This window comes from Thermobia domestica, chromosome 6 (genome assembly GCF_964235325.1).
Source record: "Thermobia domestica chromosome 6, izTheDome1.hap1.1, whole genome shotgun sequence".
In the NCBI taxonomy this organism is placed as follows: Eukaryota; Metazoa; Arthropoda; class Insecta; order Zygentoma; family Lepismatidae; genus Thermobia; species Thermobia domestica.
In genome coordinates this window covers 129,140,269-129,428,626 of record NC_137459.1, presented here as the reverse complement: position 1 = coordinate 129,428,626, position 288,358 = coordinate 129,140,269, and the positions used below count along the sequence as shown (strand labels likewise).

At 35.8% G+C, this 288,358-nt stretch overlaps 1 protein-coding gene across 3 annotated transcripts; it reads right to left on the bottom strand.

Moving 5' to 3' along the window:
- Positions 1–83,406: 83,406 nt before the first annotated feature.
- On the bottom strand, positions 83,407–218,664 carry LOC145688202 (putative imidazolonepropionase). Of its 3 annotated transcripts, XM_081762083.1 has the most exons (8): positions 218,482–218,661; positions 191,437–191,608; positions 158,599–158,734; positions 153,973–154,114; positions 132,856–133,081; positions 121,899–122,117; positions 87,181–87,341; positions 83,407–83,668 (listed from the first exon to the last, which is right to left on the bottom strand). In XM_081762083.1, exons 1-8 carry the CDS (start codon positions 218,604–218,606, stop codon positions 83,581–83,583), a joined length of 1,269 nt encoding a protein of 422 aa, XP_081618209.1. In that variant the 5' UTR covers positions 218,607–218,661; the 3' UTR covers positions 83,407–83,580. The 3 variants fall into 3 exon arrangements, with proteins under 3 accessions (XP_081618209.1, XP_081618211.1, XP_081618210.1); XM_081762085.1 differs by lacking the exon at positions 87,181–87,341 and having other exon boundaries at positions 218,482–218,663; XM_081762084.1 differs by lacking the exons at positions 83,407–83,668; positions 87,181–87,341 and adding an exon at positions 95,333–95,467 and having other exon boundaries at positions 218,482–218,664.
- Between the last annotated feature and the right edge of the window lie 69,694 nt (positions 218,665–288,358).

The following is a 288,358-nucleotide window of genomic DNA, read 5'->3' as shown; positions in this document are numbered from 1 at the left end:
AATACCACGCGGCGCGCACCGGTAGTGGTAAAAATGCGCGAAAATGGTGTTTATTTTAGTAATATCATTTATTTTATCTATTGATATAAAAATATATCCTTAATAAGCATATTTCCAAAGTTTCAAAAGATCGACGCCATATTGTTTATGCAAATTCATTAAAGTTTTATTTTAAAGTTACAATGTTCTAACCTATATAGTAGTGTTCCTTAGGTCGTAAGCTTCAAAAGATATCGTTCTTTTGTTTTTACGACCAATAGTTTGCCGTAAAAAGCCAAAAATAAAAAATGTACTTTCTGAACAGCCCTTGTATTAATTCAAAAAAATAAAAATTGTTCAAGTTTATCATGTAGGGTGTCTTTCTATATAGACGTTGACCTGACAAATTGATTTCTGTAGTCCATTTTGTCCTACGATCAATAGTTTACGATTTATGATGATTTAAATTTATTTTAAAGTTACAATGTTCTAACTTGTATCGTAGTGTTCCTTAGGTTCACTCCTTCAAGTAAATATCTTTCTTTACTTTCTACAGCCAATAGTTTACCATAAAATGCCAAAAAATATAATGCGACAAAACTTTCACATCAACCCGTTCTTATGACACTCCGAAAAAATGTTCAAGTTTATCGTGTAGGGTGTCTTTCTATGTAGATTTTGACCTGACAAATCGATTTCTGTAGTCCATTTTGTCAACTACGATCAATAGTTTACGATTTATAATCATTTAAATTTATTATACGTAAAAATCTTAGTCCTTTTCCATCAACACCATCTATATAGCAACAAATGTCAGTACTAAACAGGCTTTTCTCCGCTTAACACCAAAACTTATCGCCCTAGTGTTATTTGTAGAAACGGCAATGCCTCATACGTTTACCGACAAAAATTTTTTGTCGCTTGCCGTGTTTTTTCCGCCATATTTTAGTTGTTCGTATACAGTTTTCGTATGTGCTTCAAACATGGAAGAGGAGGACATTTTTTTTCAGTAAGTATGAACGTTTTAAAATTTCTATAATTTGCATGTGCTTTGCAATACAGTATAATGTAGCATTACATAAGCATATATCATACACAAAACCTAATTTTTCCGCTTTCAAATGGCAAACATATCTTTAAAGTAACGCTAAATATCGAAAGAAAATAATAACTCAAAAGCATTTACATATTCACTTACAATCTCAATTTATTCTCAATAAGCCGCGCGCATAATCATATTCTGCATACGCCACTGTTGTCAACAAACAAATTATTCCTTTTCGTTAATTTAATTCAATCATTTGCTATTCGTTTTCTCATGGCTTACAAAAGTTGTGCAGTTTTGCTCTTGAAAAAACAAGTTGTCTTCTTTCCTTCCTTTAAAATGTCGTAATTTCCATCCCATTCACCTTGCAATAAAAATCGCCCCAAGCGGAATTGACGCTTTTTTTTCCTCACCTCTCTCACACACACCACCGCATTTATGCGTGCTTCGAGCATTCTCACACACACCAACGCGTTTATGCATCCTTGCAGACATTCACACACACACACACACACACACACCAATACAAAAATACATTCTTTTTCCCCGCCTTTCTCTCTCGCTCCTTCCTTCAAACTAGCAACAAAAATATACCCTACCCCGCCCCGCTTTTATTGTAATCTGCACGCAAACTTTTTTCTTTTTTTCCCTCTCTCGCTCTCTTATGCGTTCCATACTTGTTTCCAATGCTAGGTAACCTGTTTCTCCCCTATTCGCTTCTTGCCGTTTCAAATTGTAGCTAAGCCATTTTTTTCAACCCGTATAAAAACTATCCAGGAAATACATGGCATGCGTATTTTAATCTTAAAATCTTCACAAACAAATCTCAATGTCTTTTTCGCTCATAACAACGGTTATATCCTACATTTGTCCAATAAATAAAAGCAAACACAAGTCACTTTAATTTATGTAAATACATTTTAAAATCATACTTATTTATACGTTTAAATCATACTCATATTTATTTATATAAATGGTAAATTTTAACTCACCTTTCCTTCGAGTACTTCCAAAATTATTCTCCAAACAACACACTCACACGAAAATACACAAGCCAAGTTTCCACAACGCCAAAAGCACACTATATAATTTGGTCTCATTTCAAACTTCCTTATATATATTGGTTAACCTGCATGCTTCGAGCATTCACACACACACACACACACACACACACACATTTGTTTTTCGCCCTTCCGTTTTTCACAAAAACAAGTACAATAGCTATTCTTTAAAGTTAACAAGAATCTTTTCCAAAAAAGGTTTTTCTTTCTTTTTTTCATACTATCAGGGTAGGTACCATGGTAAGTGGAACATTTATCTGTCTAACAAGTCAAAAGGTCTTTTTTTTCTAAAAGGGTTACACATACAGGGGGTCGCAAGTAACATGAGGTTGTTTCCACCGTCAACAATAAATGTCACATACATTTTCACCTTTTATTCTCTTCCATATGTTTTGCTTTCCATTGCAGTAACCAAGGTGTTTCTAAAAATCTCTTTCTCTCCGTCTATGTGGCAAGGTCCTTAAGAAATGCGTAACAAGTCGCACGCCAATTAAAAAAAGTGGTCCGTTACTCAAAAGGAAAGCATAGTTCCCCTGCAATCCTATGACAATAGTCCATCAGTATGTGGCAATACAATAATTTTTACAAAGTGACATGTAACATTTCCTAGCTGTTTCTAAAAATTTCTGTCCTTCAGAATAATGAGTGCTATTTTTCCATAGGGTGCAATTCTCAGCCCAATTTAAACAAGGTCTTTTACTCCAAAGTAAAGTACACTTCGCCCCTTCAACAACCTGGAACACACACACAAGTAGGTGCCTCTCTCTCTCTCTTTTCTTTACTTCCCATCAAAGGATTTTCTCCATCTTTTGACTCTTAGCTAACATTTTGAAACTAAGTTATTTGACATGTTTAAAACACTCTTTTCTGGCTTCCAACAGTTAAAGTATTCTCACACATCTATATGTCACTTTTAAGTGACAGTTTCTTCTTTCTTTTAATGACAGAATGATAAAATTACGTGACACTTACAAAAAGCTTCTCAGTTTCGAATTCTAACCTTTCCTATTGTGTTTCCCATGTTTCTAAAAGTTATTTGACATGTCTTTCCCACCTCCCACGGTTAGACTATTCTCATACACCTATATGTCACTTTCAAGTGACAGTATCTTCTTTCTTTTAATGACAGAAGGTTCAAATTATGTCAGTGTTACACAAAAAGCTTCTCTTTCGAATTCTAACCTTTCATATTGTTTCTTCCTTCCCCCGTTTTGAGCACAAATTCCAATACAGCTACTATCGTGACTGCTGTTTACCCTCGGACATTAGGTCTCTCGACACTTCTGCGCATGACAGAAGTAGAAAATTCCATTACAAAAAATAGGTATGTGTATGCAGGGCCGGCACTAGCAGTTTTGCCACCCTGGGCGGTACTTTCACATGCCGCCCCTTTAGACCTAATCCGCAAATCTTATTTTGATAGACGTTCAAGTCTCACGAAAAAGTAAGATGACCTATTTTGAAAACATGTACGAAATGGAAAAGTAAACAAAAAAAATTAACTACCTCTCTCCAATGCTTACATAATATTTAAACGACTCCATACATGATGCAATATTCAGTATGCTCGATTTAACTTATATCTGATATACAGCAGCACATACAGAAAATAAAATTTAAAAAATGCTTCAGTCACGACTAAGAATTTTAATTTTTAAGCTTATTTTATATCAAAAGGTGTTTCCAATAGAGTATATAGCATGAAGATAATGTAGTGAATCAGATATTAAGGCAAAACTAAGTGATTAGCCTAAGCCTTAAGCCTTATAATGTACTCCAATGTTTCAGCCAATTAGTGTTCTATTGATATCATCGCTCGACCCACTCAAACGTGTTTCAGATATGGAAGAACGTAGATAGATTTAATAGGCATAAGATTCGAAAAACTTCTTTCTCCACTTGCCACTGTTACCCATAAGGTTAACAAAATGCTAAATGCAACACTGACATTGGAAGCAAAGTCATGTTCCTTAATTAATTTTAAAGTCTATTTTGGTGAACTTTTAGGCTTAATTATAGCGAATAATACTTTCAGTTCGTCTTTCAAATTACTGGGGTTAATATTTTCGATTCTTCGTGTGTTAAAATGCTGGTAAGTTTAGTACACTTTTCAGATTAAAGTTCAGGTGCATATCTTTAAGATTACTTGTATCTTAAAGAAAATCGAAATACTCGCTGTGATGTTTAAGTTGCTCAAACCTTTCTCTTAAAGCTAACACAACCACGTCTAGAACTTCGTAATAAAAGTCGATCTTATATCTTATTTGTGGATCTTCAATAGCTTCATTCTCTGCCTCGTGCTGAAACTGTCTCTTTCGACTTCGAGCATGCACTGTATTAGCTATCCGTGGATCATCCATATCAAATACTGATGCCAACTCCATCGCATTAACTACGTAAGATTGAAACTTTGCATCATTTCTTCTCCTCTCAAAGTACTCAACTACATTTTTAAGAAACCCGACTGCATCCAACACATGAGAATCGGTGCTTTGGAGGCTTTTGCTTACTATGTTTATGTGAAGTAAAAAGTCATGCCAGATAATGAGTGAACAAAGGAAAGTAGAGTCACGCAGCTGGTTTGCTATACACAGAGCATTGTGGGCGACCATTCTATTCGTTCTATTGTCGTTACTTTTTAGAAGTAAGGCATCATAAACCTCTCCTGTGGAATCAGAGCATCAATTAGGCTCTCCCACCTTGTGGTGTTTAATAGTCTTAAAGTGAGACTGCTAATATGTTCCTTTACTATGACCTAACGTTGAACTGACGCAGAAAAAAGTCATCAACTTTTTTTAAATATAGAAAAAATGAAACGGCGTACTGAGGTTCTGTGGTTGGATCGTCAACGACAAGGTTTAGTGTATGGTTCAGACGTACAGTCAGATGATGATTATAGTGTATATATTACTTAGTCGCCAATTTATCCAGCAGAAAGTCTATCGAAAACGGAAAAATCCCGTAATGCATTCGCAATTGCGCAAATTTTTCTAGCAGACATCTCTCAAGAAAAAATATGCGGTACGGCTTCCTATATTCGGAATGAACAATTTGTAAGTTGGTTAAAAACTCACAGCTAGAGCCTAAATGTCCGTAGATGCTCTAGGCTGGAACGACCTGTCTCAAGTGGGAGTGTACCTTTTGCATACTTAGAGTGGAGCGTTAGAACATTGCTAAATAGAAAAGCAATATAAAAGATACCTTGATAATCTTATCCATCGTAGCTAAAAATCTTATCTACGCCGCTGCAAAGGAAATATTGAACAAGATACCTGTGGCTAGTAGTTTGATAATTGGAACTGAGTGGGAATGCTCTGAATTTCCTATTTTCCTGAATGTGAGTAAAGTACGTTCAATTATATTCTTAGGTAAACAAAAGTTTATTTTTCCATGTGGGCCTATTACGAAGCATTATATTTTGATAGTATTATTTAATTTTCTTTTTCAAATTTTGCCGCCCATTAGACTTGCCGCCCTTGCGGTGGTACGGCTCGACACCCCCTCGCGCCGACCCTGTGTGTATGTACGGACTACAAGCGTTCATTTTCTCCTCTGGGACAGTGTTGGAGCCAAGGAGAGTCAGACCCCCTTGCTCAAATTCATGGCCCACCTAGTGTACCCTACACAGAGTGATACTGCTTTAGGTCGAGGGGCCACGGTGGCTCAGTGGTAGAGCAATCACCTCTGGTGGTTGAGGTCCCTGGTTCGATCCCAGTTCGTGCCAAGTGAACTTTTTTATGGTGGACAAACACCGTGCGCGTGGGTTTTCTCGGGGTTCTTCCGTTTCCTCCCACTTTCTTCATTCCACCATTTCATTTATGTTTCATCATTACCGTCTCCTTTAGCCTAACCGGCATAATTGCGGGACGTAAAATTTAAAGATTTCATTTTATTTTCATTTGCTATATGTCGACAAACGGTGAGTTGATAGTGGCCACAAGTGAAACTACTACGAAAACACATCTCGACAACAGAGTTATCAACTACAGAATACCGTATGTTTCAATAATCTGCGTTCCGAGTAAAAAGCTCCAGACTCGTTATTGTTTGTAGTACAGCAAGATCTACTTCATCGAAATCTGTAAGGTATAGGCATTGACATCACCATTTGAACGTTCCTTTTAACCTCTGTCCCTTATCTGGTTATCTTTGTTTTCGACAAAGAACCAGAAGAAAAAGCAAAATCAGTTGGCATTCTCATTCGCTTCAATGTTGAAAGCATACTAAAATATGATATGCTCACTTACAAATAGCATGCTCTCCAGTAAAACATTACTCGTGTGTGGGACGAAAGAAGTCTTCGTGCACTACTTATTATAATTTGTACACTAACAAGGAATACTATCCAACTCCTCTACGAGTATCGCATTGCAACTTGCACAAGAGGAAGGACATGTTGCAAGATGGAAACGTGCTTACTCCTACGATTCGCAATTCCGTAGAACAGGAATTATAATGATCTTTTCCCCTAGCCCCTGAAAGTTATGTACTTGGTTATATATGCCTGCGATGGAATATGAATCTTATACACTGGAACTTATTTTCTCACGAAGACAAATGTTGCAAACTTAAGATGATAACAGTCGGTTATAATTGTGATCTCTGGTATGTCATACAAATCGATGTCAAATTGAGCACGATATGCGGCGGTAAGTTTCAAACAAACACGTTTACCCGGTGGAAAAAGAGACATGCAGAAAACGCAAAGCAACAATTATTATTATTATTATCATTATCGTGGCCCCGCGTAGCGTAGTCACTAACGCTCTTGTCTTCGGTGCGAGCGGTCTTGCGTTCGATTCTCGGTGGGAGTACTCGGTCGAAACAGTGTCAAATGCTTTTACAGGCCAACCACCATGAATGAGGTTTTCCTGGGTTTCCATCATTCACACCAGGCAAATACCGAGGTGGTACCCAACTTATAGGTCCTAGGCCGCTTCCTTCCTTCACCAATCTTTTCTTCGTTATCTTTCCCCGGATAGTGTGCTCTTCAAGGGTCGTCATCCCCCAAAACGTGACGGACTAAGTGACTATAGATGCCGAACTCCCAGTAATCTAAATTTTAAATCCCATTCTTCTTCTTCTTCTTCTTCTTCTTATTATTATTATTATTATTATTATTATTATTATTATTATTATTATTAGTAGTAGTAGTAGTAGTAGTAGTAGTAGTAATGTGATTAGTATTGTTAATATTAGTAGTATGTAGAGTAATAATGATGAGAAGACAACAAATGTATTGTTGGGCCAGTTAAGTAACGAAGAACTTTGGCCCGTGATGATTGCCATTAAGACTTTAAATTCCAGAAACAATTATACCCTTGAGTCGCTGGCTTGACGCCTCATCCACACGAACACGAGATCGGAAAGTAGAAGAAAGACTATAGGATTATTATTTCTTCTTCTTGCCGACCTAGTGATAGTGTGGGTTCAGGCGTCAAGCCAGCGATTCAAAGGTCCTGACTTCGAATTCCGGCTGGGGTAGGATTTTTGTGAATCTTAAAACCTTAATGGCGATGCTAGAGGACAATCAACATGGGTCGAAGTCCTTCATTACTGAACTGGCACAACAATACATTTGTTGTCTTCTTTTTCTTAGTATTGTTGCTATTACTCATTATACTACTAATATTAATAATACTATTCTCTGTTTCACATAGAGAGCTCCTCCGTGGCTAAGCGGTTAGCGTACGCGTCTTTAGCGCGGGAGACCCGGGTTCGATTCCCGGAGGGAGCTCATGTGGTTCGGATTCCACGTTAATCAGTAGGTCCACGTCTCATATAACCTCGCTGCTGAAAAGGGACGTTAAACTCAAAATCAACTCAACTCAACTCTGTTTCACATAAGCTGATAGGAAAAAGAAGAAGTTTTTCCCCACCACGCTCAAGTACAGGTGAATGTTGGTGTTCCCTCTTCCACCATCAGCTCCCGCGCACTAGGAGGTATAGAGTGTATCTAAATACGTCTAAATAATAATTTACAACTTTCATAATAACACTACGTATTTTAAACCAATTACATTTACCTGTATTCGTGAGGTAAGTAACACATGTGTTATTAGAACGGAAATTTTATTGAAGAGTTGTATTGTTTATTTTCCTTCTTTTTTGGCAGTTGGGGTTGTGACATAATGTTGGAATGGCAAGGGATGGCAGGGTTGGTAATTGAATGGGTATTTACTGCATTGATACAATAATTTCACAATATAAAATCGGAAACCAAGTACAATATGTATGAGTAAATTATCAGAGCGTTAAGATGATAACAATAGAACCTGAAATAATAATAATAATAATAATAATAATAATAATAATAATAATAATAATAATACACTCGCCCAAACTGCCTCAACTCAGGCGAATGCCTTGATTTCTATTGATTATTTTTCAATGAAATCATTTTCCTCCGTTTTTCTCATCGTACGTGCACCTGATCTGATGGTGGCAAAATATCTTTTTATTTGTTTCTTTGTTTGTTGTTTATTAATACGCGGCGTTAAATTTACAGTAAAGCATCACACATACAAGATTAATCAACTTTGAAGTCTTCCGAGTTTATTAAGGGAAAAAACATTGTTATGGTTGACTTAGAAAAACAATTCCAGATTGATTGAAACCTGACACGAAGTAGTAACTACAGATGCCACGTAATTTTAACAGGCCCATGTCTGAGTCTGAGTCTGCCGTTTGCAAGCAAAATTGTAATTATTGGAGCTTAACCATCATAGTGAATTTGACGACCCTAAAATCCCCTAAAATTTTTCGCCTTGTGCGGTTGCAATCCTCGCCCAACCCTTTCGTCGTCCTTGAGTCTAGTCAATTGATAATAGAGGAAATTGACTTTTGAATTGTTACTTGACTATTTTAATAAAAACGGAGTTGTCAATAGTGATGACGACCGTTGTGGGGGAGGGAGAGTAACAGAAGTTTCGAAATGAAATGAAATCTTTGAGTTTTACATATCGCAGTTATGCCGGGTAGGCTAAAGGAGACTGTGATGACGAGAATGAATGAAACAATGGAAAGGAAAAAGTAGGAGGAAACGGGAGAACTCCGAGAAAATCTGCGAAAACTGTGCTTGTCCACCACAAAACCCACTTGGCACGAGCTACGATCGAACCAGAGCCTCATGCACCAGAGGTGAACACTCTACCACGGAGCCACTACGGCTCCAACAAAAGTCTGGAGTTCTCACAGAACACTTGTCTGGAGGTCAATGCAATTAATGGGTGCTTACTTGCATTGACTTCAAATCCTCTATAAAATCAACATATAAAAATACACACGGAAGAACAAATAATACTGAGTAAAAGGTATTAGTATCAGTTGCTCTTCTCCAGAGGCTCTGTATTCATACTTTGGTCACTCTCGTCAGAGTCGTCACTGTTGTCTCCAAGGTTAACGATTTTTTTTCTGTAACTTCAACAGTTATCCTGTCAAGTTCCCAGTATCTAATTTCTTCCATCTCCACTACATGTTGCACACAATCTTTCCACTTTTCACCTGTTACCATTTCTAACCCTTCCGGCAAAAGATTCTTTACTTCACTAAGTGTAAAATGTTTATTGTTTCGTGCCACGTGTTACTTGACTCCAAATTAGTTCAATTGGATTAAATGTACCGTAGTAGGGGGGGTATTCTGAGAACTTCCCTACCTGAAGAGGCCACCATTTTGGCCACTTTATATTTGCAGTTTTCACTTTTGACCGCAAGAGGTATAAGACTAATTAACTTAGTTTTAACGAATGAGTCCTCATAAGCTTTTATTTGGCAGTAGAGATGCACGGGCTCGGAAAAAACCGGCTTTTTGGAAAAAACTCGGTTTTTTCTGCTTCGCTTTTTTGCTTGGGAAATTTTAGGCTTTTTGGAAAATTTTGCTTTAAGCTGATAAAGCAGACTTTGTTTCGCTTCTCTATAACAAAAAAAGTCATTTAATTAGTGGTTGATGCCGATAATATAAAACCTCAAAAATAAACTATGAATTTCGAAAAGATATTTCAAACAATATTTCTTCAACATATTTACATTATGAATCCCAAAGGATTAACCAATATATATAATAATATTTTAACCTCTTATATACAATAAGTACATTAAAAAAATGATACACAAATAATTAGCAAAATTATATGTAGTATTTTTACTTCAAAATATCACACATCCTCTTTTTGAAGCAGAATAAAGAAAAATGTGAGAGAAATCTGCACATTAAGAGCTTCGTTTCGGATGGTTCTGTACATTCTTGAAATTTTTCAGTTAAGTTTTAACTTTCATATATATTGTATGAATATTTCGAACAAATGTTTCACTGATTGATCACATACGTAATAATCTGTTACCACCTATCAGGTGCTTCGAATCTGCAAAATCAGTAAAGCTCCAAATTCTGTAATGCACTGGCTGTTCCTTAAGCTTGTTCAGAATTGGGAAAGTATCGAATTTTCTGTAAGTGGATCATATACGTAATAGACGGTTCATCTGAGCGTATGTTTTCTAGGCTGTAGAATATATAACCACCATCACGGTTTACCCAGTGCTGAAGGTTTCTCAATTTTTAACAAGAAAATTCAATACATCGTTACGAACCTTTTTTTACAAAAAAAGAAAAAGTATTGAATACATTTAAAAAGGGTGGAAGAATCAATCACTGTTCCAATTCACAAGAAAGACGACAAAGTTGACTAATAATCATCGAGGCATTTCTCTTAACATTATATTAATAAGATTGACCCCATACGCAGATGAAATTATTGGAGATTATCAGTGTGGATTTAGTCGAAATCGACGAGATATTTACCATTCGACAAATACTCAAAAAGAAATGGGAATATATTACTCAGTACATCAACTGTTTGATTTTAGAAAGACTTGCAACTCGGTTAGGAGGGAAACATTGTACAACATTCTTACAGAATTTGGAATACCGAAAAAGCTAGATTTATTAAGTGTTTAAATGAATCCCAGAGTAAAGTCCGAGTAGAGCAATGCGAGCTTCCACGTCGAGATTGGCCTGGAACAAGGATATGCGTTATCGCCGTTATTATAGCTTTGTTCCGGAGTACGCTATAAGAAAAATCAAAGATAGGAACCAGGGCCTAGAGTTGAATGGTATTCGCCAGGTTGTGGTGTATGCTGATGATGTAAATCTGATAGGAGAACAATCGAAAGAAATACAGAGGCTTTATTAAACGCTTGCAGGGACACGAGTAAATGCAGAGAAATCTAAATACAAGGAAGTTCACAAGGATCGTAATATGGCAAATTATGAATGCGTTAAAATATCAATTAACACTTTCGACACTGTGGATATTTTCAAATATTTTGAATCAGTATTACCAGACCAAAATCGTACCCACAAAGAAATTAAATGTCGACTGAAATAAGGAAATTCTTGTTATCATTCAGTTCAAAATATTTTGTTGCCGCGAATTCTGTCAGGGAATTTAAAGCTTAAAATATATAAAATAATAATCGTACCTGTTATGCGTTATGGTTGTGAAACATGGTCGCTTACGCTGAGGGAAGAACGCAGACTGAAATTATTTGAGAATGAAATTCTGAGACGAATATTTGGACCCAAGAGAAGCGGGATTGGGAAATGGCGGAAACTTCATAAGGAGGAACTACATAATTTATACGGTTTACCAAACAGCGTTAGAGTCACCAAGTCTGGGAGGCTCAGGTGGGCAGGTCATGTAGTCAGAATGGAAGAAAGTAGGAACGCTTTCAAAGTTTTAACTGGAAATCCAATCGGGAAACGTCCATTAGGAAAACCTAGGCCCAGATGAGAGAGCAATATTAAGATGGATCTAGCAGAAATAGGAATACAAAATAGAAACTGGATTGAATTGGATAAGGACAGAAGTCAATGGAGAGCTTTTGTGGCCATAGAGAAAGAGAGAGAGAGAGAGAGAATACATTTAAGTTAAGCACAACTTCACAACAAACATGAGTGAGTGGTTAGCTTTCGCGCTTCTATAGTGAAGTCCGGGATTCAACCCCGCATTCGACCATTTTGACAAAAGTTTTTCTTAATTCAATCTGTGAATGTAGAGATAGTGCGTGTACTGTGAGTCCTGGCCGACTTCCTTTCTAATCGTTTTTTAATCTTTGTTATTACTAATTACCAGCAGTGATGGATTTGCGAAGAGGGTTAGGGTGGGGATGTGTTTCGGATTGAAGCCTCTATCCTGAAATTACGGAATTTCTATAACAAACTAAATATTAGTTTTGCGTTTAGTCATAAAATTCAAGCTGTCCTAAAAAAATAGGAATTTGTAGAAAAACTAAGCTGAATATACAAACGAAACGAAATATTTGTTATGCCTGTACTCATAAACTTAAGCTCCTCTTAAATAAAAGTTAGGAATTTTTTGAAAAACCAAACATTATTCACAAAACCCCTCCCAAATATTTTTCTAAATCCGATACTGATTATTTATATCAAACTGTATTCAAGGTTGTGTCCGGAAGATTATTGTTAAATCATTGGACAGCTACAGTATAACGAAAATGTGCAAGTACGCTCTGACAGATATATTGAAAAACGTACGCTCTGATGGATGTATTCAAAAACAAGTTTAATTATGTGCTAGAAGGTAGAGTAGTAAGCTCTGAGAAGTGAAACACGGATGACTAAGAAGAAATGATCTAGAGAAGAAAAAAATGTCGATAATTCAGAAGTTAAAATAAAGTTAAATAGCTTCTAAAATTGCCCTCAAATACTACATACACTCATGTCCAAAATTATTGTCGCATGTCTATAAACATGTTGTTGTAGGAATATAACTTGACAACGAATTCGCCCGCTATTTCTTATAATGTTAGTATGTCTATAATCGGCAAAGACATGTATGTGGCAAATTTCATGTCAAAAAGCAGTAAATAAAAACAATAAAACGAAAATGAAACTTGTCCATTTAGCAATATTTTGTTTTACTCACTCTAATTTTTGTATTTACAATTTTTTCCTATGAAATTTACCGCAGATATTGGTTTCCCGATTGTACACATAGTATCAGTATTAAAAGTACCCTACAAAATATTATCAAATTATATTCTTACAAGAAGACAATTATAGATATGTGACAATTATTTTGGACACGGGTGTACTTTATGTTTACTTTAATTCATAAACCATGTGCTCCATCCACCATGATGGTAAACTCCAGAGCGAAATATGGCATTTAGGTCATGGAATCTTATTTAACTTTAGAGTATAATATAAGAAAGCTATTTAAACAGAAAAATCATGTAAATGAAAAAATAATTAGTATTATCGGAATACTTTTACAACCAAATTTTTAGTAGCATCACAAATTTTATATTTTCGAAATATTTTTTTACAACGAGAATGCTTTGGAATACCATACAATACATAAGCTGAGCTTCTTATGGAAGCGATCCAAAAATACGAGAGAAGAGAAGATACGATTTATTTGACGGATCACACTCTACGAGTGTTTTGTTAAGTGAAATACGCAGAGTTTCTGTAAGAAACGATTTTTGAAACGTTCACAATCATAGATTGTTCGAGTAAATTACGAGAAAATAAAAGATATACTTCCGTACAGGTTTTAGCACACATGTGCGTTAGCACTTACGATAAGGCATGGCAAATATTATAGACGGTTATAATGGCTGTATAAGAAATATGTGCGGTGGACGGTGCCTAAAAGTTAGTAAACTTGAAAATTTTCATCTTACATATGTAATACACGTATTATAATTGATTATTTGATTTACGGCACACAATAATACCTGTAAATGTTTTAGGGGAACTCGAAATAAAAATGTTGACGGCAAGTGTTACTGTTGTTATCCGATAAACTAAAATGATAACTTCCCCGCTAAAAATCATGTTGTCCGTACCATCTTAACATTTCTTTCAAACCAGAATTTCTTACATTACGCAATATGTTTTAAAAATTTTTACTTTGATCGCAACACAAGTATTGTTTTCTTTTTGATTTTTTCCCTTATAATTTTACTGCAATCGGTATAACTTTGAATTCCTCTCTCATTGCAGCGGTTTAATTTTGTTTTTATTTTCCATTGGTGCGGCTTGACTTTGAATTCCTCTCCCACTGCAGCGGCAAAACTTTGAATCCCTCTCCTATTGCAGCGGCATGACTTTGAATACCTCTCCCACTGCAGCGGCATGACTTTGAATTCCTCTTCTTACGTTTTAACCTTCCTTTTATTTGTGCCGACAGGAAATTCTTTTGTTTGCCACACATGTTGACTTGTCTTGAACACATCATATTTGTGTAACGTTATATTTTGTAATGTTCATATATAACATTTTTTGCAATAAGTTTTATTTGATTGCTGACAAGGTTACCTGCGTGACGTAATCAGCTTAGTACTCCTCATAAGAAGAAATTAGGATTATATCATAAAAATAATAATTCAACTTGATATCCAACGTGCTTATATTAACACACAAACAGGGGATTATTGTATTCATATTTAAAGAAATTCAATTCCTAATTACAGATGGAGTTATTTAATTTGGTAGACGAAACCCTTTTTCTAGAAGAACTCAAAGGACTGCATAATGGAGAAAGAGTTCTGGCGACCTGGAAGAAAATTGTGAAATTATATCATGATTCTATAGGGGAAGTGAAAGGTGTGTGTATTTGCTCCCCTTATTGTTCTAATATTTTGCCTTTGATGAACAAACAGTTTTGAATACATGTCTGTCCTCTGCAGAAGTGTTAGATTTATGTGCGGTTGTATTTTTCATAGGGGAGAACATGTATCATGCAGCGCACGATAGGTTTATTTATCATTTTAATAGGGGAGAGGGACAACTTGATAGATTAAATGATAGGGAGGTTTCGGATTGTTATCATTACCGCGCGCGTTTCTTTTGGGTCATCGTGATGTTGTAGCATCATCCAGCAATAATACCGTAGTCAATACCCCAAGGAAATTTAAACTTGGGTAATATGATAGATGACAGAGTGAGTATTGGTGGTGCTGAACAACAACAATATAATAAAAATTCCGTTGATGATAATGTTGGCTGTATGGAGATATTGGGAAATATTTTAGAAGAAGTGGTTGGTAACGATGAAGTTTCATCTGCTCAAATAGCCCCAAGGACAAATCCCGTAAGCAATGTTTATCCTAATATGCAATGTTCACGAAATACTATTGGCTACAGCTCAGTATCTCCACAAGCAGGACCATCTCATGTGAATGTGTTGCATAGGCGCGGCCAAGTTGTTCACAAACAGTTTAAAAATCAGACGATGGTAACATCGGAATCGTAAGAGACAGCACAAGAATTTTCACGACTTTTAATCTTCGTGGAAGAGAAATCGCTGTTCTCCCTTCCGGTGAAACAACCATTGAAAATCCGGAAGGATATATTAAGGAACTTGTTAACTTTGCGTTAGACGAGGTTCTCGCTGTTGCCCGAGCAGAAGATTACGTTGGTGTCTGTATCGATAGCTCAAACAGTAAAAACAAATAACAGCGTATATCTCATGGACAAGAAAAAGCGATTTAAGTTCTGAGGTAATTTTTACTTCGTTGGAAAATATACTAAATTCCAAGAGTTTTTGCTCGGAGATAATCTTTTTTTTTCAGTTTCACATAGTTAAAATCGTAAGCGGGCAAGGTATTAGGAATAATTGTAATGCCGCCCGCTATGAAGATATGGAAAAAGTTCTCACCTGACATGTTATACATATGAATAGTTCAGATATGATTTTTGCCCAAGAGTATTGTATGGTATTTGAAAAAACTAGTCGGTCACAAAGATAGTTTATATAATTTGAAACGAGACAACGATAAACTTTGGAATAGTAAAGCAGAGAATCTTTGTAGTCATGCAAATGTTAGCGTTAAAGCAAAAAATGGTTTGGATTTAAATGATATTGATACTTTCCAGAAATATTTTGCAGGAAAGTTTCAAATTGTCATTTATGAAAGAGATGAGTCGACTAACGAACGTAAATATAAGGTACTTGTCCCTGGAACTCCAGCTCCAAAACAAATGTATATTTTATGAGAGAGGTATTACAGTTGGCCATTTTGCACCAATTAAGTGCATTACTTCATTTTTAAAAAATCGTAGATATTGTGCGAAGTGTTTGGAAGCATACAACGAGTAAAAGAACACTCATAAGTGTGAATTAAGGTGTTTAGCATGTAATTAACATGTAATTAACATGTAATTAACATTATAGCAACCCTACTCTGCGAAAAATCAAGTGCAATGCATGTAATAGAACCTTTTCTGAGGGTGAATGTTTTAATAATCATTTCGCACGTAATAAAGTTGGCTTTATTGAGTGTCATTATGTAAAGGTTTGTCCCGACTGTTATCGCATGACTGATAGTAGACTTCGAAAATTTACACATAAGTGTAGTGAACATTTTTGTGCCACGTGCAAGGTTCATGTAGAACCGAATCACGAATGCTTTCTGCAAAAATTGAAGCCTACACATATCAAAAGGTTTACGTACATTGCATATGATATTGAAAAGATATTAATGCCGGAAGAGGAGAATGGTGAAAGGAAACATGAAATAGCCTCGATTTGTAGCAGACATACATGTTCATACTGTATGAGTAAATCTTTGGATGATCCCTGCAACTTTTGCGGTGGCAAAAAAGGAAATCGATGGTTTTCTTTTAAAACAATGGATGACTTCAATAAACGCGTTTTAATGGCGAGTCTAGTGTTTCGCAAAATAGCAATATTGGCCCATAATTCTAGTATATTTAATGGTATTTTCTGCTTAAGAAATCTAATCGAGAAGCAACATATTATTCATAGTGTTCCGATATAGGGTCAATAAATATTTTGTATGTCCATTGCTAATAGATTCTTCTTCCGTGATTCGTATTTACTTGGAATTAAATTCTCAAAGATACCTAAAACTTTAGGCCTATCTGAAAATTTGAAGAAGGGAGATTTTCTATATTTATTTAACACTTTAGAAAATCAAAATTATGTAGGTCCAGTTCCCGATCTTAAATATTTTGAGCCTGAATCGCGAAGCACGGAAGAGAGACCGCAATTAATCGCCTGGCTCCAAGAATGTGCTGCAAGTGGCGAGCAGTACGACCTGCAAATGGAAATGTTGGCTTACTCTGAAAATGATGTTAGAATTCTTAAAGAAGCTATCATTAAATTTAATAACATCATAGAAGAGAAAACGAACTGTTTCCAATGTTTTATTGCTTGCTCCACGGTTGCAGGGTTAAGTATGAAAACGTACCGTACCCTGTACTTACCAGAAAATACTATTGCAGTAATTTCTCCAAATAGATTCCAACATAATGAACGATAAAGTGCGAAAGCACTCTTGTGGTTAAGATATGTTGCACATCAACTTGGGAAGAATATCCAGTACTGCGGTACTGTTCCGGAGGTACGCGTTGGTAAATACAGGGTTGATGGGTATGAACCAAGTACAAATTCAGTCTATGAATATAATGGATGTAATTTCCATGGGTGTGTTTCGTGTATTCCTAACAACTGTGATGAATCCATTCACGGTTCTCAGGATCCTTGTGATACGTATGCAAGACGGTACGAGCAAACCATGATTCGCCGAGAATACATTCAAAATCTCGGTGTAAAGTTACATGAGATCTGGGAATGTACTTGGGACAATATGGTGAAGACAGATAATGATTTACAAAAGTTTACTAAAGAACACTGTACTAATCTAGCGGATCCTTTTGTTCCAAGAATGGCGTATCAAGGGGGTCGTACTGAAGTGTTTCGATGATACGTTAATTCAAGGATAATGAGACAATTCAATATTTGGATACTACATCGTTATACCCATTTCTAATGGTACGTAGAACAATGCCGGTTGGAATACTTAAGATTGATACAGGGCCAAATTTTCCAGAAGTGGAAAATACTAACGGGTTAGTCAAATGCACCATTATGCCTCCAAATGACTTATATTTTCGTATTGTCCCAGATATGGCTCATGGACGATTACATTTTGACTGTGCCGGGCATGTATGGAAGAAGGAGGGAATGAGGATGCGCGGGAATGTACACATGAAGGAATGGATCGCGCAATAGCAGGTACATTTTGTACTCCTGAGCTTCACCTTGCTCTTAAAAAGGGTAATAAAAACATCGATATTCATGAAATTTGGAAATTCGAACTGTTGGATTCTGAAGAAGGGAATTCAGGTGGTCTGTTCGGGAGTTACGTGAACTCGTTTCTCCAAATGAAGCAGGAAGACTCAGATTTTCCAGCATCATGTCAAACTGAAGAAGACAAACGTAAATACATCGATGAATATTATGCTCATGAAGGCATTAAATTAAATTATGATAATATTCGGAAGAACCCGGGGTTGCGCGCTAGAGAGAAATTATTTCTTAATTCGCTGTATGGGAAATGGGATCAACGGCCAGACACGATGCAGTGTACAATCCTCAACAACTCAACAGAGTTTCTTAGGTACCTCTCATCTGCAAGGTATGAAGTTCATTCTGTGATTCCAGTCGGTGATAGGCATCTCATAGAGAACTACATACTACTTCGAAAATGACAACACTCCGTTAGGAATTTCCAATGTCTTAGCCGCATTTATACTTCTTGGGCCAGAGTTCGACTTTATGACCTTCTGACTGTTGTTGGACCTGAACGTGCACTTTACTGTGATGTTGACAGTATTATGCTTTTACAGCGGAAAGATAAGGAACCCGTGTTACATTTCGGTAATTATCTTGGGTATTTAACGGATGAAATAGATGAGGTGTGGCAATTTGTCGCTCTGATAGCTTTAAGGCCGAAGAATTAGACTACGAGGATTAGAAATAAATCAGGCGAGTTTCGTCACATTTGCAAAATTCGTAACATTGAACCATAGAACCTCTGTAAAATTAATTTTGAGAGCTTCTATGCGTTAGTGCGTGAAGAAATTGATATAGAAGTCCTACAAGTATTATCCGAAAACGTAGGTTCCAATTTTTTTCAAGACGAGAGACTAAAACGCACCGTATGGTTAACAAGAAACGTAAACGAATTGATGACGCAGACAATATTCTTTTACATGACATACAAAAGAGTAGAACTATACCATACGGTTACCAATAGATTTAACGTTTGACCCAGGAACGCGAAATGCCTATCTTCGACGGATTGCTTCCCATGGAAGCTCATTGTAAAAGAATTGCTATGCAAACTCGTTTAAAAATTCCTAAGGAAGCTCCCTGTTAAGTAATTGCTATGCAAACTCATTGTTGAACGTCATATTGAAACTGTATTTGTTTATTTATTGGATCGCTTCTTATCTTTTAACTATCTCGTTTTCCCGTGGAAAGTCGTTAAATCTAGTCACTTCAAACTTTAATATTTTAGTCATTTTTAATAGTCTAGTCATTTTAATTTTTCTTGGATCGTACGCATAGCATACTCATTTTATTTATATTTTCCTAATAAATTAGTAGGAACAAATTTCATTTTTAAACTTGTAAATAATTCGTTTCTTATAGAAACTCTGTTAAAAATTCTAATCATTTAATTTTTGTTAATTGTGGGGGTGAGTGAGTGTGTGAATGTATAAAAGGTGAGCTTTCAATTGTATGTATTCATTTGATAACAAGATGTTAAAGTTTCATCATCCCTCTACCATTTTAATTGCGGGCCCTTCAAGAACTGGTAAAACTCTTTGTAAATCGTTTACTTAATGAACGTGATGAAATGTTTAGTATGATATTTAATGAACTTGTATGGTGTTACGGAGTAGTAATACCAAAGTTAGATTCCCGTGCAGATATTCGTTTCGTTGAGGGAATTCCAGATATGAATACTTTTAACATTGATGAAAATTCATAATTACTATTAGATGACTTGATGTCTGGAACCAATGGTGACGTTGCTAATTTATTTACAAAATATGCACATCATAAAAAAATTAACTGAAATATTTATAGTAGAAAACTTATTTCCAAAAGGAAAATATGCGCGTGATATTCGTTTAAATGCACATTATATTATAGTATTTAAAAAACCGCGTGATAAATTACATATTCTATATTTTAGCGACAAATCATGCCACGAGAAAGTAAACATATTGTTGATGTATTTGATGAAGTAACACGTACTCCTCAGAATTATTTATAATTTGATTTAACACAGAAAACAAATCATGTATTACGTATACGTACAAACATATTTCCCGATGAAACAATGTATGTGTACACAAATGTAAAGGACGAAGGAAAACAGTTTATGTTTAGTTGGTATCAAGATGTTGAAGGTGAAGCAACACTTTAGCATAGTCCGTGCTCTATGTAAATGTAAAGCAGCAAAACGAAAACACATTCTGAAAAATGCATCGGGTGATTTAATACGGACCATTTCACAAGTTGCTAAAAATACAATTAAAGGTAACATTCCTTTAAATTCTCGTCAGAAGCAACGATTAGGCAGACATGAAAATATCTTACGAGTTCTTTCTCAACAACGAACAGCATTAAACAAGGAAAAGAACATATTACTTCAGAAAGGTGGTGCATTTTTATCGTTACGAGGACCGATTCTGAAAGCTGTAGCAAGTGGAATTTTTGGAAGATAAAAATTGAGAGGCTTGCGTAAAATGATTTTAGTTCCTGAAAATGCAATACATCAATTTCATTCAAACGTTAAATCTATGGATACACATCAATCGCGATTACATGAAGAAATGAGTAGTATATTACAACGTGATGAATGAAAAAGGGAAAATCTATCAGCAAGCATTACATCAGTATTCAAGGTACATCAGCATCTCAAGAAAAGAATCATTCTATTTTACCGGTTGTATAGGACATTTCACAATCAGTACCGAAAACGCATCGAAGGAAAACAGGTCTATTAACAAAACAACTAATACATTCAAATAAAATAGATTTGGATCATTCAAAAACAGTGAAGATACACGGAAAGCAAATTCCGTGTTCAAATATTATAGATTTAGTGAATGATGTCGTTCGTACGCGAAAATATTCAAGACAACCTGTACCAATTCAAGAGTTTAAAAATTTATTAGAAGAAATTAATGTCTCAAAAGAATTTATTACTACTCCTGTGAGTACACCTAAAGTCATTGGTAGTAAAATTCGTAAACCTAATTTTTTAAAAGGTTGGAGAGAATATATAATGTAACACAAATGACAATGATAAAAATGACAAAAATATATTATGATTATTCAAATCGTGCTTCTTTATGTAGTATTATAACATTATAAAGTAAAACTAAATTATCACAAAAGAAAATAAAAGAGTAGTTAGCATCAGAAGACACGTATACCAGAATGAAAGGTTTTCGAGCAGAAATATATGTTAGTGCAGCGAATGAAACATTACAAATGGATTTAGCAGACATGCAAAATATTGCAAAGTATAATAATAATTATAAATATATTTTATCGCAAAGTATAATAATAATTATAAATATATTTTATCGCATATGGCGTTCCATTAAAAACAAAAAGGGTCCTGAAATGGTTAATGCAATCACAAACATTTTTAAACAGTTACTTACCCGTGTTTTATGTACAAAGGGATTTAAGTGCTGAATTTTATAATCAACAAAAGGTTTATTTTAAGAAAATGAAATAAATCATTGTAGTGTACATTCGGAAATTAAGTGTGCATTACCAGACTGTTTTATACGAATATTAAAAGAAAAATTGTATCGGTATTTTACAGGAAAAATACTTATTTTACGTTGATGTTCTCGATAAAATTGTAAATAACTATAATCATTCGTATCACAGAAGTGTTAAGATGGCACCTGCTCAAGCAAATGATTCAAACATTAATCAAGTATGGAATACATTTTACGGAACAACAACAATGAAAAAAATTAACATGTAAATTTCATCCGGGTGATTATGTACGTGTCAGTAAATACGAATATAAGTTAGAAAAAGAATATTTACCTAAATGGGCACAAGTAATATTTATTGTTGATAAATGTGTTAAATCGAATCCTGTAACTTATAAATTAAAAGATTGGAATGGTGAGAAAATTAAAGGAATATTTTATGCAAAAGAATTACAGAAAGTAATAATTAATTCAAATAAAATTTATTTGATTGAAAAAAGTACTTAAACAAGAAAAAGGTCGGATGTTTGTAAAGTGGTTAGGGCATTCGTCAAGTATGAATTCATGGATTAAAACGAAATCTGTTCAGTCTTTACGTTACTCTTCCTTCAAATGCAAGTAATAAACTGTTTGATAATACAACAGCATCTTATAGAGTGAAACTTGCTCAATTTATTGATTTAAGCGAGGGTGAATGTGGTTTTGCATTAACGCAAATTAATATTGCTTGAATTTTTATAATGTAGGTGAAAACGAAAAAAATATCATAAATAGTGTCATTGACGGTAAACATCAACGTCACGAAATTAATATTACACCGGGATATTATTCTTCTGTGAAAAGTATTTTAGATATGACACCTGAAAATGTGCGTATGATATCATAAAAATAAAAATCAAGTATTTATATCACATATTTTAAAAGCATCTGATCAATGTATGATTGGTATTACAAAAGGATTACAACATATTTTAGTATTTATTAATGAACATTAAACATATTTTCTTGTGTTGTATATATAAAACCGGCAAACACACAAGATGGAATACTTCCACGTAGAAAATTTTCATGCAACTTAGATTATAATATTCCAACTAAAGTAAATGGTTGTATTGATGTTGTAAAACAACAACAAGATGTTGGACTTTTACTTCGAAGACTTAATGTTTATGATGAAGAGCATGCACACATAAAATATTTTCTGTTTCACACACCAGACTTTGTTAAAGTAGAGAAAAAAGTATTTTGACACGATACAAGTACACTTAATAGTTCACACGGGCAAAAACTACCATTTCAATTCGGAACTTCAAACTTAACACTACACTTTAAAGAAAAATAATTTCTGATAATATTGATGACAATTTTTACATTACACTCGTTTCAAACGTTAGTACTGATGTATATCCTAAAATAATCCATCACATTTTATTAATCAATTAAATAATACTATTCGACTATCTGAATCTGATTGGTGTGTTTGTTTCAGTGAAATAAATATTCCGCTTACGTGTCATAATGTTACCGATGGGGAAAGTGTATGGTTTACAATAAAAGATACACAATATAGGAAAATTAAAATTACACCTGGATATTATCCAGCCGTGTACAATTTAATCGAAAAATTAAATAAAGTTTCCAAATTCGTATGATTTATTGTACCAGGTACAGTATTCGTAGATTGTGATCATCATGTTGAATCACTTACATTGTCACCACCATTGTCTTTACAATTAGGATTACCCGACAATAAATATATTTTTTTAGAGAAACTTTGATTTAAAGAATCTTACGTTGATATTGGATATTCACTTTAAATTTTCGTGTATAGTGATATTGTGCAATATGAATTTTTAGGTGATACCAAAGCACTATTATTACGTATTGCAACAATTTGTGATGTAAAATACGGTAAAGTCTAAACAATCACATTTCCAGATCTTCAAGATTTACTAGTTGCAAAATTTTGTTTTAAAAATATTGAAGTACTACTAAAGGAACATGCAGGGCAAAATTTGCCATTTCGTTCCGGGACATTGACGGTTACACTTCATTTTAAGCGCGCTGCTGCTACTGATGCTAAGTAAAATAAAAAGAAATCTAGACGTATATGTTATCAACGCGGTCGAGGAATACCATATTTTTCAGAATCTGTATATCAACGGGGACATGGTATTGGTAGTTTCTTTTAAGGTTTAGCACGTATTGCATTACTGCTTCTTAAACAAGGTGCAAAAGCTTTAGGTCTTCAAGCATTACAAACAGGAATTCAAGTTGCAGGCTATGTATTAGAAAATCGTCCAATAAAAGAATCTGTTCCTGCGCGTGTAAAAGAGGCTGGTGAATCATTAAAGACAAAAGCTGTTAATAAAGTTTGTCAGTTAATATCTGGTAGCGGTAAGAGATGTCCACGAGAACGTAAATCTAACATAATACGGTTTTAACCACGAATCAAACGTAAACGTTCTCGTACTGTTAAACGTAAAAGAAAAGGAAGGAAGAGTAAAGATATATATTTACATAATGGCACTACCTAATTCAAATAGGCATGAATGTTGTACTTCGGAATTTGAGTTGTTTTCTGTTCTAATGACACAAACTGCTATAAAAGCCACTTCACATGTGGAATATCGTCTTATTTCTACACTGACTTCAGAAGGACCTATCGAATTATTCCTGGTGAAACAGGGGAATTTATTCATCCAGCATATCTTTACTTTTACCTACGTTGTAAAATTACAAAATCAAATGGTAATAATTTAAATGAAAACGATGTAGTTGCACCACTAAATAATTTCCTACATTCATTATTTAGTCACGTTGATATTTCATTAAATGACAAATTAATAAGTTTATCATCGTAATTTTATCCTTATCGCGCATATATTGAAACCTTGTTAAATTATTCAAATAATGCATCTTAAACACATTTGACATTTTCTTTATGTTACAAAGATACCTCAAAACAATTTAATACATTAGATGAAACAAATACGGGGCTTCATAAACGGGCTGCTTCTGTTAAGAATAGTAAATCTTTTGAAATGTATGGACGTAATCGTGTTGATATTGCAAGTTTAGGTCGTGTGCTTCCAAACAAAGTTGGTCTTCGTATTAAATTACATCGAACAAAAGATGTTTTGTTTAATGCACGTTCGAAATACACCTTATAAAGTAGTACTTGAAGAAGTTACGATGTGTGCACGACGCGTTGACGCATCTGCACATTTTGGTATGGAAATACATTCAGGTATGTTGCATGAAACGGCCAAACTACTTCTCACAAGAGCTAAAACTCGATCATATACAATACCTCAGCAAGTAAATTCATACAATCTTGATAATTTGTTCCTTGGAAACCTTTTTGAATTCCAAAACTTTAACGTTAACAAGTTGCAACTACAAGTTGGTTGAAAATCATTTCCTCCCAATCCCGTCACCCTGATTTTTCAAATAATTTATATGTTCTAAGTTACCAGACTCTGTTTTCCGGTACAGGAACATGTTATGAAGATGAAGACCATAGTGTTACGTGTGATGATTACCCGCATGGATACACTCTTTATGCATTTATTCTATCCCCTACTGCTATATTAGATGATACTACATGGGATGTTGTACGTGACGCTCCCGTTAATTTAAAAGTATAATTTAAAGCATCATTAGCACAATCAATCACTTGTATTATATATGCACAATTTGATTCTCTCATACAAATAGATCAAGATAGAAATGTTTATAGTGATAATTCATTTCAAAATTTAATCAGTTGAGTAGCATGAGGGTTGTTGTTCACTTCTCCGCTTTCCGTGGTGAAGACGACTATGAACTTATTGTTAACGAGTTAGCAATAGCTAATCCAGATGTACCATTCATACAAAGCTGGATATTTAAACCTCCGTGTGCTACTACTGAACTGTGTGAAACAATAATAGAAGCAAACAAATACTTGTGTGATAATTATTACGGAATCCAATGGCACGAAGGAGATGTCCAATACTCGCACCTTAAAGAAATTCTTCGCAAATATTTTACAAATATTTCATCTGTTTATACTTTCGGCAAAGCTCGCCAGGACCTTCTGCAGGAAATTCTTCAACGTAATATTATCAATCTCGAAGATTTGGATTATCCGCGGTACACATCTCTAGGATTCCGTGTGTCAAAGTGTGCTCATTATAACCATCAGTTTGGACATTACAAGTGTAGTGTACATGAAGCCTTATTATAGAGTGAATATGTAAAAGTGTATGATTATGTTTCATTTGTGAACAATATCAGTGATAAATATATTCCTACTCCAATAAAGAATTAAAAAATGTATATAGATGAAATTTTAGAAGTTCTTCTCAGTGATAAAAACCTGGATCATATGTGAGTGGTATTTATTCCATTGATACAATTCCACAAACAGTGCAAAATCCTGCTGGACTAATCATTAATCTCGATACGTCAGATTCCGAAGGAAGTCATTGGGTTGGACTATACATAGACAAGAATCATGAAGGAGTTTACTTTGATAGTTTACGAATGCCAGTGCCAAAAGAAATTAATTAATTATTATGTGAAAATACTAAACTTTATTATGTAAATAGTCAAGCATACCAACACGAAGAATCCGTGTTGTGTGCATATTTTGTATTATTTTTCATGTATCACATAGTACGAAATAATTCATTTGGAAAGACTTTGTTTGTTTTATAAAACAACATTAAAAAAGAATGATATGATTGTATATAATCATGTAAATGAGTTTTTAAAAAGAAAACAAAACATTTATCTCAAATAATATGTTTATTTGTTTATGTATATTATGTACACTCATGTCCAAAATTATTATCGCATATCTATAACTGTCTTCTTTTAAGAATATAATTTGATAATGATTTTGTAGAGTACTTTTAATACTGATACTATGTGTATAATCGGGAAATGTATGTTTGTGGTAAATTTCATAGGAAAAGAATTATAAATACGAAAATTAGAATGAATAAAACAAAATGTTGCTAAATGGACACGAAATTTTTATTTTCTTTTTATTGTTTTTATTTACTGCTCTTTTGATATGAAATTTGCCACATACATGTCTTTGCAAATTATACACATACCAACATTATAAGAAATACCGGGCGAATTCGTTATCAAATTTTATTTCTACAACAACATATTTATAGACATGCGACAATAATTTTGGACATGAGTGTACATAAGTATATAAATCATTTTTTAAAAAGATAAAAGTTTTAAAATTTTACTTCTTGTGTTTCATTTCGCAAACATGAAAATGAAGATAAGAAGTTAATCTTATTAGATTGAAAATGAATTAGTTAATGCTGGTGATCGTTGGAACTTCCACCAATTATTAAGTTGTGCATTTCGATAGGAACAACGTGATTTTTTCTCAAGTTTTTTATTTTGTTCATGAAAAGAGCAATATTCATTCATAAAATTTGCACGGAATTCATTTAATGGTGGACGTTATTTCGATTCAAGATCAACAACATTGTCTAACAAATATAGTTTCATAATCCAAATGGTTTTCTCTGCACCTTTACAATAAAAGGTTGCATCTTGCAAACATAATTGAATTACAAGTTTACGTATATGTGATACGGTATACCCGTTTTTATTATTCCAAGTTTGTCCGTGTAAGTTTGATGTTAACCAATCAATTTGTTTTTGAGATCCTAAAGATAATTGATTGTATTCAAACGGTGATTTTACTAAACAATACAAATTTTCTGTATCATCACACGCAGTTAAACAAAATCTGCGAATAATAAATTTTGTTATATGAAATCTTAAAACCTTGTATGCCAATAATGTGTTCATTAACACATGGGGAAATTTCATGTTTACGATGCAAGAAAAACGGTATAATTTCTCCAAAAAATTACATGCTATTTAAACATTCACGCGTTTTTCGAAGAAAGTTTGTGATTGAGATTTCACTATGTTTTTCTTCAATAACTTCAAACCAATCAATAAGAGTGATAACGTTTGATAAATGCTGTACAGCAAAAGTTCCAATATCATGAAGAAGTAAACAGTGGTGGTGAAGATTCAACGTACACTATTCACAGGAAATAATTAATCATAAGTATATATTTGTAGTTTCTAAAACACACAGTTCACTAATATTATTGTCACTACAACATACACAAATATAATCACCACCACCGATATGAGAATACATCTTTTTTAAAAGAAACACAATCACTTCAATCAATCAAACAGTTTGCATATGATTGTTTTATTAATAAAGCAGTATTTACAAGCACACACTCAGTTCATTCACTTTCCATAAAATATCTTTTTTGTCTTTATTTTCAAAAATTCTAACTAATTCGCTCATAAAATTAGCGTTTTTTCTTGAATTAAATCAAAAAATGTTTCGTAAAAAGTTCTTGAGTAAATATACCTATAATATGTGATCTTGCATATACATAAAATATGTCTTCCACTTCAATGTCCATCAACAAATTCAATGCACGTTCTTCTAATTCCTCTCGACTCATAAACAAACACTCATGTCCCACTTGATTTTCCAAACCTTCTGCACACCCGCCGCAAATTAATATTTTCTCAGTGTCCCAATTAGTAATGGCGTCAAATACACATTCAGGATCTACTTTTCACTACTACATAAACAATTCAAACTCCAGAATCTTGAAACTGATCCTCTTAATAGCGATGGTGATGCAGGTGGCGATGGCGACACCGTTGTAAATGGCTTCTTTGGTTCCTCCAATTCGCCTTCTTCATCCAAATAAATTTCATCACCCGAATATGATGAGAAGTATACTACTTCCGCTAAATCAGGGCTGTTGTCGGACTTTACCTTCTTTCCTTGTAGAGGGGGAGATGATAGCGTCTCCTCGCTGTCAAGTTTGCTGAAAACTAACTTGCGTACGGGACCCTTATCGAAACACATTCAACAGTCTCGTGAAACTCAGTACTTAAGCATTTACGTCACAACAAAACGGCGTCCTAACAATAACAAGTTCATTCCTACCCACTTACGTATCGAATGCGTGATCATTCAATAAAAATAATACACACCTGCGCTCCCTAAACAATCATACGATTTTCTTGAACAAAGAAAGCCGACATGTCAATTAACTTAATTTATTACTCATACAAACATCTGTGCGAAATTCCATATATTGTTTCCACACGTACACGTGCGTTTACTGAAACACAATACCCATTGTCCAACAACTCTCTCAAAAGACCCCATACAGAATTAATTACTACGAGGATGTTGAACCACCACTACTCTGGTCTTGTCTCTAGTACTTCTAGTTTCCTAACGCTCTCGGCCGTTGGCAACTCTATAGAAACCTTCTGCTACGATGTTAACAAGCGATATTATCGAATTCCATGGAAAACGAAGTCAGCGCTTGGTGGATCTACACTACTAACTAAAGCCTGGGGAAATGTAGTAAAAATCAGTGATTCTTTATAAATTAATCGTTCAGAAGTATTTTCTTTTAAACAACTTTAACTGTAGCTTAATCCTAAAAACAACTACCACTAAAGAAATTCCGAAGTTTATCACAGAGCCAGTGCCACAGTTTCCTGATTACTAACCATCAGGTAAGATACCGAGATGATGCAACCTGGTCGCGGCAGTAATGTTATTTTGTGTGAAAGTGATAGTTAGTTCCTTGACAAGGTTGTATCATTCCGTTATTTGATGTTTAGTAATCAGAAAAATATCAGGAGTTTGTGGGACTGGTCCACAGATATTCCATTCAGTAAGTTCAGTGAGTGAATACCGAATTTTATCTCAGATTTGCATGCGCTCTTCGCAAAATATGCATTTATGAGAAAATTAAACATTAAGCATTTCTTAGAAAATTACATGAATTAAGCAGAGGTAACATAAATTTTCAACTGGATATAATAACCCTAATAGCATGTTGGTTTGCAGCAAGTCTTTCACTATATTTGATTTTAACTTGCTAGACTTTCCGTGCACTGTACACCTGCTGCAGGCGTTTAGAAAGAGTTACCCGCAAATGCCGTAATTTGATTTTCACTTGCTAGATTTACTTGCCTCGGAGGCTTGCTGCAATTTTGTAGCAAGTGTGTCAGTTCTAGTTTCTACCAACAGGTGGCACAAAAGTCTAATCTCAGAAATCTCCCCGCCAGCCGCCATTTGTAGTAGGTGCGAAGTGTGTCAAGCATTAAAGATAATTACGTAAGTATCCAGTATGTAGAGATAATTTATATTTTAAACGTGTATTGTTTGACAAAGTTGTTGAGAAAAATATACTGTGTGATTGTTCGTATACAGTAAATGTTCGGCTTGTAAAAGGCACGCAATGCAATGCAAGTATATACCTGAAGAAGACTTACTACACTCACTTGTTGAAGACTTGCTGTAGACTTGCAATGAAAATATATACTTGCAGAAGACTTGCTATAAACTTGGTGTAGACTTGCAGTGCAAGTTATATCCTTGCAGAGACTTGGGTCAAACCTGCACTAGCTTCCTGCCGACTTGCTGTACACTTGCAGTGCAAGTGGAAACTTGCAGTAGGCTTGCTGTGCAACTAAACCCCTTGCAGAAACTTGCTTTGCAAACTTACCATACACTTGCATTGCAGGCGTGCTGCAAGTTCGAAGAGCGTCAACTAGGAAGATTGCATTAAACTTGCATCAAACTTGTAGACTTGCATCACAAGTCTGCTGCAAGTTTGCCAGACTTGAATTGCAAATCTGCTGCAAGTTTGTTGCAAGTCATTTTTGCTATCTGGGAATTAATGCCCTTCCTTCAAATCTAATCTCAAAACAAACAATATTAATTTAGCATCGACTACAGGATAGTAGCTTCAAGTTACTTCAACTACATTTTAATTTACTTTAAAGCTTTGAAACATTCGATGCTCAGAGGATAGAAATGAGGGAAATAAGTCAATATGGCAATAAAAATTTCCCTAATGACACCGGGGAAGAATCTTGGTAAAGTTCCCAGTCGAAATATTTTTCCACGAGAGATCGATCTGATCTTCCGAATCGTTGTTGTTCTACCGCTGAGCTTTGGCTTATTCGGTGAGGGTGTGAAGTGTTTCCGTATTTGAATTTACGTCAAATTCAAAAAACTAGTGAAGGTAAACAAACGAAAGAAAGAAAAAGGCCTCGTGTACTTCTTTTGCTGTAAGGAGTCCAGATAGAAATGTCTGTTCTAACACTGTTTGATATTAGTAAAAGAAAAGACTCATTTCCCCTTTTTGCTTCAAAGAGTGTTCACTTTATCATTTTAATGAATAAAGGCAAATTAGTTACTCAGTTTTAGAGCTCAAGGGTGAAAGTAACCAAAAGTAATTGAACTACGGCCAGATCAAAACAGGAGGCTGCAACCGGAGCAGTTGCCCAGGGCGCCAGCAAACTAATCTGTGTGTTTATTGGTGTATATGTAGATAAAGGGGATGGTAATCGCAAAATTTACAACGGGCAACAAATGTCTAGTTTCGTCACTGATTAGGCTATCATATTTTTAGAGCATGAAATCGGGACATTTTCTTTTAAATTTTAAGAATAAATGACAATTATAGGCAATTTAAGCTTTAAAGTGAAACTTAAGCTTCAAGAGCAAGGCTTAAAATTTAAAGTGCGCTGGGACAGCAAATCATTGTCCTGTTGGAGTTCAGTTTCTGTTTCTGTGCAACGTTTGTCTCTTAAAACCATTTGTCCTTGTCCGTCACTTATTACTTTATTATTATTAGGCCTATTATTATTATTATTATTATTATTATTATTATTATTATTATTATTATTATTATTATTATTATTATTATTATTATTACAGTTATTATTACAGTATTATGGAAGTGATCTGGAAATATTTAAATGTGAACTCAAAATCCTCCCAAACACAATTAATTTTTTCAAACATGAGAATGTCCTTTCACATGTAGCACTAGAAACTGGTATATTCACAGAAATGATATCTAGCTTGTAGGTATCTAAGAATGCGTATTTATAGATACAAAAAGGATCAATGAAATTCATCAAGAAATCAACTTTGGTTTTCTCTCTCTCGTCTTCATACAACTTAAAGACATACTAGCTGAACCTGAGCTCTCTACAGAGTGCATCATTCACATATGAGCATGAATCTTCTTGTCATTCCTCACAACATTTGTACATCAAGATTTAAATCACTTGATTTTTTAAATAAAAATCGTTGATTTAAATCAAATTCCGAAATAAATTAATTTAAAGTGAAAACAAGTGAAATCTCGTTTCTTTTTTTTATTTCGATTATGGAAGCATAATACAATGCGATTCAAATGTATGTACAGCACAGTATGAAAATGAGTGTCATGCAGAGGATGATTAGGGAAAATCCCATTTTGAACAGTTAACAAGGCAATTCTGTTTTCTTTTCATAACTTAGAGATTATATTGTAAATCGTTAACTATTTCAACGGGGAAATCACCATCGACATTTAAGACGAAAATTCTTTTGTGTGCGCCTCTGTTTGTTTGTTTCCAAATGATAGGGGTGTATTTAGAGCGTCCGATATCCTCTCCGAAACTTTTTTTTTTGAAGATTTCATAACTTTAGGCAAAATATATGTATTTTTTGCCGCAAGCTAGTTCTGATTTTTTTTTAAATATGCCCTTACCAAATATCAGTAACTTTTGTAAAAGAAAAAAATGGCATGTTGATAAACGTTGCTGTAGTTTTGCCTTAATGCTTAAGAAATAATTTTTGAGATTGAAATAGGTTAACGATTGGGGATTAATTTAAAATTCAGCTCCAATACTTTCACTTAAATGACATAATTAATATTTAATACTAATTCCTAATGTCTTTTCTTTAGTTCGGGACTTGTATTATACGAGGAGAAAGATTTGATTTAAATAAAAAAATCGATTTAAAAAATAAAAAAAAACATTTTTTTAAATCATGATTTTTTCCACCCTGTTACATACACGATTAATTATTATGTCAGTGATATATGATGTTCATTGAGCAAAACACTCCAAACAATAAAGATCCATCTTACAAGAGAAGAGAGGGATGATATATATCAAAGTGGAAGGTGATTTATACATCTATCGAAAGCACTAAGGTTGCCTATTAAGAAAATGTAATAAAATTTTACCGAATGCATATACTGTACGAATTATATGAATATACAGGGTGTCCAGAAAGTCCGTTGCCACCCCTAGAATTCGCAAACAGTGAGACAGGTGCCAAAACAGGAAAACACATGTCTGATTATTATAAACGTACAACGTATCAAAGCAAAAATTGTTGTCCCAGAGCCACCCGCAGAGTCCCAGGCAGGGTCTAACTCAAAAATATCAAATGGTAACGAAGTCAAGTAGCATATTGTTTGAAAGCTGTTGGGAAGTGAAAGAAGACGGAACAAGTCTCGACTCTAAAATTACCCTCTGCAAAATGGCGGCCGGTCAAAATGTTAGAAAACCTCATTGTAAATTCTATGGCCACCCTCATGAATCTGAAATGGTGAAACAGATGTCAAAACAGGAAAACACGTATTTCATCATTTCAAAAGTACAATGATTTAAAGTAAAAATCTTTGTCCCACGGCCCCCCGCAGGTTCCCAGACGGGGTCTTACTCAAAATTTTTACATGGCAAACGGAGGTCAAGTAGCATATCGTTTGTAAGCTATTAAATGTAAGCAGATGGAACACGTCGGGACGCTCTACGATAATATTGTGCAAATATAATATACGATAACACTGTACATTTTCGTCAAACACAAATCTCTAGGAAATCAGTTTCAGACTATATTCAATCCATTTCCGATGCGATCTGTTGCAATATTTGATAAAAATGAGAAACCTTTCAATTAAAAATGCATATGACTCGCACAGTATATGCTTCTTAATTAGCATAATCAGTGCTTTCGTTTGGTGTATACACCATCTTCCAATTCGATATATAATCTCCATCTCTTTTAGTTTCTCTATTCTTGCCGTTTCTTTCCTTTCCTTTATTTCTTTCTTTACACATTAATGTGCCCTAGAGAGCAGAATCTCACAGTAGGGGCATTTCCTTTCTTTACGTTGAGTACATGAATTAAAGTGAAAACAAACTAAAACCCGACTACAGATAGAACTAACACGCAAGATTATTGGACAGTGCTATCATTGAACGCCCAGAATTGTTCCATCTGCTTTCATCTAACAAAAGCTTGCAAACGATATGCTACTTGACCCTCTTGTCATGTGAAAATTTTGAATATGGCCCCGTCTGGGACCCTGTGGAGGACCCTGGGACAAATATTTTCACTTTAAATCATTGTACTTTTGAAATGATGAAACGCCTGTTTTCCTGTTTTGACATCTGTTTCACCATTTCAAATTTATAAGGGTGGCCATAGTATTTATAATGACGTTTTTGCTTACATTTTGACCGGCAGCTATTTTGCACAGGGTAATTTTAGAAAGCCGTGACTTGTTCGGTCTTCTTTCATTTTTCAGCGGCTATCAACGATATGCTACTTGACCCCTTTACCATTCGAAATTTTTGAGTTGGACCCCGCCTGTGACCCTGATTGAGACCCGATTGATGTACAAATCATCTTCCACTTCGATATATAATCTCTCTTTCCCTTCCCTTGTTAGACTGGAGAAATGGTTATCCTTCGTTTTTCATTATCATTTGGGCATGAGCCCAACGCCAGAGATATACAACCCCTATATACAACAAAGTGGTGTTGGCATGTATAACTCGTAGGATATGATGCTTTTTAAAAATATTTCAACACTTCCAGTGTACCACTAAAAATGTAATAGATTTTTTTTTTTAATATTCAATTAGAACTGGACAATCTACACAAAATTTGGAACGTTTCTAGCACTTGTGGTTTCGAGATCTCTTTGTCGAAAGAATTGGGGACAAACATATAAACCTAGCATTTCAATATATAAATACGCAATTCAATGACTGATGGTATGTTGAACAAATCAGGATTACTTTATGTTGAGAAGAAAACTTCTAATCATTAAATCTTGAAGAAGTTGTTGATAAGTTTGCTGCTGCCCACAATAATTCAAAGCCTTTAAGTAGAGGCATGAACCTATGTTATTTTCTTTACCTGTAGAAGTGTATTTCTCTGCTTCCACTTAAACCAACCAGCCACACATATTTTAAATGCCGTGATTAAATAACTACTTACTTATATTAGATATCAATTGTATTGATATATCCTAGTTATTTGAGGTGGTAGGGTGGTGACAGTTGGCGGTGTTCTTGATAACAAGTTTAGTGATTTTTTGTAACCAGATCTAGTAAGTTTTTGTAGCTTTTTACGACCACCTTTTCAAACATCTAAAAACGAGTACGGCATGTGTTTCGTTACCTATTGAAAGTAACACAGATTTCATATTTTCATCCTCCAATGAACAATAGGGGTATACTCGTTCCCTTTTGCGATTTATTTTTAACATAATAGAGATCACCTTGTTCCCTTTTCAGCACTTTGCAACTCCCTATTGAGTATAGTAGATATTAAGAACATTAGTCAGGCATGGAAAATGAATACCCCATATACTTCGTTTAACCTTAATTTTTCAAACCCTATTGAACATAGTGAATATTGCACAAGAAAAGACGAACATTGCTTATGAATACCTCATCCAACTTGTTACAAAGACTGCGAACATCTTTTCAGCACATATTTACGGCGCATACCAGGTGTGCACTCGTTCCAACCCTTTTGTTGAATATACCAGAAATTACATATTTCTCACCCGTATATAACATAGTAAAGAAGATCACACACACACACACACACACTCACTCATATTACGAACTGGTGATAAAAAAAAACTACGGCATATGTCTTATTTCCTATTGAACGTAGTACATTTTTGTACGTAGTACATTGAAAGTACATTTTTAACCCCTCATCCTTGTGAAGACACATTAAAGCTTAAGGGTGTACTTGTTCTCTTTTACGATTCACATTGTTCAACCCTTATGTAACATAGTAGAATAAATATTGTCCAGGTATGAACCCTTTTTCAACCCTTATTTAACAAAACAGATATACACGTTTCCCAACCCTATGAAACACAGTAGAGTGGTCATTGCCTAAGTACGAGAACTCGTTTTTCTACCAAAGATTATAAAAGACTATGGTCTTTTTTTCAACCGCTATTTAACATACAAGATATACACATTTTTCAACTCCTATTGAATACAGTAAAGATTATGAACCATTCTCTTTTGGTACCATTTTTATGCTGATAAAAGAGTATGAACTCTTCATTTCCTATCAAAATGCATACATGTACCAAGTTTTCATCGTGCTAGGACCAAGGGGTGGGCCAAATTGCTTAAATTTCAAATAATCGTAAATATGTCGAAAGTAACAGGTAGAGACATGTGGTTTTCAAATTTGACATTGTGGTGACAAACAACATATACTCTGCTAGGATTAAAGGCCCAAATTGCCCCAAAATGACGCAGGTCAAAGGTCAAATATTTAACCCTGTATATCTCTTGAACCGTTCCACATATTTAAAATTTAATTTCAGTTTTAGTATCAGGACAGCACGTAGATTATATGAAAAAGTGGTCAGATCGAGGTCAAATATCAAATATTTAATTGTGTATATTTCAGGAACCGTTCAACATTTTGGCATTTTGTTTCCGTATTAGGTCTGCACATAGAATATGTAAAAAAAATGGTCAGCTTGAGGTCAAAGGTCGAATATTAAATTGTGTATATTTCAGGAAGACCGTTCAGGAAGACCTACTGGGTTTTTGTAATTCAAGGGTGATTTCCTTTCTAAAAGGATGAGAGGAAGTTGTGTTATGTTGGAGAATTTTAACCTTTTTTTTCTCTTTTGTTTAAACATAAACCATGGTTGTTGGTTAAGAAATAACAAAGGAAGTTTAGAAAACATGGTCTTTGTAAAACATTGAGCGTTAAGAATAATACGTTATTTCGAAAACACTTTTCTGGTGTTCTATACTGAGGAACAGACCCGATTATAGTGAAACATCAAGCATTAACGATAATACGCTACTACAAAGAAAAAAAAACTTCTAGGTATTCTATAGTGAATGATCTTTGATCGTTGTAAAATATTGAGTGTTAAGAATAATACGTTATTACAAAAAAATCACTTCTTGGTGTTTTATAGTGGAAACAAATTCAATTAAACATTAACGATAATACCATCATTCGCAGCAAGGTGTAAAGAATACAGACACGAGAAACAATTAAGCATTCTTTTGTGACATATAATACATGTAAATGTCTAGCAAACAAATGTATGATAGTTACTTTATTATTTTACAGGAATGACTAACGGATCTTCACCGGCAAATTCATCTCCAGTTTGCACAAGAAAATATTAATTATCCTCCGGAGTACTGGAATAACGTCATATAGATTGACGAAAAGTGTTCAGTTCAGAAGAATCTTGACAAGTAACTGTATGGGACCAAGCAATAGTTGATACCGAGCAGAATATGTCTGGGAATGACAGAGACATGGTCGAATCAGAATTACTGTTTGGAGTTGGATGATTAGGCTATTGTTAGCGTTCGAGAATTGATCTACGTTTCTTCTAGAATGAATGCAGAAGAATGTGTGCTAATCTTAAATACTGTCATGCTGCCTTCAGTGCGTGCATTATATCCTGAAAAGGAACTACCTGTGATTACATTTATGCAAGATAATAGGGATAGATAGACAATAGGCTTGATGTACTGCAACATGGTTTGAACATTATTCTGAGATCACGAAAATCGCTTGGCCTCCGAACTCGCCCGATCTGAATCCCATTGAACAAGTGTTGGGAACTATGGTTAATGAATGAGAACCCCAGAATGAACGTACCAGGGAAGCTTTACTCCACCATGTTCAGGATATATAGGAAGGAATACGAAAACGCCCTCAGTTTTGCAATGGACTGATAAGTTCGATACCACGTAGGCTTGCGGCAGTGATAGAGAATAAAGGAAGTTGGAAACAATATTGGGTAAGATAAAATTAACCATTATATGTTGTTACAAGAGTACAAACTAAAAATGGAAAAATAGCAGCAGTTAAAACTACGTAACTTAATGGGTAAGGCACATTTATCGATTTTTTCATGTTAACATGATAATAAATTAAAAAAGGGCTACCTTCAAAGTCAGGTTCTCATTATGAGATATGGTATTTTAAATTCTGACAGTTGAGGCTTTAGGAAGCAGTTTCGCTTCAATATCGGAAACAAAGATCTAATAATATAGGCGTATATCTAATGTGTTGTGTGCTGCAATTCCAAAAAATCATGATAAAAAGATGCCGAGTGCTCTCTGTAAACGATAATTATCTCTGGAGAACTAATGGAATGACACTTGTTTCATTGGCGTTTAGTAGACGATGCTCTTCTTTCCACATACTTAGAAATATTCTAAGAATCAAACGGAATTCAAACTTCTTTTATTTTGTAATTTTATTAGTGAAGTTTGCAAAGGAATTCATTTCAAACATTATCAAAACACATAATGATAATGATTATTTTATTCTTGTCAGACACATAACGTTTTAAAATGGAACACCCGAGTATTCTTGAACGTACCTAATTAATACGTTTGTCTTCTAGGTGGCAATAGTGTGGACAAAGTAAAGTGTTTAAAGATCTGTCTCTTTTCCCGTTCCAGATGTTTTGTTTTTCCAATGTCGGAAGCCCATGGGGGTAGGGGAACAGTGTCCATAATCTTTGACGAAAGGCTAATTTGAAGTAATTCTGCTTCACCCGTCCAAATGAAAATGTCAGTAGTCGCCGTGCAAATATAGAAACATTGTTCCCTCTTTGATCCTGCAAAAGCTTGTGTAATTGTTACAAGAAACTTACATACATTTTGAAAGGTACGAGGATCGTCTAGAAAGTCTATTTGCTCCAGAGTCTACATATTGCAGAAGAAACTGTTGTATAATGCATAAAATAAACTTGAAAGAATCAGGTTAATATTAGCAACTCAGGTTAATATTAGTAAGCAATTAACGACAATATTATATGATGGTATTCACAGTCCAACATCATTCGTCACTTGTAAACAAAAATAATCAGAACTGATGTTCATAATTGGGCAGCAACCAAATTGAAAATATAGGGTGCCCGAGAAGTCCCTAACCACTTCTGGGAAAACGTTAATTTTTGTCTCTTTATTGCTGATAATCTTAAAGATGTTGACCTTACACCTACGTCTAGACGTAGTAAGGCAAACTCAACTAACATTTGCTGATCCAAGAACGGTTTCGCTTACGTTACCATAGAGAAGCATTAACGCGAACAACCACTAAAGGTTTGTTCAACAAGTTCCAGCGACCTGGGAGCGTTTGTGACGGGAAACGTTCTGAGCGGCCATCGACGTCGCAGAAAACTGTGAAGACCATGTAACGGGCGATCGAGCAGAGTCCCAAATCGTCGACACGTCGTCTTAATCGGGAACACTGGGTCCCAAATTCCACTGTGTGGCAAATTTTGTGCTTCGTACTGGACACCGCACATCGTACCTGGACATGCTGAAGCAATTCTTGCAGCCTCGATTGTGTGGCTGCAACATACTGGATTCGAAGGCGCTTTAACAAGTTGGCGCCTCACCGCACTTTGCGCACATTGTACCTCAACGGGACGTTCTCAAAACGCTGGAATGGGCGAGACTCGCTACGGGTCTCGGCAGCACGCTTGCCTGACCTAACGTCCTTGAATTTCTTGGTATGGGGGCACATCAAGAGTCTGGTGTAAGGTGAAGAATAGGGATTTGGCGCACCTGCGTGAACGCATTTCGGCATCGGTGCATAAATTACCCCAGCAATGTTGTACCGTGTGTTCAGGTGCACCGCGGAGAGATAGAAACTCTGTTTGGGTATAAAGGGTAGTCATGTCGAACCGCTGCGATTTCTTTGACTTACAGTGTCATTTTCTGATATTATAAATACTTCATTTGAATTCACTTGCTTCTTCCCATTAATGGTAGGAATTTCTCGGACACCCGGTATTATGACATTAAGCTCGTATTTCTTCAATACTTCAATAACGTGGGTTCCTGTCACCACGGCATGGCGCGTCCTCAGTTGCGGATCGAGCAGAAGGCCTCTAGATATAGAGGTTAGCTGCGAATATACTGAATAAGCAGTCGCGGACAGCCGACTAGGAGTGGTCCTCCAGCTTGGGGGTTTGGGTAGGGCTAACAACCTCATCCTGTAAAAAAAAGTACTTGTTCAGAAATATTCACAAAAGCCTCGGACAAGGACAGATAACTTGGCACGACCTCAGCAAAAGAAAATGGACATGAGATTTGGAACATGGAATATTAGGAGTCTTTATAGAGCAGGCGCGTTAAAATACGTAACGAGTGAGCTAGAGAAATACAGGATGGAAGTAGTAGGAGTTCAGGAAATTGGGTGGGAAGGAAATGGAACTGAGAATTCCGGAAATTTTACGTTCTTTTACGGGGAAGGAAATAAAAATCACCAGTTAGGAACAGGGTTTTTCGTTCATAAACGTATATTACCAGCAATTAAACGGGTTGAATTTGTTACTGACAGACTTTCTTTTATTACTCTTAAGAGACGGTGGTGTGATATTATTGTTTTAAATGTACATGCCCCAACTGAAGATAAGGATGACGATATAAAAGACAGTTTTTACGAAGAAGTGGAACGGATATTTGACCAACTCCCGCGATACCATATGAAAATTCTATTAGGGGATTTCAATGCAAAGGTAGGACGAGAGGATATTTTCAAACCGATTATAGGGAACGAAAGTCTGCATGAGGAAAGTGATGAAAACGGTGTTAGACTCGTTAACTTTGCAACATCCAAAAACCTAATCGTGAAGAGTACAAAATTCCCACATCGCGACGTTCATAAATACACTTGGACATCACCAGACGGAAAAACACACAATCAAATTGATCACGTTTTAGTAGATAGAAGAAGGCAATCTAGCATAATTGATGTCCGGTCGTTTAGAGGGGCTGATTGTGACACTGACCACTACCTGGTAGTAGCGATAATACGAGAGAGGTTATCGTTGAATAAAGGTAATATACATTGTCCGAAAACGGAGAGATTCAATTTAAAGAAATTAGAAGAGAACCAGGTAAGAGAGAAATACCAGATTGAAGTTTCGAATAGATTCTCGGCCTTAGAAGATTCGGAGTGCACTAGTGTTGAGGACACCTGGATTGAAATTAGAGATAGCGTTAAAATTTCAGCAAAAGAAAAATTGGGACACGCGGAAATACGTAGGAACAAACCATGGTTCGACCAGGAATGCATAAAACTAGCAGAGAAGAGAAAACAGGCAAAATTACGCTGGCTACAAAATCCGAATGAAATAACTACGCAAAATTTCGCAGATATCAGGCGGGAAACTTCCAAAACTTTTAGAACAAAGAAACGCGATTTTCTGAAAGCTAAAATTAAGGAACTTGAAGATAATAGTAAAAATAAAAACATCCGGGATGTGTATAAGGGAATCAACGAATTTAAGAAAGGCTATCAACCTCGTGCTTATATATTAAAGAAATCTGACGGTACAGTTCTCACTGACACGGATAGCATCTTAAATAGATGGAAAGATTTCTTTGACGATTTGCTTAACACGCAACCAAAAACTAGTGTGCGTGGAGAAAAGGAGATACACACCGCAGAACCGTATATTCCAGAACCCAACCGAATAGAAGTAGAAACCGCTATAAAGAAATTAAAGAAACACAAATCTCCGGGTGTAGATGAAATCCCGGCTGAGTTAATTTTGGCTGGAGGCGAAAAATTGTGGAACAAGATACACAAACTCATTCTCCTTATCTGGAACAAGGAAGAATTGCCACAAGAGTGGAAAAAATCAATCATTGTTCCAATTCACAAGAAAGGCGACAAAACTGACTGTAATAATTATCGAGGCATTTCTCTTCTGTCCACATCCTATAAAATCCTTTCAAATATTCTGTTAGCAAGACTGACCCCATACGCAGATGAAATTTTTGGAGATTATCAGTGCGGATTTAGACGAAATCGATCAACTATCGACCAAATATTTACCATTCGCCAAATACTCGAAAAAAGTGGGAATACAATACCCCGGTACATCAACTATTTATTGATTTTAGAAAGGCGTACGACTCGGTTAGGAGAGAAACATTATACAACGTTCTTACAGAACTTGGAATACCGAGAAAGCTAATTAGATTAATTAAGATATGTTTAAATGAATCCCAAAGTAAAGTCCGGGTAGGAACATTTTTGTCCACGAGCTTTTACGTCGAAAATGGCCTGAAACAAGGAGATGCGTTGTCGCCATTATTATTTAACTTCGTTCTGGAATACGCTATAAGGAAAATCAAAGCTAGCAACCAGGGCCTAGAGTTGAACGGTATTCAGCAGGTTATGGCATATGCTGATGATGTAAATTTAATAGGGGATGATAGGAGAACAATAGAAAGAAATGCAGAGATCTTATTAAACGCTTGCAGGGACATGGGTTTAGAAGTAAATGCAGAGAAAACTAAATACATGGAAGTGCGTCGGGACCGGAATACAGCAAATTATGGATGCGTTAAAATATTAAATAATACTTTTGATAAAGTGGATAGTTTCAAATATCTAGGATCAATATTAACAGAGGAAAATCATATTCACGAAGAAATTAAATGTCGACTAAAAGCAGGGAATTCGTGTTACTATTCGGTTCAAAATCTCTTGTCGTCGCGAATTCTGTCGAGGAATTTGAAGCTTAAAATATACAAAACGATAATTATGCCTGTTGTTCTGTATGGCTGCGAAGCATGGTCATTTACTCTGAGGGAAGAACATAGACTGAAAGTATTTGAGAACAAGATCCTGAGACGAATATTCGGACCCAAGAGGAACGGGAATGGGGAATGGCGGAAACTTCATAAAGAGGAACTACATAATTTATATGGTCTACCCAACATTGTTAGGGTCATCAAGTCTAGGAGGCTTAAGTGGGCGGGTCATGTAGCTAGAATGGAAGAAAGTAGAAACGCTTTCAAAGTCTTGACTGGAAGACCAATCGGAAAACGACCATTAGGAAGACCTAGGCGCAGATGGGAGGACAATATTAAGATGGATCTCGCAGAGATAGGAATACAAAGTAGAAACTGGATGCAGTTAGCTAAGGATAGAAGTCAGTGGAGAGCTTTGGTGAACGCGGCATTGAACCTCCGGGTTCCATAGGCCATAGAGTTAGTTAGTTAGTTAGTTATTTCTTCAATACTACCATTCAGAACTCCGTGAATCTTGTTAATATAGGAACTAGGATGAAGTCGGATGTTGCATAATTGTGACATTGAATTGTAAATTACGGTATATTATAGGCTGTGGACATTAAACCATGGTCACGAAGCGGTGCAATTATTGTATAGTGAATTACTCTTTAACTATATCAGAAAAAACTTTGATAAAATTTGAAATATGATATTATCGCATTTCTTCTTGAATCTATCAACAATCCCTCAAAGACAAATATTTTGCATTCCTCGTAGGGTCTATGTCTATGTCTTTTGTGGTGTGATTAATTGATGAAAATGCTATGATTTTGCGGAGGGACGTTTGGCTTAATCCTCTAATTGAGCCTTGAACCGTGGTCGTCGATAGCCTTGTTTGGGGGGACGGGGAATGCGTCCCCTAGTTATTTGGCTGAAGTACGTAAAGGAACTGATGCCCATTATGTTACATGGTAATGGATTTTAATGAATTCCATGCGCCCCACCCTCCACTCCGAGACTTTAAAGCTAATGACGCGCATGCGTCAACCCACTTTCATTTAATCTCAATTAACTCTGAAATGTGGTGCAGCCATTATAATTTCAATCTGGTCGTTATTCGCAATATTTGCTTATATTTCACAACCATTTACTACACATTCGTGGGCGCCTTTTGACATATAAAACTTTGGGGGCATCAAAGGAAATGATTTAAATGTTAGACCTCTGCGTAATGTTAGATTACGGCACACCATCTGCTATTGTTTTGTTAATGTAAATCAGATGTCCGATGTGGACTGCACAAGGTTAAGTTATCTTGCAGGTATTCGTGAAATATAACAATATAAAAATAGAAATAAAAATAGAAAACTGTGTAACAGAAAAGTCACAAACAATGGCTTGTGAATAGAAAATCGTCGTTCTATTTTACGTTCGTGATTTGTAGTGGTGATTGGATCAAAGTGTGGCGTAATTTAAAAGTGGTGTAATATTAAAATTCTGATGGCCATATTGCTGTTAATAAGTAAAGAAATGTAAACAAATTATCTTCGAAAGAATATAGGTTTTCCAAAATGGCTCTCACTACTTCATAATTTACACCTTTAGTTTTAATTATAGAAAACTTGAATAAACAAATGTAATTGATGTTCGAAAGGTTTGGACGAAAGGAAATCATATTATAGTAATAAAGGTTTTATATATTGAATATAAAAATAACTCAATATAAAACTAATTAACTGAAATGGCAAAAGTGAGATTTAAATGGGAGACATTTCCAATTGTATGGTAAGAATACTTAATATTTCCCATTGAAAAATCACAAGTATACATTTATCCATATTCTAGGGTAAGAGAAGGATTGTCACTTACGTTAATACTCGGCAGAAGAGCCCAGAAGATCCAACCTTTGGTGAGCGGGAGAAATCCATGTCAAAGTTCCAAATGACGGAGACTTCCGAAGATGTACAGTACAGATTCCACCAAAGACAACTGCCTTACTTCTCCACCGTACTGACTGGGACCCGAATTAAATTTACGACAGTCTTTTATATGTACGTGTAACTGTGGTTAAATTCCTCTTAACCTATTTCTGTTATGACCTACTCACCTATAGAAGTCACGTAGCATAAAATACTCTGTAAAATTTAGAATTATACTGTTAGTTGGAAACTTCTGGTCCCTTCTAACTCAAAGAACATCTAGAAGTAAATCTCTGATTTTTCAACCTATATGAGAAAATAATTAAAAATATGTAACTTTTTTCTCGACTGTGATTTACACCACTTTACCTCTCATAGGGTAAATTCATCACACATTACTTTCCAATGTATGTTGTAATCACTATTATTTCTCGATTGTGTTTAAAGAAGAAATGATCCTTAGTTCCGCTAGTCTCTGAATAGGATGAATCATTTAAAATACACACAAAAATAAAATTAGACTAATCGATGCAATGTTTAATGCACAATTTGTTTTTTTTCCTTGTTGTTTAAAGCGGCAAACCAGTCTCTGTGATTTCACCACTGGGTAGGGTGTAGAGTTCGCCGTGGTTGATAATTAATGAACCTTCTTCTTGAAGAAAAGACACAGGAAATGCAATTCCTTATGGAGTATACCAGCGACAGATAACTTGATAGTTAAAATTAATACTCAAAGGGCCGAAAATGTAAATTGAGGAAAACAGTTCCAGTGGTCAGTTATCAAAGTACAGACCACGTTATTATCTCTTCTTCACGTGTTAGTCACACTGAAATTTTGATCTTACTGTGAGTACAGTCTTCAATGACCTTTTTAAGATGGGTCAGTGTTTGTCCAAGGGTTGAGATGTAATCAATGGAACACAGTTACATGGCTTCGTGATTTCAGCTTTTGAAGGTTGTATCACTAGATCAAAACCGTGGACTTAAAAACTGTTAGGTGCACTGGAAACCATTCTAAAACACGTAGTCTGTTGGCTGGTACTGCATGATGTCCTGTAGTGTGTTGGGGAGCACTTTTGTTAGCGTTGGATAGAATCAGTTCAGAAGGCTGTAACGCAAAGTTCCCTGGAGATGTTGATTACAGCTGGAGAACCAATCTGGGTTCTAATTTAGTCTTGAAATACACCTTTGAGTAATGACTCCGATGATTGCATGCAGGTCTTCATGGACATCTCTGGATCAGCAGGATTCTAAGAACGTCTTCCTAGGATCATCGTCTGGAGGTTACTTGTAGAAGTGCTTGTTCTTGTGATTAGTGACCTATCTTGGGTATATAGGTAGATAAGATAGGATTAAGAAGGTTTGTTATAAATGGTTAAGAGAAAGAGGGAAGGGTCTTATCTATTCATGCGAGTTATAGTTAGCTCATAGACCCATGATCTATATTACCAATAGAAAAGCTGTTACATGAATATTTTATTGAGACAATTGTCAATCAAGTACAAGTAAAACATATAATGTCTCAAAAGATATTCCCATTAGCTGGGTCAAGGAGGAGAGAATGAAACGGTGCAAATAAATAGAGAAATAAGTTTTCTTGTAATAATCATGTTCCCATAAATGAATATATGAATATTTAATTCTATCCAAAACCATATGCATATTTAACCTAAAGCTAATTTATATTTGTATTATGTTTGAGCATCTATCCTTTAAAATATATACTGGGTATACAATATTTTAATTTTAGTAGGGACACATGAGACTAAAGTTACCAATACACGGAAGTAGTAGAATGCTTAAAGAGCGGGTGGGCTACAGGTAAATACTTCGGTGAAGTAGGGGGGGGGGTTGGCGCGGAAGGTTTGTCATCTGTGAAATCGTTGATATTGCGGGACTTTGTAGAGGTGTTAGGGGAATAGGGGTCGTGTAGAAATCGTCTGTAAGTACTATAAATAATCTATCTTTTGCAGCAGAGTAGTCATAATGTTATGATTAATAGGGGTGAGAGGAGTAACGACGATTAGGGGGATATCAAAACAGAAGGTATAGGTTGGCTGGGGTAAGGACGGGAGAATATCGAGCGTGTATAGACTGGAAAGAAAACAAATGCCATCAATTGGAGTCGTGCAAAGGAATTGTTTCCTGAACATTAGATAAATGTCTGGGAGGTTGAGTGTTTATTCGTCGAAAGAGAAGAATAATGCAAATAATATTACAAATGGCTAATAATGTCTGGAACGAAGTTAGAGTACTTTGAATAGGTATTACAAAATCTAGAGTGGTCCATGTTGACAAAGAAAGGGTTTCAAATGTAGTATTTATAGGGTGTATAGGGGAAATACGTTTACTATAATTAAGAGGTAAGTTACTGAACTTTAATTGGAAGTTATACGTACGGATTGACGGTAATGAAAATAAGTTATCATTGATTAGCAAAGCATGATGTAATACTAGGTGTCTGAGGATTACGGCATTTCTAACGCATAAGGTGGTTTGTTCTATAAGAACACCATAGTTAGAAAGTAGTATATATTCACAAGGAAGTAATATCTCGATCGTAAAAGCTTTGTGTGTTTGGATCTCATTGCGAATACCGCTTGACGATAGAAAGTGTAGGGGCAGGGATGGTTTGTAAGAACGTGAATGTATCAGAAACCTGTGTGATTGTAAATGGACGTTCTTTGGTAGAAGAAAGTTTACATAAATATTTATAAATCCGGAAACTTTAGGATATTGAACGTAATGTAGGCAAAAAGAGGTCGAATTAAATTGGGGAGTTATTAGGGGAATCCGCAGAAAAAAGGTTGGAGGAGTAAGAGAAATGGATTAAATCATAGTCTGAAAGTGGGATTGTATGGGTTGAATTAAACAAGCAAAAGTTGATTTAATATTTAAGGTATGGGTTTCATTGCCTGTAGAAGCGGGATAGAAATGGATACGTTGCAACGAATAATAGGTATTTAAGGGCAACACCGATATCATTATTGTTATGTAAGCCATAGTAGGGGTAAGTTTACTAGGAGCAATGTTCATGGAATAGGCCAACTGAGCAGTAAAAAGGGATTTAGTATGAACATTACTGTTTCACAATCGCTTATTTAGTGTAATAAAATCATTCTCCAAGGTGTTATAAGAAATTAAGACGATTAAGAAGGCAATAAGCTGAATTCTTGAATTTTGAGAGATTGAATATTGTTCAATTTGACTCACTATGGGATTGCAATAAATTTCCTGAGTAACCAAGAAACAAAGTTCAAGGACCTAAGGCATCGATGGCAACAATAGCTTGTAGGTTTTGGAAATGTTATTGAAAATTGGAGAAATATTGTTGGAAATAGTCTTCGTATTGTACATATAGTTTTGTTAGCTAAATGTGAAGGGCTTTCCTTCGAAACATTTTGCCGGCTTTTAATGATAAGAAAAATTGGGAATTTTTAAAACTAATTTTATAACACCATCATGTGTACACTCTTTGACATCTGAAAGACTGTATCGTAAAAATCGGACCACTGAGCTAGTGATTCAAAACGTGATATCTGTTCATTGCAATGAATGTGTGAGGGACCGATTCTTTAGAATTAGATCATGTTAATATAATATTAGGAGAATTGAATCCTAACCAGTGATATGCATAGTACTTATGTATTATCTGTCAGGAAAGTAAATGTACACCTATTTTTCGAGTCTGGCATTCCTGCGCTCCATCCGTGGAGAGTATGAGAATTAAATCAATCAAATGTTACTGAGGGGCAAAAAGAAAAGTTTGATCTGAATAAGACATTGCAGAGGGCACAAGCTGTGAATACGAATAGTGCATAGTGTAAATAAAGGACGACACCGAAAGAGAAAGCCAGAAACAGCTGTTAAACTTAGAAAAAAGAGTAAAAATTGTTAAAGTAGGAACATAAAACACAAATACAACAAATACGCCGACAACTAAACGTTCACCACGCCATGATCTTGGTGTAGTGGTTAAGGTGTTGGCTTACAAATGCAAAGGACGCCAGTTCGAATCCCCGTCAAGGACGTTTTTAGAAAATTTTGTTAATAATACATACAGCTCATGAGAGACTGTAAAAGAGATCGTATTTAGTCTTTCGTAGCAATTATTATTGGTAATGATTAGTACTGATAATACTTTTTGTCTTTGCGTATTGCTTTTATTCTTGTCTTCATTTTGAAAGAGAAGAATATCCGAACAAATGCCACCAAAATTCCTGATATTTTGAATGTAAACGCCATTTGCAATTAGTAAAGAATAAAAATTGAACGTTCCGATGTAGCTGCAAAAAGTAAAAAGAAAACATGGAAGTGGAGTGTTCGAATCCATACTCATGGTTATTAAAAATACAATTTCTACATGCCTTACACTTCCCGACCACGTTCCTACGTTAGCAAGTAAGAGGTTTCTGTTTAGGTTAGGCTGGTCAATACGTTTTGCAAAGATGCCCGGTTTAGCTCTGACGCACCACAGGTGCGAGAAGGGAGAAAACACTTTTTCTCTCTCCCTCTGTGTGTCTATTTATCTATCTATCTGTATATATATAACGCTATTTGTGAATGCCATAACCACCCTATTTTTCAGCGGATTGAGGCGAAACTTGGCACAAACATTAATTGTTGAAATATCTTGATGAGTTCGTTAACCAGAATAATCGGATGAAGATGTTCAAAATGGCGGCCCTTCAAACTCTTAAAAACTTCCAAGGGAACCAAATTTCGCCCAGAAATAGGTATTCAGAAAGTTTGAATAACTTTTCCGCTTTTACTGAAATATTTGTGTGCAGGGACTTATTTTAAATATTGGACCCGATTAATCGCATAAAGAAGGTTCACGCCCTCTACTATTTCAACCCACACAAGATATTTCAACAATTAATGTTTGTGCAAAGTTTCGTCTCAATCCGCTGAAAAATAGGGTGGTTATGGCATTCACAAATAGTGTTATATATATACAGATAGATAGATAAATAGACACACAGAGGGAGAGAGAAAAAGTGTTTTGCTCCCTTCTCGCACCTGTGGTGCGTCAGAGCTAAACCGGGCATCTTTGCAAAACGTATTGACCAGCCTAACCTAAACAGAAACCTCTTGCTTGCTAACGTAGAAACGTGGTCGGGAAGTGTAAGGCATGTAGAAATTGTATTTTTAATAACCATGAGTATGGTCTACTACCATATTTTTCTTTTTACTTTTTGCAGCTACATCGGAACGTTCAATTTTTATTCTTTACTAATTGCAAATGGCGTTTACATTCAAAATATCAGGAATTTTGGTGGCATTTGTTCGGATATTCTTCTCTTTTGAAATGAAGAAAAGAATAAAAGCAATACGCAAAGACAAAAAGTATTATCAGTACTAAACATTGCCAATAATAGTTGCTACGGAAAACTAAAGACGACCTCTTTTACCATCTCTCATGAGCTGCATGTATTATTAACAAAAATGTTTAAAAAGTTCTCGCCGAAGATTCGAACTGGCGTTCTTTGCATTTGTAAGCCAGCACCTTAACCACTACACCAAGATCATGGCGTGGTGAACGTTTAGTTGTCGGCGTATTTGTTGTATTTGTGTTTTATGTTCCCACTTCAACAATTTTTACTCTTTTTTCTAAGTTTAACAGCTGTTTCTGGCTTTCTCTTTCGGTGTCGTCCTTCATTTACACTATGCACTATTCTTGTTCACAGCTTGTGCCCCTCTGCAATGTCTTATTCAGATTAAACTTTTCTTTTTGCCCCTCAGTAAACATTTGATCGATTTAATTGTCATACTCTCCACGGATGGAGCGCAGGAATGCCAGACTCAAAAAATAGGTGTACATTTACTTTCCTGACAGATAATACCATATAAGAAGGGTGAGTTATTGAAGATAGCCGAGCGGTATGTTTTATCCATCCGTAATCAGTTGAATTATAATAAACAAATATTTTTGAGTAAAGGGAAAGTAAATGTTATAATGTCCCATAACGAGCATCGGTATAGCAAAACAATGGAAATTGTTCTTTTTTAAAAAAAAATGTGAATGGAAAACAGAAACTAGCATCTAATAATTCCATGTGAACATTGAATCATTTCAATGATAGATCTCGGGATCGGAATGCTCCAGGTTTTCATAATAAAAGTTCTAATCGCCTGATGAAAGTTCTAATCGAGATTTTCGAAATACACCTTCTGAATTTGTGAACACTGTTGCCTCTGTTGTTGTTGATAAGGTTATAAACCAGTTTGTGGAATTAAGCATAGATGGCGGATCGAGCTTCAACCTCGTGATGGATGACCTAGTGTGGCGCTCTTATGCTGAACAATATGTTAACATTGTTCAAGAGAAAACTGTCAATAATGAATTTTATAACTAATAAGGAAATTGTTTTGAATGTGAATCTCTCGAGACACTTTGAGCGAGTATTCGTTAGTCAGTCAACTTCCGCGTTAGTGCTTATTCGATACACCCTTTTTGAGTGCAACAAATTCGAAAATTGATTATTTGAATACTTTACTGATTTTACCCAATAAGAGGAATATAATTAGGTCAAATTATCAGCGTGTGATTCATAATAAAAAATTTGTGGTGGTATTTAAACTCGGAAGTCATGGTGGCCAGATGAACGTAGGAAATACTTGTGATAGGAAATCCTTAGTAAATTTTGTAATTCTTGGTGAACAGTTTAGTATCATTTCAATTATATTTATTAGAGAAGACTTACAGTCCTACAGTATATTGAATAAAGTAATTCACTGTGATTTAGATTATTCTGAAATTGAAACAGGAATGTTGGCGATTGATCTTCCACATCGGTTACAGCTTTTGCAACTGCGATCTGCAATTGAATGCGAACTGATCAAGCATTTCAAATAATGGTGATTATACCAACTTAACTTCAAAGGAAGAGATGACCGAAATAACTTCTGTTGATGATTCAACAATTGATAATTTAGTTGCCGAGAGTTTAGTGCTAGCAGACTTATCAGTGGGTAATCTTATAGGTAAAACTGATAGTTGTAATGACATTGATTTGGCTGCCATGCCTTCGAATTCGGGGAATTTTGAATCTTTTGTGGAACATCCTATCGAAGAATTGGACAAAAGAAAAAATATTGTCAACAGGATAGCATAGATCAGTAGTGATCATAACAATTCTTCCTTTCAGTTTTTTTGAGACTTTCCATTAAATAGTAAGAAGAAGAATAAAATGAAGAACGATGCGAGTTTGAAAGGAAGCGTGACAAATAGTTCAGTAAATAAAGTGACTACCACATCTTGTGAGCTACAATTGAGGACGAATGGAAACAATCAGCACGTAAGAAAGTTAGATTCTGGTAAGATGAAGAATAGTGGATCAGAGGCGTCCAATGTAGATGTTGAACAAGAGAGAATTTTCATTCGCTAATAAATCGAAATAAAAAGTATATTCAAATTGATGAAGATGAACTTCCCGTAGTGTCAGATCTAGATGAAAAAGTGAAAAACTCTTCGAGCATACAGGTTGAAAAGTCCGTTGAACAAAATGAAGCCTCATGTTTTCAAGATCCATATTTTGAGTAACTTTTTGATTCAATGAAAAGGAAATATGCTGAGTTTCTTTCTGACAAAGCAGGGTATATCAAAGTTTCTGTGAGTAGAATTTATTTGAGAGAACATAATCCGTTTTAATAAAGCCTTCCGATTCCCCAAAACAATGAAAAAAATTGAAGAGAAAATAATTGATTCAAGATAGTATTTTTGTGGAAGTTGATCATGCTAATTATGCGAGCAGTTGGTTTTTGGTGAAAAACAAGAACTATGCTTACTGTATTGTTGGTAACTATTGTAAGTCTAACAAACTTATGGTTAACTAAGTATATCCTTCTAGGAATTTGAAAGCGTACTTAACTGATTTGGCAGATAAGCGCGTGTATAGCAAATATGAGTGTCGCCGCGCCAATTATCAATTGTTTCTGCATGAAGACTCTCGGGATATTACTACAACAGCTACCCAGTAAGGATGTTGCCAGCACGAGAATACCTGTTGGAATAAAAACAGGAGATAATATTTTTTCTAGTTGTGGGAAAGGTTTCGAAAGATTTGGAAATGAAAGTGTTACATTATGTGTTGATGATGTCTTACTCGCATTTTACAGCCTGGTGGAACATATAAGAACAATCGAGAAGGTTCTTCAGATTCAAAAAGTTTAACATTAGCATTTCTCTCGATAAATATATTGAGCCTTATCCAGAACGACACAGAACGACTCTACATAAGGCCAATTATGTTTTATAAGAAGATAAACTACTTGGGTTATGTTATTGAAGTTGACCAGATGGAAATAGACCAGGCTAGCTTATCTCCAATTAGAAATATCCCACTGGCAAGAAATCGACGCGGATTGTTTAAGGTATTAGGCCTGTCGTTACGCAAAGTTTGTGACAAAAATGTAGGAAATAATGGGTCTATTGAGTGCTCTTGAATATATTAATGCAATTTATTTGGAAGGCTGGGCAGCAAAACTGTTGGATAAATTGAAGAATATACTTATTGAGAACATTGTGTTAAAGATACCGAATTTAAATAAATGGTTTGTCCTGCATGTCGACGGAAGCGCCAAAAGCATCGCGGGATGCATTTCTCAGGAAAAATAGTAATGGGGAACTTCAAGCGGATGCTTTTGATAGTAAGAAGTTGCCAGAGGCCGACATACACCGCAATATCTATGAAATCGAATTTATTAGTGTTGTAAAGACGATATCCAGACTCTATATTATCTTTTCAGTGAATGTGATATATTGACATATAATAAAGCACTTTCATGGATTTTGAATAACTCGAAACAATTTTTAAAATACATTTCTCTTGTAGAGACATTACGTCTGTTTAATTATAAATTAGACAGATTCGTTCAAGTGAAAATATTGTGGTCGATTTATAAGCGCTACCAGGTTATAGAAGTATTTTTTGTGGACGCTCTGTATATTTCATAAAGACAGTGATTATTATTTCCGATTTATACTTTGTTCTGCGACGCAAATAAGTTCTTTCTTCGGTGGGAATTGCTTCTTTCCCACACAATTGGACAAAGAAGTCTGTCATTGTTTTTTCATATATATATTTAAAACATTGCTTGCTGGTGAGAATATTTGTCAGCAACGAACTTTCACAGTGTGCAGCCACCACGCACGTTGCGTCGGGAATTAAGTATGATTTTGTGTTAAGAGGCACAAGCTATTAGCCGGCGAAGGACGTTTCCTTCCACGTCAGTTATATACGCGTCCTCCAACATCAGCATTCCACTTTGGAGACTTTCCTTTTTAATTTGCTGAAGACTCATTTTTACGCTTCAGGATTGTTTGGCGCAGCAACTGGATTGCTACGTTGTATTATCCCGGCAACTTTTTCCCCAGTGCTAATTCCCAAGAGCGTCAATGGTGTGAGAGAAGCATTTGCAGTGAAATCTGAATTATAATCTTATATATATATATATATATATATATATATATATATATATATATATATATATATATAAAAGCTACAGTGCATTAGAAAGGCAAAGTGTGATTTTAGTGATGAAAATTATTATACATATTCAGTGTTCAGTGTTGTGTTCATTCCTCTTCGCTATTATATATATATATATATATATATATATATATATATATATATATATATATATATATATATATATATATATATATATATATATATATATTAGTGTTCTAATAAATAAGTATAGTGTTGTTTAATCCACTGTGTTTTCGTTGTTTGTGTGAGTGATGTTTGCGTGCGTTATGGTCTGGATGACCGTCTGATCGTCAGTCAGGTTTTCGAGACGAGACACCCGAACCTCTCGGCGCCTACTGCTCGTCTCATCATTGGGACCGACAAGCGATTTGGAAACCATTTGTAACCCTTCTTGGAGAGGTACTTCATCGTCCTTTCGAGGTAGTTTAGGTATCAGGAAAATACTTATTGGTAGGACCACGAAACACGAACAGCGACCAGATTACACGTAGTGGTTACAGATTCATTGCCAAGGTTTTGTGGTTCATATGAATTTAGTATCATAGATGCTTTGGTTAAATTGGCAGCTTTCTCCAAGAATATAAAGATGATTCATACTTGAAAGTTTCCTTTGGTAAAGGAACCCATTGATACTTGACGTAGAGAAGACCAAGTGTAGGAAAACATTATCAGTAAATTAGAAAGGAGAGAAAATTGTGTTGGTTATATTCTTAATAATAATTTGTTGATGAAGATAAGGATCTCCGCAAACAATTCTTATAAAATTGTTATACCAAAAGACCTAAGAAAAGTTTTAGTTGAATATTTCCATGAGGATTAATTTATTGGACATTCCGGGACATTAATACCCTTAGAAAGTTAATGAAACAATTTACATGGGAAAACTGAATACAAAGTGAAACATTGTTTCACTATGAGATGTTGACCATCGAAGGATAATAATCTTAGGAAAATTGGTCACTTTATGTGTGAATTGAATAAATGGATCAAACCACACTGGACGTTGATATAATATGGACTTTAGCGAATTCCAAAAAATGTAAGTTCATTCTAATAAGAGTGGACAACGCCATCCGATTTATTGTGCTTGAGAGGATGAGAAATATTAGTTTTGCTATTAATCAATTTATGGAAATGTTCAGCAGGTTAGGACCCCTAGAGTCCCTTCCGACTGATAATACCTCAGTATTCGTTTCTGAATATTTGAAAATATTCCTTTTTGAGCTTGACATAAAACATATTAGACTTAGTCTCTACTATGCAGGTGGTAATTGCGCGGAAAGATTTCGTAAGATCATAAAATCTTCCATGTGTGCTTATTTCTGCAATAAACAATATGCGTGGTCATTTCTTTTTCGAGAGGTGCAATACATTTTAAATACAAGCGATTCTTATCGAAAACCGATGGAATAGCCCAGACTCTGATCTTGCTGGAGAAGGTGCTTCAGAACTTTGGATCACATTGGAAATTATGAAGAAGAATTGGAATAAATGGAGAAAATTAATGATGCAAAGAAGACAGGTAAACCTTAAAATAGGTAGTAATGTTCTTTTAGAACCCATACTGAAACTTCTTTACTTGGTAAGTTGACTAAATCATTAAGTGATAAATGGTTTGGTCTATTTGTCCGTAGGAGTTTTTTAACCCCTTATATATTGTTGGTTTCAGATGAAAAATACCTCCGATTATTATAAACGGTATCATGTATGGCAAGTTAAATTATATAGATCTCCAAGATCGTAATTGATAGAGTAATATATCCAATCAAAATCAGCAAATCTTGACCGGTGTGCCTATAATTTTAATGTGTATATTATTATTATGAATTTATTATTATGCCCATAAGGATGTTATTTATTCCATGTTTATTGAAATATTTGTATGGTTTTATTTAAATAAATTATTTATTTTGTGCTTCAATACAAACGATTTTTATATTATTATGTTTGATGCATAAGATTTAATTAAATTTGTTTGAAGTTTGATTAGGCAATTGTATTTCTAATAATGGCACATAACGTGAATAAGTTTCCATTTACTCAAAAATAATAAGTAAATAAGTAATTGCAATTTTAATTAAGGGTATTTCATAATTTCGTTATGTTTACAAAGAATTAAATTGATAGTTTTATAAAATTTATATATATTAAAAGATTTCTAGTTTGGTCGTAAGATGTTACTTGAAAAAAAATTGAAGCTGTTAATGAGAAAAATTTTGCCTGTTTCGATTGTTTTGTGTTTAATATGACTTTATATTTCCCTAGTGTCCACTGTGTCCTTATGGAGAGAATTATTAATAGAACTTTGAGAATTTTACTTTTTGAAGAAAAGCGGAGAATGTAACGGATTTTTACATGGTCCTGCAAAGAATGAAACAGTCCGAATTGAAAAAGTAAATAATTAATGGAAAGAATGAGAGTACTATGTGTGTATAGCTACTAAATTAACTTACTCTGGTTTATAGAATTACTCTGTTACTTGGTTAAAACTTTTAGTTAAGTGACAGTATAACTGGCAACATCGATTTGGCCTTCGTGACAAGAGAAGATCCTTTAGCTTGTTTAGTTGTTCGTTGTTGATCGGAGGCACCGGATCTGTAGGATAATGTTTGTAGTTGTAGTGTTCCCCGGTTGTTTTCCTTTCCCATCGTTAGTGATTTAGTTGTTTGTTGACTAGCCTGGTTTTGTATTGGGACTTTAAAAGTGAAGTGAGAACGTCGTTAAATAATCTGTTAATTGATAATATAGTATAAAAGTGCAAATTCAAGTTTTGTGTTTTAATTTGTCCGTTTTTACGAATCTGACTATCAGTTAATGTCGTTCACATAAAGTTGATCAATTAGTGGCCGGGTTTAAACCATAAGTGGGTGCACAAAATTCCCATTTGGTTTGGATCATTGATTTGAGTACATGAATTGTTTGCGCTAATTAATCGTGCAAGATTCGTGTAAGAACTCCGTGCAAGATTCAAGTTTGATCGTTCTGAATTCTTGAATTTTGCGAGATCGAATTTTGTTGAATTTCAGTCACTTCGGTATTTGTATTTGAGATTACAGTAATGTCATTGATACCGGTTCTAGCGCACCCCCTAACCAACGAATTAGCCCAAATCTTTAAAAATATCTAGTTTACGCACACTTTTTGACTATCGTTTTCCCTCCAGGTGTTAGTTTAAGTATACATTCCCCCTCTCAGTACTTTTGACAAATATTATTTTACAAAGAAGAATACCACAATGTTAAAGTGAGATTGAGTAGGCTTTTATGACATTTAGAATCAAACAAAAATGAACTAACTATTTTGGATATGTTATATTTAATAAATCATGAAAAAGTGTGTAATTTGTGGAGAATTAAAACAATTCCAAGAGTTTGCTAGAAATGTAAACAAGAGGTCTGATAACTGTAAAAGATGTTATAGAGCAGAGAATTTGAATAAAGAAATCGAACAGGGTTTAAAATATTCTGGACCGTTGGTAAATTATTCACTCTCATCAATAGAACGAGTGATTGAAATACATAATAAAATGTTAGAGCATGACTTTATAAAAATAATGTATCTTTTCTTTAAGGATATAGACGCACGATTTGTGATTTTAAGACCAGCTACATTATCAGAATGTAAGTTTGTAGATTCAACATATAGCCCCGTAGGTTTTATATTACCAGCACCATAAATTATTTTATTTAAAGATATAATACGTGTTGGTTTTCCACCATATTTTACTAAAAGGAACAAAACTACATCTTGTTATGACTTAACTAATGAAAGAAATATTAATAATAAATGTGTTGTATCTGGAATTCCTGCATATTATAATGAGAACTTTTGTTCCATATCCCATATAAAGCTTCATGATTGGATACAAAAAAGATTGCCAGAATTTAAAGAAAAGGGTTGAGTTGAGTTGATTTTAGTTTAGCGTCCCTTTCAGCAGCGAGGCTATATGAGATGTGGACCTACTGATTAACGTGGAATCCGAACCACATGAGCTCCCTCCGGGAATCGAACCCGGGTCTCCCACGCCAAAGGCGCGTACGCTAACCGCTTAGCCACGGAGGAGCTTTTAAAGAAAAGGGATATAATATCACTAACTACAAATCGCCACTAGATGACTAAGGTAATTACTAAGCATTTTTAACATTAGTTGACTAGTACAATTTCTACTATATTTTTGAGACTAGACTTTTAGCATATGAAAATTGGCCAAAGAGTTGTTTGCATATAGAACTTTATAGCATTTAAGTATAAAGAACTTAAATCTAATTTAGCTCTTCTATTCGTTGTGTTTCTCTTTCTCGTCTACTCTTAGTACATTAATCATATAACTCTTTTAACTTGGGAATCAAATCTTTCTTTAATTCTATCTTATAATGACCCCAAGCTAGAGTATGTATATCATCATTCAATATATATCTCTTTTCGTCATAAGCACTTAAAGTTAACTTGTTTTCTTCTACTGAGTATACATTATGCTTTTTATTACGAATATGATTTTGTATTTTATATATCTTTCTTTTCTAAAACACAGTTCTCATAATCCTCAAATGATATATCTTTTATAACTACACTTTTCTTTATACCCTTTGCTTTTCTAATCGGTTCATCCTGATCGACCCCTTTCTTTTTAATAGCATACATTTTTGATTTTAAACCTACAAAATTCTCTATTACAACACCTTTCAATTCATCTTTAAATTTTCCTAATACCTTTTTATTAACTAATTTCAATCCATATTCATTGTTTTCTTTATAATCAGAGGTATCTAAATATTCATACATATCTCTCATACCTTTGTAAAAGTCTTCAGTTTCTATATGTGCTATAACAGAATCAGTATCAGTCATTAACACTTTTACATTGTCTCCATATCTCTTTTTCAAAACATTGTAGTAAAAATCATACAAACATATTTTAGAAATATCTAGTACTGCCATTCCTACATAGATAGGCTTGTTAAATATTTATTTTAGTTTTATACATATGAATAGCAGCTAAATTCTCAGAGAATATCGTTCTATTTTTGAAGCTAGGTTTAGCTACTAAATCCTCTAATAAATTTTCATTATGTACTAATCTTACATTTATTCTTTTTCTTATATTTTCCGTAGTTTTACCAAAGACAGCATTATTAGCCAGCTTATAAAAATCCTTCTCAAATTCATTCTTTGCTTGTGATCGTATATTAGTATTTAGATCTATATATTTCTTTAACCAGGCTGATTGTTTAAATGTTATTATCTTATGTGTTTTTTTAAGTTTCATTCCTTGTGACAAATAGAATTTAAGATTTTGATAGTGTAGTATATAATGCTCTTTATCATATAGAGTTGTCAATAACTTTGGAAGCTTTTTGTTATTAATGTAGTTTTCTGGAGCTAAGGGAAAATCTGAATGTTTATTATGAAGTTTCTTTGGGTATTCTAAGTCGACTTCTAAAATATAACCATCTTCAGAATCATCTTTTGTTTGTAGTATTGTTTTTGCTAAGTATTTCTCATTATACTTATTAACATATATCCATTGAAAATCTCCATATGGCATGTAATGATTCATCGCCCAACCATACTCGTTATTTGCATCCATGTAGGTTATATAAGAGTTTATTTTCTTCCTATCAAAGTTATCTAAGTATTTATTATTAGCAACTGCATATCGGTTTGAACATTGAGAAATTCCACCTCTTATACCTTTCTCTATAAATAGTAATTTGTCATAGTCAGTCAATAATTCTAATATTTGTTTCGTCGTCTTTAACATTGCATCCCAGAAAAACCCAGGATCAGTAAGATACCATGCTGGATCTAATTTATATGTTTTAAGAGCTGTATCTCTGAAATTTTCAATAATATCTGTTAGTTGAAGAACATCTGCCTTGTTATAAAAATGAATATATTCTTTTGTTTGTAAATCAAACTCTTCACAATCTCGTACATGATGCTTATGACGCTCAGGACTCATTTTTTCTCCTGTTAATCTGTTTGTAAATTTGTCTGGAGATAATGGAACAGGTTCTTCTAACTTTTCCTTAGAATCAACAAGATCAAATGGATAATCACCTTTAGTACGAACTAATTCAAGCTGATTCTTATTTGGGAAAAACTTTGATGTTTCTCGAAATTTTTCTAGCTTTAAATTCTTTGTTAACTCTGCTAAACCTTTTAGTAAAAATCTAAATGAATCAATGAATCCTAACTTGATAGATCTATCTTTTCCTTTTGCATCCTTATACTGAATAGTTTTTGAGAATGTAATGTAGTTTTCTTCAGTGTTAGCTATTACATCTATTTTTCTGTCTCATTTTCACCTCCTAAACTTTTTATAAATAAATGCGCATCATACCTAGAGAGATTGTGGAAATATACAGGAATAAATCTTGGATTTGTATATTTTATATTATAATAAGAATGAGCAGCACCTCTAAATTTACCTGTTAAATGACCATGATCATGCACTTTTGTTTTACATGACTCTACTATTTTTAAGCTTTTTATATTCTTTCTTACATTCTACTAGGACTTCATTTATCTCTTTCCTTTGCTCTTTTATTTCTGTTATGCTGTCATCCTTCTCGTCTTCTATTTTGAGATGGTGTTCTTCTTCCAAGTGTATAGCTCCTTCTTTTATCTTTTTCTTTAAATACTCAATTTTAATATTTAAGCTTTCTATTTTCTTCACTAATAAATGTGGTAGAGCTTCAAGAGTTCCTTCACAAATATGACATATTGTAGCTGATTCATATATCTCTTCTTCTTCCTCAGATAATGGTGCCATAGGTGTATAAGTATCATATATTTTTGCTATTTTGATTGCTTCTTCTGTTAACCTTTTTATAAGCTCATCTGCTACAGTATCTCCTATGTATTCTACTGGTTTACTTTTGTAGGATTCCAAAGTGTTTTTTACATAGTAAATAAAACTATTAGGTTCATGTAGTTGATAAGCATTTGAGTAGGATCTTTCACGATCAGGCTGACATGTACTTATTCCTCTTAGTAATGATTCTAAGTCTGCTTTTATTGTGAATAGTATTCTTAAAGAACGCTTATCATTTACGAATTCTAATATCTTATTCCATTCTCTATGTAAAATGATCTTAGCAGCAGAATGTAAACCACAGTATTCTTCATGTTGTTTTAATAATTCTTCTGATTTAAAATGCTAAGCTAAACATCCCTCACATAAAAATCTCTTATGTTCATTTTTTTGTTATTTGACTTCCAACAAGCTTCCATAAATCTTTAATCAAACAATAATGTGTTTTATCTCTTTTCTTTAAATATAAAAGACGAAAATGATTCTGCTTTCTTTCTTTGGGTATTCTAAGTGGATAGATCTTTTCATTATCATGTATAGTAAAGACACTGATATATATATATATTAACTCTGTTTTCAAATTTTGCTATATCAGTAATCTGTACAGGAAAGGGAATATCTTTAAAATATTTATCCAATTCTTGTTCATATTGTCTAGGAACTCTTTGTGGATCTTTATTAACAGGATGTAATGCTCTTAGAACAGACCATAAGAAGCATTTTTGATCTTTGTTTTTAATATTAGTGCATGCTTTTCTTCTTTTAATTGTTTCTGGAAGTCCTATATATGATGATCCATTCATTGCTACGTATTTGTTAATTCTTAGCTCGAGATAGTCGACAGAATGCAAAGTCCAACCTGAACCCTTTCCTTGAAACTCTTCCATCTCTGCTCTAATTTTTGTAGTTGTATTTTTATAATATTCATTCAGATCGGTGAATTGAAGTATAATTTCATTTGACGTTTTAAAATTATGTTCTCGAATCTGCTTATCTTTTTTGAAGCTGCATGTGAATGACATATTTACCTGAAGTGCATTAAAATATTTAAATCCATTTTTTATCATACTTTTAACTGGTTTGCTAATTGAACGTAGGAATTTGGAAGGATCTCTATATCCACCTGTGTTTTTTATTTTGAAAGTATGTAATCTATATTTAAATGAAGTTTCTTTTAGTTCAACATTCATATTCATTCTTTTAGGCTTTACTTCTCCAAAAATCTCTTTTTTAAAATGGGAACAGTTTTAAAGCTTTTTTCCTACTTAATCTCTTATGTTTTGGTTTTTCAAAAATGTCTTCTTGAAAAGGAAATATTTGGTTAAAGTTTAATCTGTTTTGTTCATCTTTATGCTGTTTAATACGGTCTATCACTTCTGCTTTTCTTAATCGGGAATAACCTTTTATTCCCTTTTCTTTACATTGCTGTCTTAACTCTACTACAGTAAATCTATTATAATTACTCATCTTATTTATTATATAGAAAATCTTATTATCACTCTTCAATTTTTATCTTCACCAAAATTTTTTAATCATTTTCGTTATCTAATACAACAGCTAATATTCATTCTGACGTGGGAAATCTCGATGTCTATTAGCATATTGTATTAGAACATGGCTTTCATGGTAATAGCTCATCAAAGCTACTATTGATTTAATGAAAAAATAATTCATTTTTATTATTCTTTTTTAAATCTGCCTCCTCACCATAATTTGTGGACTCAATCTCTTTATCGCTATCCCAATTTGATTCTGGTGTAAATCTTTCTTTTAATAACATTTCTTGTTCTTTTAATAGCATTTCTTGTTCTTTTACTAATATCTGTTTTTCTAGTAGTGCTGTTATGAGTTTAAGATCTTGATGAATAAGGATAAGCTTATTTTGTATCAATTTACAATGTGCTTCCATATGTATTATATAGAAAACTAGCAAAAATGATTATTATTTTTTAAATTTATATACAAAACGAGACTATGGAAAGGAAATCCATTTCCCAACTTAAACAATACCGCAGAGAGAAAGGAATACATGGTTATTCAAAGCTTAGGAAAGCAGAACCAATAACCTTAATCAACGAGCACAGAAATAAGTCTCTAAGAGCAACTACCACAAATTCACAACAACCAAATGAACAAGCTAAAACAACTGCAATAAATTCACAACAACTAACTGAACTTATAAAAGACATGGTTCAAAAATTAAATCCTGAACATATTGTAAACTACTTTCAAAATCCACTTTGTAGAAATATAGTTATAGATGTACTTAATAATCGAAATGCCAAAGAATGGAAACAAATTTCAGAAATAAAGAGCTTATCTAATGAATTTCTACATACTTTCAAAAACAAGGTAAATTGGTATTTAGTTACACCAAACCATAATCTATCACTTTCGTTTATTGAAAATCAAGAAGAACACATCGATTGGGTCAGATTATCAAAAAGAAAAGACCTACTTAAACACGAAAACATCATTAACAAGTATGGAGATAAACTTTCCTGGGGCAAATTGTGAGAACCAAAGTATAGATCAAGATCTTATCCTCATTTAAATCCAGAATTTGTATTAAAACATAAAGAACATACAAGACAGCATATTTATTGGGATTACTACACGTACGAATATGCTCGACAAATGAGTGAAGATTTTCTTAATGAGCTTAAAGAAGAGATTGATTGGCTTGCGTTCAGTGAAAAAATAACTGGAGAAAGTATACATAGAAACAAGCTATTAAGTTTTGCACACAATTCAGAGAATACTTACATTGGGATATAATCTCTCATCATTCAAATTTGCTTGAACTTGCGTTCCTAAGAACCTTTAAAGATAAACTCCGCTGGAATATAGTTTCTAAAAGGTGTTACATTGAAGGAAAAGAACTAACAACCTTCTTGAGTGAATTTAATTCTCTTATCGATTGGCAAGCTATTACACCACAACTAGATGAAACACATGTGAGAAAATACCAAAATAAAGTTTATTGGCCAAAAGTTAGTTTAGATGATAATAAAAGCGAAAAATTCATTCTCGAGTTTGAAAGAAAAGGCTTAGGTTTAAGCAAGATAGTAGATACTTGTTGGAATAGGAGGTTCTCTGAAAACTTTCTAATGACAATCAAAGACAAGATCAATATAGCTCAATTCTTAAGAGTAAATAAACATGTTAGCAATCCCCTTAGAAACAAACTAATATTACTTTAATCAGGTTTACGCTTAATACAAAACTCAGAAGAATGTCCAATATGCAAAGAAACAAAAACTCAATTGTGTAAAACAATATGCGAACATGTGTTCTGTGTTGAGTGTATGCTTACCTGGTTAGGAAATAATAACACTTGTCCTTTGTGTAGAGCGGTTATACATAACAACAACAACGACAACAGCGAAAACAAAGATATTGAATATTCTACAGAAGAACTTGATTTTGATAATCCTTTTTATTCTAGATATCCTGAAAGTCCTGATATTGATAGCACGTTTTTTATGAAGAAGACTGGAATTAGGTTAGTGTAGATTAATGTTAAGCTTTTATGAATAATAATCATAAAAAATTATATTTAAAGTTTTTACATAGCATTAGATACTAACCGATCATATAAACCATCAATTTCTTTAACCAAACCTTCTTCTGATAGGGATGTCCAAAACTCATTACCCTTACCTTTACGAATATCTAGTTCTTGCTGCATTAGGTTGAATAGCTTAATATTGTTAGGATCCCTAAACTTTTCGTATATTATCTCATGATTCGGATATTTTTCTTCTGCTTCATTAAGAGGCTTATATAGGCTTCTCTTTTGACATCTGATAGCATAATAAGGGAAAGGATCATTAAGTTTGTTCTTCTTGTATATGATTAGGCAATTATCTTTTGAATTATCGTCTGTATATAGTGCTGCAATTTCTTTTAAGCCCTCGTTTTGAATTCTCAATCTCTCCATTGTTTGTTCAATTTTCCCTACTCTTATTTGCAACTCTTTTTGATCTTCTTGAATATGATTAAATTCTTGTGTGAAGTAATCTTCGATTATATTGTAACACTTATCATAAAAAACACATTTGAAATCCAAAACGAGATACTCAATATTAATTCTTTTCTTACATATGTTCCTGATACTAATAGATCTTGTTTATTTGTTCCTTTTGACTCAACTATGTAAATTGAGTTTTGGTGGTGCAGATCTGGCCCACCTAATTACTTGTTATAATATCGTAGGAGATCTTTTGATTTATCTAACCTTGCCCAATGTTTAAATTCTTTCCCCCCATTTTAACACAACTTAATAGCATTGAAATATCCTGTACTCTTATCTATAATCAATTTGAAATCACCAAAAATACCATACCAATAATTGTCTTTAATCTGTTCGTAACAAATATCGTTTAAACTAAGAGAACTATCCATAGTACCCATATTTATTGTTTAGAAATTAATTTTTCACTTATTTTTCCTCGCTATCTGCAAGTTTTATTTCGTAAGTTGCTTTAATAAAGTTCCTAGAATTAGAAGGATAAAGTTTTTCGTTACTGTGTAAGATGAGTTTTGAAAGTAGTCCGAATTCGGTCCACTTAGTTTGTTATTATAATATACTAGCCTTTTGTGGAATAACAACCATAAAAGATAACATTTATATTTACATTACAACATTACTTTTATCTATCCAACTATTATGTGAATAATCAAATCCTAGCCATTTAACGTATACTTTGTCACCTTTCTTTTTCAAAACCTTTTCCAGTATTCATCTTTGTGTTTCGTCTTTAATAGTTCTGGTTCGTAAAATCTGCCTTGTGCATTCTCTTCTTCTAAATCTTTAACACTATACGTAGGTGGATTAGATGGCATAACTTCGCTAATAACAATACTTCTGTTGACCAATTAGATGTATATCCTTTCTCAAATAATCCTTTCGATTTACTTATACGAACATAATCGCCTAATTTGTATTTGGGTTTAACACGCTTATATTCTTTTTGATAAACTTTCTCCAATATTGTTCGCTCAATCTTTTTGTTAACTTCTATAGGCTTTAAACCAATTGTTCTATGAATTTGATTGTTATATTCGCTAACTAGTGTTGGTAATATCTCTATCCATTTATAATTTCCTTGTGTTGTAAACTTTTTCCACATGTCTTGTTTAAGTGTTCTATTGAATCTTTCAACAACAGAAGCTTTCTTACCGCTATAGGTTGAGTAATGATTAATCTTATTTACCTCCATCAACTTCTTAAATTCCTTATTGTAAAACTCTTTGCCTTGTTCTGTTTGTAAGTTATTAGGTTTTCTAATTTTTAATATTAGTCCAAACGCTTCTGTAACATTTTTACCACTCTTATCTTTAACGGGAACAGCAAATGCATATTTCGAGAAGACATCAATAATCGTTAGCAAATACTTATAGCCTTTATTTAACTTGGAGACACCTTTTAACACACCACTATCCATTTTCACAAGATCAGCTTGCCACAAATCATCTATACCCTTAACAATAACACTTAGCCTAGGATAGTTCTTTCTCGAAGGTTTGTGAATTTCTTCTATAATGTCTTCTCTAATACCTTTACCTTCTACTAGTCAATCTTTCTTTTTAACGAATTGAGATTTAGTAACACCACATACAGAACAAATACCTTTCTTTAGATATCTTCCATTCTTTGTTTGTTCTATTCTAATGGTATTTTTCTTCGTATCTGTTGATTTCTTACACTTAACACAATACATCCTGTTTATTATATAGAAATTTAAAATTTATCATTACCTAATACTATGCTTTTAACATAATCATCATTTGATTCGTTTTCATCTTCATCTTCTCTTTCTATATACATAATAAGCAATAATAAGTTACCTTCTTTCAATTCAGAATCTTCGGATGGTCTAATTGTTAACTGATCATATATATTAAAGTGTAATGGAAAACTTTCAACTAGTGTCTCATATAAAAATAGGTCTATAAGATATTTATTGAGACTTGCCTCTATATGCATTATTCTACCTCTATAAAGAAATTTGTAAGCAGCGGCTAAATTATATACAAAAAAGGCTGGTTTTCCAACATCATCTTCTGCCAATCGACATGGTAATTATACAATTTCTTTTTGCGTAAGTAAATTAAACTCTTCTTTTGCTGATTCAAGCTGTTCTAATGTTACAACATCTTGTTTATCGATAGCATTAGATACATTAACCAATCTTTTATTTTTAAAATCAACCCAGGATGTGTAATTACACGTAAAAACTTCTCCAGATTCTTCTTTTCTACTTTTAACATTACCAAAAATATCCATATTTATTCTATAGCAAATATCTTTACGAAAGCTCTCTTTCTATATACATTACAACAAACAATAATTGTCCTTGTTCCATAGCTGAATTTTTATTTGGTTTAATTGTAATTATATCATTCTTGTTTTAGCTAAAAGGTAAATTTTCAATCAAAGTATCACCCAAATCTACATGTAGAAAGTATCTGTCAAGGCTTAATTCCATGTGCATTATTTTCCCATTATAGAGAAACTTATAACCATTAGAAAGATTGAACATTCTAAAGATTGGTTCCTTAACATTTTTAGCTCTCAATCCGCATGATAGAGGTATGGTTTCTTTCTGCGTAATCAATTTAGTAGTATCCATCCTAATCTTTTGAAAATCTTCTTTCTTTATGTATGTGTCTTGGAACGTTTCTAATACATCTTCAAATCGTTTTCTATCGTTCTCTAATTGGTTATTAATACTTACAACGATAACGTTGTTATGTTGTTGTATATAGTATTGGCAATCTGTGCCAGCTTATAAAAAGGCGATCAGAGGCGAATTAGTGGAACAGTATTATGTGAAAAGAAAAGAAAGATACATAGAGATATCAAGAGATTATTCTTTTGTAATCGTAAATTAGAAAAAAAGAGTTGTTGCTATGGATACATAATAAATAAGTGTGTGTAGAGATAGACATCTTGTTATGTACGCTTCTCATGAGTGGATAATAAAATCAGTTAAGATAGTGACAAAACGTATATGAGTTATATTATTTATGAAGTTTATTCTTCTAAAATTGGTGCCTTAAACCCGGAAAATAAGTTTGTCGTTTTGAAGTACAGTAAATACGGCCAACATTATAAGTGACCTTAGTGTGACCACTCTAAGAAGCGGAAAAGTGATACGTCGAAATAGTATCATGAGTGTCCCGGATAGAAATACAACAGGAGAGCGGAATACTCATCTAGAGATTAATCCCAACGAAAATCTTACTGACATTTTAAAAGATATAGCACAACAAATTAGGAATCTTTACGAAAGGGAAGCTCGAAAAAGTGAAGAAACAGCACAACAAATTAGGAATCTTGACGAAACAGAAGCTCGAAAAAGTGAAGAAATAGCACAACAAATTAGGAATCTTGACGAAAGAGAAGCTCGAAAAAGTGAAGAAATATCACAACAAATTAGGAATCTTGAAGAAAAACTAGACCGGAAAATAAGCTATCAAACAAAGGATTTTGAAGAAAAGCTAGAGCAGTTAGAACAATGCAACGAAAAGAAGTGGGAAGCTATTCAACGTCAACTTTCACAAATGAACCAGCATATTGTAGTCAAATTTGAGCAATATGACAAAAAGATGGAGAGAGTATCACAGAGAGTCACGAAATTTCAAAACTCTGTAGATCTCATAGAGGCAACATTAAACGCCCATGATACCCACATCAAGCTATTACAGGAGGAGGTTAATCTTATAAAAGAAAATTGTGTTTCCGAGAGTGCAACGCAAGACGGTGGATATAGGAACATGGTGGGTCCTGCATTTAATACTCGTGAACCTATTCGCCATCCTAGGACGATGTTGGAAGCTAATGAACCTTCAAGTTGTGGAAAGGAAAGTATCGATAGGGAAAGAAGAGTGAGGCAGTCATCCCGGCGAAGCTCCAACAGGTATATGAAGACTATAACAGGTAAACCCATACGATTCAGTGAAGTTAAATCACTTACCAAATTCAGTGGCATACCGAAAGATGTACCCGCTAGGGAGTTTCTTGGAAAATTTGAGGATGAGTGCGAGCTTATAAGTGTAGATGAGTCGCAGTATTTAAAATTATTGCCGCATATATTGTTACCACCCTGTTTAACATGGTTCAAGGCTATCAGGGGTATTCTTCATACATCTTCTGATTTTAAGAATGCTTTATTATCTAATTACGAAAATGATTTCATGACAGCGAATAGAGATGCCATCTTGAGAACAAAACATTTTAATCCAAAATTGCATAGGAGTATTACGGAATTTGTAGTATCAACAAATAATGAGTTGAGATCATTAAATCCAAATCATCCGGAATCTCGTATTATAGCTTCAATTAGAATCTTATTGCCATTCCGATTACAACAACTGTTAATGTTGGCACAATGCATCAACTTTAACCATTTAATTATGCTTATTCAAAGTTATGAAAGTCAGTCAGCAATACAGAATAATAGAATACAAGATAGAGGTCAGGGTAATTCTGGACGTAATTAGCCACAATATGCTTCTGTTCGTAATGTAAATGTACAACCTCAAAATAATTCCAATGTGCCTAGTTTTAATAATAGAATGAATACTTATAATCGTACCGGTAATCAAACACAACCCAATCACAGAAATGGTGTTAGGAATTTTAGAAACAGCAACAGAAATTTCAGTAGGAATAATAATTATCGCCGATTTTCACAAAATCAATTTGCAAATGGCAGTAATTCTGTAAATAGGACTCAAAATATGGTATCATCCTATGACAGGCAAGAATGTACACAAGATTGTGCTATAGAATGTAGCTTGATTGAACCCTTTGAACGTATAACCTGAACTATCAAAAAGGCGTCCGATGGATTTGTATTAAATCGACCTTTGCTTACGTCTATGGTTATTATGTTCTTTATTCGATTTACTATTAAAATGTATGTTAAGTAATGAAATTATGTTTTGGTAATTAAGGATTTTAAATTTGAACATCGAATCAAAATTTGTGTTCCACCTAAAATTGGTGTCTCACATATTGTAATCTCATAATTACTTATATGAATATTATAAATATATAAAAATAAAAGATCATAATTTTAATGTAAACGCATCAAGGTAATGACAGATATATAAAACAGATGCAACTTATGGAAAGAATATGAATAATGAATATCGAATTTCAAATTTTCATATGTTTATATGTTCTAATGCTTTCTGATCCTACTAATATTTAACATTTTAAAGATCTTTATTTGTGATTAATGTTATTTGAACATAAAGGAAACAATTAGTTAGATTTAAATTTTGAATAGACCCATTGATGATAATTGTAAAGCGACATATTAATAAATATAAAAAATGTAATGTTATAATATATTATATACTTGAAGGGTAAAATATTTGTATTAAAATAACACTGAGTATATACGAGGGCTATTCAGAAGGTAGGTGTTTCATGAACTTTAACCCAGGGTTCTTTCCTTCATAGTGAAACTATTACAGAACTCCCGTTCGGACGACATTCTACAACGATAACGTTGTTTTGTTGTTGTATATAGTATTGGCAATCTGTGCCAGCTTATAAAAAGGCTATCAGAGGCGAATTAGTGGAACAGTATTATGTAATAAGAAAAGAAAGATACATAGAGATATCAAGAGATTATTCTTTTGTAATCGTAAATTAGAAAAAAAGAGTTGTTGCTATGGATACATAATAAATAAGTGTGTGTAGAGATAGACATCTTGTTATGTACGCTTCTCATGAGTGGATATTAAAATCAGTTAAGATAGTGACAAAACGTATATGAGTTATATTATTTATGAAGTTTATTCTTCTATACTAGCTTCTAGTGATTGAAGTTGTCCTACATCTACAACATTATTTAAATTCTCTAGTAGTTTTAATTTATCTTCACTAATATTATTATCACTTATTCTACTTTTAACATTACCAAAGATATCCATATTTATTATATACAAAATTTATATCTATTTAACAGCGAGAAGAACTGTTATACGAGCTCCACCAAAATCAATTAAATCACCATTCTCATCTCGAATTGAAACTTTGACATTATTAAATTTGTTGTGATGTATTGGGAAAAATATTTTTTCTTTAGGCTCATAAATAATTGGTTCTCGAAATTCTGCATTTGTTCTAAACGTTGCTATTAAATCTGTTTCGTTGTGTGTAGTATCTTTATCTTTTAAAATCATACCTTCTGCTAAATCACAGTGAAAATTTATAGTATCGAATGGAGGAAACTTTGGTACCTTATGTCCAACATGTTTTGAACCTTTAGCTAATTTCTTCTGACTAAAACCTAATACAGTGTTAATGGTATCTAAGGTTATATCACACATACTGCTAAATATTTTAACTCTGTTTTTCTTTCTGTCTTCGGTGAATTTAATATCATTTCTTAAAGCTCCATTAACAGAATATGGAAGATTTAATTTAATATGTTCTTCTAATTCTTTTAAATTATATTGGCCAGGTTGAACTATGAATTGCCTTGTAAGTGCTAGATTGTTACAAATTGTCAACTTATTATTTTTTCTGTAATGTTTGGTGTTAAGTATGTTGTATAAAATCCTGCAACAGCTACTTCTAAATCGTTTTCAAATGGATAATGCAAGTACATGCTTAGTTCAGATGAATAACAGTTTAAATTAAATACTTTCTTTTATTATATAATAAAAGTTCAAATGAATAAATGGGATATCCGTGTAAGGTTATCAGACCAGAAGAATGGTATATTGCTACCTGCTGATATAAGATGTTTAATTGTAGGACCTAGTGGTTGTGGTAAAACAACACTAATGATATATAACTTATTACTAGCATCGGATTGGCTTAAATATACAAATGTTTATATCTATTCTAAAAGTTTACATCAATTTAAATACCAACAGCTAATACAACTTTTCCAAGACATAGAACGAGATATTAATAAGACAATTGCAATAGTAAAAGGAAACAACGATGAGATTATTCCGTTAGATGACTGGGAGAACAATTCTGTAGTAGTATTTGATGATTTCATTTTAGAACAACAAAATCATGTTAGAGAATATTTTACTCGAAGTAGACATAAAGGTTTAAACTGTTTCTATCTTGGACAAACATATTCTAAAGTACAAAACAACTAATAAGAGACAACTTAAATTTTCTTTGTATCCTTAGGCAGGACAATGTGAATTTAAAACATATATATGATGAATTTGTTGGATCTGATATGTCGTTTAAAAAATTACAATCTTTATGCAATAAGTGTTGAGAAGAAGAGCATGGTTTCATAACAATAGATATGACTAGGAAAACGTATAATGGGAAATACAGAAATAAATTTAAAGACTTTTTAAAAGTATAGACTGGAGTGAAACGTGATTGAACGTATCTAAACGTGTATGTTGTATTACGTTAGGTTACATTTTTTATTTTTTTCTTTATATAATAAATGAGTCAGTTAGATGCTGCTGAAGCTAAGAAATATATAAAGTTAAAAGAAGAACGTGTTAAAAGACTTAAGGAAATTAAACAAGCTAATCGAAGCAAATATGAAAAATATAAAGAGCAAGATCAACCTGTTATAGATGCAATTGAAGGTTTAGGACAAAATATATCAAAAGTAGCAGAAGAAAATAAAAATTTAATTCAAGAGTTAGTTCCAGTTGTAAATAAAAGCGCGAAAGTAGATTCAAGCTTATTAGTAACACCTCCTATGTATGAGAGTTCTATAAGTGAAAGTGATACACCTATAACAGAAGAAATTAAACATATGAAAAAGCAAATTAAGTATAAAGTAGAAGGAATAGAATCTTTACCAGCTACCCATTTTGGTAAGATTGCTTCGAAATATTATGCAACTAGAGATGATAAAAGTTTTGGAATTCAACCATATGATGATAATGGAAAATCGTACATATGATTGGGGATAAGGAAGTTAAAATTCATGGTGATGATTTAGTTATTAATAATCGACATTATACAGGAACAGAAGGTTTATGGGAATTACTAACAAAGCATAATCCAAAAAACTATAATGAAGATGATCTAGAAAAATATACACAAATAGTTATTGATTCTAATGTAGTATTTCATAACAATGATCCAAATACAAAAAACAACGATCTAGTAGTAGTGAAAAATACAAAGAAATTATCAAACCTATTTGGGAAAGATATATAAAACCAACACTAGAACAAACACCACCAAGAAAGAAAACACCGAAAATCTGGAGAAGGAATAAAAATATACAATAAATTACCTAAAGAATATATATGGATGGATGATGTGGGAAAATTAATAGATAGGTTAATAGTTATAGATGGAGAAGAAAAAGCTGGAAATGATAACTTTTATAATGAGAAAGTAGGCATAATGAATATGATTAATAGTAAGCTTTCACAATTTATTCCTAATGATCCAAAGGGCATAGGTTATTTGATAAAGATATTGAATACGTTACCACCAAAATTTTGTAACAGTGAGAAGTATGGAAAGGGATTAATGAATAGAATTTTAAACATGAAGGGAATACCAGAGTTGCATATTCCAGGCTATGAATTTTGCGGGCCTTTTACGAAGCTACAAGAAAGGTTAGAAAGAGGCGATAAAGATATTAACCCGCTAGATGAAGCTTGTAGAGAACATGACATTTACTACAGAGATAATAAAGATATAGCTTCTAGACATATTGCAGGCAAAGAATTAGAAAATAAAGCATGGGAAAGAATTTTTGTTAAAGATGCTAATCTAATAATTGAGGAATTACCTGCTTTTGGATCTGCTTTAGCTATGAACACAAAAGTAAGATTTGGTTTAGGTTTATAAGTATTTGTGTTTACTTCTTATGGTTTTTCCATAAAAGTTTTATAATAAACATAAGTATGAAGTTAAGTAGTTTTACATTTACAATTCCTAACGAAGAACTTGAACAATTAAATATTGATCACATTCTAACTAAGAAACAGTTAAATGATAAAACTAAGAAGATGAAAGAAGGTACAAAAATGCATTTAACTCTTTCTATACCTCAAATTAACAAAATAAACAAAGAAATAAAGGCAAATGATAATAAAATTCACTATGGGGGTTTTATATTTACTATTCCAACCATTTTAGCCTTAATAGGTGCTCTTGGTACTGCTGCTGCTGGAGTTGCAACTGTAGTCAAAACGGTAGAAGATGTGAAAAAGAATAAACAGGAATTAGAACAAAAGAGACATAACTTAGCAATTAAAAAGAAACAAGGCGGTAAACTTACAAAAAACAAAAAGCTTAAAAAAATAAAGAAAAAGAAGAAATTAAACCTTTAAGTAACATGGATCTAAAACATCTTGTTAAACAGCTTAAGAGAAGATACTTTATATTTGTATTTATGAGCGACGAATTGCCTAAACAACCAAAGAAGAATGAGTGTAGTATTGTTAACTTTGATACATCTAAAAATATAGAAACTCATTGGATTTGTTATTGGAAAGAAGGAAATAGAAAGTATGTGTTTGATTCATTCGGAGGTAATCCACCAAAGACACTCGTAAAATACCTTGGTCATAATATAGAGTATAGTAGCAATCGTATACAACATTTTAACGAGGTAATCTGTGGGCATTTATGTATTGTAGTATTAAAAATGTTTACAGATGGACATAGTTTTTCAGAAATCATTAGTCAGGTGAATAGGAATAAGGATATTTGGAGAAGTTATATTTAAGTTTGTTTTATGGGTTGAACTCATAAAACGATAACAATATTTTTTCTTTATAATAAATATGGATAAAATAGAGTCATATGAATTACAATCTTTTAAACCTAATCAAAAGACAATGGAAAATTTAAATAAGCCAAACATATCTATTGAGTTTGATATAGATGTTGGGGATGGGTTCGTTCATCGTTATTATGCTGATATTTATGTAACTTTTGAAATTAGAGGTAGAGATGCTAATGGAGAATATACTCCTGGTCAAAATATTAGACTTGTTAATAACTTCTTCCCACATCTGTTTTCTCAAATACAAGTTAGTAAGCATGGACAGATATTGGACATTATAGATTATCCTGGTTTAACTTCGACAGCTGTAAACACATGTACAATTTCAAAACCCGAAGCAAATCATTATGATGAATGTGGATAGGAAGGAATTACATGGCGAAGAACAGATGAAGAATTAGTATTTTTACTAAGACTTTTACCAGGATTTTTTTCTGATTATAAAGATTTTATGTGGAAAGGAGGACTGAAATATACATTTAAAAGAAGTGGTTCTGATGATAATGCATTTGCTATTTGGAAAACTAAAAAGCAGGATGGAACGTATGAGAATGATCAACCACATCCAGGTAAAGCTAAGATTACAAATATGGAGTTGAGAATGCCTATTGTTAATTATGAACCTAACTATGATACCTTGCTAAGAACTAACATGTTAAAAGAGGGTAAGATTCCTATTTCCTTTAACACATATCAATGTTTACAAAAATCAGGTACAGGTAAATATATATAATTCGGGAACCACACAATTTCTCAAGTGAATTTGATATGCCTAATTTTGTGATTGCATTTTTCCAAACTGATAGGAATGATAACCAAGAAAGAGATTCAAGCTATTTTGATCATTGTAAAGTACAGAATATCCATTTTCGTAATTCTAGAAATGAGCCTTTTCCTTTAGAATCTTTGAACTTAGATTTTGAAAAGCATAAATATCTCAAAGCTTACGAAATGTATACGATATACAAGAGAGTTACAATTGGAAACACTGAAATGTTTTATTATCCTAAAGAGTTTTTAGAAAATAGACCCATGTTCGTAATTAACACAAGCAAGCATAAATCAGTAACCGTAAGTGATAGAACTAATTTGAAATTGACTGTGAATTTTGAAAGCGATGTACCAGATAAAACGATTTGTTATGTTGTAATGATTGGCAAGAAAAACCTTGAACATGATGTTCAAAAAGAAAAAAATAATCGAAAAAAATTAAATTCGATTAGATGTTTTTAGTTTGTAAAGTGTTTTTATGGTAATTATCATAAAAACTTATATATAGACAAAGAAGATAAACAGATTGTGAACCAAACCGTACAAAACAGAACGAAAAGTTACACTTGTGTTTAAGCTAAGATGAATTGTGTTTAATAGGAAAGAAAATTACACTTGTGTTGTATTTACTGTTAATTTAAAAAATGATCATAAAAACTTATTTAATAAAATGAATATTCCAGATAACATTCCACGAGAGAATCTAATTGCATTAATTGAAGATACTATATTAACACTCCAAAACATACTAGCGAAAAATAAGAGGAAATTTAAGAGATTAAAATGTATCTATGTTACTCTTATTGCATTTTCGATACTACTTACTATTTAAATACTTCTACAGGATTTATAAATATATTTATTCCTGTGACAGTCTATTCGATTATTACAACAGCATTTGCATCTGCTTCTGCTGTTATCACTGGTTTATCAACACGATTTAATATAGCTTCCAAGAAAGACTATTATAAAAATATGGTTACTCAAATTGCTATGTTTAAGGATGAGCTTAATGTTATTAAAGTAATGAATGGAGAATTAACAGACGAACATATAAAAAACATTGTTGATAGAATTAACTATATATATAACGAGATAAGATCACTACAAAAATGAACAAATTTTTTAAAAGTTTTATATAATAAATGAGAAATGGCCTCACAATTAAACAAGAAAAACAATATTAACATTTTAAAGCTTGTTAAATTGCAAAATCTGGAAGAAGGAAAGTCATACGTAATAACCTCATGGAAATTGATACAAACAAAATACACCAGGGAAAGGGTATTAGTACACCTAAATGAGAAATACAAAACCTTATTGCCACAGAGATATAATGAAGATACTGATCAAGTTTTAAAAGAGATGAAAACTAAGAAAATGTTTATGAGATATGATGGAATGAAAGATCTTTCTAATGGCTACAAAATACATCAACTGTTCTTTAAAAATGATTCTAAGAAGTAACAAAAATGATTAAAAAATTTTTCTAAAGTAAAAAACGGAGTGGTTAGTATGGAGCCCCAAAAGATGTTTATACTTACTAATAATTTCAATCTAATTGTGAAAAATGTGCAAACCGAAGTCCAGGTAGTTTTTGATATTAACGGTTGTCTATTCGGCTTGAACTATGATCAGTGGACAGAGTTTAAGAAATCATTGATTCCCATAGAGAACGAGGTTAACAGAATATTCCATTATCAGTATCCAAACTTGTAATTTTAAGTATGTTTTAAATTATAACTAATTGATTTTAAGAGTTTTATGTTTATAAAGCTATAAAACTAAGACTTTCAGACATACAGAACGCAACGCCATTTGAATTTTAAAGATCCATATAAATAAGTTATTTGAGTTTTTGTAATAATATCCTTAGAGTTATACTACCCACAGTACATTCAAAAATTGCAAATTTATGTCTCTATTGGTTGTCGTTTGAATTTTGAAAATCGGTTAATAAACAACGGAGCTAGAGAGATTTGAAAATTTCGGGAATTTTTTGCGGGTTTATTTTTGAGTTTTCGGGAAAATATTGTTTTTTAAGAAAGTCTTAGAATTTCATGTAGATTATGATAATGTTTTCTATTTTTCAAAAGTGACAAAAATTAGTAAAGTTGTTAAAAAATTAAAATCGTATCCTTAAAGGTAGGCAACTACTTGGACATTCAGAAAATTTCAGATTTATTTTTCTACCGAATGATGTTTGAATTTTGAAAATCGGTTAATAAACAACGGAAATATAACGATTTAAAAATAGTATCCCTCGAGTACGCCATTGATGACAGGGTTGGTTATCGTTTCCAAAAAATTATCATGTTTACCTTATTTCGTAGTAATCCATTGGTAATAGTTTCAAAGCCAAATTTGTAATTCTAACAATTCTGGAAACACGTAAAAAATAATTAGTTTCCAAACCTGTTTTTAGAATTTTGTCTCACAACTTAGGATTTAATTCTGATATTCTGGTATCACTGAGTGCTGATGAGAATGAAAGAGAGAGACACTAGCGCATGTATGTGGCACGTTTTGGAACTAGATGCTAACTCTGTGAACAAGGATGCTAACGGCGAAGATGCATTCGCTTGAAAGCTGACCGTTACGAGGGGAAAGTTCAGCGATGAATATATCGCCCGAGCTATGTATAGCCGTTAAATCCAATGTTATCTATATGGGAGGCGAAGAATACAGCGCCGTTACTTCGCTGTTAATCTTTCTCTCTCTGTTTCTATTGCACAAACCACTCTGTCGTTCAGAGCTGAGAAGGTAAAAAAGAAAGAAAATCGGATTGCGAGTCACGTTTTTAGTTCCTCCTTCTTCTTTGCTATATATGTATATGTGTGCTCGACAGCTGATATTGTGAATGTGTGCGTGTGTGCAATTGAGCGAGAGTGTATATGTATATGCATGCACCAAGTCAGATAGAGACAATATATATATATATATATATATTTAACCCTTTGGGGATCCTATGGTACAATTTTGTACCATACGCGTTTTTCATGGTACATTGCGTTATTTCTCTTCTATTTGAGCTTTTTCGTCCGGGTATTTTTCTTTGTTTTCCAAGTCCAGAGGCCTTTTAGAAGACATTACGTATGGTTTCAGACCTTCCTGCGTCCAGACATAGGAGGTGATGACGTCATAAGTCAAAAATTTATTTTCACATTTTCTAAGCCTATGTTCAATATTTTTTGGCGGGCTCATTTTTCCACGTAGAAGATTGAAATTTTGCACAAACATTCATTCCACAAAGTAGTATTTACCAGATTTTTTGTTCCGATGTCAGTGCTAAAACAGGGGGGAACCAGAGGGGCAAAGGGGTGAAAAAGGGATATTTTTACCCCCAAAATCCCGTTTCTCGTCATTTTCCCGCCTCACATACATGATGGGGACACGTGAGTAATACCGTCTGAAAGGCAGTTCCATTCTGAAGAGAATGACGGTCGAATCATTGTCCTAAAATAATTAGGGACCTCTCAGGGATTTTTTGAAAAATATACTTCTATATAGGGAAAAATGGAACATGGTGGGTATATTTTTTTTTTTGGCGGGCTTACTTTTGCACCTAGAAGATTGAAATTCTGCACAAACATTCAGCCTACCTAGTAGTATTTATCAGATTTTTCAGATATCTGGGTTAAAACATGGGGGGTCCAGAGGGGGAAAAACTGAAAAAAGGGATTTTTAGACCAAAAAATCCCGTTTTTCAGGATTTTCCCGCCTCACATACATGACGGAGACACGTGAGTAATACCGTCTGAAAGGCAGTTCCATTCTGAAGAGAATGACGGTCGAGTTATTATTCTATGGTAATTAGGGACGCCTCAGTGATTTTTTTTTCAAAATATACTTCTGTATAGGGTAACATGGGGAAATTTCTTATTTTTTTTTTCTGGCGAGCTTATTTTTGCACCTAGAAGATTGAAATTGTGCACAAACATTCAGTCCACCGAGTAGTATTTAACAGATTTTCTTTCAGATTTCTGCGTTAAAACAGGGGGGGTCCAGAGGGGCTAAAAGTTGAAAAAAAGGAAATTTAGACCAAAAAAATCCCTTTTTTCTGCAATTTCCCACCTTAGATACATGATGGAAACATGCGAATGGTACCGCCTGAAAGGCAGTTCTATTCAGAAGAGAATATGGGCGACACATGACCCTAGGGTAATTAGGGATGTCTCAGGAATTTTTTTCCCTGAGATCATAGTGTTTTGTGGTAATTTGGGGCATAGTGGGAAATTTTGATAAAATTTCTCCCTCCCTTACTATTGAAGATAGAAACTTGAAATTTGGCACACACATTCAGTATACCAAGTACTATTTCTCAGATTTTTTAGATGGCTACGTTGATACAGGGGTGGTTAAGGGGGGGCTAAAGTTCGAGAAAAAAATTTCCCTCCGAAACTTTCACTTTGACATTTTTTCCCGCTTCTGATATATGGTATGAGCATGCAAGTGGTACCATTTGAAAGCCAGCTCTATTCTGAAGAGAATGAGGTATGAACCGTGATCCTAGGATAAATAGTGTCGATACAGTAGCTGCTTGACTGAAAGTCTAAAAAATAGCCCAAAAAGCCAGGATCCGGAAAGGGTTAAACTCTTATTATTTAGCTATTTGTAAACCGATTAGTACCAAACAAAAACTATTTTTTCATTTAAAGACAGCACTATAAGTTATACGTTTTAGATGTAAGTTTTTATGATTTTAAATGTCATAAATACCTATGTGCAGTGCAAATACGCAATCTACTTTGTGCTATTCTTCTTTGTTAAATAATATTTGTCAAAAGTACTGAGAGGGGGAATGTATGCTTAAACTAACACCTGGAGGGAAAATGAAAGTCAAAAAGTGTGCGTAAACTAGATATTTTTAAAGATTTGGGCTAATTCGTTGGTTAGGGGGTGCGCTAGAACCGGTATCAATGACACTACTGATTACGTCAATTTCTTGAGTTAATAGGACAGAGACAATCTGGATGAATGGATGCAGAATATTCGAGGTGTTAGCAAGTTCATAAACTATAAATAAGGTGTTATCATTTTTTCATAGTGAGTGTACTATTTTAAATATACTGGTGTTGGGTTGTGTGGTCGTTTCGTTCGACCCTAACTTGGGTTTGTTTTCCACCGTAATTTAGAGCACTTTTTAATTATTCATATTTTTACTCCCCATCAAGAAGAACTTTGCTAATTTATTAGTGATTACCTTGCATTTATTCTATGAAAGTGGGATTTGGTTTTAATCCTTTGTTATTTTGCTTCACTTGGAAATTGCCAACAACTAACGACATTTTACTGTTCGTGTATAAAATATAAAGGAGAGAGCAATAAAATTATCTGATTGGAACAAAGTATTACGTATATTTATTATACATATTTATATTATTGTATATATATAATAATATATACAGTATTATACATATATATTTTGTATCTGATGCGAGTTGTTTCATTGCATATTTATTGAATGTGTATTTTGAAGATATTTAGAATTATTAAAAATCGGATATTTGCTTGCACGTCGCGAGTAATTAGGGGGATGGAGTTTCGGGAGACATCGTGAGAATTGAAGTTCCATATTTTTATTAGGTATCAACGTAAATAAATCTGAATTTTCAATTGGAAAATTTGTAACATTATATTCATGAAAAGTTTGTTTCACGCAAAATCTTTGATTATAATCGACAATATCGAATCATGTGCTGAGTATAACAGATTTTGATTTTCTTTTGATATTTCGAGACTATTTATTTTTAAATGATCGAATTTTGAAATGAATTTTTTCACATTTTGCTTTTTCGGTAAATTTTTCAAGTGATAATGATTTAGTCAACAATCTTTTTGTTTAGAGAACCAAATGTTCTGTTATTTGCGTTTTTAAGACCATTGATGAATATTTAATTAGTTTTGATTTTTTAGTGTAATTGTTTTTTTTTTCTTCTTCATGAACATACATATTTGCATATTTGCTTATTTCCAACCCCTGTATTGTTGTAATAAAAATTTTGAATTGGATATATCTGATCTGTTATTTGTCTTAAAATTCTGGTGTGTAACCCTTTTGGTATTTACTTTCGGTTAGGATGTAACGAATACTGGATTATTCAAAACAAACCGCTATAACTACTTCCATTTGGATCTAGTTTATCGTTGTCCTTCTACGACACAATTTCAGGAGAAACCATACTTCTCTTTTTCAACTTATTTCTAAGATTTCCAGTGGATGAGGGCGCTACATCTGTGTGCGCAAAAGGCGTTTCAATTTGACACAAGTTTAACGTTATTTGTTGAAAAGTTTCTAACAGTGATCAGCGAGTGTCATCTCTTTTGTCTTTGTTTTCATTGCTGATTCTAATTATGAAATTAAATTTAGGTCATTCCATTTTAACTTGATGTCGGGTTGAAAACATTGTTCATTCGGTGATGTTAGCCAATACGTGAGTAGGTGTCCTCCCTGTTATATTTGCTCCGAATAAAGGTTTGATTTTGTCTCTTTTTTAGTTTCTTCGTTATCGTGGTTCGACCTTATAAGTAGTGCACGTCATATATATATAATATGGTTATCAGACCAGTGGAAACACTCCATACGTCTGGATTCGGAACGGTCAGGTTGCGACCATAGCGCCGGGCTGTTGGTGACGCTATGTTAGGGCGAACTCAGTCCTACGTGTGGAGCAATAAAACACCAGTGTACAGATGGTGATAGTGTTAAATGGACAACCTCTCTGATTTTTCAAAGAGGGCAAATTGTTGGCAGTCGGTTACATGGGAGGAAATGACTGAAGTGGCAAATGTGATGGATTTTTCGCGAGGGACAGTGTCCAAGATGATGACAGCCTACAAGACTCATAGCAAAACCACATCGGCGAAGAAGAACAGTGGTAGGCATCTAGGCAGACATCTAGGATATGTCTTAATGACAGATTCCGCCAGCATTACAGTGGATTATCACTGAGAACCATCTCCAACTGCGGTGCCGGTGCAAGTAACAGAGAAACTTAAGCAGCACCTTCTAAGACTGTGTCGACTACCAGTCCACCGCGAGCTACATGACATGAACACAGGGGTCTGGCTCCACGGGTGAAGCTACTTATAATGAACCATAGCATTTAGCTTGACGCCAATAATAAAGCGAATACGCAACATGGACTACTGATGAATGGAAACGTATAATATAGTTGGGTGAGTCATCGTTCACCATATTTCATACCAGGGGCCGTGCTTATATGTGGCGGAGTCCCAAAGAAGCTTATGGTTCGCAGTGCATCCGCTCAACCGTGAAACTGCTTCGGCTCTGTGATGGTGTATGCCGTAATATTCTAGTTTCTAGTAGATCCTGTGTTGACACTTGTCGGTCGTGTCTCGTCAGTGATTTTGCCGCTATTTCAGGGAACCATGCGTATCCTATGGTTCAGATGTTTCATCCAGGAATGGCCCTTTATTTTAGGATAATAATGCTCACACTCACACAGCTGAAACTGTTGCGGCGTGGTTTTAAGATCATTGAAGACCTCTCCTGGCTCGCTCAATCGCCGAACCTGAATATAATTAAACATCTGTAGCCCGTTTTGGAGTCACGAATCCGGTTCGGATTTCCGCCTCTATCCTTTCGCGCTGAACTGAATCATGCATTGTACCGGTATGGTGTAATATTCCATTTTCTACCATTTGTGATCTCTAAGATTCCATATCACACCGCATGAGAGTTGTTCTGAAGGCCAAAGGTGACCCTGTATTATAATATTCGCTCTTCTATCATTATGAAGTGATATTTTGTTAGTTTGCTTTGTGGTTGGGGACTAAAACTGTCTTTTGTTGTCGTACCGATAAAAGAATGAGTAACAAAGTACCTGGACATGAATAGGTTTTGGAACAGAGTTGCTTTTCAGGGTGAGGATATCGGTAGAAATTAAAATTCTATCGCCACAAACAAAGGAAATAAAGCTGTATAGAAGAATTAGTACATGAAGTAAGCATTCTTCTCTTAGCTTGAAACGGTAAAATTTAAATTTTTACCAATGTGACTTTTCTCAAGAGCAGCCACATGCATAGTCAAATTACTAACATCAATATGTTGAAGGTTTGTTAGGCTTGAGTGATTATTTATTTCAGTTTTGGTGTTCATAAACTTACCGAGATTTTTAAAATAGTTTTATTCATTACTTTTTGAAATGTTCTATTCAAACTGCTGAAGATTTGTTCTTAAATAAAACGCATGAAATACGATTTTTTTTTCATTGGGGAAAATACATCATACAGCTGTAAAAAAGAATTCACCATATATATGACTATTATTGATATAATAAACAGTAAGATTTTATTTTAATGAAATATAATGATTGCTCATGCTAATATTGAATTGTATTAAAAAAAAAAAACAATGTCCAGTAGATTCCTATTTCTTGTAGACGATCTCTCCCTTTTTAATAACTGCTGTAATGATTTCATTATGAGCTCCAAGTTGGTATATTACATGTTCCCACCTGAGAATAATAATAATTAATAATTAAAATGAGAAAGTTTGCAAATCTTAATAATGCATTGTTAACCAAAAATCGGATGTGCTAATAGGAACGGTTCAATATTTTACAAATATCTAAATCTATTTTACACATATTTGCTCCACTCATTTGTTCCATGTTCACTTCTCTTTTCTTTTACTTATTTCCTATTATTTTCGAAAAAGTTAAATACAATATACAGGATTCAAAATAATAATTTCAACACACTGCATCAATTTCAGTATAAAAGAAAGAACACTCTTAACTAAGTAAAATTTATAGAAATTTTAAGATCAATATCACTAGTTAACAAATTTAAACTTTTTGTTTGTTACATGAGAAAAATCACCTGATCTTAAAGGAACTTTTTGCGCCGAATTCGAATATGCACTCGGTTTCTCTCCATCACGTACAGTTTTCCCGTAACAGAGGGATTTTCGGGAAATTCCCTCAAAAATTTCCCTTTTTCAGATATTTTATTCCCCTAGCTCCTGTCCCCTTACATATAGTAACATAGAAATTATACCTAAGTATACCTTGATTTATATTTAATAAACCCTAAAAGTTTCGTAAAAATCGCTTTGTTCTTTCTAGAGAAATAAATATATTTGTATGTATACTGTGTGCACTGTTTATTGCACCTTATAGTAATGCTTTCAGATCTCCTGAGTTGGGGTAAAAACGATTTGCTTTATTACTACAAACACAGACATAAAAATGAATATTTACAATAGTCAACAACACACTTGTATTGCTCTCTGTAAATTAGAAACGTGTATAAAAATAGAATGTACTTCCAACGTATATTTTTTTTAAACGTACAGTATATGTATATCTTAATACATATATATAATATTCTCCAAGATTTTTCGTTTTGTTCATGAAATGGTTATCAATATTTGTTATCAAATGTTATGTTATGTTATCAAACATAATTTGTGCGTCGTGCTACGTCACTTTACTTGCATGGGCCAAGGGAAACGGAGGTTCATGAAATTTGCTGTACCAATGGTGTGGAGAGAACCCACCAACCATCTGGATGATTGTTATTTTTGTCTCACAGTAGTTAAGGGACATTCTAAAAAAAGCAAATACACGATAAGTTATCCCAACGTTAAATCCGCAATTAGACCTATTCCGCACGGGGATAACTTCCACTTCCCGAGCCCCCTACCAACTGGGAAGAGATATGGCCAAAAGACTCTGATGATGATCATGACCTTGATGAACCATCGACATCAACATGTACATCCAAGGATCCAACGTTCATCCCTGACTGTGTTCGCGAGCCACATTTCATCCGGCAATGTGAACTTAATGACCTAGTCCGTGATTTGCACCTGACAAAACAAGAGGCGGAACTTCTGGGATCAAGGCTCCAGCAGTGGAACTTATTGGATGCAGAAACGAACATATCAGTGTACAGGAAAAGGCATGTTCAATTTTCAAGCTATTTCTCAATGCAAGATAATGTGTGCGTATGTACGGATATAAATGGGTTGATGGCGGAGCTAGGAATTCCTTACGTTCCAGAAGAATGGAGGTTATTTATCGACGCGTCAAAGGTCAGCCTTAAAGCTGTCCTTTTACATAATGGAAATAAAAAACCTTCTATACCACTTGCGCACTCAGTGAAGATTAAGGAATCCTATGACACCATGATTTGCTAAATCTTATAAATTACAAGGACCATTGTTGGCAAATATGTTGTGATCTCAAGGTAGTTGGTATTTTATTAGGACTGCAGTGCGGTTACACGAAGTACCAATGTTTTTTATGTTTATGGGATAGCCGAGCTGATGACAAACATTATGAAGTGAAAGAATGGGAACCTAGAGTGAATTACGTACCTGGAGAATGCAACGTCAAATACGCTCCTTTGGTAGATCCTAGTAAGATATTACTACCGCCACTTCATATCAAGTTAGGACTTATGAAAAACTTTGTCAAAGCCATGGACACATCTGGTGAAGGTTTCAAGTATTTGCGAGATAAGTTCCCTAACCTGAGTGATGCTAAGATTTCAGCGGGAGTGTTTATTGGTCCCCAAATTAGGAAATTAATGCTTGATGATAGCTTTGACAGCAAGTTAAACAGTGCTGAGCTGGACAGCATTTAAGTGTGTTGTGCGCAACTTTCTGGGCAATAACAAAGCTGAGAGTTACACAGAAATCGTACAGGACATGATACAGAAATACAAAGAGTTGGGTTGTAGGATGTCTTTAAAAATCCACTTTTTGCACTCCCACCTCAGCTTCTTTCCTGCTAACCTAGGTGCTCTCAGCGACGAACAGGGGGAAAGATTCCACCAAGATATAATGGCAATGGAGAAAAGGTACCAGGGACGATGGGATCCTTCAATGATGGGGGACTATTGTTGGGGTCTTGTTAGAGAATGCAACATTTCTTACAAAAGAAGGAAGTAGTGTACGTTTTTGTAACCCAATGGAAGTTTCATATATTGTGATAGTTTTGATTGTCTTTTCATGACCTTTTGGTACATTTGTATTATTGTTTATTGTAAATTGTCACACTTGTAAATTATATTGTATTATATTTTATATATGTGTTTGTGGTAATAAAGCAAAACGTTTTACCTCAACTTAAGAGATCTGAAAGCATTATTATAAGGTGCAATAAACAGTACACACAGTATACATACAAACATATTTATTTCTCTAGAAAGAATAAAGCGATTATTACGAAACTTGGAGGGTTTGTTAAATATGAATCAAAGTATACTTAGGTATAATTTCTATGTTAGCATATGCAAGGGGACAAGATCTTGGGGTGTAAAATAAACGAAAAGGGAAATTTTTGAGGGATTTTCCCGAAAATCCCTCTGTTACGGGAAAATCGTACGTGATGGAGAAAAACCGAGTGCATATTCGAATTCAGCGCAAAAAGTTCCTTTAAGAACAGGTATTTCCTTTTATGTAACAAAACCTTTGTTAACTAGTGTATTTAAATATTGACAGCAATACTCTTTCTATTCATATGGTGTAGTTTATATACATTCAAAATTATTTTGTTTCCTTATACAAATTAATGATAGATTGTGCGCAGTAGGCTACATGCTGAAATATGTGTGCGTATGGTCATTTGTATTTTCTCCAATTACAAATAATTACTTCAACTATGCTATGAACTTACACTTCGATCCCCAGTGGAGATAGATCTGTCATCACGTTATGGTGGAAATTATTCCGTGTTAATTTGTACTTACTGACAAAATAGTTCTTTCCAAATTAGCTTCGAATTGTTTAAATTTTGTAATTAAAAATCCATCACCGTTAAATGATTGGGGCTCCTTTCTTTGATGCTTGAAATTCGTGTTCAATTTCCAATGAAGTTCCATTATAATCTGGAGCCCATGCTGATGTCCAACCACCCAACTTCAAATTTTTGGAAACGATTCTATTTTAGGTATGTAATTTAACATTCAAAACTGCAACCGCAAATTTTCCTTAGATTTTTTTTTTTAAAATACGTACCTAGGTGCGTCAATGATAACTAAATCTCCAATTTTTCCAACTTCAATAGAACCATGAGTAGTGGATCGTTCGAGAGATGCAGCTGCATTTAAAGTGGACGCAATCAATGCTTCTGGGAGACTCATTCCGAGTGTAACACAAGCCAAGTTCATTACTAGTGGCTTGATTGGTAGAATATAAAAATAAGAAAACTTAGTATCATAAATCTTGTATGAGAAAAAGGGCAAGTTTTTGTATTATTATTTATACATTTGTAGCTTGGAAATGAGTCTAAATATATTTCGTAAATTAATTACTTGGGTGTGTTCACAACAGCTATGCTGTGTGTTTTTTCTTACGTGTCAAGTTTCAATAAGTCTGGAAGCTTATTCCTGAAATGTATATACATAAGATACAAATAAAGATTAATCTGTGAGCAGAGTAAGAAATGGCTATTACAGAAATTAAACGGGTCATATATCAAATCAGAATAAACTACGTACGCGACTATGACTTCATTGTGACGTACAGAATATAAGTATAACGAAGTTCACTGTGATGTACAGAACATAATCTAAATGTCACAGGGTAGTTGATAATTTCAAATTGAAATTCGATCATGACCACGAGGGGAGCAGAGCACGAGGGAAACATGACTCAACCAACAATTTTCTGTCATATCTAAGCTTGCCACTGGCTAGTGTTACACCGTAGGGCCGTAAATATTGATGCTAGTTTGATTAAGACAGGCCTATATCGTAGACAATTTCTGACAGTGTTCCCGGAAATTTTATTTTACACAGTTCGCAGCGCTAGTGACGTATTATATCAAAGTTTTTCTTTTACGATGTTAAATGTAGTTTGGGTACATTACAATATTAAAACTTATTACAGACCTTTCAGAACATCACCATAAAATTTGCTGTTGTGTGTAATTATCTGTATATTCTGATATAATAGCTCACCTTTAGTTTGTTATTACGTTACTGCTTTGTATTAGGTAGCAACGCTGAGTGGCAAGTTGTAACAGTTCTGAGTTTTAGGTAAATATATATGCAACCACAAACTTACTTTAGTCTTACATTCGCAAGCAAAAAGGAGTAAATTTGGATGAAAATCCTATGCAGTACTATTATGTTGTAAAATAATAATAATAATAATAATAATAATAATAATAATAATAATAATAATAATAATAATAATAATAATAATAATAATTTCCTTGACTGAAAGGTATAAAATTCATATTCGTATAATTGATAGTTCTTTGCACTAGATGGATTACGATAAATTACATTTTTTCTATCAAATTAAACCAAACCAAGCCAATCATAGTGTGTAGATAAACAATAATTTGCGTATGTAAAATGTAGCACGTCCCCTCGAATATTTAAAAGCTAATGACTCTAGTGGTCATGACATTCCTAATTACGAGTGTTGATTATTTTGAACCAGGTTCCTGTGGATACAATAGAATGATAGGTCTAGCATTCGTTTGAAGTATTAAAGTAAGACATTCGCTGAAAAGGGGTCATAGTTACTTATTTTGTCGACACCATTACTCTATTGTGTCCTTTTCTTGCGGATATAACCAATACTGCTACTACTAATTTTATCATTATTTAAGGGAACTCGCTTTCTCAATTGGTCTATTGTTTTATATTGTAAATTGGTTATATTATTAGCTCTTGAATTTTGTTTATTAAGCTGCTTATGTCAGCTGTCTTGACATATAAATTATTTGCTTTGATTAATCAAAATATTCTAGTAATTTAGCTGGTTGCTCCGCACCCCCTTTATTCATGACACTAGCGTATTTGTTTATGTGTTCTTTGTAACGCCCGCTTACTTAATATATTTGTTTATTAGCGGAATCTGCTTGGAATTCCTTTGTTTTGTTTGAGATCATTCTCTATGTCTCTGAGAACGCAACTGGCTACATTACGGTTAGTGATACTATTATAATGTGTACTTAACTCCCAATGGATAAGTAAGTTGGAGTATTGGCCTAGAAGGTATATCTAAGTATCTTCTAATTGTCAGCTTATGTATGACTTGTGCCGGGGTCCGATAATTTATTACGCCACTATTGATTGTTTTGTATTTCAAAGATCAAGTGCATATGTCACACCGCTTCTTTATACGTCCAGTCTCTCTGGTGGGATTCCTAGTAAATTAATCATAAATCCATGTCTTTAGATTTGTCATATTTGGTCAGCCTTCGCGACCTGGTGGGCAGTTGCCAAGTTGACGAAGTGATTATTCATAAGAGCTATTTTCTCGTAACGCAAGTGATAGTAGCAATGTATTAAAAAGTTAAACTGAAATTTCCTACCAGTAGACCACAATCGAGCTCACCGCCCCCCCCCCCCTTAGGGTTCACCGTAGCCACTACAATACGTATATAAAAACTAATGTATAGAGTTTTGTCCCTCAAATCCTCCTAGACTGCTAGACCGATTTTGATTATGTTTGGCACATAACTGACAATAGCGCAATTTATATTTTTATCATGTTATTTTAATTAAAATTCGTATGCGAAGGGAGGAGCTGGGGAGCAAAATTTATACGAAACTTCAGTATATCAAAATAATCTCATCTTAGGAACTTGAAACTTGGTATATAAAATATTCATTACAATAATAGGAACTGTGACTCTGAAAATCCCATTTTTAATGGAGTTAGGAGCATCTTTTATAAACAGGGTGTCCATAAAAATCGTTGCCACCCCGTGTATCTTCGTATTTTTGCGTTTTGTCATATACACAGTCGTTTTGAAGATGCATGGGGTGGCAAAGGATTGAATGGACACCCTGTATATAAATTAATGTAACAATCTTTGACCATCAACTCCTCCTGGACCGCTGGATCAATTTGGTTAGGGGAGACCGGGGCACATTTACCAACTTTTTTTTTTAATTGCGTGTGTGGTATTTTATCTGCAACCTATTTAGAGGTAAGCATGATATCATTATATTCCTTATACCTTTATGAACGAAGTGGAACAGGTATTTTTTCACAAAATGAATATTGAGTTTCACTACCAATGGTTAAGTGTGATCATGTGACGTTGGAAAATGTGCCCAGTATGCGGGGCAAGTTGGCCAACTTACTAAAACTGTACAGGGCAAGTGTTCCAACTACTTCACATGCTAAAACAGGTAATAATGTACCTTTCAATGTACCTTTTGTTTATTGCTTGGACAGTATACAGAAGTGAGATTATGGTAGGCCTAATAGACAAGTTAACCAAAGTCATCATTGTCGGAATCGCAATGAACGCAAAAAAAAGTCTCCTTTTGTAAAGTTTTCTTGTGCCCAGTTGTGGCATTTTGTGCTCCTCACCCACGTTTTTTTTTTTTTTTTTTTGCCTGAGAGTTGGAGAAAGGTTCAAAGCAATAAATGCATAAACAATCTTCATCATCTTCATCAATCGAATTAAAATTTGTTACACAATAAACTATGTAGTCAATGGCAAGCACATATTCAGTAATTTTTTGGTGGGAGGGATAGGGCCACAGCACCTTCGATATTTCGAGGGGGTTGTTTGGACGTCATTTTTGCAAAAAAAAAAAAAAAAAAGTGTCAGCATAGAATTACATTTGCTATTTTTATACCCCGCCTGGCTGCGTGGTGGTCAAAAGCTACGTATTTTGTACCATACATAGTTATTTCGGAGATTTTTCTACACAGTAGGCCCTACTTACATTTGTTATAGTCCTAATACAACTAAAGAAACTGACTGAGACCGGAAAAAGTTTGGAATATGTGCCCCGTATATTTTTGGTAAACCTGCCCCATCGCCATTTTTGAACTTCAACATAACCTTGACGAGTAATGGTGTATATAATTTGCAAAATAAACACATCATTATGTAAAGGAAGAATACCATCTTTAGTACATGCAATGTCAAAGCAGTACGTTTAACACTAGTACATGTATTTTAAGTTTTAATGTAGACCTGATACTTTACTCATTTTCGAAAAAATGATTTCACAAGATCTCCTGCCTACGTCAACACAGCTATTCAACTGAAACTAGCGTAGATAGCGTGCCAAGCATTGCTGTTTCAGCCAGTCCACCCGCAGGAGCGATCTACCTGATCCTTTCAGAACTAAAGCCAGTTGGGAAACGTGCCCCTATAGAAAACTGCCCCGATCTCCCCTACTTCTGGTACACACCATATCTAACTTGTGTTTTTGTTATGTTATTTTGATTAAGGAGCGTATCCTAAGGGAGGATCGGGGGCACAAGAGTTATGCAAAAAAAATTGTATCTCACGATGTTCTCAACTTAGAAAGATGAATTTGGGGTTGCTTAGTAACGCAACCAATGTCACTGAAACCCAAGTTCAGCTCCATCGATTTGGGCTGGGAAATAAATAGTGACACCAGATGCCATTTAACTCCAAATTCATCTCCAATGCGTATTCAGAGGTCGGAGGGGGTTGAAATACTTTATTCTTCACGTACTTCAGCTAGTCGTTAAATAAATTAAATGTTTATATGAAATCCTTACGTCCCGCGGTTATGCCGGTTAGGCTAAAGGAGACGGTGATGATGAGTAATGAATGAAATGGTGGAATGAAGAAAGTGGGAGGAAACGGGAGAATCCCCATAAAACCCACGCACACGGTGTTTGTCCACCACAAAGTTCACTTGGCGGGGGCTGGGATCGAACCCGGGACCCCAACCAAAAATTAAATGTTTAATTGAATATCTTACATAATGCTAAAGAAAACATTAAAAATCTATACAAGGTTAACAATAAATGATATGTACACTTGTACAGCCAAGCGGATCCCAACTAGTGCTGTCGAAATCGGTTTTTGAAAAAACCGAAAACCGGTTTTCGAAAAAAGTGAAATTTCATAGAAACGAAATGTCGGTTTTGAAAACCGCTTTTGCGGTTTCGGTTTCGAAAATTTGCAGAGGGGAAAGAAGTTATTTTTTCTTAACATGTCTTAAAGTATAGGGAAATTCTTGATGAGTATACTTTTACAATTGGCAGAATATTAAAATAAGTTGCAATTTCTCACAAAGAGGCAGGGCTATCGTTATTGGGAAGTAAAAAGATACAGAATAAAATATGATCGGTGTTTCCTTCACGCATAAACTATTGCAGGTATCTGGGACTTGCGATAAGAAAGAAGTCAACACATGCAAAACCACAACATTTGCATTTGTCGGAGTGGTAACATATCAGCAATAAAATTGTGTATTGCGATCGAGATTTTCTTTCTTTTCTTTTCTTTTTTTAGAGAGAGGTAGATGGTGCTTTTTTGTTAACAAAAGAAAGAGTGGCAGTAGCCTATTATTTTTAAAAACAAGGAGAAAAAGTAATAATAATATAAAAGGTCATTTCATGAGTTGCATGTGTAGTGATCTTAAATAGGGATATGCCTTATTTTCTATTTAGCTTAGTGTTGGCTTATTACCCGATTTTAGCGGGTACCACCCGATTTTCAGATTCTATATTCGTACCCCGCTTAAACATATCTTAATAACGAAAAACCACTCGTATTTTGGGATTGGAGAAAAATCTAAGACGACTTAGTTGATAAACTGTTGGTATATTCAACGTTAATGTTCAATTAAAAGTTTTAGAAAGGTAATGAAAGTGTGTAAATTATAAAAGTGTTTGAAGTGTTACAGTTATTTTTTTTGTTTGTTATGAGAGTGAAGAAAATCATTTAGGATAAAATAATTTCTCCAGATGAACATTGATTTCATCTTCATTAAGATAGGTATTAAGTATTGTTTATCTATTACAATAAATAGAATATGTTCAGTTTCATTTTAATGGAATGTTTACATTAGTCTGTTTGTGAAAACCTAACATAGCAGTATGCATATTAGCTTGATTCGAAAGTATGAAATTCTGCTGGCTCTGCAGTAGTAGGGACCCCGTTATGGATCGCCAAGTCAGCAAAAATTTTCTCGATTCTGATTGGTTGATAGAGGTCACGTGATTTTAGGCCCCGCCCACGCGGGAAATTCAAATTTCCAGGTCACGTGGTATGACGTCATGAGTCACCCTGCGGGGAAATCCCTCACTTTGGATATCTGAAATTCGTTCCCTTTTACGGGTAAGACGAGTTCTTTGATACCTGATTCTGATTGGTTGATAGATGTCACGTGATCTTAGGTCCTGAGATATTTGAAATTCGTTCCCTTTTACGGGTAAGATGAATGCTTTGTTACCACGATGCTGATTGGTTGATAGAGGTCACGTGATCTTGGGCTCTGGGCTTTTTTAAAATTCGTTCCCTTTTACGGGTAAGATGAGTGGTTTGGTACCTTGAATTTGATTGGTTGATAGAGGTCACATGATCTTAGACCCTGGGATTTTTGAAATTTGGGTATCCTCTTTGACGAGTACTTTGGTACCTCGATTCTGATTGGTTGATAGAGATCACGTGATTTTAAGCTCTTGGATTTTTTAAAATTCGTTTCCTTTTACGGGTAAGATCAGTGCTTTGATACCTGATTCTGATTGGCTGGTAGAGGTCACGTGATCTTAGGCCCTGGGATTTTTTAAATTCGGTTGAGTTGAGTTGAGTTGATTTTAGTTTAGCGTCCCTTTCAGCAGCGAGGCTATATGAGACGTGGACCTACTGATTAACGTGGAATCCGAACCACATGAGCTCCCGCCGGGAATCGAACCCGGGTATCCCACGCCAAAGGCGCGTGCGCTAACCGCTTAGCCACGAAGGAGCTCTTTTGAAATTCGGGTATCCTCTTTGATGTGTACTTTGGTACCTCGATTCTGATTGGACGATAGAAGTAACATGATTTTAGACCCACCACACGGTGAACAGGTTACATGGTATAACGTTATGAGTCATCCTTGTGGGGAAATCCCTCACTCTGAATTTTTGAAAATCGTTTCATTTTATGGGTAAGATGAATGTTTTGGTACCTCAATTTTGATTGGAGGATAGAAATCACATGATCTTAACCCCAGCCCATGAGGAAAATTTAATTTTTTAGGTCACGTGATATGACGTCATGAGATGAGTCGATCCACCCTTGACCGGGATTTTAGAATTTTGTTCCCTCTTTATGGTTATCTTTTTTCTTACCATAAAGTTCCCATGGAGGGTTCAATCCCCCTCCTTAAATAACCCTTTTTGGTATCATGATATTGTACTGAAATTTAAATTAAATATTATCGTTCTCTTTGACAGATAAGATGATTACCAGTTTTCTTACCTTGATGGAGAGACAGCCAGCCTTATATGTAGATCATGTCATCTCTGAAAGAATACATTTATTTTAACAATGGTGAAAGAGGGGTCCATCCTTGTCGCTTGTAGATTTCATTGTTAGAACTCTTATAACATATTGTAGTGAGTTTAAGCGATTTTTAAACGCTCAGCGTTTTGTTGGTCAGTAAGCGCTTCATTAATGGAAACAGTGTTGCCAGATTTTTCTTACCTAAACTGCTCCGATTCTTTTTGGAACGGTTCCGCAGAGTCAAAGAATTTTAAAACTAAAATTCTTTCGAACTAAAAAAATTGAAACAAAAAATTTCAAAACTAAAATTTTTTCGAACTTAAAAAATTGAAACAAAATATTTTCGAACCAAAAAAATTGAAAAAAAAATCAAACAAAAACTTTCCAACAAAAAATTTTTGAACTAAAAAATTGAAAGAAAAGATTTAAAAACAAAAATTTTGAAACTAAAAAAATTCAAAACTAAAATTTTTTCGAACTAAAAAATTAAAAATATTTCGAAATAAAAAATTGAAACAAAAATTTTTCAAACTAAAGTATATTTTAAAATAAAAAATAAAAAAAAATCGAACTAAATTTTCAGATCAAAAATTTATCGAACTAAAAAAATTGAAACCAAAAATATTTTCGACCCCCCAAAAAAATTGAAAAAAAAATCGAACTAAACCAATTTTTAAAAACAAGTTTCGAACTAAAGATGTAAATCACATCAAAAAATTTTCAAATCAAACTTTTTTCTCGAACTAAATTTTAAAATTTTCGAACTAAAAATTAAAAATCAAATTTCAAAAACTAAATTTTCAAATCAATTTTCGAACAAAATATTTTCAAACTAATCATTTAAACCATATCTTGGATATACTTCCCACCTTAAATTTTCAAGATTACCATTATTTGAAAACAAGTGTTCGGGGTTTCAAGAAATAATAAAACATATTTTTGTCAACTTGTTGTATTTTAACGAAAGGTATGTGCTTTTCTCATACAATTTTATTCACACAATAAATATAGAATCTAGTTAATGAATATTTTGGACGTGTCATCATTTTTGAATCTTGTAGACGTATCCTCTAAAGGAAAAGAAGAAACAATAGATTACTTTATGAATTTCTTTTTTCCTGAACAATGAAAAACGAGTAAACATTGATAAGAGAGAAATAAAACTTACTCGTAAAAGATGGATGTGTGACACTCTCTTTTTAGTTCCATCTTCCCCCTCGGGTACGAGATGACTGCATTTCTTCCACTGATGGTGTTGGTGGTTTATGAACTCTTCTGGGTATTGCATTTTCTTTCTTGGTGTTGCTGCTTTACGGTCAAGGAGGAAAAAAAGAAAAGGAAAAAAGACTGTTACATTGGTGGCCTCTTTGGGTATTTACAGTTTTTTCTTCATCTTCTTTTTCCTGTTCCAACTTCCGTTTTTTAACGTACCCGTACGGAACCGTATCATAGGAATTGAGTTCTTTAAATCGACGTTTTGTGTACTGTATGCTGTATATTTTTCTTCTTTGCGAGTGACCATGGTATGGTTTTTGGTCCTACATATTTTGAGGGATGGTAATGGTGACTTGTCCACGGCACTGATTCGTAATCATTTCTTTTAGCGTATTGAAATTTAATTGCTGTCCTGGATTGTAATTTAAGGTAAATCCTTTAATTTTACATATGTAACTGGTGACGTTGGTGTCTGGATTATATATTTCTAAACTGTAATTTTTCGGCCCTCCACTAACAAATGACTTGATGTACGGTCGTTGTGCATAAGACTCCATCTCATCCGATAAGCATCCCAAATACGTGGAAGGTTCAATGGTTGGCTCCCCCGGCTTTTCTGTAAATATCACAGAATCCGTGTCGAAATATAAAACACGTTACTGCAACATTTCCAGGTACTTGTACAGTTCCAGACGTGTCTGACATGTTGTAAATGCGCCTGAAAGGACATTGGTGTTTCGATTTTGAACAGGCACATGTTCATTGTACCCCCAGAACGCATACAACATGGTATCATTGATGGGTACAATTTCATGGAGTTCAATGTCGGGGGAAGTGAGTTTTTCATAAAATTCTTCCGGCCGATCAATAATTGTGGTCTGGCTAAAGTTTGTACGCTGTGAGAGCTTGCCCCATAAAGAGTTAACACAAAGTTTAGATAAACTTCTTCGTGCAGGATTATTTTCAATTTTGGTCGGATCCAATGCAATACCTTCACGCTCCAGGACGGTTTGTATAAATTTTGTTTTGTCTTCTTCGGTGACACATGAACTTGGCCATCCAGAAGCTTCCATTTTCAATTTCTAAAACGTGTTGATGAATTCCGTGAACAAGCCACCTGTTTTCGTGATGGGGTCATATTGTTGAATGTCATAATCCCAAATTTCAAAGATTTCCACCGGTTGATATCCTAATTCTATTGCGTTTTGTATTTCATATGGTACCCATGTTCCAGCGAGGCATCGCTCCTGATCGTTGTGCGTACGCGTTGCTGTAGAGTCTGGGTTCATTTCTTCGGCACAAGCAGCACACAGTGGAAACAGTAGTTTCTTGTTGCATCGATATGGGAGGAGACCATGATAAAGATGGCGACTTGGCAATATCGTCATTTTGATCAGACCATTAACTTTATTTATTGATGGTATATTTTCATCACCCTGTAGATAAATTCTAGGATGACTTACAGGGTATTTAGCGCACTTATTTGTGAACGGATAATGCGAAACAATATCGAAATATTTTATTTTTTCTTCTGCTTTTTCGTCGACTTGATAGTACAATTTCACACAATTGGTCCTACCTCCAAAAAAGCTATCTCTTGGATTTAAGGGTCTCCGGTTCATGTATGGGTGGTTCTTGACATACGTCGCCATTGCTGGATTTTGTTTCAAGAACTGTTTAAATTCGCACTCCCACATTTCATGTACAATGTACCCCAATTCACGCAGTCTTTCATTTTTTTCGTTGCGTTCGTTCATAACGGAATTCCATGGAGTCTTCTGGATTGCCGTAGGTGGGATGATTACGGCCTGTAGTAATACACACTTTACAACCGTGATAAAAACAGCCGGCATGCTCATAGACGTTCTCCTCTAATGTCTCAGGATCTTGGTAGTAGCCATCAACATGGAATTCCGCAATAAACACTTCTTTTTGTCGAGCCGCATGTAAGATTTGTTTTCCTTCGGTTTTTTTCAATGTAGGCCAGCCATTGCATTGAAGAGATCGATTGGGTACTTCTCCATCGATAACCATGTGCCGGTAGAATTCCAATGGTATTGGGCTTGAGGAAATTCCGGCGGAATACTAAATTGGATGCACTTGCAATCGTTATCGTCTCCAAGAGGGGATTCACTCTGGTTTCTGCTTCAAATGACGTCATAAACGAAACACATGCTTGTCGCAGTACATTGACATCTTGAATACAATAGTTGATAATTTCCTTCTGGAAATCAAACGTGTCATTACGATGGTCGTTGTACCACTGCATGAACTTGTTCCTGTCTTCAACGGTCATTTCATTTGCACCATAATACTTCGTTTCTGGAAGTGGTCTAATATACGGTTGATTTTCCTTGATGTTGAAGAAATGCGGTAAGTACCCTTTGGTTTGCGGGTAAATTGAACGCTTTCGACAATTTGCTTAATGCCATAGGCAGGAAGTTCAAAGAGTCAATGAACGTCAGATTATTCAAGGTTAAACTCAGTATCTTGGTCCCATTTAATATGACGTCAGGTCTCCATTGACATTGTTCTACCATAGTCTTTAGAATAAAATGTCCATCGTAACCCTTCGACTTGTGAGTGAGACAGAAAATCCTATTTATATTGGAAAGAGGTTACCACAAGTACTGGAGAAAATTATAAATTGGATCGTCTGCTTGGAAAATATGCTGGCGCTAACCACACATACTGCAAGACTGCTGGGTATTATTGTTTTCAACACATGTATAACATACTTGTTGTGCAACCAATAAATTCGGAACGTATACAAACATGTTATCGTCAATGTTCTTGTTCTGCATGGATTCTATATCGTAGAAAATCAATAAGGCTTTCTTTGCATGCATGAGTGAAGGAATACCACGTTTCAAGCATTGTTGATCAGGAAGCATGAAACATTGATGCGATCCTGGAACAATCTTCTTACAAACATTAGAAAAGATCTCATTGCAGTCATGAATGCGTTATCCACTTCGTACAAAAGAATATACTCTGTAACATTTAGTACATTGCTTCACCATTTTACATACAGGTCCTCCTTGATGATATACTGCATTACGATGATTATTAAAACATTCTTCGCCGTAAAATTGACCATTGCTGTCGTTGCACAATATCAGCGTTTGATTCTTGTCACATACAGGTCTTTGTAAGCATATGGAGCACGCTACAGGACAATTTTTCACATGTCTGTTACGCTGATCATATTATTTAATGGCACGCTTCACGGTAGAACTTGGTTGCAAAACAAACAGTTAAAGATTGGATGATATCAAAGTGTCCAGCCAAATAAATCAAATTTATGAGAGTGTGATTTTCATCGTTGTGCCCCTCGTACATGATGTCATGGCCTGAGAAACTAGTATACACTAATTGTATATTCTTTGAGGTATGACTGGAATTGTCGAATTTCATTTACACTAGCACCATGATTCAATTTTACTCCTGCATTTGAACATAACGCATCGACTTTTTGATCCACAATACATTTTCTCTGATTTTTATACTGCTTATATCGTTTGACATCTACATTCTTGTATGTCTTCAGGCCAATAGCAATGACAAGGGTGTACGACAGACACCTTGAATCTTGACTTTTTACGCGTACAATCCCTCGCTGGCAACGTAACAATTCTTCATTTTGTTGTATTCCTTGGGCTAAACGATCTCCATATCCGTATCCTCTTGGAATATCCACACGATGAAAATGAACGGTGAATGGTTCGTGGAGAAGAAACGAATTGTTACTTTGTAAAACTCTTTCGAACGATGCCCACATTGTTTCCAGTGTCAGGTTTCGTGCTTGGCGAAAACTTACCCAAAATGGCTTATTGGTGTTTCGTGGCGATATTACGGATAAACCAACCATCGCCTCATCGTCGACATTGGCTAATAAATGGTCCAACATCTCTTGAAAACTATTATGTACGTATTGGATAATATCGGTTTCTAAGGGTTAACGTTACGCATATGTAATTGTCAATACAAAATCTATATTGCGTAAAACTTTTAACCAAATATCCAGCACTCTTTTTTTTTCATTATGACTAAGCGGTTAGCGTCATGCTTCTAACATGGAAGGCCCTGGTTCAATCCTCGGTGGGTTTGCTTTCCACGTCGGATCACTCTCAAGCCTTTTCTGAAATTTATTATTCTCATGTGTTATCATACATTCTTTTCTAAACTAAGCTAAATGGTTGGCGTACACACCTCTGGCCCTGGTTCAATCCCGGGTGGTTGCTCGAATATCACGTTAAGCTGAAGGGACGCTAAAGTAAAATAATGATTTCAAAGGGAATCGAACCATATTATTCTCAGGCGTAGTTTTTGAAATTTTGTAATGCATTTTTTAAAACCAGGCTAATGATTAGCGCACACATTTCTAGTCAATGGTTCAATTCCCGACGGGCGATGAGATTCAACATTAAGCTGTATTCCTAGCCCCCCACACTACTGAAGGGACGCTAAACCAAAATAAACAAACCATATCATTTTTTGTGCTTAGTTTTAGAGAACACGGTACTTTTAATGTGTGGGATTCCTGATTCGATCTCGTGAGTTTATTCGGGGTACTCCCATTTTCCCATTCCACTAATTCCTTCATAATGCTCTCATAGCCTAAATATTTGTGCTAAAAGTAAAACAGTGTATTAGTGATCCTCATGTGTAGTTCCCACAAATATTAAATAAAAATGATTTTCGAATCTTGTGAAAAAATAAAATCTCACTGAACTTTCCTCAAATTCAATGAACAAAAAGTCGGCGCAGTAAAGCTTAAATGAAGACACTTCCAAAAACCACACCTTCTTCACTTGACAGTTGAGGGCGATGTAGGATTTGAAAAATGAAATTTAGATTTTTATTTAGGTTGCTATGAAAACGATGTCATCATCAACAAATCAGAAACGAGGAAATTCATAAAATGACATCACAACGAACCAATCAAAACGCTGCTTTCGTCATGAATCATGAACCAATACGATGTGTAAAAATCGATCGTGACGTCATTCACGTTTCTCAATAGTTACGATATCTAGAATCGCAATTCTGATCATGACATCATCCAGAATGCTTTCTTCCTGGACCACCTTTCGTAACTGTGACGACATTTCATTTTCCTCATAGTCCATAAGAGAATGTCAATGTTTGCTTTTTTCATATATCATGCTGACACGTTTGTAGTAAAACAAAAGTAATACGATACAACATCCGCTGTCTTTGTGGTGGACAAACACCGTGTGCGTGGGTTTTCTCGGGGTTCTCCCGTTTCCTCCCACTTTCTTCATTCCACCATTTCATTCATTACTCATTATCACCGTCTCCTTTAGCCTAACCGGCATAACCGTGGGACGTAAAACTCAAAATTTCATTTCATTTCACAACATCCGCTGACGCTTGCATTTCAATCATATGTGTTTCTATGTCAACACACAAAGAAGTCTATCAGCATTTTATTTTAACCCACGAACGAAAACGTTATTTTCTTTTACACATCGTAAAGTATTTCAGGGACCATGGTTCGAAACCCACCAAACACGATTAAAACCGAGGTCATTTAAGCGGTTAGGATACACGTCTTTGGTTTGAAAGACCCGAGTTCGATTCCTGGAGAAATATTTCTTAGGATTTTTCTTTTTGGTTTTAAATTTTTAGTTCGAAAATTTTAAAGGTTTAGTTCGAAATTTTTAAGAGTTAATCTACAAGCGACAAGGACGGGCCCCTATTTCAACATTAGAGAATAAATGTATCCTTTCAGAGACACACTAATTCAAGGACAGGTTCTCCACACGTAAACATAAAAGGTAAGAACCATCTTACCCATAAAAGGAAACGATAATATTTAAGGTGAAGTTCAGTACATAACAATAACAGGGAACGTAATTCTAAAATCCCGGTCAAGGGTGGATCGACTCATCTCATGATGTCATATCACGTAACCTAAAAAATTGAATTTCCCTCATGGGCTGGAGTTAAGATCACGTGATTTCTATCCTCCAATCAAAATTGAGGTACCAAAACATTCATCTTACCCATAGAATGAAACGAATTTCAAAAATTCAGAGTGAGGGACAAGGGTGACTCATAAACGTTATACCCTGTAACCTGTTCACCGTGTGGTGGGTCTAAAATCATGTGACTTCTATCGTCCAATCAGAATCGAGGTACCGAAGTACACATCAAAGAGGATACCTGAATTTCAAAAATCCCAGGGCCTAAGATCACGTGACCTCTACCAGCCAATCAGAATCAGGTATAAAAGCACTCATCTTACGCGTAAAAGGAAACGAATTTTAAAAAAAATCCCAGAGCTTAAAATCATGTGATCTCTATCAACCAATCAGAATCGAGGTACCAAAGTACTCATCAAAGAGGATACCCAAATTTCAAAAATCCCAGGGTCTAAGATCATGTGACCTCTATCAACCAATCAAATTCAAGGTACCAAACCACTCATCTTACCCATAAAAGGGAACGAATTTTAAAAAATCCCAGACCTAAGATCAGTGACCTCTATCAACCAATCAGCATCGTGGTACCAAAGCATTCATCTTACCCGTATAAGGGAACGAATTTCAAATATCTCAGGACCTAAGATCACGTGACATCTATCAACCAATCAGAATCAGGTATCAGAGAACTCATATTACCCGTAAAAGGGAACGAATTTCAAATATCCAAAGTGAGGGATTTCCCCGCAGGGTGACTCATGACGTCATACCACGTGACCTGGAAATTTGAATTTCCCGCGTGGGCGGGGCCTAAAATCACGTGACCTCTATCAACCAATCAGAATCGAGAAAATTTTTGCTGACTTGGCGAGCCATAATGGGGTCCCTACTACTTCTGCCTTCGTATGTAATAAACAAATTCCTAAAATAACTAGTATCAAGATACAAGCTGCCAATTTCAACGAGGCGCTTTCTTACCTTTTGATCTTGAGTGTGTGTGCATGTATATTTCTGCTTCTGCCTAAATTAACCAGCCACACATATTTTGAACGCGGTGATTAAGTAACTACTTACTTATATTAGAATAGAAATCAATTATATTAATATCCTAGTTGTTTGAGGTAGTACATTCTTACATTTTCACATGAACAACAGAGATGGAAACATTCAACTTGAACACACACACACACATTATATATATATATATATATATATATATATATATATATATATATATATATATATATATATATATATATATATATAATTTGTGTAAATCAAGTTTTTCATTCATTGAAGATGGCCCCATCAAAATTTTCTTGGACCTTTCCTTGGCCCCCCTGAAAAAATTCTAGCTACGCTACTGATAAAGTGATCAGGGAAGCAAAAAGTACCCCATTTGGTTTTTATATATTTTGTAAACTATACCACGAGGAACACGAATCTGAAGGAATTTTGACATTCCGAATTTCGGAACTCGAGATATTCGATCAAAAAGTGACCAAGGAAGCAAACTGGACGCCACCATATTTTTATATATTTTGTAAACTAGACCACGAGAAACACGAAGCTGAAGGAATTTTGACATTCCGAATTTCGGAACTCGAGATATTCGATCATAAAGTGATCACGGAAGTAAACTGTACCCCACCTGATTGTTATATATTTTGTAACCTAGACCACGAGGAACACGAATCTGAAGGAAGTTTGATATTCTGACTTCCGGAACTCGAGATATTAAAACTTAAAGTTTAATATAGACACTATCTATCTATATGAAAACACACAATATTCCCTATACGAAACATAATATGTCCTGTGAGATATATAAAGGTAACCAAGAAAGTTCTGTCGCATTTTGTGAAGGTCTGTGTTCAATTGGCCCTCACACCGTGAGTTGAATGCGAATTGAGATAAGGTGAAGGCCAGTTGTTTGTATGGGTGTATTCTACCTGGTTCAGGCAGTTCAGTTACAACGTGAACTTGTGTAAGGACAGAGCGAATATGGAACCTCCACAGAGCGTCATAATGGCGTGTATGCTGTACGAGTTCAAACTTGGGTCAAACGCCACTGCAGCGGGGCGGAAGATATCTCAAGCCTTTCGTGAGGTTGTCGTGATTACGCAGACAGTGCAAGAATGGTTTAGCAAGTTTAAGGACGGTGACGAAATTCTCACGAAAGACGCACCACACGTGCCGGAAGACCAACACATGTACAAAATGAAGATCTTCAGGTAGCAATTGAGACAAACAGTGGAACGACATATGAGGAACTGGGGCTAACATTCAATGTGAGTGGAGAAACCATTCGGCAGTACCTCCATCAACTTGGGAAGCACTACAAGTTGGGTCTATGGGTCCCACATGATTTGTGTCCGAGCCAGAAGGCTACGCGAGCAGACATCTGTGTTTCTTTGCTGTCTCGTCTAAGGAAGGAGCCCTTTCTGGACAGGATGTTGACATGTGATGAGAAGTGGGTCCTGTACGAAGCTTCACGGCGTCATCATCATTGGTTAAAATCCCATGAACCGGTTGCAAAACAGCTGAAATCAGCAATGCAGCAGTAAGTCCTCCTGTGTGTTTGGTGGACTGCTCGCGACATCGTGCATCGGGAACTGCTACCGGCTGACCAGAGCAAAACATCAATGCAACTGTCTACTGTCATCAGTTGAGCCGTGTTCAAGAAAAACTCAAAACCCTGTAGGCAGCACTTCTCAATCTCTAAGGGGTTCCCCCGTTACGAGATAACGCTATGCTCCACATGGCTAGAATGACCCGGGACACCATCCTACGCCTTGGATGGGAAACCCTATTGCATCCGCCATACTGCCCGGACATTGCACCGTCCGATTATCACCTGTTCCATTCCTTGGACACTCACCTTAGAGGACTCCAGTTCAACTCCGTAGTAGAGGTGCAAAATGCACTTGATACCATCTTCGCTTCAGGGAAAACCAAATTCTACCGCGAAGGAATACATGCCCATCCCGAACATTGGCAGAAGATCGTTGATTCTGATGGGTACTATTTTTGATCTTCCAGTTACGTCTTAGGTGACATATCGATGCTCTAAGGTGATAGGTCAAAAACCGACAGAACTTTCCCCGTTACTTTTATACATAATATATAAAACTACTGTATGAGTTCTAGTATCTCGAGTTCGGGAAGTCGGAATGTCAAAATTCCTTCAGATTATTGCTCATTTTGGTCCAGTTTACAAAATTTATAAAAATCAAATGGGGTCCTTTTTGCTTCCCTGGTCACTTTATGTTCGAATATCTCGAGTTCCGAAATTCGGAATGTCAAAATTCCTTCAGATTCGTGTTCCTTGTGGTATAATTCACAACATATATATTAAAATCATGTGGGGGCCAGTTTGCTTCCCTGCAGCCAAAAAGTACATTGGAAGTGTCATCAAAGAAATAACAAAAAAAGTGCTAAGGATCCCAGGTCAGTATTTGTAACACACAAGTTCACATCAGTAGTTACGGTTTAGAACCCCTCAATTTTCTGATTTTAAAATATGGCAACCCTAATTTAGCTGTTACTTTTACAACCATCGAACTATCCCTTTCGCACAGTGCTGCACATATAACCATAATAGTCTTGGAGCAGATAAAAAAAGTTAAAACACACATATAAGTCAATACAATTGTCTCGATTGATAGATGCTTTCTCAATTGTTAAAAGTTGTAATTAAAAAAAAGCGAACATTGTTTCTACTTTGAAAAGGACAAACATGGTTTCCTTTACAAAACTTCAAACACGGTTTCGGGCGGCTTTCGCTTTGGAAATGAGCTTTTGCATTTTCCGTTTGGAAATCCGATCTTGCGGTTTCGGTTTCGAAAACCGCCTTTGCAGTTTCGGTTTTGAAAACCGCATTTGCGATTTTTGGTTTTCAGAAAACCGGTTTTCTCAAAAACCGATAACCGCAAATGTCACAAAAATTCGACAGCTCTAATCACAACTTTATGAATTGTATTTAAAATAATTTCAGTCCACTGGTGAAAACAAAATGTATATTGCTAGATAGGGATTTTTTAATTGAACAATTATAAACTTCTTTCAGCTTATAAATATCAGTGTGACAGCTAGCAGAACAAAAATAAGAAAACTGAAAAAAAAGAAAGCCATATTTTGCCATCCTCGTATAGATAACGTTTGAATTTGCTTGCTTTTACAAATGTACATCCCATGTTTTGTCATCTTCGTGCGGAAATGTAAGTGAATGCTTATGAAAGAGTTGTATCAATGCGAACTTAGGAGAAAACGGGAGAATTTCAAGATACCCATAGAAAGAATATTGTGTACCACAAGCTTACATGGCTTGGGGTCAAATTCGGTACCGTACAGTTTACAATAATATAAATAGTTCACCAAACAACAATAGTACCATTCATTACCCTTTTCCCTATTTCTAGAGATAAAATGAATAGTAACTGCGTTCATGGAACAATACAAATATAAGCTTATATGTACAGTATATTATAAAACTGACATTTTTCGTCTCTAATTTGTATAAAATTATTCTTGTATATTAAAGAGTGTACACTGGGCCACAGAAATTCTTGATGTACAAAGTCCGTGGGTTAGGCAACCCAACTAACACCTGCTCGAAGATTAATTTCGCCTGATAGAGTAGCTAGAACAGCAGCATGAAGTTGCCACACCTGTTAAAAGAACAAATCGTAAAGTGTGTTTTTGTGCAGGAGTGAGGAGAAACGCTGGCAGACGAAATGACAGAAGGGAGATTTGGATACTTGTGCTCACAGTAAACAGCACAATACCAGCAAAAATATACGGACACCAGAAGCAACGATGAGTAGATAACTGTCAGGGGACTTAAATAATCTTATAATTAACTCAAATTAGGAAATATAAACAAGTTAACTTACTTATATAATTATATGCAAGTGAATATAATTATATGCGTATCAAATAATATACGGATAGATTATGCGGAATATGAATTAGTTTATTTTTCAAAATAAACACAAAGCCTTGCGCTGAGTTTTAAAACTATTAACAGTAGTCCTATCTGCAAATCAACTAAAGTATGGATTGATCATTCAGGGGAAGAACCAAGCCCCTAATGAAAATATTGATGGTCTAACACGGCCTAGTTTCCGGCGCCACTGATTGATACGTAATGTTACTTCGAAAGAAGAACTTCTCTGATTTCATTATTCGTTGAATAATTTTTGAAAATGCGAAATATTGTTATGCAGTAATTTATTTGTAATATTAAAAATGCAAAATTTGATAACACTTAAACGAGTTGGAGAACTTACACGTACTAAGCGTATTTCTCCTCAGATTGCAAATATAACAGCGGGTTCGTGATTTGTTAAATATTTGTGCAAATTTACACATTGAGATACAAGAAGAAAAAAAGGAAAATATAGTGTCAACAAACAACAATTTAAAAATGCACGAAATTAACGGTTAATATCAAATATAGAACCATTAACAAAATTAACTCTGTAACTCGTTTTCTTGGTTCATTTTTCTTGCTTTATTTTCAGGATTACATCATCACTGATTTTCTCCACTGGAGATTATCTTTCATTTAGCAGCATCCAACTGGAGCTCAGCCTTGTAAATGAAACATTTTAAAAAGGTTAAACGGCGAAGGCGGGAATCGAACAGGGGCCACCACATTAAAAAACTACAACTCTAACCACTCATCTAAAGCGTTATTTCTTTCGGCTAGCCTAAATAAAGAGCTTTTTCTGTTCGTTCAAAACAGTAGCTTGTTAATTGATTAGTTGGCAAAACATAGGAATATGTAATTGACTCGGAGGGCATTATATCACTGTATTCACTAAATTATCAACATTACAGATATATATTTTTAAAAAAAAATACATAACTCCTTTATTTTGAATCAAATACGGCGCGTGAATTATACTCATAAACAAACTAAAGACAAATCAATTGCTGTGTAGTGATCGTGGTTAAGAGGTTGGACCAGTAATCTGAAGGTAGTCGAATCAAATCGGATCCACGAACATCAAGTACATTTTTTTTAGTTTAAAATTTTTGATGGCGATCGATCGGCGATGACACACGTTTTATTTTCTTCTGATATTTGAATACTCGGATGTTTCAATACTCGAACTATCAAATCTTCAGGAATAAAAATAGTAATAATAATAAAAATTATGATCTCATAGAAGATTAAAAGTTAGGAGCTTATTATCGCCCAGAGCATAACATTACAAACAAAAATGTAACATTTGGCAAGAATATTTCGGTTTTGTTTAGTGTTGCTCACGAGAAGAGGAATTTCTCATCTCATTTCTAATACAAAATGAACAAAATTGAGACGAGAGTTAACATTTTACATTCTAGACGAGACAAGGATAACTCAAATTATCGTCTTGCTTTGGAGATGGAAATCAAGACGAGACGAAAAGTATCGTAAACATTTCTCCTTTTATCTCGATTTTCGAAATAATGTATGTTCATTCTTTAAGTAAAAACTGCTTAAATTAAACATAACTTTCTTACAAGGCTGTCTGTATTCTTTATTATAAATTAACGAGAAATGTAACAGTTTCGGAAGTATATCACTTCCTTCTTCAGATTACTATTTCAACTGAAATCATAGATAACATAACATAATTTGTTATCTCTACCAATCAAGAATCATCTTTTTCATTAAAATTCAAAATATATGCCCATTGTTGTGACAATTTTAAACTCTTAACAGAAATCATACATTGTTACCTAATCTTTATATTTCTTGTAATATATATTAACTAAATTAAATACTAATTAACTATCTAAATATAGAAATTTTGTACCTAATATTGAATACTAAATTTTCTACCTGAATATTCATTACTAATTAACTACTTGAATATTGAAAAACATATAAATAAACTTTTAACCCTATATTGTCCTTATATTCTACTTTTCTTCTTTCTTCTTTCTTCTCTTTTCAAAATGTCCTCCCATTCTTCATTAATATTCAAACCACTATTCAAGTTCATAGCTTTAACGTACACTTCTTTTATCCTCTTCGCTTCTTTCCACTTCCTAACCAGTTGTCTCCCTTCATATTCTAATATTTTCGCTCCTTCCCAGTTTACTTCATGGCCTGTTTCCTCTACGTGCTTGTAAATGGCATTCGTGTCTCTCTTCAATCTTACATCATCTTTATGCTATTTTAAACGTTCTTTCATTCTCTTCTTGGTTTCTCCTATATACACCTTATCACACATCCCACACGGTACTTCATATATCACTCCTTTCTTGCATAATTCCGCTGACTTTCTCATCTTCTTTTTCTTGATGATATCTATTATCTTCATTCCTCCTTGCCTGTACGTCTTAATACCTTCTCTCTTAAGAATTCTTCTTATTTTCTCTGATATCACCCCTGCACTTTCAATACCATGCCATCTTTTTTCTTTTCCTCTTCTTTCTCTTCTTCTTTCTCACTTTTCTTCCTTCTCTTCCTGCTCTTTTTCTTGTCCTTTTCATTGTAACCATTGTCTTTCAATTGTTTCAATACTCGAACTATCAAATCTTCAGGAATATTGAAAGACAATGGTTACAATGAAAAGGACAAGAAAAAGAGCAGGAAGAGAAGGAAGAAAAGTGAGAAAGAAGAAGAGAAAGAAGAGGAAAAGAAAAAAAGATGGCATGGTATTGAAAGTGCAGGGGTGATATCAGAGAAAATAAGAAGAATTCTTAAGAGAGAAGGTATTAAGACGTACAGGCAAGGAGGAATGAAGATAATAGATATCATCAAGAAAAAGAAGATGAGAAAGTCAGCGGAATTATGCAAGAAAGGAGTGATATATGAAGTACCATGTGGGATGTGTGATAAGGTGTATATAGGAGAAACCAAGAAGAGAATGAAAGAACGTTTAAAACAGCATAAAGATGATGTAAGATTGAAGAGAGACACGAATGCCATTTACAAGCACGTAGAGGAAACAGGCCATGAAGTAAACTGGGAAGGAGCGAAAATATTAGAATATGAAGGGAGACAACTGGTTAGGAAGTGGAAAGAAGCGAAGAGGATAAAAGAAGTGTACGTTAAAGCTATGAACTTGAATAGTGGTTTGAATATTAATGAAGAATGGGAGGACATTTTGAAAAGAGAAGAAAGAAGAAAGAAGAAAAGTAGAATATAAGGACAATATAGGGTTAAAAGTTTATTTATATGTTTTTCAATATTCAAGTAGTTAATTAGTAATGAATATTCAGGTAGAAAATTTAGTATTCAATATTAGGTACAAAATTTCTATATTTAGATAGTTAATTAGTATTTAATTTAGTTAATATATATTACAAGAAATATAAAGATTAGGTAACAATGTATGATTTCTGTTAAGAGTTTAAAATTGTCACAACAATGGGCATATATTTTGAATTTTAATGAAAAAGATGATTCTTGATTGGTAGAGATAACAAATTATGTTATGTTATCTATGATTTCAGTTGAAATAGTAGTCTGAAGAAGGAAGTGATATACTTCCGAAACTGTTACATTTCTCGTTAATTTATAATAAAGAATACAGACAGCCTTGTAAGAAAGTTATGTTTAATTTATGTTTAAGATGGAAACAAGGCCTTTTTATAAAAATATCTATAAAAACTGCTTTGTAGACTGAATCTTATACGCTATTTTTCAACTTTGTATTTCGGAGCTTATGGTCTGTGTAAGTATTTTTGTGGCAAAGCTTTTATAACTACTTCTGCATATCCTAAAAGTTAGTTTATTATATGCCTTACTGTTCAGTGATATTAAGTTATTTTTATTACAGTTATCTTCTTCAAAACGGACAGTAGAATTCTTTCTACATGAAACTTCAGTGGAACGTTTTGGTTTAAAATTTTGGTAGTTGCAGAGGTGTGTCCTTGAGGTCCAGACACCTTCGCAAAATCCCAATTTATCTGTAAGTTTTGCCTAATTTTAGGGCAACTTTAAAAAATTTAATGCCATAATAATAATAATAATAATAATAATAATAATAATAATAATAATAATAATAATAATAATAACTAAACATTTAAGACCTCAATATTACGTCCTATTGCAATGTAAACAAGCGTACTAAAGTTGATAGGAAAAGAAAAAGAAAGGATTAAAGATAGTGATAGAGAAAGGATAAGAGCGATTAGTCTCCGAAAGGAAGTTAGAGGGGAGAAAGCAGGGTTAAAAATAACACGTTTCTTTAAAAAAACAAAACAAAAGAACGTTTTTTATGTTTAATACATGTTTTTTTGTTTAAAACGTTTTTAACGCTTTAAAGAAAGTACCAAAAAACACGTTTAAAATGTTTATTTTGTTTAAAACAATAATCTAAATAAACATATATATTCCATCTTTACACGCTCACAGGTATTGCTTGCCATCTATATTCAACCTCAACTTCCCAAATCTCGATTCGCCCATATGTTCAATTCCGGACAAAGAAATCGGGATTTTCTCGATTTCTGTTCACTGAATATGTAGTTTCTTTGTCTTACGTTTTACTGGTCCTCTGTATTTTTAATCTTTAAACGCCCATTGACGCAATTGCTGTATCAGGTCTTTAAACCTCAATGGCTCAGTCCTTAATTAAGGCTGGAAGATGGGTTTGTAACCAATTTATTCTTGAAGGATGCAGCTTTCCGCTGGTGTGCATTTTATCTATGTGGGGGTATCACTTGACGGTGGGAGGAGGGTAAATATCGTGTTCTTTTGTTTCTTTTTAAACGGTTTTTTGGGAGCCATTCCCCCTCTTGGGGGATAGATTCATAAAAATTGGTACGTGAAGCATTGAACTAGGCCACTACATGGTAATATCGTGTATTTGTACTTCTTGCTTATATGGGGGCAAAGTTAGCCAATTTTCGGAGTTTCAGTATTTTGACGTAAATTACATTTATTTTTACAACCAACATCAATAACTCAGCCCCTAATTAAGCCAGAAAGATGATTTGGTACCAAAGTATTCCTGAGGAATGAAGCCTTCTGCTAGTATGCATGTTACTAGGGATGGGCACGAGTCGACTCGACTCGAAACTCGAAGTAAATACGAGTCGAGTCAAAGGTAATTTTCTCGAGTCGAGTTTCGAGCGAAGTTACTGTTTTGAGGTCGTGTTTCGAGTCGAGTCGAGTTTGATAAACGGCTCGCTCGTTTAGCTTGTTTTAACTCGTTTTGAAATCATAGCCTGATTAGACTGGAAAGCGAAATTAATAAGAAATGTAAGTAGTGATATGGAACATTTTTAATGTTGCTCAGAAAATGGGACACTGCTCGCATCTCGTCTCGTCTCGCTTAACAACACGACTATGGATTTTTATAACGAAACAGCCTCAAATGTGAGCACCAATGTAAACACCGGTGTATATACTGTGGTCCTTACCGCCAAGGCTGAGACCTGCACGATCTAACTTTTGAGCCGAAGCAGAAGCTCAAGCCAACGGAGGTAGTGATGTTAACTGGCTCAGTTCGGTTCAACTGAGGAGCAGCTCGAGCCGACTCGATTGAGATGAGGCACCGACTCGGCTCAGGTTACCATCGGCTCGAGCCGGCTCGGTTGGGTGGGCTGTTAGCTCTGTTCGATAGTGAATGAATTGTGATCCGAGCCGCTAGAGCCGTTGAGAACCCGAGCCGAGCAGTTTTGAACATGTTTGGCCGACGCAGTCTAACTTTTAACGATTTTTGGTTCGAGCCTGGATACTTGCTCCTCCGGAACTGAAAACCAGAACCTCGTGAACGATATCCTTGCCTCCTTGACTTGACCTTTTCCGAGGTCAGCAGTCAACTAGTTTTTAGTATTCAGATATAAAGCGTCTATCATTCATCTTTATACACGCTGGTGTTGTTATAACAATAATAATAATAATAAGTTGTAGTAATAGTAAGTATCATTGATAATAATTTTATTGTGTATGTAGGATACTCTAAGAAAGTACTTGAAACTACACACAGCATTTGGCTCGATTTGGCTCGACTCGACTCGAAACTCGAGTCGAGTTGGAGGAAATTTTTCGAGCCGAGCTCTCGAGTCGAGTTCAATGATGTCGGTTTCGAGTCGAGTCGAGTTTCAATGAAAACTCGCTCGAATTCACTCGTGCCCATTCCTACATTTTATGTATGATGGGGGTATTTATGTACGGCCGAGAGAGGGAGGATGAAGTTCGTTTCTTAAATTTTTCATCAATTTTTTCATCAGATTTTGGGGGCCATTCCATCCCCTTTGTGGTACATCCACAAAAATTAGTATGTGAAGCAATGAAGTAGTCTCCTACATGATAGTAACCTGTATATGTACTTGTGTTTATAGAGGAATAGGGGGTCAAATTTGGCTAATTTACATTTAGTTTCAGAACGGTTCCATATAAGGCAAGATACATTTTACTGAAGTGGTCTAGAAGCATAATTCTTGTTCGTATACATGATGTGTACAGCAAAAATGATTTGCATATGGACGTGGTACTGTCGTGGGGAGGGGAGAAAATGTCTAATTCAATGAACGTTTTTCTGTGCATTTTTTAAATACTTACTACATAAAACGGATTCATTACGCAATGGCAGCAATGGCTACCATTTCTTATTGTCACAAGTATGTGGCCTACACATTAGCGTCATTTTGTCAGCGTAGGTGACTGCAAGAGTTGCCAGGGCCCCGCAAAGACAATATTTTCATATTTTTTAATGATTTTATTTTTGTTCGTTTCTACAAATACGGCGGGAATTTCATGAATGCTCGTTGGAATCTCTGGTCTACACGTTTTCCAACTGTGTATAAATCATGACTCTGTGATAATTAGGAGGGTCACCAGAGCTCTGAACGTGAGAGTCTACCATTTTGTTAAAATGTCCTGGCGGGCGTCTAAAGGTTAATTGTGTTGTTATGCCATAGACACTAATCATTATTAGCTATCTATGTTGCAGATAGAGATGTATCTTGAAAAATGTCATTTGGATCTTTAGTTAAAAATGTCATTTGCTCCTTGTAGGGTAGTCACTGCTCTTTTCTATGAGTTGTATTTGTTAGAGCATTTCTTCTAGCTTATGATGTGAGAACTTCATTATTATGGAAATGAGAGTGACCAAAAATATTCAAGTTTTGAATTTGTGAATTTGGATTTTAGAATAGTGTATAGTGTGTTTAACCTCAGGTATTCTTGGAAATCAAGATATGTTCAAATACTTCACTTGAATTTCTGTTGGTTTAGTTCTACGCACATTGATGTACAGAATTTCGTTCAGTAATTGCTGTTATAATAAGAATATAACTCTGCCTTTAATTTACTTCATGCACAAATCCTGCGGAGGATGGGTTGTTTGTTAGAAAATTAAATTAGCTTCTTCAATCTGATATTTTAGTTGTTTTAAACATGTCCAACCACCATCGAAAAAAAAACACGTTTAAAACAAACTGAATAAAACAACAGCCCTCGTTTAAAACATGTTTTAAACACTTGTTTTAAACATTTTGTTTTAAACATATCAACCCTGGGAGAAAGAAGGTGTCAGCTCCTGGACAAAATTAATATCGAAACTTCGGATGCCTAAACAGAAATTAAGTAGAATTTGTCTTTACCACGATACATAGTAACACGCTTTCTTTGGCTAAAAGACTTTGGATTATGTATGCGTTATGTTCATATTTTAACAAAATATACATACCAACATAAGAAAGAATAGTTCCTATTTACAAATTTTGGTTCAAAGGATATATTGAAAGTGTTGGAAATGGCGAACGAAAATATTATTATTCCTAGCAGTAGGAGTAATAGTGGAAGACGTTCGGAATAATTGCTGGGATACAATATCGTTTCAGACACATTTATGACTCATACTAGGGCCTAAGCATGATCCTTAGGGATCGTTTTCATGAATTGTTTGCTGAACACGTTACATTTTCCACCACAGTACAAATGAAGGTTGTAGACAGACATGTGACGTCAGTTTGCTAGTATTTTCCCTGTGAAGAAAGCAGTCTCCACTCTAACTTGTAAGACCGAAAGAAATTGAGTATTTTTCGTATTATTACACATCAGAAGTATGAATATTACAGTTCATAAAAACAACTTACCGCAGCGAGGATCGAATCCGGAACCCCTGAATGACGAAACGAATGCTCACGCCACTACACTAAGACTGCTCTGCTAGGGAAGAGTCAGAAATCACTCGTTTATGGAGCAAATTGCACACGTTTACGATAACGAAACACACTGATTTCTGTTATGATAAAATACTATAGTCGAGAGACTTCAAATTTAAATTAAAAAACAAAAATATACATATAGTGCCTCATGCCATTTTCTATTCTGATTGACGGAAAGTATCTCCGTAACTTGGCTTTATGATACTTAGTAATACTCGTTTTAAGCTATTTCCAGTAACTTTGAATGACAGGATCACGAACACAGATAAATCGAGGACATATACAATTTCAAAGGATTTCCCACCGGGAATTGAACACGAGACCACGTTCACTGAACTATCTGAGGCAGTGATAGCGTGAGTCAATGGAATCTTGACCCACCACCCATTATGACCCACCATTACCCTCCACCAACCGTCACCCACGCTGACCTACCTCCCACCATGACCCACTTGGTCCCAGCACCCACTATGACCCACTTGGACCCACCGACCCGCTCCGATACACTACCTACCAAAAGACATCGTTATCAACTCTGACACATGATACACAGCCTCTTCTCTACTAACTGGATTTTATACTTGTAATAATAAAACCAGGTTGTGAAATGTTAACTAATCGGAGTTTGAATTTTTACGGTCACTCGCTCAAGCACCGGTCTGTTACAATAACGGTGGATCTGATCTTTACGATATAAAATGGTAAAGTATTTGTCACGGGCCAAATTTCGATGAATTTCAATTAAATTATCATGGTATAATTATTTCCTTGTTGAATTATCGATACTTTTCAGTGGAAAAACGCATGAAATTTGAAAGTCCTAAATGAAGGTAATTAAGCGTACATTACAAATTTTATGTCTATTTTTCTCACAACTTTATTGCTTGATTGCCCTCTGCCCTAAGCGCTCCATATAATAAACATAAGCTTCAGCAATTATTATAGTAGAAAGCGCATGGTTTCTGTTTCTCAATTTGTTTGTGAATTTGTTTCTCATCTAATATCGATATTTTAAAATTATTTTCACACACCAACCCACTACCAATTTTGCATATATAGAAAGTGCCGCCCCCGCTCATAAAGAAGAATTTTAAAAAATGCTATGAGACATTGTGTTCATTTTCAATAGAGAGTTAATATACTGAATTTCAGCTCCGTAAATTTAACGGCTTGTGAGATACTCATTTTTTTTTTTTTTTTTTTTTTTTTTTGCAAAAATTCGGATCCCTACTACCCCCTTAAGATATTATTAAAATGAAAGTGATATGATAACATCCCAGTTTGGATTAAGGCCTAACTGTATACCAAAAGTAATTTCATTTGACTTTGCAATTTGGCCGTGATGATAGGCACACATAGTTACATCCATTTTTATATAATAATTTATATATTGTATTGATTCAAAAATGTATTGTTTCCAGTAGTTAGCTCCTCTAAAAACTCACAGGCTGTGTGTCTTGAAAGCCAAGTAGTAGTATTGCAATTACAAAGTCCTATTGCTATTATTGCAATTACAAATATCAATGTCAAAAAATGCCTGAAGTTCTTTTTTCATTTACAAGGAGAAGGCAAACTTTGGTAAGTGAACTTCGGGGCCATTTTTTGCGAGTTGGTAGTGCACATTAAAAGAATTAATATTGCAAACTGGGAGAGCGCAATGGCGAAAGATAACGGAGAAAAACGGTCTTAAAGTTTTCCCCTTTCAGCATATATAGTACGACGCACACATTTACCAAGGGCTGGCGTGGCAAAGTGAGGAAAATCTTTGACTCATGAGTAAAGGGATTTGGATTCAATTCCTGTTCAAGTCATACATTTTTTTTGCTTCAACCAATAAAGTACCGGTAGCCATTTGTAACTATAAGTAAAATATTAATACACTACATGTTTATCATGAATAAAACAATAGAAATATCCAAGTCACTTCTAAAATCTTGAAATGTTCCATGTTAACTACGGTAGGAACAAAATTTAATATATTCCGTGAATATTATTGTTACTGCAGTCGTTGTGTAAAAAATGTTCATGACGCTTCGTGTCTACATCTGTAGACAGTGTGCAAATCACAAGGGGAATGAGGAGGAAATCTCCTTTGGTTATAGCAACATCCAGTATTAGCAAAGGGGATTTCCCCCTCAACTCCTTTGTAATTCGCAAACTGTCAACACATGTAGACACAAAGCGTCTAGAACATTTATTAAGCAACGTCTGTCGTAACCAGTGGCGTATTTAAAGGGGTCACTTCCAGGCTTAACCTCCCCCGAAACGTTATTTACTATACAAAAGTAAATGAAATATCTTGGTGAATTTTCACATTTCCAGGACTAAAATTGGCAAAGCCCCCCGTAATAAAATTGTAAATACGCCACCGGTCGTAACCGTAATATAACTCGTGATATCAATATATTTACGGAATAGATTAAATTTTGTTTACCAGTTAACATGGAACATTGAAAGATTTTACAAGTGATTTGAAAATTTCTATTGTTTTATTCATTATAAACATACGGTGAATTAATATTTTGCTTATAGTTACAAATGCCTACTTTATTGGTTGAAGCGAAAAAAACATGTATGACTCAAACCCGGGACACTTTACACATAAGTTACAGATTTTACTCACTCTGCCACATCGTCACTTAGTAAATTAGTGCGTCGTATGATATATGCGGCGAGTAGAAAACTTTAAGACCGTTTTTCTCCGTTATTTTTGGCCATTGTGCTCTCCCAGTTTGTAATATTAACTCTTTCAATGTGCACTACCACCACGCAAAAATGGCTCCGAAGTTCACTTACTAAACTCTGCCTTCTCCTTCTTAGAGATACTCATCTCAGGTAAGTAAACAGATACAAATGAAAAAGGATGGGTAATGGAGGCCTAGAAAGTAAAACGTAGAAAAATTAATCTGTGTTCAGAAGCATATTTTTTAAGGACGCTCGACCCTAGCAATAGGAGCCAGATACGCGATTCTGATTAGTTGAATTTACCTGTTTTTCGCCACCTACCATAAATATAACAGAAATGAACTACCTACTGCTGTCGGTCTTTGTGACCGAGATTGCTAGCACAACTGGTTAGTAACTCTAATTACGTTTGGCGTGGGTTCAAACCCGCCTCAAAGAAACTTTCTTAATTCTTATATTTTATTTTTTATTAAGTCTCCATAACACGATTTCCATTAAAATGTGATAAATAATACTCAAAAAAGTGCTAATAAAACTCCAACTGACCAAAGTAGTGCATATATTTTAAGATTATATATTTGTGTTACAGTTTCGGCTATGTAACATACCCTTCCTCAGACACATTATAAGAGAAATATCCAATTTTGACAGCTTATATAAAACTGAAAGCAAGACAGGCCCACTTTTTCTTTACAAAATGTAAACTTTTAATTGGCTATAAAAAGTAAATTTTTAATTAATGTAGTCACTTTCTCTTTTTGCGCACCTGTTATGAAACTTTTAATTAGGTGTTTGTCACTTACACTTTCTATTCGCTATGCCCATCTGCTGTTTCCCATAGTATACCTGCTCCAACAGCTCGTGTTGATCCTTTTAATTCTTTCTTTCTATTTTGTCTATTATCTTTTCCCATAATTCATGTATCACAAGTCCACTAGACCAATTCATCAATTTCTCCTTTTCGTATTTCTTAATCCACTGGACTTCTTTCCACTTCCTTATCACAATCCTTTTCTCCCTTCCTAATCCTTTTATTCCTTCCCAATCTATCACATGTCCTGTTTCTTTAATGTGTTTATATATTGCATTGTTCTCTCTTTTTAGTCTGGCCTCGTCCTTATGTTGTTTTATCCTTTGTTCTAATCTCTTTCCTGTTTCCACTATGTACTTCATATCGCACTCTTTACAATTAACCTGGTACACTACTCCTTCCTCTTCTGATCTTATCTCCTTTTCTTTTTTCTTTCTTTTCTCTCTCACTAAGTCTATTAACCTCTTTCCTTCTTTCCTGTAAGTTTTAATCCCTTCCTTTCTTAACATGCTCTTCAGGATCTCCATTTTCTCTCCTAAACTTTCAATACTAAACCATCTTTTTTCCTTCTTTCTCTGCTTCTTCCTCTGTTCTTCCTCTTTTTGTTTCTTCTAAATCTCCTCTTCTGTATCCGTTCCCTTTTCATAACTGGTACAGCATTTCTATGTCTTCTTTCCTTCTTTCTTCGTTGCTATCTATCATTTCTATTCTCCTTTTCATGTTCTGTATAAAATTCTTCTTATTTCCCCTGTCTACGTCGCTCCTCTTGTGGCAGTATATCCCGGCATCGCATTATTTCCTGTACTATCTCGTTCCGAATTTTCCTCCCATTTTCTCTATAGTCATGTCCATGAAGTTGATTTTTCTCTCTTCTTCTATCTCCATTTCTAGCCTAATCGCCTTTTCGTTAGTCCTCAATTATTTTCACAAATTTCTCCAACTGTCTCTTAGTTACTTTCCATATTCCAAGGTGATCAATGGAAATCAAAAAAGTGATTTACTTACGTTACGCGTGCAGTTTTGCTACACGAATCCATAGTGAAATGAAATGAAACCTTTAAATTTTACGTCCACGTTTATGCCGGTTAGGCTAAAGGAGACGGTGATGATGAGAGGTGAGGGAAATGGTGGAATAAAGAAAGGAGAGGAAACGGAAAAACCCGGCAAAACCCACGAACACGGTGTTTGTCCACCACAAAGTCTACACGGCGCGAGCTCGGATCGAACTAGAGACCCCAAGCACCGGAGGTGAACGCTCAACTACTGAGCCACCGCGCCCTATCAACTTTAGTATGCTTATTTACATTACAATAGGACGTAATATTGAGGTCTTAAATTTTCAGTAATAATTATAATTAAAATTATAATAATGGTATTAAAATTTTTAAAGTTGCCCTAAAATTAGGCAAAACTTACGGATAAATCGGGATTTCGGGAGGGTGTCTGGACCTCCAGGACACACCTCTGCAACTACCAAAATTTTAAACCAAAACGTTCCACTGAAGTTTCATGTAGAAAGAATTCTACTGTGCGTTTTGAAGAAGATAACTGTAATAAAAATAACTTAATATCACTGAACAGTAAGGCATATAATAAACTAACTTTTAGGATATGCAGAAGTAATTATAAAAGCTTTGCCACAAAAATACTTACACAGACCATAAGCTCCGAAATACAAAGTTGAAAAATAGCGTATAAGATTCAGTCTACAAAGCAGTTTTTACTTAAAGAATGAACATACATTATTTCGAAAATCGAGATAAAAGGAGAAATGTTTACGATACTTTTCGTCTCGTCTTGATTTCCATCTTCAAAGCAAGACGATAATTTGAGTTATCCTTGTCTCGTCTAGAATGTAAAATGTTAACTCTCGTCTCAATTTTGTTCATTTTGTATTAGAAATGAGATGAGAAATTCCTCTTCTCGTGAGCAACACTAAACAAAACCGAAATATTCTTGCCAAATGTTACATTTTTGGTTGTAATGTTATGCTCTGGGCGATAATAAGCTCCTAACTTTTAATCTTCTATGAGATTATTATTATTATTATTATTATTATTATTATTATTATTATTATTATTATTATTATTATTATTATTATTATTGTTATTATTATTATTACTCGCGAAGATTTGATAGTTCAAGTATTGAAACATCCAAGTATTCAAATATCAGAAGAAAATAAAACGTGTGTCATCACCGACCATTCGCCATCAAAAATTCTAAAGTGAAAAAAAAATGTACTGGTCGTTCGTGGATCCGATTTGATTCGACTACCTTCAGATTACTGACCCAACCACTTAACCACAATTATTACACAGCAATTGATCTGTCTTTAGTTTGTTAATGAGTATAATACACGCGCCGTATTTGATTCAATATAAAGAAGTTTTGTATTTTTAAAAAAAATATTTGTAATGTTGATAATTTAGTGAATACAGTGATATAATGCCCTCCGAGTCAATTACATATTTCTGTGTTTTGCCAATGAATCAATTAACAAGCTACTATTTTGAACCAACGGAAAGGCTCTTTATTTAGATAAGCCGAAGGAAGTAACGCTTTAGATGAGTGGTTAGAGCTGTAATGTTCTAATCTGTTTCATTTACAAGGCTGAGCTCCAGTTGAATACTGCTAAATGAAAGATAATCTCCCGTGGAGAAAATCAGCGATGATGTAATCCTGAAAATAAAGCAAGAAAACTGAATCAAGAAAACGAGTTACAGAGTTAATTCTGTTAATGGTTCTATATTTGATATTATCCGTTAATTTTGTGCATTTTTAAATTGTTTATTGACAATATATTCTCCCCTTTTCTCTTTGTATCTCAATGTGTAAAATTTTACAAATATTACACAAATCATGAACCCTCAGTTATATTTGCAAGTTAACGGGAAATAGGCCTACTTTAATACGGATAAGTTCTCCATTACAAATAAATTACCAATAGTTAGCATTTTCAAAAATTATTTAACGAATAATAAAATCAACAATTTCTTCTTTCGACGTAGTATTACGTATGAATCAGTAGCGCCGGAACCTAGGAGATCACGTCCTGTTAGACCCCCAAAATTTTCATTGGGGGTTGGGTTCTTGCCCCCAAATGATCCATCCATACTTTTAATTGACTTGCAGGTAGGACTATTGTTAATAGTTTCAAAACTCAGCTCAAAGCTTTGAGTTAGTTAAAAAAAAATAACCTACCATATGTATCGCATAATCTATCCGTATATTATTTGATATACGGATATGCATAGTTATTTGAACTAAGTAAACTTGTTTATATAATCCTCATTTCAGTTTATTATAAGATTAACTAATTCCCCGACTGTTATCTGCTCATCAGCGCCTCTGATATCCGTATATTTTTTTTTCAAGTGAAGTTTTATGTGTGTATCATACAAACAAGAAGTACTGTGAGTACAAGTATCCAGAGACTCCCTTTTGTCATTTCGTCAGCCAGCGTTACGCTCCACTTCTGCACGAAAACACTCTTTACGATTTGTGCTTTTAACAGTTTGGGGCAACTTCACGCTGCTGTTCTAGCTACTACCAGGCGTAATTAATCTTGGAGCAGGCGTTAATTGGGTTGCCTGTCTCACGAATTTTGTACATCAAGAATTTCTGTGGCCCACTGTACACATATCATTTTACTCATTGCATGCCTAATTGCTAATTATACATACTATACATATTTTAATTGAAAGTACCTACCATAGAGAAACAGTATGCGTTCGGGTTGAAGTCAGTGCCCAAAGCAACAGGCACACCCGCAAGGATGAGTCTTCTGACAGGTGGTGGTTTTAACTTCATTAGATAAGCAGTAGTTGGAAGAATCACTGCAACAGACTTTGATTTTGACATTGCTTTGATTCCCTCATCACTGATTTCCTCTAAATGGCTAATAGCCGTGGCTCCTAGTTTGGCTCCCATCTGAATAATTATAATACAAAATTTACTCATGTTAATTGAAATCGCTCGCACAAGTTGATCATCTGAGACTTTTATATCTTCTAGATGTTTGCTGTATTATCTGTCAGAAAAGTAAATGTACACCTATTTTTCGAGTCTGGCATTCCTGTGATCTATCCGTGGAGAGTATGAGAATTAAATCAATCAAGTGTTTACTGAGGGACAAGAAGAAAACTCTAATCTGAATAAGATATTGCAGAGGGGTACAAGCTGTGAATACGAATAGTGCATAGTGTAAATAAAGGACGACACCGAAAGAGAAAGCAAGAAACAGCTGCTAAACGAAAAAAAGAGAGTAAAAATTGTCGAAGTGGGAACATAAAACAAAACTACAACAAATACGCCGACAATTAAATGTTTACTACGCCATGATCTTGGTGTAGTGGTTAAGGTGCTGGCTTACAAATGCAAAATGAAGCCAGTTCGAATCCCGGCAAGGACATTTCTAAAAATTTTCGTTACTAATACATACAGCTCATGAGAGATGGTAAAAGAGGTCGTATTTAGTCTTTCGTAGCAATTATTATTAGTAATGTTTAGTACTGATAATACTTTTTGTCTTTGCGTATTGCTTTTATTCTTGTCTTCATTTCGAAACAGAAGAATATCCGAACAAATGCCACCAAAATTCCTCTTATTTTGAATATAAACGCCATTTGCAATTAGTAAAGAATAAAAATTGAACGTTCCGATGTAGCTGCAAAAAGTAAAAAGAAAAACATGGAAGTGGAAAGGTTCGAATCCATACTCATGTTTATTAAAAATACAATTTCTACATGCCTTACACCTCTCGACCACGTTTCTACGTTACCAAGTAAGAAGCTTGTGTTTAGGTTAGGCTGGTCAATACATTTTGCAAAGAGGCCCGGTTTAGCTGTGACGCAGCACAGGTGCGAGAAGGGAGAAGGGAGAAAAACACTTTTTCTCTCTCCCTCTGTGTGTCTACTTATCTATCTATCTTTATATATATAACGCTATTTGTGAATGCCATAACGAAACTAATTTTCAGTGGATTGAAACGAAACTTGGCACAAACATTAATTGTTGAAATATCTTGATGAGTTCGTTAACCAGAATAATCAAACGAAAATGTTCAAAATGGCGGCCCTTAAAAACTTCCAAGGGAACCAAATTTCGCACATAAATAGGTATTCAGAAAATTTGAATAACTTTTCCTCTTTTACTGAAATATTTGTGTGCAGGGACTTATCCTCTTTTATTGAAATATTGGACCCGATTATTCGCCTAAAGAAAGTTTACGCCCTTTCGCTACGGTCAGGCTTTTTTTTGCAGGATGGGGGTTATTTTCCTATCGGAACAAGATGATTATTAGTGATCATATAAAATCACACATTGAAAGTGAAGTAACTAGTTAAACGTGTTATTTGAAAGAATAATATAATAAATGTGGTTTCCCCTAAACAGAGAACTGTAAATCATGTATTTCGAGTTCGGAAGCGTCAATGGCGAGGAGTATTATTTCAATTGCTTTTTAGTAACACATTGCATTGCAAATAAAGGTAGGCAACATTAGTGGTAAGTAAAACAACTACAATAATAATAATAATAATAATAATAATAATAATAATAATAATAATAATAATAATAATAATAGGTGTTGTTTTTAGCAAAGCAATATCTTCCTCAGTTCTTCTTCAAACGTAATGATTGTAACGCCATATCTCCCTTACAAACAAAATATTAGCAATTTATATCGAGAGAACGGGAAATTGTAGAGTGATTGGAGCAACGTTGGACAGTATGCACTCATAGTACTCAGAAAAATAAGCGATTTCAATGCAAAATGAACGAAGAGTCATTGTCATAGGGAGTCATGGGGCCACGGCAGAGCCCTCTTTAGGCAAAATGTCAATAACTTATATCGAGAGAACAGCAGGTGATAGTGAGATGGGACCAACGTTGGACACCGTGGACCCATAAGGCGCATCGAAAATTTAGGGGAGGGGCGCCAGCCAGATTTACTTATTTCCACATAATAATATAAAATTATATTGTCGAAATACACACACGAGTTAGCTTGTATTATTTCATATTATTATTATTATTATTATTATTATTATTATTATTATTATTATTATTATTATTATTATTATTATTATTATTATCAACAGCGTCTTTTCATTACGTGTGCATATTTGACATGAAACCAAAGAGAAAATTCATCATTCGTACAGAGAGTAAGAATAGGCAGTTACTTGAACTGTGAGGGACGGCGAAAAATACGAAAAGAGTGACTATCTGTAGCGAAAAGAAACAATACTTTCTCTCAAATGGATAAAAAATCAAGCCGAGATAGATTCGAACTCACATGGACGGCGCGAAATGCCAGTGCTTTATCCACTTTTTTCAACTGACTCACCGAACGTGTTTCTGTAACTTACTTATTGCTAATTTTACTTGCTTCACTCGTTTAACTTGCTTTTTCTAATAACTTATAACGACAGGGACACGAACACAGAAACGTCGAGGACAGTTAAAAATCATAAATGCTCTCCCGCCGGGAATCGAACCCGGGACACCATACACTAAATGCGCACGTGCTAGCCACTAGACCAGCGGGTAGGGCACCGCTCACCCCCTGTGTCGTTAGAGATTACGACCACTGTATTGCCAGCTATCACTTCTGTGGGTTGTATACTATGATCACATATTCCTTCTTTGCTGGAAGAGTAAAATCTACATTCTATGTAATACATGAGGTATTTAGACCTACATGCTCTTCATATAATGTAATAAAAGGGTCATGCTGGGAATAAGAAAAAGAACATTCCTTGGACAAAACGGAAATGATTGGCATCAGAAATATTTATCTACTAGGCATGCGCAGTAGCATATTTCAGAATAGTTACTGTTTAGTTCAGTAAACGAAGAAAGGGGTATAAAAATGCAAATATGTCGTATCAACGAGATCGACCAGAGTTGACAGAGGCGGAAGCAGATGTGTAGTAATACAACAACTTGGTTAAATTGATAATTGTGTATCCTGTAGTAGATCGTATCACAACTTTACGGGAGAGCAGAGAAAGACTTACTAACGCTATCATATAGTAAGCTTTAGTAACACGATCATACAGACACAAATGGATGTAACTGTGAGTACTACAACTTGGATTTAACGAAAGTCGTTTAGATATTCAGTGGTTTGCACGGTTGTATAAGACACAAAAAGTTAAGACACAATACAATTCTTCATATCTCAGCTTCTAGTAGCTAGATACATGAAATTTCTGGATAGATCCTGAAACTGCTGTCGGATTTTAATACATGACGTATTGCAGGATACAAAATGCTTTGCATTACTTGTTTGTTTGTAGACAGCTACTAGCTTAGTGTTCTGAAAGGTTGTGTATAAACTAGAGATAGCCAATTCCGGAATTACTACTTTTCGGACTCCCGAAAGTAAAACCGGACAAATTCCGGAATTCGGAAAATTCCGATTTTAGAATAATTCCGGAATTCGGAAAAATCCGGAATTTAGACATTTCTGATTTCGTTAACATTCCGGAATTCGGAACAATCCGGATTTTTTCGAAATTCGGAGTTTTTCTCAATTCCGGAATTTTCTAAATTCCGGATTTTTCCCGAGTTCCGGAATTCTTCTGAATTAGGGAGTTTAACTGAATTCCATAATTTTCCGAAATCCGGAAAGTGAAAGTTCCGCTTCCGAAAAATGAATTTATTTTGGCTAATATGAATCGTGGCGTAAATAAGTCTTTGACCAGGTAATGGCAACTGCTTTGAAAGTAATGGGGTGTATGAGAATTCAATCTGTCATATTTGTAGTTTCGTGTGGAGAAAAAACAAACTTGTGAACCAACGGTTTAAGAAAAACTCAAGTTATTAATGTAAACATTTCCGACTTCATAAAAGAAATACGAAAGACATTTTGAATCGAAGAAATATAAGATACAAGTTTGCAAGCGGAGACAAAGAAACCTAACGTAACCAGACTAAAGACGAATCTTTTACCGCGTAGCGATCGCGGTTCAGTTGTCAAGGTGCTTGTGCGAATGCACATTGTAATTTTTTTAACTTTAGGATTTTTGATGGCGATAACATACGTTTTATTATATTCAGATATTTGAATACTCGGATGTTTCAATACTTGAACCATCAAATCTTCAGAAATAATAATAGTAATAATAATAAACTAATAATAATTATTATTATCTCGTAGAAGATTAAAAGCTAGGAGCTAATTATCGCTCAGGTCATACCATTCCAAGCAGAAACGTGACATTTGGAAAGAATATTTCGTTTAGGTTTAATGTTGCTCACGAGAAGAGGAGTTTCTCATCTCGTTTCTAAAACAAATAAAATAACATGAAAATTAACATTTTACATTCGAGACGGGTCAAGGCTAACTCAAAATTTTCGTCTCTCTTTGGAGATGAGAATCGAGACGAGACGAAAAGTATCGTAAACATTTCCCCTCTTGGCTCGATTCTCGAAATAGTGTATGTCCATTCTTTAAGTAACAATTGCTCTGTAGACTGAATCTCATAGGCTATTTCGTTACATTATATTTCAGAGCTCATTGAATTATGCTCTGTGTAGGTATTTTGTAGCAAAGCTTTTATATTTAGTTCTGCATATCGTAAAAATTAGTTTATTATATGCCTTACTGTTGCGTGATATTCAGTTATATTTATTACAGTTATTTTCCTTAAAACATACAGTAGAATATTTTCTACATGAAACTTCAATGGAACGTTGTAGTTTAAAATGTTGGTAGTTGCAGAGGTGTGTCTTGAAGGTACGGAACCCTTTCCCCGAAATCTCTACTTTTAAGTAAGTTTTGCCAAATTTCAACGGCAAGTTTAAAACTTTTATTATTATTATTATTATTATTATTATTATTATTATTATTATTATTATATCAACACCGTGTATAATCTTTAAAAGATATACGGTTTGTATCTGAATAGTAAAAGCTAATTGACTGTCGATCTCGACCGTCGAGAAGTCTTCAGGAGGAAAGGACATCGGTCGCGTTGTGGGTTTGAGTTCCGAAGGGGCAAGTATTCGGGCTCGAGCCAAAAATTGTTAAAAGTTACAGGCTTCAGCCAAATATGTTCAAAACAGCTGGGACCGGGTTTAGGCTTCTCAACGGCTCGAGCGGCGCTGCTTACAGCTCATTCACTATCGAACCAAATCGAGAAGTGAGCCGAGCCAACAGATCACCCAACCGACCCAATTTGAGCCATCTTCTTAGTTGAGCTGAATCGAAACGTGCCGATGGACTAGTTTCAACTTAGTTGGCTTGAACCGGTTCACATGAGCCGAGTAGGTGACCCATCCCAACCGAGAAAACTCAAGCCATCGGCTCAATTGAGCTGAATCGATGGCTCGTTCCAACTGAGCCGCCTCGGGTCATCGGCTCATCCCAACCGAGCCGACTCGAGCTGTTCGCTCAGTTGATACGAGCCGAGTCGGTTGATATCACTACCCGAGTTGGTGTTCTGCTTGGGCTCAAGAATTCGACCGTGCAGGTCTCAGCCTTGATTTTAAGAACTACAGTATATACTTATATTGGTGATTACGACATTTGAGGCTGTCTCGTAATAATTAAAAAAAAACTCTTGTCTTCTAGTTATCAAGAAGAGACGAGATACACTAAAATTGCCCCACGAGATGCACTAAAATTACGAGACGAGACGCACCCCTGTCGTGAGCAACACTAAAAGTATTCCACATTACTGCTTACATTTCTCATGGCTTTCGCTTTCCAGCCTAATCAGGTCATTTTTCAAAACGAGTTAAAACGAGCTGAACGAGCGAGCAAGCCATTATCAAACTCGACTCAACTCGCAACTCGACCTCGATAACAGCTTGATCTTGATCGCTACGCGGTAAACGATTCGTCTTTAGTCTGGTTACGTTAGGTTTCTTTGTCTCCGCTTGCAAACTTGTATGTTATATTTCTTCGATTCAAAATGTCTTTCGTATTTCTTTTATGATGTCGGCAAAGTTTACATTAATAACTTGAGTTTTTCTTAAACCGTTGGTTCACAAGTTTGTTTTTTCTCCACACAAAACTACAAATATGACAGATTGAATTCTCATACTCTCTATTTCTTTCAAAGCAGTAGCCATTACCTGGTCAAAGACTTATTTCCACCACGATCCATATTAACCAAAATAAATTAATTTTTTGAAAGCGGAACTTTCACTTTCCGGATTTCGGAAAATTATGGAATTCAGTTAAACTCCCTAATTCAGAAGAATTCCGGAACTCGGGAAAAATCCGGAATTTAGAAAATTCCGGAATTGAGAAAAACTTCGAATTTCGAAAAAATCCGGATTGTTCCGAATTCCGGAATGTTAACGGAATCAGAAATTTCTAAATTCCGGATTTTTCCGAATTCCGGAATTATTCCAAAATCAGAATTTTCCGAATTCCGGAATTTGTCCGGTCTTACTTTCGGAAGTCCGAAAAGCAATAATTCCGGAATTGGCTATCTCTAGTTTATACACAACCTTTCAGAACACTAAGCTAGTAGCTGTTTACAAACAAACAAGTAATGCAAAGCATTTTGTATCCTGCAATACGTCATGTATTAAAATCGGAGAGTTTTTTAGTATCTATCCAGAAATTTCATGTATCTAGCTACTAGAAGCTGAGGTATGAAGAATTGTATTGTGTCTTATCTTTTTGTGTCTTATACAACCGTGCAAACCACTGAATATCTAAACGGCTTTCGTTAAATCCAAGTTGTAGTACTCACAGTTACATCCATTTGTCTGTATTACCGTGTTACTAAAGCTTACTATATGACAGCGTAAGTAAGTCTTTCTCTGCTCTCCCGTAAAGTTGTGATACGATCTACTACAGAATAAAGAACCAACTATCAATTTAATCAAGTTGTTGTATTACTACACATCTGCTTCCGCCTCTGTCAACACTGGTCAATCTCGTTGACGCGAAATATTTGCATTTTTATACCCCTTTCTTCGTTTACTGAACTAAACAGTAACTATTCTGAAATATGCTACTGCGCATGCCTCGTAGATAAATATGATGCCAATAATTTCCGTTTTGTCCAAGGAATGTTCTTTTTCTTATTCTCAGCATGACCCTTTTATTACATTATATGAAGAGCATGTAGGTCTAAATACCTCATGTATTACATAGAATGTAGGTTTAACTCTTCCAGCAAAGAAGAAACATGTGATCATAGATTTCAATGCAAAATGAACGAAGAGTCATTGTCATGGGTAGTCATGGAGCCACGGCAGAGCCCTCTTTAGGCAAATTGTCAATAACTTATATCGAGAGAACAGGAGGTGATAGTGAGATGGGACAAACGATGGATACCTTGGACCCATAAGGCGCATCGAAAAAAATTAGGGGGGGGCGCCAGCCAGACTTACTTATTTCCACATAATAATATAAAATTATATTGTCGAAATACACACACGAGTTAGCTAGTAATATTTCATATTATTATTATTATTATTATTATCGACAACGTCTTTTCATTACGTGTGCATGTTTCACATGAAGCCAAAGAGAAGAAGTGATAGCTGGCAATACAGTGGTCGTAATCCCAAACGACACAGAGAGTGAGCAATGCCCTCCCCGCTGGTCTAGTGGCTAGCACGTGCGCCTTTGGTGTATGGTGTCCCGGGTTCGATTCCCGGCGGGAGAGCATTTATGATTTTTAACTGTCCTCGATGTTTCTGTGTTCGTGTCCCTGTCGTTATAAGTTATTAGAAAAAGCAAGTTAAACGAGTGAAGCAAGTAAAATTAGCAATAAGTAAGTAACTGAAACACGTTCGGTGAGTCAGTTAAAAAAAGCGGACAAAGCACTGGCTTTTCGCGCCGTCCATGCGAGTTCGAATCTACCTCGGCTTGATTTTCTATCCATTTGAGAGAAAGTATTAGTTCTTTTCGCTACAGGTAGACACTCTTTTCGTATTTTTCGCCGTCGTTCACAGTTAAAGTAACTGACTATTCTTATTCTTTCTACGAATGATGGATCTTCTCTTTGGCTTCATGTGAAACACGCACACGTAATGAAAAGACGCTGTCGATAATAATAATAATAATAATAATATGAAATATTACTAGCTAACTCGTGTGTGTATTTCGACAATATAATTTTATATTATTATGTGGAAATAAGTAAGGCTGGCTGGCGCCCCCCCTAATTTTTTTCGATGCGCCTTATGGGTCCAAGGTATCCATCGTTTGTCCCATCTCACTATCACCTCCTGTTCTCTCGATATAAGTTATTGACATTTTGCCTAAAGAGGGCTCTGCCGTGGCTCCATGACTACCCATGACAATGACTCTTCGTTCATTTTGCATTGAAATCGCTTATTTTTCTGAGTACTATGAGTGCATACTGTCCAACGTTGCTCCCATCTCTCTACAATTTCCCGTTCTCTCGATATAAATTGCTAATATTTTGTTTGTAAGGGAGATATGGCGTTACAATCATTACGTTTGAAGAAGAATTGAGGAAGATATTGCCTTGCCACAAACAACACCTATTATTATTATTATTATTATTATTATTATTATTATTATTATTATTATTATTATTATTATTATTATTATTATTATTATTATTGTAGTTGTTTTACTTACCACTAATGTTGCCTACCTTTATTTGCAATGCAATGTGTTACTAAAAAGCAAATGAAATAACACTCCTCGGCATTCACGCTCCCGAACTCGAACTACATGATTTACAGTTATCTGTGTTAGAGGAAAGAACACTTATTATATTATTCTTTCAAATAACACGTTTAACAAGTTACTTCACTTTCAATGTGTAATTTCATATCATCACTAACAATCATCTTGTTTCGATACGAAAATAGCCGCTTCCTAATAAAAAATAAATAAAAAAAAAAGCCTGACCGTAGCGAAAGGGCGTAAACCTTCTTTATGCAATTAATCGGGTTCAATATTTCAATAAGTCTCTGCACACAAATATTTCAGTAAAAGCGGAAAAGTTATTCAAACTTTCTGAATACCTATTTATGGGCGAAATTTAGTTCCCTTGGAAGTTTTTAAGAGTTTGAAGGGCCGCCATTTTGAACATTTTCGTTTGATTATTCTGGTTAACGAACTCATCAAGATATTTCAACAATTAATGTTTGTGCCAAGTTTCGTCTCAATCCGCTGAAAATTAGGGTGGTTATGGCATTCACAAATAGCGTTATATATATACAGATAGATAGATAAATAGACACACAGAGGGAGAGAGAAAAAGTGTTTTGCTCCCTTCTCGCACCTGTGGTGCGTCAGAGCTAAACCGGGCCCCTTTGCAAAACGTATTGACCAGCTAACCTAAACAGAAACCTCTTACTTGCTAACGTAGGAACGTGGCCGAGAGGTGTAAGGCATGTAGAAATTGTATTTTTAATATCCATGAGTATGGTCCACATCCATGTTTTTCTTTTTACTTTTTGCAGCTACATCGGAACGTTCAATTTTTATTCTTTACTAATTGCAAATGACGTTTATATTCAAAATAAGAGGAATTTTGTTGGCATTTGTTCGGATATTCTTCTCTTTCAAAATGAAGACAAGAATAAAAGCAATACGCAAAGACAAAAAGTATTATCAGTTCTAAACATTACCAATAATAATTGCTACGAAAGACTAAATACGACCTCTTTTACCATCTCTCATGAGCTGCATGTATTATTAACATTTTTTTAAAAAAGTCCTCGCCGAAGATTCGAACTGGCGTCCTTTTCATTTGTAAGCCAGCACCTTAACCACTACACCAACATCATGGCAGGGTGAACGATTAGTTGTCGCCGTATTTGTTGTATTTTTGTTTTATGTTCCCACTTCAACAATTTTTTACACTTTTTCTAAGTTTAACAGCTGTTTCTTGCTTTCTCTTTCGGTGTCGTCCTTTATTTACACTATGCAGTATTTGTATTCACAGCTTGTGCCCCTCTTCAATGTCTTATTCAGATTAAACTTTTCTTTTTGCCCCTCAGTAAACATTTGATTGATTTAATTGTCATACTGTCCACGGATGGAGCGCAGGAATGCCAGACTCGAAAAATAGGTATACATTTACTTTCCTGACAGATAATACCAAATTGTCATATGCATTCTGTTATTAAGTACAATAAGTAATAATATGAAATAATATGCTCACAGTGTGATTTGAATCAAAGATCTTTGATAAACAGTGAAAACACTGCAATGGTACGTGGAGATAGGCTATCAAGAGCTCACTTTGTGAATTTATGTAAAGGAACGGCTGAGCAATACTTATCAGTTCGCATGATCCCAGCTTCATATTCTCTTTTGTTCTTTGCTCATGTTTGAAATATTGAACGTATAGAAATTTCCAAGTAATAGTCTGTTAGTACTTTTGTATGACAAATAATAACTGAAATTCCCTAGAAAAAATATTAATTTTCTTTACGTTTTTGCTACTTATGATATGACATTTGTTAGAGCAAAAAGAAATATAAAAACGCTATGGTTTGTTTTTTTAATGCAGTGCAACCTTAAGTATCTTCTGTAATATCCCTTAACAATTAACGAGATTATAATAATTTCTTCACAAAGCACGGGACAGTAATCAACACATTCAAGAATTATTACATCTTGAAATTAATGTATATATCCACTTCACAAACAGGTTTTAGAATATTCAATCTCTTCCTTATTTTCATTTAAATAAAAATCATATACCTCAGCACCTCCTAAAGGATGCAGTTCGTCGCTGTGGAAATTGATCATCAGTCCAATATTCTTCCCAGCTTGGAGAATTTTCTTGGTTTGTTCTGTTGTAAAAACACCGTTTTCACAAAACACGTCAATGTTGTCCACATTTAATGTTCCAGCTACCATTAGTTTCTGTAATTCTGGTATTTGTTCTTCCACAATGTTTTCAGTGGCTTCCGCTGAAGTTTTACCCCTTCAATGAAAGGAATGTTTGGAAGACATTGTTGAAAAAATGAGAAAAAATGCAAATGATACAGTATATAAAAGAGGGAATGACATTTCATGCCAGAACGAAGTGGTTGGCGGAGGCTATAAGAATTTAGGATTTAGGATTTAGATTTCTGGGATTTCGGCATCTATGGCCATGTTAGCCCGTTACGTATGAGAGATGACGTCTCTTGGCGAGCACACTGTCCGGGGAAAGGAAAGGAAAAAAGGATTGGGGAAGGAAGGAAGTAGCCTAGGACCTATATGTTAGGTACCACCCAGACATATGTCTGGTGTGAATGAGGAAAACCCAGAAAAACCTCATTCAGGATGGCTGGCCTGAAAAAGCTTTTTACACTTTTTCGACCGAGTGGCCCCTACGGGAATCGAAGCCGGGACCACTCGCACCAAGGGTGCGGGAGGCTATAAGTTTCTAAACTTACCTGTAGTAACAGAATACAGGGTTAGTTCATTACTATTTCATTAAGAAATGTATCCACACAGTAGATTCCACTTATGGAACACTTATTACGGCTAGACTTAATAACATTTTATAATTACTCGCCGCCAACCACAGAAGTTTGTGGGAATATGTAGGGGAAACAAATCCTTAAAAATTCTCAGCTGCTTTACATCAATAATTAACTCTTACAAGCATAATTCTCATTGTATCGTTTTTTTCTAGCTTGCTAGTTGAATAATAATAATAATAATAATAATAATAATAATAATAATAATAATAATAATAATAATAATAATAATAATAATAATAATAATAATAATGACTTTCAGAAGAAACTACTCATGACACAATTCTGTATGAAATATGAACAAAATCGGCCGGTCAGGTGTCGAGAAACCGACCGAAAATAATTTAGCCTCAAGAATAAACTACCCCCGTTGGTGAATTGGCCCGCCAGCCAACTGGACCATTGTTCGGTGCACATTACTTTGTGATGCTCTCAAAAAATTATTTTAATATCAAAAATAAAATGAATAAACTTTCCTGAAAGACTTATTTACATCATTTGTCTTACTAATATAAAACGAAATCATGTCTGTTGTTCTATATGGTTGCGAAACATGGTCATTTACACTGAAAGAAGAACGTAAGCTGAAAGTATTTGAGAACAAGGTCCTGAGACGAATATTCAGAACCAAGAGAAATGAGAATGGGGGATGGCGGAAACTTCATAACGAGGAATTGCATAAGTTATACTTTTTTACCAAACATTGCTTGGAACATCAAGTCCAGGAGGCTTAGGTGGGCAGAAGACCTAGACGCAGACGGGAGGACAATATTAAGATGAATCTCGCAGAAATAGGAATACGGAGTAGAAACTGGATCCAGTTGGCTAAGGATAAACGTCAATAGAAAGCTTTTGTGAGCGCAGCATTGAACCGCCGGGTTCCTAGACCATAGAGTTAGTTTTTGTTAATTTAGTTAGCGTACTATTAATTAAAAATCCTGAATGGTTAACATGATGAAACATCAGCATTATTCTTACATTTTAATAAAATCAAATTGCTCTTCTTGGCAAAAGCAAGGTTGCTACAAAATTTAGCTTCAACTAGTTTATTAGATCCTAATTTAAAGCATAGCTAACAATCAAATGACTTTGATTTTAATATCTTCTTCGATTTCTTCATATCAGTGTTCTCATGTTTAATTAGAATAGGGTCCACTAATAACAGTTTCAGTGTATCACGAATTACTTGATACTACTTAAGAAAACACACAGTACAACAGAAGATAGGTTACCAAGCCAAGTACTTATTTTATTTTATTATTATTTTTAAGCTGCTTTGCTGAAAGAATTATCTTTTAAGATTCTGATTTTAAAAAGGAACGAAAGAGAAGAAACGAATCTTGAGTATGCAAATCAAAATATATTACTCATGTTAGCACTTCAAGATTTGGTTTACTTTCTAATCTATCATTGCTTATTCTAACATATAGTAACGTTATTGTTTCATGAAGGCTGTAGTACTGACACTGCAAGCACCGTGATTTTACTGTTTCTTGAGATATTCAACCCTTTTAGTATCGAAAACCACTTTTCCCCTGAACCTCTTATGCAACATATGGACAGGTATATATATATATATATATATATATATATATATATATATATATATATATATATATATATATATATATATATATACAGGATGTTTCAAAACAACACCGACAAAAAATGGAGAGAAACTGTTCTCAAGCACCACAGGTTTCTTCGCTTCCTCCGACAAACGAAGCTTTTGCAGAAAACATCAAACATGCACATTTGCAAACATGTGTGTGGAAAAGTGAATTTTTGCCACATTCACCTAAACCAGACCCAATTATGTATGTATACTATAATGACACTGTTCAGAAAACTTTACTGCCGTTAAATTTGCGAGAAGATGTGCCCTTAGCACCCTCTGAGATACTAAATCTGAATTAATGCCCTTATGAAAGCTATGAATATGCAAAATGTATCGTTGTAATTGTAGAGATTCTTCTTTAGCATGTATTTTCTTCTGTGTCTGTAACAATATTGGATGTTACAGTTCTCAAGAATATCTAGATGCAGTTACAAAGAAGAGGCTTTATCAAAGTATAAAACAACTCTCTCAAACGAGAGAAAAGTTTTAAAATTTCCATGTTGCCCACCAACCTATGGCTAAGGTGAACAACAACAAGAAGACGACAGTCCTTAACATGTCGTGCAGTTTCAGACAAGCTTGGAAATAGTACTGATGAGGAGTACAGTGAAATGTTATATTTTTGTGAAATATTTTAAAAGCTCGTCAGGAAGTTTATATTGGTAAATAAGAATTAAAGATTTAAAGATTAAAAAGCTATTAATATGATTTTTTAGTTGTCTGAGGAAAATAATTCCTTTAAATAATCGAAAGAAAATATATATTCAGGTTTGTTTTCATTAGGTTGTATTATATACATTATAGATAACCTACATTTTTCACGCACTGAAAGTGAACTTTCTTTTGCATATGTAAACAAACATGTATGAAATATGTTTAATCAAAGTAAATGATATAAACAAGCATCATTTTTAATTACATACCAAAATGGAAGCACAGTTTCTGATGTATTTCTCAGCTTTTATTCAACCAATTTGTACCAAATTTTGAGGGTAGGCTTTTATAGCTATCTAGTCATGCCCCTCAAAATTTGAAATAGATCCATTGAATAGAGACTGAAAAAGAGCCAGGAAACGGTTACATTATGGAGGTCATACTGTATATTAAAGATAAAGTTCGGACATTTGTAATTTTGTAAAGCAATTTTTAACTACAATAGAAGTAAATACGCAAATAAACAATACTTGTAGGCAAAATGAATTCATTATCTATCGGAAGGAAGTTACAGAATGCAAATCAGATACCAATTACAGAAATTATCGTCCATTGTTTGGAACTTGTCGTTTTAAACTTCACGACTATTATGACGATGCAAAAATTACATCACCGCTCGAATTACCCAAGAGTGCCGAGGTGGTATCACTAAATTTTGAGAAGCTTTTACACCCATCATTCAGAAAATGCAAAGAAAATATCTTAATACGCTAACTTCGGGTTCAGCTGATTTCAGGCTTTTGACTGCCGGACTAATACAGAATTTGGAATAAAAAAAATGAGGGCTCTAATCTAAAAAATCACAGATTGGCCCTGTGGGGCCCACACAAGGCCGCACACATTTTGAAAGGCACGGGCACCCGATAGTTCTATTGATATCCTGCAACTTTAGTATGTTTTAAATTTTCAGAAAAAAACATTCTAACCAAGATATTTTGCCGTTCCGGAACATTTCACACTACTCACCCTAATAGATTTTCCGGCCCTGTAGGGTCTGGTACTCACATCCTACAGCTTTGAGCAGTACATATCCTGATTTAGTTTGTCCTGTAGATACCGAATTTAGAATAAAAATGGGGGCTCTAATTTGAAAAATCACAGATGGGCCCCGTGGGCCCACATGGAGCCGCACACATTTTGACGGGCACGAGTTTTCGATAGGTCTGTTGATATCCTGCAACTTTTGTATATTTCAAATTTTCAGAAAAACGCATTCTAACGAAGATATTTAGCCGTTCCGGAACTTTTGACAAGCACTGGGTATATATATTATATACAGGATATTTCAAAACAATACCGACAACGTTTGGGAGGTGATTCCTGACACCAAAATCAGACGAAAAGTATAGACCAACCTGGGTGCACAAATGCTTCCTTTCGGACTTACAGGCTGCCGAAAACATGAAAAAATAATTAATTTTAAAGATCCATAGCTCCAAAACTATGGGACCTATGCTGTCGGGTCAAGACTTCACTTAGGAATTAATATATGGTCTATCCAAAAATACGTGTTTCAGAATCCTAAGGTACTCACGCAACAATTTTTGTACAGGCAGTTTGGTTACGGGCATATAATCTGAAGTACTCACTAACTACCTCTATAAAAATTGTTGCGAAAGTACTGCAGGATTCTGAAGCATGTATTTTTAGATAGAGGACATATTAGTTCCTTAGTAAAGTCTTGACCCGACTTCGGTAGGCCCCATAGTTTTGGACCTATGGACCTTTAAAGTTCTTTTTTCACGTTTTCGGCGGTCTATAACTCCGAAAGGAAGCATTTGTGCACCCAGGTTGGTCTATACTTTTTGTCTTATCTCGGTGTCAGGAATAACCTCCCAAACGTTGTCGGTATTGTTTTGAAATATCCTGTATATAATATATATACCCAGTGCTTGTCAAAAGTTCCGGAACGGCTAAATATCTTCGTTAGAATGCGTTTTTCTGAAAATTTGAAATATACAAAAGTTGCAGGATATCAACAGACCTATCGAAAACTCGTGCCCGTCAAAATGTGTGCGGCTCCATGTGGGCCCACGGGGCCCATCTGTGATTTTTCAAATTAGAGCCCCCATTTTTATTCTAAATTCGGTATCTACAGGACAAACTAAATCAGGATATGTACTGCTCAAAGCTGTAGGATGTGAGTACCAGACCCTACAGGGCCGGAAAATCTATTAGGGTGAGTAGTGTGAAATGTTCCGGAACGGCAAAATATCTTGGTTAGAATGTTTTTTTCTGAAAATTTAAAACATACTAAAGTTGCAGGATATCAATAGAACTATCGGGTGCCCGTGCCTTTCAAAATGTGTGCGGCCTTGTGTGGGCCCCACAGGGCCAATCTGTGATTTTTTAGATTAGAGCCCTCATTTTTTTTATTCCAAATTCTGTATTAGTCCGGCAGTCAAAAGCCTGAAATCAGCTGAACCCGAAGTTAGCGTATTAAGATATTTTCTTTGCATTTTCTGAATGATGGGTGTAAAAGCTTCTCAAAATTTAGTGATACCACCTCGGCACTCTTGGGTAATTCGAGCGGTGATGTAATTTTTGCATCGTCATAATAGTCGTGAAGTTTAAAACGACAAGTTCCAAACAATGGACGATAATTTCTGTAATTGGTATCTGATTTGCATTCTGTAACTTCCTTCCGATAGATAATGAATTCATTTTGCCTACAAGTATTGTTTATTTGCGTATTTACTTCTATTGTAGTTAAAAATTGCTTTACAAAATTACAAATGTCCGAACTTTATCTTTAATATACAGTATGACCTCCATAATGTAACCGTTTCCTGGCTCTTTTTCAGTCTCTATTCAATGGATCTATTTCAAATTTTGAGGGGCATGACTAGATAGCTATAAAAGCCTACCCTCAAAATTTGGTACAAATTGGTTGAATAAAAGCTGAGAAATACATCAGAAACTGTGCTTCCATTTTGGTATGTAATTAAAAATGATGCTTGTTTATATCATTTACTTTGATTAAACATATTTCATACATGTTTGTTTACATATGCAAAAGAAAGTTCACTTTCAGTGCGTGAAAAATGTAGGTTATCTATAATGTATATAATACAACCTAATGAAAACAAACCTGAATATATATTTTCTTTCGATTATTTAAAGGAATTATTTTCCTCAGACAACTAAAAAATCATATTAATAGCTTTTTAATCTTTAAATCTTTAATTCTTATTTACCAATATAAACTTCCTGACGAGCTTTTAAAATATTTCACAAAAATATAACATTTCACTGTACTCCTCATCAGTACTATTTCCAAGCTTGTCTGAAACTGCACGACATGTTAAGGACTGTCGTCTTCTTGTTGTTGTTCACCTTAGCCATAGGTTGGTGGGCAACATGGAAATTTTAAAACTTTTCTCTCGTTTGAGAGAGTTGTTTTATACTTTGATAAAGCCTCTTCTTTGTAACTGCATCTAGATATTCTTGAGAACTGTAACATCCAATATTGTTACAGACACAGAAGAAAATACATGCTAAAGAAGAATCTCTACAATTACAACGATACATTTTGCATATTCATAGCTTTCATAAGGGCATTAATTCAGATTTAGTATCTCAGAGGGTGCTAAGGGCACATCTTCTCGCAAATTTAACGGCAGTAAAGTTTTCTGAACAGTGTCATTATAGTATACATACATAATTGGGTCTGGTTTAGGTGAATGTGGCAAAAATTCACTTTTCCACACACATGTTTGCAAATGTGCATGTTTGATGTTTTCTGCAAAAGCTTCGTTTGTCGGAGGAAGCGAAGAAACCTGTGGTGCTTGAGAACAGTTTCTCTCCATTTTTTTTCATGCCACAGTTTTATTCGTGCCTCTTTAGTAGTTGTACAGCTCCCTTCATCATAGCATTTTGTCACAAATAGTGAAGCTTGCTCTAGAACACTGGAAATTGGTGTTCTGTGGTCGCCCCGTAATGACAGGGAATATCCATACTTAATGGTTTTAACAACTTTTCCTTTACCGATATGAAAGTATAAAGCTGTCGTGTCACAACCACTGAGAGCATGAGCTGTCAAAATATTTGGAATGATTTTCCAATGTTGCAATATAGTTGCATCAATATCTACAGTCCAGGAATTTTAGTCAAAAATGGGTGTTTCTTCGGAAAAATTAGAAGCCAAGGTTTTTCTTCACAAAAACGTTCATTAGGTCATTCTAAATGACATATCAAAAGTCCCCGACTGTCTGCTGTACGCTTCCTCTTTTTTCAGGTGGTGGAAATGGGGGAGGAAAACACAATTTAAAATACTATCAAATTCAGCTTATTTGCATGTTAACCTATATATTCCGATTAAAAAAAACAAAATTTACCGGGAACGCTTAGCACATTCGCTCGTAAATGTTTCACAGGAAGTCCCAAAGAATATCGGGTCGGGTTTCGGAAATATGACGTCATCAAAATTGCCGACGCCAGAATTTGTAGTGTTTTGTGGGAATGGTTATAACTTCCCGCAGAATAGTGGTAAGACCGTCGTTTTTGTTTCAGATTGAAGATAATTACTTACCAAATGTACGGAATGAAACGTGCTGTCTGCATCGTTAACTTCTTTCGAGATACAATAACAAAAAAAAATAGTTTTTGAGTACCTGCTTTTAAGTGTAAATGCAAATAACTCAGTAATCATAAAATATTTCAAAATATATCTTCAAATAAAGTTTGTAGAACATTATAAAGCTTACGAGAATAAACTATTAGATCCGCAGAAGGAAAGGATGAGAGTTGTGCAGAAGGCAGCCGAAATCATACGTCAAGATATACGTTCTGCATCATGTGATTTACTTACCCTCGCAGTACTGAATTGTTCTCTAATGTCAACGCCAGTGTACCTGAGTTATTAATCTCTCTGACAAAGGAAATCATCTTAACAAACAGAAAGGGTTCTACAGAGCTTTTGAAAAGAAAGTCAACTGCCATATGTCATAGCATTATATCCGCGGTTCGTCCTCGGTCCTTTATAGCACCTGTACTCCTTGGAGTATCCGTTCATTTACATAGATACTTTGGCTCCAGACGTCTAATAGAAATTTTATCATCCTTAGGATCCTCTTCTTCTTATAAAGAAACAGTCCTGTATGAATCTTCCAATGTGATGCATCATCAGCCTTCAATCTCTTCCCCTGAAGAAGGCTGTTTCATTCAGTATGTTGGTGACAACGCAGATCATAATGTTGCAACAATTGATGGCATGAGTACATTTCATTCAATGGGAATCATCCGAATTGTTGCTCCCCATGATAAAGTTAATGATTCTCTAGATAATGTACCAAGAGATCCTAAGTGCCTCAGAAATAACTAAAACAACACAAATACCAATCAAGATTTACGAAAACCGGGGTGTTCGAGGACTTAAAAACATTATTGTGGAACAGCTTGATTGCAGCGCAACACTTATGTCTTCGAAATGCGGATGTCTTGTGGTTTTATGCTAAATATAAGGAAGTACGCGCATTCCTGGGTGGAGTGGAGACATGGAGTTGTTGACACAACAGGAAAACCACTACAAATCACGTGTCATGTTTTTGCCATTTGTGAACAGTCCTGCAAGCGACTACAACACAATTTACAACACTTTACAATATGTTCTCGAAGATATGGGCACAATAGTTGGGTAATAACCTTTGACCAGCCCCTTTATATTAAAGCAAGGGAAATCGTTGCTTCATCCGATGGAAATTCTGGGATATCCAAAATAGGGGTCAGACTAGGAGGTTTCATATGTGCATATCCTTTCTTGGATCAATTGGTTTCATCATGGCTGGCAGTGGACTCAAAGAAGTGTTGAGTACTATTTACGCTTCTCATTCTGTTGACAAAATGTTGATGGGCCATGCTTTTTCTCGAGCTGTCAGAGGTCATACAATTCTGCTAATAGCTCTGTCTAAAATAATTTTCAATGAATTGTCGTTGTCCAGTGAAGAACAACAATTTATGGAAGCCAACCTACAGGACCTATATGAAACAACACCTTTATTTTCAACAGTAGAAGAGCTATGATTCCTCAGTGATATTAAAAGTAAGTATTAAGATAAGTGTTCCCAACTAAAAGAGAGAGGTCCAACTACACAATCATGGATCCAGTATTTAGATATGGTGTTAATCCTCAAAGAGTTTATTAGGGCAGAGAGGATGGGTGATTTGAAGGCATATTTGTCTGCAGTGAAGAGGATGATTCCGTATTTCCACGCCGCAGGACATTTTTTGTGCGCTAAAAGTACCAACTTGTTTGTACAAGACATGGTAAAGTTGAAGAACATAATCGATGGAGACACCTGTAGAAAATTTACTGCAGACTTTTTCACTGTTAAGCACTCAGACAAATTTTTAGTGGAATTCCAACAGATATGGTAATAGAACATCACTCATGATGTCTTCTAAGATGCGAGTACGCTTTGTGCATGGAAGAAGTACAAAAAAGAGTGTTTTGACTAAGTTTGTTGTTGGTTTGTTAAGTGCGAGCAACATTTCTGAAGGACTAGAAAACTTTTGTGGGATTTCGTTTGCAAGTGAAGAACAGCATGTAGATGCACGAGAGTCTCGAATCAAACGGGACCAAAAAGATGTTAGGAAAGTATCAGAGTGATTCAGTGCCCACAACCCTTTCCCAAATGTACAAGTGAGCATGTCTATAGCAACAGGGGTTATAGGTAATGTGGAGAAGATAAACTGCTACGATGCACTGAACATTGCAGCAACCATGATGGAAAGAAAAGTTGGTGACAATTTTCATGACAAAATATTCTCGTACTGATAGGGTTCTTTCTCTTCAAACAGTGAACAGTCACCTCACGGTACATGATGTTACTGTGCCTGTCGATCCACTGCTGCTGTTTCAACGATTCACCGTAATCAAGAGATCAGATGATGACCTTCGAGCATGTTTAAATTTCGAATTGGCTCCTTACCCCATGGCTCTTTTTGATGAAACTGGAATGAGAAAAACGAAGAAATCAATCTTATTCAACATCTTCAACCCGATCGACGTTCATCCTGATCTCGGAAACGCAAACTACGTCGTTGATGGAGGGTTCCTTCTTCATCGAGTGGTGTGGCGTCAAAACGATTCTTTCATGGATATTTGTGATAAATATGTGGCATATGTGGAAAAACACTTCGGTCAAAACACTGTCATCGTATTTGATGGATATGGCAATCCTCAGTAAAAATGTAAAAGGCATGCAGCAACTTCGACAGTGATCAAAAGCAGCATCAACAACAATTATATTTGATGAAAACATGGTTGCGACTACGAGCCAAGAAAACTTTCTCGCCAATGCAAACAACAAAAGTAGGTTGATTAGTTTGCTCACTGATAAATTCAAGGCTGCCAATATTGGTGTCAAACAAGCAGAGAATGATGCTGATGTCCTCATTGTAGAAACCGCACTCACGATATCAAAAATTAATTCTAATTCTACAGTTATTGTTGGTGAGGATATTGATTTGTTAGTAATGATGACAGCTCGAACTCCGCCGAATTTAGAATTTTTTTCTTGAAGCCAGGAAAAGGAAAGACAGAGCGGAAGATTTACTCATCAAGGAGTTTAGAAGGTGTATGCAAAAATCACATTTTATTTCTACATGCTTTTTCAGGCTGTGATGGAACATCTGCCATTTTTCAGAAGGGGAAATCAGGTTGTTTGAAATTATTACAAAAACGTCAAGATTTAAAACATGTCGTAAAATTTTTAATCGAAGTAATGTTTCCCATGCAGAAATAACTGAAAATGGCATACAGTTTTTTTTGGGTTTATACGGTGCATCTGCAAATGACATTTCACTAAATGATTACTGTTATCATTATTTTACCAAATCAGTGAAGTCTGTCGATTTAAAAGTCCTACCACCGACTTCAGCTGCAGCACAACAACATTTGTTTCGGGTTTATTACCACGTACAAACATGGCTCGGCAACCAACTAAATCCTGAGGAGTTGGGTTCGGTTATGAAAGACAATTTGTTAGTACCAATTCGATCAACGCAGCCACCTGCTCCACCATCCCTTTTAAAAACGATTTTCTGTTCATGTTTTAAAGGATACGGCAATGTGTGTGTATGTCGAAAGCAGGGTCTGTTCTGCTCCCTTGCTTGTGCAAATTGTCACGGACAATCTTGTTTGAATGTCACTCCAACGGAAGGAATCTCTGAACGTGAAATATTCATGGACGCCGAAGAAATAGAGGTGACAAACGAGGTGGACCTGCTATAATTACAATTATTATTTATCAATCAGCAAAGAAACTCAACAAGTAAACCATTTGAGGTAAGTTGAATAGTTTGCATTTCTTATTCATTATTACTCTCAATTTTACATTTCTCATTCTACAAAAGATAAGAATATATCGCCGAACGCTGTAAGTCCTCATTTTTGTATCTGTATCTGGGGGTGTGTGTGACTTACGGATTCTAATGCAATATTGAAACTTATATACAATTTTTTCAAAATTTTAAAGAAAAATAGGCTTATATTGTCTTTACAAGAGTCGGTCTATTAAATAAAACAACATACCTTCCTTACATTTTAAAATACAAAAAAAAAAAAAAAAAAAATGCAGGCACAGGTACGGTTGGAAAGTTTTGCAGCCTAATATCCTGTTAACCGGTTAACATGCAAATAAGCTTAATTTGATTGTATTTTAAATTGAGTTTTCCTCCCCCACTTCCACCTCCCGAAAAAAGAGGAAGCGTACAGCAGAAAGTCGGGGACTTTTGATATGTCATTTAGAATGACCTAATGAACGTTTTTGTGAAGAAAAACCTTGGCTTCTAATTTTTCCGAAGAAAAATGCTAAAGTTCCTGGACTACGACAGTTCGTCCATGCATTCGTGATTCCATTAACATTTCTGTTGTAATGTTTTCAAGGAAGTAGAAATGGACAAGCAAGAGGAAAACATCGGATATTACAGTTACTTGAGAGTCTCCAACCAGTGCAACTTTTACTGCTTGTTGCGCTAAGATATCAGCCTCTTCATGTGAAGTGATTATGTGATGTCTCTTTGCTACGTCTTTCAAGGAAATTTCGAAAGCAATATTTTCTGGACCAGTGAGAAACAGTTTATGCCATCCAGTATTTCTGTGGAATTTGAAATCTTGTGAGAGATCTTGGCAAATCAAATGGATAATTTGTTTTTTGTTCTCTGTCACACCCAGTACAACTTTTTGTGGAGGGAGAGGAGTTGTAAAATTCAATACATATACTCGAGATGCACCTGTTGCTTTTAATCTTCTTGCTGTATCTTTTGTACTGTATTCTCTGTACCGGTCAAAAACGAAATACACATCACCAGAATTTAATCTTCTCATTATGCTTAGTTTGAATTGGTCAATGAAATCACGCACTGTGACTTTTTCAGGCCACTTGATACACAACATAAGTGCTCCTTCATCAGTTATTGTTGTTCCTTGCTCCTGATGTTCAAATCTTTTGAACAAGTAACTTGTAACAGATTTTTTATGCTTGATTTACTTGTGCATAGTCTCATTTCACATGATTCTAAAAACATTGAAGTTGGAATTGGAGAATGTTTACAGGACAGCACCTGATATGTGTATATATTATTGAAGACCAATGGCTCTTGAGTATATTATGTTTGTGTCCAAGATTTCTGAGGTCCCAGTTTTACCTTTCTTCCTTTCTTTGGAGATTGTTACAATTTTCTTTGGAATTGGATTATAAAAGCTTGATCAATCATTTTCAAATTCTTTTATCATTTTCTTGTCAACTGCAACCGCTTCATGAATGTTGGCTGCCGACGGTGCTGCTTTGCCTGCAGCTATTCTTACGAAATTTTCTGGATATATTTCAGGATTCATTGGGTCAGTGAAGGGATACGCCTTTCACGATTTCCAAGCCTATCAGCTGCATAAGCCGAAATTCTTGATTTTACTTCCTCCCTGTGGGTACTCGAAGGGAAAGTTATATTTTGAAGTTGACTGGAGCTCTTATCTCTAATACCAGGGATCAGAGGCTTAATTCTCATTCGAATAATGTGTTTTTTACACTGCTGACCTCGTGATTTGGAATTATGTTAGGTTTATAGCTTTTAGCTTAATTGGAATGTAGAAATAGAATTAAATGAATTTCATATATGTAAATTTTCTTTAAAAGAACAGACCATTTTAACACTTTAAAGTACTTTTTTTAACTGTAATGAAGACGAATATACATAACGAGTCAAACGCGCAGCAAGAAAGCTTTCTTTGGGAGTCCAAGCTTTGGGGAGTTCCGAGCTTTGGGAGGGTCCAATACTACAAGACACTACTACGTCTATCAAGTATTGAACGGGTATTATTCTCCACCTGAAAACACGATAAGTACTGTAATTGTAAAATATTTCCACTTATATTTCTAGAAAAAATGGAGCGCGGTGACTCAGTGGTAGAGCGTTCACCTCCGGTGCTTGGGGTCCTGGGTTTGATCCCAGCTCGCGCCGTGTGGACTTTGTGGTGGACAAACACCGTTCTCGTGGGTTTTCTCGGGGTTCTCCCGTTTCCTCCCACTTTCATCATTTCACTCATCATCACCGTCTGCTTTAGCCTAACTGGCATAATCGTGGGACGTAAAACTTTCAGATTTCATTTCATTTTTTCTAGAAAACTTATAGAACTAGAATGCTTTTATAAAAGAAAGAGTATAAATGAAGCGTAAGTTCAAATTTTCATGCTACATCAAGGCTTACTCGAGCTCCTTCGTGACTAAGTGGTTAGCGTACGCGCCTTTGGTGTTGGAGACCCGGGTTCGATTCCCGGCGGGAGCTCATGTGGTTCGGATTCCACGTTAATCAGTAGGTCCCGTTTCATGTAGCCTGGTTGCTGAAAGGGACGTTAAACTCAAAATAAACTTAATCAATGATTTCTTTATTAAACAATTATAGTTTTATTGAGAAAGTGTACAAATGTATGTTGATTTAGGAAGTATTCGGAGGAGTCCGGACCCGGTGGATCCCCCATGGTGCGCCCCTGTAACTAGTGGATACAATTAGCAAAAGGTGAAATTATTATCTATCAGCAGAAAGTTGCAGGATGGAAATCAGATAAAAATTATGGGAGCTGTGGTCAAGTATTTAAAACGTATCGTAGTGTATTCAATGACTTTTGAATGATGGAATTGATGACGTCACTGCCCGAATTCCCCAAGCGTGCCATGGTGGCATCGAATTTGAAATGCCTACATGTCCTTCATTCATAATATGCAAACAGAAAAACTTAACACGCTAACTTCAGGTTTAGGTCTTGGCTGCCGGACTATATCTACGGGACAAACTTATTCAGAATATGTAGTGTTCAAAGCTGTAGGATGTGAATATTAGGCCCCGCAGGGCCGGAAAGACTATTAGGTTTGGTTGTGTGAAAAGTTCCGGAACGGCTAAACACCTCGATTAGAATAAGTTTTTCTGAAAACTTGAAACATACAAAAGGTGCAGGATATCAATAGAACTATCGGAAGCCCCTGTCTTTCAAAATGTGTGCGGCCCTCTGTGGGCCCCACGGGCCCCATCTGTGATTTTTCAAATTAGAGCCCCCATGTTTTATTCCAAATTCGGTGTCTACGGAACAAAGTAAATCAGAACATGTACTGCTCAAAGCTTAAAGTGTAAATACTTGGCCCTACAGGGCCGGAAAAACTATTACAGTGAGTAGTTTAAAAAGTTCCGGAAGAGCTAAATACCCCGATTAGAATGTGTTTTTCTGAAAACTTGAAAGATACAAAAGTTACAGGACATCGACAGACCTATTGGAAGCTCGTGCCTATCAAAATATGTGCGGCCCAGTTGGGCTCCACGGGACCCAACTATGATTTTTCAAATGAGAGCTCCTATTTTTTATTCCAAATTCGATATCTACAGAACAAACTAAATCAGAATATGTACTGCTCAAAGCTGTAGGATGTGTGTACCAGGCCTTACATTGCCGGAAAGACTATTAGTGTGAGTAGTGTGAAAAGTTTCAGAAGGGCTAAATATTTCGGTTAGTATGCGTTTTTCTGAAAACTTCTAAGATACAAAAGTTGCAGGAAAATCAACAGGATTCTTGGACTGGTAGGATAATGAAAATGTTTAGACCCTATGGTCACCAGGGAACCGAACAGTTATTTTGCAAGTAGGTGCCCCTGTACCAACAAGCTGGATGTGTGTTATGGATCATAAATATGTTCTGCAAAATTAATGTATTAAAACAACATTAATGTAATTGTGGTGTATGATTGGTAAAGAGAATAGAGTGCAGACAGGCACAGATTAAGAATAAAGGTTTAGAAGAATTCAAGTGTGTATTTACGTAATTATTGGTGTCTTCATGTCTGAATAGTTTCTTCAATTGCATTCTATTAGGCACAATGAATTTAGCCGAAAGAGAAAGAGTTACTATTCTGATGATGAGACGTTATGGTGATAGAGTAAGGTCATATCATAGAATGATGATAGTGTAAGGCCATAGAATGGGCACCTATGTCTCCTGGTCTACCTTTGCTTGACGTTTTGTACTGGGGATATCTGAAAAGCAAAGCGTATGAACATAAATCTGATAATATTGAACAACTGAAGGAAAGAATAGTAAATATTTCGAGCTAAATTACATCAGATATGTTAGCTGCAGTTATGGATGAGTGTTATTTACGTCTGGGTCGTTGTCAGGTCGCAGAAGGACATCAATTCGAACACTTAGTTAAATAGCACGTTTTCTCAAATGTAAACACAACATTTGCAACAGAGAGGGTTTGAAGTCGAAAAATACTAAGGGAGTGACGAACCTTGGGGTCCCTGTCTCTGTAGTGGCATCTTGTACAGTACATAACAGACTGCACGTAGACACAGCCAAAAGGATATGAGGTGCATTTTACAGGAACAATGTTGTTAATCCCCTTAGAATTTCTCCCGCTTAGGCTTGCATAGCAACTCATTCTGCAGTTGTTATTTAATAGATGTAACAGGATTTTGCTACGTCGAATTAATTTCTGACAACCCCAGTAGCCAATGTTCTATAATCACCTTGTACTGTGGAGCCCTACATTATAAGTACATACTGTACTATAATATTTCCCTAGCATCGGAATCTACTATGATTATTAGCACTTAATAAGGCAAACTTGGGATTTGTAGGGCCCCTATATACTGTTAAAAATGTGTACACGTTGTTATGAACTCGCACGTCAGTAAAGTTTCGCACAAGTGTTGGGATTACATGTTTTCATATACAAAAGGAACACACAACGCACTTCCGAGCTTCAATATTGTTTGGATCTGAAATTCTCTGTTTGGAAATGTAGTGAAATCAATAGGACCAGTGGCGGCCGGTGGATTGTGGTTTCGGGTGTTGCAGTACGACCGATAATAGACAGAAGATATAAAGTGGACTCATTGACTAATCTGCATAATTTTAGATGCAAATGGTATGTGCAAATGGTAACTAACTCTATGATCTATGGAACCCGGAGGTTCAACGCCGCGTTCACAAAAGCTCTCCACTGACTTCTATCCTTAGCTAACTGCATCCAGTTTCTACTTTGTATTCCTATCTTTGCGAGATCTATCTTAATATTGTCCTCCCATCTGCGCCTAGGTCTTCCTAATGGTCGTTTCCGATTGGTCTTCCAGTCAAGACTTTCAAAGCGTTTCTACTTTCTTATATGTATGTGACATATGAAATTAAATAAAATTCCGTTTTTAAAAAATAAAAAATATGCAGAACATTTTATCTTATTAATCAACTTGGGACATTCAATTCCTAGAAAGTGTCAATTCTTTTTGATGTGGAAAACACTTTTCGTCTTTTGCTGATGCCATAGGTACAGTTAATATTAATTTCAGAAGCTTTGTAGATTCACTAAATATTTTTTCTAGATTATTGCGAACGATTCATTCTAGCAAACTCAGTCCCTGACAGTGATCCGAATTCATCTTCAGCGTTGACTGAAGAGAGTTCGTAGCAGAGATTAGTGTTATATTAATAGAAAAAAATGTACATTGAACACACTTTATTCACAGTTTACCTAGGGAAATTTAAAATAAATTGAGGAAATGTATCTAGTGCAAACAACATTACTGCCATAATTTATCCTGTAAATTCAAACTGGATTTTTTTTCGAACGCCCTCTTGAATTGCCTTTTGCTTGTTTTGTTTAAGCCTTAATTGCAAGTTTTTCCTCAGTTGAAAGCTGGGAATTTTTTTTATTTTGTAAGTTATTTACAGAATTAAAGCACACAATAAAATTAAATCTAATAACTAAAAACCAAAACAGCTCATACAAAAGACGTACTCATATATGAATTCCGAATGTCACATATTCATACATCAACACACACACACGTGCGTAAAAGAAAAAAAAAACGTCTTGGTTGTTACGCAATGCACGATGAACACAATATACTTCCACATGAGGTGAAACAATGCTTATCAATGTGATACGTTCTGGAAAGGAAACCTTGAAACCCTCCACATGTAGAATCAGCATGTAACAGAAGTCAAAAATCAAAGAACATCAAAACAAACAGCACTGCCAGTTCTACACCAAGAAATGTTAACTGGGAGGGGTCCAAAGTATTTGAGGGAGGTCCAATACGTCTACGTAACACCGAACCTGTCTTATACTGCACCCGAAAAGACGATAAGTAATTCTTAATTACTGTCACCTATATTTTTAGAAAAAAATGATAGAACGATTATTTTTATAAGAAAAGAAAGAGTACATGATAAGGCGTAAAATAAAATATTTAGCCTACATCAATCATTTCTCTGTTAAACAAGTATAGTTCGTTAGGAAAGTCTACAAATGTTGGTCAAGTTTCGAAATTTTTGGGAGGTCCGGACCCGATGGACCCCTCTCGTGGCTACGCCTCTGAACATTTCTAACAACTCCCAAATTCAACGTGCCGTTCCCCATCATACAGTTTTATATGGAAATTATCATGAGTATAAAATATACTTATTTTATAAAAGAAATATGTATATACTGTGCCGCTGCTTCGTCTATTATTCAAGGTTGCCGTATTCTTTCCTCTTTCTCCCAGTATTCCTGAAATGGTGGCTGTATTTTTTTTAGCCAAATTACTGGAAATGCCCAGAAAGCTATGGTTGCTTTGCATTTTACAGGCAAGTTTCAGAAGATTTTTAAGAGTGGTGTCCTATACCAACTACGTAGTATCTACTTTCATGACCTACGAATTTACTTGTAGTACGTTTCGCAGGATCCCATTTAGCAAATTCAGAATCCTGGGACATTTCATCATTAACCCACTTTTGAGTACTTTGGAACCCATCGTCCAAAACCCAATGGAACTGAACACGACAGTATGTTCACATATTTTCGTGCAGAACAAGTGAAAACTGTAGGCTGTAGGGCCTAAGACTAGCTTTGAGCACTACAAATTCTGATTTAGTTTGTTCCGCAGATATCGAATTTGGAATTAAAAATGGGGACTCTCATTTGAAAAATCACAGATGGGCCCCGTGTGACCCACACAGGGCCGCACACATTTTGAAAGGCGCGGGCACCCGATAGTTCTATTGATATCCTGCAACTTTGGTATCTTTTAAATTTTCAGAAAAACGCATTCTAACCAAGATATTTTGCCGTTCCGGAACATTTCACACTACTCACACTAATAATTTTTCCCGCCCTGTAGGGCCTAATATTCACATCCTACAGCTTTAAGCGGTACATATTCTGATTTAGTTTGTCCCGTAGATACCGAATTTGGAATAAAAAATGGGGCTCTAATTTGAAAAGTCAAAGATTGCCCCATGGGGCCCAAACAGGGCCGCACACATTTTGAAAGGCACGGGCACTCGATAGTTCTATTGATATCCTGATAAAAATGCATTCTAACCAAGATATTTTGCCATTCCGGGACATTCCACACTACTCAGACTAATAGTTTTTCCGGCTCTGTAGGGCATAATATTCACATCCTATAGCTTTAAGTGGTACATATTCTGATTTAGATTGCCCCGTAGATACCGAATTTGGAATAAAAAATGGGGGCGTAAATTTGAAAAGTCAAAGATGGGCTCCATGGTGCCCAAACATGGCAGCATACATTTTGAAAGGCATGGGTTTCCGATAATTCTATTGATATCCTGCAACTTTTGACAAGCACTGTATATATCACATGTATATAAATTACCCTTTGATTTTGGCTCCATGGAAGATAACCAGATAAGGCATATCGTGGGGACAGTTGACAGCGAGAAAATGAACAAAATGCTTAAAAGATTGTTAATCATTCATTGATGGTGAGATTGTTGATGTATTTGTAGTTATTATATTGCACTTCTGTCTTTTTTAGTCGTTCTAGTTTTGATAAACAGATCATGTATAAAATTTAGGATATAAAATGACAGTATTTTGTTTCCTGTATAGTAGCTATGTTTTGATCGTACATCGCTCAGAGATTGAAATTACGATATGCATACATTAATATTATTGTTTAATTTCCATCCTGGTCTGTTATAGAAATGTGAGGACAATTAGTAAGACCTAAGGGAATTCTTTTACTTAGTACCTAGAAGGCAGTCTAGGCTTTATAAACTGAAATGTACCGTTATGAATGAAAATTTGTGCCCCTCTCAAACACTGGTGCCGGAAGAAAATTTTCTAGGGGGGCATCTCCATGGTTGCTATATTACGTCTGATATTTCTGGTACTTAATATACGTGGTTTGCTATATTACGTATACATTTTCGTGAACCAAGGAGAGACTCGGGCCCCACCGTGCTTCCCTTCGGGCGCCGATGCCTTCAAATAATCTCATCGATGAAATCTGACCCTAAAATCCGCATGGGAATATCCCTGAGAATGTTGAAGTGTGGATACTAGTGTTTCAGAAAAGTATTTTTATTTCGTTCACGGTTTTTTGTGTAAAAGAACGCGGACTTTTTCTCGCTGTACCTCAAAAGTACGTGTTTCTTTTCTCATTTCTTTGTTTTCATATAAATATACTTAACAATACGTATTAAGCTCACGCATTACATACTCGTTCATATTTCCCTTTAAGATGTATGTCTCTGTTTCTTTATAATTACGGACTTTGATTATCTCACTTAAAATAAAGTTAACCAGACAGAACTATGAATATAAACCGCACGCATAAATTGTTTCTTCTTGTCCAAGATCTTCCTTCTACTTTCAAGCTCTAATCAAGGACCAAATATGCGTAATGCTTGACAGATCGAGCGGAGGCATCGACCCAGGAAGCAGTGGACGATCATTTCCATCCAGTGACATTGCTTGCCAAAGTCAGTCGCGCGTTGAACTATTTGAAAGTGGCTCCATGCAGGGTCTGTTATAAAGGGACCACAACTGGATCCATAAACGTTGGCTAATCAAAGATCCGTTAATGTGTATTAAACCAGAGCGGGCATGGAGTCCGATAGTACTACACAACATTATGGCCGGTGCCAGATCGATGTGGTGATTTACAATGCAGTTGTAGTTCAGACTGTTCCCTCTTTACCACAAGACACAAATGCGGCCGCTGCAAACAGAAGCAGGATTTATAAGTGAAGATGATATCCTGTCATTGGCTCCGTGCGCAAGGGTCACGACAAATTGCAGCAACGAAAGTATGTGTTGTCTTGTCAATGAGAGAAGCCGCAGCAGCGGACGTCGCGCAAATATGCGCAAACCAACCAGTGCCAGACATAGTCGAACTGTTGGTACGGGCATTTGTCGCTGCGCTAAAACCTCGAATTCGTACACCAGTTTTCAGGATATGGCTGTCCGATCGTTCTGGTATAGCGACTCGCAAGGAATTACACGTGTATGTTCTCTCAGTGCGGTTGGTGTTTCTAGGGAGCGTGGCCGAATATGTGATGTATAGAGCTGCTGGACCGCTATTTTACTGTTCTTCAACTCTCTATACATTCTGCAAATGAATGGTAAATCCGGTCACCCTTTTTTAATGTTGTATGTTTAATGCCCTGCTGTATATTTAATTTGAGGATATAATAATTTGGTAAAAGTAAAAATAAATAAATGAAGGTAGTGAGCTTACTTTGGTACTGCATGTGCTCCACAGAAGGTAATAGAAATTTCAATAGGCAACTCTCTTCTAGCTTTTTCCAATACTCGCAACAACTTCAGCTCAGCATCCATTTCCAGCCCATAGCCAGATTTACATTCAACGAGGGTTGTGCCTAATAATATGAATTGTTATTATTACTATTTTATTTACTTTTTGTGGAATCTTGCTATTGTAGAGAAGAATATATATGTATACTATATAATTACCTAACTACTGGATACGAATACATTTATTTAATGTAATGTTATAAAATTAATAGTGCAATAACATAAAATATATAATCTATTTCGACAATGTGTATGTGCTTTTGCAACAGGGGCGGCTTTAGGATTTTAATTTTGGGTAGACCCCCTCCATCGCTTATGGATACATAATGAATTTGTTTGCATACATATCCCAGATAGCACAGAAAAAATTTTAAAAATGTTTAAAAATTTGCAAAGGCAAACTAAAAAATTTGCAAAAAACTTGCCTTTTCAAATGAGAAAATTTGCCGAAAGTTCAATGCAAATAACGAAGTTGACGCTGGCTGAGTTTGCAGCAAAATTGTCTCAGAAAATGAAAACATCTGCCAATACAAACGAAATGTTTGCGACTGCACAGCAAGAAAGTTTGCCAGGACTTTGCTGCAAATATTTTGTGCAAATTTTCTTTGACAAAATTTCCGAAAATGAGCTGATAAATTTGATGAAAATATTAAAAGGTTTGCAGCAACATTGCAGAAAGTGTTTTCACGATCGCAAGATCATGTTTGCTGCAAATTTATAAAGTGAAACCTAACTTTAAGAAACATCAAATTTTTTATAATGTGGATTCGTCTTTTCTTAGTAGCAAGCATTAAACATCTTTAGCTACTTGCCAAAGATAAGAAACTTACGAACGATAAACGCACAGACAAAGGATATCGCAATTTATCTACTTACTCAACGATCATATCCCTGTACTTACTCTCACACACATTCACAAAATAACGTCTGGCTGCCTGGGTCAATAAAAACATGTGATAAGAAACCAGTGAGTTTATTCTGGAGTCCTCTGATGTATTGGCTTTTCTCGATTTTCACTTCCGGTTTGTTTTGTCACAGTTGATGTAGCGAAGTGAATTCTGGGTACGATGCGCGCGCACTCGGATATATTATCACATATTTGCTTTCAGCAAATTTTCAAAACAAGTTTTTTAAAGAAGTGCAAACTGTTTGCGACGGCAAACTTTCAACGCTATATTTTCAAAAAAGATGCAAGTTAATTGCAGTAGTGAATTTATTTTTACAAATCTGTGAAAATTTGCAGATCATATTGAAAGCTTGTAATAAATATTAAGAAACTTTGCCTTCGCAAACTTTCAGATTGTTCGCTCCACTAAACGAAGCAAAAATTTGCCGCAAGTATTCGTGCTATCTGGGTATGGATACATATGGATAGATAATGAATTTATGTGCATTTGATTGATTAATGGCAGTAAAAAAATACTTTTACGGTAGTGCTTGATGCTATTTGTTAAATAATTAAATATCATTAAAATAAATAGTGGAAAATCTCATTACTCTTTGTTGTATCTTTCAGCATTTATATATTTTTTTAAAATTTTGGTGCCTACCCGGCCTACCTGCTAAAGCCGCCACTGTTTCGCAATAATCTCGTGAGAAGATTAATTGAAGACAACATGGCACATACGAAGAAATAGAGTCTAAACACTGGACAGAAACATACTATGACGTCGAATAGAGAGGATGACAACCATATTAAAAACTGCGAAGAAGTACTAAATAAGGTTCATCACATCTACAGAGTGTCCCAAAAGTAGGTATACAGACCTGCATTGATCGAGTATGGCATTTTAAGTTATTAAGATAATGAATTTATTTGCTTTGGTTTGTTCCAAGCTTAAGGTATAAATGAAAATAAATTCAGAACAGATAAGGAAGAAACTAAGTCAATACCTGTGGGATAACAATAAGTAAATGATATAAAATGCCATGAGGCGATCAGTACGGGACTGTATGCCTACTTTTGGGCCACCCTGAACATCAAATTATATTTAAGTGATGAACCTGAAGTGAAAGAAGGTAGAACTATAGAAGGAACAAACATATTATTGGTGCTACAAGGAGAGGTTGCACAAGCTATTAAGAACATAAAACTAAGAAAGTAGTCAGAAATGATTTACATTATTGACTGAAGAAGCAGGTGGAGAGCTGAAAATGTCCTTGAGCAGCTTTACATTTACTAACATCTACGAAGAGAAGGAATTTATAAGAAGTTAAATGTCATTATAACATTGCTACATAAAATAGGATAGAAAAGATCTAAACAATTAGAGAAGTATAAGGCCTTTCCTAACAATTTATGAACTATTTCTGGAAGTAGTTCTTCGTCAATTAGAAGAACAATATTAGTGTCGACCAACAACAAGAACCAAAAGAGACTGAATTAAGGTTTGCATACAATGGAGCATTGATGTTGGGGAAAACGGGGTGCAGCTTAGCGGCTAACCAACAAGCTCAAAACATTCAGGAAGAACACTTAATCATTGTAAATATATTTTTGGAACTGATTTCCATTTGTTATTCCCATAACCAGTCACTGTGATAATAAGTTAAATAACCACTCATACATTAATACATTTGAAAACCTAATGTTAAAATTATAGAAGTCAATCATGGTAGTTCTAATGTAACAGGATTTAATTATTCTCAGATTCATATCAGTAATAATGTCTGAGGGGTAAAGTATCCGTGCTATAATCAAGAATCAACTACCCGCGAAAAGAATTACTCCCTTAACCACACAATGATGAAATCTAAAGTAATGAGATATAAATACACGGAAGATGTTTCCTAAAATAGATGATATGAGGAGCGTTTTTTCAAAACTCGATACAGCACAAAACGTCATTTTTTTTTTTTTTACAGAAGTTGCGGTTTTGTTATTATTGTATATACATAACCTCAATCGATTTCTGATAAAACGCTCATCATTCAGTATTCTATAAACATGGAACATTTCGAGATTTGCCAATTCTGATTTGACAGTTCGATTGGTCGCATAAGAAGCATACCTATCCCATACAATACATATATATATACAGATCCGTTTCTCAAAATTTACTCTATCGAAGTTTGAAAGAAACGCTTCTCATATAGAAGCAATGGCCCGTACTATCACCAAGAAAGAAGGAAGTCAATAGTACGGATTTTGGTGATGTATCTAATATTTTCCTGCATGATTCCCAGACTTCGACTTCGCTTTTTTTTTAAGCGATGGATTACTTTTTATATACTCTAATTGTAGAAGTCAATTTTTTGATCATAAAATGATCCAGTTCAGAAATCACATTTTCTTTTCCTAGGAAATCACTACAACGATGCAAAGACTTCAGTTGAGGAAAAAGAAGATTGGAGAATGTAGCGGATTAGGCAGAAGTTAGTAGGTCTAACACAAGAAGTTAGCAAGTTTCACTGACTGCCGAGCAGAATGGTCTGCTACCCTGCCTGCCAGGATTTAAATACCTTTTTCGTCATTCCAGCGCACTTCTCTTTTATAATACCTTGTAACTTAAAGAGGAGATCATGATATTTCCCAGTGATAGTTGGTCTTTTTTAAACATTAGTAGGGCATTTCAATATTTATACAAAAATTAGAGCGTCTTCTGAATTTTTCACATTACATTTTCATTGAAATAAATATTCTAAAGGGGAAGGAGATCAAATATTTCCTATAATCCTATTCTCTCCATGCGAAGAACGAGTATTTCAGCTTGTATGGAACTTAACATTTCGTTTTTTCAGTTCCAAACCAGCAACAGATAGTTTAGGATAGAATGTAGGTATCATATAAGAACAAGAATTTTAGGAATGATACCAAAAAATGGATCAAAAGATTGTGATCTTGGCCAATAGTTAGTTTTTGAATCAGGGGCCACAAATTTTTTGAACGGCCCCTAAATCGAATTTTCGTGTTTTATTTATTTATTTTTACGGAAGAAGCACATCATACTGAGTTAAGTGGTAGGTTGAGTCTGGCTACACTTTATGTAGTTCTCCTGGTATAAGTCCTACAAGAAAAAAATTGTCTGAAATACATTGGATCTTTTGATCCGAAAAGAAAATGCTAATATGTAAGGAGCCGAAGTTCACAAATCAGTAAGCAATTCTTAGGAAAAGTAACCTGTTCTGAAATTTTATTCGCAATATTGGTATCTCTGTTTTCCCAAAGTGAGCGTAGTTGAGATGATCTTAGAGCACTATCAACATATGGGTCTCAAAGTAAATTTGCTTTACTTTTTAAATACTCAACCTTACTCAATACATCTGGCCCACCAGGACTACGTTGGCGAGGACACAAATTTATCTACAATGTGTCGTCTTTCGTTGTGACAATATAAAAATGTAAGAATCCTGCACAACTTTAGAGGCACACAATATTTTCTAATCTTAATGAAATTTAAATAAATGAGAAGCGCTTCATTTTAAGGATCGAAACTCCTCCTTGAGGAAATCAAAAAAGATTGTTTTTAGTTTTGCATCCAAGATTAATGTGTATAGTTTGCATCATTATTAGCTTATTACGTGACGTAAAATTTTAATTTTCACTTGCCTGAACGTAACATTGCACTTAATCGCTTCACTAGACTCGAATAGAGCTCTTCCTCACTGCTTTTCTTGGTTTCATCCACTGTGTAGTAAATACCTCCACCCTTTTCGTGGATTTCCATGTATGTTGCTCCTGCTAGCTAGAAAAAAAACGAACAATTGTTAGTAGTACTTTAATAAGCCAAATAATGAAAATAAGAGTATTGAATCCCAAAAGTGTTTTCAGCGACAAGGAGCTTGTGCTTCGTGATAAAGGTATTATGTTAGACCCTTGTGTGGATCCCTTATGCTAGACTCCATAAGTCTTCAGTTTACTCATAATTTTGTAGCTATGGAGGCCCAATGGAAGTTTGAAGTACAAGTTCACAAATCACCTGTACAAGTGAAATACGCATAGTTATAAATATAAAAAAAGTCGTCCTTATATTAAATTTTTACTTTTTCTGTTCAAGACTGACCTTTCATTCCTACTTAAATGGCGTCTATTACGTTTTTGTCTTGTCCAACGTTTTAGAAATTCAATACTCGTGAACTCAAAGCCTGTACAACGTAATATTTCATGCACTGATAAACAGATCAAAGTCTACCACGATGTCAAGCTCGATCCCGATCTGATCAGTTCGATGTATGTTTTTTGTTTTGTTTTGGAACACATAACGAAAAATGTTAATGCCTATAACTCAGGAAACAAAAGCCTGCACAAAATAATATTTTACACGTTTATAAAGCATGTCAAGGAATAAATCCAATTTGATTTAAATCGGATGAGTTCTTGTGTGGTTTTGCTTTCGAAAATATAACGCAAAATTTGACTGGCCATAACTTGGGAAACATAAGACTGCACAGCATATATCATTCACTTTTATCATAGGTGAATTTTTACCAAGCTACCAATCTTGATCACGATTGGATAAGTTTGGTGTATGAATTTCTGTTTTCGAAAATATGGTGCAAAATTCTACCGTTCAGTACTCTAGAACCATAAGTTTTCACAACGCAGTATTTCATACGCTTATATAGCATGTTAACGTCTACCATCATGGCAAATTTCATCCCGAATGGATCATTTACAAATATGTAAGCTTTTGTTTTTGAAAATATGACGCAAAATTTAATCGCCCATAACTCAGGAGCCATAAGCTTGCACAACATAATAATTCATACGTCTTTTATGATAGGTGAAGATCTACCACCTGCCAGGTTTGGTCCCGATCGGATGAACTTGGTGTATTGGTTTTCCAAAAAAATGATGCAAAGTTCAATCGCCGATAACTTGAAAACTCGCCACCACAACATAATATTTCATATGCTCATATACGTAGCTGGTTAAGGTCTATCATCATGATAAATTTGATCGCAAATCAAATCAACGAAACATATATATAAAGTTGTTTTTGAAAATGTGACGCAAAATTTGACATCCCTTAAGTCGCGAATCATGACCCTCCACAGCATAATATTTAACACGCTTTCATAATAGGTCAAATTCTACCACTGTGGCGAGCTTGATCCCGATGATTTTAGTATATGGGTTTTAGCTTTTGAATATGTAACACAAACTCGACCACCCATAACCCGGAAACCGTAAACCTGTACAACAAAATATTTCATATGCTTGTGTAGTAGGTCGAAGTCTATTACCATACTAACTTTGATTTCGATCCCATGAGTTTGTCTGAACTCTTAAGGTATATAGTGTTCTTGATTTTTTGATTGATTGAAGAAAAAAACAAATGGAGGAAAATGTATATTCTTTCTCAAGAAATGATAATTTCTACGTCTAATTGGGGTTCTTCCGAAAACTAGAAGCCTTCTCCGCCACATTGAGAAATGGGCTCTTTTGTGATATGCGACTTCAGATGTCCATTAGAGAAAAGACTTTGGAACGTTACTTTGAAAATGGGTTGAAATGCATGTATATTCACGACTGCAGCAATTGCTGTTGGGTTCAAAACCGATTTCCTTGGACGGTGTCAAGTTCGTTAGTGGCTCTTCTGGGTTAGTGTATTCTAGGGTTCTGACGTTGTTTTCCGTTCACACGAATTTTAAACAGTTCCTTGTGGATATGTTAAACAGTCTACTTTGGTACACCAACAAATCAGGCAATTTTATTTACATTGTGGCAATAGGCACGCCCAAACACAACGACTCCCTTTTCTATTTTTGTTACATCTTTGCTTCGACACATCTTCACGAGCTGTTTTCATACTAGGCACTCCTACTCATTCTAGTGAACTACAGTGGAAGTGTCAGCGGTGATGGGTCACTTAGTTACGTGTTACCATAGAGAACGGATTATTGTTAGTTTTAGATAGGTATGCCTACGAGACAAGAATTGAAGCTGTCTCGTCTCAAAAAGATATCGTGAAAGTGACGTCCCGTCTCGAAAGTGTATATGTTTCCATTGAAAGGACACTGTGTCATCTCTCACATAGTCACGACAATTCTGTCTTGACTCGTTTTGTGAGGAATCCTAGTTTTGGAAAATATTTGAAGCCCCTTCTCTCTTTAGGACGTGCATTTCAATGAAAGTGTAATTATAAAAATCCATAAATACTCTGTTTTTGGCATACATTTTGAACACCTCTACCCCCTTGGAATACATCCAACCATCAATGGTAGAACCTTAAAGCAAGAACCATGTTCCAAGATTCATTTCAATTGTGTAAGCCATTTTCCGTGACGCTATCACAAATAGCAGACAACGTCTAATTCAATGTAGCGAAAACATAAGCACTTCAGACCAGAGAATACACACTTATTTATTAAAAATTAAATTATAGCGTAACACTGGTCAGAAGCGTTTATTATTCCTCTAGTGAGTTCCAGAGTCATGATGGATAGAGTTGCAAGCGAAAACATATAGAAATTGCATCTCTTACAGCCCTTTCTTATTTGGCAGCGAACTGCCGCGCGCGGCGACGGCGGCGAATTGCCGCGCAGGGTAGAAAGACATTGCAAGCAATGGAGCTTTTCATATATGCACGGCGGTCGCCGCCTCTCCCTGCTAGAAAGCGGCGCGTCAGATTGTCGCGTATAGCGAAGCGAGACATTGCAAGCAATGGAGCTCTTTACATACAGGCGGCGATCTGCCGCTTCGGTGTTGGAGGAGGGAGCAAGTGTTGCCAGGAAAGAGTAGAGAGTTGGTTGCAATAATATTGATGTGTATGTGTGTGTGCTACGTATATATATATATATATATATATATATATATATATGTGTGTGTAGTATGTGTATGTGGTTATGTTCTAGCTTAAAACACCTGGAGTGCTTTTAACCAAATTTGTTACGTACAATATATGGGAAAAGATAATATGTAAAAATAATCGAAAACGACCGATACTACCGAAATGTCGAATCCACAGGTCGTTGACTAAAAAGAGTCCAAATCAATACAAATTATTATTTTTTATTTAGTAGAAGATTGGGATATATGTGCGGGCAGCGCTGGGCAAATGAGCTTGTAATTCTATAAATTTCTTTTGCTCCAAAATTGAAATATATACTGTCAAATATTTCAACAATATTGCATATTTTATAGTCTTTTGCATTATATTTATGTACTATTTTGCTATATATATATATATATATTGTTACATAAAAAATCGTAATCCGGATTTTAGTAATAATACTGTACCTTAGCAATGTACCTTAGCATCACTTTGATTATGTGATATTTGATAAATATACCGTATTTTATATATTTTATAACTTTTAACACTTCTATGGGTGTAATTCCTTGAATAGTCCCTTGAATTAAAGGACTAGAGCAGTGCTTTAAAGAGACTCGAGTCAATAATCGGAACACTTAAAACAAACGAATACACCCGAAATACTATAACTATAATAATAATAATAATAATAATAATAATAATAATAATAATAATAATAATAATAATAATAATAATAATAGCTACAGACCAGCCTTGGGTTCAGTGGTTGACTGTTGACTTGGGATTCTGGGATAGATTTCAATCACCGATTGTTCTTTGACTTTATTCTGGTTTTCCCAGTCACAATAGTTGAATACCAGAATGGTATTTTAAATATCCGGACCTGGCCGCTATTTTGCTCAAGTCTATCAATTGTGGAAACAGTATAGAAAAATTTCCTTCAAGATACCACTTCTCTAAAAAAGGGCAAACTTTCTTTTGTTTTCTGTCTATCTTAACAAGACGAGTAGAAGACACTTTTTGCGTCTCTCCATTGCAACCACCACAACACGACAAGAGTCACAAGGTTTTGTTTCTTCAGTTGCACAGCAACCCTGCTCGCATATTTTTCATTCGCGGCAAAACGCCGCGTAATATAAAAGGGTACACTTCTCACGCGGCGACGGGAAATCGCTGCCTCAATGTGAAAGAAGCGTTACTCTTAAAACCAGAATTTTGGAAAATGTTTGATCAGATGTTTGCTTATATGTAATGAAGAGTTTGTATACGAACCCCTGTATACCCGATACACGACCATATTCCCAATTGTTTCATGGACACCGGAGCGACATGAAAACAGAACATAGCCTGTTATTATTATTTGTATGTAGCTTATTATCATTGAATAAAATAATATTTTTATTGTTAAAGATAGTATAATACCTTTTATATAGTAGAAAAGACACCCCAGAGCAAACTTCATTACACGAACTTATCAATGGACCAACAAAAAATCTGGAAATGTTAAAATTATTGAAAATCAATCTAAACAAAAATAAATTATTTATTTACGCAATAATTAATTTGCTTTCCACTTGCTTTGCTTTTGCAGTGAATTGTATATCGATTGTGTAATCGATTTTTATTCTGTGTAAATATACGGGGGCGCTGTTTGAATTATCGAACTCCTTGTTTACGAATCCTGAATCCGCCAGCGTTTGTCTCCAAGGTTACTAACAACTTTTAGCATCAAATTTTCTTATGGGATGAGTTAATTATCATACCGTAACAAACAGTGATTGGTACCTGTTGTGGAGCGGAAGTTTTACCATCGCACTACGTTCTAGTTATTGGAGGGATTGGTATGGAGTTATTATGGTGACGAGCTCATAATATGTGAACTGTTAATTAAGATAATACCCAGTTATCATACATCCGATCACTTCTACTCTACATATCAACACTTTTCAATTAGTAAGCCTAATTACACTCTTTATTGTTAGTGATATCAATTATTATATGTTTTTTAATTTATATGTTTCCCCCTTAGACATGATTCATGTAGGCATGAATGTAGGCATGAATGTAGGCTTGAACTATACTATGCTATGTATAGAGACGAAACTTTTTCGTTAATGTGATATGTGCGAAAAGTTTTAAAAAATTCGTATGTGTTTCAGGAAACCTCACACTTTTCGTTTCAGAGCCAGAAATCGCGTTTAAATTATCGCGAATTTTCGCGAAATTTGGCATTACTTGCCATAAATGTTAATGAAAAGTGAAATTGTTGTTAATTATTGCTAATAATAACTAAAAAGCGCATTTTCAATATTATTTAACTTAAAAAACGTCGCATTTACAAAAAAGCTCTGCGAGTTATTTGATCCAGAAACTGTTTCACTTCATAAAGATGTAGACATCAACAAAACTAAACTGTTGTTTAAATCCTTGACTGTGTTTTGTGGTGAAAATATTAATGTCTGTTGGTTGCTAATCGTGAATTTAAAAGTAACGTTATTGAATTTCTCAACAGTGAGGATAAGGAAGTTGGTATTATATCATTGTTAAACAGTTTAAAAGTTAACCATAGGCTTTCGCTGTCAGCTCGTTAGGTTCAATATAGTTGCCAGTCTCTAGTGTTGATGCCGAGAGATTCTTTCTCAAGTATATTATGATTGTGACTGACAGCAGAACAAACTTAAAGAAGAATTGGTAATGTCTTGTTGCATGTTTTCCTTTACTTAAGGACGAGGTTAGAGAAAGTGTTTAAATTTTTGCAATAATTTCTATAATTCAGTGAATACATTAGTTAGAATGTGCACCTAATCAAGGTATAGCTTCATTTTTTGTATTAGATATACACCTTACTACCAAAAATATACTGTTTACAAGTTCCATATTTTAAAAAAAAAATCTTGTGCTATATTTTTATAAAAATAAATGCGACATAAGCGCGAAAATTGTGATAACTAATGCTTCAAATTATCAAAATTGTTGCGAAAAACTTTTATCTCTAGAGGCTGTAAGAGGTAATTATTTTTGTTGTACCTTGTTTGAGCTTCGAAGTAGAAGGAGCGGAGTTTGTTAACTTGTATAGAAAGACTGCAGCAATTGAAAAATGAGAGGCGGAGAATGGTTTTACAACGTTTTATTTCGACCAAAAACTTGTAGGAACCAAAAACAAAAGGATAGAGGAGGGATTAGGTAAGAACGAGAAACGAATGATAATTTGTTTCTCATTGCTTGAAGAAGGTCCTTCTTGGGTAACGGAGCTCTTTTAATTGGTCTGTCCCCTGTCAACCAGCTTATTTTATGACCCTGCTACCTGAGGTTAAGGAATATCGACCATTCTTTACCTGAGGTTGGGTTTATTGCAGGGGCAGACAAAAAAATCTTTATCTTTAACAAAATTTCTTTAACATATTTTTGCATAAATTAGTTTAATTTTTGAAAATTACTTTAATGAATTAATTATTCATGAAACGTAATTAATTGGTAATGAAAGAATTATAAAGATTTTTTCGTGTTTAACGTTTATTTTAGAGGTATATTGTGATATGTGTAGTATAGTACATACATATAAGGTATTGTGGGAGGAAACTAACGCAACTCTAAGAAAAGTATCTTATGCATTCACATGGTGTTTTCAGTGGTTTATACGGGATTTTAGCATAGAGTATCATCTTTCCATTGATTTTTGAGTATAATCGTGTACGAAATTCAGTTGAATCACAAATTACGTATCTATACGAGTACTTTTTCTTAATGGATGTATGTAAGCATGTTCTTTTTGATATGTGGACAGGAATATAGGTACCGTGTTGCATGCATATCATGTTCCTTATGCAAGTAAGTGTTTTAACCTCACCTTGAATGTAATGTTGGGTTGCATAACCTCTTGTTATGGTATAAAGTTAGGTTGCATAGCTTCCTCTTTTCGTTTGTATTGTAGGGTTGTATATTGTGACACTCTATGCGTGTAAGTATTTTAACCACATCTTGAGTGTAATGTTGGGTTGCATAAACTCACATTTTTGTTTTTAACACTGGCTTATATATTGTGACTCTTTACGTATGTAAGTGTTTTAATCCAGCCTTGTTTGCATTGTTCTGATATATATTGTGACTTTTACGTATGTAAGTGTTTGTTAATCATGTCCTATTTGTATTTTAAGCACGTATGATATCAATGTAGTATAATTCTTTTGCTCATTTACATCTTTTTAACTAAAGATTTTCTCATTGTTCGTGTACCCTTCTAATAAAGTATTGATACGACCACGTACTTATATAGAGGATTCATCCTGTAGAAGACTACGACATTATTAATTTTGACATGGTTTAAAACTTATGTTGATATATTGTAGGAACAAAGTATTATAAATAACTATACGTATAAACGTGAATAAACGTATATGTATATACGTATATACATATAAATAACGTTATATGAAACACATATTCTTCTTTATCTTATATAGAATACATATACTTCTTAATATGATACCAATATTTGTATATAGGTATATGAATAAAACATAATATTGTAAATTGTGACAATTTTATTGAGTTGTTGTTTGTTTAAATACGTTATTTAAATTATTTACTTTTGCATTTATATAATATACAATATTTTATTTTCAATAACTGTATATATATTTCTATAATTATCATATTTGAAATATTTTAAATAAGATATTTAGTATATTTACAATATTGTTTAAATAACTTATTTACGTATTTACATTATATATACGTAAGAGAAAGGCCAACTGACGGGTGTTGTGAAAAATTTATGAACATACCTGAGGATATTATGAATATGTTAGACTCAATGTTACCTTTTACACATTTTAATATTTACATATTTACTTCTACAAATATGCTTCAATACCAATCATTCAACGCACTTAATACAATGGTAACCGTATGACAATGTCGTATAGACAGTGATACTGTCGTGATTCAATCGTCGTCTTTCATTTACAACTTTTTGATGTATTTTAGTTTCAGGCCTGAACAGAATAAGAAACTCTGGCTTTCGTACAATCCTCCCTGCGTTGTTTAACTGTTTTTGTCAACTTTATCCCGAACGAGTTGATAAAAATGATTAAAATTAATTTCTCTTCGCGTACGATGATTTAAAGTTATTCCTCTAATTTTAAATACATAATCTACTTTCCGCGTTTCAATGTCTTTTAAATGAAAACAATTTTCTGGAGTATCCACAATTGCAGATTGCGATAAATCCGTTCTCTGTCCCCATTTTCCATGTAGCGAATTGAGGAATATTTTGGAAATATACCTCAGACCAGGGTTAGATTGAATGTTATTTTCCGTTAACTGAATACCTTCATAGACAGAACAGTCTGCAAAATATTTCTCTTTGTCTTTCTTAGTGTTACACCAAATAGAAAATCCTGAAGACCAGATAGTTTCAGGAGAGATATAACCTAAGATTATATGAGCAATTTAGCACGTGAAAAGTTTGTGAAACTTCTGTCTGAAGGAACAACCAATTGTTTAACTACAGATGACTATACCGTGGTAATGGGAGATTCTATAAACTTTCCAGGTCCTGTCACTAGTTCTATATCAGAACGTAACATGTATGGTTCTGGAACGGATGAAAATTTTCGTATTGTTAATAGTACAAGCAAACGTTATACTTATTTTGGACTTACAGGAAAGGAAGTTGCAATTGAACGTATGCGTATCAATGAAATTGATGATCCTGAAAAATATATTTAGTTGTTATTTGAATTTGTAAAGGAGCATGTGTTAAATAATGCCGACGACCGTATGTATGTTGGAATAACAATAGAAAGTTCTGCTTCAACGAGCAATAAGCCAATAATACTTTCGTGGCGTCAAAAGTCAGATTTAAGTTCGGCCATTCTATTTGGTAATATTGGAAATGTTATAAATAGTAATGAAAATTATATATATTTGGTGATAAAATAAATTTCAAAATTCATATTGTTGATTCACGTAAAGGCAAGGGACGCACCATGGGTTCAGCAAAATATAATGACTTTGTAACACACATGCAGCAATGTACTATTCCTATACAAAATGATGTATATTGTCTTCCCAAATGTATTATTCTTGAAATGGGTAGGGCTGATCATCGTTATAACTATATATATAAATTGAAACACAATCCTGGACATTTGTTAAATCAGGCAAAGGATTTCTTTGTCAATGCTAAAGTTGACATTAAAATCCAACATGGATGTACTATTGATGTAAAAAAGTTCCAAAGTAAACTTCTAACTCATTACCAAATTGTCGTCTACGAAAAGAATCGTTTACATCGAAACTACAATGTAATTTATTTCTGAATACATGCACCAAAGAAAATTTTCATTTTGTATACTGAAGGACACTATGAATAAATTACTAATATTACAGCGCTATTAAACAAGAAACGTTATTGTCAGTAGTGTTTGGAAGGTTATCATCATACAGAAAATCATAAGTGTAACTTCAAATGCACAATGTGTGAAAAGTATCACAATGTTTGTAATGATAATATTAAACTCGAGTGTATTCATTGCCATAGAATATTTTCTAGATGTGAATGCTTTGCCAATCATAAAACAGTAATTGTTTGCGGAAAGAGTTTAGGCGAAACAAAGAGAATCTGTGTCCAATGCGGTGATATGGTTGACGTGCAAGCACGTAAGTCTGAACAGGAATGTGATTAACGTTATTGTGAAACGTGTTATACGTATATGAACGATGTCCATATTCGTTTTGTTCAAACTGCTTCGGTACAGCATGTAGATACCTTTTTGTACATCATCTTTGATGTGCAAACGATGTTGCTTCCTAAAAATGAATAAAGGTAACAAGAAAATCATATAATTTCTTAAATTGTAATCATGACTGCTACAAGTGTAAAGACACGAAGCTTGATGATACATGCTTTCTATGCGCAGATAAAAATGGATTCCGTTCGTTTGATTTCCAGGACATTGATGGATTTGTTAATCATGTATTAATAACTCGATGAATGATTAAAAAATCATTGTAGCTTCATATAATTGCAGTAGTTATGATATACAGCTCTGTGCTAAAACTTCGATAATGAGCCATCATTTTACACCTGAAATAATAATGTCAGGGCAAAAATTCTTGAAATTCGTTTAGGACAAAAGATTTCCGTGACACGTATTTGTATATGGGAGTTGTCAAAACTCCCAAAGACATTAGAACCTTCTGCAAATTTACAAAAGCAAGATTTCCATACTTTCAATACATTATAGAATCAAAATTATGTAGGCATATTCCCGACGTTAAGTATTTTGAGCCTGACCCACGGAGCACCGAAGATCAATCCAACTTATCGCCTGGCGCAGAAAACGTGTTTCAAGTGGCAAGCAGTACAACGTGCAAAGGAAATGATGGAATATTGTCATAATTATGTCAAATTTTAGCAGAAGCTGTCATTAAATTTTCAAACTTAATTCTGGAGAAAACAAATGGTACCCAATGTTTTATCGTCGCGTTGCTAGTTTGGCCATACTGAAGTATGGTAATTTATATTTACCCAAATAAATTATTCCAATTGTTCCACCCTATGGGTTTGACCACCGTGATGGTCAAAGCCTAAAGGCAATGTACTGGTTGTGGTAATTAGAACGTACTAGGGATAATGGACTTCGTCATTTCCGGAATGGATTGGAAAAACGATTTGGGAGGTTTAAAGTCGATGGGTTTGAAAGTAAAACAAATACTCTTTACGAATTTCATGGGTGTTACTACCATGGTTGCGTAAATTGTTATCCTACACTGCGACACGTATCCTTGGACTGCACCTCTAACCAAGGTACATCGCTACAAGACCGGAATGAAAGAACCACGACGAAAATAGCATTTCTTTAAAAATTAAATATTAATGTCGTTGAGATGTGGGAATGCGAATGGGACCATCGAGTGAAAGACGACAAAAAATTACAAGAGTTTATATAATGATGTTGTCGATCACCTGGAACATAAGGATAGTTTTCATGGGCGTACCGAATGATTCAATGCATTATACGAATGTACCAGCAAAGGGTTCATGGTATTTTATAATGTAACATCGTTATAACGTTAAGTAATGGGACATAAACCACTGAGTATAGGTAAACCAAAAACATACAATGGGCCAAACTCCAGAAGTGGAAAGTATTCATGGGTTAGTCAAATGTACCATCTTGCCTCCAAAGACGAATTTTCCAATTCAACATTATACGTACAATGGTCGCCTTTTGTTCGAGTTATGCCGTACGTGCATGGAAGAAAGTATTGACAATTGCATGCATTGCGATTCCGAACGTATCATCACTGGTACGCACTGTACCCTGAACTTCATATAGCGTTAAAACTTAAATACAAAATACTGCAAATTATGGAAATGTGGGAACTCGAATTATCCGGATTGGAAGACAATCTGTTTAAGGGTTATGTGAATTCCTTTCTTCATTTAAAGCAGGAGTCTTCAGGATTTCCCGCTTGGTGTAAGACTAAAGAAGACAAATAGAAATATATTACAGACTATTCTGTCTATGAAGGTGTTCAGTTAACGGAAAATAACATTCAATCTAACCCTGGTCTGAGGTATATTTCTAAAATATTCCTCAATTCGCTACATGGAAAATGGGGACAGAAAACGGATTTATCGCAATCTGCAATTGTGAATACTCCAGAAAATTGTTTTCATTTAAAAGAAATTGAAACGCGGAAAGTAGATTATGTATTTAAAATTAGAGGAATAACTTTAAATCATGGTACGCGAAGAGAAATTAATTTTAATCATTTTTATCAACTCGTTCGAGATAAAGTTGACAAAAACAGTTAAACAACCCAGGAAGGATTGTAGAAAGTCAGGGTTTGCCATTGTGTCCAGGGCAGAAACAAAATATCAAAAAGATGTATATAAACGACGACGACTGAATCATGGCAGGATCACTGTCTATACGACATTGCCATATGGTTACCAAAGTATTAAGTGCGTTGAATGATTCGTATTGTTTGTATATGTGTATTAGTAAATATGTAAACAGTAAAATGTGTAAAAGGTAACATTGAGTCTAACATATTCATAATATCCTCAGGTATGTTCATAAATTTTTCACAACACCCGTCAGTTGGCCATTCTCTTACGTATATATAATGTAAATATGTAAATAAGTTATTTAAAGAATATTGTTATTTAGTAAATATCTTATTTAAAAATATTGCAAATATGATAACTGTATAAATGTATATACAATTATTGAAAATAAAATAATCGTAAACTATATAAATGTAAAAGTAAATTATTTAAATAATGTATTCAGACAAACAACAACGTATGTATAGTATCGTATGTGTATTCCATATATTATTTAAATCTTTTATTGTAAACTATATAAAAAGTAAGTAATTTAAAGAATGTATCTAAACAAACAACAACGTATAGCATGTGTATTCTATATAAGATAAAGAAGAATACGTGTGTTTTATATAAGGTTATTTATACGTATTTATAATACTTTATGTTCCTACAATAAATCAACATAAGTTGTAAACAACGTTAAAATCAATGACACCATAATGTCTTCTACAGAATGAATCCTCTTTATAAATACGTGGTCGTATCAATATTTTATTGGAAGGATACACGAACAATGAAAAAAGCTTTCGTTAAAAAGATATAAATAAGGAAATGAATTATACTACATTGATATCATACGTGCTTAAAATACAAATAGGACATGACTAACAAACACTTACGTACGTAAAGGTCACAATATATACCCGAACAATACGAACAAGGCATGGTTAAAACACTTACATACGTAAAGAGTCACAATATATAAGCCAGTATTAAAAACGAAAATGTAAGTTTATGCAACCGAATATTACACCAAAGAAGACATTATGCAACCCAACATTACACTCAAGGTAATGTTAAAATACTTACACGCATAGAGAGACACAATATACAACCCTACAGTACAAACAAAAATTGGAATCTATGCAACCTAACATTATACCATAACAAGAGGTTATGCAACCCAACATTACATTCAAGGTGAAGTTAAAACATTTACTTGCATAAGGAACATAATATGGATGCAACACGGTACATATATTCTATTCTACATATAAAAAAAGAACATGTTTACATACATCCATTGAGAAAAAGTACTCGTATAGATATGTAATTTGTGATTCAACTGAGTTTCGTACACGATTATACCCAAAAATCAATGGAAAGATGATGCTCTATGCTAAAATCCCGTATAAACCACTGAAAACACAATGTGAATTCATAAGATACTTTTCTTATAGTTGCGTCAGTTTCCTCCCACAATATCCGAAATATGTATGTACTATACTACACATATCACAATATACCTCTAAAATAAACGTTAAGCACGAAAAAAATTCTTTGTAACTCTTTCATTACCAATTACCCAAGAACGGTTTGGGTACAAAATCTCGTGGCCAGAACATCGCTGCGACAACTTCGCGGGACAAAATATAGCCTGCCCAAAACCCCGCCTGGCCAAAACCTCGCTGCCCAAAACCTCGTTGTAATGATCTCGCGACACAGAATCTCGCCTGGTCGAAATTAAGCGAGACGTAGTGTCGCCTGGGAAGAAATGTCGTCTGGATAAAAGCTATTCACGACGATTTCTTCAATGTGGAATGTTCTATATGTATATATTTATTTATGTATTTATTTATTTATATATTATAATATATATTTATTTATATACATATAAATATATACTATATGTATATATTTAGTGATAACACATAATTACATTAAAACAATGAAAAGAAAAATTCTAATGCATGCTTTGGAAATATACATATATAAAAATTAAATGAGTATGTTTGGTACATTATACCTCTTGAGCCATCTTACCTATATCAATCAAATTTTCAACATAGATGAGGTTCGAGCCTAGGATGTCTTTTTTAATTTCACTTTGTCGGCACAACAAAAGGGAGGGGGAGGGGGATATATATATATATATACTGAGCCGTAGCTAGACATTTCGGCGCCAGGGGAGAAGTAGAATTCGGCGCTCCTACTCCCACCACACCAAGCTCTTCCTTCCTTTTTTTCTTTTTATAAGAAAAGCAGCAAATATTGTTATAGTACACTGAATTTTTATTAAGCTGCAGGCGAGATTTTGGCCCACGAGGTTTTGGCAACGCGATGTTTTTCGTGGCGAGATTTTGGGCGGCGATGTTTCGGCCGCGAGATTTTGTCCGTATCCCACCCAAAAAGAACCTTCTTGAAGCAATAAGAAACATATTATCATTCGTTTCTCGTTCTTACCTAATCCCTCCTCTATCATTTTATTTTTGGTTCCTACAAGTATCTGGGTGCAATAAAACGGTGTAAAACCATTCTCCGCCTCTCGTTTTTCAATTCCTGGTGTCTTTCTATACAAGTTATCAAACTCCGTTCCTTCTACCTCGAAGCTCAAATAAGCTACATCAGAAATAATTACCTCTTACAGCCGTATATTCTCCTATATCCTAAGAACCAAAAGCTGCTTATAATTTATGCAAATTTGAACATAAATGAATACAAATTAATACAATTGATTAGATTTTCTTCTTCTATTTTATCAATATGTTCTGTACACATAATATGCATATTTTATCCACCTATCAATAAAAATTAAGAATAACCAATGCTATAATAGAACAGGAACACTAAATCTTTGAGTTTTACGCCCCACGATTATACCGGTTAGGCTAAAGGAGACGGTGATGACGAGAAATGAGTGAAATGTTGGAATGAAGAAAGTGGGAAGAAACGGGAGAACCCCGAGAAAACCAACACACACGGTGTTTTTCCACTACAAAAAAATCACTTGGCGGGAGCAGGGTTTGAACACGGGACCCCATACACCGGAGGTGAATGCTCTACCACTGAACCACCGCGGCCCTACAACAAGAACACGTTCTTGTTCCAACTACCACATGTCTCATTCAATTCTCACTTATTCAATGAACATCTGCACTAACAACCATGTCAAATATTATTCTACATATAATTTACCATTCCTGTTCCCTTCAAAGAGTCGTGGCCTTCACCTTTCTTCCGTATTCCTTAAAACCTTCGCCGCCAAGCAACCATGTCAAATATTATTCTACATATAATTTACCATTTCCTATTCCCTACAAAGGCTGGTGTAATTACTTGCCCCCAACTTCCATTCGTGTTCATTAAAACCATCAGCGCCAAAACAATCATGTAATCACATTCTTTCTTCTTCTACCCAATAAAGGACTCCCACTCCACCTCAACCATCTAGTACCATCTGCTAGTATTCCTTTTGTTCCATACCGTCAAAGGACGCTGTACACCACGTTTGCATCCCTACTCCCAACCTGTCATCAAATGTCACTAAGCAATACCTCTGGTATGCTCGTATAAATAGCATTGAGGGACATATAGATTATCCACTACTTCTTCCACCAGTTCTTGCTTGTTTCCTGCACTGCCTACCTGACCATAGGACCTAACAACCTTTCACTACATGTGTCTTCTTCCTGGAACCATTTCCAATTAATTTCTTATATACAAAAACCATTCCTATTTAAGGTTAACATAAACCTCTCTTGACATCCTCAAGTTCATTCAGCTATGCTTTACCACTTCAAGGAAGGACAAAAAAGGGAATCAGTGAAGGAACAAGTTTCTTTAAAGGTTTAAGAAGAACGGTAAGTAAAGTTTGTATTCTCAACCACTTGTGTGTTTCCATCGAGCGTTACCCTCTTTGGTATCAAATTACATTAACAAAAAATGTTTCACAATAATTTTTATTGGATGGAAACACTGAAAATCACTATAAATGGCATAAATGTGAGAAAAATCACCAAAAACAGTACAAAATTAACATAAAATAATATAAAATCACCTTAAATTGTACCAAAAATAGGATAAAATTTGTAAAAAAAAAACCTAATAAAACAGTGAAAAAAACAATTTTAATTATAGGGGTTAGCAAGACATTATGGTGAGAAGTACGGTCTATACTACTGTACATCACGAGCTGGTAGATTTTAATACATCTACTGTGTAGCCTAGGTCTGGCACCGTCAGACTATCATTTGTTTCCGTGTCTACAAACCTCTTTGAATGGTGTTAAGATAGGTTTCATAATAGGTCTGTGAATGCTACGTGTTACAATTTCTTGACCAGAAACCACACATGTTCTATAGCGACGGGATTATAGCATTGCCGGAACCCCTACATTCAATTCATTTTTAAATGTGAATTTCTTTGTTATGTCGTAAGCTGAATATAACTTGAGAATTGGACTGAATACAAAAATGATGTTAATTTCATTCAAAAATATCCTTTAAAAATTCCATGGTTCGAAATAATTTTGCAACTTTTCACTGCGGAGAAGGAGAGAGGTGAGGTATGTATCATAAGTCTTAAGAAACGCTTAGTTAAGAACAACAATTGAACGTCGGGTTAAAATGAAAATCAAAACTTAATAATGCGGCAAACACCATTCAACATGAAATTTGAAAGTATTAAAATATGATTTATGATTTAGAAAATAGGCTTAGCAATTCTGATGTTAGACAAACTCTGAATGAAATTGAAGATCGGAAATGCAGAACAAGAATGAATAAATCATTTTTAACGTTGTAAACCGAAAGGTCAGAGTATTTGGCACGTGACTTCTATTCTGCAACAGACTGAAAAAAGGCGTGTCGTTTTGACATTTCTCCAAAGGTCTGTCTTCATTTTCCGAGCGCTCTGCATTGTCGGAGAATTCTGTTCACGAAGCGTTGAAACACATCATGACGAGAAAATAAAAGAGAAATACCGTCAGATGGGGTTACTTTGCACACGATTTAACGAATCTTAAAGAAAATCGCATGTAACTTACAAACGTAATGATTTAGAACACTATATCTTAAACATGAAATAGCTAGATATATGTGGAAAACATTCGTCCAAGTTCATTAGTAAACATTTAGTATGGCCATGGTTATTGAAATATAAACTTTGGTGCAAAGTAACCTCATAGTTGGTGTTACTTTGCACAACATACTAATAAGTATATAAACATACGAATATAACGTTTCTGTGCAATGTTTTCCCTTCAGTATTTATATATTTTACTTTCTACACAAAATTGCATGCAGTCTACAAATATTGATATTAGAATTAGGGTACTGGTATCGATACTTAGTATGAATTACCAATATTTGTAAAGAAAATTATGTATTTTCTGGTACCGGCACAGGAACCACATTCTAATAGTTTAACATATGTCCCACACAAATGCCAACTCAAGAACTGGAAAAAATCCCCGTGAACTGTTTTGCCTTGGTTATTCCTTATGTGCAAGAATATCATCCCAACCGTAATAAAATTTACGGGGTTTGGGACTTTCAGTCTGAAGTCCACCCAAATTGCATGATTTCTTTTCCAAAAAATCTAGCGCTAGTCATTCCCATGCGTATAATCTGCAAGCCCTCCACCGTCTAGTTATTTCTAAAAAGGCGAAGCCTTTGTCAGTGAAGCCCCTCTCAAACTACTATTCTGGATTCGCCACTGTTCATAATTTATTTTCCAACAAGAAATTCATTCCGACATCTACCTAAATAGGAAATGTACTTAAATTTATAATGCAGGAGGTTCCAGTAGTAATAATTTCCTATCTAAGAGGTATTTTGGACCTGTACAAAGGAACCCCGATTAGAGGCTGAAACCACCTTCTTCCAGGTTTACTTTTTATGATTATAAAACGTTTCACATTTCAATTTCAACTATTGCATCGAAGTTCCATTATACATAGTAGTATTCTACGAAACTGACTTAACTTTGACAGAAAATTCTTGTAGGTGATATCTTTCAAATTTTGTCGGCCTTTACAGTGGCTGCTTTCCATGTCTCTAAAACAACGAACCCTCCCGGTAATTAGAACTGATGTTAGCCGCCAACATTATAGCCAAAATACAGTTAGACGTTCTATATTACGGTGGCAGTTAGTAGTAATGGCCCCACCTGAGGATAACTTTTGGCCCCTGGGCCCCTGCCTCAGAACCCATGGTCCCTGGCCCGGGGTCAATTACCTAGGGGTAAGTAGGACCACCCCTCTAAATTTTGACAGGGGTACATTGGCTCACCCCCTAAATTTTGGCAGGGGTACCTAGGACCATCCCCCTTAAATTTTGGAAATTGCCAAATCTAAAAATTCAGTATGGTAGCCTAGGACAATAGTATGTACCTCTATCAGTATTGGGGGTCTATGTCGTTCCCTTTCATGGGTAAAAATTGCCAAAAATTCAAATTTCGGAGGTTTTTGACTAGTGCTGTTGAATTTTTGTGACATTTGCGGTTTTCGGTTTTTGAGAAAACCGATTTTCTGAAAACCGAAAACCGCAAATGCGGTTTTCAAAACCGAAACCGCAGATGCGGTTTTCAAAACCGAAACCGCAGATGCGGTTTTCAAAACCGAAACCGCAAAAGCGGTTTTCGAAACCGAAACCGCAAAAGCGGTTTTCAAAACCGAAACCGCAAATGCGGTTTTCCAAACTAAAACCGAAAAAGCTCTTTTCGAAAGCGAAAGTCTTCCGAAACCGTGTTTGCGGTTTTATAAGGGATTGTCCTTTTCAAAGTAGAAACAATGTTTGCGGTTTTATAAGGGATTGTCCTTTTCAAAGTAGAAACAATGTTTGCTGTTTTTAATTACACCTTTTAACAATTGTGAAAGCATCTATCGATCGAGACAAATGTATTGATTTATATGTGTGTTTTAACTTTTTTTATTTGCTCCAAGACTATTATGGTAATATGTGCAGCACAGTGCGAAAGGGATAATTCGATGGCTGTACAAGTCACAGCTATATTAGGGTGACAAATACTGACGTTCGATCCTTAGCTTTTTTTTTTTTTTTAGTTATTTCTTTGACGACTATTCAATGTACTTTTCGGCTGCAGGGAAGCAAACTGGACCCCACCTGATTTTCATATATGTTGTAAATTAGACCACCAGGAACACGAATCTGAAGGAATTTTGACATTTCGAATGTCGGAACTCGAGATATTCGAACATAAATTGACCATGGAAGCAAACTGGACCCCACCTGATTTTTATATATTTTGTAAAGTTGACCACAAGGAACACGAATCTGAAGGAATTTTGACATTCCGAATTTCGGAACTCGAGATATTCGAACATCAAGTGAAAACGGAAGCAAACTAGACCCCAACTGATTTTTATATATTTTGTAAACTAAACCACGAGAAACACGAATCTGAAGGAATTTTGACATTCCGAATTTCGGAACTCGAGATATTCGAACATAAAGTAACCAGGAAGCAAAAAGAACACTATTTGATTTTTATATATTTTGTAAACTGGACCAAAATTAGCAATTATCTGAACGAATTTTGACATTCCGATTTCCCGATCTCGAGATACTAGAACTTATACAGTAGTTTTATGTAATATGTATAAAAGTAACGAAGAAAGTTCTGTCGCTTTTTGACCTATCACTTAGAGCATAGATATGTCACCAAAGACGTACCTGGAAGATCAAAAATAGTACCCATCAGTATCAATGACCTTCTGCCAACGTTCGGGATGGGCATGGATTCCTTCGCGGTAGAACTTGGTTTGCCGTGAAGCGAAGAAGGTATCAAGTGCATTTAGCACCTCTACTACGGAGTTGAACTGGAGTCCTCTAAAGTGAGTGTCCAAGGAAAGGAACATGTGATAACCGGACGGTATAATGTCCGGACAGTATGGCGGATGCAATAGTGTTTCCCATTCAAGGTGTAGGATGGTGTTCCGGCTCATTCTAGCTATGTGGGGCATAGCGTTGTCCCGTAATGGGGGAACCCCTTAGCGATTGAGAAGTGTTGGCTCCAGGGTATTGAGTTTTTCTTGAACACGGCTCAACTGCTGACAGTAGACAGTTGCATTGATGTTCTTCTCTGACCGCCCGGTAGCAGTTCCCGATGCACGATGTCGTGAGCAGTCCACCAAACACACAGGAGGACTTTCTGGCCCGGAAACAAATCATCTGGGACACATAGACCCAACTTGTAGTGCTTCCCAAATTGATGGAGGTGCTGGCCAATGGTTTCTCGACTAACATTGAATGTTAGCACCAGTTCCTCACATGTCTGTTCGGCTCAATTGCTACCTGAAGATCCTCATTTTGTACATGTGTTGGTCTTTCGTGAGTGTTTCGTCACCGTTCTTAAACTTGCTAAACCACCCTTGCACTGTCTGCGTAATCACGACACCCTCACCAAAGGCCTGAGGTATCTTCCGCCCCGCTACAGTGGCGTTTGATCCAAGTTGGAACTCGTACAGCATACACGCCCCTATGACGCTCTGTGGAGGTTCCATATTCACTCCGTCCTTACATACGTTTACGTTGTAACTGAACTTCCACAACCAGGTAGAATGTCGAATATACCCACACCAACAACTGACCTTCGCCTTATCTCCATTCGCATTAAACTCACGATATGAGGGTCAATTTTACACAGAATTCCACAAAAAGCGACAGAACTTTCTTGGTTACCTTTATACAAGGTCTGTATGATAAGTAATGAGACTCGCCGCGCCGCGGCGCGCGTGTCGCTGGAGCGGGTTTGTCGGTGATGGAGGATGTAGGGGGGGGTCCGAGCAAAGCAACGCACCGCGCGTCAGTTGGCTCCGAGCCTTAGTGGAGCGCGGACAAGCCTTGGACAAAGCCCTTGTGAACATTCTTGTCACGGCGGAAAATCAACAAACATGGAGGGTTCCATCGAACAGCGTTATGCGATCAAATTTTGCGTTCGCCTGGGGAAAACGGCTACTCAGACGCTTTCTCTCATCACGGAGGCCTACAAAGAGGAAGCCCTATCCAAAGCCCAGGTGTTTCGTTGGCACAGTGCGTTCCGGAACGGCCGGGAAAGCGTTGAGGATCTGGAGAGGGCTGGACGCCCGACAACAGTGACTACGGACGAAACTGTGGCAAAAGTGAGGGATCTCCTGAACTCAGACCGTCGATTATCGTTGAGATTGATTGCTGATGAACTCGATATGAACCACACAACAGTGCACAAGATTGTGACGGAACAATTGGGAATGAGAAAAATCTGTGCGAAACTGGTGCCGCGAGTGTTGACTGACGAACAAAAGCAACGACGTGTTGATTGTTGTCAGGAACTGTTGAACCTCATGAACAGTGACCCTAACTTTGAAGATGACGTCATAACAGGTGACGAGTCGTGGGTGTTCCAGTACGACCCTGAAACGAAACGTCAAAGCGCGGAGTGGCACACTCCTGCGTCCCCGCGCCCCAAGAAGGCCAGAATGTCGAAGTCAAAGGTGAAAACAATGTTGATTGTTTTTTTGACAATGTGGGGGTGGTCCACAAGGAGTTTGTACCCCAAGGACAAGCCGTCAACGCCGCCTTCTACAAACAAGTCCTTGAGAGACTGCACAGGAGCGTCAAGCGGAAAAGACCGGCGATCGCTAGCCGGTGGAAGTTGCATCACGACAATGCCCCTGCCCACACCGCCTTCTTAGTGACCTCCTTTTTGACCCGGATTGGGGTGGAAGTCCTTCCACAACCACCCTACAGCCCAGATGTGAGCCCGGCCGACTTCTTCCTCTTCCCGAAGCTGAAGCCACGCTTGAAAGGAACCCGTTTTGCAGACGTCACAGCCATCCAAGCAGCCGTGACCACATTTCTAAAGGACATGCCGGCTGCTGACTTCCAGGGGGCGTTTGCAGCGTGGAAACATCGATTGCAGAAGTGCATCGACGCAAGAGGAGAGTACTTCGAAAGCTTTTAAGTCCCTGTACAGATCAGATCAATAAAACAATGTTTCCAGACCTGGTCTCATTACTTATCATACAAACCCTGTATATCTCTCAGGACATAATATGTTTCGTATAGAGAATATTGTGTTTTTTTCATATAGCGTCTATATTAAACTTTAAGTTTTAATATCTCGAGTTCCGGAGGTCGGAATGTCAAAACGCCTTCAGATTCGTGTTCCTCGTGATCTAGTTTACAAAATATATAAAAATCAGGGGAGGTCCAATTTGCTTCCCTGCATCCTACTTTTCAAACGAAACAGTTTTTCAGAGTGTACATTTTGCTTCAAACTGAGTTCTGCCCTGGCTAAGAAACGTAAATTCGCTTCTATAACAGTCTTTAAAGTTACACTTGAAATTGTCGTTCGGCATTCTTGCAGCTTGTGAAGATATGAATAATTCAAGTATGTTTGTTACAACATCTACAAACGAATATTCATTCGTATAGAACCTCCAATACATTACATAGAAAACACATGAACTATACAAAGAAAACCATTGTGCATTAGACCAGATCTCTTATTAGCAAATGATTCTGCACACGCGCACTGCTCGGATAGCCCAGAGCTTGAGCCTGAGCGCGAGTCCAAATTTAACTCAATCGCGATTGAGATTGTCAAAGGTGTAGCGGTTTACGGGGAATATATCATACCAACACTTTATCAACTAAGTTTTCTTAGATTTTTCTCCAATCCCAAAAAGCGGATGGTTTTTCGTGATTAAGATATGTTTAAGCGGGGGACGAATATATAACCTGAAAATCGGGTGGTACCCGCTAAAATAGGGTAATAAGCCAACACTCAATAGAAATAAGGTATATCCCTATTTAAGATCACTACACATGCAACTCATGAAATTCAATTTGAAATATCATCCACTTAGACTGACATCTTTTATATTATTATTACTCTCTCCCCATATTTTTAAAAATAGTACTGCCATTCTTTCTTTTGTTAACAAAAAGGCACCACCTCCCTTTCTTAATATAAAGAAAGAGAAAAGAAAGAAAGAAAATCTCTATCGCAATACACAATTTTATTGTTGATTTGTTGCCACTCCGACAAATGTGAATGTTGTGGTTTTGCATGTGTCGACTGGCTTCTTATCGCAAGTCCCAGACACCTGCAATAGTTTATACTAGACGGAAACACCAATCATATTTTATTCTGTATCTTTTTACTTCCCAATAACGATAGCCGTGCCTCTGAGAAATTGCAGCTTATTTTTTTTTTATTCTGCCAATTGTAAAAGTATAGAATTTCCCTACACTTTAGGACATTTTAAGAAAAAATACCTTCTTTTCCTTCTGCAAATTTTGATCATTTTTCCCTAAGCCGCCGAGGGAAATTTCCCTCCATCTGGCAACTGAGAGCCGGTGTGGGGAAAGATTCTTTGCTGTTTTCTCGTCGTTACTTGATATTAGTGCTGTAGAATTTTTGTGACATTTGCGGTTTTCGGATTTTCTGAAAACCGAAAACCGCAAAAGCGGTTTTCAAAACCGAAACCGCAAAAGCGGTTTTCAAAACCGAAACCGCAAAAGCGGTTTTCAAAACCGACATTTCGGTTTTATGAAATTTCACTTTTTCCAAAAAACGGTTTTCGGTTTTTTCAAAAACCGATTTCGACAGCACTATTTTTGACCTAATTTATCGCCTTTGATGAGGTGTTATTATCCTATATAGTTATATGGACGTATACAGGGGTCCATTACCTTTTATAAGACATGGGTATATTAATGCACCCCTTCAAAATTTTGGGAGGGGTACCTTCGCCCACACCTTAAATTTTTTTAAATTGCCCAATTTAAACATTTGGTATTATAGTACTGGAACCTAACATGTATTATAATAAATTTGGATGGTCCACCTCGTCCCCTTTTAGGGGTAGAAAATTGCAAAAATATAAAACATAAGCAATACGTTGTACCAGGTGTTTGGTCCTTTGGCCCAATTTATCCTCTTGGATGAGGTCCTATTACCTTATATGGTTATATGGTTATGTATAGGGGTCTATTCCCTATCATAAGACATAGGTACATTTGTTCACCCCTTTAAAAATTTGGGATGGGTATCTTGGCCCACCCCTTAAATTTTAGAAATTGTCCAATTTAAACATTTGGTATAATAGTATAGGACCCTAATATATATATTACTATAAATTTGGGTGGTCCACCTCGTTCCCTTTTAGGGGCACAAAATTACCAAATTTTACTACAACCACGTGTTTGGTATTTTGATTCATTTTATCACCTTGGATGAGGTCCTATTACCTTATATATTTATATGGGCGTATACAGGTGTCCATTTCCTATCATAAGACATAGGTACATTTGTGCACCCCTTTAAAATGCTGGGAGGGGTACTTTGGCCCACCCCTTAAATTTTGGAAATCGCCCATTTTATATAATTGGTATTATAGTATAGGACCCTAATATAGATTACTATAAATTTGGGTGGTTCACCTCGTTCCCTATCATGGGTACGAAATTGCCAAGTTTTAGTACAACCACGTGATTGGTTTTGGCTCAATTTATCCCCTTGGATGAGGTCCTATTACCTTATATGGTTATGTGGTCATGTATATTGGTCCATTTCCTATTATAAGATATGGGTATATTGATGCACCCTGGAGGGGTACCTTGGCCCACCCCTTTAATTTTGGAAATTGTCCATTTTATATATCTGGTATTATAGTATAGGATCCTAATATAGATCACTATAAATTTGGGTGGTCCACCTCGTTCCATTTTAGGGGTACAAAATTGCTAAATTTTAGTACAATCACGTGTTTGGTTTTTGGCCCAATTTATTCCCTTGGATGAGGTCCTATTACCTTATATGGTTATATGATCATGTATAGGTGTCCATTCTCTATCATAAAACATAGCTACATTGATGCACCCCTTTAAATTTTTGGGAGGGGTACCATGGCCAATCTTTTAAATTTTGGAAATTTTTCAGTTTAAGCGTTCGGTATTATAGTACAGGACCTCAACATGTATCATGATAAATTTGGGTGGTCCACCTTGTTCCCTTTTGTGGATAAAAAAATCGCAAAATATAAACATAAGCAATATGTTGTACCATGTGTTTGGTTTTTTGGCTCAATTTCTCCCCTTTGATTAGGTTCTATTACCTTATATGGTTATATGGTCATGTATATGGGTTCATTTCCTATCATAAGACATGGGTACATTGATGCACCCTTTAAAAATTTGGGAGGGGTATCTTTTTTTGGCTCATCCACTCGGTTTTAGAAATTGTTTAATATAAGCATTTGGTATCTCCGTAGAGGTCTTCAATATGTATCACTATAAATTTGGATGGTCCACCTCGTTCCCTTTCATGGGTAAAGAACTACCAAAAATCAAATTTCGGAGGTTATTGACCCCGTTTGATAAGGATTTAACACGTTATATGGGTATGTACAGAGGTTTATTACCTTCATATGTTTATGTTCCCTTTTAAATTTGGGAGTAATCAAATAACGAAATTCGGTAAACGTTTTGTAGGACCCATTGTAGATGTTGGTGTTCCTCTTATGGCCAAATATTCAAAATTTAAAGGTTATTGACCGGGTTTACTATTGAATAAGTACAGGATTTATTACTTTTTCATAAGACACAGGTGTATTTGTGTACCAATCTTAAATTTTGTGAGGGGTACATTTCTTATTGTCGTATCAATAATTGGTAATTGTTCTTAAAATTGGATAGGATCTCATTCATTGGGTAAATCATTGTCAAATATGAGTATGATTACGTTATCAGTTATTGACCTATGATGGTATTAGGAGTCCAGGACACTGGTACATTGAAATTTTGTAGGATAATTTGAGAATTGTCAAATGAAATTGCGTCATTGGTTTTGATCATTCCAGCCTATGAACCAAATATAAACGTAAGCAATACGATGTACCACGTGATTGACCTTGATGAGGTAGTGTACAGGGATTCATTTCCTTTGTTGTGGTACTTTTTAAGTTTGAGTACACACTTGCAGAAAACAGTTGGTTCTACTCAGGTAAACAATTGACGGACATTATTGCCCTTATTGAACATATAATGATATGATTAATTCTAAGACTTAGGTATATCGAGAGAAGTATTCTTTAAATTTGGGAATAGTGATAAACAGAACTTTAACATAAGGCGCGAAATTTGAAACAATACTTTGAACTTTAGTCACAGCTCATAGTCTAAGAACATTTGTGGTGATTGATTTGACCTTGAGCTTTAGAAATCTGATAGCTAACCTTATTGAATCTTATGACTCATAGTCTTAAGGGAATACATGCTACAACACTGAAATTTAGTCACAAGGTGATGTAATCTGATACTGGCAAAGTTATTGTTGATGCAATTTGATTGGCTGATCACTATCTTTCGTGCAATCTGATTGGCTGATCACTATTTTTCGCGCAATCTGATTGGTTGATGATTTTCAAATCTTTGCTGCATTCAGTCATCAATTTGAACTTAGTACACAGCCGGATCAGTGAATTTGGTTTCGTCAGCAATTGTGATGAAATCATGAATTCAAACGTCATCACATTCCTTTGACATCAGACGTAGTTGTATGCTGAATGCGATCTATGAATTTGGTTGTTCAGCATGACGTCAGCAACTGTGATGAAATCATGAATTCAAACGTCAGCACATTTCTTTCCAATGACGTTAGCCGTAGTTCTATAAATCAACCAATACAGTGTCAGCCCATGAAATCATTTGAGCAAGTGTGTTTCAGGAGGAAAGATGTGTACTTCTAATGATAAAGAATTCATCTTTGCAAGCTATTATCCAATAAATATATTTCAAACAAAACATGTGATGATTGGTATCAGTGCTAAAACATTTGAACCAGTGATTCGATTGGGCAAAGCAGAACAATTTGGTGTACAACTGAACTTTGAAGAATGGCAAATATTATGTTCACGAATCGACCAAATGAATTATTATTTTCATGATGAGCTAAATGCGACCATAGTCAAATCATTAGGCTCAAATCATGAAGTGGTGCTGCGTACAGTCCTCGAAGAGAAGATGGTGCTGTTACGTAAAAAGAGTGCATTGCATGTCCCTCGCAACATGGTGTATCTAACGCAAACGGAATGGAACAAATTCATCAAAGTATTCCAGTGTGTAAACATGCAGTGGAAGTGTGCAACGAAACAAGTATATTACTGAAAAAGTACTATTTTGAGAAATGTATTATGCATATTGTTCAACATGTATCTAGATGTTGTGATGGTTGTCAACATCGTTCGTGGGTGCACACCTGTATTCATAAACAGTTTATTTGTGATCAAATGGGCATTGAATTTCCACCAATTGATATTGCAATAGACCTTAAAAGACTTCAACTGGAATTAAAATTATACGCTAAAGACAAACTAGTGCGAGAAGTTCAAAATACATTGTATCGACAATATCCAGATCTTTTATCTGGTATGGATGTATGTGATTAACCACTGCAATGTAATAAAATGATCCATTTCAATGATTTGTGTTTTTTTCATTTCAAGTACAACCCCATGTTCTGACGTGTACTATTGCACCATGATAAACAATGTTGCCAGAGGCTTTTGTTTTAAACAGTTCCGGTTCTTTACTAATGAGTGCACAAACTTTTAAAAATGTCAAACCAAACTTTGAAACAAAAATTTCAAACAAAAAAATTCAAACAAAAAATTTTGAAACAAAAATTTTGAAACAAAAATTTCAAACTAAAAAATTTCAAACCAAAGTTTCAAACAAAAAATTTCGAAACAAAAATTTCAAAAAAATTTTCAAACAAAAATTTCGAAACAAAAATTTTCAAACTAAAAAATGTCAAACCAAAGTTTCAAAGAAAAAATTTTTAAACAAAAATTTCAAAATCTTTTTAAATGTTAAACAAAAAAACTGAATGCAGCTAAGATTTGAAAATCATCAACCAATCAGATTGCGCGAAAGATAGTGATCAGCCAATCAGATTACACGAAAGATAGTGATCAGCCAATCAAATTGCATCAACAATAACTTTGCCAGTGTCAGGTTACATCACCTTGTGACTAAATTTCAGTGTTGTAGCATATATTCCCTTAAGACTATGAGTCATAAGATTCAATAAGGTTAGCTATCAGATTTCTAAAGCTCAAGGTCAAATCAATCACCACAAATGATCTTAGACTATGAGCTGTGACTAAAGTTCAAAGTATTGTTTCAAATTTCGCGCCTTATGTTAAAGTTCTGTTTATCACAATTCCCAAATTTAAAGAATACTTCCCTCGATATACCTAAGTCTTAGAATTAATCATATCATTATATGTTCAATAAGGGCAATAATGTCCGTCAATTGTTTACCTGAGTAGAACCAACTGTTTTCTGCAAGTGTGTACTCAAACTTAAAAAGTACCACAACAAAGGGAATGAATCCCTGTACACTACCTCATCAAGGTCAATCACGTGGTACATCGTATTGCTTACGTTTATATTTGGTTCATAGGCTGGAATAATCAAAACCAATGACGCAATTTCATTTGACCTGTGTCTTATGAAAAAGTAGTAAATCCTGTACTTATTCAATAATAAACCCGGTCAATAACCTTTAAATTTTGAATGTTTGGCCATAAGAGGAACACCAACATCTACAATGGGTCCTAAAAACGTTTACTGAATTTTGTTATTTGATCCAAAATTTAAAAGATTGGCCATGGTACCCCTCCCAAAAATTTAAAGGGGTGCATCAATGTAGCTATGTTTTATGATAGAGAATGGACACCTATACATGATCATATAACCATATAAGGTAATAGGACCTCATCCAAGGGGATAAATTGAGCCAAAACCAAACACGTGGTTGTACTAAAACTTGGCAATTTCGTACCCATGATAGGGAACGAGGTGAACCACCCAAATTTATAGTAATCTATATTAGGGTCCTATACTATAATACCAATTATATAAAATGGGCGATTTCCAAAATTTAAGGGGTGGGCCAAAGTACCCCTCCCAGCATTTTAAAGGGGTGCACAAATGTACCTATGTCTTATGACAGGAAATGGACACCTGTATACGCCCATATAACTATATAAGGTAATAGGACCTCATCCAAGGTGATGAGTCAAAATACCAAACACGTGGTTGTAGTAAAGTTTGGTAATTTTGTGCCCCTAAAAGGGAACGAGGTGGACCACCCAAATTTATAGTAATATATATATTAGGGTCCTATACTATTATACCAAATGTTTAAATTGGACAATTTCTAAAATTTAAGGGGTGGGCCAAGGTACCTTTCCTAAATTTTTAAAGGAGTGCATAAATGTACCTATGTCTTATGATAGGGAATAGACCCCTATATATAATCATATAACCATATAAGGTAATAGGACCTTATCCAAGAGGATAAATTGGGCCAAAAGACCAAACATGTGGTACAACGTATTGCTTACGTTTACATTTTGGTAATTTTTTACCCCTAAAAGGGGACGAGGTGGACTACACAAATTTATCATAATACATGTTAGGGTTCTATACTATTATACCAAATGTTTAAATTGGGCAATTTCCAAAATTTAAGGTGTGGGCCAAGGTACCCCTCCCAAAATTTTCAAGGGGTGCATTATTATACCCATGTCTTATAAAAGGTAATGGACCCCTGTATACGCCCATATAACTATATAGGATAATAACACCTCATCAAAGGCGATAAATTAGGTCAAAAACATCCGAAATTTGAATTTTTGGCAATTTTTACCCATGAAAGGGAACGACATAGACCCCCAATACTGATAGAGGTACATACTATGGTCCTTATATAGAGAGGTAGCAGCCCGAAATGTGGCAACAGATAGATTAAGCTTAAGCTAGAATGTGAAATGATCGCACTTATCGCAATGTGAGATGATCGCACTATCAATCCTTCCGTATTATGGTGTGTCTCATGACTAGAGCCCTTCTTGCTAGCTTGTTTCTCGGGCGTATCGGTCGCTATCATTGTCTCTGTTCCCTTCGTTGTAACGTTGGTTTTAATTTCTGGAGCCTTTGGAAACGGCTGGATTTCTTCTGGGGTGACAGTTTTCCTAAGTCCTTTTCTCTTGTTGGCGTCAGGTGTGCCCTACTCAATATTGTAGTTTTCTGCATTTGATGACCCAGCAGCTGGTTCATCCAAATATTTCGAAATGAAAGATTTGTGCACAATTTTGTTCTCATTTTCGAGACGAGCTGCAACCTTTTCTGATGGCTGCGCTTCTGTAACTAGATTTGTGATGTATAATCTCAGGAAATCGTCGTCAATGAAAATGCCCCTTCTATAATGGATATATCCCTGAGTTACGAAATCCGGATAATATGTTGATTGCTGTAAATGCCCTAAGAAATGCTGTTCACAGCGCCTTCAACTGTATATATATATATATATATATATATATATATATCAAATGTTTTCCCTTTATTGTTATACACTCATTTCTCAACAGCCTGATTGTAAAATGTCTTCAGTGGCCCACAAATAGAAATATCTAAAGGTTGTAACTTATGAGAAGTGTGTGATGGGAATGTTATCATCACCATACCAGCAGCTGAAGCTTTATGTAGACATTCTGGAGCAAGATGAGTTTCATGATTGTCTAAAATTAACAAAATGCTGTTTTACTTTCAACAGTCGACGAAGGTAAGAAAATGATCAAAACAGTTCAGAAAGGTTTCTTCATTGGGCCATCCCGATATACTGGCGGCTCCAATACTTCCTGGGGGACTGTCAAATAACATCCTGTCCTTGAAGTGTACTCGGAGAAAAATTAACATCGGTGGAATTGAATTTCCAACTGCATTGACGGACGTGATCATAGTAACCAGGTTACCCCTTTCCCTTAATGTTGCAGAATCGACCTGCTTGACATCTTTAAGGGCAACTATTTTGGGCTATCCTTGGACAGTGCTGAGCCCGGTTTCATTCAAGTTTCAGATCTTCTCGGGAGGAATGGGACCAAATCTATTGTGAACGTCTTTGATGTTGGCGAAAAAACATTCACCATTATGGCGATTAAAGCTGGTAGCCCGACTTAGGCTAGTTGCTTCGGGTTTCCTTATCGAAGGTATTGTGGAATGTCTTTTAAGAAACGCACGCATCCATTCTTCTCCGGCTATTTGATTTTCTCCCCATGTTGCTGTATATTTCTTATCATTCCCTTTAGCAAATTTATATGCAAGTACTCTAACACGTTTCTTTGTTAGCCCGTATGCATTCTCGCAATAGTTTGAATATAATTTGCAAGACTATCTTCTTCGGTATTCGTAAAAACTTTTTCAACTGCGTAATTCACTTTATATTTGAATTCTTTGTCTCTGTTTTTTTTTAATTCATGTAAATGTCGGATGAGAATAGAGCGGCATACATTAAACACTTTCGAAGCTTCTCAATAGGATATCTTGTTATTTGGAACATTGGAATGAATAGCTTCAAGCGCATTTCGCAAGGCAGTTGGATCAACAGGATCTCTCTTCCTTCCAGATTTTCCATGGGGTATTTTTGTGGCAATTGGCCTACCTGATATTAAAGAAAAAGAAAGAGTCTTGTAACCTCTTGTACCATGAACCATGATCAATTTGGTCCATGGTACACGACGTAGCTTTGTCCCAGGGTACATGAGCATCTACATTTCAACGAAGATGGCTACCTAAAAGCTACAATACAGCTAATACTCACAACTTCACCAATAGTTTACTTACCAATGGATGAGAGATCTCATGACAATATTCAAATTAATCATAACCTATTTGTTCACAGTCGTGACTCACTCAACACTGAAAATTTTACTTTGACCATAGAAAATTGATTTTTCTCCTAAGAAAAACAACACTTTCTGAAACATATTTAGACTCGCACAAAACTAGACAACTTTGAACTGTTGGCGGGAACCTGATCACAGCGTAACAACCTAGAATTCATGGATCGAGGTTAGGGATGAGTCTGTCCAATCCATCAAAGCTACGTGTAGAAGGAGTCTGTCTTCCCTGTCGTTGGTGTTCTTCAGGCGCTAAAATCAAGCACTTCATTATACTCGTATATTGCCTTTCTAGATCAGTCAATTCCATATTCGCATCACAGTTGAATAAGTTAAACTCCAATCAATAAATAAAGCAGTGAACTGATCAAAAAATGAATCCGAGAACGCAAACGCCAAATGCAAACGTGCTTAATGGCTTGGCTAAAGAGTAAGCCTGAAACAAGTAAAGGGACAGCTGCTGGCAGAGAAGCTGAGACTGCGTTTAGTGGAGACTCGATTTTCAATCTAGTTTACGACATTCAGTAACTATAAAATGATACATCAATTAGTTCTTATTTGTTTTCGAACGCAGAATTCATTTTTAGAAAACAACTTAAAACTGCTTCTCGCTATACGTTTTTCTGTTTTTACTCTAAAACTATCAATATTGAACCCGGAAATGGTTTATTTGTACAATTTCCAGTTTGAATAGGCAGGTGAGGAAGGATGAACACTAAATCCATATCAGAAAACCGTTTCTCACTACCCCCTTATCAATTTTGCTATTACATCTGTCGACACCTGCCGTTCTGTAACACTTCATATATTTAAGCATACGAGTTTAGTTTTTAAAAAGGTAATAAAATAGAATAAATGTATAACCATAACCGTTGATTTTTTATTTACTTTTGAATTATCCAAGAAAATTAAATATTCTAGCAGATTTAAGTTTTATATCAGTGTTTTCGTCAATATCATATAATGCAAATTAAGAAGAAAATAATATTATTAAACATTTCTTATTGCTATTTATTTTATTGAATGTAAGAGATCTGCTACAGCACAACTTACCACACAGCGAACCCCTACCTTCATAGCGAATTCATGAACTCGATCACCACTCCATAAAGGATGCGTGTGGGCATCAATAAATCCTGGCAAAACACATTTGCCTCTAGCATCTAATACAGTTGTAAACTGCACTTCCCGATATTTCGCCTCTATTTCTTTGTTACTTCCAATGTCTGAAATGTTACCATCACTGCAAAATAAAGGACATATACTTTATTTTAACCATAAATGAATCAGTTATACGTATATAATGATGCATTGTATTTTAATATAAATCCAAAAGTGTTACAGTCATACAGAGTTTGACTCACTTATATTGAGCCGAATTTGAATGTGCCACTTACCTAGAAAATGCCGTGTTTCCACCACCGGTTGTGTTTGATCTGCAGACAACCTTTACTAACTATTGTCCGGCATCGGAGTTTCCATTGCAGAAGACCATGTTGCAGCTGAACCATGGCTATTGCACCCCACTCCTTTTTACAGGCTTTCCATAGGCCGGTAATGGTGTGGTGACGATGGGACAGGTGCCACTTGAGGAGTCCGAAAACAGTAGTCCACTGCGCTGACATCTGGACTCTTGACAAAAATGTCAGAGAAAGGTATTGCCGAAATTCCAGTTTTCTGCTCCATACGGCGATTTTATTCAAACAATGCTTTCGCCGTGTTGTTGGATGTGTTGTCTTGGTAAAGTCCAACCTGGTTCACGCATTGTCCGTACAATGCTGGGATTTCATGCTGGTATATTTCAGTGAGGTCGTAAGTCTGGCACGCAGCATTGATTTTGACATTTTATTCCACATTTCGGAGACGTAGTTTGTCCCTGACGGAAAACCGATCACAATCCTAACCCTTTGGGACAATATTCTAGCTGCTCGCATCTGTCCGGTAGGACCAGAACTCTCTCCAGCATATTTCTATATAATACATTCACAGTGGCACGACCTACATGAATATTACGCACTCGAACATTTCTATGACGCGCGACGCCTTCAGCTTAGCGGCGGAAAGGGCCACAATGAACCCCTACCTGAATCTGTTCAGTTTCAGTGGCATCAGAGTACGCTCGACCACACTGCTCTACTATGTGACTAACGAGACAGAGTTGCTTGCCTTGTGGGAATCTACACGGCGATGGATTGTGCACGCATGGTACAGATGCACATTTACTTAAGTTCAATATAAATGAGTCAACCTCTGTACTCACTCAGGTTCGCTTACATCTCTGAATCTAACTTGTTTTTTATATAGAAGATCCTGACCCATAATTTCAATATTAGATCCGGAATATTGTGTCCACAATAACAATCTAAACCTGGGCGACACAGTTAGAAAATGTACGTTGTGAATATGTAGTGAACGTACTACCCTTTAGTGTGTAAAGCTCCTAGTTTGCTCCGGTGGAAGGTCAGCAACCATTAATTTATATAGATTGATTTCATGTCAAGTAAAGTGACTCTAAAATTGATTTTTTGCGAGAGAACTTTGAACTTAAAAGTTTTATGTATATTGCAGCAAGTGAATATGCTTTCATCAATATGAATAATTATGTTTATGGTTGCATCCATAAGGGAAATGTGAATTTTTCATTAGATATTGAACTTCAAAGTTCTCTCCTAAAAATGTTCATTTTGGAGTTCCACTACTTGGCAATGAAGCGGCCTATATGACGTAACTGTGAATTAAAAAGAGTTAAAATCATAAAATACAATAATTTGCCAACTTATATAAAACTAACTCAATTGACACTATAATAAGAACATTAATAAAAGGCAAAATACACCACATTAACCGTTCTCGCCGAAATTTCTTAAAATAAATCATGTTATGTTGCCGTTATTATCAAAACATTTATTTGTAAACGAAGAATAAAATTATATGGCGTTTTCGGAAAGCTTCGTCGAAAGAAAACTCTCTCCAAAATGTAAACTACCCTTTGTGAATGTTTTCATGAGAAATGCCTCATACCATATATTAGGGCTATTAATGAAATATTTGTGTAAGAAATGTCATCAAAATTGCATGAATCGTACTTAAGGAAATTGTAAAGAAACGTAGTTAAAAATTCCCTCACTGAAAGAGAAACTACCATTTGCGCACATTTTCATGAGAAATGATTTACATAGCATTATAGGGCCATTAATGAAATAATTATTGGCGAAATATGAACGAAACCACCTGAGTGGTTTTTGACAAAATATTCAGAACCAAAGAAAACTTGCTCTCAACGATAAACTATTCCCTGTGCACTTTTTCAGGACAAATGAATGGTGCCATATTGTCACGTTATTATTGAAACTTTTATTCATGAAGTATTAGCAGAATACCCGTTTTTTGCACGTGAAGAATACGTTTTATTATGGACATAAAGAGCTGGATTTGGATTTTAACGGCTTCGTAATTGCCACTGTTTGTCTCAGCGACCTCCTAGAACTATGGATTCGACACTAATATCGGTCACTTTTTATAATTTTATGTATCTCCCCTTTCCCCTCTCCTTAGTTGCACCGTCAAAATAAAATAATAAAAAACATTCTAGGCTTGAACCTCATCTATGTTGAAAATTTAAACGAGATCGGTCATGTGGTTCAAGAGTTATTAAGTTTTATTTATTTTAAATATCTCCTCCCCCCCTTCCCTACGCTGTACCGTCAAAATGAAATAACAAATCCCATCCCAGGCCCGAACTTAATTTATGTTGAAAATTTGATCGAGGTCGGTCGGGTGGTTCAGTCACGAACACGTCACTTTCATCTTTATATACATACAGACGTGTTCAAATTGTTAGACTCAACTTCAGTTTTTTTCTGTATATTTTACTATTCTTACAACATTATGTGAGAAAATTCGTTCGAACTTAGTTCAAACTACTATTTTGTAACTCTGTCCTAATTTCTAGTGGGTGTAGCATATGCTTTTCAATATCAATAAAACAAATGCGTACGTAACATTCAAATATAATTACTATAAAGTGTGAATATTCAAATTTTAAACAAAAAATGAAATGGAATACTTACAAGAAAATTATCTCTCTCACAAAGATTAATATTTTGTATGAAATCCCTTATTCTTTATTAAGTCTTTTCTCCTTTGTGGCATATGTACGAGTTTAGCACATTTTGCCTTCAATTCAGCATCGTGATACCACAAATTGTTGATCTCCTTGATCAATTGAAGTTTGATTCAAATGTGCTTCTTCTCTAGCTTTTCTCTAATGAAGCTCCAAAAGTTTTCAATCGGGTTCACATCAGGACTAGTGCCTGGTCACGGAAGAACACTAATTTCGTTGCCTCGAAGAATTTTGTTACAGCTTTGGCCCGATTGCATGGGGCTTCATCATGCATAAAGATGAACTATACATAATCAAACCAGGGTGCAGTATGGGAAAGTAGTTCTTCTTAAAGAATTTGTAGGTATTGGTCGTGCTTCATTGTCCTCTACTATATACAGTCTTCCAGGCCCGAAGACTGAGATCACTCCCCAGACTATGACTGAAGTAGGATGCTTCACGGTTTATTAGACATTCCAACTTGATTTCATCCCGGGTCAACGTCGCACATATTGTGAACATTCATCAGACAGAAAGATACATTATTCATCATTGAAACATACTATTTCCCAATCATGAGCAGTTCAATGTTCTGGGCCTCGTGCCCATTCGAGGCGCTTCTTTGACGTGATTGGAGTAGACTCTAATTGTGTAATGGAAATGGAAAAGGCTGAAAGTGCCACAAAGTAAAATTTCCAGTATTTAGTAAAAACTTCCTAAAACTGTACTTTATCCTTTAAGGTGCTGCTCCTTGCGAGTGCTCTAGAAACTAGTAAGAATTTTTCTGGCACTTTGGACCTTCTCTAGGTTATTGGCGATGTCGTTTACAACACATTCCATACAAAAAATCGAATTTTTATTTTTTGGCTCTTTCAGCCTTTTCCATTTCCACTACACAATTGTTGTTTTCTTTCTTCACCGTGTGCTTTTATTCCCTCGGCACAAAGAATACTTCGAACACGTTCAGACCAAATGTCTGCGCCATGCTCAGCCATTTTTATGCTCAAGTCTATTAGAAGTTGCTCTTCTGTTTCCCAGAGCCAATCTTTGTAGTTTTCTGATACCTCTTAGCAATAGCCCACACTTCCCAACCCTATTTTTGCTGTTGCTCATTTCAACAGAGATTCTACTCACAGATTTTTGTTCTATTCCAACTCTACTAGCAATGAATTGCCGTGTATATCTTATTTTCACCAGAAGTATTTTGTTAACTTCCATTTTACGCGGAGAAAGGTCTTTAGCTTTTCCCATTATGCTGCAATTACAGGACTACACAGAATAAAAGATTGATACACGAAACACGTCACGATCATTTTAGACTGGCCCATTCGAACTGTTGAACGCTTTGAATGTCGTTAACTTCTTACGACAGAAACTATAACACTTCAGACTGTAACTTTTTGATAGAAACACAATAGCTATCTACAACTGAAACACCACTTTCAGAATTCCCTCCCTCACTAATACCATTTGCTGTTCAACGGTGATATTACAACTTTAACTGTACAGTAAACAAATGAAGGATCCTATAGTGGTGGTTTAACCATTAAATTAAATGTTCTAGAACTCTGGAATTAGGATTCCTACACCAATTTGGCATTTTTCGAGCGTGAGTCTAATAATTTGAACACGTCTGTAGATTAGCTAAAATGCCCGTTCTTCGCGCGGAGAGAATAGCTTTCGGACGGGGAAAATACTTCAAACCATTTCTCACTTAGCATACGCATTTCAAAGAAACTGTGATGATAAAAATACACAAGACACTCTACTTTTGGCATAACGCTTCAAAAATCCTACACCTATAGAATACGAACTTAATTGGAGTGACATGATAAACACTCAGCTTGAGGTTGATATTATCTATGTTCCAGAAGGTACTTCAAACGGACCAGTCTAGAAAACTATAGATTGTACACAATTTTCGGTCGTTTTGGATATTTTACTTTTCACCCCTTCTTCACCACCATATCGATTTCGGACGAACATTGAGTTAAATGGCATCGGAAATGCGAGTATATATTCATAGCGACACCAAGAACTACGGATTTAATAATAATATCGGTCGTTTTTGATTATTTTTACATGTCATCTCCTTTTCTACCCCCATCCATAGAGGTGTCTGGCCCTCACTGAGGGCTGAAGTTGGACTTGACGGCTTTGAGAGTTTCAGTATTCATATCGGACAGTGTTGGGCAAAATCAATTGAAATCAATTGCAATTGATCAATCAATTGAAAGTAATTGCTCTGAAAATCAATTGCAATTGATTTCAATTGCAATTGATTTCAATTTGTAATTGACAATTAATTTCAATTGCAATTGAATTCAATCATAAAATTTGCAATTAAATTTTCGTCAATTGTTAATTGTTAATTGGTCACCAGGCAATTGAAACTTTTAATTGTTAATTGTCAATTGCAAAGGGTGCAATTGAAACATTTAATTGTTAATTGCAATTGACAATTGAAACTTGTAATTGTTGATTGTAATTGTTAATTGCAATTGAAATCAGCAATTAAAACTGAAGATAAGAAGATGTGTGTGTATTGTGTTGTCCACTTGTTACTGTTTTACATATTTCAAATAAGGTACTTATAAGAAATGCTGGATACCTACCATCCCTTCCCCCCCTCCCCATGGGAAGAAAGCCGGGAAACTAAGTATTTTTTAAAATATATTATGTTTATGGTTCTATCCCCCTCGAAAGAACTCTATATGCCCGTCATGCATACAATAGGAATGGGCACCAACGAGTTCGAGCGAGTTTTCTTTAAAACTCGACTCGACTCGAAGCAGACATCTTTGAGCTCGACTTGAGATCTCGGCTCGAAAAATTTCCCCCAACTCGACTCGAATTCGGATCGAGTTTCCAGTCGAGTCGAGCCAATTCGAGCTAAATTCTTTGTGTAGTTCCAAGTACTACTATCTTCAAGTATCCTACATACACTGAGAAAAATCCATTATCCGGACAGCGGTATATTGTACAAATACAAGGATTCGTTATGTTTACTAAGGAAATCTGTACGGAGCGTACTTTATCCATATACTACACAGGTACTGCTTTTTACCCGCTTAGATATTACATCATTTCGCTGCAGGATGTCTGACATCTAACAATCTTCTGTATTTTACATACATATACGTATGTTAAGTACTTCAGTTATACGTTATATACGTCCATCTGTACGTGAGATCCAGACCTCCTATAGACACTCTTTCTTTCGCCATGGCTGACGTCATTGAACTAGCGTCTTTTGCTTGCGAAACGAGGTTGTTACAATCGGAAAAGAAGAGAGGAAGGAAACAAAAACCTGGGTAAGTGCACTAGTTAACTATTACTTTAGTTAAATATTCCATTAATTATATATTCTTTTAGTGTAACTTGCTTTAGTATAGTACTAAGTAAGTAATATAGTTTATGACTACAACTCGTTAATGATTGAGGAGAATGGAATGGGTGAATCTGAATTTTGAGAAATCTTTGAATATTAATGTTTTGAAACATTTTACGTTACAAGGTAGCAAAATGAATGTTATGTGTTTATTCATTCCGTTTTATATGTGACGATTTATTACGTGGTGCAGAGTTACTACAGGACTGCTTAACATAATTGCTAAGAAACCGTTTTCAGCGCGAAAATTCCCTTGTGTAGTGAAGATTTAGGCTTTAGGTCTCTGGGCTTTCGGCATCAATGGCCTTGTTAGCCCGTCACATATGAGGGATGACGTCCCTCGATGAGCACACTATCCGGGTAAAGGAAGGGAAGAAAGGATTTGGGAAGGAAGAAAACGGCCTGGGACCTATATGTTAGGTACCACTCCGGCATTTTCCTGCTGTGAATGAGGAAAACCCAAGGAAATCTCATTCAGGATGGCTGGACTTAAAATCTTTTGATACTTTTTCGACTGAGGAAATCGATCCCCAACGGGATCGAACCCGGGACCGTTCGCACCGAAGGCGAGAGCGTTAGCAACTACGCTACGCGGGGCCACTTGTGTAGTCTAGAAAACTCATTTTTATTAGGATATTTGCATTTTTTTTTTTTACTTTTAGTTTAACGCCCCATGATTGTACATAAACGTAAGTGAGAAGGTGACGATGAGATACATGATAATGGTGGAATCAAGAAAATGTAAGGAAACTGGAAAGTCTTAAGAATAACCACACCTACAGTGTTCACCAAAAGGCTATTTGTCGGGAGCAGGAATCGAACCAGGGACCTAACAGGTCAGAGGTAAGCGCTCTACTACAGAGCTTTCTTTTGTTTAAAGAACTTGTTTACATTGAAATATATATATTTGACGAAGATATTGATATATTTTACAGCCTCACTGAAATTTAAAAAAAAAGTAGTCAGGGAGAGCTTACTTGTCAGGTTTTTATTTTTTAAATTTAATTTGATTTGATTTCTATTTATTTATTTTTGCTTGTTATGTTCCCTAGTTAATTAATGTTTGGGTTACTGAGAATTAAAACCTTTTTAGTATTATTGTTATGGCATCACTTTGGAACCAAAAAGTTTGATTTTTTTTTCTTGTGTTTTCATATAGGAAGTTGGTAAGTTTGTGCCTTAGCATTGGTTTGGTTTCTACTGTAGAACGTAATTGAAGGTCATGTTGAGTTGAGTCTTGGCGGGTTTGAGTTCGTGAAGTGTCAGGCACTGATTGTGCCCCTGTCTTCTGTCTGTGATGTTTCCTGGTTTTGGGCAGTGACGTATTTATGTTGAGGAGTACCAACGCAGGCCGCGTAACTACAACACAGCTTCAACAGCTCTACGAGTGCCAGGCGTTTGAATTTCACCCTTCGTTCCGGCGTGACTAATGCAGTATAGTACTAGGTTCAAATTCTATGGCTGGTAAAAACGGTATGGTAAGAAACACAACGTAATAGTTATTAGTTTAATTAGTGTTTCTTCATAGTATTGTTTCACTATTTCTAGAAGGAATTAACTATTAACGAAGTAATGAATAAGCAAAAACACACTTTGATTGACGTTTACGATTTCTCATACTCCATTGAGGATGTTTTGATCCTCAGTTGCGCAAACATCCAGTGTGCGTTTTTTTTTTTTTTTTTTTTTTTTTTAATTTTTTGTTGCTTACACTGCCTTACAGATGAGGGTTATAGTTAAGGAGCCGTACTTCCCATTTAGGGAAGGACGAGAAACGCCATACTTTCAGGAATTATTCATTGACTATCTAGGACAGCGTTTCCCAACCGGTGCGCCGCGGCACACTGGTGTGCCGTGAATGGGCCGCTAGTGTGCCGCGAGGAAGTCGAAGCAAATTATTAATTCTATAGCAATCAAATTGCAAGACGAAGGAAAAATGTATATTTTTATTTCACATTACTATGAACCTCTACTATGAATCTACAACTTTAAGTTTCATACCGTGTTACTTTTCTGTACATTTTTAATGTTGAAAATATATATTGGTTATCATTGTTGTGACTATTATTGCTTCTTTATTGTTGCAGACTATTTTGTAACTTGAAAATTTAAAATAACATTCAATCCTTTCGACAAATTAAATACATTTGTATTTTAAAAGTAAAAAAGATTTGTTTGTTCGTTCGTTATTTAGTGATCTTACTTCTTAGTGAAAGGTTGGATACAGTTTTCGAACAAGAAAGCTTAGTTTTAAAAACCTGAGTCCAATATTTCATTGCAATTGTTTTATATTTTTAAATTAGAATGAAAAATAAGCATAATAATTTACCACGGGGAAAAAAACAGTGATTGAGCTTTCTTCTCTGTGAGAAGGAGATCAATAATCGCAGAAAAAATACTAGTTTTATATTTACAAATAATCATATCTATGAGTGCGCCGCGAGAATTCAAGTTACATCCGTAGTGTGCCGCAAGTTGAAAAAGGTTAGGAAACTCTGATCTAGGATGTTAAAAAGCAGGTAATAGACTGAGTTCTTGCCCTTGTACTTAGGGTGTTTAGGTAGTGCAACAATAAGATGTATCCTCGTGCACGGGAGATGAGAAGTAGCTGTTCTTAACTATTACCCAGATGGGTTCCCTCGTGGCTAAGTGGTTAGTGTACACGCCTTTGGCGTGGGACACCCGGGTTCGATTCCCGGCCGGAGCTTATGTGGTTCGGATTTCACGTTAATCTGTAAGTCCATGTCTCATACAGCCTTGCTGCTGAAAGGAACGTTAAAATCAACTCAGCACTGCTTTACAGATGCAATTGTTCGATTCCGAGTTCGAATGAAGCTTTTTACGGGCAGGGGGTGACTTTTATATATACAATCCAAGCATTTTAGTTATCAGTCAGTGATGTAATATATATATACAGTAATATATACTGTAATATATATATACAGTATATATATATATTACAAAATTGAAAGTGACTAAGTTTATGACTCTCAATCTCTTAGGGCCGCGGTGGCTCAATGGTAGAGCGTTCACCTCTGGTGCTTGGGGTCCCGGGTTCGATCCCAGCTCCCGCCAAATGAACTTTGTGGTGAACAAACACCGCATGCGTGGGTTTCCTCGGGATTTTCCCGTTTCCTCCCACTTTCTTCATTCCACCATTTCATTCATTGCTCATCATCACCGTCTCCTTTAGCCTAACCGGCATAACCGTGAGACATAAAACTCAAAGATTTCATTTTATTTTCATTTCCATTGTAGCTCTCCCCGCAACCAGTGTTGCCAAACTGTTGACAATAAGTTTGCGAAACGAGAGGTGGCGACTCGAATTTTCGGTGAAAAGTCGCTATAAAAAATAATCGAGAAATTCATTGTCTATAAGCATTGTTTTAAAGTTGTAGATGTAAACTAAACAATATGTTCTACTCACTGCCGCAAATCCCGGGGGGGGGGATGACGGATACATGTCCCCTCCAATCTTGGAATTGAGGGGGAGTTTTCCCCAATAATCCGATTTGAAATATGTTTTTTGGGAGAAATTTGATGATTTTTGTCCAATTGCTACAAAGGAACGTGAGATAAAATAGACGTCTCCCAGAATAAGCCTCAAATCTGCAGCTTCCCAATGCTGAAGACAACTCTGATACTCCACAACATTGTTTTTCAACTTCATAACTATTTTGGACATCGCAAAATAAAAAGTATGGTAACGGTCTTACCCTTCCTCCCCAATGTTGAAGACAGATTTGCGCCGCTGGTTCTACTCACATCTTTGTAAACAGGGCGCAACCAATCCTTGAATTCAGGGATCATTTCAGATTGTTTCGGGTACTTTTGTTCATATTGTGGAGTCAAAATAGTTCCGAAATAATTAACACTACAGTACTTACGTTAAGCAATTTTTTGTTAAAGAAAAACTGCAGAATAATTAAAAGACCCCAAAGAACAAATATAACAAACATCCACATCGCCTTTATTCACGCATCTATAGCTAATCTTTTTGCTATCGGTAAAGATGTATTACGTGTGTCTCTCAACGGAAACTGCGAACTAAAGGACATCAAGTTTGTAGTTCTTCTTCGTTAGAGGACAAGGGCAACATAACAATGCAGGATTGTGGGCCAGTGGGTACGCTGTATTTCCAAACTCTTCATCACTTGCGCTGATTAAAACAAACAAACAGAAAAAAGAACAAACAGAAGCATTATTAGTTCAAAAACTGTTTTGAACTAATAATGCTTCTCTACAGATGAAAATTTTGTTTGCAGCAAAAAGTCGCTAAATGTATAAGTAGCTGAATCGTCATTTAAAAATCACCCATAAAAGTCTCCAATCGGAAAAATTATTCGTAGGGCGACCATACGTCCCGTTTTGACCGGGACAGTCCCGTTTTAGGGGCGTTTCCCGGCCTTCCCGTCAGTAGATGGAAAAAAAGTAGTATTCGTCCCATTTTATGTAAATGAAAGAAGTAAATAACAAACCCAGTACCTTTACTCCTTTTAAAAGTATTAATAACAACAAAGAGGCAAAAATTGAACTGAAATTCCCTATATTAAACATACTCTATAGTTCGTAGTACTGCTCGAAAGACAGCAGAGATTTAGCAGTTGGTTGTGTGTTGAACAAACTTCAACGTGTCTTTCCTTTTTCATAAGTACCCGCTCAGTAACAAAGAGAGAGAGAGGGGGAACTCTGATATCAAGGCACTGATAAATGAAATGAAATGAAATTTTTGAGTTTTACGTCCCACGGTTATGCCGATTAGGCTAAAGGAGACGGTGATGATGAGAGATGAATGAAATGGTGGAATGAAGAAAGTGGGAGGAAACGGGAGAACCCCGAGAAAACCCACGCACACGGTGTTTGTACACCACAAAGTTCACTTGGCGGGAGCAGGGTTTGAACCCGGAACCCCAAGCACCAGAGGTGAACGCTTTACCACTGAGCCACCGCGGCCCCAAGGCACTGGTAAGAACAAAGGTAGATCTAAAAGCCAGAACCTATCCCGTTTTTAACTGAAAATTTTATGGTCACCCTACGCTATCGTTGAGGTCGAATTCCCCTGATTTAGTGACTTTTCCCAAAATTGGCAACATTGACCCCCACCGAACAACACCAAGTCATCTGTAGCCTAGCAAGCATAATAGTGGGACGTAAAACTTAAAGATTTTATTTCATTTCGAACAACACCCCCAGAAACCTACTGTTATACCATTCCCAAAACACCCTTTTGTACAATTCTCCCTATTCGAAAAAAATTGTAAATAGCAGGGTTCATACATAAATATGGAACTCAATTTCCCTGAATTTTCCAGGTTTCCCAGGTATTAATTTTGCAATTTCCAGGTCTAGTGGAAAAAACTAATAATACGAGAAGACATAAATTTTAAGAATACTATATTTATATATTTGAGAATGGCCACCCTTCTCCCCAATGAACGATTGCAATTAAATATTGAGTCACAAGAAAATAAATAATCAAAACAAATAAAATTTAAGTTGAAAAATATTAAGTTGAAAAATGGCCCGCGAGATTTTAACTGATTCTTGTAGTACTCAACGAGAGAAATCGACTAGTGAGGGAATTTTCAAAATCGGCGCAGGCAAGCATGAAGAAAAACCCATTTTCATGTACCGGATCAAAATGGGGAAGGAAAAAGGGCCGCGAAATTTTAACTGATTCTTGTAGTACTCAACGAGAGAAATCGACTAGTGAAGAAATTTTCAAAATCGGCGCAGGCAAGCATGAAGAAAATGGCATTTTCATGTACCGGTTCAAAATGGGGAAGGAAAAAGGGCCCGCGAGTTTGAACCGTTACGATGTATGTTCACGAATGTGTTCGTCTTCTCAAATTTAGTTAATTACTGTAGCACTGAAACATGTGACACAGAGTCACGTTGTGGATGACTCTGCAATCGGCAACCACTGCACATATACTCCTCCAGTCCCACAGTTTTATTATTTCGATCCATTCCTCACGTGCTAACGGCATGGTTTAACATCTGCAAGAAAGAGGTAAATGTAACGTTCAATTGGCAATAGCTTTTCACCAAATTAAGCTGCATGAAATCTGATTGCATTTTTGACATACTGAGAAAATTCTAGCCCGTGGCCATATGTATCACATATCCCACCAGTTCATAATAAAAATTTTGAACACAAAATTACGGTCGTCCGTGTGATGTACTCCCAAAAGGCCTAATGTGTATCACCCACCTCACATTCAATGAAACCACATCCGTGTAGAATTTAGAAAGGAACTTCTTATGATGTATACAGTATGTCTCAAAAGTTCCCTGACATAGGGTAACTCTGTTATTATCAGAGTTACAGCAAAATGTAAGAGGAAAAATCATATCGAAATATGACGTTTTCAATCTAAAGTGAACACTTTTTTTTTTTTCAAAAAAAATCGGACGAGATATTTGTGCTGTATACTCTTTATGCACCCAAATTTAAATGAAAATGCAACGTTGTCATTTACCTGGACCCACAACATAAGTGAATGAAGTTCCTGTTTGAAACGGGGGCTGGCCATCGAAATGTTAGCGCAAAAGAAAGTAACTTCATTCACTTATGTTGTAGGTCCAGGTAAATGGGAACGTTGCATTTTCATTTCACATTAGGCGCATAAAGAGTGTACAGCGCAAACGAGTCATCCGATTTTAAAAATTCCTTCACTTTAGATTGAAAACATCATATTTGGAGATGCTTTCCTCTCCTACATTTTGTTGTAACTCTGATAATAACAGAGTTACCCTATGTCAGGGGACTTTTGAGACACCCTGTATACCTTATTTAATGTAAGTTTTATGTCACTATAACTGTAGTATAATTTAGTTTGTTTAAATTTACAATTTAATATAAGTAGATTCGGATTTACATGCGTAGGATTTTGTATGCATCTAACTAATGAATTCTTTTATATTCATGCTTCACTTAGTGACTTGGCTTTGGACTGCAACTGATTATTGTAACCCATTATTGCTTGAGAAGAAACAAGATATCCGAATCTTCATTTGAAGAAATCAAAGGTCTATTGGAAAGCTGGGGATTACAATCATTAATTTCTACATTTCAAGGTGCGTAAATTATATATTCTGTGTTTCTTGTTAAATTACTATTACTATTATTGGGTTTAGAATCAATCAAGCACTTCATGATATTTTATGGGGATCAAGATGGGTGCCGGATAGATAAGTATTTAAGCGTCAGGTTCTTAATTCTTTTCAATTTAATATTTAATCAATGATTATTTTCTCCCTCGTTATTCGGCCAAATCGTATTCCAAGATCATCAATTTTCATTACTCAATTCTGACCGTCAACCTACATAGCATATTCGTAGGACGTAAAACAAAGATTTCCTGTTATTTTTTTTTGTTTCTATCTCTTTCCTCCATAGCTGTGAAAAATAACGCCTTCAGCATCATAAATTTGTATGCTACTTGCGCCTTCAGTCGTCTACTCTTCGGTGGCTCAGTGGTAGAGCGTTCACCTCCGGTGCAGGGGGTCCCTGGTTCGATCCCAGCTCGCGCCGTGTGGACTTTGTGGTGGACAAACACCGTGCTCGTGGGTTTTCTCGGGGTTCTCCCATTTCCTGCCACTTTCTTTATTCCACCATTTCAGTCATTTCTCATTATCACCGTCTCCTTTAGCCTAACCAGCATAACCGTGGGACGTTAAAGATTTCATTTTTTATTAATCTCAGTATTTTATAGTGTATTCTTAAGCTTAAGGTGATGTATAATTAAATTTTGAATTCAGTTAACTTATTTTATTTCTCAGATTGTTTTTAAAATGAATGTACAAACGTTTATTTTCATTCTTGAGTGTTTAAAGTGATGTATAGTTATTAAACATAGTATTTAATATTGTACTCTTAACGTGAAAGTGATATACAGTTAACTTTTGAATTCAGTTAACATTTTTCTTTCTGAAATTGCTTTAAAAAGTATGTAAAAACGTTTCTATTTTCTTTCTTGAGTGCTAAAAGTGATGCAAAGTTATTAAGCTTACTACTTTATATTGTATTCTTAACCCTAAACTGATACACAGTGCGTTTTTGAATAAATTATATCAAGTTATTTGAGTGACGAATACTGGTAGAAAATCCTGACTACTACTGGAACATTTTGATTTTAAGGTGACGACTACTGGTGCAAGGATTTTAAAATATTGTTTTTCCTTCAACGGCTACTCCTTTTTGAATTCTGACTATATGGTCATTATAGGAAGGATCAGTGAGTCCTTCCAACTATGGTACAGCTCCGACAGATTCACGATGCTCAGAGAAGAGACAAAATAGTGTTTTCAACCTTAAAGTGAGAACCATTGGCGTTTTTACCCTGCTATGCAAAAGTAAGTGAGTACTCCAATGGGGTTCCAATGCGGTACCTAATTTCTGCATTTTAGATATTTGGAAATACATGTCTCTAAAATGTAAACAACTGATTTTTTTTTTTTTAACTGAAAACTGCAACTCGGTAAGCCTTATGGATACCGAGATATGGGAAAATAAAGAGCGATACTATAGGTATGTGGGACTTGCATACTTGACGCTAGAATTCGGAAATTGAATTAAAATATGACTAACGGCTATCAAGATGTTGTCAAATAAAGGGAGGACCAACACAGTTAAGGGGTTTTAGTGTTAGATGCTAAAATTTCCGAAATCGGTCATAGAAAGTTAATAAACACCAGTAGCAATTTCATCTTAAAGTAATTAGATATCTTCAGGGGGTGTTAGAACATCATGGAGTCTACCAAAATTAAATTTTAAAAGCTTTTGAAAATATAATCTGACATTTGTAAACAATATTTGAAATATGTGTTTACCCAAAACTTCCAGCTAGTACATCTAACATCTGGAGAAACACTGAAATAAAAGCGTATGAGATCTTGAAATTTCGGAAACAATTATTGGTCGCAACAAAATTAAATCAGATGGGTACTTCTATGGGTTAAATGAGTACCTTAGTACAATTTCGATCGAAAATTTAGTTCAGTCCTAGGTTTTCTTCAGGCAATTCCAAGGGTTCATCGAGCTGTGCAAAAGAATGAAAAGTCGCTGTCAATATCTAAGATAGTCGAGAAGATATAAGGAATTATATATTTTATGACGTAAAAATAGATCTTTATGGATTTGTACTTTTGGGTCTTTCCCATAAGAAAAAAATTCAGGAAACTACTGTATATACCTTAATAGACAATTCAATGGACGGGGATACAGTAGCTTAGTGGTAGGGTTTTTAACTAGTCTTTTTTTGCAGAAACTATTGGAGTTTTCACTTATCCCTTAGAGATACGATCATACTTAACTCCCTATTTCATTTTAAAATTAAATAAAAGGAAATATTTCAGTGTAGCGACCCACGATTATGCATTTTAGTCTCAGGAAGATTACGATTAAAGCAAGTGAATGTTGTTGACAGAATTGATGGAATGCAAAGGTGGGAGGAGAGGTAGTACCCCTAGAAAACCCACGAATACGATGTCCACTACAAACTGACGGCCGCGGATCGAACCACGAACCCAATACACCAGAGGTAAGCACTCTACCACTAAGCCACCTGAGAATCATTGCTCTTTCTTTAAGCAATGTATGAGACTGTTAATCCGCTCGTTGCTTAAAATGTTGCACTAAGAAGGATGCACCCACGAAAATCCAAATTTGCAGAATGTCTAGAGCAGGGAAGGATAAATATGTTTAGTCGATGGCTGCACAACGCCTCCGCTGTCACCACGTTGTCGCACAGCGAATACGGCGGACGTTTAAGAGTATTCTGCACTTACTATTAGGTATCGGCCTGGGAACTTTGGCGCAGCTACCCAGCCTCCTTCTTGGTGTTGCATTTTTATGGCGAGTACTGAGTAGAAATCATCTTGTGAGCGAACACGTTTTCAGCTGACACCATACTTTTAATTGTTGCGACATTAAAAAAAAAAAAAAAAAAAAAAAACATACCTGTTAATTAAAATGTACAGAGAAGTTGTTTGAGTTTGAATATAGGATTGTATATGGCTGTGCATTTTGCATTATTATTAAAGTGCTGGAACTAACTAACAACAAAGCATATGATAAATTCTTACAGTAATATATCACATATTGATTTACTCTGTATGAAAACGAAAATAGTTTAACATATGGTTAACCTCCTTTGTGCCCATAATTTTAAAATTAACGCTTGTGTCACTTTTCAACACTTGGCTTTGCAGTAGCTTCCCAACGAATTAGCAGGAAATCCAAACTTATAGGACACCCTGCAGGTAAATACATTTCTTTGGACACTTTCACTGCTCCAAACTAAGATTGTTAATTTTATTATTATTGGCACAAAGGAGATCAAACATATTTTAAGCTATTTAGTTTTCATACAGAGTAAAACAATATTTGACAACATTACAGTAAGAATGTATCATGCATTTTGCAGTATGTTGCAGCACTTTAATAATGGTGCACTATACGTACAATCTAGATCCTGCATATGTCCAATCCATATATTACAAGAAGGCAATACGTATGCGATACAGGTAAAATCCGTATATTTCATATGGACAACCTATTAGCTATATACATCCAATCCATACATTACATATGGCCAACCTGTACGCGACATACGTATAATCTATATGCTGCATGCATACAGTCTGTAAGCTACATATGTGCACTCTGTATGGTGCATATGGATATTCTGTATGCTGTATCTGGACAAGCTGTGTGCGACATAAGGAAAATCTGTATAATACATACGTACAATACGTATACTGTATCTAGTCGTACGTACGGGGCACAAGTACAATATAGATGCTGTCTTGGGGTTGAACGAAAGAAACATACGTAAAGAACGTATATTGCATACTTCTTGAAATTATGCTCCGTCCTGATAGTCAGTGTGTGTCGTCATTATTAACCCACATGCTACATACGATCCTGACGTCACAAAGCTAGATATCACCTCCGTATATATTTGTTACTGCAGATGACGTCACACGAATGACGTCATTGCACTTATGCAGACAGTGCGTATAATACATACTTTTTCAGCTATACGTTTGCTGCAGGATGTTATATACGGTTGTACGTTAAGTCCAGAAACTACAGGAATTACGAATGTAACCTACGTTTTTAAGTATGCCACCTACATTTTTTTTCTCAGTGTAGACAATATAATTATCAATGATATTACTACTACTACTATAATTAATTATCATTATAACACCGTGTACCTGTATAAACATGGAATATAGGCGGTTTGTATCGGAATACTAAAAATTAGTTGACTGTCGATCTCGGTCGTCAAGAAATCTTCACGAGGCAAGGACATCGGTCTCGAGGTTCTTGGTTTGAGTTCAGGAGGAGCAAGTATTCGGGCTCGAGCCAAAAATTATTAAAAGTTATGGGACTCCAGCCAAACATGTTCAAAACTGCTCGACCCGGGTTTAGGGTTGTCAACAGCTCAAGCGGCTCGCTCACAGCTTATTCACTTATCGAGCCGAACCGAGAAGTGAGCCGAGCCAACAGCTCATCCAACCGAGCCAGCTCGAGCCGATGGCTCACACGAGCCGAGCTGAACCGAGCTGATTGCTTACCCCAACCGAGCCGGTTCGAGCCATCGGCTCAGTTAAGCTGACTCGAACCCAGCCTATGGACTCGTTTCAACGGAGCCGGTTCAAGCCATTGGCTCAATTGAGCCCAGTCGATGGGTAATCCCAACCAAGCCAGTTCAAGCTGTACGCTCAGTTGAACCGATCCGAGTCGGTTGACATCACTATTCCGGTTGGGCTTCTACTTTGGCTAAAAAATTGGACCGTGCAGTTCTCAGCCTTGATGGTAAGAATTACAAAAAATGATATGAAATCTTTAGTTTTACGTCCCACTATTATGCCGGTTAGGCTAAAGGAGACGGTGATGATAGGAAATGAATGAAATGAAGAAAGTGGGAGGAAACGGGAGAACCCCGAGAAAATCCACGAGCACGGTGTTTGTCCACCACAAAGTACAAACTGCGCGAGCTGGGATCGAACCAGGGACCTCAAGCACCGGAGGTGAACGCTCTACCACTGACCCACCGCGCCAACTGGTAAGAACTACAGTATATACTTATATTGGTGCTCACGGCGTCATTAACTTGTTCCGTCACCAACGAATTTCAAGGTACTTTGTTTTGCATCTTTTGTGCATGTTTTGTGTCGCTTTATGCGCCTAATTTCGAGATCGTTTCCTTCACATCGTTTTGTGCCGTTTTGTGCGTGTATTTCCGTTTTGTACGTCGTGGGATGTGGGTTAAAATGAGTCCCCAAGGTGGGACGAAAACGATCAAGAGTTCCGCCACTATTAAATCTCGAGGTCGTTAATTTCACATCGCGTACCCTTTTGTACGTCTATTTCGACGTTTTGTGCGTCACTGGAAGATGGTCAAAATGGGCCGCGAAGGTGGGGCGAAAATGACCCACTGCTCCGCCACTACTGAATTTCGATATCCTTCCTTTTGCATCGACTAGTGGATTTTCGTGCCGTTTCGTGCCCTTATTTCCACGTTTTATGCGTCACCTGAAGTGGGTCAAAAAGGGCTTCCAAGATGGGACGAAAATGACCAAGAGTTCCGCTACTATCGAATTTCAAGGTCGTTAATTTCACATTGCATACCCTTTTGTGCGCGTATTTCGACGTTTTGTGCGTCACTGGAAGACGGTCAAAATGGGCCTCGAAGGTGGGACGAAAATGACCCACTGCTCCGCCACTATACCTACCGAATTTCGTGGTCCTTCCTTTCGCGTCGACTAGTGAATGTTTCGTGTTCTTATTTTCACGTTTTGCTCGTTACCAGAAGTGTGTGAAAATGGACCTCCAAAGTGTGACCAAAATGACCCATTGTTCCGACACTGTCGAATTTCTAGGTCGTTTCTTTCGCATCGTTTAGTGATTATTTTTTAAAAAGTTTTCTGTGCCTACTTCCTCGTCTTGTGCGTCACCGGAAGTGAGTTAAACGGGCCTTTAAAGTGGGAGTTAAATGGCTCACTATTCCGCCACTATCGAATTTCGGGGTTGGTTCTTTCGCATTATTTAGTGTGTACTTTGTACCGTTCTGTTCGCCTACTTCCACGTTTTGAGCATCACCAGAAATGCGTCAAAATGGTCCATCAATGTGTGAGAAAATAGAGCCATTGTTCCGCCACTATCGAATTTGGGGGGTCGTTTCTTTCGCATCGTCGGGAGCTCATGTGGTTCGGATTCCACGATAATCAGTAGGTCCACGTCTCATATAGCCTCGCTACTGAAAGGGACGCTTAACTAAAATCAACTCAACTCAACTCTTTCGCATCGTACAGTGCCTGCTTTGTACCGTTTTGTGCTCCTATTTCCACCTTAGTGCTTCTATTTCCACTTTAGTGTGACAACAAAAATGGGTCAAAATGGCCTACAAGTATAGCGGAATAACTTAATGCTGTTCCGTCACCATCAAATGAGGTCGTTTCCTTCACATTTTTTATACATGATTTGTGTCGCTTTGTGCATCAGTGGGAGAGGGTCAAAATGGACCTTGAAAGTGGAATGAATATGTCTTTCTCTGCCATATTTGTAGGTCGCCTTTGACCCACTTTCGTTGGCCTACAAAACGTGAAAGTATGCGCAGAAACGGTATAAATATGCACTAAACAATGCGAAAATAGCGACCTTGAAATTCGATACTGGTGGGAGAGTGGATCAGTTTTCTTCCCACATTGAATGCCCATTTTGACCCACTACCATTGAATCACAAAACGTGGAAATAGGCTTACAAAACGGTAGAAAACACGCACAAGACGATGTGAAGGAAACGACCTCGAAATCGTTCCTGACGGAACAGCATTAACTTGTTCCGCCATATTTGTAGGATAACATTGACCCATTTCCGGTGACGCAGAAAACGAGGAAATAGGCGCACAAAACGACACAAAAATGGAAATTTAGCTTAATTACATCGAAATTTTAAGTTTGTAAGCTTAATTATATGGAAAATTTTATACATTTTTCCTTTACGTTGGTCTACTTTACTTTGATTTGGAACTTTTAAATTTTATTCATTTTTCCACTGAAAAGTATGTATAATTCAACAAGTTGATTTGATTTTGAGTTGATTTTGGGGTTTAACGTCCCGGTCAGCAGCGAGGCTATATGAGACATGGACCTACTGATTAACGTGGAATCCGAACCACATGAGCTCCCGCCGGGAATCGAACCCGGGTCTTCCACGCCAAAGGCGCGTACGCTAACCGCTTAGCCACGGAGGAGCTCTATAATTCAACAACGAAATAATTATTAGTTATAATTATAATAATTATCTATATAATTGAATTCATTGTAATTTGGTCCATAACAAACACTTTACCATTTCGTACTAGCTGTTACCCGTTCTTCGAACGGATCAGATAAAATATCAATGTAAACAAACTGAACAACGGGAGAACAATTAAGAAACATTTCTAACATTGTATATATTTTGTGTGAATATATATCCAACAAGGTATATGTGTTTTCATTGGGAAGACCGATGGGGGCTGAATTTGAACGTAAACACTATCGGGGGTGTCACTATAGGTCTGAGCAACCCCGATAAATATGGATTCGACACAAATTCTAGTACTTTTACATGTCCCGGTGAACGCCCCCTCAGACCCCCTTGGTTCGTATTGTGAAAAAATCTCCTCTGGCCCCCACCAACCCCCAACTAATACCGCGAAAACTATTAATGTGACACTAACATCTGCCATTTTCTACTACTTTTTACATATGCCGGTAAAAGTCCCTATAATCCTCTGGTTCCAATTTTGAAAAAAAAAAAACAATGCCTCTGGCCCGCAGCCGATGGGGGCTGTATTTGGAAGTCAACGCCTGTGGAACTATCACCATTCATCTCAGCGACAGCGAAAACTATGGATTTGACACTAATATCGGCATTTTGGATTACTTGTACGTTTCGGCATCCCCCCCCCCCCCCGTTGACCCACGGCCCGTAGCCGAATACGGTGAATTTGGAAGTTAATGCGATCGGAGTTTCACTATTGATCTCAGCGACCGCGAAAACTATGAAATCGACACTGATATCGGTCATTTTCTACTACTTTTACATGTCCCGGTAAACGACCCCCTGAGACTCCCTGGTTCGAATTTTTTCAAAAAAGCTTTGCCTTGGTGTGGGACCTGGACCAAGGTATCTTTGACCAAAATTTGGTAACTCTCGGTCGACTTGTCTGGTCCCCAGGCCGGTACCGGTAAACGTCCCCTGGAGACTCCCTAGTAAGGAATTTAAAAAAAAAAACTCTTCGTCTTGGTCTGGGGCCTAGACCAAGCTACCTGTGACCAAATTTTGAAAAGTTTCGGTCCACTCGTCCCGTCCACAGGTCGCACAAAGATAGACAGATAGACACACGAACAAACTCTATTTTATTTATATTAGAAAGGTCAGATCCACCGTTGTCGTATTAGTGCGGTGCTTGAGCTATTGATCGTAAAAATTCAAACTCCGATGAGTGATAATTTTATAGGCTTGTTTTATTACAAGTTTAAACTCTTTAGTCAGTAGAGAAGAGGGCGTGAATCATGGGTCAGAGTTGATGACAATGGGTTTTGGTGGGTCTGTGGGTCACAGTGGGTAAGAGTGGTTTATGGTGGGTGGTGGGTCAGAGTGGGTCACGGTGGGTCGTGGGTCACGACGGGTGGTGAGTCAATTGGTCGTGGCTAAAGTTTTCATTGCCCCACGCCCTCTCTGAACTACAGTGTTAAAAATTAATCAGTGAAAATCAATTGCAATTGATCAATCAATTGAAAGTAATTGCTGTGGAAATCAATTGCAATTGAATCAATTGCCAATTAATTTCAATTGCAATTGAATTACAGACTTCAATTGCAATTACTTTCCACTGCAATTACTTTCAATCAATTGATCAATTGCAATTGATTCTCCTTTTTTAATGGCCAACTGCAATTAACAATTAACCATTACTTATTTCAATTGTTAATTGCAATTAACAATTAAATTTACAGATTAATTGTTAATTGTTAATTCAATTGAAATTTGCCCAACACTGATATCGGAGACACCGAAGACTATGGATTCACAGTTAGTATTCATTTTTTAGATTTTTTTTTTTTTTTTTTTTGGTGTGGATACGTTGAATCGTATGGCCTCGAGGCTAGTATACATATATCACGACCAAAGAATGAACGGACAGACATTCAAAAATCACTTTAACGGCATGTAAGAGCCATGAAGCTTGTAAATTCGTTGAAATCTTGAATTCGATTTTATCACGATCATATTACACTTTTTTCAAATCTCTGTCATATCATCGCTCGAAACTATAAATGTGAAAACAAAGTCATCTTCATTGTCTGGAAGCTAAATGCGTTGATGATAAATGCCAGTTTGTGGAGAAGATATTGATAAATTGATTGATATCAATTTTGTTACAATCGCCTTCTGCTCTTTCGTCACAGCCACAGCAAGGAACAACCTCGTAGCCAGGGAGGAGCTAGAGCAGGTAGTGCTAGCCCTAATTTTTTTGACCACTCTGAAACAGACCGAGGTAGAAAACTTTCAAAGTAAAACAGAATTGAATACGAAATCCTTGTAATTTAATTTACCATATTAAACGAAATTTAATAGAATCTACTCATTTTTGCGTGAAACGGTAAGCTTCTTGCTAGGTGCACCAAACTTCTTCTATTGGCTTTTCATATTCTAAGAATTTCAAACTTGCAGGCTGCGATGGCTCACAAGGAAACCGATTCAAGTGTGACACGAATTTGTGGACGAATTTATGTGCAATTGAAGTGCTTTTGTGAACAATGAATTCCATTAGAGGGAAAAACCCTCGATATCAACCGCTCCGGAGATATAGGGGGTAAGGGGAAAGCTGGTGCTCTGATATTTTGTGGATTTTAGGCTATGTTGCGAGTGAATATGTTTGAAAATTGCATTAAAACGTTAAGAAAGATGCACCAGAGTGAATAAAAGTGGGACGAATGTTGAGCTGAGTGGCGTAGCTTTTACCCGGTGGCGAAAAAAGAATAGTCTATCAGGAATAACAAACGCTATTGACACGAGAAACAAAATTGTATGATATTACTTACTAATATACCATGTCTTTTGTTCGTAGACAATGAGAAAAGGTGATATGAAATTTTTAAATTATGTTGCAAAAGGAACAGAGACGTTATTATATGAACAAAAATACTAGGTCATATTCTGTGCAAAATCGCTATAGGGAAGAAAAAAAATCAAATACCATGAAACATAAACACACATTGTTGCAAACGTAAGTACGACAACGTGTAGTTGTGTGACATATATTAAAACGCAAAATATGAATCAATAAACAAAAATAGTATCTTCCACTTAAAAATCAAAAACTGATATACTGTATATCACATAAATTTGTTTCATGTAAACACGTTGTATGTGTATATTAGTGTTCGTTTTAGTGACCATCAATGCTTTCATTTAAATCAGCATCGCCAGAAACATAGAAAATTACAAATCCTATTTCGGCTGCAAGAGAGAAGATCTTTTTAATTACAAACGGCCGCCAGTTTGAAACTGTAATGTTGAATTATCCTGATGTTCCTAATCGCCTAAAGTATTGCAAACACACTTTTATTCCAACTTTGATTCCTATCTAGATAATTGCAGAAACTACGATTATTTGGAAAGTTTAAACAGCTGTCAGTTTATTTTTTTTTCTCGATGGATCGTTCCGATCTTCACTCTCGACTATTATATGGTAAAATACATTTTCGGGCCATTTTTCTTTCCGATCGGTTAATAATTGTAGAAATTATAAATATTTGGAAAGTTCAACGGGCACCATTTTTTAAATTTTTCATTCTATTTTACCTGATGATGCTTTTATTCGGTTCAGCGTACAAGGAACCTATACACTGATACCTTACACGCTTATTTCAGGCAACAATGGAACTCAGTTATTTTCGCCCTTCCCCTCCAAAACACTCTTCTCCTAAAAATTTGTATGGACTTTTCGATTTTGTAACCCACATGTCTAAGGCGACATATTACTACAGTTTCGTGGATGAAGGAATTTTTAATTGTTAGAAATCTCTTTAACTAGTACTATCGCTAAATATTCAAAAATTCGAAAAATTTCGGAGCACTAGCGTTTCCCTTATTCCTCTACGAGTCAATCCATTCTAAGTGATCAAGCATGTGTCGCTCGACCATCTCCAAAAAACCTAATTTGTTCATGAATGTTTATCCTATATCAGGGTACTTCTAAACCACAATTTTTTTTTTTTTTACATAATCCCATGGCGACACAGGGGCTGGCGCCATTTTGCGCTTTTTCGATTTTTTGCATTTACGTTGTTTTCAATATCTCAGTATGCATTTGTCCTAACAAATTGAAAATTGCTGGACGTCTCCAACTCGTGCAGAGCTAAAACTTTCTCTCTTGATATTTTTGCTTAAAACCACTTGGAGGGGGTGGAATCAGGGTCTGTAGTAACAACATTTTTGGACATTGAAAACATGTTTGGGAAGAGGAAATAACTGGCGTAGAGGTCTGAATTTGTGTGTGCATATAGTCCGGGGATATAAGTTAATACACAAAAATTTACAGACCTGTAGCTGCTCCCAAAGGCCTGAAAAAATCGTAAAGTTGGGGAATTATGCCAATTTAGCAAATTTCACTGTCCATTATCTCCAATGGGCCTTTATAGAAAAATCTGAAATTTTGAGAACGGTTAGTCCTTTAGCATACAATAACAAACAACAAAGCGCGTTATGTGCTTTTGAGCAGAAGGGGATCGAAGTACTAAGTAATGACATCATACTCTAGAAGGTGTTTTGTTCATAAAATCTACTGGAAATTTGTTGTTGTGAAGAAAAATAAAGTAGGATGAATAGTTAGTCCAGTCAAGGCTCGCAAGCTCGTTTCTTTCCTCTAGTTGTAACATTGTCTTATCAGACCCACAGCAGCACTGCTGAAGAAAGCCGCTATCAGCAGAAGGCGAGGAAAATCAAAATGCACCTTTTCGATTTTTTGTCAGACATTTGGGAGCAGCTAAAGGTCTGTAAATTTTTGTGTATTAACTTATGACCCCGGATTACATGTTCTCACAAATTCAGATTTCTACGTAAGCTGTTTCCTCTTCCCAAACATGTTTTCAATCTTCTAAAAGGATTTTATGAACAAAACACCTCCTAGAGTATGACGTCATTACGTAGTACTTTGACCCCCTTCTGCTCAAAAGCACATAACGCGCTTTGTTGTGTGTTATGGTATACTAAAGGACTAACTATTCCCAAAATTTCAGATTCTTCTATAAAGGTCAATTGGAGATATTGGACAGTGAAATTTGCTAAATTGGCGTAATTCCCCAAATTTACGATTTTTTTAGGCCTTAAGAGCAGCTACAGGCCTGTAAAGATTTGTGTATTAACTTATGACCCCGGACTACACGCACACACAAATTCAGACCTCTACGTCAGTTGTTTTCTCTTCGCAAACATGTTTTCAATGTCCAAAAATGTTGCTACTGTAGACCTTGATTTCACCCCCTTCAAATGGTTTTAGTCAAAAATGTTAAGAGATCAAAGTTTTAGCTCTGCACGAGTTGGAGACGTCCAGCAATTGTCAATTTGATAGGACAAATACATGCTGAGATATTCAAGATAACGTAAAAGCCTAAAATCGCGCCATGGGATGTTGTAAAAAATAATTAATTATGGTTTTGAAGTACCCTGATATAGGACAAACATACATGAAAAATAGATTTTTCTTGGAAAGATCGAGCGGCAATTTTTCTTTTTTCTCGATCACTTTGCATGGATTGAGCTCTATATCTTCGGAACGATTAAGATCGAGGTTCCTCCCCCCTCTAATGGGTTTAATTGTATATACACAAAAACACTTTGCTTCCGCATAAACTCGTCCATAATTTCATGTCACACTTAAATCGGTTTGCTCGTCAGCGCTAGAGCTCTCATCTATGGCACGTGATCCCTTATTCAGTCCTAGCTCTCGCCAAGTGGGCTTTGTGGTGGACAAACACCGTGTTCGTGTTTCTTTCGGAGTTATCTAGTTTTCCTCATTTTCGTCATTCCAACATTATCATCCATCTCATCGCCACCGTCTCCCTTAGCCTTGATGCATTAACGTGGGACGTTAGATTCAAAATAATAATAATAATAATAATAATATATATATATATATATATAAGCAAGTACTCCATAATCCATCATAGCAAACATCAAAGGAGTGGAACTAGATGCACTAGAACATTAACTACGAACATACATGTAGGAAAAAAACTGTAGAGGGCTGGCCAGTGGGGCTTAGGACCCTAACGGTAACCTTCAGTCCCCACTGAAACTTTCAGTTGTTTAAAAGATATTGAGTCAAGAACGTAAGATTAAAGGATCAACAGCTCTGTCACATACTCCATACATAATGTATAAACAAACAGTTTTATGGTGTAACTTAATGTCTGTCATTTCACCTCACTAGTAATTTTTGCCACCTCTATAAAATCGAGCTGGGTACGGGCTTGAGAAGAAAAATTGGTCATTTTAAATGCTGCGTTTAAGAATATCGAGTTCAAACACCTTATCAGATATTTACTTACTTGTCAATAACAATCGAAACTCCATCTTGATCTTCTAAAACATCCACATAGTCTCTCGTTAAATAAAGATCATGATTTTTGGTTATTAGCACCACCTGACGAGCCGAATGGACCAGCAACTTCATCCTGGCTATTTGTAGAGGCGACTGATTTAGTGAGATGTTTCACGGTCGTCTTGTTCCAAAGCAGGGTTTCAGGAAAACCAAATACGGAGATTCAAGGTCTTTCTTCTGTGATAAACCATACAACACAATCAATATTCAAATAAAAATGTGACTTCCGTTACATTCTTTAGATTGCTTCTTATTTTGAAAAATATGTGCATTAACAGAAGGTTTCGCAACGGAAACTCAACTACAAATATTATATTTTAAATAAGGCTAGCGAACTTTATTTCTACACAAATGTTAATGGAAATTGTTAAATGAAAATATACTTGATGAAATGTTAAGCGTATATATAGTTGGGATAAGCAACGCCTGATAGGCTCAAGGGAAGACATTTGAATCCTTTTCCTAGCCGATAAAAGTATTGCTCTGTATATCATGTTTCAGATTCGTTTACATTGCGGGGCTCCTTCATGGCTAAGCGGTTAGCGTACGCGCCTTTGGCGAGGGAGACATGGGTTCGATACCTGGCGGGAGCTCATGCGGCTCGGATTTCACGTTAATCAGTAGGCCCCGTCTCATATTGCCTCGCTGCTGAAAGGAATTTTAAACTCAAAATCAATTCAACTCATCGATTACATTGCGGAAGTTATTTGTCAAATTCTATATAGGTTCCACCATTAAGAAATTAAAAATAACTCCAGAGAAAAATTTTCAGAAGACTTTCCGTACAAGTATAACATTAACGCAACAACATTTTATGGATTGGATTGGAGGTCTATGAATTTATTTGTCAAAATATTATTAATAATTTTATCAAAAGGGTAGCTCAGTGGTAGAGAGCTCACTTATGGTGCGAAGGATCCCTGCTTTGATCCCAGACCATATGAGTTTGTGAGAGGCAACACCGTGTCTTTGGATTTTCTCGGAGTTCTCCTGTTTCCTCCCACATAATGATTTCTTCCATTGTTTCTTATTCATCCACTTTCATTAGTCACCTGTCTCCTTTAGCCTAAATGAGAGATTTCACTCCATTTCATTTGTATTATCAACACGTTTGAGGCAATAGCACATAGCAACAATAGGGGTGGACGGTTCCTGAAAACGTAAACGGTTCGGTTTCGGTTTGCCACTTAAACTGGTTTGGAACGGTTAACCGAAACCAGAGATGGAGTGGGTCAGTGGGTCAAGTGGGTCAAGTTTTCTGAGTGGGTCAGTGGATCGTGGGTCAACAGCATGTGACCCACTGTGACCCACCACCCACCGTGACCCACTGCGACCCACCACCCACCATGACCCACTGTGACCCACCACCCACCGTGACCCACTGACTCACTGCGACCCACCACCCACCATGACCCACTGCGACCCACCGACTCAGTATGATCTACCGACCCTCTCTGCTCACTGCATTGTAGAAAGTATATTCTGAAGACTGATAAATTTGTCTTCGTTTTACTTTCAATACCTTCATTTCCCTTCCTTTTCCACTTGTTTCTGTCTACTTACCTGAGGTGAGTATATCTAACCAAGTGAAAAAAGAACTTCAGGACTTTTGGATATTGATATTTTTAATTGTAATAATAGCAATAGGACTTTTACTACACTTGGCTTTCGAGATCTGTGAGTTTTTAGAGGAGCTAACTACTGGAAAAAATAATTTTTGAATCACTGTAATATATAAATTATTATATAAAAAATTGAATGTAACTATGTGTGCCTGATCATCAACGTCAAATTGCAAAGTCAAATGAAATTACTTTTGGTATATAGTTAAGCCTTAATCCAAACTGGGATGTTATATTGATTTTATTATAATGCATAATATCCTAAGGAGATAGAGAGGATACGAATTTTTGCGAAAAAAAAAGAGTATCTCGCAAGCCGTTAAACTTACAGAGCTGAAATTCAGTGTATTGACTCTTTATTGAAAATAAACAGAAAGTGTCCTAGCATTTTTTTAAATTCTCCTTTATGGGGGGGGGGGGCTTTCTATATATAGAAAATTGGTAGTGAGTTGGTTTATAAAAATGAACAAAAACGATCGATATTAGTTAAGAAAAAAAATTCAGAAACAAAAAATATCCATTGCTTCATATATCCATTGCTTTCTACTATAATAATTGCTAAAGCTTATGTTTACTATATGCAGCGCTTACAGCACAGGGCAATCAACCCATAAAGTTGTGAGAAAAATAGGCATAAAACTTGTACTGCAAGCTTAATTACACAGAAATTTTCAGTTTGAATTGTACACATAATAATACCGAAAAATTTACTCTTTTTCCCCCTTTATGTTAGTTTACTTATCTTGATTTGAAACTTTCAAATTTCATCCTTTTTTCACTGAAAAGTATCGACAATTCAAGAAAGAAATAATTATACTATAATAATTTAATTGAAATTCATCGTAATTTGGCACATGGCAAACAGCAGTTTAATAATTGAATGGCGAGAAGGAGGGAAACTCCCATTCACCTCTGAACACTCCAGGAACCTCGTTTCCTTTCGCTTTCTAGACGGGGGAGGGAACTTGGTAATGGCATCAAACCTTCATGTGTAATTACAAAAAATAATTTTATAAACAAATAAGAAAACATCAGTTTATCAGGCTTTAATTAATATTCACAATATTCCCTATCGATGGCGTGGTAGATGAAGTTTCTGTTCTCCATGAATCGACATTGCCAACTGACATGGTCGATATGGAAAAGATGTTGTATGGTGATAGAGAGATGATACTTCTTGCTGAGTATTTCAAAACTGACTAAGAAAAATCGTTATCAGACTTAAGTCTAACAAGCAGATTGCCGATCAGGAGTTGCAGAAATCGGGTAGAAGTATTATTAATTTCCACGACAGAGAGCGAACGGGGATTTCCCCTTATGAATTTACAGATGACTGATATTAGAAATATACTAAGTGCTCAAACATTGTCTAACTTGTTGTTCATCAATGTTAATGGGCACCGCTAGACAAGCTCAAAGTAGACGAGCTAGTTATTTCTTGGCTGAAGGATGGACATCATTCCGCTGCGGATGATTTACCGCCAAAAATTTACCAACAGGAAATAAACCCGATTTCAGGTTTGTTTTAAGGTGGAAAATTACGAGTTATAGAAAATGTAAGCTTGTATTAGTAATGGCTTATTTGTGTTATTGAACTTTGTACCTATTTTTTAGTAAGTCTCTTCTATGCTTTAGGTAAACTACTTTGAATAAATATTCATAATAATTGCAATTATGCATATTTGTAACTTAAATTTAACGTGGTGTTTTAGTGATTACACAAATTACAATTATGAGCGTACTTTATGGAGATGCTCTCACATAGGGTACCCGATCACTTTTATAAACTATGAAAAACTGATTTTTCAAGTTTTTTGTGAGAAAAATACTGTGAACTGAGAAACCATAACCTTTTCCATATTGTACAGGGATATTTTCCTGCGAATAGAAGTTTCTTTTGGCATGCGTTCAGAAATTAACGCTTGCAAGAATACTGTCTTAGTACAAGTATATTTTAGGCACACACTAATTTCCCCCCACCTCGAACTGTTTCAATTTTTTCACTGACAAACACTTTACCATTTTATATGATAAAGGTTAGATCCACCGTTATTCTAACAGAGTGGTGTTTGAGCGATTGACTAGAAATTCAAACTCCGATTAGTGACAATAAATTTCACAGTTTTGTTTTATTACAAGTGTAAACTCTTTAGTCAGTACAGAAGAAGCCGTGGATCATGTTCAGAGTTGATGACGATGGATTTTGGTTAGTCAGAATAGGTCACAGTGGATGAGAGTGGTTCATGGTGGGTGGTGGGTCACGGTGGATCAGAGTGGGTCACGGTGAGTGGTGGGTCAGAGTGGGTCACAGTGGGTCATGGTGGGTGTTGGGTCAGAGTGGGTCACGGTGGTTGGTGGGTCAGTGGGTCGTGGATCACGGTGGGTGGTGGGTCAGTGGGTCGTGGGTCAAGTTTTCATTGACCCACGCCAACTCTGACCGAAACCACACCGAACCGAACCAAACTGATCCAAAACCGAACCGAACCGTTCACAAACTGAACCGAACCATTCTCAAACCGAACCGAACCGTACCGTACCGTTCAGAACTGTCGGTTTCCAAATGGAGCTGAATTTAATCTTTAACTCACTCGTAACATACGACCAGTTAGCAGATTTGTGTATAATAAAAGAATAAAATAGCAATCAGCCTGAAAGTACTCATTGCAGTTTATATATATATATAATATTCGTATATCTTGTATGTATGTAGATAGATAAAAATATCATAACTAGATACAATATATGCACAAAAAAAAAATCCTGGCAATACGAGTATTTGATGGAGAAATGATCCCAATAAATTCTTTCAAATTAGAAGCATTTCATATGTCAGTGATGTAAAAAAATCACTGGTGGTGATTAATCTTTGAAAAAGATTAAATTCGTTGTGTTAAGTTCTGACCTGTTAATCCCCTATTCTACAACTGCTTCAAATTCGAAAATGTTATTATTCCCCTTGTTTACCTTCCCTTTTAATATTCCTGCTCAAATAGCAGCTTGCATGTGTGTCTTCATTTCTCTCATTTTTCATACTTTCATTCTCACCGCCGTGATTATTATTATAAGAAAAGAGTGATTAACTAACCAGACTCATCATCATCAAAACGTGGAACACATATTACAGAATTTTACGGTTTCTGATTTTGAAAACGCTCCTACGTACAATATAAGTCAATACTCGGCACCTTGTATATCACATCGTTATCAATAAATAATATATAATAACTTTCTGTAAGTAATGAGTAAAATCTTGTTGTGAGTCTTACTGAAACGTTTGGATTGCGAGCGTAGCGAGCAAAAAAAAAAAAATAAATAAATAAAATAAAAAAAAATAAAAAAAAAAATAACAAATATTTCTTTGCAAACCGACAATATCGATTTAATAGGGCGCCAATAGCCAATACTTTTACGGAGCACCACATCGTTTACTCATTTTCAACACTTCTTTTTTCTTATTGCTTGTTCGGCGCCCTCTTGCTAACAGCTCCCCCCTCGTAGCTACGGCTCTGGGTGTGGTATCTTCTCCGTCACGTTGTAGGTTTTGTACATTTGCTAATCGGTACGCACAAATATCATTCTCTGACAGAACAGTTGCACTAAGTTGCAATCCCGCTATCTTCGACTCTAGACAGTGAACACAATGGCGAAGAAACATCTACCATTTCCGACTTTAATTTCGTTTTATTTCATCACCATACGGCCAACGACTGTGATTATGGAGGAGTACACACGTGAGGAATTGGCAGACATTGATCTGGCATACGGGAAAGCGGACGGTAATGGCCGTGTGGCACAACGACTGTACAGACAACAGTTTCCTAATCTTAGAATTCCACACCACGCAACTGTCTCCAGTTAGATCGAAGATTACAAGAAACAGGATTGCTGGAAGCACACAGATTCAATGCTGGACGAAACAGAACCGAATGGACTGTGGCTTTTGAGGAGGAAATTATTGCTTGAGATCAGAGAAAACCGTCCACCAGCACACGGGTAGTAGCTGCTGAAATTAACACTCGTCATCGGCAGGTTTGGAACATGCTTCACAAAAATCAGATGTACTCTTTCCATGTCCAAAGGGTGCATGCATTACACGCCATCCACGTAGGCGATAGTTTGTCCAATGGCTACGCGAACCATGCTAATACATCTTGCTTCATGTCTCGTATTCTCTTCACAGATAAAGCTATGTTTTCCCATGATGGAGTGATGAACACTCACACTCAACATTTGTGGTCTGAGGCAAACCCATATGGAATGTCATTTCGTGCCCATCAGGAACGGTGTTCTGTGAATGTGTGGGCACGAATCGTTGATAATTCTCATCAGATCGTACCTACTATCACAATGCCTGACCGGGTGGGAGTATCGGATATTTTTGAGAGAGATTCTGCCTGAACTACTAGAGACTGTGCCCCTGGGTGTTCATCGAAACATGTGGTTTATGCACACCGGTGCTCCAGCACATTTGCTGTGGAGGTGTGAAATTGTCGCAACGCATCCTTTCCGAACAAATGGACGTCAGAAAAGGACCGGTATCTTGGCCACCTCGCTCATCCGACCTTAATCACTTCGATTTCTTTTTCTGGGGCCATACGAAACAACTAATCTACGCGACGCCTGTGCAATCAGAGGAGGATTTGGTTGCTCGAATTGTTGCTGCAGTGTGGAGCATTCAGGAAACGCCAGGAGTGTTTCAACGTGTTCGCAGCGTCGGTCCCTTTGCCGCAGCTTGTAACCTTTGCATTGAAGTGGAAGGTCGAAACTTTGAACATATTTTGCAGTGTCCGTTCTGACAACCATGCTCCTTCCATGTAAACAAAGACTCCCCTCTATACCCTGCTTCCTACAACTATCTTCTGTATGCAGTCTCGTTATACGATTTGGAACCAGAAATATCGGCCCCTGTTATAGTACGTACAAATACCGTGAATGGAAGTTCTATTTTGTTTCACATTCGTCAGTTTAGAACATTGATTGATAAAAGAGTACTGTAGTCGCATTTGTGTGATGTACTGATCGAAACGAATGTGCTAAAATAGTTATGTGTATTATTATTATTATTATTATTATTATTATTATTACTATTACGCGTTCTTTATTTGTCTGTAATTCTTGTTCAATTACTGTAGTTGTAAAGGTAGATGCGTTCTCAAAAGCGTTGTGATATCATTAATATGAGCAGATCAGCAATCGGAATTTCTTTATTTTCTGTTACCTATCGGCTTGTGCCGTACGTATTTTTACATTTTAGTGACGTAAAGTTTCCAATGAATTCTTGTACAACGACTTTACTAGTACTTTTTAAGGAGGTATACAATCACACACAGTAATTTTTACTTCATCCACCATCTTTTATCTGCGTGTATGAGTATTGACCTGCCACGTAGTATTATTTCCAGGCAGTGAAATGTCCTTTACATGTTGTTGTCTACTCAATTTACGTCATAAAATATCAGGGAATCCTTAACGTCCTTTCGGGAATCCCCTGTACCGCCATTGCACAAATCTGAAAACTGCAAAATTAGATAGAGCAGGTTGGGGATCCTTTGTCGATATCATGCCGCATCACGTCTACGATCAGTAGTTTGTCCAATATTTAACTCTTAAAATTTGTTTCCCCTCGCTTTCTGCAGCCTATAACACGTAAACGACACGCTTTTCGCCCTATGTGTACTGGAACTTTTTTCTCTTAGGAATCACCCCTCTGTTTTTTCACAATGAATTTAGCGCCATACTGTGTAACGTCATCAGAATCAATTTGACCACACTAACGCGACAAAAGTAACTCTTCTCAAAAACAGCACAAATTTTCTTGGTTACCTGATAATATTGCACAACGATATATTCCACATACAGGGCGTAAATCATGGCCCCCCTAGTCATTTCAAGATGAGATTAATGTTTCATTCTAAACGTAGCTTTTTCTGAAATAGCATCCACCATTCAAGTAACTGCCCCCCCCCCCACCACGATGGATAGGTGCTGACTGCCACGGGTGCTGACTGCCACAGCCAATTGTTGGTGCTGACTGCCACGACTGTCGCTGATTGCAAATATGAAGGTGCTGACTGCCACGACGGCGTGCTGACTGCCACGAGCCTGGGAGGAACTATATTTGAAAAGAGAGGAATAAATCCCTCATCTAAATTTATGATTATTAATTAATTTAGTAGGGATTAATTTAGTAATCATCACAGCAAATCTATATGGCATCCTATAAGTTACAAAGTTGCTCACTAAGTGGAACGACATACACTTGGACGTTTATAAAGGGATTGTCTTTTCTGTTATATGTACAATTTGCACATTTCATTGATTATATTAATTGTTTTATTGTATTATTTAATGGATATGATGGTCTGAAGCCAGCTGACAAGGGAAGTTTGGGAGAAGCACTCGCCTGCAGAGAAATAAGCATGTCATTTGAAGGACCAATTCATGCTGATTATAACAGGTAATAAAACTCCTGTGCCTTGAGAACTGTTCGAGATATTCAGCTTGGAAATTTATATGAGAAAATGAGTGGATGCACGTTTCAAGTATTCTCCCTCATGGCGAAGCCTGATGGTTTGAACTTGCTATTGCTTGATCACTGGGGTCCATTCACAGACAAATTGTCCATTACAAGTTGCATGACGGATGGCAAAGACCTAATGGTTGAGAAGATACCAAAGAATTGCACATGATTTGTGCAACCATTTGATGTGTTTTGATTCCGATCAATCAAAGATTATGGCAGGAGATTTGTACATAGTATGAATCTTCTTCATCTGGACGTTATAATGTACCAACGAAACAATCAAATAAAGTTCGTGTCCATACGAATCACTTCCGATCACCGCGATACATTGGATTGTTTCAGTTTGCGTTCTGCAAGGCAGGTTACGAACAAATTATAGGCCTATAACTTTTGAATCACTTGTCGAATTTGCTTTTTGCTTTGGTTCTGCGAACTGTTATCTTGACGGATGCAACACAATTGCACATATAAAATGTTCATGGTGCAAGGGAGTATTTTGCCTGCGTCATTTCTTCATAAAACAGAAGAACAACAGTGATCAATTTCCATCTCTAACCTATGATTATTGTGAACAATGTAATGACTAATTGTGTCTAACAAACCCGTTAGTTATTGCGAAACACTTTTTTTCTGTTACTTCCGGTATCTTTCAATTCGTATGTCAATGTTCGTTACTGATTATGTTGTACTTAACGCGTATAAATGCGTATATCCTCATTTTCTCATATAAACTTCCAAGTTGAATATATCGAACACTTCTCAACCGTACAGGAATTTTATTAGCTTCTTGTAATAAGCATGAATTAGGGTTTCAAATGGCATGCTTAGTTTCTCTCAGGCGAGTGCTTTCTCCTAACTTCCCTTGTGAGGTACAGCCAGCAGTGATTTTTTGATGGAACTTTCAAGAGCTGCTCGAAACAATTTGCACAACTATACACAGTTCATGCTGACATGGGGAGTTCAAGTGAGAATACATAAATCGTACCAATTTTGTACGCACCGCTCCCTGAGAAAACTGAAAGTACACTCATGTCCAAAATTATTGTCACATATCTATAACTGTCTTCTTGTAAGAATATAATTTGATAATTTTGCAGAGTACTTTTAATACTTATATTATGTGTATAATCAGGAAATGTATATTTGTGATAAATTTCATAGGAAAAGAATTATAAATACGAAAATCATAATGAGTAAAATAAAATGTAACTAAATGGACATGAACATTTTTTTTCGTTTTATTGTTCTTATTTACTGCTCTTTTGACATGAAATTTACCACATATTTATCTTTGCCGATTATACACATACTAACATTATAAGAAATACCGGGCGAATTCGTTATCAAATTATATTACTAGAACAACATATTTATAATCATGTGACAATAATTTTGGACATGAGTGTACGTACAGAGACCTGTTTACCTTTGTTACGTGCTGGTCTGAACAACACGGTCCTAAGGATCATCTAGTTTCTTTCATGCTTCTTGGCGTCCGGTAATGTTACGTCTAGCAACTTTCTCTCAGGCTCGTGGCAGTCAGCACGCCATCGTGGCGGTCAGCACCTTCATATTAGCAATCAACGCCAGTCGTGGCAATCAGCACCAATAATTGGCTGTGGCAGTCAGCACCCGTGGCAGTCAGCACCCCACCACCATGATATCCCCTAAATCCGCCCATGCCGCAAAGTTGTCTTCCAACTAATATTAAGAGTTTTATTCTAAAATTGAAAGCATCAGTAAAAGTACCCACACAAGTACTGCCCCTCAATTGTTTCAGTAATATCGAAATAATTTTATTCTGAATAAATTTATACCGAAAAACATAACATTCAGCCTTATTATAATGTCTGGGTGGACGGTTCCTAATAATGCAAACTGCATTTCTGTCGATTTCAAATATTGAACTGAAACCGAAGAATACAGTCCTCAAAGAGGGTCCAACAGTTCTTAAACCGAACCGAACCGAACCGTTTCAAAACCGAACTGAACCGTTCCCATACTGAACCGAACCGATCCCAAACCGTACCGAACCGAACCGTTCCCATAGTGAACCGGATCGATCCCAAACCGAACCAGATCGGACCGGTTTGAAGTCCAAACCGATTGATTCAGTTTAAACTACAAACCGAACCGAAACCGGTTCTTGGAACACCCCTAAGCAACAATATCCTATAGTTATTAATACTTCATTAAAGTAAATTACGTGTATTGCACTTAAAATTCTTAATATCAAAAATCATTTCTGTGGATTTTAGTGTCTACAGGAATACGAATAAAATGTTCATAATGAACATTCCTACCAAGTATACAAGTATCTTAAGAAAAACTAACGGAAGTAGACCTACTCTAGTAAAACCAAATAAACAAGTACCAATGTACACGTGAAGAAGTTTGGTTTGTATGGTGAGATATTTACTCAATTAATTTTGGAACCGGAAATGATATTATACTTCTACCGCTTCTGGTTTTAGTATTGAGATTACAATAGTGGTTGAATATGAGATGCTTAATTGATTGCAGAAAACTGCTTCTCACCTGTATTACAATTTTACTCTATAATAAGGAATGTTTAAACCGGAAGTGATTGATTTCTGTAACTTGCGGTTTGCCTAAAAAGTTAAGAAAGAAGATGGTACCCATTCTTACAACACTACATGAATTCCCACGCTTCTCGCTGTCATTCTTTTTGCTATATGTAGATCAATATTGAAACCGAAAATTCTAGTGGATTTCTATCGCTTTCTATTTGGTAGACAGTTAAGGATGGAGATGACACGTATCCTTGAAATGCTTAATCGATTATAGGAAACCGATTTTCACTATGTATTACCGTTTCTGTTCTATAGTAATCAACACAAGAATCGAAAATTTTGATTTCTACCACTTTCGGGTTGAATATCACTTTCACCAAAGAACCTGGTTCCTAACTTGGAACCCTCTACGTCTGGCCGAATTTGATGGTAGTCCATTGAGTAGTTCCTGAGATGTTTTTGCCCCCCGGACGGACGGACAGACAGGCGGATAGAATAAATATATAAAGCAGTTTTGGCAAACCAAGCTTCTTTAAAATGATCCTATAGTTGAGACAGAAAAAGAATATCAAAGAAGGGAGCACGATGGATCAATGGTAGAATGCTTACCTCTTGTGCATGCGATCACTGGTTCAATTCCCGGCTAAGTGAGTTTGTGGCGGACAATATCGTGTTCGTGGGTTTTCTCAGCGTACTCCCGTTTCTTCCTACATTATCATTCCAGTAATTTCTCCATCATCATTCACTTGCCTCAATCGTTGTCTTTCTTAGCCTAAAAAGCATAATCGTGGGACGTTAAACTGAATTATTTAATTCAATTTGAGTATCAAAGAGTAGGGAAAAATATTGCAGGTTGTATACTGTGACATTTTTAATATTTTTTACAATAATCTTACCATTTGCATGTTAATTTCATGTTCATTTTTTCTTTCTTGCAGATACAGACGAAATTATATTATTGGTTTCAGGGAAAATTTATACAGAGAATGAACAAAAATGTGGAAACACCTGAAAATTGCCCATTACTTTTATCAATAGCGAGTAGAACCACCTTTGGCTCGCAGAACAGCCTGCAGTCGATCGGGTAATGGGGAAATACAGATCGCGTATGGTCGTCAAAGTGATGTTGTACCATTCTCCCACCAAAGAGCTGTTAGTTGTTGTAAAAATGATGGTGGTGGGTAGGGGACTCGCACCTTGGTCTCCAAAACTGACCACCAGAGTTCAATGATACTGACAAGTAAACCTTACGTTTGGGTGAATCGAGTTGCTGACGGAGACACATATGAGAAAGTAGTACTAAATGTGGTCAGTATTTCAGTGAAGTTATAGGTGCGAAGCTCCAGGGGTTTAGGAGATACAGCTACCAGAACATCACATGGAAGTACAGAATAGTCTTCATACAGTTGGAGGTAAAAGTTCTGTAAGACCTCTTGTAACGACAAAAGGTGAATAACAAATATATGGGTACATATTAGGACTAGGGGAAGTCATATAGTAAGGATATATCTGACGGCGGCCATCTTGAAATCCGCCATTTTGAATTAAGGTTAAGTTTTTAAAATAGGAATAGGGTCATGTGATACATGATTTAAGGCGCAAATTTAATCAGATGAACAATGGTGACGTTAATTTTGATTTACGGGCAATTGGTAAAAAGTTATAGGGAAATTAAATATTGTTGCAGCATATGTATTAGTCCTTTACCCCACCTTGTAAATTTTGTGTTAATGATAATAATTAAATAAAAAGTAGGTGGATAAATATTAGGTCTATGGTAAGAGTTGCCTTGATGACGGCCATGTTCAAATCCGCCATTTTGAATCAGACAAAGTTTTAAATAGCAGACGAGAAATAGATGTGAACAGGATACAAGAAAAACAACGAAATGGCGTGCAAGTGCAGCATCAAACAACTAACATTGTAACGCCACCATTCTATTTTTGATTAACTTCTAGCCCGAAGTCATCTATTGCATTACTCTATTCCCATTTAATTTTGTGCTGGATAATGATAAAGCAAAAATGGTTATACCGTTGGATTTATGGCAAATTTGCTATTAATAAGGTGTCACTGTTATGCGTTTTGTTTAAAACTTTTGTCTGATTAAAAATGGCGGATTTGAACATGGCCGCCATCAAGGCAACTCTTACCATAGACCTAATATTTATCCACCTGCTTTTTATTTAATTATTATCATTAACACAAAATTTACAAGGTGGGGTAAAGGACTAATACATATGCTGCAACAATATTTAATTTCCCTATAACTTTTTACCAATTGCCCGTAAATCAAAATTAACGTCACCATTGTTCTTCTGATTAAATTCGAGTCTTAAATCATGTATCACATGACCCTATTCCTATTTTAAAAACTTAACCTTAATTCAAAATGGCGGATTTCAAGATGGCCGCCGTGAGGTATACCCTTACTATATGACTTCTCCCTAGTCCTAATATGTACCCATATATTTGTTATTCATCTTTTGTCGTTACAAGAGGTCTTAAAGAGCTTTTACCTCCAACTGTATGAAGACTATTGTGTACTTCCATGTAATGTTCTGGTAGCTGTATCTCCTAAACCCCTGGAGCTTCGCACCTATAACTTCACTGAAATACTGACCACATTTAGTACTACTTTCTCATATTTGTCTCCGTCAGCAACTCGATTCACCCAAACGTAAGGTTTACTTGTGAGATCTGGAGATTGTGGATACCATGACAGATCTGACACTTCATCTTCGTGCTCATCAAACCAGTCCTGGACGATGTGAGCTCTATGAACAGGACTCTGTCATCTTGAAACATGGCATTACCATTTGGGATCAATGTTTGCACCATGGGGTGCAGCTGGTCATTCAAAATGGTTACGTAGTCCTTGGCAGTGATATGTCTATGCAGGATGATGATGGATCCAGCAGAATACCAGGATATGGTTGCCCAAATCATCACTGAACCACCACCATGATTCACTCTTGGTAACAGATAGTACGCTTGTGCTAGCGTTCTCCATATGTAAACTCGTCCAGCAGTTGGAAACAATGTTAAGAAAGACTCGTCCGACCAGACGACAGTCTTCCACTGCTCAATTGTCCAGTTTTTATGGGCGTTGCACCATTGTTTCCGTATAGCAGCATAGTCAACAGTCACGAGTGGTTTGGGAATTGCAATACCTTGCTTGTGGAGTTCTGTTCTCATTGTTTTGACTCTAAGAGGTTTGTAAGCACTGTATTCAGCTTAGCTGTTACTTTTGGCGCCATGATGATATTCTGCCGGGTCAATCTTACCCAATATGCGTCTGGTGCTTCGTTCATGCGGTTTTCTCAGAACACTTGTAGCCAGTTATGATTTTCGAGACTCTGCCTCTTGATACACTTCGTTTCTTTTGTCACGGAAGCTCCCACTATTCGCGTGCCCACAATTTGTCCTCTTTGAAACTCTGTTAGCTCAGACATGATTCACGATAACCTGCACGAACCGGTCGCTGAACTGTAATTGGCCCATCTGTTCGACTGGCTAGGTTGTATACCTCACAGGATATGGTTGTGACCAGAGCGACAGCTACCATTCAGACGCAAATCGTGTTTGAAATGACTACATCTCTTATTCCAGATGTTTCCATATTCTTATCCATTCCTCGTAAATTGTTTCACTTAATATCACAAATATAAAGCTATGAAAATGACTGCTATGGCATTTCTGCTTTCCGAATTCAGTTTTAATTATTTATTAGCAGCAAAATCCCCGATTCTCTAAAGAATCCATCGTTTCAACGAACGAAGCTCTTCTAATTTCTATATGCATTATTGTGAGGTTAACGAAAGTTGTCACTTGGAAGATAGCCGCTTATGCTGTAAACAAAACGAAGATGAAGCTTGTTCAGCAATCATTGTAGTATTTTTTCACAATATTTCTAGGCAACCAATGTCACTAACCGCACTGTTACCAATAGTTGGATGTTAAACTTTCCAAGTATTTATATTTTTGTTATTAAAAATAATATGTTTCATATAATCTTGTTATATTATTACAATCGTAGAATTATAAACTGTTAAATGCTCCAGGTTTGTTGGCAAAACTGTTACCTCTATTGTTGCAAAACTCTTGGCAAAAGTGTACCCAATGCATCACGTGTTCTGTCCAAGTGTCAGTTGCCAGCCTTCGTTAACCACACAGTAATTTCTAATTCAACTATAACAGTAAACTTTTGAATGGAAGTATGTTTAAATCACAATACTCTTCAATTAAATTACTACGTGCAATACTTCTCATTGTTGTTAAAATATACAACAGCGCCTCTATTGGAATGAAACGGGACCTGTAACTCTGTACCATTTTCGTTTATAAACTACACCAACGACACCATGATGGGCAGCTAAAAATCGCTTACTTCCACCGAAGTCGATGGCGACATTCTCAGAACTTAGCCGATTAGTATACAAACGATTTCAATCCTGTTATCTAAGTTTCCAGTACTGGATGAATCGATCAACACGTTTCCAAAATTCCTTCATTAAGAAAACTATAACATTGCATGAGGAAGAATTTAAAGTTATTAAGGTCAAAATCTTTGGGGAATTCTATTTATTCATCTTTCAGTCTTAACTTTCTCTAACTCTGAATATCTGGGACAGGTAATCATTAAGTAAGAACACCGTCTATATAAATGAGCATGTAACATTGCTTGTGAAGTAATTCTGATTCTTCGTGTGATTAACGAATAATAATAATAATAATAATAATAATAATAATAATAATAATAATAATAATAATAATAATAATAATAATAATAATAATAATAATAATAATAATATGAAGCCGACCTTAAGCAACGTAATTTTTTCACATTGGTTTTGTATAAGTATATAGTTTCATGTTAAACTCACTATACTGGATCAACAACAAAATTAAGGTTCTTATCGTAACGTATTTTAATTACAATAGCCATTAAGTTAACAAGGTATTATAGAGTAGATTAACTATAAAAGAATTGAAAAGTAAAACGAAACATCAACCATTTTGGCTAGGCGAACAAAATGCTGTCAACTAACTTCTAAATAAGACAGCTAGTTTAGCTAAAATTTAGAGATGGTTATTAAATTCCCCAACAAAAGTCCCTTTTGTCATTATTTTGACCCACCTTGCTACAAAAGTGAAGTACTCTCGGGTTTTAGTCTTCCTAAAAATACTCTATCACAAACAAATTTGGAAAGTTTCGTAAACATCAACTGAATTAGTCAGAATAAAACATAAGTATTCGGGGAAAAGGGGAGCATCGGAGCCTTTGGCATGGAAGAACCAAGTTCGATTTCCGGTGAGAGCTAGGGATGCGCACGAGACAAGATTTGTGGCTGTCTCGTCTCGAAAATGTGCTGTAACAGTGATGGCTCGACTCGAAATATGTATATTTATCTATTGGAAAAGCCGTGTCTCGACTCGAATTTTGTCTGGAAAATTCTGTCTCGACTCGTCTCGTACGCATCCCTAGTGAGAGCTCTTGTTGTTCGGATGTCACGTTAAGCTGTAGGTCCACGTCCCATGTAGGCTCGCTGCTGAAAGAGACGTTAAACTCAAAATCAAATAAAAAAATCAAAGAAAATGGGGGAAACCTTCCCGCTTTGAAATATTAAACCCAGATGGAAACACTGCTTTCTGATCTATGTAAGAATATGACAAATATGAAACGGGAAGTATTTTATATATTTAATACGTTAAAAACGTTGCAGAGAAACACACCAAATGGATTTGTTATCCTTCTTTTGTTAATCGCATATCTTCATATAGATCTATAAAAGGTGTCAGCCAATAAATCATGCAGCTCAGAAGCTATTTCTCTACCTCATAACGTGCTCGTATAGGAAATTATTAAAAAGAAAGCATGTTTAGAAAGTATTTTCAACAGAATTGGGCTAAGTGCTGTTTTATTGCAAAAAACTTTGTATTTTAGGTGTTGGCTTTCCCTACGACAAATGATTTCAAGTGCTTGAGTATACACTGTATTTTCTCCGCAATGAAGTATGGTATTCTTCCCTATCAAAAATTGGGGGGGGGGGAGATATTCGAAACCAAGAAAATCATATATTGAGTACCCTAATAAACCATCATTCACTTTCATTAGTCGTCCGTTTCCGTTAGTACAAACGCATTAAAACGGATGTCAAACTAGAAACGGACGACTAATGAAAGTGAATGATTATGAAAGGAATTGATGCAATGAACATGTAGAAGGTGACTAGAGAATACTGAAAAACTCACAGACTCGAACTGTCTACCAACAGGCCGGTAGCCAGCCCCAAAATGTAGGGGGCCCGGTAGAAGTTAGGGGGGGCGGCCCAACCACATTATAGTTCATCGCCATATTATAGTTGATTTGTAAGCCTACCATGAAAATTTTAGGGGGGCAGCAAAAATTAGGGGGGCCGGCCCACTAGAACCCCGAGGATAGGGGCCTGTCCACCAGAAACCTACGTAGCCGAGGCTCAAACCAAGGACGGCCAGAGGTGAGCGCTCTGCTCATACTATCGTGCCCTTCGCGACAGAATTCAACCCAGAAAAATACAAGTTAGTACTGCAAAATATTCAACTTCGTTCGTTGTTCATTATTGAGGACCTGAACAAGAGTAGAAGATTTAATTTTCTTTACTCATAGAGTTATGTAATATTCGAGAAAGGAAGAGATTGAGAAGAAACATCTTCATAGCTGACAATTAATCGTGTTTTGAACTTGATGACATGCCACAGTTGAACTATGCGATCTCCAAGTAAAAATGAGCATTTGATTTCGCGTGGCCAACAATGACATCATAGTGAGGATTTAGCAGAAGTATTTGCGGAGACAAAAATGTCGTGATTGCGGAGACTCGTGGAAGAAGTCTCCCTTGAAATCTCTGTAAACAAAATGATTCACGCTTCTATGATGTCACAGCTCTTCTATCTGGTTCATCGTCTGTCAGTCTGGTCACGTGGTCACGTTAAGCACGTGCTCGGTTAGTTTAATTCAATTTGCGCTTACACGTATACAGTGACTTGTGTCGCCATCTGGAAAGAATTTGTGTGTTTCTTGGCAATAGCGGTGAATTTATTCTAGAACATACAAAGGTTTTCGATCGTTATTCAATAACACTAGCCAACAAAATTTGAACGTTTTGTCTGCTACATGGGCATTTCAACTAATTTAGTACGGCACTTTAAATAAAGTGACTCTAATGAACTCGAAAATGGTAGTAAAACTTCCTAACATTTCAGAAAGAGTTGGATTTCGGCGAAAATTACAAATTAATTAATTTTGTTAACACATAATTTTATTTACGTCACTAATATAGGCAGAGGCGGCCTGAAGCCTATTGGACAGATTGTTCCCAATCGGGCCCCGCGACTAAGGAGAGCCTGCGCTTAAGGTGGCCCCGCGCAGTGGCGAAGCGTAATCCAACAAGTAGGGTAAACCCCACAAACTTAATAGAGTCTTAATGTTATTTAATGTATCACAAAAGGTTTAAAATTACACTCAGAGTTCTTTTTCCGTTTTGAGTTAAACAAATAAAAAAATCTACCAAATCTATTTATTTTAAAGAACTTTTTTAGTCGTATTTCTAACACTGTTTAGAGTTGAATTTATGTGCATATATACATAGTAGTTTTATTGTTGTTGTTGTTTAACAAGAAAGAATGAATATATAAGCAACAGTAGACAAAAAGTAGTCTATTATTATTATTATTATTATTATTATTATTATTATTATTATTATTATTATTATTATTATTATTATTCAACAAATATTTACATGAGGAAAACACGCAATATATATTAATGGAATATTCTCATTTAGCTTTACTAGAAATATTTTGAAGTGCAGTTCATATTTTCTTCTATCTGGGATTTGCAAGGGGGATGAGAGGAATTTCCTCCTCAGTTGCTGCTTTTCTTTCCTACATATTTGAAAATGGAGCGAGAGAAAAAGAAAGTACATTCTTACAATTAGCTATCAAATTTCTTCGATAAGCGTTTGTTACTTGCATCTCTCACTTTAAAGTAGGTACAATACTGCAATTGATTAATGCATCACGTGGAAATGACTTCACAAGAAATTTTAATGCTCAAAAGGAATTTTATTTCAATCAGCGCAAGCTATTTAATATTGTGTTATATGGAGTGACATATTTAAGGGGATGGTTTCCGAGCTTAAGCACTCACCGAAATTTTTTCTCAACTTTTTATTGTTTTATATATCTTACAGAATTTACATTTCTAGGAACAAAGTTAGCAAAGACCCTCCCGCAAGAAACAAAGGCTCTCAAAAGAAAATCATAAATACTCCAATGATTCTATGAAATGGAAAACTACTGAAGTCAGTGGCGTAACAAGACGGGGGGGCAAGGGGGCATTGCCCCCACCCAAAGTCCTGGTAGAAGTTATTGGGGGCGCCGAAGGTGCCTAATGATTACTTTGTCTTTTTTTAAGCCGATTGAAGAATGAAAAGTTTATGTACAAAAGCAGTGTTTTATATGCACTGCTAAATCTTCGACAAAATATAGAGTGCAGAGCTTTGTATTATTATAACTAATGAACACTTTTTCTGTTCTTTTCGTGATGATTGTCTAGGACACCTTTGGTACAATAAAACAAAAAATAAAAATTTTCTATATGACAGTCAAGCAGCGATATAAACAGTTTCGTAATCCTTTGTCGCCCCTTATTATGTACGGGCGACATAACGCTTCGATAGAATAAAAAAGAAAATAATTTTACAATGACGGAGCATTGTAAATATATTAATTATTCCTTTCATCGCCCCTAACTGTATAGGGGCGCCTTCGATAGAATAAAAAAGAAATAATATTGCACCAAGGGGCGCTGTAGATATATTAATTATTGCTTTTGTCACCCCTCATTGTATAGGGGCGTCTTCGACAGAATAAAGATGTAATACGGTATTTAACCAAGGGCGCTGTAGATATATTAATTATTCCTTTTGTCGCCCCTAATTGTATAGGGGCGCCTTTGATAGAACAAAAAAGGATATAATATTGCACCAAGGGCGCTGTAGATATATTAATTATTGCTTTTTCAACCCTCATTGTATAGGGGCGCCTTCGACAGAACAAACAAAGATGTAATACGGTATTTCACCACGGGCGCTGGAGATATATTAATTATTCCTTTTAACGCCCCTGATTGTATAGGGGCGCCTTCGATAGAACAAAAAAGGATGTAATATTACACCAAGGGCGCTGTAGATATATTAATTATTCATTTTGTCGCCCCTGATTGTATAGGGGCGCCTTCGATAGGACAAACAAGGATGTAATATTGCACCAAGGACGCTGTAGATATATTAATTATTCCTTTTGTCAACCCTGATTGTATAGAGGCGCATTCGATAGAACAAAAAAGGATGTAATATTGCGCCAATGGTGCTGTAGATATATTAATTATTCATTTTGTCGCCCCTGATTGTATAGGGGCTCCTTCGATAGGACACACAAGGATGTAATATTGCACCAAGGACGCTGTAGATATATTAATTATTCCTTTTAACGCCCCTGATTGTATAGGGCCGCCTTCGATAGAACAAAAAAGGATGTAATATTGCACCAAGGGCGCTGTAGATATATTAATTATTCATTTTGTCGCCCCTGATTGTATAGGGGCTTCTTCGATAGGACAAACAAGGATGTAATATTGCACCAAGGACGCTGTAGATATATTAATTATTCCTTTTGTCAACCCTGATTGTATAGAGGCGCATTCGATAGAACAAAAAAGGATGTAATATTGCGACAAGGGCGCTGTAGATATATTAATTATTCATTTTGTCGCCCCTGATTGTATAGGGGCTCCTTCGATAGGACAAACAAGGATGTAATATTGCACCAAGGACGCTGTAGATATATTAATTATTCCTTTTGTCAACCCTGATTGTATAGAGGCGCATTCGATAGAACAAAAAAGGATGTAATATTGCGACAAGGGCGCTGTAGATATATTAATTATTCATTTTGTCGCCCCTGATTGTATAGGGGCTCCTTCGATAGAACAAACAAGGATGTAATATTGCACCAAGGACGCTGTAGATATATTAATTATTCCTTTTGTCAACCCTGATTGTATAGAGGCGCATTCGATAGAACAAAAAAGGATGTAATATTGCGACAAGGGCGCTGTAGATATATTAATTATTCATTTTGTCGCCCTTTATTGTATAGGGGCTCCTTCGATAGAATAAACAAGGATCTCCTCAGCTACCTCGCAGGAAACAGACCCCGAAAAGACTAGAACACTTGCAGACATCCGCGAAAAATTACCAATTCAACACCGCAGAAGAGAAATTACGCACAACCTATTATGAATGTTTGGACAATATCGTTTGCAAAATGTAGTCGATTCCATCAGCTTGAACTGAAGAAATATCGTGCAATAAAGGATGTAATTTTGGAAGGTAACTTTTCTCAAGACATTATTGACATTCTAAAAGAATACCATGTCAATCTGGACCGACTACAACTACAGATGCAACATTTGCTCACCACTATTTCCACTTCAAAACATCTGACAAGACCTGGTTGAGCATTTCAAGAAACAATTTAAATAAACAAGAGAGTTGTTTCCTGAAGTGTTGAAAGTCCTTCGTCTCCTGCTTATTATCCCGGCGACGTCTGCAATTGCCGAGAGAAGTTTCTCAATGTTGCGGCGTCTCATGAGGTCCACAATGACCCAGGCAAGACTGAACCATTTTGCAGTTCTTAATGCATACTCAGACAGGCTTGCCTCACTGGAAGTGAAGGAACTGTGTAGAGAATTCACAAATAGCTCCTACCGTGCAACTGTCTTCGGAAAACTGTGAATTCTGCTCTTTGAAGTGCGCAGTTTTGTGTCGAAATTAGCTATAGGATCACAGTGGCTCGTTATTTTTTACATTGAACATTTAATCACAGTGAAATTATATTATTCCGTTCTTGTTAAATATACTGAAAGTTGGATATTACGTACGCAAGTGCTCAAGAAACGGCTTTTAAAAAAAAGTTTCTTCCACCGCTTTTATGCCTGTCAAATTTTGATTTTTTTTTTTTTTTTTTTAATATTTCAACTTTAACGAAGAAAGTACTTTCCACCTTTGTTTCCCATTATAAGAAGAAAAAGAGACTTAATTACTGCATTCTGAAAATAAATAAATATGAGAAGTTCAACAATCAAGGATAATCGATCACTCATAAGAAAAAAAGAGCAAGTATATTAACCCTTTGGGGACTTTTGGTACAGATCTGAACCATGGCGTCGACCTTCGGAATTTGATTTTTAAATCTCTAGTAAAGCTTTTCACAGCGTGTTTTTTGCATTCATTCAAGCAGGGAAGCATCAAAGAATGTGTTTCATGGACAGTTTGCAGTCACGCTTGCGATGCCTGGGGGCAGTGACGTCACAAACATGGACGAATGAAGAAAGAAAAGGATAAATTTTAGAGATAAATCCTAACACATCGCTATTAATCCTAGGATCATGATCCACACCTAGTTGTGTTCGCAATAAAGAAATGTTTCCAACTGTACCACTCAAATTTCCCTATTATGTACCAGAAGCGGGAATATCCCGCCCAAAATGGAAAAAGGGGATTTTTCAGATCTTTTTCCTTTTTCGGGAATTCCTCCTCTCAGGGACATGTGAGTGGTACCGTTTAAAACCTACCACCATTCCAAACAAAACAAGGTACAAACCATGGTCGTAGGGTAAATAGTGATTTTTTTTTAAATAAAATTTTTCCCGATTACACACTTTTAGTCAACGTGTTTAGTAAAGTAGCTACTCATAATCGCTACTTTACTATTCCCGGTCATCCCTATTTGTCGTAGAATCATGGTCTGTACCTCATTTTGTTCGTAATGATGCAGCGTTTCCAACGGTACCACTACCATTGCGCTGCCATATACCTGAGGAGATAAATTTCCGAGAAAGTTAATTTTTGAAAATTTGAATTTCCCGCTTTTCTTTATACATTTTGGGCGGGAATTTCTCCCCTCAGGTACATGATATGGACATGCAAGTGATACGATTTAAAACGCTGGTATCATACAAAAAGGTACAAACCATAATCTTAGAATAAATAGTCTTGGTGCTAGAGCTGATTTACTAAATTCCCCTCCCCATTTTTGGGTAATAGTTACTAATGTGATGAATCTTTAATATTACCAGGACAATATGAAAAAAATTAATAAATTTATTTTATTTAAAAATTGGAAAAAGGGAAAACATCGTTTAGTTAACACAGGTTATTCTTGTCTATTTAGTCCAGGTAGAAAGAGAAATCAGGATCTAGCATTCTCTTTTAGCTCTTAGTAGCTAAATCTGAAATAGAAATCCGTTTGCTAGAAAGTAGAGTTCCGCAAACGGCAACTATATAAACAAAGAAAATGTGGGTCAAAAGGTTTCATTTACAATATTCACACTCGTGGAGTTACTGTGTGAGGAATCCCAAAATTCTCAAGATTATTCAACAGTTGACTTTGTCTTTCGAGTATTCATCCACAGCAAGAGGCTACTAAACGACGTACGTAATACTCCAAGACGGCTCCATGTACTAGGTCTAGTGTGCTAGACAACTACTCACATCTGAGAGGTCCTGGGTTCGTTTTAGCCATTCTGCCGGTAGCAGTCTGGGCCACCAAGACCATGAATTAACAGCGTTCCACCACAGAGGAAAATAGGAGAAGAACTTATGAAGAAACTGTGGGATGTAGTCACCCGAAAAAACAATAAATTGTAATAAGTGCGCGAAGTGCTTTATTTTCAATCGTGTGTGCTTCATGAAGCTGGGACCAAACCAAGCGAAAATGTAAGTAATTCTTGCAATGTAAATTTCTGAATTCTAAAGGATACACTCTAAAAGAGGTTTCTCTCATAAATCACCGCCAAATGACCTAAGGAGTGTCTGGCAATTATTTTGTTTTGTTTTGCTTTAATTAATTTAATTAACAATTAACGTGACAACTAATCTATAACTTTGGCATTAGGGTATCTAAAGGCTCTTTGTAAGGATCGTGGAATCTCCATGTTAATGTAGTTTTCTTGTATGAGGCATTCACACAACCTAACTACACAAGTAATGTAAATAAACACACATTATCACCAAATTAAATAGAAAGTCAAGTATTTCTTAAGACAATCACCCAAAGGTTAAAAAAAGGTACAAATCTAGGAGTAATTAGTGCGATAGAGCCCAATATTCGTAAAAATAGATTTCCTTTAAGTGTGTATTGTCGGTGACCAAGGGCTCAGTCACTCTAAAAAAAAAAAAAATTTATTTACATTTAGAGCAGCGTTGCTTGTTGCCTAATATAAAGGAGATAGTTCTTACACAGCCAAAGTAGTAAATCATTACCTGGTCTCTCGCAAACTAATATTACCACTGTAAAATTAATACAAGTAATATTTCACTAATGTATTGTTATTCAATAAGCTCTAGTGTCAAGAGTGTTCATTGTAGGACCATTGTTCGTACCCCATTCTGTTTGTCATGAAGTAACGTTTCGAACTGTACTACTGCCGTGGCGCTAGCATGTATCTGGGGGAAGAAATTCTCAAAAAGATTTTTTCCTGACAAGAATATCTTTTTCCCAATTTGAGCGGGATTTTTTCACTTCTGGCACATAATGGGGAAATTTGAATGGCACAGTTGGAAACATTCTTTCATTACAAACACAAAGAGTTACGAACCATGATCCTACGATAAAGAGTCTGGATACTAGAGCTTGTTGAATAACAATAGTAGATATTAGAAAAAAAAATAGTATAAATTAATTTTAGCACCAAGACTATTTACCCCAGTATCATGATTCATACCTCGTTTTGTTTGGAGTGAAGCAAAGGTTTTTTTTTTTTGGGGGGGGGGTAACATTCTCATTTCCATGTTGTGTACCGGAGGGAAGAAATTCGCAGGAAATTGAGACTTAAAAAAAATCCTTTTTCCCAATTTGGACAGGAATTTTATTGCCTTAGGAACATATTAGAGAAATTTGCAAATTAGGAAAACACTGTTTCATTCCGAATAAAACGGGGTATGAACCATGATTCTACGATAAATAGTCTCGACGTAATAGCTGCTTGACTGAAAGTCTAAAATTCACCTAAAAAAGTGGAAATCTCAAAAGGGTTAATGTATAGGGATTTCTAGTTCGAACGAATTGTTTGTACAGTTCTTCGAATAATGTTTAACGACAAAAAAAAAAAAAAGTTTTAGTGAAAACTTTGTGGTGGGAACAATAACTATTTTATATAGTGGTTTAAGGTCTCGAAAAAAAAATGCTTTTTTTTTTTAAACGAATATCTTTTCCATGCTTTTTTGGCTCGGGATTTTGTTCTTTTAATATTTCTTATTTAGTGAAGAAACAACAATGTGTTCCAGCTTTCTTTTTCCATCATAGTCTAACATTTAAAAAAAAACTGTAATCTGAAGAAAAATAAAAGGCAAGAGCCACCGCACTAAGCTTTGTTGCTCCAGTTCCTTACACTAAATCATATTATGCTGCTGCTATTAGTGAAACATTTTCTTCTGAAACATGAACAAAATTATAAAGCCTTTTCGGCTCTAATATTAGGTATTGAAGAATATCTGAAACAATAGTGTTTCTGGAATAGCGATGATACTTTTTTCTTGTCTGCCAGTTTGACTTTAAGCAACCCAAACAACACATTTCAAGACGTATAAATTTCAAGAACTTGATATCATAGTTAGACAACCAACGTGGGACTTATGAGATGCTAGTTGTGTCAAAAGAGCGAAAATTTCCGTTCTCTTTCCAAAAGGCTTTTTTTTTTAATGAAAATAAAACACGTCCCAAAAATCCGGCTATTTTGCATCTCTAGCCCGATATATCAATACAAAGTGCAGTTCAAGCTATGTACTGAAACATTTGAAGATTAATGTGGTGTGAAAATAAAATAGAAAAAAAAGTGTGCGTGTAGATGTATTGTGAGAATCTGTTTATCACTTTAGAAAAAAATTTTGTGTTTGTGATGTCTTCAGCCTATGACTACTGGAGAGTGAGAATGTGGCTTTAGTGCCGAACGTATACGGAACAATCATGTCATACTATTTAGTGATTAATTAATAGTAAACTGTACTTCATACGTATCCCGACGCAAATCAAATGAGGTCTACTAGTTTTATTAATGTACGACTCTTGTGTTGAATGAATACATTGGGTGGGTGAAGAAGCTGTCTTTACTTCAAGTAAGTCTAATATTTTAATTTTTCAAATGTATAGCTGTTTTCGTAAATTACAATTATTTTCCCCCACACACGAAAAAAAAATACATAGCAGTAATACTGCAAAGATTAATGGAAATTACACGCTGTGATGGGGGGGGCGCTGTTGAGAGAGGGGCGCAACAAAAAGACTTGCCCCCTCCTATATTTGAAACGTTGCTACGCGGCTGACTGAAGTTACTCACAAACATAATTATTTTATCCTGTACGGCACTGTTTGTAAATTTATACATATGTTTAATGTATCAGACGTATATTCTATATGCTATTATGGATCAGGCCCATGTACGAAAAAAAAAAAACAGCTACTCTGAATAACTCCTGAGAGTACATACCTAAATTAAACAAGATATCACTAACAGAAATACCTAATTTTACACAGATGCTTCTTACTCTGTGTTAAAGAAATCGTGGTGGTGAGGCTCAGAAGGAAGGAACTCCAAGTGTTTCCAACCCACTATTTTGTTACCAAAAAAAAAAAACGAAATTTTGAAGTATTGACTTTATTTTATCAGAAACCAAAGATAAAGAAAAATGAAATCTTTGAGTTTTACGTCCCATGCTTATGCCGGTGAGGCTAAAGGAGACGATGATGATGAGTGATCAATGAAATGAAGAAAGAGGGAGGAAAGGGGAAAACCCCGAGAAATCCCACGCACACGGTGTTTGTCCACCAAAAAGTTCACTTGGCGGGGGCTGGAACCCCAAGAGCAGAAGAGGTGAACGCTCTACCACTGAGCCACCGCGACCTTCAAAGATAAAGAAATTATTCGGTAGGAAACAAGGTAGGCCTGGCCTCAGAGCCTCATAGTACGCTTCGCCACTGGCCCTGCGCTAGTGCTGTCTACTCTACAATTCAGTCTAATCTACTCTCCAGTGCCGTTTTAACAGCATATTAGGCCCCAGAGCAAACAAGTGTGTTGTGGTCCATATGACTAAGTTTTACTTCTAATACATGTAATTAATACATCCCATTCTGCTCGCGGAACCTCCAATGCTTGTAGGACCCCCAGCCAAGTACCTATTATATCGTTAACATGGCTCTGCTACTCTCGGTTGTCAAGTGCACTCAACAACATATTGCAATACAGGTACATCCATGGATTCCACAAATGAAAATATGGCCTCCCCCTAACAAGTAAATGAATAGTTCATATTAAGTTTCCGGCATAAGTAAATATTTTCTGATTTTAATGCTGTAGTAGTTTCTTTATTTTTTACGTTTACAACTTCTGTTGCAAAAATATATATTATATCCAGGGAATATTCTGCACACACCCCAACACCCCTAATACTCCCCCAAATTTCCTTACATATACCTCCGGTCATAAAAATATTGTTTTGTTTGAGTTTGCGTAAAAATGTATATCATTATTCTGGGTGCACGCCCCTTTTATTGTGAACACTTCACTAACTAAAGTTCTTCGCGTTCTTACTAATTGTCATGTGATACTGCCGTGAATACCGAGATAGTATCAAATTAATAAGGCTCAGTGCGACGTTTTTGCATATTTTTTCTCTTATTATACCTATATTAAAAGTACAAAACCAGAGGAGAAACTTTCCCCTTTCCTGCGAAAAATCCTGTGGATGTATTTTTTTAAATCAAATAAGGAAAACGTAATGTATACTAATGCGTACTTAATTGGTGACTGTTTACGAAGGCTTGTCTTCTAACTCAAATACTCCAATGGAAAATATGTCATCCATTATCTTCCATCAGTTCCTCAAGGAGTGTGATCGTCTCATCACCATTTCATTTTGTCTGCAGTCGATAACGATTTCAAGATGATTATATTTTCATAAGTAGCTACTTACGATGTTCTCACTAGCGTACATTAGGTTTTCCTGACTTGAATTCTTTTCAAAAAATACAGCTATTAAGAAATCTTTGAACAAAAGCCGGCATGTTTGGTAAGTATCCCTGCTTCCACCAATACAGGTATGAAATCCCGAAATCCTCAATCGACCACGACGCAGTCACCAGGCTCTATGAAGTCTATAAAATTATTAGCAGCATCTTTGAACAAAGAGTTGACAATGTTAGCATCGTTATTTGCACTAACGAATGGGCCTATAATATCTATAATAAACTCAGACGGTGTGACAATCATCATTGGCTTTAGAAGAGGACGACATTTCTGTACACTGTTTAAGTGCCTCTGAACAATGTAATTATTTGACTTTTCAGTATATATGTAAGTACCATCTATGACTAACACAAGTTTATTTGCTGGAATTCCATATAATTGTCTGCGCCACTCCGGAACTTTGATAAGAACGAGATCGCGATCTACGTTTTAATACCTAGAACAGTGGGAACAAACCTTTCTACCAAGATCTCCGAAACAGATTGTAGGGCTCTACATACTCCACTTTCATCTTTGTATTTAAATAGTGCAGCTAGGAAATTGTTTGACAAAACATGTCGTAGTTTCATGAGGACCATTGCCAATCTGTTGTCGACACTCGTGTTGTCACTTGGTCGCAAATGGGAACAGAACTGACGAAGATGCATAAAATATTCGTTTTTACACCAGTGAAAGGAAATAGGCCATTGTCCGAAACACAGCTAACATCAAAAGCGTATGAACAGGGTTCAGTTTGTACACTCAGGATTCAGTTTGTACACTACAACTAATCATATCCACTTCAGCTGAAACTGTTTCGTCACAAGCACAACCAGCCACTCGAACTTCCTTAAGCAAGTTTCTAACTTTGCATCAACAGTTTGTACAGAAATAATTAACTTCCGCTACAAAAAAGAAAGATTTCTCAAGTGAATCACGCAAGCAACTTACGGCCTGTAACTCCATTTCACCTCCATTGGCTCGTTTCCGTTTGCCTCGAAACCATGTTCTACATACTCCATATCCTGATGGCTTTACACTCGCCATTTTCACAACCAGCAATATTACAAACAATTGTGCCAAACGATCAGCGATAACATATCCTCGTTAACTGACGGTCATATCACAGCAATGTCACACCGAAATGGTCACTCTCAGATTGAAATAATAGACGCACAGTACTGTAAACAGACAGTATGAACATTCTGGAGCATTCCACAAATGAGCAATTCCACAAACACAATTCGAAGTAAGTAACGTAATTGACCGATACACTGTCTATTGGTGGTTTTCGTTGCTCTAGGTTATTACGCTTGCACTATCTTATCTCCCTACACTAGCTATACACTATGCTGTCGCGATGATAATGTTGCTGATCTGGTGGTATTGTCCAACTGTAGGTCTTTGATCCGAAAGTTCTTTTCGAATTTGACCTCACAGAAACATTATTCTCCCACACGCCGCAAGTAAACATTCACGATTTCCCACTTTCTGTCCGGCACAGTAATCGGAAACTATAAAAAGTCTTCACCGTGGTTATTAATTATTATTTGTCGGTGTTTATGTTTTACACGCTGTACAAAATCCAACTTCCTAGGCTGAACCCAAGGTATCTTAAAAAAAAATCAATTCGTCACATGTAGTATCCCATATACTCCATTATAGAATATTTTGATTTTTCGCCCCGGTCTGCCATAATAATTACTTTACTTCGGAAACTATTCTTTCATGATGTGTCAGCCCTAAACTTTACTGATACCACCAGAGCTTTGAAAAATTCGACACTTCAATTTTGAGCTCCTCGTGTCAAGGGAAGTAGTATTAGAGCTACTTGTATACAATAATAGAAAAGCAGGGGGGCTAATTAAACTGGTACTCTGTATATTTTCTTGTCAGGTGTGGTCTGTCAGGTCATTAGGAGGGTAAAGATTGATTGTCAGACCTTTAGGTGGACAGACAGGTTCTTGGAAAGGTTGACCGTTAGGAGTATTTTGTACAAAGGCTGAACAACCTGTATCACGTGATTTCTTTATTCTCTCGTAATTTTACTCGACGAATAATCTTTGATGGTGATTATATTAATTATTTTTAATTGGTTCGCATGCTAAAGCATACTCCGTAGAACAGTTACGCTCTGATTATATTAAAAATGGGAGCGAATAAACTTAATTCATGCGTGACTTGGTTTTATTCATGCGTGATATGTGAAATATTACTCGTTTTACGGAGTACGTATACAGAGCGTGGTTTTCGTACGTCTTTTGCTGTCGAACTAAAGAGAGGAACTGAACTTTTCGCGCGCTTTTTGGAAACCGGTTGGATGAGAGTGAAAGATGGCGTTGTCGGGTAATGACCTTACAGATACATGTTAAAACATGAAGACAAATACAAAGAAAACCGAAGCCGCGCTGGGTAAACATCACAGAATACCGGCAGGTAATAAAAAACAAGTTTGGCGCCGCGGTGGGTGAACATAACATATTGTCAGCGGAGAATACAAAGAAGATTAAGGTTGCGGTAGATAAACATCACAGAATACCGAAAGGTAATAAAAAAATTTTGATGGCATGGTAGGTGTACATGCCACAATTTCAGCGGAGAATACAAAAGAACTGGTGGTTCGGATTCAACATTTGCATATAGGTCTACGTTTCGTGTAGCCTCGATACTGAAAAGGACGCTAAACTCAACTCCAAAGAGCATCACTACCACCACCACTATCATTGACTATCTTAACTGAAGTTTTCCTCAGTCCTACCACGAGCTCATCCGTGGCTAAGCGGTTAGCGTACGCGCCTTTGGCGTGGGAGACCCGGGTTCGATTCCCGGCGGGAGCTCATGTGGTTCGGATTCCACGTTAATCAGTAGGTCCACGTCTCATATAGCCTCGCTGCTGAACGGGACGTTAAACTCAACTCAACAACAACAACAACAACTCAGTCCTACCACGCAAATGCTATGTCAAATAGATATCTAGTGTGTCTAGTATGTAGCCTAGTCTAGTATGTCAAATAAAATAAGATCGTTTTTATCTTTCCTGCAAGTTGTCGCAAGTTCAAAAACCAAGCTACGTTTTCATCAATTAAATGTTAAATGAGACTTAATATACAACTTATCACCTGCTTTTCATCCCTCCGTTTCCAAGAATACATATTTCAAACTAGTTGTTTGACCATACTTCACCTTAGATGGTTGTTTAACCATACTTCACCTTAGATGGTTGCAATCGCGGGTTCAATCCTTGGCCAAATAGGTTTGTGGTGAACAATATCGTGTCTGTGGGTTTTCTTGGAGTTCTCCCGTTTCCCAGTTTCCTCCTCCTTTTCCCAGTTTCTTCAAATACTTTTACAAGTGGTTTTTATTTAAAAAGCGAAACTGCATAAAACAATCACCGTCTTCCTTAGACTAAAGGATGTCTTCGTGGAACGTTTAACTAACCTATTTCATTTCATTTAAATACATAGCCAGCGGTAATGGAATCCAGAACTTCAAAGCCAAGGGAGATAGCAAATTATTTATTCAGCTAATGAAGAACCTGATTTTAAATTTCAATGTATGGGGTAGCGGTGGCTCAGTGGTAAAGCGTTCACCTTTGGTGAGTGGGATCCCTGCTTCCGCCAGGTAGACTCTGTGGTGGACAAACTCTGTCTGCATAAGTTTTCTCGGTGTTTTCCCATTTCCTCCAACTTTCTTCATTCCACTATTTCATTCATCTCAAAAGTGAACTTTTAAAGTGATCTGATATGAAATAACCAACCCGGAATAACTGTAGGACGTAAAATTCAAACATTTCATTTCATTTCATTTTTAAGTATATTTTATTTTAAACCAATTATTCACATCTACCAATAGTTGATATGCTAAACAACCAACATTAAATTGAATTCATATCATTAGAAGAAAACACTGATTAGTTTACTACAAGAGAAAGGGAAATAATAAAATTGCTGAAAAAATCAATTAAGCATTTAGCATTAAAATACTACTTCAATTCTCATTGAAGGTATGTGCAGCGTGGATCCACCCTGTAACTATATGTTTCATTTAGCCTCGATTTTTAAAAGTCATAGTTTGTTTTCTACTGTTGAATCGTGTAAGTCCTTAAAACAAGCAAAATAGAAATGATTACATTTTCAAAAAATATTTACCAAGTTCTTTCGTGGCTAAGTAGTTAGTGCCCACGCCTTTGGCTAAGTCATTAGTGCACCAGTCTTTGGCATTGGGAGAGCAGGGTTTCATTCCGGGTGGAAGGTCATGTGTTTCGGATTTCACGTTAATCAGTTAGGACCACGCTTCATATAGCCTCGTTGCTGAAAGGGACAATAAACTCAAAATCCGTTCATGTATCCTTCAAAAATATCATAATTTTAAGTAAAACTTTAAAGTATATGAAAGATAACCTTATTTGAAAGATAACCTCGTTTTCAAATATGTTAGGACTGTTAAGAAGGTTTAAAAATTCAGAAGAAAGAAAAATCTTTTCCCTCATTGCCCAAAGAACAATTTATTTTACAAATATTTACAACTTTTTTATTTTACATTTTTTTTTCTTTTAATTTTTTCACCCTGTCCATTCTTTCAAACTTATCACCTGCCTTTACTATAGCCCAATCCTCTCCAAAGTTCAAAAATTGTTCAAACTCATTGTTTCCCACCATCATCACTATTTCCAGTTCAGGTTCTACTAATGAAGGCGCTTGCATTTCTCCTCCCACTATTGGAGGTGTTTGCACTTCTGGTTCCAGTATTAGATCTGCTTTTGCAGGTGGTTGCAGTTCTTTTTCCATTATTGGAGGTGCTTGCACTTCTTTTTAAACTATTGGAGGTGCTTGCAATGCCGACCCCACTATTTGTTCCACTACCACTGGTGCACATTTCTTCTTTTTCTGTAACTTGATCATGACTCTCCTACATGTCTTTCCAGTTACCTTATTTTCCTCAACTTTATCCAATAACTTACCCAAAGTGACAAACCATTCCTCTGAATTACAGGATGATGTGGATGGTTGTGGCTGCCCTTCCATTTTCTTCTTCAAAATAAAAAATAAAACTTATTAGTACAACATATTTTCACCATAATAGTACAAATTATAATTACTGTTTTTCTAATGTACACAATATGTAGTTAATAGCAATAATGCTTCGTACGAAAGATCTGTCACAAACTTCTGTTATTCTAACAGAAAAAAATACTTTATTAAAATATCAGCTTCTTTAGCGTAGAAAACCTAAATATGTTTATCTTGCAAGAACAATGTAACATTCTGGGCAGTACTTCATTCAGGTCCGATTCTAGATAAATCCGCACAAACAAACTATCCCTGATATTCGGAAGCTACGTTTGATTCCCGGTGGGAATTCTTGTGGTTCGTATTCAACATTACCCCGTAGGACCACATCTCGTGTTGCCTCGCTGTTGAACGACACGTTAAACTGAAAATTTACTCAAGTCAATCTTAGCTAAAACTTTCCCGGTGTATGAAACCAAACTTGAATCCCAAGAGGAACGCTCATAAAAAGTTTTGCGGTTGTGAAAAAATCCTATATTTCATTCGAATTCTCCCCCAACAACAAAGTTTTAATGCTATAAAACAAAGATTATACAAAATTATTTATTAAAAAGTGGTAAAGCGATCACTTTATATGCCTGGGGGTCTGTAGTTCGATCCCGGTTCATGCCAACTGGACAAACGCTATATACCTGGTTCCCTCCCACTTTCTTCATATTCTTTTTCAGGACCTTGTATATAAAAAAGCGAAGCTACATAAAACCATCACCATCAACTTTAATGTAACCGGTATAAGTGTGGGACGTAAAATTTTGATTTTATTTATTTATTTATTTATTAAAGTATAAAATATAGTCTTCTTGGTAAACAACAAAAATAAGATTGTTCCAAGTAACTGTTTCAATATATAGTCAAAATACAGAAAACATTTGTTCCTTAGCAGATTATCAGTTGCATTACTCTGACAATAGTAATTTAATAGTAAATCACTAATAAAAGACTATCATATATACCAACACCAGTATTATTACTACCAGTGACACCTTGCGGCGGAATTCTGAATTAGACATTAGTTGAGCAGTGGAAGTTCTTCAGTACAGACGAACATGCGCGATTGTTCCTTATAATTCTAGATTTTAAAGTAAGTATAGTACTGTTTATCTCAATAAATAATATATTTGTATTGCATGTTTCCATTGAGTGATAAAGCCCTGGCACACATTCGCTATTTCAATCTTAATGTGAGGCTGTGGTTATTACTAACAGAAGCAAAACATGTCTTCCATGCGTTAGGTTTTCTCTCACCCACAAGATTGAGGTATTTTCAATACTCCCATAAATATGCAGGTATGCTTTGGTGATCTTAATATTAAGTTAAAATATTGAAGATCAATACAAGTATAGTTAAACTCAAAATTTATTTGAACTATTGGGCTGAATACTGGCATAAAGCCCGGTCTTTCACTAAAGTAAAACTATTTAGTTGGGGGACGCAACTACCAACATGTGGGCATAACTCCCTCTCGCACTATTGCAATACACGTTCAGTTTGCAATCTTATTACCAAAAATACGGAGTGAATAGCGCTCGATATTGCAAAAAAAGTGTAGGAGGAATTTACTGTTAAAACAAGGCATAAACGCCCCCATAACAACATTGCATGTATGTGTGCGGTAGCTTCTTGCGTTTTCTTGCATGTCGTAAAACCAACCCTAACAACATTTCATATATTTGAAATACGCAAGTCCATATATTTTACATTTTCAAAGGGGGCTCTCGCCGATGCTTGTCCAAAAACAAACAACCATGAAACATCATCTAATATCAGTTTTTTCTCACCGAAATACAAACCAAAAACAAACAGGTCACCATTCATTACCTTTCGCAACACTTGCAATGGCAATACTGTTTCCTCGCAAATCCAAAGGGACCATGCATCAGCTTTCATGATCAAAAATAAACGACCGTGTTTCCTTCTTTCAAATCTAAATGTAGAAAAGTCCCACAAATCTACATGAATTCTTTCACATCCACGTTAAAATAGCAAACGCAATTTCTGCGGTGTTAAAATCTATCTCGGGAAACTGCCCTGCCGCAAGCTGAAACAGCTTTCTTTATTTGCTTCTTTCCATCCACTCAGAAAATAGTAAACACAATTTCTGCGACGTACAAATCTAACTCATGATTCCGCCGCCACAAGGTGAAACCTCTTTATTTCTAGCTAGTTACCCCATTATATCTATATTTTTTCAGTATAGGAACACATTTTCGAACAAGTTTTAGTAGGATCACAATTAAAAAATTACTCATTTAGTAATTACGAGAAAAAAGCGAACCAAATAATTATTAATCATAGTAACAATGTTACAAAACGAAACAATTAAAAATAAAAAATGAAAAAACAAAGTTTATCGAGAGTGATTGGTTTTGAACATGCTACCTTGAGTGCAGAAGTTCGGTATGATAACCACTAGACCACGAGATGCTTTCACTCAGGTGCGACCGTCTTTCCCCTTTTCTCCCCATTCATTCATTTTTGTTCATTTTCCATGTGTAAAGTCTTCATTGTTCCGGAAACACTTCCCAATATGGTCGCAGATTCTCATCAAATAGTTCAGAAAATGCTATAACATAGTATCTACATTATATATAAACAACATAATATCTACAAAGAACCAAAAATGTTGTCCATTACCCTATTCTGTTTAATCTCGCTTTCAGGAAAAAATAAAAATATGCACTTATAAAGATCACAAGAAATTGCAGAGTTAGTTTCAGCACTAATCTATAAACTATGAACGGTACTAAATCATTTTCTTTCTTCAGTGGTGGCTCTGAAGGACATCACCAAGCATTTATTAAAAAGCCTGACATCTTTTCGTAACTAGTCGGATATTTTCGTGTAAATAAGACGGTAAGTTGTTCAAAAAAGTAACTGTTCCTTTCTGCCATTGTTTCATATGTCTAGAAATACACACACAAAAATGTGTACACCCATAATAATAATAATAATAATAATAATAATAATAATAATAATAATAATAATAATAATAATAATAATAATAATAATAATGAAAGTTGTTAATCATATAATGTACCTCATGCTATACTTCTTTCCAGGTTAAGCTGCCCACAAAACGATGGAAACACAGATTTCAAAGAATATATAGTTTTTGATTGTTTATGAAACGTAACAAACACATACTCTTCAAACAATAATTTGGTTAGGCATGAAACAATTCACTTTTCCTTTACATTAATCACTCACAAAATATATATTGTGTGTCAGCATAATATTTCGATTCATGAACAAATAGATATTCTCAAAATTCAGGGGTAACGCGTGTCCTTACCCCTTCAACCAATGTTTTCAAAAAGCAAATATCTCACGTTCGTGGTGCCACGGTGGCTCAGTGATACTCCAAATCGTTGGGACACGCTGGTTCAGTGGTGGTTTTCTCCTTTTTGGGAAACACGGTGGCTCAGTGGTAGAGTACATATTTCTGGTGTGTGGAGTTCCCGGTTCGACTCTTGGGCAAATAAGTTTGTGGTGGACAAACACAATGTGTGTGAATTTCCTAGGGGTTCCTCTGTTCCCTCTCAATACAAATATTTCAAAATAATAATAATAATAATAATAATAATAATAATAATAATAATAATAATAATAATAATAATAATAATAATGTAAACACTTACTTGGATTTGATATCTCCTCATGAAGAAGAACACAGACAAAAAATATGCACAATAAAACACAAGAGAGAAACACGTTAAGAAACACAACTTCTTACAGTACGAAAGATAGCCACACCGTGACAGTAAAGTAACTTTACAAATGTAGGTGTACTAAATTTATATTGCATATTTATTTATTTAACGTTATAGGGTGTGGGATGGAGCGTACATAACTTTTCCTTTGTAAAGACGCTTAGGTAGTAATAAACTTTATTGTACAAAGAATGAAAGGAAGGGACATTCCGTTTCCAGACAAAAAAATGTGCGGTACCGTCTCGTTTTTCCAGACATCAATTCAAAATTTATCACTTTTTTAACAATATGACAGAATACATTCAAATATAACCAAAGTGAACTCACAGTAATCAAAACTATTTATCAATTTTGTTTCTTTTTGATAGTTACACAGAAAGTTCGCAAGAATACCTATGGAGCTAGATTAATATTAAATATAAATTTCTTCAAAATAATAATCAGTTATCAGACAGTTCGATACTGTGCGTAACAACTCTGGTCGCCATGTTTTATTGCTACTGTCTAATAATCAAGGCGAACAAGATTGCCAACGGGAGACAATTTATCGCTCTTAATGAGCTTTAGGCGGAGCATGAAACACTCAAGCTGAAATCTACAAAGGGTAGCGAAAATTCATTTATCGCTTGTTCCCTCATAAAGGAACATTATTGAGGCTTGGTGTTAGTTCCAATTTTCTTTAGGCCAGTATACAACAACGGTTTCATACTAACTTAAATTTAATAACTCATAAATTACAATTAAAAATGGAAGCCGATGTCAATTTTTATATTGATTTAAATTTATTGTTTTCATTTCCACGTATATCTCAATAAATGTATTTCTGCCGGAACATAAAAGAACGACCATTTCTGTCTTTCAATACACAAAGACCAATAACCCCATTCAACACGGGATAAAGCTCTCCCACATACTGTTTAATGACCACCAATTGGTCGCCGTAGAGGTGGATACTGAGAGGCCAAGCATTCATCAGGTCATTGGCATTCGGGGACACAAAAACTTCAACTTAAAAAAGATTTGCTGCCAGACATCTTACAAGGAGAAAAGAAGGAGGGAACCCATTCATCCCTGTTCAGGGCAGAGGGGCGGGGAAACTTCAACTCGGAGAAAGGATTGTCGGCAGACAGAAATATCGTCAATCAGTGGAAAAAAAGAAGAAAAAAAGAGTGGTGCAATCACCTGTACACAGTAGGTAAACCGTTGTAAATCAACGCGGGAAAAGAGATGATTGACAGACAGCTAAAGAACCAGTTATATCTATGATCACTCGCAAAAAGAAAACGAAAGACGATGAAGGATGCCTGTGTCTACGTTTCTGCAAAAGGAACTTTTTCGCATTTCGCAAAGTCTGTTTCGCAGCGAAAAAATAAAAATAGATAAATAAATATTCTTTCCTTCTTCCCTTTCCTGTACATCTTCTTCCTGTTCAAACATTTTAATATTTTCAGAACAATTTTAACATATTTCCATTCGAGTTTCATAGCATGTTTCTAAGTTCTCACTCAATGAGTGTTCTCTTAAGATAAATTATTTAATAAAGAATTTCTGCGAAAATTATGAGAACAAGTAATTTATTACGAGATTTTTAGTAGGATCACAGTTTTTAATTATTGGTCATCGATTAAATTTAGAAATTTAGAGGAGAAAAGCTCCTAGGAGCTAGGGATCGCATTTTAAGGCTTATAGCGGAGTTCTGGCGGGTTAAGAAAAAATTTAGTTTTATTATATCATAATTAGAAATTGTTCATAGATTAAATTACAATAAAAGAAGCTTGTGAGAGCTAGGGAGGCTTCTGGCGGACAAAGGCAGGTTTTAATTTTATTATATCATAATTAGAAATTGTTCATCGTTTAAATAAAGGTAAAAAAGCTTGTGGGAGCTAGGGATCGCGTTTCAGGGCCTATAGTGGGGTTCTTATGGTCTGAGACACAATTTAATGTTATTATATCATAACTAAGAATTATTTTCGATTAAAGAAACATGTGGGATCATGTTTCAAACAGGAAAGAGATCATTCAACCTTTCAGAAACCATTCTATCACCAAGGTAATAAATCTTCCCCCTCCTAAAACCCTCTAAGGGTCTGTCCGACCCACCTGGCCTCCTAACAAGAAAATATACAGAGTACCAGTCTAATTAGATCCCCTACTGTTCTATTACTGTATATAAGTTGTTCCAATACTACTAAGGAGTCCTTTTTGCTTCATTAGATATGAGACAAATAGTTGTATAATCCTCACATGTCTTTGGGTTCGATTTCTTAGCCATCAGTATCATGATCGTGCTCAGAAAGTTTTTGGCCACTCTCCTGTTTTATATATTTCATTGCAGTATCGGAACAATTCTTCCTTGCCTTTGTCTCCCGTATTTTTAATGAATTCGATTGGTATATTATCTATTCCGCTTGACTTTTCATTCCTAATCTCTGATATAGCTTTATCAAACTAATCCCGAAGAATACTAAACCCTTTACCAACCTCGCCTACTTCATTTTCTATTTGAACATCTAGGCCACGCGGTCTCTCCCTTCTTTCGTATAAGTCCTCACATATCCTTCCATGTTCCTAAGACTTCAGTTCTCTTGCTGACTATCTTCACATTCTTATTTTCTGCTGATAATCGTAATACTTGCTTGTTTCTTCTGAAGTTCCTTAGAGTTCACCTCCTTGTATATTCCTCATATGTCTCAACTATTTCTAAATCTTCTATGCCATCGCATTTTCTTTTGTAAAATTCTTCCATTGCTCTGCCTATTTAACTTCGTAACCCATTATTTAACTTTCTGCCCTCTTCTGTATTAACCTGTTTCTACATCTTCCTTCCCTAACTTTTTTTGGAACATCTGTTTTGTAACCCATCATTTCTTAGCCGTTTTGTGTTCGAGGCAACCTACTACGTCTTCTACAACCTGCTGTATGCAAACTTTAACATGCCTCCACCGTCTCCTACTACATGTTCCTATCCTTTCCTCATTTGAGTATTTTTCTTCAAATTTTTCAACAAAAAAATTTTTTACTTCTTTGTTTTTCAACTTTTTAGTATTCAGCCTCTCGTTGCGTACTTCTGCATACATTTTTCAGTTGAATATCTACTTTCGCCAGTACAAGATTGTGATTAGAGAAAACGCCGTCCCCAGGGAGGGCCTTTGCGTTTTTGAAACTATTCCCATACCAGTCTTGAATCATAACATAGTCTGATATTTTCGCCCATCTATTGAAGATTTCCATGCATATCTTCTCTTGTGCTGATTGAGCCAAGTGTTGCCAATTATTAGCAAATTCTGTCTACAGAAATTGAACAATACTTCTCCGCCTTTAATTTCTTTCTCCTAATCCATATTAGCTTACGACATTACCTTCCTGTTTTTCTCTCACAAATACATTGGCATCTCCCATTACAATTAGACATCTACCACTCTTCCTCCTGTCTATAACCTCTTTTTTATATTTTTCCTCTACTTCTTCAGTTACACTGAGAAAAATTGTATGTGGCATACGTAAAATCGTATGTTACGTTTGTAAATCCTGTAGTTTTTGGACTTAACGTACAGTAAACGTATAACTGAAAGGGCATGTTTTATAATACGTTCTATGTAAGTGTTCCATCTGTACGTACTTTGCTTATAAAACAATATAGGTGGTCAGGATCTCACGTACGAATGCATGTAGGCTTATATAAGATATAGCTGACTAAGGTAACCTACATATATGTATGTAACATAAGGAAGATTCTTACTAGAGATGACTCCATACCGGGATCAAGTACCTCGGGAAAACTTCTATATCGTCTGAAAGCTCTTGCCATGAGAAGTACGAAACCGTTTCCAAATCGCGGACAAACCCGCAAACTGACTTGTATCAGGCCAGTTTGTTAGTGTTTGTGACCCTATGTGTGGTATATTCGACAGAAGTAAAAATGAATGTTACGATATATCACGCTAAGCCCCTTAGTGCATCATTCCTATTTGGCTCACTGGTAGAACGTAACTCAGGTAAGGTTTGACAGTATCCCTTTGCACCCAAACATACCCATTTCCTCAGTGTTGCTAACAAATTGTAAATACAATATGACAGATGGTTTGTGTACCACTTGATGTATATCTATGAAACGTGGCATGAACATCATTCGTCACTACAGAAAATGTACTTCAGACGTATTCCTTTCCCAAAGACCCCAGTTTGTTAGTGTTGCCAATCAAATATAAAAATAAGATATTGTAAAACAGGTTCCGTACGATGAGACTTTATACACCAAGCTTGGCAGAAACATCACAGGAACTATAGAAAAAGATGTGGAGTGTGGCCGTCTCCCAACCATTCTAGGTTGTCAGTGTTGTCAAGATGTGTAAACATCACAATGTTGAAAATGGCGTGAATGCCATTGAACGAACATATGACAAAAGTGACAGAAGCAAAATTGGACAATGGAAAACAGTGTGTGTGTCCCCGTCTCCCAAGCATCCCAGTCTGTCAGTGTTGCTAACCAATGCGAACATTCAAGATTTTAGCATTAAGTCTACCGCATTGGCGGACAGAACTGACAACATGGATGCTTGTGGGTTCATTAACATACTACAAACGTAGTAAGGTCACACTTTAATTATATCCGCCAATGCTGTAGACTTCACCTTAATCTCGAATGTTCGCATTGGTTGGCAACACTGCAACATTGGGGTGCTTGGGAGACGGGGACACTCACACTGTTTTACATTGCCCAATGCTGCTTCTGTCACTTTTGTCGTATACTCGTTCAATGGCATTCACGCCATTTTCAACATTGTGATATTTACGCTTGTTGGCAACATTGACAACCTAAAATGGTAGGGAGACGGCCACACTCCACATCTTTTTGCAGTATTTCTTGTGATGTCTCTGCCAAGCTTGGTGTATAAACGTCTTATCATACGGAACCTGTTTTACAATTTCTTATTTTTAAACTTGGTTGGCAACACTAACAAACTGGGGTCCTTGGGAGAGGAATATGTCCGAAGTATATTTTCTCTAGTGACGAATGATGTTTATGTCACGTTTCATAGATATTTACATCAAGTGGTACAGAAATCATCTGCCACATTGTATTTACAATTCGTTAGCAACACTGACGAAATGGGTACTTTTGGGTGCAAAGTGATACTGTCAAGCACTTACCCGAGTCACGTTCTAGCAGTGAGCCAAATAGAAACATGATGCGCTAAGAGACTTACGCGTGATATATCGTAACATTCATTTTTACTTCTATCGAATATACCATACATAGGGTCACAAACACCAACAAACTGACCTGATATAGGGTCAGTTTGCGGCTTTGCCCGTGATTTGAAAACGGTTTCGTACTTCTCATGGCAAGAGCTTTCAGACAATATATAAATTTTCCCCAGGTACTTGGTCCCGGTATGGAATTATCCGTAGTTAGATATCAGACATCCTGCAACGGCACGATGTAATATTTAACGACAGTGCGTATGTAGTATACGGATAACGTATGCTGCGTACTGATTTCTGTGGTAAACAAGAGGATTTCGTATTTTTGTACAATATACCACTGTCTGGAGAACGGATTTTTCTCATTGTATGTTCGAAGTCGCCGGTGCGTACATCTGTCAGGCATGAATGAAGAAATATTAACTTCGTGCTCTAGAGGAGGATCTCGAAAAGGACGAGTACACTCTCAAGGAAAATACATTTTCTATATTATTTCCACAGACAATAAGAGTTCTTTTCTGTAAATATATTAGACCAATCTGCTCTCCATCTATCTATTCTTAGTACAAACTAGCTAATTTCCCCAATTATTACAGCGGGTAATATTTTGAGTCCCTCACCGAATCTTCCATCCTTTTGAGCACGAATGAAAAGATATAAACCTTCTAAGGCTGAAAGTTTAACTTACTAAAAAAATATACAAAAATACAAAAAAAATCCTATTATTCCAGACTGTTCTTGTGACGATACGCTCCATCATCCCTCGCACAATGAATATAAACCTTTCCAGACTTGCCAGAGATATGTATTTAAAAAATAAAAGACAATGACTTCAAACTGGATTATACCGAGATTTTTAACAAGTCTAGAACGAGAGTAATATGTCAGTACGTTATGAAAAGAAATCAATACCACTCACACGATTTCAATATGTGTGGCACCGCCCCTGTCTTAGTAGAAACATGTAGCTAAAAACATTCCCTGCAGGAAACTAAACAAACTTTCTTCCAGAAAAATTTGTTCGGGAGCGAGAAGACTGCACTGGAACACTAGTTGCTAAAGGACATATCCTGCGCAGGTGTGACATGGAATCATAGTTTAATTTACTATAGCTCGGGCAACAAGGTGGGGACCTTCGGGTTCTAGCCTGAATGGAACACTGCAACTGAGCAATATAATGCTTGTCCCGTTCTATTTCATCGTTCTTTATTTGATTTTTCCAATTCCAAAAAAAAAAAAAAAAAAAAAAACAATATCAGAAAAACATTATATCGTACTTGACGGAACGAACCGATCTTGACCGAAATTGTGATAATGATATAATTTCAAAGTTTAACACATATGCGAAATAATTTGGTGTTAAGGTCTTTGGCTCCTGAGCTACTGGCCATCAAATTTGATGTTCGACTTAGTGAAAGGTTATTATATGAAAGTATGTTCTACAGTAATCAAATCTTGATCAAATTTGGTACGGTAGTATAACTCGTGTAGTTTAGTACTACATGAAATATTATGATATACAGACCATTCGTTCCTGAGTTATTGACCCCAAATTTGGGTTTGGACTTAACGAAACAAAGAAATTTCAGTAAATCACAATCGATAAATCCCATACGATGTTGACCAAATGCGGTATGATGGTAGACTTCCATGAGTTTACTATATATGAAATATTGTGTTGTGCAGATCGTTGATCCTCGAGTTATTTCGTACCGAAGTGAGGTTTGGACTTACTTAAGTCCAAGCTCCAAGTTTGATAACTATTAACTCAAGAATTGAACGCCTACAGCACAGACTACGGTATTTCACATATATTAAACTTGTTAAGATCTACCAACATTTCACATTTGGTCAAGTGGAGACCTTTAGTTCTTGAGTTATGGACTTGTTGCGGGAAGCAAGTGCAATATGCATTTATAAACAAGATTTGTCAAAAATGAATTAAGAACGACTTTTTTCTGCTATATGAAAATTTACTTGTTTATAGAACAGAAGTTATGAGGGAACAAGAAATTAGAGCAGTATTTAATTCTTGAAGTACAAAAATACAACTTTTCTTTATTCCATTTCTTAACTTCAATTTTGGAACGAGGAAAGATAAAATCCATTTACAGAACATGCAGTGTACTCAAAGTATTTTTTCCTTTCAGAGTATGACGAAGCTCACCGTGTATGTTAATAGACCATAAATTACCAAAAAGGGACCAAACAACCAAACAAATAAATTTATTATAACACAAAAATTTCAAGTGTAGGGGATGCCAGAACTTGAAAGTTAATATTCCAAGTTGGACTTGATAGCACATACACTAGTATATGTGTGTAAAATGCTCTATTTCCAGGACTGCACCCCCTCAAGAAATTTCTGGATTCACCCCTGTTACTGCTGCAGCTCAAAAGAAGATTTATAATAATAGGAGTGCATTCCTTGGTCGGAAGACAAATGACTCTATGAATGGGCATCTCAGTTCACAGCTTCTAAGCACATGTGTTCAAAGTAGAGTGAATGTTGAGAGGGAGCTTTAATTGAGTGTAATTTCCTTCTTTCCTTTATGTCTTCTTATAGTTGGGTGGCTGCGACATATTTCGTTTGTGCCTTTTCTTTTACTGAACAATTCTAGTCTACTTATCTACCCAAAATACAAACCGTTTGGAACAGTGTATAATTTTGTGAACTGGTCAATATTGCAATCGTGTGATACGATTTATTAGATAATTTCCTAGTATAATATTTGTATTGATATTCCTGTGAAGGTGAGTATTATAAAAGTTTCCTCGTATTCTATTCTAGGATCAACAAAATCAACGTACGGAAATCACATTACCAAATTAGCTTTAATTATCCCTCTATACTTTAAACAGGAGGGAAAGCTCCAAGATTTCCCACTGCTGTCGATACAAATGGCAAGCGACACATTATTATAAAACTATTTTACATTTCAGATATTGAGAAGGCACATATTTTGTCTGATTCATCTCTTGGAAGAAATATTCTGAAACATTGTTGCAGAGATAAGCCAAGTATAATGAAAAACTGTGAATTTAATGAAATTAAAGCTGCTATTGCCTCTACTTACTTGTTTCAAATTAAATCCTATATATATCAGGAAGGTAAATTAAAGATAAACAAAATACTTCCAACTTTGTGGTTATCAACTGCCTGAATCTGTTAAAACAGTCCAATTAAATAACAAAGCAAATTATCTTATATTTTATCAGGAGAAATTCCAAACATCTTTGTATATACAACGATTACAGGCATAATATCTCTCTCACATCTTATCAGCTATTTACACATACGATTTGTCATTGCTTCAGTTTCTTACATCACCTCAGAGAGAGTAAAACTCGTCTCGTCTTGAATGAGATGTCCCAGTTGCTCTGACATTAGAAGATACGAGAACTTTCAGTCTTTTTCAGTTCAGTTTAACGATTGAACGTATGTGGGGATGTTACAATTATTACCAAAAAATCATTTCTTATCATCGCTGTTCAGTACCTACGCAATTTTTGTTTTTTCAAGCCCATTGATTTACACGGGGAAGTGTTTGTTTTCTTTTATATGAACTGCAATTTTAATTATGCGATTTCACTAATTACTTCCTCCGGTTTAACTAGTGCCCCTTGTTTTTTCAAAGTTAAATAGCATCATATAAGAATTTAATATCAACTAATATAATTTTGATTATTTAGTATTAGAATTATACATAACAATAAATAATTTTCTCAAAGTAAGGAGCATTTTAATAGATTTGAAGAAGAAATAAGTGAATTCAAACAAAAGAGAAATTCTCATATGAATCAATGGAGTAAAATCAAAGATGGCGCAGGTAGTCTACATTGTCAATTTTCGCTATTGTGTACGAGGTTTTTCAAGTTGCCAGTCAAGTATTGTACTGTAAGAAGAATAAATGTTGGCGTTAGTAAGGGTAACGGAAAATGGTAGGAAGTATTGAAAATGTGAGTAGGGACAAGAATGAAAAATTTATCGTGTGTAACGAAACAACTAATAAAAAAAGAAAATGAGAAAATCGTTTGGGAAAACGAGAGATTGGAAAATAAGAATACAAAAACAATAATATGAATTCTTAGAAAAAATAAAGAAGTAGTTGATACACTTTTTAAAATTTGATATGGAGGTAATAGAAGATGTGACAGAAAGTCAAAGTTAGAAACTGAAAAGATTGCAATTGATTAACGATTTTTAAAAACTTAAATCATACATTCAAAGATAAATATCATTTGAAACAAGCACGGCTGTTATGATGTTAAGCCAAAGTTCTGCTTCAAATAATTTTAAATTTGTTTGAATTGGTTACAATTTTGTGTGTTCGTTTCTTTTTGATATATAAAAAATATCCACATCTTAATAATATAATATAATATTTCTGTTACAAAATTTTGCTTTTATTTCAAACTGGAAGAAACACTAATTCTTTCAACGTCCAATTCTTTTACTTAAACTTAATTAGGGTACAGCGGGGTAATTCGAATAGGCGGGGAATTTGAATAATGTTAAGCATTTTGCCAGGTGGAGTGGAAACGCGGCTCGCCATGTTAGTGAACCTGTGGTGGGTTTGTAGGTGGTGGTTTGCAGAAGTCGCTCTCAGAAATACAAACTATTATTTCGGTTCTGAAGGCTTATACGATTTTTTGTTTTCTGCAAGGCAAGTACGAATGTGTGTATTTTTAGATCGTTATAATTTAAAAAAATTGTTTCCTTAAGCTTTCCTTATTATTAACTGGATAAAATGAAACCGCTCTGGATTATAATCGTATCAGTAGCATACGGGGCATTGATATACTGTACGCTGGCGTCAACTAATCAGCAGTTTTCATACCACGTTCTGAATGGAATATTCGTCGACTGCGGGGCAATTTGGATAATTCAAAACGGGGCAATTTGAATAGCAGTGAAATTAGAACTATAGGCCTACTATTTTATATTTGTTTGTCAAAAGCGAAAGCTTCTAGTATTAACAAGGAAACAGCGAATTCTTATTTTGACTTACTGGGAAAATTAATGAACGAGTATGATCTCCATAAACCATCGTAATCGTATTTATAATATGGACGAAAGTAATCTTCCTGTTAAATAACAGACCCCTAACATTTTTGCAGAAAAGGGTAGAAAAGAGGTGGTAAGTTTAACATCTATTGAGCGAGGGGAAAATGTAACGGTGGTAGCATGCTGCAATGCCAGAATGTCTTTTATACCTCCTGTAGTGATATTCAAAGGCGTACGCCTGAATCCGGACTTTAAAACCCAAAATCTCACTCACAACTTTTGTCCTTAGAGTTCTACTAGTCATGACATCGAAATGCTTTACCTACCTCCACACACAACACACGTATTATAACCACTCTATCGCTCTGTTTTTAAGACCCTTAAAGCCAATTACCACCAAGAGGCAACTATCTGGATTCACTAAAACCTGAGGTCAGTGATTAGTAAATCTCAGTTCTGCATTTTGTTCACTGAAGCCTAGAAGTCGACAGCTTCTGTTGGACTGGCAGTTAATGGGTTTTCATGTACTGGTATGTACCCGTTTAGTCCACAAGCTATTGACGAATTTCGATTCGCCCCTTCGGAAACGTAGGCCTTATTATACATTTTCAGGAGCAGTCTTCTCGGGAAGAAGATCTTAACAACGCGCCTTCTTCTTCCGGTCATGGCTCTCAAAACTTTGTCCCAACGAAGCCTATATATGAACCCATACAACAAGTGCTTCCCAGCCCAGAAAAAGTTTGTGTGCAGAAGAGACGTCGTGTCGCAGGAAAATCATGCCACTCAACTTCTAAAAATATTCGGACAATGAGAATAAAACACCTCCGAGGAAAGACGCAAGCATCGGGTGCAACAAAATCCAAAGACACTACAAGAAAGAAGAGTGCTAATACAGAATCTGCCAAGAAAAAAAACAAATGAATGTTCGAAAGAAACTGATATCCTATACCCCTTCCAGTGACGAAAATGTAGGCCTAAGTCTAAAAATGGCTGCAGGCAATGAAAGTCAAACAAGGAATTGTGTTTTTGCCTTCTTAATTACTACTCAGAACGTTCTGCTAGAAAGGGAGACTGGATTCGTTGCCAGCTTTGCAAGACATAGTTCTACGAACTCTGTGTCGGTGCAGAAGGTCAAAAACAGTTTATCTGTTGTCGTTGTCGTTAAATACGAATGATGGAAGATGAATTAACCAAATACGACTCTTTGCCTTAGACAGTGTTCTGAACAGTTTTTTTTTTTTTTTTTAGTGTAGGCGTACATTCAAAAAGATAGCTATAGGCGACGCATATTTACAATTTATGTAGGCCTACTTCTTTTCATTCAAAACTAGCATATTTCAACTACCGTAGAAATTGCAATCTGGCTATTAAATAGTTTATACATTATTTCTATAAGACTTGTTTATTTTGTTGGTTATTCATATTAGCCCACTCGTTATTCAAATTGCCCCTCACATTTACGTTTTTCGAAATTTCGGCGTGGAAATTGAATAACCAAATTTCACAATGATGTATCTCAGACACTATCTTAAGAAAAATTGTTAAGTAATGGTAAGGTTCAAAGTTTTTGTTCACAATTTTATATTTGAATACGAATTGCCATTTCCGAGATATATGAGAAGATGTCTGAAATTATTCAAACTACCCCGCTGTACCCTATCAAAGAAATATCAAATTCTTTCAAATCTCTTACCCATAGATCAGGCTTCTCCGTATTTTCTTGTCAGATATTTGAGGCTTCGAATTTGTGTAATTAGAACGACTAAGCTTTTGATTTCATGTTGCGATAGCAAATTATTCATTCGTTCTAAAAAAAAAATCAATTTTCAAGTTTGGTGTAGATTCTTAAACTACACATGATTTAGGTTCTCGCAACAGCTAATACATATTGTCATATATATATATATATATATATATGGTGGTCCGGAAATGGGCGTACCCTCCCTCTTTAGTTCCAACAGTATAGTGTTACTTATGGCAAAATGTCTGTATACAGTTACCTTGAAGTTTTAAGAGTCTTAAAAGTCATAAACATAGGTATGATCACCATCCATGTCGTAACACAGCTGAATTCTGCGTCAAGTTCTCGCAGATGTTTTGCGGAGATACTCCGGAGTCATAAGGGTGAAGGCGTGTTCCACAGCTGCTTTGTAATTCCTGCGTTGTGTGATATCGAGTGTTTCTTACTTGTTGCTTTATGAAACCCCAGAGAGCATTGTCTGGTGCCGTCAGATCGGGACTTCTTGGAGGCCAGGCAAAGGAAGTTGGTGAAGACGCACCACCTCTTCCATTCCAGCGGTCAGGAAATGTCTGATTCAAGTAATTGCGCACGTGAATCGCTAAGTGCACCAGTGATCCATCTTGCTGCATCACAACAGTGCTTGCCGGACAATGCCAAACAATGCTACCAAACAAATAAGGGTAAAACCTAAAACAGTCAGAAAACACCAATTAGGGAAACGCCCACTTCCAACCCACGCTGTTTATATACACAGTGCTTTCCACGAATAACACTAAGGCCCGTCTCCTGGAGAAACCAAGGCAGATAGAAACATGAAACCTTTTTTACTCTTCAAGGGACATAAAATACAACATTATACTTGTAAGGAGAATCACTCATGAGGGGTCTCAGGGGGTTTACGGGGGTAACTCCAAAATCTTAAATAGCAATCCCCATCATGTGGCAGATCGTTTGAAAGATAATCACGTGTAGAAACAAGTTCTGGAAATTGTATGTCGCCAGCGTGTCCCTAGCCAACTGGCTGCCATACGTAAAGTACGGTCGAAGTTCATTCCACGCATAACACTAAGGCCCGTCTCCTGAAGAAACCAAGGCAAATAGAAACATAAAACATTTTGTAACCTTCAAGGGACATAAAAGACAATAATATGCATTAAAGAGATTTCCCACGAAGGAGGGCCAAGGGGGTTACGGGGGGCAACTCCAAAATTTAAATAGCAATCCCCATCCTGTGGTACATCGTTTGAAAGATAATCACGTGTAGAAACCAGTTCTGGAAACTGCATGTCACTAGTATGTTCCGAGCCAACATGAAAAATAATCACGTGTAGAGACCAGACCATGTTCACAATCAGCTCTAAAGTCTAACGTGGCTCTAGTTTGGATCGAACGAACAATAAACGTACCACATGTTTAGCACTGTAACAGTATTGCAAACAAAAAACATGCAAAAATTGAACTGAGACCAATAGAAAAGAGAGTACCATAATATTAACGGAAAAATTAACCCTTCGAGGTTCAAACCCCAGACCTCATGTGTACTAAACGCACGCGTTATCACTGCGCTGGAATCGAACTGCTACTCTTGCGGACGAAATGTGACTCATGAGGACTAGTTGTCCGTGATGGCGCTTTGGTGCTGGACATACGTACTTGAGCAAAGTCACTTTGTTTACTCGTGCATCACTATCAGATGAGGTTTTCCGACCAACAGTGTGCTACATTACTACCCGGAACAATAGGTCTGAAGGCCGTGAACATGTGATTGTACTAGCCCATTTGACCCTCCTCCATTGCAGACATAATGTAATCTCTTGAACAGAGAATTGAAATTGTGTTACTCTTTGGTGCTACGAATCATTCGAACAGTGCAACAGCACGGTTGTTCAATGAATAAAACGTGTGCAACCCTATTAGTGTTTCTTCTGTACGCCATTTATTACTCAAATTCTTTACGACAGGCATTGTGTCCGATGCCCCCAAAACGTCGAAACAGTAGTGTTGCTACGAAGGAGACCTGTGCATCCTGAAGAGTCCATAACAACGGTGGCTGAAACGTGCGGCTCGTCACGCAAAACGACACACACACACACACACACACACACACACACACACGCACAACTTCCATACATGCAAACTACGTATGGTATAGGAGTTAAGCGAACATGATTCCGATATGCGGATCGAGTTTTGTGAGCAGATGTGTGGGGCATTGGCGTGTGGGATCATTGTGCTGACAAACGTGTAGGGGCTCAGGGTATATATGAAATGTTTTAAGAATAGTTCAATATTAATTCAACAATCACAAGATAGTACGTTTTACTTGAATGGCAAGGTCGACAGGCATAACTGCCGATACTAGTGTGACACAAATCCTCATGTATTTCGTGAAGGAAACACGCAAAACCTACAGTCGCTGAATGTCTGGGCGGCTATGCTCAGTAATCACATAATTGGACCTCTCTTCATCGATGGAATATTAACAGGTGGGAAGTACCTGGCGATGTTGCAAGACTTGATTGTATCGTTGTTTGTAGAGGCTGTGGAAGAGAATCCGCAAGAATTTGGAGATATTTCACCTGTTTTTTAGCATGACAGCTGTCTTGCCCATTTTTACCGCCTTGTGTGTGACTATTTAGATGGTGTGTTTCCGCGATGATGGATTTATTGGCCATTGCGGCGCCATTGAATGGCCAGCATGTTTGCCAGGTCTTGCTCCACCGGACTTTTTCTTCTGCGGCTATTTGAAGACTATGTTGTTCCGCACACTGCCTAACAGCATTGTGCAGCTGCGCCAAGGCATAGTTGATGTCTGTCATTCCATACTGGTAATGCCTTCTACCGGTGTTCGAAAGAAATTCGTCCAACGTTTACATTACTGCCAGGAGGTAGGCGGTGCACACTACGAACATCTCCTGCATTAATGTGGTATGTCCCAAACGGTACCATATTTCTCTCAGCTTATTGCTTTACAACGTATCTTCTACCATTCTTTACGGTTGGCCGCCATGTTGGCTACGGACAAGCAAGCGACATGCGGTTTCCAGGACTGGTCTTTACACATGATTACGTTTCAAAGGAGGTACCACATGATGGAGGTTGCTATTTAAAACTTTGAACTTACCCATGTAAACCCCTTGGCCTTCCTCATGGGGGATTCTCCTTATTAGCATAATGTTGTCTTCTATGTCCCTTGAAGGTTACAAAAGAGTTCATGTTTCTATCTGCCTTGGTTTCTTCAGAAGATGGGCCTTAGTGTTATGCGTGGAATGAACTTCGACCGTACTTTACGAATGGCCGCCATGTTGGCTAGAGACATGCAATTTCCAGAACTAGTTTCTACACGTGATTATTTTTCAAACGTATATTTCCTTGTTTCAGGATCGTACGTGAAAAACCACGATTCATCACACGTAATCACTTTGTCTAAGAATGTAGGATCCTTTTCAATGTTTGTCAAAATGTCAGTACAAATGTTCACTCGAACTTCCTTCTGTTCCAATGTCAGGTTTCTTGGCACCAATTTTGTACACGCTTTACTCATGTTAAAATTCTCATGTAAAATTTGACGAAGACTTTCTTTGTCTATTCCTGTGATGTCAGCAACAGCTCTAATGCTCAATCGACGAATTTTCCGAATGACATCACTCCCTTTTTGAATGTTTGTTTCTGTTCTGGACAGGCAAGGTTGTCCTGGACGAGGGTCGTCTGTGATTATTTCCCGTCCCTCTTTAAAACGTTTAAACCACTCAAACACTTGTGTGCGTGATAACTGATTTTAACATATTGTACGTTCCTGTTGCGGATTTTCCCAGCTTGCACAGAAACTTTACATTATCACGCTATTCCCTTTTAACACTCAGCATTTTTCCGACGGAGCACAGACGTACGTTCCGCTTTGTACAAAGACCACAGCAAAACTGATTGATCTGCATCCAGGGAAGGCCGTCATTCAGTAGCCAGGGGTCTAGGATATTTCGGTGTAGGACGTTTCGATGTAGGATGTTTCGGTATAGGACGTTTCGGTGTACGGATGTTTCGGTGTACGGACGTTTCGGTGTATAGCCTAATATTTGACTGCATTAATCATATGCTTGTAATGAACAGTCATGAAGTGTCATAATGTAGCCACTCTGCAATAGTGTAGACTTATTAACATTCTTATTGAGACAGGATGATGATACAACACCAATCCATTCGTAACAATTAAGAGGTGTCAATAGGCGAGTTTTATAGAATAATAATCAAATCTAATTCAAAATCAAATTTACTGCAAAGCATTCAGCATCATTTCTAAATAGAAATAAATATATTGCACAAAGTTCCTGAGAGACAATAATAATATATACAAACTGAACAATACCTCAAATGAATTTTGTTGAAAAAATTAAAATTACATAGAATCACTCAACTCAGAATCTAAAATTGTACTCAATTCCTTTTAAGACTGTAATTACATCATCAGATTTGTAGGTTTCACAAACGTTGCTCAGTCTCTTCGTAACATCGGCGTATTTTTTTCTTTGTTCTGACTTCATGTCCGCCAATTAACTTATTTGTTATATTTGAACAGCACTAACAAGGAGACTTACGGAAGTCTAATTTATTGATTTGAATGAAACTTTGCATACTTGTAGAATATCAAAAAATAATCGTCACGTATTTTTTTAAATTTTGGCAATAGTGCGGGGTTAAGGGTAGAAACCACCCTTTCAACGTTAGAGGTGGGCTCCAAGCATAAACAGAAAATAATCATTAAAATAGATTAAATGATAAGGCCAGCTTACTGCCAAGAAAGGAGGGGGGGTTAGGACAGGTGATTCAGAACCTGACGCTAAAGTTACAAAATTCAAATTGGCGGATCCAATATGATGATTACAATTACAAATAGTCTTCTGGTTTGAAATGTTCTAGAGTTAGCCAAGAACAATTATAATTGGCAGGGGCTACTGAGAGAAAGTGTAGACTGATTTGAAACCCCTTTCTGTACTTATTTTAACAGGACGTTTGATTAAATCTATAGCCAAAAAAAAGTTAGAAGCCAGTGCCAATGCATTTGTCGCGAATGTGAAGCAACACATGTTATTGGAAAAGAAAATATTTATAATTCTGATCAATACGGTTTAATTTGGAAATGCAGACGGACGTACTCTAGTGTTTACAGGGACACGAACAGTAGAAAGTTTGGCACAGTCAGTAAATTATATGACTCGTAGCTATATCATACAGCCTTTAATTTCTGCAAATAGTGTTTTGTTATCACCACTGTTAATTGTTTTGTAGGAAAACAATGGAATATTTGGTCTTATAGTCCAACACATCTTTAAATTTGAAAATATCCTTGTGAAAGCATCTAATCCGGAAAAATTAACATCAAGTCTTGTGAGATCATGGTTCCAAGAAATTTTTCTTCAAGCGTCTAATGCAAAGTCCATTTTGTTATTAGCATTAGAATTCATCAACTTTGAACCTATTTTAAGAACAAAAGAGTAACTTATAATAGAAACCATTTCTGCAGGAACAACTGGTAGGATTCAGCCTCTTGTTGTGTTCTTTAGGCCGTTAAAAAATTTTCTTGAGACATTTTTCTCACACTGTCCTTCTCTACAACTATAACATGAATTTACATCTCCGTAATAATATAATTAAGATTCCATCACTGATTCATAATCAGTTTTCTTCTCCTATATTTGCTAATCTTATTGGATATGCATTATATAAAAGCGATTATTTGGAAGAAAAACCACTTGTGTTTGAAAATTTCCTTTCAAAGATTGTGCAGCATTTTGCGATTTGTGCAGTTATTGCCGTAATAAGGTGTGTGTAGTGTATACAATGTTTATGCATCACACACCTTTTTACTATATACCTTTACCGTAAAACGTTTTCCCAATCAATTCATAATTATAACATTTGAGGATATAAGAAGTTCTGACATTGAGTAAAGCGAGGGGATTCACTATAAATAAGTAACCCTGCCAATTACAGCAGCATTTAATTTTTATTTTATTTATTAATTTATATTTTCTACTTCATTAATTTGTTTCTCCCTAACGAATAATTTTCATTTTGAAGAGTGGACGTTTCGGTGTAAACATTGGAACTTTTACGCCGAACCAGCCTCACACTTAAACGTCCTTACACCGATACATCCGTGCACCGAAACATCCTACACCGAAGCAGCCGTATAACAGTAGGGAAGGTATCGTGGTATAGAATCGTGCATTTCTTTACCTTCATGTACACATTGTTTGCCAGTAGCTAAAACAATCCAGTGTTTTTCTAGCCATACCTCATATATATATATAAGCTGAAAAAGTCGCATTTCGCACGGAGAGAATACATGTATGGGAAACATTGGAATCTCCTTCTCCCTTAGGATACACATTTCAATAATAGTGTAATGATTATAATCCATAAGATACTCTTTTTTATAGTATATATTTTGAAGCATTCTAAACTTAAACGGCATCTGGACTCTCGCCTATTAACTTAGCGATCCCGAAAACGATCTTTCCGACACTAATATCAGTCTTTCTCGATTATTTTACTTGTCACCTTTCCCTCCCCCAGACGAGGAAATGGAGGCTGAACTTGAACTTAAGCGGCATCAGCAGAGTCTCGATTCACCTCACCGACCCCGAAAACTATGAATTCGACATGAATAGCGATCATTTTGAATTATTGTCGTAAGTCATCTCTCCTACTCCTCCCTAGGAGTACTAGGGATGGTGTTAGTCCCACTGGAAGCTAAACTTGGATTTAAAGGGCAATAGAACTGTCACCAATCAACTTAGGGACCTAGAAAAATATGGATTCGACACTAGTATCGGTTGTTTTTGATTATTTTTCTTATCACTATTTCACCCCCTGGACGGTAATAGGGGCTGAAATTGGACTTAAGCAGCATCCACAGTGTCAATATTAATCTTAGCGGCCTCTAAAATTGTGAATTCGACACGAATATCGGCCATTTTCGATCAATTAAAATATATATCTGCGCCTCCCACTCTCCATAGGAATCCTAGAGGGATCTTACTCCCATTAGAGACTAAACTTGTACTTAAACGGCATCTGAATTGTCAACAGTTAACTTAACCATGTTGAATAGTTGAATAGTATTGATTCAACACTAATATCGGCCGTTTCCGATTACTTTTAGATGTCACTGTTTCACGCTCCGCGTGTTACTGAGGGCTGAAATTAAACTTAAACGACATCGGGATTGTCACTATTCATTTCAGAAATCCTGCAAACTATGAACTCGACACTAATGTCAGTCATTTTTGATCTTTTTATATGTCACCCCTAGGTGTGCCAAGGGGTCTTACCCCACAATACTGTTTTCCAGATTTTATGTAATATGTGTAATAAATTTAGTAAAAACTGCTCCACGCCTTTCAGAGTTATGCTGAAACATACACATATACATACATACATAATGGACATAATACCATTTTGGTCTATTGGTCACTTTGAAATAGAGGCACGTTTGATTTCCGCACAATACATATCTAAGATGATAACTGTTTTCCCTTTTAATTTGCGGCCTCTATAATACTTCCTACACACAGAACTACAAGTGCATCATAGGAAATCTGAAAAACATTTACGTGCATCAAATGGCGCGTTAATATGTATAAATTTCGTTTTTGTCACTTATGCGCAGCATTTTCAACCCGAGAGAAGGATCGAAAATAAAAACGGGTCATTTGAGACATGTAAATGCATTATGGTTTAAGATTACTCGATTGATGCAGATTTTTGCATCTGTTCTGATGCATTTCTTCTTGATGAGAGCATCACCTGTTGTGTTTTGTTTGAAGCTAGTCTCCAGCACTTGCTGCGCATGCACGACTGGTTTTGTGTTGTCATGGAGCGAATTGTGACTTGTTATGGTGTGTGTTCGTTTGTTTAGTGGTAACTGCTAAGAAAAACGGATGTAAGTGTATATTACAATACAATGTTACTGTGTTAGGTAGTGGAAGTATGTAGCATTAAGAAACGTACCGTTAGCAAAACAAAAATAGCAACAAAAAAGAGGAAAAACTCATAAGGAATCCTCAGAGGGAACTCGTTTCCTGCACAAATACACAAAGGAGTGAACAAATATATGGTTAACTACAGTATGTATGTTCAAAGGAAACTCACTTGCTTGTGATTCATTTCCAAGGAGTGAAAAAATCACTTGACGAAAATCATCGTATCAAGACACCAGTAATTCGTGACGAGTGCATGCAAGTGACTCATGCTACCAATTTACATAAAAGTACGTATGATTTCGAAAATAATTTCAGCTTTAAAACAAAAATGGTGCTGGCTGCTAGGTTCTCATTAAAAATATCCAATGCATGCGTGAACTCCGAAGCGCTATTATTATTATTATTATTATTATTATTATTATTATTATTATTATTATTATTATTATTATTATTATTATTAGGTGAAGGTTGATTATTCTCTCCTAGGTTCTCCTATTTCTATACAGTACATGGTCATTCGTTTTTCCCTTCTACTAATGCATATCTTTCACAGGGCCCTCCAAAGTTACATAGAAAACGGTGCCCTTGCATTGCACATACCAATAGTAGAGTACCTAAGGTCACACATGGTCACGTAATTGTGATGTTTTGGTTAGAGTACCGGGCCAAAAACCCCGATTTCGTGATATTGAAGTAAATATTGACAAAACAAGGTATGCCTACTATTGAGCAGGAAATAAATTGAAGGTTAAAAACAGTAGCATGGCATTAACTCTTATATATATCGTATATGTTTATACGTTAGAGTAGTATTTTCATTATTCGATTTAAAAGGTACTAATAAATCTTTTTTTCTAGCGTGGAAGCATTGTAGAACACGTTCATATGGTTTCACGCCTTTCTGGGTCGAAACATAGGGTGTGATGGCGTCATAACTTAAAACAAAAGAATTTTTATCAGGCCTATTTTTACTATTTTTTAAGTGACTTACTTTTGCACCTATTAAGATTGAAAATTTGCACACGCATTCAGTGCACTCCTTAATAATTCTCAGATCTCTACACAGGGTTAGTTCAGAGGTGCAAGAATGTAATAATAATAATAATAATAATAATTTCATTTTTCTCGATTTTCCCGCTCAGATACTCGACGGAGACATGCGAATTATACCGTTTCAAAGGTTGTTTTATTCTGAAGATAATGAGGTACGAACCATAATCCTAGTATAAATAAGGATGTCTCAGGAAAGTTTTACCTCATATCTTGTTTTAAACGGGAATTTATGGTAATTTGGGCATTTTTTTTTTTGGCGGACTTACTTTTGCGCCTAGTAGATTGATATTTTGCACATACATTCAGTGTACTCCTTAGTATTTTGCAGATATATTTCAGATCTCTGCGTTGCTGCAAGTTGTGTTCAAACGGGTAAAAGGTTAAAAATTGATATTTTAATAAATCCCTTTTTCGATATTTCCCGCCTCAGATACATGATGAAGACATGTGAATGGTAACGTTAGAAAGTACTTTCCATTCGGAAGAGAATGAGGTACGAACCATGATCCTAGGATAAATAGGGATATCTTAGAAAATGTCCCGTTTTATGCGGGAATTCGGGGTATTGTGGGGATATTCTTAGCACATATGTTAATATTTCTTTTACCTGACTTTTCTAAATAACCACTAACTCTATGGCCTATGGAACCCGGAGGTTCAGTGCCGCGTTCACAAAAGCTCTCCACTGACTTCTATTCTTAGCTAATTGGATCCAGGTTCTACTTTGTATTCCTATCTCTGCGAGATCCATCTTAATATTATCCTCCCATCTGCGCCTAGGTTTTCCTAATGGTCGTTTTCCTATGGGTCTACCAGTCAAGACTTTAAAAGCGTTTCTACTTTCTTCCATTCTAGCTACATGACCTGCCCACCTAAGCCTCCTAGACTTGACGACCCTAACAATGTTGGGTAAACCGTATAAACTATGTAGTTCCTCGTTATGAAGCTTCCGCCATTCCCCATTGTCGTTCCTCTTGGGTCCGAATATTCTTCTCAGGATCCTGTTCTCAAATACTTTCAGTCTATGTTCTTCCCTCAGAGTAAGCGACCATGTTTCGCAACTATACAGAACAACAGGCATGATTATCGTTTTATATATTTTAAGCTTCAAATTCCTCGACAGAATTCGCGACGACAAGAGATTTTGAACCGAATAGTAACACGAATTCCCTGCTTTTAGTCGACATTTAGTTGACTTTTCTAAATAGTAGCTTGAAATTTTGTGTACATATTCACTATGCGCTTAAGATTTTTCAGTTGATTTTGAGATCTGTGTGTTAACACATGGGGGAAGGGTCCAGAGATGCTAAGAAAAAAGGGATATTTTTGACAAAAATCCCATTTTTTGCGATTTCTCCCGCCTCATATATATGATGGAAACATATGAATGGTACCATTTGAAAGACTGTTTTATTCTGAAGAGAATAAAGTATAAAACCTGACCCTAGGATGTCTCAGAAAATTTTTATATTACATCCGAATCTTTTTGAGTCATCTGGGCCACTGTGGGGATGTTCTTAGCTGATTTGTAAATTTTACTCCCATCCTTACTATTCAAGATAGAAGCTTAAAATTTTGTACACATGTTTCGTACACCACTTAGTATTTTTCAGTTGATTTTGAGATCTGTGTGTTAACACAGGGTGTTCCGGAGGGTCCCAAAATAGAAAAAAAAGGATTTTTTCCTACCAAAAGCCTTATTTTCCCTCAAACTTTCCGTTTCAGGGACATGATAGGAAAATGTGAATGGTACCATTTGAACAAAGCGTATAATAAAAAAAGGAAAATTCAAATGTAATTTCTGGCAACACTATCAGGTTAACTTTTCAGAGGTTAACAAGATTTTCCACTAGTGTTATGTTCTTCCAATGAATTCAATTTGATTATGAGATTTAAACTGACTGTTACTTCTTTTTAATTAAAATTCAGAGTTTCGTGAATGGGAAAAGAAAGAAACATGACTCAGCACGTCAGAAGGCTACTAATGATGTGTCAGTAGAGACAAGAGACACACCCACTACAAAACGTGCTACAGGCTAAACCAGTAACGTCTTAGTTACTGTTCCATTCTCGGTTGTTCTATTTTTCCTGAACATGCGTCGTGTACTTACGTAACATCCTATATTACTGAGAAAGTAACCCTAATAGCGAAATTCTGATTTCAGATTTGAATTTAACATGGTAAATTACTATAGACCTGCAGACTTTTATCCCAGAAATATAACTTCCTTTTTCTTAGAATATTGTAATTATAGATCACAAAAACAGTTTTCATATTTTTGTACCTAATTCGAAAAACACATATTTGTCCGTTTGCAAAATATATCTTTAATAATTGAACACAGAAAATGTAAGTGAACAATTCTTTCAGATGCTTTTAAAATGAAACTTTGGGTGTCTTCCGTTTAGCCTTTTCCCGTTTCGCCTTGTGCCTGTTTTCATTACTTCTGGCTATGATGGTAAGATAGTATATTGTAAGGCGAAACAGGAATTCCCGTTTTCCTTTTCCATTTCGCCTTACACCAGCGAAGGGAATTTTCAAATTATGATAGTTAAATTTAGTGTCATTTCGGAAAATATTTGTAAGGCTAGTAGTATTTACGTTTGAACGAATAGAACAGCGTATAATCAAAGTAAGTATTCAGAATAATGTATTGTTTGCGTCATTGTTTAAAAAATTGTTCATGTAGCCTTGTATTTGTACCTCACATATGAAGAAGAGAGCGGCGGAAGAACGCACGTCAACAATTACTAAGATATATAGGTAAGTATATACTTAGGTATAATAGTTGTAATAAGGTATAAGTAATTTTGAAAATGAAGCTTCTCTGCATGTTTCTAATATTTATTCTTGCAACTTCTCCGAAAGTAATTTTAGTACTTAAGATGTGGAACTTTTCTTAAATGGCATTCTAGCTAGCACACAAATACATAGCCCATTTTTTTTATTTCTGGTATAACACAATTAACCGGTCATAGTTAAGCAATATTCCCATCTGTCTTTACTTTTTTGTTGATGTTTAAAATTAATTTATTTTCTTCTCTTCAGAAAGGAGATTGCTAAGGGAAATTACTGTAGTGAAACTGCATCTGTTGTCCCTATTTTTGGTGCCGTCAAACACTCTCTATATAACGTACGAGCATGAATGGGGAACCACTACCGCAGAGATTGAGTACATTAAAGGTGGAAGGATCGTGGAGCGGAACGCCCGACGGCAAACACTTTTATTGGTGGATGAAGGGGTTGAGATCAATAGAATTCTTGTAAGTTATATTTTAGTAATCAAGAAAATAGTTTATCATTTCCTACTTTCCTCTTCTTGCGTTTTTTTTAACGTGAAAATCTGATATGACAATAGTAATAGAAGTAAGAATATTAATATTAAAGCATTTTCTTTCGAATGTCTGTGTTATTTATTCTAGTCTTTCTATCTTCAACAGGTTTTCGGCACTGTTGGAACTTTGGAGATTCTGTGTCAGTGCGACAGGATTGTAATGGATGGGACACTTAAGACTGTATCTCGCCTTTTCTCCCAAATGTACACCCTGCACAGAAAATATTTCGGCCAAGTATTTGTTCTCCTCTTCTGCATATTTCTCGGTAAAAAGCAAGACACACATGTAAGATTATTACCCAGACAGCACAATGCACGTACTGTATCCGTATAGTACATGTACAATTGCACGGATGCAACATGTGCATCATCTGTATAAATGCACGCCTGTACATGTGATGCACATATACATGCCAGGTCCTATTCAACATCTTCACGTGCACAGAACATGTGCAACGTACACGTCCTGCACAAGTGATTTACACCTACCGCGCAGGTGATTTACAAGTAGCACGTATTCGATTTACATGTAGTTCACAGGTGATTTACATGTAGGACAGCGGCGATTTACACGTAGCACATAGGTGATTTACATTTAGCACACAGGTGATTTACACGCAGTAACCAGGTGATTTACATGTAGGACAGAGATGATTTACACGTAACACACAGGTGATTTACAGGCAGTTCCCAGGTGATTTACAGGTAGGACAGAGATGATTTACACGTAGCACACAGGTGATTTACACGCAGTACCCAGATGATTTACATGTAGGACAGAGATGATTTACACGTAACACACAGATGATTTACATGTACGATAAAGGTGATTTGAAACAGTACCCAGATGACTTACATGTAGTGCACAGGTGACTTCCTCGTAGTACAGAGGTGATGTAAAAGCAAATTCGAGATGCAACGGAAAAAAGAAGTTTATATATTTGGTGTTTTACGCAGTAACACAATCTATAACTGCAAAGACATCACCTTCAAAGTGTATAACAAGTAAATAATAATTGTCAGTGAGAATTTTAGTTTTGGAGTTTATTATTTGCAACGAGCAAAGCTTTAGGTAGTATCTTTGACATGTTTGCCAAGTAACAAATAACGCAACATATTCTACTGTAATCGGTCACGAAAATAATTTTGTAAACCTACGAACTGTCTGACAGTAGTTACATCAGTACAATGCTGCCACCTGTTGATATTGTATCCTAGCTCAGTGGACGTTATGGAGTTTTTACAATCATTCAGCTGTTATTCGTCGAAAAGTCTCTATAACACCGCCTGGAGGAAAAACGACACCTACCAAAAATGGAGGTTACTTTCTGTTGATGAAAATGAGAGTAAAAGAATTAAAGTAAAAGTATACACTTGCACGGTATTATGGACGTCTCATACACACGTGCAGTAGCCGTGCAAATACCCATGTGCACACAACGGCTTAAGCACCGGTAATTTAAATGTGCTTCATCCACGCAAATGCACATGTGCACATCCACTGCTCAAGCATGGGTTATGCACATGCGCTGCATCCGCGCAAAAGCACATGTGTACATAACGGCTACAGCACGGGTTATATAAATGTGTGCTTCATCCATGCAAATGCACATGTGCACATAACGGCTTAAGTGCGGGTTACGTACGTGCGCTGCATCCACGCAAATGCACGTGTGTACTTAACGGCTACAGCACGGGTTATATAAATGTGTGCTTCATCCATGCAAATGCACATGTGCACATAACGGCTTAAGTGCGGGTTACGTACGTGCGCTGCATCCATGCAAATGCACATGCGTACATAACGGCTTCAGCACGGTTTATATAAATATGTGCTTCATCCATGCAAATGCACATGTGCACATAACGGCTTAAGTGCGGGTTACGTACGTGCGCTGCATCCACACAAATGCACATGTGTACATAACGGCTACAGCACGAGTTATATAAATGTGTACTTCATCCATGCAAATGCACATGTGCACATAGCGGCTTTAGGCACGGGTTCTGTACTTGTGCTTCCTCCACGCAAATGCACATGTGTATGTAACGGCTTAGGCACGGGTTATGTAAATGTGTACTTTATCCATGCAAATGCACATGTGCACATGCACGACTTAATCACTGGTTATGTACGTGTGCATACCCACGTAAATGCACATGTGCACATACACGGGTTATGTATGTGTGCTTCATCCACGCAAATTCACGTGTACGGCTTAAGCACGGGTTATGTATGTGTTCATCATCCACACAAATGCACATTTGCAAATGTACGGCTTATGCATGGATAGTGCACATGTGTCGTACACGTACGTGTTGTCTGGGTAGAGGTAATCAGAGAAGAAGCTGAGAAATTTGGACTGCGTTTCAAATTGAAAGAAGTTTCTATTGATCTTGAGAAAGTAGCAATCAATGCTGTAAATACAGTATTTCCTGGTTAAAATCAGAGGATGTTCCTTTCACTTCTCTTAGTCTGTATGGAGGAAGGTTCAGCAGTTAGGACTTTCTCAATTGTACAAAGAGTACACTGAAGTGAAAAGATGGATTCGACATGCAGCAGCAACACCTCTGGTACCAACTTCGCATTTAGATGTAGTGTTTGTATATACATTTGCAAGAAGAAGCGAATGACGTTCTATGTAAGGAGGAGTTCCATGATTATCTTGTACACACTTGGCTGGATGATGGTGACACGTTATTTTCTCTGTAAGTATGTTTTCTTTCCTACATAAATAGACGGCGTTTAGTGCAAGTTTTTTATTATTATTAAATCATTAATTAAGCTATTCCGAGCACTCTAAAGTAAATCATTTTTCCATTAACACCTCATGTAAAGTGTAATATAGATTTTCTTGCGACGTGCATGTACTGAAGATTCTGCATTCACTGATTTGTAAATTATCAAACGAACATATTCTTTTGATTTACAAAAGAAATAAATTAGGTTACCCAAAATTTTGCTATCGACTTTCCAACGTAGATTCTCCTGCAATCCTTTGAACTTTTAATGTGCTAATCATGTATTTTTACCTATTTGCGGTGACTTGTGGAATCACTTTGAAAGCGATCAAGAACGAACGACTAACAATACAGGACAGTGGCACGTCAAATTACGAAGAAAGGCATCAAGAGATCACTTAGACATATATTCTTTCATTGAGTTAATGAAAGACAAGCAACGGGAAAATGAATGACTGCGAGCACTTCTTCAAGTGAGTTATCATGGAACACTTAGAAAGCTACAGTAGAGACGGTTCGACGACAGGATTCACCGCCTAAAAGATAGACTTAAGAACAGTGAAATTGATGTAATTTCATATACTGATGCTGTTTCATATTATACCAACATAGAAACTTGATATGCTATTTCGGGTGTGATAATAAAAATTATGTTCTTGTAAGATATTTGAGTTTAATTTGTCTGGAATAGAAGATACATTACAGTTGAGAATAAGATAAATCCCTCTTTGTTACAGAAACAGAATGAAAATTACCTTGTATGTTATAAGGCCAAACGGGAATTCAAGTTCCGCCTTAAGATAACATCCTTATCGGTTGTATTTCAAAATGTTTTGAGGGCATAAAGCGAAACGGGAAAAGGCCAAACGGGCATAAATTAATACACTAAAATACATTTATATAAAAAACCGATAGAAAGATTCAGAGAACATAGACATACAAAGTTTGATTTATAATAAAAAATAGAATCTGAGTTGGTAGTTTCCACACGTGCCAGAAAAGTTTCATCTACTTTCACAATTATTCGGGGTCTTCCAATTTGAATTTTTTAAAAGTAATTTTTAAAAAGAGCAATTTCTTGATTTGAACTCTTGGAGAAAGGTGGCTGAGTGTTCTAGAACTTTACTTCTTTTGTTTCGTGTTATAGAGCCATGTAATTATTACACTGTGATAAAATAATGAATTCAGCCCTTTTTGTTTTAATTTGGTACTGTTTTTCATCCCATTCCAGAGCTAGGACTGTGACAACACTGTTCCCGTGTGAATGTTTTGATTTCTCGTGGCTACAGCAGGTCGATGTGGTTATCCACACTTTATTTCGTCTCTTTTTTCCTTTGTTTCTTTATCGTCTATTACATTGTTTAAATGCTTATCAGTTAACTTGCGAGAAAGTGTTGTAGTCGAAGGTTGGACTACTTGTAGAAATGATATTAAACAATAAATAAAAGAATTATCATTGAATCAAGTTTTTGTGTTGTATTCAGAAAACAAAGGGCTCTTTGCTAAATTGCGGTTCTGAAATTAAAATATCGAAGGCATTCGTTAATACATGCAGTACATGTTGGTTCTCAGTCATCGTACAACTTGGAATCGTTTAACATGAGTTTTACGGGAAGAAAAAAGTACATCATTTCGGGTAAATCGAAGAAACTAATTTTATACGTTTCGAACAAACTTGGGTTGCAAGATAAATTTGGCTCCAACTTAGGGTTTTCTAAATATATATATATATATATATATATATATATATATATATATATATATATTTAGATATGGGTCGTTCAGAGCACAAGGATCCAAGTCCATTTTCAAAAAGGTTCATTTTTGCTCAGCAAACATAGTATCTTCGTAGCGAAGAGTCCGAAATAAATGAACCAAAAACTAGGTGAAAAGAGTAGTGTGGGCTAAAGTTTCATTGGACAACCGCCAGACAAGGGCTTTTCTAGAACGGGGGAACAGGAGGGCTAATTTCCTCCTCCCTGCTCATAAGCTGCAGCGTGAGAAAGATTAATAAGTCAAGCTCCAAATGTCATAGTCAATGATGCATAATTACATTAAATAAATATATGCAGGGTGTGTCAAAAAGAAAACATCATGTATTCCCAGCCATTAATCCGAAAAGAAAGAAAGAAAACTACATGACAAGGTGCAATCTAGAGCTTTTTATGACTACCGCTAGACAGGGGCGTCCGTTTAGAGGTCATCCGCTCTCCTACCGCCCACCCTGAATTTCAAATTTTGGGAAGTAATGCAGATTTAGAAACCTTTTGCCGAGCAAAGTCCAAAAAAACAAAATTGAAGTCCTTACACCGAATAAATACCGAGTTTGATCAGTTAAAATCCATTTCCATTGGCCGCAAGGTGCTATAGGCTTATATTGCTCTTTTATATTTTTTTTCTTTTTAACCCAAGGATTCCAAAGGTGGCTCTACTTTCGAGTTTCGAGCCTGCTTAAAATTCTGGAAATTGTATCTAAGCAACTTTCCAGTTTTGATCGTCTATATTTCCTCCGTATTTATTCCGTGTAAGGACTTCAAACTTGTTCTGTTGGACTTTGCTTATCAAAAAGTTTCTAAATCTGCCTTACTGCCCCCAAAATCTGAAATTCAGAGTGGAGTGGGCGCGGCTGCCCTCCTGCCCCCACTAACACCCCAGTCTAGTGGCCGTCATATGAAACTAGCCCACGCCCTTTCACGCGGTTTTAGTTTCATTTATTTCGTACTCTTGACTGCTAAGACATTACGTTTTGAAATAGCGTTCATTTGCTGAGCAAAACTGAACATTATTGAAAATAGACTTGGATCCATTGTGCTCTGAATGTACCAAATATTGTTTCTCTTCAATACAATTATTGATTTAAACAACAACCTATACACAGGCTTGCAGAAAATATTCTAAAGTTAGCACGACATAAAGTGTGCTTGAAACATCACTTTTCGAAAATTTATTTTAAAATAATTTTATTAGCATCAGTATTTCGAAATAGCAATCAAACTTTTGCAACTAAAATTTCACAAAGGTGATCAATAGAGTAAAAATTATGTACATGTGTGCAAACTTCCAATAATGATACAATTATTTGAGCCAAATACCGTAAAAATGCCATATTAAATCCAATGGTCATTCGAAAGTCACTTTGCAAACCACTGGTGTTACACAAATTAAATTAGGTATAAAAAAAAGTGCGTTATCAGTGACAGCTTACGGAAATACAAAGTCAGCATTTTGAATCCGATACGGACACTCAAAAGTAATTTCCAAAACCGCTGGTGCTACAAAAACGAAATTTGATATTTTAAGATGCATTATCAGCAGTGTACTACGAAAATATTTAATCTTTTTTCGAAAATCATCTTGAATAAGTGGCCAATAAAAATTCATTAAAAAAAACTATAAGAAAGCCATTTTTAGTCAAACGATTTTATTTCTGTTATCAATGTCGTACTAATCAGTATATACAGGATGAATCTGTAATACTGGTTGCAAGTAAAGAGTTGTTACAAATAAGTAAGTTGTTACATGATTTTGAAGTATGTTTTAAACTTTTAAAAATGTTTAAAACAAGTTTTTTTCGTTCGTGTTTTAAAACATGTTTAAAACATTTTGAAGATATTTTTCATGTTTTAAACACATATTTTGTTCTTTTTTTTAAAAAAAACTGTATTTTTTACAACTCTAGTATGTATGAACGCATGTTAGTAATAGCCTCTTTACTTGAACGAACAGTTATGTATGCCCTATTCAATCGTGTAATTAAAGTAAAACTGGATGCAAATCTGTGACATGCGATCTTGCTGTTTTCATTCACGTGAATGAGTTGGATATTATGAAGAAAGAATATGCAAATACTATAAAATGCGGAAGAGAACTGCTAACTAGGAATCGAAGCACATGTTGATGTAATTATTTTGATAGAAGAAAGTCATTGTCTGCAAAAAATCACTCAATGATTGGGTGCAGCAGTGTGTTGGATTCTTGAAAGGTAGTCAAAAAGTGGTGTATATATTTCACGGAAAGCACTGATCGTCATAAATGGTTCTAGGTCTAAACCACGCAAACAATAATAGCGATTAGCGAAAACAGCGTATGCAAATACAACGTAGACAAAAAAACAGTGCGTGAACAAAAACCGCACGTGGATAAAAATAGCGCATGCAAATACAGCGTGGACAAAAACAGCGCATGGACAAAAATCGTGCACAGAGAAAAGCAGCGCATGCCAATACAGCGTGGACAAAAACAGCACATGGACAAAAACCGTACACAGGCAAAAACAGCGCAGGCATGGTCCGCAATGCACATCCTTTCCCAATCCTAGGATTTGCCAAAACAAACATTAAGGCAACAGTTGTGAGACTAATCTAGTAAGGCACACTAGCTCTTTGCGCTGAACCCGATCCTTGGTAGTAACGCGTTGACTTGCAATATTTCCAACTTTACTATAGATTTCATCTTACTGCTGATTCCTACCAGTCAGGACTAGACTATACACCACAGTCATGCGTTATGCAAAATGGGACAGATAGACCACCCAAGATGTCAATGCGAAGAACTAGGCATACCAGAACATCACGTATTATGATGTTCATTACTGGAAAAACGGTTAGAGGGAAGAAATCAAATAAGAAGGAAGGAAATAAACGAAATTATAGTTCATGAGGAGAACTATAGTATATTAAGCAAAATAACAAAGGACTATTCAGAATTAGGAAGAGAACAATATACTAGGACAAATGTTTAAAACAAAAACGAAAAAAAACACTGAAATAGGAATGATGTTTATAATAGTGTAAGTGAATGAATGGAAGAGTGATTGTGAATCTTTCTGGACCGGAAGACTCCTCCAGGAACGTCGGTATTCCGCGTGTCCGAGAAAGAAACTGTATGCGCGATCTCGACATATTTCCGGGTAAAACCGGATACGAACTCCGAATGTATAGCGAGTGTGTGGTTCATTGCATTTTCTTTCGTGTGTGTCGGAAAATGTGTTTTGTGTAAATAGTAAATATATAAATACCTTTAATGAAAAACATGTTTCGGGACTGAAGCACAATCCAGTATCTGTATTGACATATACAAATGACATGCGTATATAAGATTACGCGTGCAAGGCGGAAAAAAAAACTAACTGGGGTCTGCGCTAGGTGCTCCGAGTGGACCATGGACCTCAAGTCGGTACGCCTGAGCCTGTTGTGATATGGAAACCCAACCGGGAACTTTATACAGTAAATAGATTTATATAAATATAAAATAGGATGAAAATTGGAAATTGATCATAATAAGAGTAAGCGGAAGTGAACGTGTACAACGATAGTGAAAGTGAAACTGAATATATAAAGTAGTGCGGAAAATAATGTGTAAGTGTTATAATATAACTGAAAATAATACTAACTTTAAGGTGTAAATTGTGCCTACATAAATGCAACTTTTATTTCACATAGGAGTGAAAATTACACTAAGTAAAATTGTGTAGTGTTAGTGAAGTGCTAGTGTAATGTGATATGCCAAAAATTATAGGAGGATGTGGTAAATCCATTATTAATAAAATGTTCGCGAGAAACATCATAATGAAAGTGTTTACAGGAGAGAACCAAAACAGGTGAAAACTAAGTCATACAAGCTGAAAACTTGAACAACTAGGAGAAGAGGGAACATTAAATAGAAGAAAGGTTAAGTATAAAGACTATGAAAGCAATGATTGGTTAAGCTAAACCAGAAAAGGAGAGACTATAAAAATACAGGATGGTCCAAAAGTAGTTATAGAGCCCCGTACTGTCGGCTCATGGCATTTTATATCATTTACTTATTTTTATCCATACAAGTTAGTTTCTTCATTATTTGTTATTAATTTCTTTTCACATACCTTAAGCTCGGAAAAATCGAAGCAAATAAATTCATTAACTTAATCGATTAAAATGTCATACTTGATCGATGCAGATCTGTAAACCTACTTTTGGGCCACTTTGTATTAACAAGAAAGGAAGATTAAGTATAAAGACTTTAAGGCAATGAATGATGAATAAATTGAAAGATTAGAATAATTCTTAACTCGAGTTAAGCAAAAGAAAGTAGTATAAATTAGTTTGATATTAATCTTTTATTTACTCAGACAGTATATAAAGATTTTGAAAATTTGTTATTCTTTACAAATTTTATTTGTTTTGTGACCTTTCTTTGCCTGTGGTTTCATCT

Bases quoted from the DNA above. Each gene is read 5' to 3' on its own strand.
- LOC145688202 (XM_081762083.1), bottom strand. From the start codon at position 218,606: ATGAAGTTGCTGGTCCATTCGGCTCGTCAGGTGGTGCTAATAACCAAA. The intron at 122,118-132,855 runs GTATATGATTTT...ATAATTATTCAG, and splicing joins ATCCTTTAGGAGGTGCTGAG to ATGGGAGCCAAACTAGGAGC. The intron at 83,669-87,180 runs GTACGTATTTTA...TATTATTCTCAG, and splicing joins GTTATCATTGACGCACCTAG to GTGGGAACATGTAATATACC.